This window comes from Cetorhinus maximus, chromosome 5, assembly GCF_964194155.1.
Source record: "Cetorhinus maximus chromosome 5, sCetMax3.hap1.1, whole genome shotgun sequence".
NCBI lineage: Eukaryota > Metazoa > Chordata > Chondrichthyes > Lamniformes > Cetorhinidae > Cetorhinus > Cetorhinus maximus.
In genome coordinates, this window is record NC_135883.1 from 126,992,843 (window position 1) to 127,247,758 (window position 254,916).

Genomic DNA, 254,916 nt, shown 5'->3' on the forward strand with positions numbered 1-254,916 from the left:
ATGTTGAACTGATAGCTGTTAATTGCAGAGAGAATACCAGTCAGGTGCTTAAAATGCCTTGAAAGGGAATAGGAGCAAGCTCATAACAGCCTACTGCAGCAGTGGACAATAAATATACATACTGCACACCATCCTGTACAATGGTTTTTAATAGATTCCAGAGCTATCTTTCACACCAATTAATTGATTAGCTAAGATCACAAATCATCTTGTTAATAAGAGTTTCTTCGACCTCAGCAACACACATCTCCTTTGTCCATGACCTTGCATTGTTTCCTTTCTACCTCTTCAAATATAACCAGTATATCTTCCCTCCCTTGCATGGTCACTACAGGATCCATGAAAGTTCCATCTTTGGCCTTTTCCTCTTCATTACCTATATGCTGCCCGCTATGAATGCAGGGCTAGCTTCCACATGTATACAGGTCATACCCAGCATCACATCTACTTCCATATCATCAGGCCATGGATGAACCATAACTTCCTCAACCTTATTGCATATGCAAAATGCCCTTACTTGTTTCAGGGCAGGTCTTGACACCTTTTTTTTTGCCAATAACTATTTGGTGGGTGCTACACTTACAGTTTGTAACAAGTATGCACTTGCTGCCTGCCATATTGGAGGCCAAGAACGTTTAGTGCCCAAAAGATAGACACTGCCTGATCAAATTTCTAAGCCTTTGTCTTTGTATTCCGTTTTTGTCCCACCAATAGCGCTAAGGCCTTCTGCATTAGCCCTACTCTAGAATTTCCTACCTACCCATTTCCCAATTTGTCTTTTAAAGCCCATTTTTTGCCTAAGCTTTTTGATCCTTTCTGCTCTTTCCTCTCTATGTCCTCAAAATTTCTATTTTGTGAGGTACCTCAGGACACTATATACTAAAAGGTGCTATATAAAAGTTATTGGGAGGTCAGGTGCTCAGTCTACTGTTCCCTTGCAGAAACCCACCCGAATAAAAGGAGGGGAGGAGGAAGAGGAGGAATGTTCATCACTGACAACTATGGGAGCATTGAGAAGCCAGCCAGAGATGCACTCAGCTCCACACCTCATTACAGCCTTGGTCCAAACATGGATAAAAGTGGTATGAAAGTGACTGCTCTTGACATCCATTGGGGTATGAAGGTGCCCTAACAAAATTGAAGGCAATGGGAATCAGGGGAAAACTCTCCACTATTTGGAGTCATACCTAGTACAAAGGAAGATGATTGTTGTTGTTGGAGGCCAATCATCTCATACCCAGGACATAACTGTAGGAGTTCCTCAGGGCAGTGTCCCAGGCCCAATCACCTTCAGTTTTCATTAAATTACCATCCCTCCATCTTAAGGCCAGAAGTAAGAAGTTCGCTGATGATTACATAGTGTTCAATACCATTCATAGCCCCTCAAGATAATGAAGCAGCAAGACCTGGATAACATTCAGGCTTGGGATGATAAGTGGTGACCTTCGTGCCACGCAAATGCTAGACATTGACCATCTCAAATAAGAGAACATAACTATCTCCTGTTGAAGTTGAACAGTATTACCCATTACCGAATCCCCCGCCATCAACATCCTGGAGGTTACCATTGACCAGAAACTGAACTGGACCATGTAAATACTGTGGCTACAAGAGCAGGTCAGAAGCTGAGATTTCTGCAGTGAGTTACTCACCTCCTGATTTTCCAAAATCTGTCTACCATCTACAATGTACAAATCAAGAGTGTGATGGAATACTCTCCACTTGTCCAGATGAGTGCAGCTCCAGCAACATTCAAGCAGCTCGGGCACCATCTAGGACAAAACAACCCACTTGGTTGGCACCCCATTCACTACTTTAAACATTCACTCCATCCACCACCACAGAGGCAGTGTGTACCATCTACAAGACATACTGCAGCAACCCACCAAGGCTCCGTCGACAGTACCTTCCAAACCTGCAACCCTCTACCACCTCGAAGGACAAGGGCAGCAGATGCATGGGAACACCACCAACTGCAAGTTCCCCTTCAAGAAACACACCATCTGGACTTAGAACTGTCTCCCCGTTCCTTTACTATAATTTGGTGAAAAATCTGGAACACTGTAGGTGTACCTACATGAGATGGACTGTAGTGGTTCAAGAAGACAGTTCATCACTAGCTTCTCAAGCATATTTAGGTTTGGGCAACAAATACTGGCCCTGTCAGCAACACTTGCATCCCAGGAATTCAAGAAAGAAATATCTAGTCATAGAGGTTGCATAAAGATTCAAGGACCAGAAAACAGCTGCTGATATCAGATTTAAACATTCCAAATCTTTGCTGGAATCTTTGAATCTTCATATAAATAAAATATTGAAAACTGTGTACACAAACAGGCCTAACTGGACAATGGGCTAATAATGTACTTGTAGGTACTGTGACCATTACATCAAGGTCTAAGAAAAAAAAAGATAATAGCTGATTTGGTACAAATATTGAATTGGAATAGGAACACCAAACCAATTTTTATTCACTGCTTAAACCACATTTTTCAAGTGAGCGACAATTGGTACATGAAACTGCAGAGAATCTCTCTTCAATAGTAACTATTATCTCATACTTTCTGAAGCAAATTTGTATTACGTTTAGAATGCATGAGCTTAACCACAAATACTTATACCTTTACTAATGTCACATTTCACATTATAACATTGTGATAACTAACGTCTCAAAATTTCACTTGAATTGCCAGTTAGCTTCAACTTTCCTTCAGTTAAAGTTGGCTAGATCTATAATTTAATGCTCTTTTTTCCTCTCCCAAAGGCATCAATTTAAACACTAATTATCCAACAAACTCAAATTCTCCAATATCTAAATTATGTATTTTCACAGTTCTTGCACAAGTATTTCCAAATCTCATGAGATTTGTAGGGAGAGAAGTTATGATATACCTATTAGAGGACAAACAAATATCACTATACAGAGCATTCATGGTGAATTAACCTTAGGCAACTACTTGAGTATAATGTACTTTCTTACATGTTCGTTTTATTTGCATTTACAAATCAATTAGGTCTAGCATATTAGTAACAATTGCAGTCAGATGATTATACTTATAGTTAGCATCAAAATCTGCCTTTTTTAAAATACAGGTGTTTTTGCGTGTTTAGCCAAGACCAGTTTTTTGGACACTTCTTCAGTTCAAAGTATTTACAGGTTATCATAATGTATGCAGGTAGCTGGGTAATGCAGCACACTGACTTATTAATCAGGTCGCATATAAAAAATTCACTGTAGAGGCAGGGAAACCCCCATCTCTTACTCATCTCAAATTCTAATTGATTGATGAATTAAATACAAATTCAAGGTTTTAAAGCCTGAAATGCAAGAGCGACAAAGTGGGTTAAACTCTACCTTTTCACCTTGGATACCCAGGTTGAATTTTAGCCCGAGAGGATGGGTGTAAAATCCCTGGTAGCTGAATATAAATGAGGTTTGGATAGTCTGCATTCAGTTCCTGGACCTAGGTAATGTACGGGAACACGGCATAAAACTTAATTTGACAATCTCAGAGACCCAGAGATCATTAAGAAATCGTGCAGAAAGATCAGACGAAACAGTGGCGACTGGTCTTCCAAGGTTAGTGAAGCATAGACGGAGCTATACTTTGCTTCTAACTTCTAAATCTGACATGGGAGTGCTGATGAAAAGAAAAAAACAGTTATCTCATTTGAGAAAAGCTTGATTCTCCTATTTTTAAAAACAGTGCTAAGTGCTTAGGGTAAACCACAGTCCTTCTCCTCAACTCAGCAGTCTTGTGTGCTACAACTATTACAGTTGGATGGTAAGACACCATGATGACACAACAAACTATATATTATAAACACATATAAGATCAGTGACAGCCACAAGACAGTTTTCAAAGGATTGAATCAATTTTCCATCACTCTACATGTCCCAAGAAACATATTCTCCAAACTCCCAGTCTTTGCATCTGCTATTCTCTGGCTTGATCCACATTTTTCAGAGGAATGCATCATCATACTTGCTACAAATTGTGACGGGATGGCTTCATAAAAGCAGATACATCAAGATCATGGCCATTGTTGCACTGCTCCCATAAAGTCTACAAAAAAATTTGGGAAAAAAAAGTTAGATTGATGTAGTTTTGCTGTTTCAACATTTAAAACTGTTAAAATCTTAGTTGTAATGATACAGCATTGAATGTGAATTCCATGATGCAGACCTTACTTTTCAGAAAATGGAATGTAGTTTGAGTGCACAGACAGGTTACTATTTGTAGCCCAAATTGCTTGCTCTACTTCAATAAACTAGGGTGTTAACTTTAAACAAAAAACCAGATAGTGCTTCAGGATAAAATACTCTGCGCAGAAGTATTCACAATTCAAATGTGAATAGCACATTTATAGATGTGGTCAGCCCACAGCTTAAGAGTACGCAGGGAGAGAGCGAATGGGTGACCACCAGGCAGTCAAAAAGTAAAAGGCAGATAAATCCAGGAGACCCTGAGTGCATCCCACTTCCCAACTAGTATTCCGTTCTGAATACTGCTGAAAGTGACGGTCCATCTGGGGAGTGCAGCCAGAACCAAGTACATGGCACCATGGGTGGCTCAGCTGCATGGGTCCGGGAGAGGGGGTGGGGGGATTTGGAGAGTATGGTACAAGAAAGCCTAGAAAAAAATAGTGATAGTTGATTCAATAGTTAGGGAACAGAATAGGTGTTTCTGCAGCCGCAGACATGAATCCATGATGGTTTGTTGCCTCCCTGGTGCCAGGGTCAAGGATGTCACTGAGAGCACCCTGACAGACTGGGGGTGGGTGGGTGAACAACCAGCAGTCATGGTCCACATTGGTTAAAAACAACAGGAGGTAGAAAGAGGGATGTGATCTTGCATTCCGAATTTAGGGAGCTAGGTAGAAAATTAGCAAGACCTCAAAAGTAGTAATCTCCGAAATACTCCTGGTGCCACATGCAAGTGAGTACAGAAATAGAAGGCTAAAACAGATGAATGTGTGGCTGGTGCAAGAGGGAGGGATTAAGATTCTTAGGAAATTGGTACTGGCTCTGGAGAAGGGACCTGGACAAGCCCGACATGTTGCACCTGAACAGAGCCAGGACTGAGTTCCTTGCAGGGAGTTTGCTGGTGCTGTTGGGGAGAGTTTAAACTAACTTGGCAGGCACGTGGGAACAAGGAGAAAATATCAGAAAGGAATATCAAGGTGCACAAAATACTGGGAAAGACAGATAGCACTAAAATAGAGAATAGCAAGTTAATAGGTGGGTTCAGAATAAAAGAGATGGTAATAGAATCTAAATCAGGGTTACTGTGCACGCATGTGAATGCACGGTGTGTGGTAAATAAGATTGATGAGTTACAGGCACAGATTGCCATGTGGAATTACGATGTTATGGCTATAAAGGAGACCTGGCTCAAAGGAGGACAGGACCAGGTGTTAAATATTCCTGGATATAAAGATGTTCAGGAAAGATAGGAAAGTAAGAAAATGGGCAGGGGTGGTGGTTTTGATTAAGGAGAGCATTTCCGTGCTGGAAGACTTTAATTATCTGAAAAAAAGGTCGGGATAGTGGTAGTGTAAAGGGCAGAGAGAGGCAAGAGTTCCTAGAGTGTGTTCAGGAAACATTATGTTTCTAGACCAATGAGGAAGAAGACTCTGCTAGACCTGGTTCTTGGGAATGAGGTGGGCCAAGTAGATAAAGTGTCAGTTAGAGGACAGTGATCATTGTATCATAAGGTTTACGATGACTATGGAAATTGCAGAGGCACTATCCATAATTTTTCAGTCTTCCTTAGACTCAGGGGTAGTGCCAGAGGACTAGAGAATTGCACACATTATACCCTTGTGCAAAAAAGCATGTAAGGATAAGCCCAGCAATTACAGACCAGTCAGTTTAACTTCAGTGATGGAGAAACTTCTAGAAACTATAATTCGGGACAGAATTAATCATATGCACAGATGCAGATTAACTAAGGAAAAGTTCTTAAAGGAAAATTGTGTTTAACTAAATTTCTAGAGTTTTTCGAAAAGGTAACAGATGGTTGATGAGGGTAATGCTGTTGATGTGGTGTACATTGACTTTTAAAAGGCATTTGATACAATGCCACACAACAGACTTGTGAGAAAAGTTATAGCTCATGGAATAAAAGGGACAGTGGCAACATTGATACAAAATTAGCTGAATGACAGGAAACAGAGTAACAGTTAATGGATGTTTTCAGACTGGAGGAAGGCTTGTAGTGGAGTTCCCCAGGGGTTGGTCTTGGGATCCTTGCCTTCGTATACAGGGAACCATTTCAAAATTTGCAGATGTTACAAAACTTGGAAGCATTGTAAACTGTGAGGAGGACAGTGCAGAACCTCAAAAGGACTTAGACAAGTTAGTGGAATGTGCGGATAGGTGGCAGATGAAGTGCAATGCGGAGAAATGTGAGGTGATACATTTTGGTTGGAAGAACATGAAAAGACAGTATAAAATAAAAGGGTACTATGCCAAAGTGGGTGCAGGAGCAGAGGGACCTGGGTGTATATGTGCATAAGTCGTTAAAGGTGGCAGGACAGGTTAAGAGAGCAGTTAATAAAGCATACAGTATTCTAGGCTTCAGGAGCATAGTGTACAAGAACAAGGAGGTTATGTTGAACTTGCATAACACACTAGTTACACCTTAGCTGGAGTATTGCATGCAGTTCTTGATGCCACATTTTGGGAAGGATGTGGAGGCATCTCAAGGGATAAGAGAGGATGGTTCCAGGGATGAGGAACTTCAGTCATGAATTAAGATTGGAAAAGTTAGGATTGTTTTCCTTAGAGAAAGGGCCAAAAGAAGGCTTGATAAAGGTATTCAAAATCATGGGGGGTCTGGACAGAGTAGATAGGGAGAAACCGCTCTCACTCTTGAAAGGATCGAGAACAAGAAGGCACAGATTTATAGAAATTGCCAAAAGCAGCAAAAGTGATAGGAGAGAAAAGGTTTTTCACACAGCAAGTAGTTAGGGTCTGGTATGCAGTGCCTGAAAATGTGGTGCAGGCAGGTTCAATCGAGGCATTCATGAGGGAATTAGATCATTATTTGAAAAGAAACAATCTGCAGGGTGACAGGGAGAAGGCAGGAGAATGCCATTAGGTGAAATGCTCATTTGGAGAAGCGGTACAAACATAATGGGCCAAATGGTCTCATTCTGCGCTGTAACAATTCTGTGATAATGTTAAAGTGCCTCCACCCATTTAATTTTTTTAATTTAAAAAAGCATTATCCTGGACACCACAAACATGCTCTGTATGTAATCAACTGTTTCCACTGAGGATATGTATATATCATTCCAGAAGGCAGCCCCAGTGCAGAGTTTTTAGTTTGGTAACAATTGAGCACCATGTTATTTTGTGAAGTACACTGTAAAGCCAAATTCTTGCCATTGGTAGGATACAGAGAAATGTAGCAACCAACCAGTAAGCAAATATACTGATTTGTGTACCACCTTATGGAACATAATCTGGAAAGGTTCCAATTCAGTATTATCAGAAATATGTATCAGTTAGACCAAATGTAGCCAGTAGAAATTTTCAATCAAACATACTATTCCAAAATACTCTAGGTAATACCATATTGTAATAATGTTTTTTGGGGAAAAAGCAAAAACCATATAATTTTGAGCTACATTACAACATAAAATATCTTTATAGACAGAAACCCATACATAGATTTCCTTAGCTCAGTTGATAGCCTCAGAGTGAGGTGGTTATGAGTTGAGGCCCCTCCCAGAGTTTAAGCATATAATCTGCAGACATTGTAATGCAGTGCCAAGGGAATGCCGCAATGTTGGAGGTACAATCCTTCAGATGAGGGGTGAGATAGAGTCCCAATCTTATGTCTAGCTGATAAATCACAACTGGCAAAGATCCCATGGTACTGTTTGCAGTACAGGGAATTTGTCTGGCCAACAATCTTTCCTCATCCACCACCACAAACAGATTAACCGGTCACTTGCATGTTCTGTGAACAAAACAGTTTTTGCATCTCTCAAATAGTTACTATGTTTATCTACAAGAGGAACTGCATTGCTACCTAATCAATCATGTGTGTCATGCTTCAGGAAGATTGTGGCAAAACCCTAGTTATTGCACTTCTTACTGGATTTGAGATTAGTTCTGGGTCTCAAACTGCAGTATAAATCAGGACATTGAAAAAAAAAATGAATGTGGAATAGGCAGTTTAAAAATGAAATAAACTTAAAGAAACAGAAGTGATAGCAAATAGGTTAATTATTTATAAAAACAAAAAACTACTGCGGATGCTGGAAATCCAAAACAAAAACAAAATTACCTGGAAAAACTCAGCAGGTCTGGCAGCATCGGTGGAGAAGAAAAGAGTTGACGTTTCGAGTCCACATGACCCTTCAACAGAACTGTTATTAGATTGAACGGGCAGTGAAAAATTCAGGACAATTGTTTACTTAATGGCCTTGATAGGCCTTTTAATTGTCGGCGGGTGCGCTTCCAGCTCCAGCGTGCCCCTGCCAACCTAGCTATTGAGAGTGCGTGTTGACATTAGCACGCTCAGCCAACGTGTCGGATGCACGCACACACACCAAGCGTAATTTTCTGCCCCATCTCTGGAATTCAGCTCTTTTGCCCATGTTTGGATCAAGGCTGTGAGGAGGTCTGGAGCTTGTTCTGGCAGAAGGCAAACTGAGCATTAGTGAGCAGGTTTTATTTTTAATTACTGCTTGATGGCACCTTCCATCATGACTGAAAATAGGCTGATGGGTTGGTAATTGGCTGGATTGGATTTGTGCTGCTTTTTGTGGACAGGACATAACTAACAAATCTTCCACTTTGTGAGGTAGATACCAAGCTGCAGCCGTATTGGAACTGCTTGGCTGGAGGCGTGGCTGGTTGTGGGCACATGTCTTCAACACTGCAGCCAGGAGGTTTTTGGGGCCCATAGAAAAGTCATATCATTGATGAAATATAATTCTGGCACTTGCACTCACATTTTCACATATTGAGTGCAATCTGTAAAGTCTTGGATTAGAAACAGCACTGTTGAATTTCAAATCTGAGTTTGTTACCGAGCAGAGGCAGGAATTTTGCTGTGGCAGTTAGTTGGGTCAGGGAGGGAGGGGGTTGGGGGCAAAAAGAGAAGGATCAGGAATAAGGGATGATAAAATACTAATATCACCACCGTCAAAACCCCTTTGTCCTTTTGTCTTTGGCAATCTCTTCTTTGCCTCCACCTATCACTGGCCCTCTATCCAGCTCTAACTGTACCACCCCCCTCAACCAGCTTATATTTCACCTCATTTCTATATTTCCTCAGTTCTGATGAAGAGTTGTACGGACTCGAAACGTTAACTGTGTTCCTCTCCGCAGATGCTGTCAGACGTGCTGTTTTTCCAGCTATTTTTGTTTTTGTTTCAGATTTCCAGCATCCGCAGTATTTTGCTTTTATGATAAAATACATCTTTGAGCTAACTATTAAGAAGCACAAGAATAGCCAAGTACCACCATTACAACCCTGAAAGCACACCACACCACACAGCCAGGTCAATGCATGACCCTGGGAGACAATGTTTTATAGACATCACCAGCACAAGGAGGCAACACCTACTGGAGATATCCCATTGAATATTGCACTGCAAACAGGGCAATTTGAGGAGAAAAAAAAAATCCAGGCTGAACTGATGTTTCTGTAAAATATCTGCTGCATTTCTAAGTAATTTATAACACTTTGAGACACAATAAAGTATTATAGGTATGATGTCCAAAATCTGACACCCTCAGGAGCAAGACAGTGCTGGATTTCGGATTTTGGGCGTCCAATCCGTAAAGTGCTTGACCAGCACGCCATTTCAAAAATGGCTGGTTATTCAAATTGCTTTATGTGGATAGTCATGTTTGAAGACACCCTTAAGATATCCTAACCGGTGACCTCTACCATCTAGAAGGGCAATTGCAGCAGGTGCATGGGCACCATTGCCTCCAAGTTCCTCCCCAAGCCACACACCATCATGACTTGGAAATATATCACCATTCTTTCACTGTCACTAGGTCAAAATCCTGGAACTCCCTCCCCAACAGCACTGTGGGTGTACCTACATGGACTGCAGTAGTTCAAGAAGGCAGCTCACCACCACCTTCTCAAGGGCAATTGGGGATAGGCAATAAATACTGACCTAGCCAGCAACACCCACACCCCATGAAAGAATAAAAAAAAAAGACAGCGTGTCAATTACCAGCCTTTTAGCAAGGCTGCTCCTGTTCAAGTCTGGAAAACCATTTTTCAAGCAGAAAGCCAGCAAGGAGTGACTAAATAGTAAAGTTCTCTATTATAAAAATGACCCAATTTTGGACAATTCCGGTTTCGGGCAGCTGGATTTTGGTTATTGTACCTGTATATAAATAAAGCAAACTACAATTTACAGAAAAACAATATGGTAGAAGTTCTGCAGCAGTTCCTAATTTTAAAAAGTGGATAGTTAACTACAAAACAATTATCTACAATTCCAAAATATGAACTAGAAGTCAAGATACAACTTACTCTAGCTGCCCTTGTGATGCTGTTTGGGGAATTCAAAGCTACCAACTGGCTCAAGATGTGCTGCATTTCTTTTCTGGATGTCTTGCTGGGTTCCACTATTACACAAAATAAAGCATTCCATTGTTATGTCTGACACAAACTCTCAAACAATTCAGCCAGTTACAGGAACATAGTCTTCAAAAAGTGGCACTTTTATTTAAAATTTAATCCCAAGTCAGCAACCCTGTCCCATATTTTCTTTCCAGTCATTATGCAAATTGCAAGTGCACATTTAAAAAATATCTTTTTAACATTTCACACACACACTTAATTTTGACACAGGGATAGTGATTCTCATTTTGTTTTGCACTCAAAGACCAACTAATGTTTTAATCACTTTTTCTAAGAATTTTCAGAACGATCATTAAATTCCTTGTTACTGTGCAAAGTTCAACTTCCCTTTTTACCCCATGTAGATATATTTCACCTTTTTTGTAAGAATGATGTTAGTGACTTTTGAAGTTTCCAAACTGGACAGCCTATTAAGAACAAAGGATTAAGAGTACACAGGAAAAACCTCTCCTCTATGGCGGTGATGCTTTATGCACAGCACAGTTCTGAAGAAGAGTCATATGGACTCAAAACGTTAACTGTCTTTCTCTCCACAGATGCTGTCAGACCTGAGCTTTTCCAGCAATTTTTGGTTTTGTTTCAGACATACATTCACCACCCAGAGTCATGTAGGAAATCTCCTAGGAAAGGCAGAAAATATATTTTTGATACTGATTGAGATAAATATTGACTGGGAGAGGTGGCTTGATAGAGGTTTACAAAATCAAGGGGTCTGATCAGAGTAGATATGGAAAAACTGCTCCCATTGGCGGAAGGAACAAGAACAAGAGGGCACAGATTTAAGGTAATTGGCCAGAGAAGCAATGGAGACATGAGGAAAAATGTTTCAAGCAGCAAGTGGTTGGGATCTGGAGTGCACGGCCTAAGTGTGGTGGAGGCAGGTTCAATTGAAATGTGGAAGAGGGAATTGGATTATGATCTGACAAGGAAGAAGGTGCAGGGCTACAGGAAGGCAGCCAGGAATTGTGAATGGCACTAGATAAATTGCTCCTTTGGAGAGTCAGCTCAGACACGACAGGTTCAATGACCTCCTTCTATGCTGTAACCATTCTGCCATTCCTTGTGACAATGTCAGTGCTCTTCTACAAAATAGTGCCATGGTATCTTTTACATCCACGAGAAGGCAGACAAAGCCTTGGTTTAATGTTTCATCTGAAAGACGGTACTCGCCAACTCCCTCAGTACTACATACGAATTAGAAGCCCCTCAAGCCTGCTCCATCTTTCAATAAGATCATTGCTGATTTGATTGTGGCCTCAACCCCACATTCCGCTTACCCACGATAACCTAGACTCCCTTGTTAGTCAAGAATCTATCTACCTCTGCCTTAAAGATATTCAATGGCTCTGTCTCCACCGGTCTCCAGGGAAGAACGTTCCAAAGTCTCACGACTCAGAAAAAATGTCTTCTTTTCTACATCTTAAATGAGACCCCCCTTATTTTTAAAACTGTGTCCCCTAGTACTAGTCTCCCTCACAAGGAGAAATATCCTTTCAGCATCCACTCTGTCAAGTCCCCTCAGGGTCTTAGATGTTTCAATAAGATCACCTCTCATTCCTCTAAACTCCAACAGATACAGACCCAGCCTGTCTAATCTTTCCTCCTGCAGATTTTCAGCAATTTTAGCTCCACCAGCCAATTGAAAACTTATAATAATGTGGTCACAATTACCCAGGTGTTCTCCCATAGGGAGCCCAATACCAATTGAGGCTGCTTTTAAAGACTAGATCTATTCTGAGTGCCTGGATTCCTCTTGGAGGCATAGACATACAGAAACTTTCAGCAAGATGGAAAATCTTGGACTGTAAAATTCTGTGATTCTAAATGGTGGTCATTTTGGCCTGTTATGCCTATTTTACACCCTTAATTTTTCCTATAGTCCTTGAAATTTATTCCTTTTCAAGAATACATCTAATTTTCTTTTGAAAGTTACGACTGAATCTGCTTCCTCCTTAGGCAGTGCATTTCAAACCATAATATATACTATGTAAAAAATAAAATCTTCCTTTTGGTTTCTTTGTCAATTATCTTAAATATGAGTCTTCTGATTACAGAGTTAAAAGTTCAATACGTCGGAAACAGCCAATGCAAGGTTAAACGACCTACCTGACTCTTGCTGAACTTGGAGATGTACGTAGGGATGATCAAGCAGAGCAGCAATAGATATCCTTTCCTTAGGATTCCTTATCAAGCATTTCTATTGATATACAACAAGTTTTAACTCTTAATAGAACAAGGGACCACACTACAGAATATTTAGTCATAAATCCTTCACCTTTCAGATTAAAAATGACATCAAATGTCAGTCTCTCAAACTTGTTGCAGTTTCAAATCTTATATAGTGAATTAAAGAATCACTTCATTATTTTTAAGTTTCTCAATTAAGTCGGACTGTTTAAACATGTACTTTTACTGCACCATTTAGAATACATGTATTAAGTATGGAGTCACATTTACTTTTTCTTTTCTCTCCAATGAACAGATATAAGACTCAAACCCAGGTAATTGCATCTTAGAACCATAGACCTTTGTAGGAGAGGAGGCAGCTATTTGATCCACTGCTTTGGTGTTGGCTCTTTGACTCACTGCCTAATGGAATTCCTATTTCTCTGCGTCTTTCTCTGCTTCAAATATTTATCTACTTTTCCCTTAAAGGATGCAATTACCTCTGCTTTAACTACTCCGTGGCAAATCTTTCCATGTTTCAAAAACACATTGCATGAAGATCTGCTTCCTAACCTCCCTCCTCACAGTCAGTAACAATTTAAAATGGAGGACTCTCCATTCTGTGAAAATAGTCTTTCCCTATTCACCAAGTAAATACCTTCAATTTTAAAAGCCTCTTACATTTCTTCAGTCTCTTCTACCTCAGTGGAAAGTCCCACTATCTCAAAAATCTCCTCATAACTATCAGCTATTCATCTCTAAATCCCATAGATTCATGGGAAATCTATGCTGTAAGCTCTCCATTACTATGAAAGTCCTTCCAATAAAAAGGAAGGAATAACTAAAAACACTCAATTGCCTTGTTAGGAAATAGGGAACAAGAGAACAGAGTAGGCACATTGGATTAGAACTAATGCTCATGTGGAGGATAATCTAAGGCCCCTTAGACAGCACCTTCCAAACCCACAACCACTACCACCTAGAAGGGCAAAGGCAGCAGGTAGATGGGAACAACACCATCTGGAAGTTCCCTTCCAAGTCACTCACCATCCTGACTTGGAAATATATCACTGTTCCTTCACTGTCACTGGTCAAAATCCTGGAACTCCCTGCCTAACAACACTGTGGGTGTACCTACACCACATGGACTGCAGCGGTTCAAGGAGGCAGCTCACCACCACCTTCTCAAGGGCAATTAAGGATAGGCAATAAACGCTGGCCCAGCCAGCAAAGCCCACATCCGGAGAATGAATAAAAAATAATTAATTAACATGGTTTGAATGGCTTATTTCCACCATGAATTTTCTAAGTAATTCATCGAAAAATGGAACACAAACATTTACAACAGGAGCACTCAGACAGCCACTTCAGTAGCTGGTCACAAAATAATTGTAACTTTCCACCACCTGGCAGTGGTGTGAGGCAGCCTCAAATCTCTTTACCCCTCAAACTCCAAGGCCAGAATTTTCAGCTTGGCACGCGGGCCCCACCCGCTGAGGTGTAAAATGACGCAGGGTGACGTTGGGTGTGCATCCTGACGTCGCCATGCGTCATTTAGATTTTCAGTTCAGCGCACGCGCAGCCAAGTTGGTTGCATGCCCGCCGAACTGTCAAAGGGGAAAATTCTCCCCCAACTCAAACTCAAAAGCCATGGTGCTTTTCATTTGATGGGAAGGCAAGCTTGATTTTATTTCCAAAATTAAAATTTATAGTTCAGTGAATTTTTATATTTCCTTTTTACAGCCATCAGCTGCCCCTTCCAGAGCCACAAATTAGTGTCCTCTAGCATCCCATTGAGCAGCCCAATTGCATCCCACTTCGCTGCTGTCCTGTTTGTTTTCAGCACCAGCAGCCTGTGCCTTCACTCCACTAGCCTCCAGATCAGAGATCCTCTCCCATTCCACCTGACCCAGTATCTTTCCAAATACCCCTCACATCAAATTCTTAGAACTAGTGGCTTAATTTCATGGCCTCTGACCCAGTAGACTCCAAAGCAGCCTGTTGGACATCAATAATCCCATGGTCGCTCTATGGACATAATCCAATTTCTTTAAACTCCACTTGAGAAAAAAACATTTCCAGATCTTTAATGGGAACCAGATTTTGCACACTCCAGTGGCTATCCTGCAAAACTGTGGAGCTGTGGAAGCTCTTTAGGAAACCCAACCCCACAGTGCATTTCAAAAAGGCAGTTCTCAGTGAAAACGAAACTTGAATTTTGACTTAGATTGAGAGGGGGGGTAGGGGGGAGGCAGCCAGTGGGCAGCCTTTCCTTCAGGTCTCACGCACTAGAGAAGTTATGAATAAAAAGTGGCTTAAAATAACAGCACTTTACAGCCTTCCGGACTTAACATTGAGTTCAACAACTTCAGACCATGAACTCTTTCTTCTATCATGACCCCTTTTATAATCCAATTTTTAAATCTTTATTTTCATTCATTTTTATTTATTTATTTTTTAAATACATTTTTTCTCATTTCTTTAATCCTTATTCCCCAAATCTATCCCCTCTCCCCGCCACAGGGCCATCTGTCACTTGTTTCTATGTTGTACATTCACAGAGCGCCGACCATTGTGCTATTAATACATTCTGGTACCTTACCTTTATGCCACTCTCAGCACCTTCTTTAGTCTTTAACACTGCCATGAACACGTCTTGTGTCCATGACACCTTTGTCAATCTCTCCTTAGTTGTCACCTATCCCTGACCTTCTACCTTGCTCCACCTGCTCTTAAACAGTATAAAATCCATGATATTTCTATTTCTCTTTAGCTCTGAAGATTCATACGGATTCGAAACGTTAATTGCTGAGTTTTTCCAGAATTTTCTGTTTTTATTTCAGATTTCCAGGATCCGTGGTATTTTGCTTTTATATTAAAATAACAGCCTTCCCAAAATCTGCAGCTGTGACAAATTTAATTTTTCTCTCTTTCCAACTTGGGGGAATGGGACAGGGAGGGGGCGCTAGTCGGACACACACACAAACACACGTGTTCCTGGGTTCCCACTGTTTTCTCCATTACTCAAGTTGATATTCAAGATGGACGGGGTCTTGTGGTGCAGTGGTAATGTCCCTACCTATGGACCAGAAGCTCTGGGTTCAAGTGCCTTTTCAGGGTTTGGTGACCATGGAAGGTTCATTCATAATGTGGCCAAAAAGGTTGATTATCAACCTGTAAATCCTTCCAATATGTTTAATGGCAGGCAGCAAGGCAGGAGAGTTTCCTGGTCAGCCAAACTGCAGAAGGCAATGGCAAACCACTGCAGTACATTGCCAAGCATAATCACGGACCAATCCAATGGAAATCCATGGTAGCTAACACCCTTTTAGAGCATGGTACCTGAAGGAGGAGGATTTCAAGATGAACATTTAAAATCAAATGCCGTTTTAAACAACTTGCTTGACAGAACATTGCATACCTTCAGTACATCAAGAAGATCTTTTTCTGGAATAGCAGGGAATTGTATTTCATAGTTTAGATCTGTAATAGCCTGTAGTTTACTGATATGATTTGTAAGGTGCTGAAACGGAGTCTTCCCATAAGTCATGTAGTACAAGATACAGCCAAGGGACCACACATCACTCTTTGGACTTATCTGTAAAGAAGTACACAGTGAAATTTGAATGGCACCAATCATGGTGGAATAGGTCTAAGTGATATAAGCCATTAAGTTCTCTGTTAAAGCTTGTGAAATAAAAGTGTTGAGCTAAAATGTTCAGCACTTTTTAAAAATCAACATTTTCTTTTTACTTCCAAGGAATAGCCAAGGATGATATATGTAGCAAAAAGCATATGATGCAACAATTGTGTATCTGTGCACTCTAGATCTGCTAACCTGAATCATAGATTTGCAATTCAGAGAATGGCATTGACATGGCCAGAATAGTGTATGCTATGAGCTATCTAACTAGAAAATAACCCAACAGACATTTCCATACTACCTTCTGATGAAAGATCAATCTGAAACGTTAACTTTGTTTCTCCCTCCATAGATGGTTGACTATTTCCAACATTTTCTGTTTTCAATCTTAATTACCTGTGCCCTTCAGAAAAGATGCTATGCTGCATGGCTTTAAGCCTCCATTCATATCTTGTCCAGGTATGAAATGCTGGCAGCCACTTTCTTTTCAAATTTTATCTTTACTAGTTTTAAAGTTGAGAGTATGTAGGAAGATGGTAACGAATTGCATCAGTTGGAGTTAGATACCGGCTGAGAATTTCCTCAGTGCTTCTCCCACTGAGGCAGTAATTCTGACAGAGCAGGAAGCCCCATAATACCCGATGCTGACACTTAATACTCAATAGAATAGATAGGCTTTAACTACACTGAGGGTTTTCCTCTGTTTTAGGAGCAATGGGAACGGCCTTGGACATTGACATCAATGTAATGGGGCTGCTGGGATTTAGCAGCATGGTGAAGGAGACAATTTCTTCAGTTTCACATCATTATGGAAGGAAAACCTAGGGTTTAGCAGAACTGGGTGAGTGGGACATAGAATATAAGGTGTGGCTCATTAGTGGATTTTTATCTTCCGTCAATAGTGAGGGGAGGGGTACGGCATTGGCCTAGTTACACAACATGGGTTAGGTGCATTGCGAGACAGGCGGGACCGGTTTGTAACTTTGCAAGAGGTCTCTGCGAGCCTGAAATTTGGGGGTAGATTTTCATCTTCACTGCCTGAGCAGTAATCTGGCAGACAGATCACCTTTATAATACCCAGGAATAAACAGGGGAGGGGTGCACATTAATCATCACAACTGTTGGTTTGTTTTCCAAAGGACAGGGGATCCACTCACCAGAATACTGCTTTGTCAGTGAAGATAAAAATCTACCTCAATGTTTTGCAGTTGGTTCCTGGAGGTACACTTTTGCTCATCTGTAAGTCATTCGCTATCTATCGTTGTCATATATCAGGGAAACGCAAGCATTGTAAACAGCATCAGCAAAACACAGGTGATAATTGTAATGATTAGAGGCTTTATTAATTCTCAAATTAGGAGAAAACGAGACAATATGCCTCTCAGCCTAAAAGTTTTTGAAATCTGAAGGTGCATAAGCTGCAAAAAGGGGTGATCAGTACAAATTTTGTTAGTTAATGTAGCTAAATGCTAAAGATACATCCTGGGAAAATGACATTGCACATTATCCTACAGCAGGACCACCCTTCATCCAACAGTCAGAATGATAGGAGCAAAAGATCCAAGGCTTTCGGGAGAGGCTGAAGCCCTCAACTAAACATTTGAGAGATACCAAAAGACATAAAATAACAATACAATTGAAAAACGTTATTGTTGCGAGCAATTTTTTATGTTTAACACTATTTTGAATTTTGGAAATTAAGTCAAGGAAATAGGGTAGACATTTTTCAGAAAAGCATTTGAGTCATTTGATTTGTTCAAAAAGAGTGAGTAAAAGATTTATATAGGATTTTTCCTTATAAATGTTTATTTAACAAGTTTCCATTATAAAGGCTGACGCAAAAATGACACGTTCCATAAGAACTGAAAACCATACAAAATAGTTTTAATATACTAGCTGCCATTGTACTACTTATGGTGAGTTGGAAGGTTAAACTGGAAAATGGTTGGTGAGTAAATGAAGTTGGGTTACATCACCAAGAGACAGAGGCCAGGATTTTCCCCTCAGTGATTTGGGGGCGGGGCCCGGTCGCCAAGGGGAAAATGACACGGGATGACATCGGGAGGAATCCCCGACGTTATCCCGGGCCATTTACATTTTTAGGAAGGTGGGTGGACAGCGAAATCAGCTGTCCGCCCGCCGACCTGTCAATGGCCAATTGAGGCCATTGACAGGCTAGTTAAAGTACTTAGAGGCCTGCCCAGCCAACCTTAAGGCTGGCAGGCAGGCCAGGAGCCCCAGTGGGCTTCTGATTATTCATGAAATTTCATCCACTGGCGGGATGAAGTTTCATGTCCATTTTGTACAAAAATAATAAAGTTTAGGTGTTCTTTATTAACATGTTCTATCTCGTGTGACTTGTCACATGAGGGGACATGTTAATAATTTTTTAATGTTTCTATTTTTAAAGTTTTTTCCACTGTCACTAATCTCTCAGACAGGACTTTGCCTCAGGGAGAAGTGCGCTCTGTCGTGCGCATGCGCGAAAGAGCGCACTTTGACAGTTGGGGAATCCCCCCACCGCTTCCCGTCGGGGGTGCCGCTGGGCGGGCCTTCATTGGCCCGCCCACTTAAAATAGCGGCGGGCCCCGTTTCAGTGGCAGGGGTCGGCTGCCCGCCCACCGCCAAGGCCCACACGCCATCCAAGGGCAAAATTCTGCCCAGAGTTTTAGCTGGAGTGAAAAAATGATTTGAAATAATAATTGGACTGTTTTCCAAACAGATTGAAATAGGTTTTTTCATGATTGTGTTTTATGTAGCATTGTTCACAGTAAGTCACAGAATATGACTGTGGATCTCTGATATTGTGCTGCTAGTCATTGATTACCCTCTGTTGGCTACATGTGTATGCTCTTTCGGTTTGCTTTTTTATCTTTAAAGTTGTTTATATCACATTCTTCTCCTCCTATCGCTATTTTGCTTTCTATGCCTCTCTTCTCGATGGGCAGAGTGGATATAGGTGGGGGGAGAGTTAAGCATGATGGCTGGTGGAGGAATCCAACTGGAGCTGTAGCAAGGTTTTGAGCGAAAGCAAGTTCCCGACCAGCTTGAGGCCTCTCCCATCTTCCCATAACACATTTGATCTAGACATCCATTTCTCACTTCTGCTTAGTGGGACTAGCTGATGCATTTGCACTCTGATGCTCTCCATCTGCACCTTCCACTTCCCATGGAACTAGATACCTTTCTTTGTAACCCATCCACTGTTACCAACCACCAAGTTCATCTTCCTTGCCCCATTTCCTCCATGTCCCGACCCCTTTTATTCCCCCCCTCTTCACACCACTACTTGCCCTGCATGTTCACACTCTACTTGTCGTGCCAAACCCCCTTCCACTTCACATACCCACAAATATTCCCATCATACTAAAATGTTATCTTTGTTTTGTGCTTAAACATGTAGCTACAGAAGTCCCAACCCTCATTGTTTTCTTTGCATTTCTCCTAACCCCATGTGACAGATTGGAAAGTGCTCTCTGCCAGCCTGGCCTTTTCCTGGTGCATCCTTATTTCACAAGCCTCATTAGTTTTTTTTCCCCTGGTAAACCAGCAGTTTAATTCACAAAGCATTTGGAGGACATCTGATTCTTCTAGTGGTTGAAGTTGTGACTCAAGCAATACAGCAAAATTTAATATATACACAGAACCTATTTTAATAAATACCATACTGGAAACACAGTTCTTACCTTGGACTTTGATCTGTTTTCACCATTGGAAAATGTATCTTTAATAGTCTCGGGTGCCATGAAATTTAATGTGCCAACCTGAGAGGCAAATAATGTTAGCATTCAGAAATTGGTTAAATTATTATCCGTATATTTCTATGAAAATCTAAAGGTTAATTCTTTGGCTTGGGAATTCCTTATAGGGCATTATATTGGTTTTAAAAGAGAACTATATCACGAACAGTTGCTAACCTTCTTTAATTCAGACTTGCCTTGTTCTGAGGTAGAATTTTTGTTTTTGGCTAAAAAAAGCTAGAGCACTAAAACATCCAATAAACAGATCAGGCTGAGAATTACATGGATAGCATGATTAGAGAGATTCATACACTGCAGCTAAGAGGTACACAGACAGTGAGGGAATGGGTGGCCACCAGAGTATCCAAGAGAAACAAGCAGGTAGTGCAGGAATCCCGAGGCTATCCTGATTTTGGATACTGGTGAGTAAGATGGTTCCTCAGAGGACTGTAGCAAGAGCCAAGCTCATGGCACCACATATGGCTCAGCTGCACAGGAGGGGAGGAGGAAGAGTGGAAGAGCTATAGTGGTAGGGGATTCCAAAGTTGGGGGAGCAGACAGGCATTTCTGCAGCCTTGGTTGTGACTCCAGGATGGTAGGTTGCCTCCCTGGTGCCAGGGCGAATCAAGGATGTCACAGAGAGGCTGCAGGACATTCTTTTGGGGGAGGGTGATTAGCCAGAGGTTGTGGTCCACATTGGGACCAATGACATAGGTAGAAAAAGGGACGAAGTCCTGAAAACAGATTTTAGGGAGTTAGGAAAGGAATTAAAAAAACGGGACCTCAGGAGCAATAACCTCAGGATTATTCCCAGTGTCACATGCAAGTGAGCATAAGAATAGGAAGATTGAGCAGTTCAACACATGGCTGGAGAAGTGGAGTAGGAGGGAGGGTTTTAGATTTCTGAGGCATTGGGAATGGTCCTGCGGCAGCTGGGGCCTGTACAAGGAGAATGGGTTACACCTCAACAGGACTGGGACTAGTGTCCTCGTGGGGAAGTTTTAAACCAGATTGGCAGGGGGATGGGAACCTGAAGGGAAATTCAGAATGGAGAAGAGAAAAACTAGCAGTGGGAAGTAGAGAAGTATTAACTGATAAGGAGGATATATCAGAGAGTAGTATCAAGGTAAATAGAATACTTGCAGAGTTAGATAAAATTAGAGTAGGCAATAGTAAATCATTAGATGGGGTCAGAGCTAGGGGGACAGTAAAGCCTAAATCAGTGTTAATGTGCATGTATGTGAATGCAGAGTGTGGTTAATAGGACTGGTGGCATACAGGCACAAGTTGACAAATGGAATTATGATATTATTGCTATAATTGATACCTGGCACAAAGAAGGGCAGGATTGGGCATTAGATATTCCATAGTACAAGGTGTTTGGGAGAGACAGAAAAGAAAGAAATGGGAAGTAGGTAGGGGGAGTGGCAGTGTTGATTAATGATGTAATTACAGTGCTGGAGAGAGAGGGTGTTCCAGAGGGGTCAAGGACAATCTCTCTGGCTAGAGGTAAGGAATGAAAAAGTTGCAATAACATCAATCAGTGCAGTATATAAATTCAGAGCGCCCTGGATGATGAAAGAGATAGGGGTGAAGATGAAAAGGAATAAGTGTGCGTGCAACAAATGTCAAGTAGAAAATAAAATTGAGAATCAGGCTGTATACAGATGAACAAAAGGGGAAGTGAAAAAAACTAATAAGAAAAGAAAGGGGAGAGCATGAAAAGAGACTGGCAGCTAACATAAGGGAATCCCAAGCATATAAATAATAAAAGGGTGGTAAAAGAAACAGTAGGGCCAATTAGAGATAAAAAAGGGGATTTGCATGTGCAGGCAGGAGAAATAGCAGAGTACTTTGCATCTGTCTTTACAAAAGGAGATGCTACCCAAGCCAAGGTGAGAGAGGAGGTAACTGGTGCACTAGAATTTACAATTGAGAGGGAGGTGGTGTTAGAAAGGCTATCCTTACTTAAAATTGATAAGGTACCAGGACCGGATGAGCTGCATCCAAGAGTACTGAGGGAAGGGAGAGTGGAAATGCAGAGGCACTACTGATAATCTTCCAGTCTTCCTTAGACACAGGGGTGGTGCCAGGGGACTGGAGAATTGCGAATGTTACACCCTTGTTCAAAAAGGGATGCAAGGATAAAACAGGCAACTACAGGCCAGTCAGTCTTGACTTCAGTGGTAGGGAAACTATAGTTCGGGACAAAATCAATAGTCACTTAGACAAGTGCAGGAATAATTGAGAAAGCCAGTATGAATTCATTAAGGGAAAATCATGTTTAACTAACTTTTTTGAGGGGGTAACAGAAAAGGTTGATAAGGGCAACGCTGTTAATGTGGTGTATATCGATTTTCAAAAGACATTTGATACAGTGCCACACAACAGACTTGTGAGCAAATTTCTAGCACATGAAATAAAAGGGAAAGTAGGCACTCGGATAAGAAATTGGCTGAGTGACAGGAAAGAGTAGTGATAAATGGTTGTTTTTCAGATTAGAGGAAGGTTTGTAGTGGAATTCCCCAGGAGTCAGTGTCAGGACCCTTGTTCTTTCTGGAAAAACTCAGCAGGTCTGGCAGCATCTGCAGAGAGGGACACAGTTAACGTTTCGAGTCCGAATGACCCTTCAACAGAACTAAGTAAAAATAGGAGAGAGGTGAAATATAAGCTGGTTTAAGGGGTGGGGGGGTGGGACAAGTCGAGCTGGATAGAGGGCCAGTGATAGGTGGAGATAACCAAAAGATGTCACAGACAAAAGGACAAAGAGGTGTTGAAGGTGGTAATATTATCTAAGGAATGTGCTAATTAAGGGTAGAAAGCAGGACAAGCGAGGTACAGATAGCCCTAGTGGGGGTGGGGTGAAGGAATCGAAAAAGACTAAAAGGTAGAGATAAAACAATGGATGGAAATACATTTAAAAATAATGGAAATAAGTGGGAAAAGAAAAATCTATATAAATTATTGGAAAAAAAAAGGGGGGGGGATCGGAAAAGGGATGGGGATGGAGGAGAGAGTTCATGATCTAAAATTGTTGAACTCAATATTCAATCCAGAAGGCTGCAATTCCGGACTGAATATTGAGTTCAACAATTTTAGATCATGAACCCTCTCCTCTATCCCCAACCCCTTTCCGATCCCACCCCCCTTTTTTCAAATAATTTATATAGATTTTTCTTTTCCCACCTATTTCCATTATTTTTAAATGTATTTCCATCCATTGTTTTATCTCTACCTTTTAGCCTTTTTCGATTCCTTCACCCCACCCCACCCCCACTAGGGCTATCTGTACCTTGCTTGTCCTGCTTTCTACCCTTAATTAGCACATTCCTTAGATAATATCAAAACCTTCAACACCTCTTTGTCCTTTTGTCTGTGACATCTTTTGGTTTTCTCCACCTATCACTGGCCCTCTATCCAGCTCTACTTGTTTCCCCCCCTCCACCCACCCCTTAAACCAGCTTATATTTCACCTCTCTTCTATTTTTACTTAGTTCTGTTGAAGGGTCATTCGGACTCGAAACGTTAACTGTGTCCCTCTCCACAGATGCTGCCACACCTGCTGAGTTTTTCCAGGTATTTTTGTTTTTGTTTTGGATTTCCAGCATCCGCAGTTTTTTGCTTTTACTCTTGTTCTTTCTGATATATATATATATATATATTAATGATGTGGTGTTCAGGGCATGATTTCAAAATTTGCAGATGATACGAAGATTGGGAATGTTGTCAACTGTGATGAGGATAGTCTTGAACTTCAAAAGGATATAGACATGTTGGTGGAATGGACAGACAAGTGGCAGATGAAGTTCAATGCAGAGAAGTGAGGTGATTTGTTTTGGCAGGAAAGATATGGCGAGACAGTATAAAATAAAGGGAGAGCTTCTAAAGGAGGTGCAGGAACAGAGGGACCTTGGTGTATATGTACATCTGTTATTGATGTTATCAAGGCATTTTGAGAGAGTAGTTAATGAAGTATATGGTATTTTAGCCTTTATTAGTAGGGGCATTGAGTACAAGAGTAAGATCATGTTAAACTTATATAAGGCCTCATCTGGAGTACTGCGTCCAGTTCTGGGTGCCATCCTTGAGGAAGGATGTGAAGGCATTGGAGGGAGTACAGGGGAGATTCACAGGAATGATTCCAGGAATAAAGAACTGTAGTATGAGGACAGATTGGAGTATTTGGACCATTTTCCTTAGAGAAAAGGCAGCTGAGAGGAGACTTTATAGAGGTATTCAAGATCCTGAAGGATATGGGCAGGATAAATTGTGAGAAACTGTTCCCACTTAAGAGGGCATCAAGAACTAGAGGGCACAGATTCAAAACATTTGGCAAAAGGGTTAAAAGTGAACGTGAGGAACAATTTTCTCCACCCAGAGGGTGGTTGAAGTCTGGAACAAACTTCATGAGAGGGTGGCGGAGGCAGGGTCGATCGAGGTATTCAAAAGGGAATTGGATTGCCATCTGAAAAGAACAAACATGCAAGGTTACGGGAATAAGGCAGGGGAGTGGGACTACGTAGAATGCTCTTTCGGAGAGCCAGTGCAGGCTTGAAGGGCTGAAGAGCTTCTTTCTGCACTGTAAAGATTCTGTGATATGAAAAAAGTGTATAATAAATGAAAACAGTACAATTGCTGCTTCATTCCACACCAGACCAGGTGGACTGGAAGAGAACTTTGTACCCGGATACAGGTACTGTACCTCAAAGATGGTTGTCCGAAAACTGGTGGTGTCTGAAAACCAGGCTTTTTTTTTTAAAGTGGGCCATGCATGAGTTTTAAATGAGTAAAGAAGCTTACTGGCTTGTAGAGGGAGTTGCTGCATTGGCGCAGTAGTTAGCTGCTTCATGCGTCTGTCGTTTTGAGTGGCTTAGAGACCATTGAACCCACCCAGCCCAACTGGGCAAAGTTTGGGGAGTTGCTGCATCGGCACAACCTCATGGAGCGCGGGAAATGACAGGCACAAGTGGTCAGTGTTGTGACAGAGACATTGAATGCACCCAGGAAAGACTTTTGCAGAACCCAATGACGTAGAATATTTAGCTATGTATTGTACTTGGGATCAGGACATATGCCTACTTTTGCCACAGTATTGAGTTTTGATGCCAGTAAGGCCACCAAAATAGCAGCGCACAGGCTTAAATTCAAACATTGCGCTTGATTCCCAAAAACCTTTAAGTTCCATGGGCACTGGTTGCCTTCTTGCAGTTGGCCCAAATCAGTTCAAAGAGTTAATTGAAGATTACTGTGCAATCTTGCATGAATAGAAAAATAGTTCAGTTACAACTTTATTTTTTAAACAATTTCAATTTGATTGATCTTTTCTCATTTTAAGTAGGGTGTGATGTTGGGAAGTTGAGGAGGCATGAAAGAGTTATTCAATCCAACGTGTGAGAAATGAATTAATATCAGCAGAGACATGGCTATAAAGCTAAAGTGCTTTGCAATCGTATCGGTTGGTTTTCCTGTATCCCCTTTCACTGAATTAAGGGGTTCCAATTGTTTTCCCCAAAATCGGCACGTTCTGAAATCTGGCACGGACTCAGTCCTAAGTTGCCGGTTTGGAGACACTACCTGAACTATACTTAAAAAAAAAGGAAGACCTCCTATAACAAGTTATTCTCATTCATTTAGTCTCCTCACAAATTTTGTGGTAGGCAAGGACTTGCATCTTTAGGTCAATTTCAGACACAGCAGACTAAAATGCTCAAGTCAACAAAGTTTGATGAAAAAGCACACAGCCAGTGGTAGAGGATTCACTGGTTGCCTCAAGGTAAACCCTGCTTATGTTGGCCCCATAACATTACTACTATCTAAGTGAACAGAGTTCTATATACCCTTCATGGGTTCTTCCATTAGAGAAAGGAGATACACTCCTTTACCAAATCAAATCAATTAGTCACTGAATACTAGAATTTGTTTTTTAACAAAGCTTTTCATCCCAAAGGAAAAAAAGCTAGATTGATAAATATATTTTGTTGCACCTATATAAGAGGCAAAAGCCTTAGAGATACTTGTAATGGGAGGACTGAAAGATGGCAGATGACACATTTCAGAAAAATGGATTAGCTAGATCTGCTAATATACTTGCAAAAATATAAGAATGGTTTGCTGTGAACATATGTGGCTTATTAACTCTCAGACTCAGTCTATCAAAGTAATCATCTTAAATGGAGTTTAAATTGGTACTTTCCCACCGCTCTGCAGCCCCGTCAGATAGTAAATTAGTTACTTTCAACCATTTTCCCAATTCCAGTGGGGTGTTCACTAATAGGGATTGAGTAAGTGATGATGGTAGCAGCAAGCTCTTTTCCAGAAGCTTTCTGAAAACCATGGCACAGACACAAGATCAGGGTCAATCTCTCTTGATTGCAAAAGGCCATGGTTTCTTATTGGGGGGCACAGAGGGTCAAGAGAGGGAAGCTGGATAGCTGCTTGGTCAGAATCTGTCCTCATTCCTATTGGGATGCAACAAGAATGGCTTCCAGAAATAATTTGGTTTTATTACAATACAATATATTGAACTGAAAAGCACTTGTTAAAATGAAAAGATATTATTCACTGGTAGCTGCTGCATCTTAGCCTTCTAGGTAAAGTAGCCTGTATCAGACTGCTGATTGTAGCATGAATTTGAAGTATCAGTCAAGTCAGTCCCTAGTAAAAGGTGATTCAATTGCCTGGATGATCTTGGGCTTTCTCCCTCCCTCCCCCAATTAGGGAACTTGGCATATTTAACATAAAAGTTCGGAACTTCAAGGCGGTCTCAGAAACTTATTAGGACAGGACACACAAGGCCTGGTCCTCACTAGAGACCAAAAGTGATATTGCTGTAGCCACTGGATAACTTCTGGCAAAAACAAATTACTTTTAGTGGCTCTCAGTCCCTCCACAGCCAGCAGCAACACCTCATTCCTTTGTTCCGTTGCCACAAAGGGTAGCCTGGCTGCAGTAGCAGCAAGGTAAATAGGGCACATATCAACACTGCCCAAACTCAATTTCCTTCCAGAAGAGAAAGCATACAGCTATTTGAAAGAGGTTTTTCACCCTATCAGTCACGATTGTATTCAATCCCAAACTGTAAGTAAAACAATGACATTTACTCACTCAATGGTTTCTCTCGCTAAATCAAAAGTCTAACTATACAAAGTAAAACTGCTGAAATCTTTATAGAAGTTAGCATAAGACAACACATCCATAACTCACCAGAGCATCTTTACTAATACTGGTCACATCTGGCTGGATCTCATTAGCAATACCAAAGTCTATCAATTTCAGCATTCCATCAACCACCAGAAAATTGGCTGGTTTCAGGTCACTGTGAATAATGCCTAAAAGAAAAAATAAACCCATTATGCTTTCTCATGGAGTGGGGATGAAATTACAAAATCCTAACATTCAATAATTTTACAACAGTATATGAACTAAGATAAATAAAATATATCTTCTTCTTCAGTTCTCTACCTGAATGTCACAGAGTGACTGCAGAACATTCTTGGGGGGGGGGGGGGGTTGAACAGCCAGAGGTTGTGGTCCACATTGGTACCAATAACTTAGTTAGGAAGGGGGATGTGGTCCTGCAATCAGAATTCAGGGAGCTAAGTAGAAAATTAGCAAGCAGGGCCTTAAATGTAGTAATCTCCGGATTACTCCCAGTGCCACTTGCCAGTAAATACAGAAGGAGGAGGATAAGGCAGATGAATGTGTAGTTGGAAAGTTGATGCAGGAGGGAAGGCTTTAGATTCCTGGGACACTGGGACTAGCTCTGGGGAAGATGGTACCTGTACAAGCCAGATGGGTTGCACCTGAACAGAGCTGGGACTGAGTTCCTTGCAGGGCGTTTTGCTAGTGATGTTGGGAGGGCTTTAAGCCAACTCTGCAGGGTTATGGGAACCAAGAGAAAATATTACAGTGGAATACCAGGGTGCACAAAATACTGGGACAGACAGCACTAGAATAGAGAATAGTAAGTTAATATGTGCAGTCAGGGTGAGGGAGAAAGTAACAAAATCTAAATCAGGGTTATTATGCATGTATATGAATGCACGGAGTATAGTAAACAAGATTGGGGAGTTAGAGACGCAGGTTGCCATGTGGAAATATGATGTGGCGATAACAGAGACCTAGCTCAAGGAAAGGCAGAACTGGATGTTAAGTTCCTTCCATCATAAGGCCAGAAGTGGGGATGTTTGCTGATGATTGCACAATGTTCAGCACCATTCGTGACTCCTCAGATGCTGAAGCAGTCCATTTCCAAATGCACCAAGACCTGGACAATATCCAGGCTTGGGCTGACATGTGGCAAATAACATTTGCGCCACACAAGTGTCAATGAACATCTCCAACAAGACAGAATCTAGCCATCACCCCATTATGTTCAATGACATTACCACCAATGAATCCCCCATTAACAACATCCTGGGGGTTACCATTGACCAGAAACTGAACTGGACTAGCCATCTAAATACTGTGGCCACAAGAACATGTCAGAGGCTAGGAATCATGCGACGAGTAACTCACCTCCTGACTCCCCAAAGCCTGTCCAACATATACAAGGCACAAGTCAGGAGTGTGATGGAATACTCCCCACTTGCCTGGATGAGTGCAGCTCCCAAAACACTGAAGAAGCTAGACACCATCCAGGACAACGCAGCCCACTTGATTGGCACCACATCCACAAACATTCACTCCCTCCACCACTGACGCATAGTGGCAGCAGTGTGTACCATCTACAAGGCTTCTGAGACAGCACCTTCCAAACCCAGGACCACCACCAGCTAGAAGGACAAGGGCAACAGATAGACAGGAACACTAACACTTGGAAGTTCCCCTCCAAGTCACTCACCATCCTGACTTGGAAATATATCGCCATTCCTTCAGTGTCGCTGGGTCAAAATCTGGAAACTCCCTCTCTAACAGCACTGTGGATGTACCTACACCACATGGACTGCAGCAGTTCAAGGCAGCAGCTCACCACCACCTTCTCAAGGGCAACCAGGGATGGGCAATAAATGCTGGCCCAGCCAGTGAAGTCCACATCCCGTGAATGAATAAAAAAATAATTCCAAGGGTACAAGGTGTTCAGAAAAGATAGGAAAGGAGATGGGGTGGTGGTATTGGTTAAGGAAAGCATTGCAGTGCTGGAGAAAGAGGATTTCTGTATTGTATTTATCTGGAGTTGTGTCTTATTTAGTTAATGCAGGGGTGTTTAGCTTGGTGGTTGTAGCCAGGAAAGCCTTGTTCATCTGTTACCCTTGGGTTTCCCACATCAGATTGCACTAGTAATATAATCAGGGGCACTCCCATGGCCATATGCCTGAAGAACACTCCATTCAGCTCACACATGAAGAGCAACCATTTAGGTGGCGGGTAGGTTGGGAGATGGAAAGCAACAGAGCACTAGTGGCACTCAAGCATTTTTGACACATATGCAACATTTTTAAGAAGAGAATTGATAAACTTTAATTAAAAATAGTGTCTTACAAGTACTTACCGTGCTGATGAATCGTGTGAACAGCTTCCAACATGTTTTCCCAGTATAATTTGCGCTCTAATGCCTTGATAACTTTTTTCCTTCGGAGCAAAGTGTTTAAGTCTACATTCCCCAATTCCATTACCATGTAGATATAATTTTCTGTAATCTCACTGCATTAAAAGGAAGTATATAACAATATTATCTGAAAGCATTATACACAAAATATTAAACTTTGTTAGCTTCTTAAGTCTGACCTGCTGTGTATTTTCAGCATTGTTTAAAAAAAAAGTCAGATTCTTGGCATAAGAAGCAGGTTTTAGCTTTGCCTTCCAAGGTAATCTTGCAGTACCAGGCTTTTTTTTAAGCAGATGAGAGAGAAAGAGAGGGAGAAAGACCAACCTATTAATACAATGTAGCCTAGCCAGGTGTGATAGATGGCTAAATCAGTTATGTGCCATATATACTCAAGTCTGCATCTTCAGTGCATGAGCAAACAAACATGGGAGCCATACCAGGGGAACAACCAGGAGGAGAATAAACCTTTATTGGGAGCAAGGGCAAAAAAAAAATTGTAGTTGAGAAAAACAGATGGCTGATTAAGTGACTTGGGGGAAGTGTGTTTTTTTTGGGGGTGGATGCAGAAAGAAGTGGGGTTGGAAAGGGATAGGGAGCAATGCAACGTACTGGTCAGAAAATACCTTGATGATCAATACCATAGGGGATGCAATGGAACATGACAAGATTATTAAAGGATTGGCCATGAATACAAATAGAAGAATTTATAATGACGCAAAGGCTTAGGGTGGGCAATGAACTCCTCGACCCTATAGTCTGTAATGCTGTTGAAACCTTTCCATCTACAATGTGGCGCTGTAAATGGCCAAATCTATCAAGATCTATGACCATAAGAGCCGGGGAGAGAATCTGGAAAGGAATGAAGAGTCCAGTTCCAGAGAGAAAATAACTATGGCAACCTCAGTGTTGTAATAAAGGTCAACATTTTTTAACTATAAAAAAGCGTAAAGGTAGTTGAAGTGGCAACTGAACTCACTGAGGATGTGAAATTGCTCAGTACAGAGGTTGAGGGAAGATACCTGACTGAAACAGGGTGGAGCTTCAGTTGTAAGAACTTTTGAGATAAAGCAAAGGGTGGAGCAAGGCCCGATGCTTGAAAGTAGCAGAGGAGATGGGAGACTTGAGCACCTTAAGACTGGTATGCCATTGTATTAGGTCTTGACTGATATGTGCCTCAACTCCATTACCTGCCTTTGCTCCATATCCTTTGATATCCTCACATTTTAAAAATAAATGGGCAAACACATGATGTTCTTCATCAAATAGCTCAGTAACATACAAGGCAACATATTGTATATTGATTTTTTCAATTTTGTTGCAACTTAAACATTACAAAAGATAGCTGTTGAACCGGTCAAATTGATTTTTTTTTTAAAACAACCCGTGAAAGACATAACTTGCATTTATATAACACCTTTAACTTAGTAAAATGGCCCATGGAGAGTATTAAGAAATTGCATGGTCTGTTTAAAATTGCTGAATTGTAATAAAAATGTAATAGACTAACAGTAATCTAGAGAAACACATTAAAATGGATCCAAGTAACTATCAGAAAGGCCGTCAATTCTCTTGGGATATTTCATCCAAAACTGTATCCTGTCACATTTGCCAACATCACTGTTATCCTACCTCCACCAACTTAGGAACATTTGAGCCTGCTCTACCATTCAATAAGATCATGGTTGATCTGGTTGCAGTCTCAGCTCCACTTTCCCGTCTGCCCCCATAATCCTTCACTCCCTCGCTTAACAAAAATCTGTCTAACTCTGCCTTGAATAAATTCAATGATCCAGCCTCCACTACTTTCTGGGGAATAGAACTCCACACACCAACAACCATTTGGGAGAAAAAAATTCTCATCTTAAAAGGGAGTCCTCTTATTGTTAAACTATCTCCCCTAGTTTTAGTCCCCCCTACAAAAGGAAACATCCTCCAGGTATTCACCCTATCAAGTCTCCTCAGGATCTTATGTTTCAAAAAGATCACCTCTCATTCTTCTAAACTCCAATGGATATAGGTCTAACCTGTTCAACCTTTCTTCATAAGACAACCCCTTCATCCCAGGAATGAGTCCAGTGGACTTCTCTGTACTGCCTCTAAAGCAATTATATATTTTTTTAAATAAGAAGGCCAAAACTGCACACATTAATCCAGATGTGGTCTCACCAAGGCCCTGTACATCTGCAGTAAAACTTCCCTACTTTTATATTCCATTCCTCTTGCAATAAATGCCAACATTCCATTTGCCTTCCTAATCACTTGCTGTACCTGTATACTATCTTTTTCTGATTCATGTACCAGGGCACCTAGATCCCTGTGAACCACCGAGTTCTACAATCTTTCTCCATTTAAGTAGTATACTGCTTTTCTATTCTTTCTGCCAAAGTGAACAAGTTTGCATTCACCCACGCTATTCTCCATCTGCCAAATGTTTGCCCACTTATAACCTGTCTATAACCCTTTGCAGACACTCTACCTCCTCTTGACACCTTACTTTTCTAACTAGCTTGGCCTCATCAGCAAATTTGGCTACCATACATTTGGTCCCTTCATCCATCATTAATATAGAATGTAAATAGTTCTGAAGTTCTGTTCTGATGAAGAGTCATACAGACTCGATAACGTTAACTCTGTCTTCCTCTCCAAAGATGCTGTCAGACCTGCTGAGTTTTTCCAGCTGTTTTTGTTTCATATTTCCAGCATCCGCAGTATTTTGCTTTTACGTAACTAGTTGAGGACCTGGCACTGATCCCCGTGGCACTCCAATAGTTAAAGCTTGCCAATCTGAAACGACCCATTTATCCCTACCCTTTGCTTTCTGTCAGTCAACCAATCTTTATCCATGCTAATAGGTTACCCTCTATATCATTTGCTTTTATCTTGTGTAATACCCTTTGAGGTGGTATCTTATGAAATCTCTTTGGAAATCCAAGTACACCACATTTACTGGCTCCCCTTTATTCACTTGAATGTTACTTTGTCAAAAAATACTCCAATAGATTAGTAAAACATGATTTCCCTTTCACAAAGCCATATTGGCTCTGAATCACAAAATTTTTACCGTGCAGGAGGCCATTCAGCCCATCAAGTCTGCACAGGCTCTCTGAAAGAGTATGCTATCTAGTCCCAATCCCCTACCTTATCCCCATAATCTTGCACATTCATTCTTTTCAGATAGCCATCCAATGCCTTTTTGAATACCTTGATCGAATCTGCCTCTCCAGAGGTTCATTCCAGGCTCCAACCAGCCTCTGGGTGAAAATTTTTTCCTCATATCACTTTTACTTCTTTTGCCAATTATTTTGAATCTGTGCCCTCTAGTTCTTGATGCTCCTCAAGTGGGAACAGTTTCTCACTATTTACCCTGTCCATACTCCTCAGGATCTTGAATACCTCTATTAAGTCTCCTCTCAGGCTTCTTTTCTCCAAGGAAGAAAGTCCCAATCTCTTCAATCTGTCCTCATAGCTACAGTTCTTCATCCCGGGAATCATTCTCGTGAATTTCCTCTGTACTCTCACCAATGCCTTCATACCTTCCTCAAGTATGGCGCCCAGGACTGGACGCAGTACTTCAGATGAGGCCTCACGAGTGTCTTATACAATTTCAATATGATTTCATTACTCTTGCCTCAATACCCCTATTAATAAAGCCTAAGATACTATATGCTCTATTAACTGCTCTCTCAAAAGTCATTGAAGATGGCAGGGCATTATGTACAGAGAGGTTCTTCTGTTCCTGCACCTCCTTTAGAGTTTCTCCCATTATTTTATACTGTCTCTCCATATTATTCCCGCCAAATTGAATCACCTCACACTTCTCTGCATTGAACTTCATCTGCCACTTGTCTGCCTTGACAACATTCCCAATCTTTGTATCATCTGCAAATTTTGAAATCATGCCCTGAACACCACAGTAGGTGCCATGAAAATGTAATAATTTTCATAATACTATTGAGATTTATTGTAAAGGTAGGTTAATAGTAGGGTTTGGATTAGTTTCTCTGTGTGGCTGTGTATGTGGGGATTTTAACTGAATTGTAGGCAGCTAGTCTGGGGCTTCTGAGTTATCAAAAGAGAAGCTAGGCTTGAAATGCTAAATACGTAAACATGGTTGATGTTTTAGGATGTGAGGTACATTTGCATTCTTAGTTAAACAGAGTAGTCTGAATTTCAAAGAGATGGTAAGAAGAAGCTAAGCCAAACAGTGTGTTTATTTTTCCAAAGGTTATTGATAATATATGAGTTCTATAAAAGATTTATATTGTGGGAAAAGTAAAGTTGCAAAGACATATTGGAACAATGGAATTTACATTAAAAAGGGAGAAACATGTATAAAGGAGATGAGGTTATGTGTAAGGAAGAAGGCATTCTAAGATCTAAGAGTGAAAAGCCTCCTGCCTCTATGTATCAAGCTGCTGTCTACAGGAACTGTAGCTAAGAAAATTAATTTTGAATATCACTGTCCAGGGTATTGAGTGCTTTGCCTGCATCTATTGAAATCTATTTTGTTTTACTGTTGCTTTAACAGAAGTCAGATTAATTAAGGGATATAGAAGTTATGGCAGTCGTAATTTGTCGACCTATGCATGTGCTTAAAATCTTTCTTCTATTAATAAATGTTTAATTTACTTTTGTAAAAAATCTCAGACTCGGATTTATTACTACTGAATTCAAGGCACACATCTTGAAATAAAAATACAAATTGCAAAGCAGTTGTGGCAACTGTTCAAGTTTCCGTCTAGGATTTGAGCAGCTCAGCAATTACCAATCGCTGTGCATTAACACTATGTCATTAATATACATCAGGAAGAACAACGGTCCCAACACTGACTCGGAGAACTCCACTACAAACCCTCCTCCAATCTGAAAAACATCCATTAACCACTACTGTTTCTTGTCACTCAGCCAATTTCTTATCCAAGTGCCTACTCCCTTTTATTCCATGAATTTTGTTCACAAGTCTGTTGTGTGGCACTGTATCAAGTGCCTTTTGAAAATACATATGCACCACATCAACAGCGTTGCCCTTATCAAGCTTCTGTGTTACCTCCTAAAAAAACTCCAGCAAATTAAACATGATTTTCCCCTAATGAATCCATGCTGGCTTTCCTTAATTATACTGCAGTTGTCTAAGTGACTATTGATTTTGTTTGCCTGGTCAAATCATGATTAACTAAGTATCCTACTATAACCTTCTTAATAGTGGATTCTAGTACTTTCCCTATGACAGATGTTAGGCTAACTGGCCTATAGTTTCCTGCTTTCTGCCTCCCTCCTTTCTTGAATAAAGGTGTTACTGCAGCAATTCATGAAGACAGCTCACCACCACCTTCTCAAGGGCAATAAATACTGGCCTAGCCAGCGATGCCCACATCCCATAAATTAATTTTTAAAAACTTCCAATCCGCTGGAACCTTTCCAGAATCTAAGGAATTTTGGAAGATTATAACCAATGTATCTGCTATATGTGCCGCCATTTCTTTTAAGGCCCTAGGATGCAGGCCATCCAGTCCTGGGACTTGTCAGCCTTTAAGTTTAATCGTTTTCCTAGCATCCTTTCTCTCATGATGGTGATTGTATTAAGTTTTCCCTCCCTATCATCTCGATTATCAAGAAACTTTGGGAAGTTTTCTTAAGTCTCCTATCATGAAGACAGACACAAAATACCTGTTCAATGCCTCTGTTTCCATTGTCAATTCCCCAGACACTCTCTCCAGAAGACCAAGACAAGCTTTAGTTACTCTTTTCCTTTTCAAATACTTGTACAAACTTTTACTATCTGTTTTTATATTACTAGCTAGCTTTCTCTCATACTCTGCTTTCAGCCTCTATTATCTTTTTAATCATTCTTTGTTGGTTCTTAAAATTTGTCTGATCCTCTGATTTACCACTAATCATATGGAACCACCTCCCTAAACGTCTTGAGCCTTCTTACTTGCCCCCCACCCTGCTTTAGACTGTGCATTTGGTCACCATGTTCTTTGATTATCACATGGCCCATTTCTCTCTGATATGAAGAACTTTTGGCCGCAGCTATATTAATGCAAGTGGTTAATAAAGTAATTGGTCAGTAATTAGAAATAAAGTAACCTGGTAAAAAAAGGACTCACTAATCAAAAAGCCTGATTATCTTGTCACTGTGTCGCTGTAGACGTTTCAAGTATTCAATTTCATCTTTGTAGCCAGCTACTGCGAGATCATCTGCATCCTGCAGATTAACTTGCTTAACAGCATATAGTTGTTTTTTCTGGTCAAGTACTTGGAATACCTGGTTGGAACAGAACAGATTATTTGTGGATGCAAATGCCTTGGGGGAAGAGAATGAAACATTAAACCCATTAATTTTTTTGAAGCAAAACCTGGTTAATCTGTTGCATCACTCCAAAGTGCTGGCATTGCTTCATAGAAAAATTGTATTTCTTTTTAAAAATACATAACCACACGACAGTCAGAATAGATTTTTAATTTGATTTTGAGTTAGCCTTGGCTATAACAGTTTACGTGTTAGGCCAGGGAGAAAAGCACTGCATATGCAGTCTAAAGATAGCCAGTTTCAAGGAGAGGCACACAGCTATTTCATTGGTCCCATTGCTGGATTAGAAAGCATTCAGGCATTCATGTTTGCTTGGCCAGTTAATCTGGCTTTTCAAACGTTTGCATTAAAATCAACCTGTCATTGTCATCAGATGTCTAATTAAATGTTTCAGACAACATTAATTCAAATTTAAATAGTATCTTTGATGTAAAAAAAATGCCCCAATTAACTCCAAAGAGGTGCAATCGGAAAAATTAGTTTAGAGACAAATTAGATATTTGGGACCTGGGTGGAGTGGGCGAGCCAGAGATAAAAGCTTAATCAGAAAGTCTGGTTTTAAGGGGGGTCTTAAAGGGGAGACAAATGAAGAGGTTTAGGTCGCATATTCTATAGTATGGGACACAAGAGGCATAGCTAAGAAAATGCCCAGGGTGTTGGCAGAATTGATGACCAAGCTAGGGAGTTTTTGAGGATCCAAAGACAATGGTTTCTCAAAGTTTAACAGATATCAGACAAATAATCTGACAGGGGCAGCAGAGGGGATTGTGACAACTGCCAGAGAAGTAGAACCGTAAGTATACGTGTGAAAGCTGTCATGACGAATGCGGATCATGTATTGAAGGATGGGGCGGTCAAAAGTACCAAACGCTGCAAAGGCTCTTCCTTGTATACCACACAGTTACAGTACTGTGCTCCTGCTGAATAGAATCTCTTGCCTCATTTCCTTTCCATTGCCACCTCCCTGCTTTCAAAAACTCCTCACCAACTGCACCATTGGTCCTGCATCCCAATGCGATCCATTTTTTAAACTTATACACTTCTGTGCTTAATTCAACAGGCAATATAGAAATGAAAAGTTGTGAAAATTCTTCGAACACGTCAAAAACTTTAGATTTTTTTAATGAAAAATGTTAATTCTGGAAAAAGTCAAATGTTGCAGCTTCAGCTCCAAGGGCATTAACTGAATCATAGATAGAGTGATCAGCACAGGAGGCCATTCAGCTCACCTTGCTTGTACTGGCTCTTTGGTAACTATTCAATTTGTCTCACTCCTCTGTTATATCCCCACAGAACTGTAAATATTTCCAAGCATTTATAAAAACATACAAGTTAGGAGCCGGAATAGGCAACTCGACCCTTCGAGTCTGCTCCGCCATTCAATAAGGTCATGGCTGATCTAATTGTAACCCCAACTCTACAAACCCACCTACCCCCGATAACCTTTCACCCCTTTGCTTATCAAGAATCTATCTACCTCAGCCTTAAAAACATTTGAAGACTCTGCTTCCACCAACTTTTGAGGAAGAGAGTTCCAAAGGCTCATGACCCTCAGAAAAAAATGTCTCCTCATCTCCGTTTCAAATAAGCGGCATCTTATTTTTAAAATAGTGACCCCTAGTTCTAGATTCTCCCACAAAAGGAAACAACCTTTCCACATCCACACTGTCAAGACCCCTCAGGATGTTATACGTTTCAATCAATTCACTTCATACTCTTCTAAACTCCAGCAGATACAAGCCTAGCCTGTCCAACCTTTCCTCATAAGACAACCTGCCCATTCCTGGTATTAGTCCAGTAAACCTTCTCTGAACTGCTTCCAAAAGTATTTACATCTTTCCTTAAATAAGGTGATCAATACTGTACGCAGTACTCCAGATGTGGTCTCACCAATGCCCTGTATAACTGAAGCATAACCTCCCTACTTTTGTATTCAATTCCCCTTACAATAAACGATAACATTCTATTAGCTTTCCTAATTACTTGCTGTACATGGATACTAATCTTTTACGATTCATGTACTAGGGTACCCAGATTCTTCTACATCTCCAAACTCTGCAATCTTTCACCATTTATACAACATGCTTTTTTATTCTTCCTGCCAAAATGGACAATTTCTTATTTTCCCACACTGTATTCCATTTACCAGAACTTTCCCCACTAACTTAACCCATTTATATACCTTTTGTAGCCTCATGTGCTCTTCACAATTTACTTTCCTGCCTAGCTTTGTGTCATTAGCATTATGCTAATCTCTTTTGAAAGCCAATACCAAAGCTGTTTCTGCCACCCTTTCAAGCAGTACATACCAGATCACAATAACCCAATATAAAAACAAAGTCACCCGATTCTTTTTATCTATCGCCTTGAAGCAGTATCCTTCTGCCACGGAAGAGTTTCTCCTTACATACCCATTCATGATTAACACTTACACCAATTTCTTCTTAACCTTCTCTGCCCTAAGAACAAACTCAGCTTCCCCAGTGTCTTCACAGAACAGAAGTCACTCATCCTTGTAACCATTCAAATAAAAACTCTAATTCACCCTCTTCAAGGTCTTTTACATACTTTGTAAATTCAGTGCCCATAATTGAACACAATATTCCAGCTGGGGCTTTACCAATGTTTTATAAACCTCTAGCATAACTTCCTCGTTTTGTACTCTATTTCTTCTATTAAAAAAAGTAATGGGTCCCATATGATTCATAACATCCTTTTCAACTTGTACTGCCACCTTCAAAGATTTGAATGTATACACCCCAGATTTCTCTGTTCTCTTACCATTTCATCAGTCTATGCCCTCTTGAAGTTGGTTATTATCTTCATAATTTACTACATTCCCAAGTTTCATGTCATCTGCAACTTTGAAACTATGCCTGTAAACCCAATTCCAGGTCATTATTATAGATCAAAAAAAGCTATGGTCCTAATACTGGCCCCTGGAGAAAACCAACTACTCCCCCGCCCCCCCGCAAGTCTGAAAAAAAAAATCAAGCACAACTATCAGCTTTGCCCTATTGCCAATTTTGTGTGCATGCTGCCCCATCTCTAAATTTTCTGAAAGTCTATTACTTGGCACTATCCTCTGCATTATAAATAACTCAATTAAGTTAATCAAACAAGAGTTGTGTTTGACAAATTCCTGCTGACTTTCAATTCTTAGTCTATACTTTTCCAGGTGCTAATAATTTTGTTCCAGATTTATTGTTTCAAAGTTTCCCTCAACAACGACATTAAAGTGACTGGCTTGGAGTTGTGGTGCTTACCACTCACTTCTTTTTCAAAAGAAGTGCAACATTTGCAGTCCTCTGGCACCACCTACACATCGAAGAAAGATTGTGGCCAGAGTCTCTGCAATTTCGACCCTTTCTATCCTCAATAACTTAGGATGCATCCCATCCTGACCAGGTGGCTTCGCTACTTTAAGAGTAGTCAATCATTTAAATACCTTCCTTTTATGTATTTTTATCCAATTCAGGAAATTTTTGTGCAAACCTAGTCACAAGATAGTTACGCAAGACCATTCAGGCCATTTTCATTCCATCAGAGAATGGTCCCAAAATTCCCAATTGCAGCATCAAATTGGCTCTTCAATTATTCCATAATTTTCATTGCCACTATGCGATGAGAGTGTCTATTCCATGCATTGATCACTCTGAAGATCAAGCTCCTGATGCTGGCCCTACTAGTTTCAATTTGTGATTCTGGGCTACTCTTGCAATTTAACAATTATTGTCCAAATTGATCTTTTCCATGCAGTTGTCTTTTTTTTTTCCAAATTGTACAATTTAATCATAAATATTACAAGTTAAGCTAGACCTTGTGACAAGTTCTTCAACCCAAGTCTATGATCTTGCGCTGCTCTAAAGTTTTCCTTACTTCATATTAGTCCCATTAATTGCTCTTAACTGAAAATGAATAGTAAAAGGAATTAAATACCGTATTACCTTACTTGATCCTCCAGTTCCTAGTACTTTTATTATGGAGTAGACTCTCTCCTTAACCACAATACTTTCATTGGCAGTGAAAGTAGGTACTGAAATCTGACAAAAAAAATCCAAAATTTCAACTAAAACTTCATATTCAAATTCAGAACACACAATTAATTCTCAAATTGATATGCAGTATTGAAAATTCAATTTGTAAATCAACATTACCCCTAACTGTGGCAGAAGCGAAGAACATCCATATTGTTGGAGCTGATCACAATGTTGTTGTGGCGTTGCTGGAGTAGGTGGGAAACTGGTGTAAAATTGGGAAACTGGCATAAAATTGTGTGGAGTCGAAACCTGCGCCAGTACAGGTTTGCTCACAACTGGAGTCTGTGAACTTGAAAATAAGAAATACCCACAGTGCTTAAATAGTTGAGATTACATTTAAGACAACGCTAACATATTTTAAGGAGGCATAATATGTAACTTTAATGAGTACTTAACAGAAATGATTATTACCTGCTTGTGAAACGATGAGACATTTTGATACAGGGTGTTTGACAAATTGATGCTGTTGGAACTGCACTTTTACCAACACCACTCGTGGATGGAAATTTCTTTGGAGCAAGCATCACACCAGCCTGATTAAATTTTGGTCCATTAGCCTGTATTTTAAAAAAAATACTCTCAGCCACTTCAAAATTAGTATAAAACTCAACTTTCATTGGTGAGTCCAGTCAAATTTACATGATCAACATTTTGGATTTGATTTTGACTGAGTGGGTAGCAAATTAGGTTCACGTGGGAATTCAGTGCATGGGGGTGGGGGAGGTTGTAAAAAGAGGTGTAGTATACATAGGAATTATTTTAAGTGAGTAATTAAATTAAGTTAACTAAATAACATAAGCAGACCAGATGGCAGGACAGGTGTTATGTTGCAACTGTGCAATGTGGGAGTTTTTCGATGCCAAGATGATCCAGGACAAACATTTGCAGAGAGGGTAAGCAGCTAGAGGAATTCCAGATCAGGATTATTGGATCTGGAAGCCAAACTGCAGACACTGCATGACATAAGGGAAAGGAGAAATACCTAGACACTATTCCAGAAAATGGTCACACCTCTTAGAAGGGACAGAGTGAGGGACAGGAGGAGGTGACCGTGATGTAGGTATTGGGACTGAGCAGACAGTAGTGGAGGAGGCTCAGACTTTGCAATTGTCAAACAGGCTTGCACCCGTTTTTGAACAAGGGCATAACATTCACAGTTCTCTAGTCCTCTGGCACCTCCCCTGTGTCTAAGGAAGACTGGAAGATTATTACTAGTGTCTGCAATTTCCACTCTCACTTCCCTCAATATCTTTGGATGCATCTCATCCGGTCCTGGTGCCCTATCTATTTTAAGGAAGGATAGCCTTTCAAACACCTCCTTCTTCTCGACTGTAAGTTCTACTGGTGTGCCAGTTAGCTCCCCTCTCACTTTGGCCTGGGTAGCAATTTCTTCCTTTGTAAAGATGTTAGTATCGATCATTAAGGAGGTTGTTGGAGGGCACTTAGAGAAACTCAAGGTAATCGGGATGAGTCATCATGGTTTTGTGAAAGTGAAACCATGTTTCACCAATTTATTGGAGTTCTTTGAAGGAGTAACATGCGCTGTGGAAAAAAGGGAACCTGTAGACGTGCTGTGCTTGGATTTCCAGAAGGCATTTGATAAGGTGCTACGTCAATAAAGGCTCATGGTGTAGGGTGTAACATATTAGCATGGATAGAAGATTGGCTGGCAGAAAACAGAGCGTGCATAAATGGGTCCTTTTCTGATTGGCAGAATGTGATAAGTAGAGTAAACCTGCAGGGGTTTGTGCAGGGGTCTCAAATTTTACAATTTATATCAATGACCTAGATGAGGGGAGTGAAGGTAGCTAAATTTGCAGGTGACACAAAGATAGGTAGGGAAGTACGTTGTGAAGAGGACATAAGGAGGTTGCAGACATATATAGATAGGTTGAGTGGGAAAAATAATCTGCATTGAGTATAATGAAGGGAAACGTGAAGTTACTTTGACAGGAAGGATAAAAAAAGTGGAGTATTACTTAAACAGAGACTGGGTGCCAAATTCTGAGGTGTGGAATGATCTAGGTGTTCTCGTACATGAGTCACAAAAAGTTTGTATGCAGGTACAGCAAGTAATTAAGGTTAATGGAATGATATCCTTTATTATGAGAGGAATTGAACATAAAAGAAAGAATGTTATGCTTCAGTAATACAGGGCATTGGCGAGACCACATCTTGAATATTGTGTGCCGTCTTCGTCTTCTTATTTAAGAAAGTATGTAAAAATGTTGGAGGTGATTCAGAGGAGGTTTACTAGATTTCGGCAGACCGATCGTGTCAGCCTGTTCCTGCCCCACGGAACTCATTTCTTGCTATCTTGACTCCATTCTCTCTCCCCTTGTCCAGTCCCTTCCCACCTACAGCCGTGATTCCTCTGACACCCTACATCATATCAACAATTTCCAGTTCCCTGGCCCCAACCGCTTCCTCTTCACCATGGACGTCCAATCCCACTACACCTCCATCCCCCACCGGGATGGTCTGATGGCCCTCCGCTTCTTCCTCGAACAGAGGACCGAACAATCCCCATCCACCACTACTCTCCTCCGCCTGGCTGAACTCGTTCTCACACTGAACAATTTCTCCTTAAACGCCTCTCACTTCCTCCAAATAAAAGGTGTGGCTATGGGTACCCACGTGGGCCCCAGCTATGCCTGTCTCTTTATGGGGTATGTGGAACATTCCTTGTTCCAGTCCTACTCCAGCCCCCTCCCACAACTCTTTCTCCGGTACATCGATGATTACTTCGGTGCTGCTTCATGCTCTCGTCTGGACCTGGAAAAATTTATTAATTTTGCTTCCAATTTCCACCCCTCCATCATTGTCACATGGTCCATCTCTGACACTTCCCTTCCCTTCCTTGACCTCTCTGTCTCAATTTCTGGTGATAGACTGTCCACCAATATTCATTACAAGCCTACCGACTCCCACAGCTACCTTGACTACAGCTCCTCACACCCCGCTTCCTGTAAGGACTCCATCCCATTCTCTCAGTTCCTTCGCCTCCGTCGCATCTGTTCTGATGATGCCACTTTCAAAAACAGTTCCTCTGACATGTCCTCATTCTTCCTTAACCGAGGTTTTCCGCCCACAGTGGTTGTTGACAGGGCCCTCAACCGTGTCCGGCCCATCTCCCACGCATTTGCCCTCACACCTTCTTCTCCCTCCCAGACACATGATAGGGTCCCCCTTGTCCTCACTTATCACCCCACCAGCCTCTGCATTCAAAGGATCATCCTCCGCCATTTCCGCCAACTCCAGCATGATGCCACCACCAAACACATATTCCCTTCACCCCCCCCCTAGCGGCATTCCGTAGGGATCGTTCCCTCCATAACACCCTGGTCTACTCCTCCATCACCCCCTACACCTCAACCCCCTCCCACGGCACCTTCCCATGCAACCGCAGAAATTGCAACACCTGACCCTTTAATTCTCCTCTCCTCACAGTCCAAGGGCCCAAAAACTCCTTTCAAGTGAAGCAGCATTTCACTTGCACTTCCCTCAACTTAGTCTACTGCATTCATTGCTCCCAATGCAGTTTCCTCTACATTGGAGAGACCAAACGTAGACTGGGTGACCGCTTTGCAGAACACCTTCGATCTGTCCGCAAGCATTACCCAGACCTCCCTGTCGCTTGCCATTTCAACACTCCACCCTGCTCTCATGCCCACATGTCCGTCCTTGGCTTGCTGCATTGTTCCAGTGAAGCTCAACGCAAACTGGAGGAACAGCACCTCATCTTCCGACTAGGCACTTTACAGCCTTCCGGACTGAATACTGAGCTCAACAATTTTAGATCATGAACTCTCTCCTCCATCCCCACCCCCTTTCCGATTTTCCCCCTCCTTTTTGTTTTTTCCAATAATTTATATAGGTTTTTCTTTTCCCACCTATTTCCATTATTTTTAAATGTATTTCCACCCATTGTTTTATCTCTACCTTTTAGCCTTTTTCGATTCCTTCACCCCACCCCACCAGGGCTATCTATACCTTGCTCGTCCTGCTTTCTACCCTTAATTAGCACATTCCATAGATAATATCACCACCTTCAACACCTCTTTGTCCTTTTGTCTGTATCATCTTTTGGTTATCTCCACCTATCACTGGCCTGTATCCAGCTCTTCTTGTACCACCCCCCCTCCCCCCCCTTAAACCAGCTTATATTTCACCCCTTTTCTATTTTTCCTTAGTTCTGTTGAAGAGTCATGTGGACTCAAAACGTTAACTGTGCTCCTCTCCACAGATGCTGCCAGACCTGCTGAGTTCTTCCAGGTGTTTTTGTTTTACTAGATTAATACCTGGTGTAACTGGGTTATCTTACGAGGAAAGGTTAGACAAATTGGGCTCTTTCCACTGGAGTTTAGAAGAGTGAGCTGTGACTTGATTGAAGTATACAAGATCCTGAACGGCCTTGACAAAGTGGACATGGAAAGGATGTTTCCTCTTGTGGGTGAGTCCAGAACTAGGGGGCACTGTTTTAAAATTAGGGATTCCCTTTTTAGGACAGAGATGAGGAGACATTTTTTCTCCCAGAGGGTTGTGCGACTTTGGGACTCTCTGCCTCCGAAGGCAGTGGAGGTGGGATCATTGAATATTTTTAAGGCAGAGGTAGATAGATTCTTGTTAGGCAAGGGAATCAAAAGTTATCGGAGATAGATGGAAATGTGGGATTCGAAACACAAACATATCAGCTATGATCTTATTGACCAGTGGAGCAGGCTCGAAGGGCCAAATGGCCTACTTCTGCTCCTATTCTGTGCATATGATAGGGGTGATCAAAGCCTCTCCAACCTGTGTGTTGGACATTTAAGTTCCAGTGTTCATAAACCAGTGTTTGACATTACAAAGGATACTGAAGTTATAAAAACCCAAATTAAACTGTAATTTTTACAAAAAAAACAACTAAATGCACTTGAGAACTCTGGCCAGAACAACCTGACAGGTTTAAATTTTGCTGAGGGAGTGGAGAAATCAAAGTTCCTTCTAAGAAGTGAATCTGAACGCAATGGATCAACATGTAGCCATGTTAAGCAAAGCTACCACACTTAGGAATTCCTACCTGGTTGAATTGAATTACCAAGCAATTACAAGAAGAAAAAAGGCATTTATTGTTATGAAGAAAAATGCCACAGAATTATAAATTCAATACCAGAATAGTACATGTACACAGGTTGCAAAAATTGCCTTGGTTTTTAATCAAAATGTCAGGTGACTAATTTGATTGAAAAAGAAAGTAAAGGATGTTGAAGAGGTAAGTTGTGACTATTCACATATAACCACCATGGTTGCCAGACAGCTGTCCAAACTTAAGATAAATAAACCTCAGAAGCATAAGATGCAGGGGATCCTTAAAGAAGAAAGACAGGAAATAGTAAAAATTCCAACACAAATTTCCCATAAATCACTGAAATATAGGTATTGTCTGGAGAAAGGCGGATGTTACAAACAGCTTTTTTTAACAAAAAACGGTAGCTCACATGACCCAGGAAACTAGACATGCTGTGTGTCTATAGTAATGGAAATGTTTAATAAAACTAAGGTGTAGAGAAAATACATCCGGATAGAAATAAAATCCTGAAAGAGAGTCGATATTACTTCCTGAAGGAGAGATCTCACCAATCCAATTTACTAATTTTCTTTGAGTTTGTGACAAAGGAACTGGATAGAGGTATGGTAGTGGAGGTAGCATAGCTAGATTTTAATAAGGGCCTTTGATATAGTTCATCACGAAGGCAGAAAATGACAACAAAGTTGGAACTTTACAATGAACCCATAACTGGTTGGCCAATAGAACCCAGAAAGTGATGGTATAGGAAGTGTCATCAATCTGGGAGACTGATACACATGGTTCCATAAAGGTGTGCTTTGGAAACTCTTCTGCTTGATAGGACCATAGAAAAGTTATGGTGCATAAAGAGACCATTCAGCCCATTGTGTCTGCGCTAGCCAAAAAATAAACTCATTTTAATCCCACTTTCCAGCACTTCGTCCATAGCCCTGCAGGTTATAGCATTTCAGATGCAGATCCAGGTACCTTTTAAATGAGTTGAATGTTTCAGCCTCAACCACTAGCTTAGGCAATGACTTCCAGATGCCCACCCCTGCAGGGTGAAAACGTTTTTCCTAATGTCCCCTCCAATCCTTCTACCAATCACCTTAAATCTATACCCCCAGGTAACTGACCTCCCCTCCCCCCCTTACATTACATCCCTACTTGTGTATGCAACACCTCACCCAATAAAGAAAAGCATTCCAATATGCTTTCTTGACCACCTTGTCCACCTATCCTGCCACCTTCAAGGACCTGTGGACATGCACACCAAGGTCTCTCATTTCCTCAACCCCTCTCAATAACTTCCTGGTTATCGAATATTCCCTCGCATTGTTTGCCCTCCTCAAATGCATTACCTCACACTTCTCTAGATTGAATGCCATTTGCCACTCAACCAAACCATTGATATCATCCTGGAGTCGACAGCTATCCTCTTCACGATCAACTACACAGCCAATTTCTCAATTGTGCCTCCCATGTTTCAGTCTAACTCATAAATATATACGACAAATAGCAAGGGCCCAAATCTGAGCCCTGTGGAACACCACTGGAAATCGTTTTCCCATTCGCAAAAAACATCCATCGACCACTACCCTTTGTTTCCTGTCACTGAGCCAATTTTGGATCTAAGCTGCCACCTTCCCTGTATCACCTTAATGTTTTCAAAAATATCTGGAGCGGAGAGTCACAAGCACAGTAGCTAAATTTCTAAGTGACACAAAGTTAATGATGGTGGTGGATTCAAAATATAAGCGGTAAAGCTACAGGAGGATTTGTATGTACTTGGATTTGGGCGGAGGGAATTAAAACGTAGAAAAATACGAAGTACTTCACATGGGACAAAACAAAGCAGAAAGGGGCTCAAATTACAAATTAGAAAATAATGTGCATGAAAAATGAAAGATATCTAGGGGTTCCTGATTGTTAATATATCAAACTATAGCAAAAATGCTTGGCGGGAATAAATAAAGCAAATCAGATGTTTTCAATAGTAGAAATTAACAATTTCCTAGTATTAGGTTGCACCTGACAGACCATTCGGATTTTAGAATTATACTGACAAATGCAGTAGTCTTAATGCCAGAAGCAGGCGTGAACAACATGTCCATCTTAAATCTTTCATCCTTCAGCTCCACAACTGTCACTTTAGAGAAAGTTGGCAACAAAGACAAATAGTTGTGATAAAATTATAATTCCAATTTGCACAAAAGAACATACATTAAAACATTTTTTTTGCTGTAAAAAAAAAATTGGACGTTACCTCAGGTGAAACTTGAGTAAAAGCACTGCCAGATATTTCTTTCCCCTTCACAGCTTCTACAGCGAAACTACCTTGTTTCTTTATCACATCAACAGTGTGTGTCTTGAATTCCTTTAACCCCTTTTCTTTCAGGTTGTCAGATTTTAGTTCATATTCTTCTTGCTTAATTTGATCAGGAATTGCTAGAAGACAAAAGCCAAACTTATCTCTTTTAACATTCAAATATTGCGAGCTCATTAGGGAAGGGTCCAATGAAAATGCTTGAGCAGAAAGAAGGGAAAGAAAAAAGCCGAGCGAATTAATCTCCAAATAATTTTTACTCAAGCTGATCTCAATATTGCCAGACTCTCAATAATTTTAATGTTTAACAAAATAGGTAACAATGATACTGTACCCAGAAATGCTACATGTAATGTACTGTTGATCATTCAATGGAAAGAATATAATTGTCCAAGAGAACACACAGCAAAGTGCAAAACACTATACCAAGTCCAAATTACGAGTAAAGATTGAGAGTTTGGCTTGCACTCTTTCAAGGCTACGTATAAATGTTCAAAATTGTCACAAGGGTTTGATAACATTGATCTAGACAAATTTGTCACACTGATAAGACCTCAAATGTATTAAGTGAATAGAGAATTTAGGGAAAACTACATCATAAAGGACAATAAAACCCAGCTTAATAAAATAAATAGTATCAATAATATGCATTTGGAAAAAACTGTGTTTAACATCATGATGCGCTACAATGTAGCCCACAATGGTACCATATGGGAAAATGGGATTTTCCCCAGTTTTATACACATTTTCAATGAGTTACTTCCCTATGATGTCATCCATGTCGTTACTGGTACAGAGAGGCCTGCCCCTTATTAGTAAGTCAAAGCCATTGATATACAAATGGACACCCTGAAGCTCCAACTTGTATCTGCAAATCCTGCCTAAGTGGAAATAAATTATGAAAGTGGGACATAGAAATAGAACAAAGAAATAAGCCCAAAATACAGTTGTTTAAATGAACAAATCTAGAAAAATACAACTGACTTGTATTGGACCAGTGCAGCTGATGCTGTAAGGGTATCATGAAAGAATGGAAGGATGCAGCCTCCATTACACAGAATCAAATGACAGCTAGTATAAAATCCACCCCAGTCCAGATAGTTATGGGGAAGAATTAGGAGGGACTTATAGCAGCCAGGAAAGCTGAAAATGCAGGGAATGTGGTGGTTCTGCCTAGTTTTTTTCTCCATTTTCCAGACATCAGCCAGCCAGACTGAAGACTGGCCTGACATTGAGCAGGAAGGCCTGTGCTAGAAGCAGGAGGCGCAAATCAGGTCATGGGCTGGCCTCAAGATCAGGCATCAGCTGATTGCAGCCCACCCTGGACCCAAACAGTGCCATAAAAAGCTGGGTCCAGCAGTTCACACCTCTGTTTAGGTAAAGGATTTCACATACCATTGAAAATCCAGTCCCCAGCTGTTAAATATAAAAGACTATTAAAATGAGGTATACATCCTTATTAACATATTCAAATCACTAACCCGCCTTACAAGAGCTAACTAGTTTACTGCTTCCCATCCTACCTCATATACACACAAAATAGGCATGTACATGGCAGGTTACAGATTTTTTTGTATTCCCCACTACTCCTGGCCGGCGAGGGGTGGGTGGGAAGGAGATGTCCCCCATCTATGTAGAAAGGCGTAGAGGCGCTTCATCAAATTAAAGCAATTTTTCAGTGAAAGGTAGATTTGGAAGCCACTTTGCTCAGTTCTCACTCATTGTTGCTGCAAATTCCCTTTAAAGAACTAACTGTTGTATTGCCATCGCAATACCTGACATTTTCATTGAGAACTTTCAAGGATGGTTAATGAAGATGATAGAGGCATTTTTCACATAAGTTAAACTATGATTGGGTCAAAAAAAAGACCGTCACCTTGAATTTGCATCATCAACAGAGTGAGTAAAATTGGGCTGCCTGTGTCCCAGACTTAAAACATACCAATCGACCCTCTCTTCTCCCCACTCCAGAAGATACACTCAAATCTTTAGCGTTGTTAGCTCTCAATTTGGAGTAAAAGGATTACAATGCCCCCTTCACTCTTCCTGAGCAAAAAAGGCAGTAAATGCAAATGTTAATACTTTTCAGCACTACTTGTGTGTTCACTAATGGACAATACCCAACAATCAAGATCAGTTCATTCAAACCCAGCAGTTTTTAAGATGGAGGTTAGATAATATTTTATTAAATTTACCTCCTTGCTTTTTTAAAGCAAATGGTCCAGTGCAAGTGAAGAAGGGGTAATCATTAACCTTTTCACTATCTTCATTTGAGCTTTGCAAATTTGGGGAACTGGTGACACTTGAGCCACACTGAAAGTATAAAATAAACAGAAATTAAGAACTTCCATACATGGCTGATATTTACAGAAGGCACTTCAGTACAGAATAGAGGCCACAAACAGATTACACTAAATGAAAGCAAACCTGGTGCATGCATTATTTGATGTTTACAAATGCATAATTTAATTTTTCAGATTCTCTTTACTGAAGACTAACAACTTCAGATCTAAATAATTCCCATTTAAATAACTTGATATACACAAAGTAATTCTGAGATAAAAATAGAAAATGCTGGTAAGATCTGAAGGATGCCTTTCAGCAACCACAAATAACAAATTTCAAAGCAACAGACAACACTGCAGCTTAGCATGTAAATTTAAACAAAAAGCTTCTTATGTGACAAGTTCTCAATATCAACTGCATTGTTGAGACTAGCTACCAGATACTTTCTTATGGGTGCAATTCATTATACAAGCAACTGGTTTGGAAGAAGTATTATCCTCTATTGATTGCCTACCTACAGTGTGGGCCAGAGGAGAGTTTGCAAAATGTTAAATTAATTACCTTCAAGTCATATGTACATGAATCTGGTTGAGATAATGCTGAAGTTAACACACGCATTGCTTTTGATGTGCAGGTTTGCCTGAAGGTTTAAAAAGAGAAATTGTCCACGAAATTAGGTATAACCAATTACATTTCAAAGCTTGTAGTACTCCTGCAATAATTTTATTGTTGCAAAAAGTAATTTAATTTTTATACAGTGTTTATCATCGCCAAGATGCACTGCAACAACTTGCCAAAGCTCCTATGACAGTACCTTTCAAACACATGGCCTCTACAATCTAAAAGGGAGAAAGTCAGCAGGTACATGGGAACACCACCATCTGCAAGTTCCCCTCCAAGTCACATCATCCTGACTTGGATATTGCCATTCCTTCACTGTCGTTGGATCAAGATCCTGGAACTCACTCCCTAGCAGCCCTGTGGATGTACCTACTCATGTACTGCAGCTGTTCAAGAAGGTAGCTCGCCACCATCTTATAAACAGCAATTAGAGATGGGCAATAAATGTTGGCCTAGCCCAAATCCTATTAACGAATAAAAAATGTTTTATGTGCCACAAAATACTAGACAAATTATTTTATAATTTACCAAATTGCAAAAATTGGGTCAACACAGAGTAACTGCCCATAACGGAATGTAGGAATCACTGATTGGATAAATAGTGTTCGCTCACTGATAATTCTTTACTTAAAAGATGAATATGTATTCACAAGTTACACAATTATGAATGTGTTTAAGGTTTACATCTTCACAGAGGCACCATCCATCTTCTTTAAGCCACTTGCTGCTTCATTCATTATCGGCTGAAGGGGAACACTGCCTACTTGCAAGACCTGCAAAAAAAATATAAAGATCTGTTGAGCTGCAACAATTGACAAGGATGATATTTTTGGGGGGGGTGTGGTGGAGTGTTGGGGGGAGGGGGGTGTGGATTGGAGGCGAGGGGAAAATTATAATTATCATGCTATGCCAGATTACCTTCAGTTAAAACACTAACCTGCCACCTTTGTTCAATAATGATCTTGTTTTAACTTAACAGAATAAATATTGACCCTTATGTTCTTATTGCATTTATAAAGTGTAGGTAATAAATTGACCTGGAATTTGCCTAGATAATGAATAATAGGCTAACGGTGTTCACCATTTAACAGAGTAAATTGGACAGGAACTTCCAGTGTCTGTGCATGTGCAATTAAATGAAATCAGGAAGTTGCTGTCAGAGTTACCTTGCTCCTGCATAGGCTGTGCTATAATAGTACATTGCCATTAGGCAAGGCACGAAAATCAATGAAATTAAGGACTTGCCCACTAGTTACCCACTGACACCAACAGAAAAGATTAGGGCTGATGCTTTCATACATGCATTTTTTTTTTGTAAAACCGACATTTGATGACTTGCATCCACCCATTGAATCAGGTTTCCTTTTTCTTCAGCATTTATTTCAAGCCAGCAAAAGGTTATTTCATAACCTTTTCTCTTTCATTTTTCGCAATGTATACATAATCCCACAACGAATGATTATCTACCTAACAGTCAATGGGTATACTATCATCAGTATGCCCATTGTACAGAACCTCAATTAATTTTTGACAAATCGAATCCCATATCCACTGCCTCTACAATACCGAGTGTTTCATCATTGGAAGTACATTTAACAACCCTTTTTATTTTCTTAGCTTCCAAGCTGAAGGGCATTTCCCATTTTAACCATCAGAAGTATCATGAAACCAGTTGCATATGAACACCAACTAGGAAGATTACCATGTGAAACGTTTCATGTTTTTTGGGTCACTTAAGGATGGGAAACTCCTCAAGCGCTCATTTCTTCAGATTTAACTTTTCAAATGTTTCTTTGCACTTAAAATACTGTGGACTTTAGGGTGTTTCATTGTAGTACTTAACCACATCAAAATTAGCATTTGATTTCATCTGCGTGCTCAACCAGTTCAAATGGCGAATCAAGCTTCACAAGTGCTCAGCGTCTTCTTTAGATATAAGATCTTTCTGTGATGACCTAGTACGAGATGGCAGTAAAACTCTAAATAGGGTTGTTGATTTAAGTTATTCCAGGCCTACCCTGCTTAAACCAATATAATTTAAAAGCTCCACATGCTTGACTCCCAATTTTAAATTCCACTCTAATCTTATTAATATCACATTTCTCAAAATCCTCAGTACCCATAAGAAATCAACCTGCATCATGGCGATACCTTCTACATTTTTTTAATCATAGCAATGATCCACTGCAGGAATTTGCCACGGCTCCTTAGACAGCACCTTCCAAACCCACGACCACTATCATCTAGAGGACAAGAGCAGCAGAAACATGGGAATACCACCACCTGGATGTTCCCTCCAAGTCACTCACCATCCTGACTTGGAGATATGTTGCCATTCTTTCACTGTCACTGGGTCAAAATCCTGGAACTCCGTCCCTAACAGCACTGTGAGCGTACCTACACCACATGGACAGCAGTGGTTCAAGGCAGCAGCTCACCTCCGCCTTCTCAAGGGCAATTGGGGATGGGCAATAAATGCTGGCCTAGCCAGCGGTGCCCATTTGCTATGATGAATAAGAAAAGAAACGAAACATTGAGAGATCTGCTTTTCATTAAGCACCATCCAGCTTCAGCAAAATATCTCGCGCTGATAAATGCCACACCCTGGAAACATCATTCAGGCCATAGATGCTTGTTTATTTTCCATATAATTTTCCTTCTGCACTGCTTCCTCTTTGGGCAGTTTCAAAAGTAATTCTCTGATAAGTGTTACCCTGCAGAAATGCAAATTTTATGTTGGTTGATAAACACTCATGAATATGTGGACAAAAGAGCTAAAATGATTTTCAAATTACTTGTCCAACTGTGGGAATCCACTCTAATATCTGTATCACCAAGTTGCTCTACAAAACCCATCGCAGCTAACCTTGCTTTATCCTCAGGTCCCACCTGCAAGAACTTTTTCAGTATAAATCCATCTGAGACAAGTCTGGTCACCCCTTATACAGTACCTCAGAAAAATCTCCAAACTCTTTCCAATTATTTAATTCCCTCTGTTTTGCTTTTCCTATTAGTTTATCCTCAAGTTTACTGGCAGCCACCAAAACTTCACAATCATGAGGACTTCTGCCTCCAGTTCTGTTCCAAGGCTGTTCTGTGGCCTTTATTTCATTGACTAATCTCTGCAAGTAATAGCCTCCACTTGCATCTTTTATGTCCTACTGCAAGATCTCTTGCACTACCGGAGGCTCTTCCTCCAATACATGATTGTTTTCTAATGCTAGACTCTATCAGTATTTGCACTGTGCTTCCTTACTTTCCATTCTTTCACCCCATTCTGTCAGTCATGGACCTCACTTCTTGGCCATCGTCTTGAACATTCAACCAATAGTTAAAACTTGCCAGTAACTTTTCTGCATATCCCACAATTGTCACATCCCTCCATTCATTAGACTCACTGGAATATATGTCAGCCCAGTGCCCACTCTGGGCAATTGGCTTTGGGATGCGATAACTGTCATGTCACAATCACCCAAATTACCACTATTCAGCCTTTGATGCACCGTTTTCGGTTCCTCAGGAGCTTCATTACAACATATGAGTGGTTAAGGTACAAGGCACCTTGTTTACTCCCATCAGCTGTTCGGAGGCCATGACTTTGCAATTAATTCCAATTAATAATTTTATGAGACATCTCAGCACTCTGAATTTCCTTCAAGACCTCCGCCTTGATGAAAGTCCATCTCTGATTATGCAAAGCATTCAAAAGTGCAGGAGAAAAGGAAGTTTGTGGCCACTTCTAGGGCAGAATGTCTATTGTGCAGCACAGGCGGGTCTGCGGCATTGTGGTAATGTCACTGGGCTAGTAATCCAGAGGCCCAGGCTAATGCTCTGGGGACATGAGATCAAATCCCACCATGGCAGCTGGTGGAATTTAAATTCAATTAATGAAGTTAGTCTCAGGAATGGTGACCATGCAGCTATCAACTGTCGTAAAAACTCATCGGGTCACCAATGTCCTTTAGCACCAATGCCCTTTAAGAAAGGAAATCTAGTCTAGCCTATGTGTGGCTCCAGATACACAACAATGTGTTTGACTTTTAACTGTCCTCTGATATGGCTTCAGAAGGGCAATTAGGGATGAGCAACAAATGCTGGCCTAGCCACATCATGCCCACATCACATGAAAGAATGAAGAAAAACAAAAGACGGCAATTTGCAATTTCATCCATAGACAGAATTGTAGGGGCTACATGTTTTAACCATCTGAGTGAATTCTTTGTATGAACTGCACATGCAGTGCGGTTTTCAGCTAAACTTTTATGCACCATTTCATCAATAACAACATGATTCCTTTCAGAGTCTATTTTTGAAAGGGCTTTCAGCTGCAGCAATCATAACCAGGTTTGTTTTCACGTAAGTCTCTGAGCTCTTCATTGGTAAACTCCCCTCCATGATTAGTTAGAAACATTGCGAGTGCCCCATGTCTGGTCCTAGCCATTTCTCCATAACTTTATCTATAATAATGCTTTTGTCTTTACTAAGTATTATTGTAAAACAATTAAATCTGCTTGCCAGGTCTACAAAATGAAGACTGAAAATATTTCTGTCCTTATCCCATACTTTTAGATCCATGGTAGCTACCTCATTAAAATCACTTGCCAATGAAAGGTTACTAAAGCTCATGACAGTATCCCCGATACTCTATACAGCTTAGTGGTATTGTCACTGGACTGGTAATCCAGAGATCCAGGGAAATTCTCTAGGACCCAAGTCAAATAATAAAAAAAAATGGAATTGAAAGTCTAATGATGGCCATGAATCCATTGCCAATTGTCGTAAAAACCCATCTGGTTCACTCATGTCCTTGAGGGAAGGAAATCTGCCGTCCTCTCTGGCCTGGCCTATATGTGATTCCAGGTCCGCAGTAATGTGGTTGACTCTTAAATGTCCTCTGAAGTGGCCTAGCAAGCCACTCAGTTGTATCAAACTTCTACAAAAAGTCAATAAAAAAGGAATGAAACCAGATGGACCACCTGGCATTGACCTAGGCACCGGAAACGACAATGGCAAACCCAGCCCTTTCGACACTGCAAAGTTCTCCTTACCAACATCTGGGGGTTTGTGCCAAAACTGGGAGCGCTGTCTCACAGGCTAGTCCAGCAACAGTCTGACATAGTCATACTCACGGAATCATACCTTACCTTACAGATCATGTCCCAGCCACTATCCCTGGGTACATCCTGTCCCACCATCAGGAGCCAGAAGTGGCAGCACAGTCGTATACATTTGGGAGGGAATTTCCCTGGGAGTCAACATCGACTCTGGACCCAAGAAGTTTCATGGCATCAGGTCAAACATGGGCAAGGAAACCTCCTGCTGATTACCACGTATCGCACCCTCACTTCCCTGTCATCTGATGAATCAATACTCCATGTTAAACACCACTTGGTGGAAGCACTGATGTTGGCAAGGGCACAGAATATACTCTGGATGGGGGACTTCAATGTCCATCACCAAGAGTGGCTCAGTAGCACTACCACAGGCCTAGCTGGCCAAGTCCTAAAGGACATAGCTGCTAGATTGGCTCTGCGGCAGGTGGTGAGGGAAAAACATACTTAACCTCATCCTCACCAATCTACCTGCTGCAGATCCATCTGTCCATGACAGTATTGGTAGGAGTGACCATCGCACAATCCTCGTGGAGACGAAGTCCCATTTTCACATTGAGGATACACTATCGTGTTGTGTGGCACTACCGCTGTGCTAAATGGAATAGATTTTGAACAGATATAGCAACTCAAGACTGGGCATCCATGAGGCACAGTGGGCCATGAGGAGCAGAATTGCACTCAACCACAATCTGTAACCTTGTGGCCCAGCATATCGCCCACTCTTCCACTACCATCAAGTCAGGGGATCAACCCTGGTTCAATGAAGAGTGAAGGAGGGCATGCCAGGAGCAGCACCAGGCATATCTAAAAATGAGGTGTCAACCTGGTGAAGCTATAACACTGGACTACTTGCATGCCAAACAGCATAAGCAGCTAGTGATAGACAGAGCTAAGCGATTCCACAACCAACGGAGTCCTGCCACATCCAGTCGTGAATGGCGGTGGACCATTAAACAACTCACTGGAGGAGGACGCTCCACAAATATCCCCATCTTCAATGATGGAGGAGCCCAGTACATCAATGCAAAAGATAAGGCTGAAGCATTCATGACAATATTCAGCCAGAAGTGCCGAGTAGGTGATCCATCTCAGCCTCCTCTGGAGGTCCCCAGCATCACAGATGCCAGCCTTCAGCTAATTCAATTCACTCCACATGATATCAAGAAATGGCTGAAGGCACTGGATACTGCAAAGGCTAAGGTCCCTGACAATATTCCGGCAATAGTACTGAAGACTTGTGCTCCAGAACATGCCGCACCCCTAGCCAAGCTGTTCCAGTACAGCTACAACACTGGCATCTACCCGGCTTTGTGGAAAACTGCTCAGGTACGTCCTGTACACAAAAAGCAGGACAAATCCAACCCAGCCAGTTACTGACCCATCAGTGTACTCGCCATCAACAGTAAGTGCTGGAAGGGGGTCATCAATAATGCTATCAAGCAGCACCTTCTTAGCAATAATCTGCTCACTGACACTCAGTTTTGGTTCCACCAGGGCCACTCAGCTTCTGACCTCATTACAACCTTGGTTCAAACACAGACGAAAGAGCCGAAGTCCAGTGGTGAGGCGAGATTGAGTGCCCTTGATATCAAGGCAGCAAGTGTGGCATCAGGGAGCCCTAGCAAAACTGGAGTCAGTGGAAATGAGGGGGAAAGCTCTTCACTGGTTGAAGTCATACATAGCACAAAGGAAGATATTTGTGGTTGTTGGAGGTCAATCAGCTAAATTATGGAAAAATCACTGCAGGATTCCTCAGGGTAGTGTCCTAGGCCCAACCACCTTCAGCTACTTCATGAATAGCCTTCCTCCCATAATAAGATCAGAAGTGGGGATGTTCGCTTATGATTGCACAATGTTCAGCACCATTCGCAACTCCTCAGATACTGAAGCAGTCCATGCTCAAATGCAGCAGGACCTGAACAATATCCAAACTTAGGATGACAAGTGGCAAGTAACATTCATGCCACACAAGTGCCAGGCAATGACCATCTCCAACAAGAGAGAATCCAACCATCGCCCCTTGACATTCAATGGCATTACCATCACTGAATCCTCCACTATCAACATCCTGGGGTTACCATTGACCAGAAACTGAACAGGACTAGCCATATAAATACTGTGGCTACAAGAGCAGGTCAGAAGCGAGGAATCTTGCGGCATGTAACTCACCTCCTGACTCCCCAAAGCCTGTCCACCATCTACAAGGCACAAATCAGGAGTGTGAATGAATGCTCTCCCCTTGCCTAGGTGAGTGCAGCTCCAACAACATTCAAGAAGCTTAATACCATTCAGGACAAAGCAGCCCACTTGACTGACACCCAACCACAAACATTCACTTCCTCCACCACCGACGAACAGTGGCAGCAATGTGTACCAGCTACAAGATGCACTGCTGAAACTCGCTGCCTTCCAAACCCATGACCGCTACCATTTAGAAGGACAAGGGCAGCAGATACATGGGAACAGCACCACCTGGAAGTTCCTCTCCAAACCACTCACCATCCTGACATGGAAATATATCGCCATTCCTTCGTTGTCGCTGGGTCAAAATCCTGGAACTCCCTCCCTAACAGCACTGTGGGTGTACCTACAGCAGTTCAAGAAGGCAGCTCACCACTACCTTCTCAAGGGCAATTCGGGATGGGCAGTAAATGCTTGCCTAGCCAGCAACACCCTTATCCTGTAATTGAATTTTTTAAAAAAATTCTCACTAACCTCCTTGTATCCTTGCCATCAATTACACCTAGACCTTTTAGCAGGATTTTTAACCGTTGACAAGTAGGGTGAGCAAATTGTCTATGTAACTTAGAGAATTTTTTTTTGACTCTCATCACTTGATGCCATTAATATTCATCTAACATTGATGAGTAACATAAGGTTTTGTTAAAGGGAAGCAATAATGTCCCAACTGGGTAGACTCCAGATCCACTGACTTTCCACGACTTCCACTTGATTATAATGCTTCATGTCAATTTCATTTGGGCCTCTCTCATGTTTACTTAACAGTACAGGTAACTCACTGGAGACTACATTCATAACTATAAAATGGCACTCTCCAGCTATTTTAATTGGAATGACAACTCTCTAGTGATCTTAATGTGTTGTCATCATCATACCTAAAACAAGTTATATTCCTTAACCTTGCATTGATCCTTTCTCCTTAGTGAATCAAGATAATATTTTAGCCAATCTATTCCATATTCTGTTGAAGCGCAAGCACTATCTTGTACTGTAAAGTTATAGGAGTCTATGACTAACACATTACAGGACTGAAGCTCATTGTGACTAGTATAATTTGTTCAGTTTCTTCATTACCTTCACCCTATTCCTCAGAATTCTCTTTGTCATGTGTCATTTAAAGGACCCTGCCACTTCACTTTGGTCAGGCCACCACATGATACTTTGAGTTACACCTGAAGCCCCTATTAACTGTACCTAGGGCATTCTTGGAATTCATTCACCTATTATTGCTGTTACAATTTTGTCTTCTGCTTTAACAGCCAGAGCTGCTCAAAGTGCTTTTATCCTAATTCTGCCTGCCTTTAATCCTTCCATTGCATTGATGCCAGCAATACCTGCATCCGCTATCTGGACCATTTCAAAATCTAGCAATCAATAATTCCTCTCTTCGTCATCACAGAATATCTCATTTCTTCCATCAGGCTGGAGGAAAGTCTTTCCACAGGAATTTTTTCAAAGCAGCAAACATCTGATACATTAGGGAGCTTCTATCCCTGAAAACTGAACACTGGTTAGAACCACTGGCCTGTCCACAAGACAGCTTAGCACAATACAGCAGTTTAAACACTAGTACTGACTTCGCAATTGTGTATAAAGGATTGACAAAATTCAATCTGTTAAAGTCCATGAGAGATTCTTCAAACGTAATGAACACCCGTTTCCAAAATCTATCAAAGTCCGACCATGCTTCATGGCATTTAGCAAATCAACTTTTTATAGATTTCATCCAAGAATTCTAATAGAAAGTCCAAATATTCATCACTATCCAATTGACGGGCATCCATCTCACAAAATACTTTACTTCTGATTTTATTCCTTGGAGTAAGTGTAAATGCCAAGGCCAACTTTGTTTCCTCTTTTTTAGGGACATAACCCAAGTCCACATATTAATTTAATTCTTCCACCGGTAGTACGGTTCAGACTCCAAAACATCAAAGATGATTGTATCCTGACAATTTACACTTGCCTTCTGTCCTTTTGCACAATGGCCACTAGCATTTTAGTTTTGTCTGATTTCCCCCCCTTTAGTTTCTAACCTTCATCTTTAGGCAACATATTCTGCTATTATGTTTTACTCCAGAAAACCAGTTGGTGAAGAATAGAACTGGAACCAATCTTTTTAGACCTTTATAAGCATGTACGACCAAACTCAAAAATCACAGTTTAAGTCTGTGTCCTTTTTATAGGGGCACAAGTGATCATCCATCACCTGCATACAATTGAACAATCAATATACAATTAACTGTTCACAAACATATTTGCAATATATTACAGTTAAAGCTTTAGCTATAAAATCCCCTACCTTGCTACCACCTGTGTTTTTCAGCTGCTTGACATTCATCTGCTCCAGTAGTGCTACATCACTCTCTTTGGCTAAGTTACTCATGTCAGCCCTAAGGAGATAAAAAAAGTAATAATTGGTGTCTTGAGCCTATGCACAAAGAATGAAAACCTGAATCAGTGCTGACAAATAGTAATCTTTTGTAAGGGACAGTAAATTACTTTTTATTTATATTTAATAACTGACTTCACAAGAGTTCAGCAAAAACCACACTTATAAGCTATTACCTTTTGTGAGCCACAGCTGGTCTTTACCTGCACAATATTTTATCCACTATTTAAGAAAGGCAAGAGGGAAAGCAGAGAATTATAGGCCAGTTTTCCCAGCACTGTTGTCAGGAAATTAGAGATATTGAGAAAGAAGGTGGGAAGTAGTGTTCCACGAGGATCAGTATTGGGAGCACTGCTGTTCAAAATTTGAAAACAATTTGAACTTTGAAGTCAAAAGCAATTTCTAAATTGGCAGATGACATCAAATTGGCAGGAAGTGCGGGAATAGTGAATACTGAGGGGAATAGCAAAGTATGGAGGACATTAATAAACTTGCGGAATAAGCAAATGAAGTTCAAAACAGATAAATGGAAGGAAGAACAGAGGTAATTTATTACTTGCAAGGTGCAAGTCCAGGTGAGGTAGAGGAACAAAGGGATCTCAGAGTGCAAATACGTCACTAAAAGTTGCGCCAGAGGTTAGCAAGATCATAAAGAAGCAAAACACTAGGCCTTATTGCTGGAGGGATAGAATTTAAAAATAGGTAAGTTATGCTAAATCTGTATTGAACCTTGGGAACTGCAATAATCCTTGTCGTCACATTTCATCAAATGCTATCTTGATGTCAAAGGCAGTCACTCTCACCTCATCTCTGGAATTCAGCTCTTTTGTCCCTGTTTGAGCCAAGGCTGTAATGAGGTCTGGAGCCGAGTGGTCCTAGCGGAACCCAAACTGAGCATCGGTGAACAGGTTATTGGTGGAAAAGTGTTGCCTGACATCACTGTTAACTACACCTTCCTGATTATTCCCAGTAGACTGATGGGGCGGTAACAGGCTAGATGGGTTTGTCTTGCTATTTGTGGACAGGACAAGGCTTGGGCAATTTTCCACATTGTCAGATGCCAGTGTTGTAGCTGCACTGAATAGCCTGGCTGGGGGCAGATCACAAGGCTTTGGCAACAGGGCCAGGATATTGAGGTCAGCGAGTGGGGGGCAGGGCCTGCTTGCTGACGCATAAAATGATACGGGATGACGTCAGGCGGAACTCCTGACGTCACCCCGTATCATTTCAATTTTCAGGTCGGCGGGGGCACAGCCGAATCAGCTTGCACCCGCTGACCTGTCAACGGCCTATTGAGGCCATTTAAAAACTAATCCAAGTAGTTAATGGACCTGCCCGTCCAACCATAAGGTCGGTGGGCAGGCTGGGAGCCCTGGCAGGCTTCAGAAAAAGCATGAAACCTCATCCACAGGCAGGATGAGGTTTCATGAAGGTTTTTAAAAATTTACTAAAAGTTAAAAAAACAGGATTAAGTAAATACTAGTATCAGAATATAATCTATCTCTATCTCTCCATCTTGGTGTCCTTGTACATCAATCACTGAAAGCAAGCATGCAAGTACAGCAAGCAGTTAAGGTGGCAAATGGTATGTTGGCCTTCATTGCAAGAGGATGTGAGTACAGGAACAAGGATGTCTTACTGCAGCTGCACAGGACCTTGGTGAGACCATACCTGGAGTATTGTATGCAGTTTTGGTCTCCTTACCCAAGAAAGGATACACTTGCCATAGAGGGAGTGCAGTGAAGGTTTTCCAGACTGATTCCTGGGATGGCAGGAGCATTGTATGAGGAGAGATTGGACCGACTAGGCTATATTCACTGAAGTTCAGAAGAATGAGAGGGGATCTCATTGAGATGTATAAAATTCTGACAGGGATGATGTTTCCTCTGGCTGTGAGGGGGGTCTAGAACAAGGTCACAGTCTCTGGATATGGTGCCAGCGATTTAGGATTGAGATGAGGAGAAACTTCTTCACTTAGAGGGTGGTGAACCTGTGGAATTCTCTACCACAGAGGGCAGTGGAGGCCAAGTCACTGAATATATTTAAGAAGGAAAGAGATATTTCTGGACTCTAAAGACATCAAAGGGTGTGGAGGGAGAGCAGGAGTACAGCATTGAGATAGAGGATCAGCCATGATCATATTGAATGGCAGAGCAGGCTCAAAGGGCCGAATGACCTACTCTTGCTCCTATTTTCTATGTTTGTGCATGAATGATGGTTAAAGAAGTTAAAACTTAATTTTTCATAATTAAAGATAAATATGGCATGGGTTTTGTGCTTTCCTTGGGCTGTGATTGCTCAATTTTATTTATGTTGATTTTACATTTCAGTGCAGTCTAATGAGATTGATAACATACTGTACTTGGGAGGAACTTGACATCAGCTAAATGGGCACCAACGGGGGTATTCTTGGATCTAACTTCTCAGTTATGTCTACGCAGGAAATTCCAGTCCACAATTTAACATGCTGAATTTGATTTACTTTGTAGCTCAGCTTAGACAGTTGAACATACTCCAGTTCCAGAGGCAGATATAAATCACCAGCTTAAATGAGGTTTTACATCAATTGTAAAATATTATAAACATGTCAGTTTCCACATATACACTGGCAACACCCAACTCTATATCATCAGCAGCTCTCTCAATCCTTCCACTGTCTCTAAACTCACAGACTGATTGTTTGACATCTAGTACTGGATGAATAGAAATTCCCTCCAATTAAATACTGGGAAGACTGAGGGCATTGTCTTTGGTCCCCAAGACAACATCTGTGCCCTAGCCACCAATTCATCCCTCCAAGGCTGAACCAGACAGTTTTGACCTTAAAATGAGCTTCCAATCACATATCTGTGCCATCGCTAAGATCACCTTTATCCACCTATCCACCTCCATAATATTGCTAATCTCCACTCCTGCCTCAGTTCATCTGCTGATGATATTCTCATCTGTGTCTTTGTTACTTCTAGGTTTTACTCTTCTGACACACGCCTGGCCGGCCTCCCATATTCTATCCTCTGTAAACTTGAAGTCATCCAAAATTCTGCTGTCCATATTCTTAAACACACCAAGTCCTGTTACCTACCACCCCTGTGCTCGCTGACCTATAATGGCTCCTGGTTAAGTAATGCCTCCGCTTTAAAATTCTCACCCTTGTTTTCAAACCCCTCCGTGGTCTCACCTTCCCTATTTCTATAATGTTCGCCAGCTCCACAACCCTCCAAGATATCTGCACTCCTTAAATTCCGGTCTCTTGGGCCCCTGCTTTTAAATCACTCCACTATTGGTGGCTGTACATTGAGTTGTCAAGGCCCTAAGCTATGGAATTCTCTCCCTAAACCTCTCTACCTTCTTTAAGACACTCTTTAAAACCTACCTCTTTGACCAAGCTTTTTGTTACCTGACCTACTATCGCGTGTGGCTGGGTGCCATGCTTTGTTTTATACTGTTCCTTGGCACATGTGAAGCACCTTGGCACATTTTATTACATTAAAGCTCCTTTAGGAATACAAATTGCTGTTATGTATGCAAGAATCACTGTAACTGATTATTCCAAACACATGGTGACAGCCACAATCACCAAACCAATTTAGCTATGTTTCCAAAATTAATATTTTTTGCCTAATTTTTGAAAGTCTTGCTAAAAGAAAATTACAAATTAAACATTATGTAATCTGTCAATGCAATCGTTTATGCTAAGTTTCAATGATGTAGTCATCTTCAACTTTCCTTGCTGGTCAATAAAGCTAAGCAGCTTTAGGAGTACAGGGATTAGGACACAAGTAGCAGAAAGACCTACTACCCAGGGCTTAAAACAAGTTTGACACACAAAAGTTCAGCAAAAAACTGTCCTTATCCCTAAACACTCTCATACTGCTCTAAGAGAGAGAAAGGCACCTGCAGACCAAGGTTGCACAACAGCCTGAAAGGCAGCTCACGCTATTTGTTGCCTACAGGGAGTCTGTGGTTACGGGGTGGGGTGGGGGGGGAAATTGGCAGGGATAAAAAGGGGAAATAAAAGCTGCGTAAAGTTGCACCTCTGCAACAAACCATGTTCTCAGGAAGTGAGTACCCAGCCACCTGATTTCCTCCCAGTCAGCAGCCATGCTCAGGGATGCCCCCTAACCAGCTGCCTCACGCTCTGGGCTACATGCAATTTTGGAACTGTCCTCCGAATCAGTGCTTTGTGATGTTCTCATGCTGCATTTGATCCCTCCTCACCCGTCAACTCGCACTCCATCACCACGTCCGACACAAGTCAATACGTTGCACAGGCAACCAGGGCAGGCACAATGCACAGACACTTCCCCCTCTGCCAGAATCAACATCTGTTCCCTTTCTGTTGTTGCGCTCCGATGCTTAGAGTCACTTCTTAAAATGCGTTGTATTTCAAATACACGTCTGCAGAGGCAGAGGTCGGAAAAAAATTAAGAGTGTGGAATTCCATGATCCCAAATTTGGAATTCTGCCAAATGATGGCACTTTCTCATCCCTGAAAAGAAGTAGCTGCAGAGATACTGGATGCATTGGTTTTGATTTTACAGAATTCCTTAGACTCTAGAACAATTCCCAAGGACTGGAAGTTGTAAATATAATGCGAGTATTTAAGAAAGGAGGAAGAGAAAAAACAGTTATCAGTAGTGGGCAGAATGCTAGAATTTATTATTAGGGACATGGTAACAGGGCATTTCAATCATATGATTTAAGTTAAATCAGCACAGATTTATGAAAGAGGCCGTATTTGACAAATCTGTTGAGAGTTTTTTTTGAGGGTGTAATAGTAAGATGGATAAGGGGATGTAGTGCATTTGAATTTTCAATAAGGCGCCATACAAGAGGTTATTATACAAAATTAGGACTCATGAGATTGAGGAATAATATATTAGCATGGATTGAGGATTGGCTAAAGCACAGAAAACAGAGTATGAATAAAAGGACAATTTGGGACCGGTAGGCTGTAACAAGTGAGATACCACAAGGATCAGCACTCAGGCTTCAGCTATTTATAATCTATATTATTAACTTAGATGAGGCGACCAAGTTTGCTGATGATGCAAAGTTAGGTGCGAATCTAAGTGGCAAAAAAGGACACAGAGGCTGCAGAGGGATATACAGGGTGGGTAAATGGACAAGAACATGGAGGATGGAATACAATATGGCAGTGTGAAGTTATTAACAAGAAATGCCTTAACAATAATCTTTTTCTCTTCTTTTCAGATGTTAAGGAATGCAAGCTCCAACAGCTTATTGATACCAACGCCCATCCAGGACTCTCCACCCCTTCTCGTCCCTCTGACCCCATCCCATCTTCTAAACCCAGCCCTTGCCATGTATTCACCATACCCTCTGACCATCCTCTTTCTGATGCTGAACGTTCTGTACTCAGCAAAGGGCTCATTTTCATACCCTTACATCCTCAATGAATTTCAGGTCCAGCACAATGCTGAACTCTTCTTCTGCCGCCTTCGCCTCCATGCTCACTTCTTTGGGCAGGAGTCGTCTTCTCCCCATTCAGCAGACCTTTCACCTGCCTCCAATATTCACCCTCCACCTGAACCCCTCCCTCTGGCCTCTTGCCTGTTCTTGATCTTTTCATTGAGAACTGTCAGCGTGACATTGGCTGTCTCAATTTCTCTGCTCCTCTCACCCACTCTAACCCATCTCCATCTGAACTTGCTGCACTCCATTATCTCAGATCAAACCTGCCGACAAGAGTGGTGCTGTTGTTGTCTGGCATACTGACATCCACCTCGCAGAGGCTGAGTGCCAACTCTCAGACACTTTTTCCTGCATCCCCCACCAGGACCCCATTACCGAACATCAAGCCATTGTTTCCAGGGCTGTCACTGACCTCATCCACTCTGGAGGAGATCTTCCCTCCACAGCTTCCAACCTCAGTCTCCCAACCCCAGACAGCCCGCTTCTAACTCCTTCCCAAAATCCACAAACAAGACTGTCCCGGTAGATCGATCGTGTCAGCCTTTTCCTGCCCCAAGGAACTAGTTTCTTCCCATCTTGACTCCATTCTCACTCCTCTTGTCCAGTCTCTTCCCACATACATCCACGATTCCTCTGATGACCTACGTCATATCAACAATTTCCAGTTCCCAGGCCCTAGCTACCTCTTCACCATGGGCATCCAATCCCTCTACACCTCCATCCCCCACCAGAATGGTCTCAGGGCTTTCCGCTTCTACCTTGAATAAAGCCCCGAATAATCCCCGTCCATCACCATTCTCCTCTGTCTGGCTGAACTTGTTAGACCATAAGACGTAGCAGCAGAAGTAGTGCATTTGGGCCATCAAGTCTGCTCCACCATTCAATGAGATCATGGCTGATCTGATAATCCTCAACTCCACTTTCCTGCCTTTTCCGCATAACCTTTGATTCCCTTACTGATTAAAAATCTGTCTACCTCAGCCTTGAATATACTTAATGACCTAGCCTCTAGGGCACTCTGTGGTAAAGAATTCCACAAATTAACAACCTTTAGAAAAGAAATTCCTCATGTCTTGTCTTAAATGGGTGACCCTTCACTCAGATTATGCCCTCTGGTTCTAGACTCTCCCACAAAGGGAAACAACCTCTCAGCATCTACCCTGTCAAGCCCTCGAAGAATCTTATGTTTCAATAAGGTCGCCTCTCATTCTTGTAAACTCCAATGAGTACAGGCCTAACCTACTCAACCTCTCCTCATAAGAAAATCCCTCCACACCTGGGATCAACCTAGTGAACCTTCTCTGGACTGCCTCCAATGCCAGTATATCTTTCCTTAGATAAGGGGACCAAAACTGTTCACAGTATTCTCAGTGTGGTTTAACTAGTGCCTTGTATGGCTTTAGCATGACTTCCCTATTTTTATACTCCATTCCCTTTGAAATCAAGGCCAACATTCCAATTGCCTGATCTACTACCTGCTAAATTTGTATGCTAGCTTTTTGGGATTCATGCATGAGGACCCCCAAATCCCTGTGCTGCAGCCTTTCTCCATTTAAGTAATATTCAGCTCCTTTATTCTTCCTCCCAAAGTGCACAACCTCATTTTCCCACATTATATTCCATCTGCCATGTTTTTGCCCATTCACTTAGCCTGTCTATCCCTCTGTAGACTCTCATCCTCACCACTTGCCTTCCCACCTATTTTTGTGTCATCCGCAAACTTGGCAATAGTGCATTCATTTCCCTCATCCAAGTCATTAATATATATTGTAAATAATTGTGGCCCTAGCACTGTGCCTTCTGGCACTCCTCTAGTTACAGGTTGCCATCCTGAAAATGCTGCCCCGTATCCCAACTCTCTGTCTTCCATTAGTTAGCCAGTCCTCAATCCATGCTAATATACTACCCCCAACACCATGGGCTCTTATTTAGTAGCTTTGTGGTACCTTACTGAACGCCTTTTGGAAATCCAAATATATTACATCTACTGGTTCCCCTTTATCTATCCTGCTTGTTACTTCCTCAAAGAATTCTAATAAATTTGTTAGACATGATTTCCCCTTCATGAAGCCATAATGATTCTGCTTGATTATATTATGCATTTCTAAATGCTCTGCTATTACATTCTTTATAATAGACTCTAATATTTTCCCAATGTTCTCTCACTGAACAATTTCTCCTTAAACTTGTCTCACTTCCTCCAAATAAAAAGGTGTGGCTATGGGTACCAGCATGGGCCCCAGTTATGCCTGCCTCTTTATAGGGTATGTGGAACATTCCTTGTTCCAGTCCCACTCAGGCCCCTTCCCACAAATCTTTCTTTGGTGCATCGATGACTGTTTCGGTACCGCTTCATGCTCTCGTTTGGACATGGAAAATTTTAAAAATCAATTTTGCTTCAATTTCCACCCTTCTCTCACCTTCACATGGACCATCTCCGATGATGCCATTCTCGAAAATGGGGCTTCTGACACCTCTTCCTTCACCAACATTTCCCACCCACTTTGGTTGACAGGGCCCTCAACCATGTCCGACTCATCTCCCATGCATCTGTTCTCACACCTTCCCCTCCTTCCCAGAACCATGAAAGGGTCCCCCTTGTCCTCAATTTTCACCCCACTAGCCTCTGCACTCAAAGGATTACCCTCCACCATTTCCACCAACTCCAGCACGCCGCCACTACCAAACACATCTTCCCCTCATTCCCCCGTCAGCATTCCGTAGGGACCGTTCCCTCCAGAACACCCTGGTCCACTCCTCATCACACTCCTAACACCTCATCCCCTTCGCACGGCACCTTGCCATGCAATTGCAGAAGGTGCAACACCAGCCCCTTTACCTCCTCCCTCCTCATCGTCCAAGGGCCCAAACACTCCTTTCAGGTGAAGCAGCGCTTTACTTGCACCTCCTTCAATCTGGTCTACGGCATTCACTGCTCCCAATGCGGTCTCCTCTACACTGGGGAAACCAAACGCAGGCTGGGTGACCGCTTTGCAGAACACCTTCGGTCTGTCCGCAAGCATGATCCAGGCCTTCCTGTCGCTTGCCATTTCAACACACCATCCTGCTCTCATGCCCACACGTCTGCCCTTGGTCTGCTGCAATGTTCCAGTGAAGCCCAATGCAAACTGGAGGAACAGCATCTCATCTTCCGATAAGGCACTGTACAACCTTCTGGACTTAACATTGAGTTCGACAACTTCAGACCATGAACTCTCTCCTCTATCTTCGCCCCTTTTTTAATCCCTTTAAAAAAAAATTATTTTTTTTAATCTACTTATTTTTATTCATAGTTTTATCCCCCTTTCCATCCTTTTCCCCTAATCACCATGCCCTCCCCCACCCCCAAAAGGGCCATCTGTTACTTGTTCCATGTTGTTCTTTCAGAGTGCAGATCCTTGTTCTGCTACTAACACATTCTGCTTTCTTACCTTTATGCCACTATCAGCACCTTCTTTAACCCTTACCACTACCATTAACAGCCCCTTTGTCTTTTTGTCCATGACATCTTTGTCAATCTCTCCTTAGGCCCCACCCATTGCTGGCCTTCTATCCAGCTTCACCTGCTCTACTCCCCTTAAACAATATAAATTTCATCACCGTTCTACTTCTCTTTTGCTCTGGAGAAGAATCATACAGACTCGAAACATTAATTCTGTTTCTCTCTCCATAGGTGCTGTCAAATCTGCTGAGTTTTTCCAGCATTTTCTGTTTATCTTTCAGGTTTCCAGCATCTGCAGTATTTTGCTTTTATCTATGTGAAGTTATTCACTTCGATCGGTAAAATAAAAGAGGCAGAATATTTTTTGAATGGCGAAAGACTGGAAAATGCTAGCACTCCAGATACGTGGATGTCCTTGCACATGACACAGGAAAGGTAGGCTAAAGGACTCCTGTGCTTAATTTTTTCCATTTTCCATGGTTCTATAAATCAATAAGTTAGCATGCAGGTACAGCAAGCAAATGGCATGTTAGCTTTTGTTACAAATGGATTAATGTGCTAAGAAGTCTTCTTACAATTATACAGGGCATTGGTGATGCCATACTTAGAGCAATGTGTTCAGTTTTGGTCTCCTTACCCAAGGAAAGACACATTTGCCCTAGAAGGAGTGCAATGAAGATTCAATAGACTGGTTCCTGGAATGAATGATTTGTCCTATGAGGAGAGATTGAGCAGACTAGACCCATCTTCCCTGGAGTTTAGAAGTATGGGATTTGAATTAATTGAGACATATAAAGTTCGTAAGGTACTGACAGGAATCAGGATCATGCCTTCACAGTCAAAGGCTTGCGAATCATGGGAATTCTTTATCCGAGAGCTGTGGATGCTCAGTCATTGAGTACATTCAAGGCAGAGGTCAATAGATGTTTGGATTCTAAGAGAATTAAGGGATGTAGGGATATTGCAGGAAATAGATGATGAGCCATAATCTTATTGATTGGCGGAGCAGGCTTTAAGGGCCCACTCCAGCTCCTATTTCTTATTTTCTAAGTTCTTAGATGATGCAATGGATAAGTGAACAGTAGCAAAGGCAAACAGAAAAGGTACAGTAATTCCAGGCTTTACTATTTATCTTTGGAACATAGTAATGCTTCCCGTGCTTTATCTATGTTCTATGTAACTGTTCCCAACGACAACATTGCACTTTTTAAAATGCAGCATGTAGTTATTATTTGGAATGCATTGCCTGATAGGATGTGGATACAAATTCAAGGGTAGTTGGAGGAAAAATAAAAGAGGCAGATGCGGAAAGAATTGGTTTTGTTGGATTGCTATGATACAGCCGGTGCAAACTCAATGGGCCTAATGGTCTCCTTTTGTGCTGTCCTATGATTCTATGGTATTTGATTCCTAACTTTCTAAGCCAGGAGGTCTTAAGCCTAACTCATGCTCTGATAATTTCAGAAAGCTTTCTCAGCCCTCTTCTGGAGATAAACCAATTGGTTCCAAACTTAAAAATGAAATTCAACTTCACCTCAATGATAAAAAAGGATCAATTTGCAATTCTTCAGAACTATCGCTGTTTTTTCGGTTCTTGTTCAATGAAACAATAGTGGTTGATAACGTGGTTGGTGTGGTTTTACACACAGTCACTATGAAAGAGGAAAAATATAAAGTTAAAGATCTACATGTATACTTACATATTTTGGCCAAGATGGCTAAAGAAGTCATATTCTATCCTAATTGGCAAATTAGGATTTTTATCTAGCTAAAACACATGCTAAGTTTTAAAAATAAATTGACCTTGTTGCCTGCAAGTGCATGATTAAGATATAAAATTATTAAAAGGTATAAAGCTTCTCTGTTTTATGAAAGGAAAGACACCATCATCACATGTACAAAAAACATCTTTCCTGAATTCCGCTCCAAAATATCATGCAAATATATTGTCTAAGTTCTAAAATTTTGCTCTCCTTTCCTATGCTGTCTGGTGTCTGGTTCCCCTAATATTAGCAACAGGTGGTGTTGTGAATTATAACCTTTAGTCTTCAGACTTGCAGAACCAAAGATTTTAAGTTTAAAAATTTGAATGAAACAGCAAATATTTTAATAGCAATCCATTTGATTTACAGCATACTTAGAACATGTTCATTGTGGATAATCAAACAGAAAAAAAAACCATGTTCAAAACAAATTCCATTTAACTCCCAAAAAATATTGTCCTAATTCAAGCTTTTCAGTGGCAAGTTACATTCACGCCATGCAAATGCTGAGCAATGACCATCTCCAACAAGAGAGAATCTAACCATCTTCCCTTGAGATTCTTTGGCATTAGCATCGCTGAATCCCCCACCATCAATATCCTGAGTGCTACCATTGACCAGAAACTAAACTGGACTAGCCATATAAATACTGTGGCTACAAGAGCAGGTCAGAGGCTGGGAATCCTGCAGAGAGTAACTCCCTCTTGACTTGCCAACACTGCCCACCATCTGCAAGGCACAAGTCAGGAGTGTGATGGAATACTCTCCACTTGCTTAGATGAGTGAAACTCCAACAACACTCGAGAAGCTCCACACCATCCAGGACAAAGCAGCCCGCTTGATTGGCACCCCATCCACTACCTTCAACATTCACTCTCTCCACCACCGACACACAATGGCAGCACTGCGTGCCATCTACAAGATGCACTGCAGTAACTCAGCAAGGCTCCTTAGAGAGCACCTCCAAACTTGCAACCTGTATCACCTAGAAGGACAAGGGCAGCAGATGCATGGGAACACCACCACCTACAAGTTCCCCTCCAAGCCACACACCATCCTGACTTGGAAATATATCGCCATTCCTTCACTGTCGCTGAGTCAAAATCCTGGAACTCCTGCCCTAACAGCACTGTGGGTGTACCTACACCACAAGGACTGCAACGGCTCAAGAAAGCCACTCCACCTTCTCAAGGGCAATTAGGGATGGGCAATAAAAATGCTGGCCTAGCCAGCAACACCCATATCCCACGAAAAGAATAAAAAAGCGACGATATATTCATAATAAAAAGTATCATTTCCTTTTGTCTTGCTCTCTGCTCAACCCCATCCCTTCCCCCAGTCCCTCCAAACAACATCCAATTTTACAGAACAACAGAATTGTTACTGTTTAGAAGGAGGCCATTCAGCCCATCCTGTCTACACCGGCTCTCTTAGTCTTTTCCCCCATAACCCTGCATGTTGTTTCTATTTAAATAATCATCCAATGCTCTCTTGAATGCCTCAATTGAACTTGCCTCCACCACACTTCTAGGCAGTGCATTCCAAACCCAAACTACTTGCTGTGTGAAGGCAGTGCATTCCAAACCCAAACTACTTGCTGTGTGAAAGTTTTTTCTTACCTCAAATTTGCTTCTTTTAAAAACTGTGCCCTCTGGTTCTCAATCCATTTACGAGTGGGAACAGTTTCACCCTATCTACTCTCTCCAGAGCTCTCATGATTTTGAAAACTTCTATCAAGTCTCCTCTTAGCCTTCTCCAAGGAAAACAGTCCCAACTTCTCCAATCTTTCCTCATAGCTGAAGTTTCTCAGCCCTGGAACCATTCTTGTAAACCTCTTATAGAGTCATAGAGGTCTACAGCACAGAAAAAGGTCCTTTGGCCCATAGAGCCTGCGCCGGTCAAACAAGTACTTAACTATCCTAATCCCATTTTCCAGCACTAGGCCCATAGCCTTGTTTGCCATGGCATCGCAAGTGCACGTCCAAATACTTCTTAAATGTTATGAGGGTTTCTGCCTCTACCACCCTTTCAGGCAATGAGTTCCAGATTCCCACCATCATCTGGGTGAAAAAATTCTTCCTCAAATCCCCTCTAAACCTCCAGCCCCTTACCTTAAATCTGTGCCCCCAGTTATTAATCCCTCCACCAAGGGGAAAAGTTCCTTCCTGTCTATCCTATCTATGCCCCTCATAATTTTATACACCTCAATCATGTCCCCTGTCAATCTCCTCTGCTCCAGGGAAAATAACCCCAGTCTATCCAATCTCTCCTCCTAACTAAAACTCTCCAGCCCAGGCAACATCCTGATAAATCTCCTCTGCATTCTCTCTAGTGCAATCACATCCTTCCTATAATGCAGATTCCAGAACTGCACGCAATAGTCTAGCTGTAGCCTAACCAGCGTTTTATACAGTTCCAGCATAACCTCCCTGCTCTTATATTCTATGCCTCAGCTAATAAAGGCAAGTATCCCATATGCCTTCTTAACCACCTTATCTACCTGTCCTGCTACCTTAAGGGACTGGAGGACGTGCACAAAGTCCCTCAGATCCTCGGTACTTTCCAGGGTCCTACCATTCATTGTGTAACCCCATGCCTTGTTTGTCCTGCCCAAGTGCATCGTCTCACACTTCGGATTAAATTCAATTTGCCACTGATCAGCCCATCTATATCCTCCTGTAATCTAAGGCTAACCTCCTCACTATTTACCACCCCAGCAATTTTCTTGTTATCTGCGAACTTACTGATCAACCCTCCTGCATTCAAGTCTAAATCGTTTACTCTTCTGCACTCTCTCTAATATATTCACATCCTCCCTATAGTGTGGTACGTAGAACTGTACACAATACGCCAGCTGAGGTCTAAACAGTGTCTTATGTAAGTTCATCACAACTTCCCTGCTCTTAGACTCTATGCCCCTATTAATGAAGCCTGGAATACTGTATGCTTTAGGAACAGCTCTCTCTACCTGTCCTGCCACCTTTAATGACTTATGTACATATACAACCAGGTTTCTCTGCTCCTGCACTCACACTTCTCCACATTGAACTTCATCTGCCACCTATCTGCCCACTCCAATGTGTCCTTTTGAAGTTCTACACTGTCCTCCTCAGTTTACAATTCTCCCAAGTTTTGTGCTGTCCGCAAACATTGAAATTATCCCCTGCATACCAAGATCTAGATCATTTATAAATATCAGGAAAAGGGTCCCAATGCCGACCCCTGGAAAACTCCACTACAAACCATTTTCCAGCCCGAAAAGTACCCATTAACAATTACTGCGTTTCCTATCCCTCATCCAATTTTGTATCTACGTTGCTACTGTCCCTTTTATTCCATAACCTATAACTTTCCTCAAGTCTGTTGCTGGTACTGTTTACCTTTTGGTAGTCCATATGCACCACATCAACAGCCTTGCCCTCGTCAACCTTCTGTTATCTCTTCAAAAAAAACTCCAACAAGTTAGTGAGGCACAATTTTCCTTTAACAAATCCATGCTGACTCTTCTGAATCAATCCACATTTTTCCATGTGACTATTAATTCTATCCCAAATAATCATTTCTAGAAGTTCTCCCATCACTGAAGTTAAATTGACTGGTCTGTAATTGCAGGGCAGATCCTTACAACCTTTTTTGAACAAAGGCGTAATGTTTGCAATTCTCCAGTCCTCCAGCCCACCCCCCGAATCCAGAGAAAATCGAAAGATTATTGCCATTGCCTCTGCAATTTCCACTCTCACTTCCTTCAATATTCTTGGATGCATCTCATCTGGTCCCAGTGCCTTATCAACTTTAAGCACAGACAGCTTTTAAACACTTACTCACCAGATAGATTTTCTTTATCTCCATCTTCAGGTAATAGAAGCTCCATTTTCCCCTGGTTTAAATTTTGAAAAGCAATTTCCAAGAGCTCTATGGGTTTTGCTTTCATATCCAGTGCTTTCTGGAGAATGGTTCTACATTTCCTTACAGAACCTGTCCAAAGGCAATAACTTATTTATTTTCCACAAATATATAATAGCACTGCATTAAAGGTTTTCAAAAATAAAATTGGAATGCAAGTCATACAAACCTCGATTAAGCTCAAATTGTGCATATGCTATATGCACAAAGGCAAATCTCTTACAGTTCACTCTAGCCAAGTTGAATTGCTCCTGTGCTTCGTCTACATCTACAAAACTGAGGGGACAATATGATTAGAATCTCTTAAGAACTTTCTTAAAGATGTAAACATAATTTAAGTTTGAATATTTCTGAATGTTGCTGCAGCTTTTCGTCTTGCATACATCAGGACAAAGGCAAAAATGCCAAATTTCAAACAATCACAGCAATTTATATCACAGGAGAAAAGGGTGCTAATTAGTTGGCAAGGCACTACAATTGCTTTCTCCATACAGTGCCTCAACCAATGGGGTACTATAGGCTCCCCAAGCTCCCAGGTAATTCCAGAAAAATGCAAGGCTTGAACATGGCTCTTTTGTTCGCCAGAACATGTCCCTGTGTAGGAGTGTATGTCGCTTCTAGCAAGCGTAAATGAGTCGCTATGAGCATGACTGGTTATCTTAAATTGGTTGTTAGTGTTGCACAATCTACTGTTAGGTGTGATTCCGTGATTGGACAAACACATACCAAACAATCCTGAGTGTGCTAATAGCTAGACTAACACTGGTGCAGGAACAGGCAAGTCAGCTTCCCACAATTCACAATATAATTCAGCAGTCCATGGTGACAAGATGATTAATTGTACATTTTTATATACAGCAGAAGGTTCAACCAATCGTGACTTGTTAAAGTATAGCCAATGACATTCCGAATAAGTCAAAGATAGAACTTGTAGATGTTGTCAAAAACTAAGATGTAAAGTGAGCATCATTTCCTGAAGAATCACTACAATATAATTTTGATGTTGTGTCCTCTGATAAAATCATGCATCCAGTTCAACAAAATGTCACTTTCCATCTTCTATTGATGCTTAATCAATCAAAAGTCTACAAACATTGAGGGTTACTGTTACTGACAGAATCTCTGCATTTCTGGATTGTAATAATGAGATCAGTGATCAACATATTTCAATCAGAAGCTAACTTTATCACTCAGCAATTTTTGGTTATATCACAGTTCCTCATTTGCAAAGGTGGCAACCTCATCCTGAACATAAGGTATGAAGCCAATTGGTATGCACCCAAAATTTAACTCCACAACTTCAGATATTAAAACAGTCAACAGGTCAGGAAAAATGCTCTCAATTCTCATCTGAATTAAAATAAAAAATAAACAATGATACTAATGTATGTATGGGTTGTTCTTTCTCTGCTAATCTGTTCCTTCAGAGATTAAACATGGACTTTGTACACATCAAAAATTACATTCTATAGCTTAGGAAGTTCAAACACCTATATCAAAATGCTTTTATTGTAGAACAAAGAGGACAAAAAAATACTTACACTTTAAGCTCTGCAAAACGTATTAAGATGCGAGCATAGCATTCATTTGCATAATGCTTCTCAACCGATAGGGCAGCAACTGTGTCATTATATAGCTCTATAAGCCTATTCAATAGTTTCTCATTGGTTTGAGGATCACCCATCTTTTCTACTTTCTGAAGATATGCAAACCAGTCTTCTGGAAAGTTTCCATCAGCCATAATTTGTTTGATGGTGCCAGTATGATCTATTGTAAGATAGAAAAGCTTAAATTCAATATAAGCAATCCTATTGGAAGTTAAAACATGCAGAAAGATGATAAAACCACATTAGTAAAAAGGCCCAGGTCAATTCAGTATTTTAAGTTACTTCTAATTTAGTATCATAACACTGGCATTCCCTTTATTATGAAGAAAGGGTTTTTGACTCACTTTCTAAACTGCCTCTTACTTTTCTAAATTCCTCAAACACAACCGGGGCCTAGTTTTAAGGAAATATCTCTCCCAAGCTGGTATAGATTCAGAGGACATTACCTACTTAGTGCACATTAATAAGCATGCAATGCTTGACATGATAAAACTTATGATGATGGGGTGGGGGTGGTGAAAAGAGGGTTGTGGAAGTGTTCAATTTCAATTGGCAGTTCAATGCTTCTCCAATTATGGATGGAAACATTATTTCAGAGAATCTACTTGGAATGTAATACCTGTAATATCTGAATTAGATTTCAACTCTTCAGTTTTGTTTGCTTCCTCTTGTTTCGTTCGAAGGTATGCTAATCGGCTCGTAAGGCGAGCCAGTCGCATCCTTGACTCATTCATTTCCTCCTCCATCTCTACAAGCAAGAAAAGGAAAAGCGTTAAAGTATCTAGGCTTATAGACATTCATCAATACTTTCAAAACATAATATCTCACTGATAACATGTTTTAGTTTAGAAAGACACTGAACATTCAAACAATAAGGAAATTGGCAACACTCAAGTTGAAAGGACAAGTATAGAAGCATGTGAAAGGTGAGCACAATGTCAGGGTAAAGTGGCCATTTAGGATTGGGGTCAGGAGATATTTCCTCACTCAGCAGGTTGTGAATCTTTGGAATTATCCACCCCAGAGTGCTGTGAATGGTCCAACATTGAATGTTTTGAAGGTTGAAACACAAATCTTTGGTCTTTCAGGGAGTCAAGGGATAGGGGAAGCAGAGGGGAAAGTGCAGTTGAAGCAGAAGAGCAGCCAAGATCGCACTGAATGGCAAAGCAAGCTTGAGAGGCCATATTGTCTACTTCTGCCCCTTTTTCTTATGCACCATAGATCAAGCTCAAACACAGTCGCATATGCATTATAATCTAATTTTAACTATAACCCCACTCTTGAGATTCATGTCAAATATACATTGTGAGACACACCAAACAACAAGTCACAAAAATATATCACATTCTACATTCATCCAATTGTGGCATAAGGTTATTTGCTGTCTGGAACACATTCTGGAGTAAACAAAATGGAAAGAACAAGTTTATTAAATGCCGGGGTTATAAAGGAATGCATACAATTTTCATTTTTATGCATGGCTTGCATGGTTACAAGGCCAAAAGAATTGAATGTCCCTAATCTTATAATAAGGTATATACTGTATTGTTGAATATAATGTAGACTGATAGTGAAAGCATCAAATTGAATATCTAGACAGAGATGAGGGGATGAGGAAATGGGGCAATCATGGGTCCCATTAAAAAGGGCCAAGGAAAACCTCAAATAAAGAAAAAGAATGCTGCTTCAGAAGCTCTATGGTAGAAAGTAGGAACAATTGCAACAGATGGAGAAAGCAGAAGAAACAGTAGCATAGAAAGAAAAATAGTCAAGATAAGTATGGGAAACTTCAGGTTTGATTTGAGAGAAAAGTCAGGAAAAGAAGATACACTTAAAAAGGAAGAATCAGTGAACATTTGAAGTGCAGTAAGTATAACAATGGAGATCAGAGACAGAATAAGAAATAGAACTTAAACAGCCATCAATGTAACAGAGCAAAAGGACAGGGCCCACATTCCCCCCCCCCACCCCCCCCCACATCAATGCAGATATAGTTGGGACACAGTGTTCTTAAAGGAATATATTTTATCTACAGAAATTAAGAGTCAAAAGAAGCTTTTCAAGATGAGTACAGGTTCAGCCAGATGGAGGAGAGGCGTGGTGATCAGGAATGGTTGGAACAACTAGGCATCTCCCTTCTTTATCAAAGAGTCCAGCCTTGAAGAACAAAACGACTGGAGCTAAAGCAAGGGGGAAAGTGTTTGGCCTAGAGAATCTGAAATTATGTTTGATAAGGCTGCATTACAGTAACTGTCACAGCTGATCACAGGCAAGCTAGGCAACATGATGAATTTTCCTTTCTTGACAAGCACAAGCCCCATGAATAGCCCCACATAAAGCCACAATCCAGTCAAGACAGCCTCATCTCATGCAGAGTCCAGACTTGCACCAGACTAAAGTGCAGAGCACACGTATCAGATGTTGCAAAGGAATTGTTTGTGCAAAAATGTTTTTTTTCTAGCACTTATGCTTTCTAGGTTTAAAGAATGTTGCCAACATCCACTCTTCGCCAAATTAAATCCACAAGTACAGTGCATAAAAACTCAACCCCACGCAATGGATCATAGACTTATCGAATGGCTCCCTGTGCTGTAACCAATCAGCCCATCATGTTTGTGCCAGCTTTCTGCAAGAGCAACCCAGATCAAAAGCAAAGCCGAGGCTCCAACCGGGGAAGCAGGAAAACACGAGGCCCAAGATGAAAGGGGAGGGGGGCAGAGGCAGCTGGAGAAATACGGATGCCAACTCTGCTTGGACGTACACCAGGATGTTCCATCGCATAACTTCCTGCTTTCAACCACCTCCCCCCGCCCCTCTTCCCGAGGCTGGCCCATCGCCTTCCCACGCCAGGAAAGCGAACAGATGCACCGTTACCGGACTGGATAATTCTCAACTGGGAACAAGTTGCATTTCGCGGTAATAACCTGAAGCTCGATCCCAAGGCAACCCAAACAAGGAGACCAGTGTCCAAAAACTTAGCCAAAGCGGTGGGTGCTCAGGAGCATCTTGGAGGTGGTAGTATAAATACACCGTCGTATTATTTATTGGCCCGATTATAATTCTTCCCCCGGCGGTCGACCGCCCGCAGCCTTTCACTCCCGGAGGCCGGAAGACTCCGTCCGCAGCAGAGCAAACCCCGGTAAGTTGGCGTCCCGAGGCTGAACGGCACTTACCGAGTTGAAATTCCCGCTTGACAAACGGCGCAGCCGCCACCAACCGCCCCGCATTCAAAATTCCCGCACTACTCAACAAAGCGCGACTGCATTGGCTAGGAGCACTTTAGAGATTCCGATTGGCCGCCGGCTGCACCTCTCCTCGCGCCCCCACCAGATGGAGAAAGGGGGCGGCGCCTCAGCGCTAATCAATCAACCAGCCGACGGTCCAATTGGACAGTCTGAAACTTAAGGGGGCGGAGCTCCTGGCGCGTTGCCAGGGACGCCCTGGTTCCGAATCTGATGGCGCTTGCGTTCAGCCCGAGCAAGTGCAGAACAACAGTGGTAGATCCTGCTAAGCATGCTGAGTATTTCCAGCATTTTCTGTTTTTACTTCAAATTCACCAAGTTAGCTGGAGACAGAAAGCAAAACAAAACACTGAGGAAAAACATAGGCAAATTTTGGCAATACTCATCAAGCAAGGCACTATCTGTAAAGAAAACAACATTATAACATTTCAGACATAGCTCTTCATCAGAATCTGAAGAAGTGTCTTTTGGGGGAAGAAATCTGCCATCCTTACCTCGCCTGGCTATATGTGACTCCAGTCCCACACAGAAAAAAGAATTACCCTTAACTGCTCTCTGTCCTGATTGTCCTGATATTTCCTGGATTTAAAGATTAACATGGAAATTACTGCAAGAAACCTCAGAGAAAAAATATGGGCAATAAAAATCTTAACACATTAAAGTGTTTCTCATTGTCTTTGAAAATTTATTTGAATGCTTTCATTTTTAAAATTCATTCACAGGATGTTGGCTTCGCTGGCTGGGCCAGCATTTATTACCTATTCCTAGTTGTCCTTGAGAAGGTGGTGGTGAGCTGCCTTCTTGAACCACTGCAGTCCATATTGTGTAGGTATGCCCATAGTGCTGTTAGGGAGGGAGTTCCAGGATTTTGACCCAGTGACAGTGAAGGAACGGCGATATATTTCCAAGTCAGAATGTTGAGTGCCTTGGAGGGGAGCTTCCAGGTGGTGGTGTTCCCATCTATCTGCTGCCCTTGTCATTCTAAATGGTATTAGTCATGGTTTTGGAAGGTGCTATCTAAGGAGGCTTGGTGATTTGCTGCAGTGCATCTTGTAGATGGTACACACTGCTGCTACTGTGCGTCAGTGGTGGAGAGAGTGAATGTTTGTGGATGTGGTGCCAATCAAGCAGGCTGCTTTGTCCTGAATGGTGTCAAGCTTCTTGAGTGTTTTAGGAGTTAGAAAAAAAATTAGAGATGGGGGAGCAAAGACTGTTTGACCAAGCATAAGATCAGATAATGTAACCTTTTGTAATATGATCAACCAGAGTTGGTGATCTCAGTTGCATCAAACTACTTAGATTCAAGTAGAAATCCCATCACCACCTTCACAGGGCAACTAGGGATGAGCATGAAGTGCCAGCCTTGTCAATGATGCCCACAGCATGATTTTTGAATGAAAACATCTTACTGGAAGGAAAAAATGAGGGTAAGATGCTCGGAAGTTCTGAAGTCGATATTAAGGCCTGGTGACTGCAAAGTTCCCAATAGGAAGATGTGGTGCTGTTCATTGATTTACATTGAATGGTAGTTGGAAGCAGGGGTGCCTCATTATACTTAACAGTATATGTGATTCAAATTTGGGAGCTTGCAATGTTGAAAAGAGAATAAAATGTGTGACAATTGGATGTGTTGCTTGAGCAGCTGTGGCTCAGGTCAATGTTTGGAAAACAAAGCCATAATAGATCTCACAGAAGTATATCCTAAAATGCCAAGAAGGAGGTACCTACAAATGTCAACTCTGATAACAAAGCTGTAAGTCAGAAAAAAAGGATCTTGAGATCTCATAATGTCTGAAAGGAAGGAAATAATTCTGCTTGCAGAATGATTCCAAAGCACTTCACAGAAGTGAAAAGGACAGCAAACATTGGGCTTTATAAATTGGGCCATAGAATACCAGAGCAAACGTACAAGGAAATGGATATGCCACAGTTGTGTGGAGTTTTGTGTCTCATTATAGAAAGAACATTAACACTATAGAGAATGTACAGATTATGATAACAGGATAACAGGCCACTGATGAGAATCCATAGTTATGTGGAATTGAGATTATTTCCACTGAAGCAATGGCTAATGATTCTTTTTTAATTGAGAAAGAGTTTTATTAGGATGCCTGCAGAAAGACTGCAGTATTTCCTCTGATTGGAGAATCAGTAACTAGAATTTAAAATAGTCACCGAAGACAGAGATTAGGAGAGAGATTGAGATAAAGTTATTTGCACAATAATTAGAGCAAGCAATGCTTTGCCAGAGAAATGAGTTGAAGCAGAGACAATTATATCTTCCAAAGGAAATGTGGCTAAGCATTTAAAAAAAATAAGATTAGTTTTGTATTGGTCTAGCAAAAAGCCAGTACAATGAGCTAAATAGTCTCCTTCAGTGATGTAACTTCTGTGTATGGGAAGAAGGCTGGAAACATGATATAAAAAAGACTATCCCGGGTGTTGGAGAGGTGGAGGAAAGTAGCAAAATGGACAGATTTTAGAATGTGTGTTCTGGAAACTAGGCTGAAATCTTTGTTTCAGATAGTGGAATGGCAAATGGGAGGGTGATATATGGAAGACCAGGTTTGCTCATGGGCTGAAAAGAGGATTTTGAATTCAGTACATCAGGGAGAGAGAACCAACTGAGGCTGAGCACTGGAGGAGCCACAACAGGTTTAACATAGCACAGGACATAGGCAGTAAAGTTTTGAACGTGCTCAAAATAGTATTGGGCAAAGATCATGAGGGGAGTTAGGACATAGGTGAAATTAAGGGTATGTTAAAGTGTTTGGAGATAATAAAAAAGATGAGTTTCAATGGCAATGGAGGTGATGTAATGTCTTGCCTTAAAGGTGTGCTAAAAATAGAGTTAGCATCAGACTGATTGTTAGGAAAGGAAAAAGTAACCTTAATTAAATAACAGACATATATACAAATAACACATTCCTTTCTAGGGAATTGAAAAGCTATCGAGGAAATAGGCTCTGAGTACTCATTAACGGGGTCTCAACTATTCACTGCATTTATTTACGACTTAGAAGATAGGATAGAAAACCACATATCTAAATTTGTTGCCAATACAAAGATAAGCAGCATTGTACGTTGTGCGGATGGAAACAAAATTACCGAGGGATGTTGATAGATTAAATGAAGGGGCAAAACTGTAGCAATTAGATTTCAATGTAGGCGACTGCCGTCTGATTTCTTTAGGAGTTTGCTGCTGAGTGCTGAAATAAACAGTACTAATTGTTGTTATTTTGGTATAATTAAGCCAGTACCATTTTGCCCACTTGTTCTGTACGCTGAGCACGGGATGTTACATGCGCAGATAGTACCATGATGGTTGAGTGACAGGTGCAGCCGCATGCGCAGGTTGTGCGAATGAAAGGGCTTCGGGGTGGACATGGTGATGGAGACTGAGCGAGTGACAGGCGCTGGCCGGACCTGACCAAGCCGGGAGATCAAACCACGGGTGTTGAAAGAAGGATCTCCCATCGAACGCCCCCTTCCAAAAATAATACATCGAAAGCTTATCAGATACCAGTTGGCTTCAGATTGTCGGCAATAACGTCGTTAGTCACGTTTGACCTGGCCAGCGGGGTGGGTTAGAACAGGGGACGGTTTGTGCGCGAGAGTCTCGTCTCCCGGGAGCGCGCGGGGGGGGTGGGGGGGTGGGGGTTGCGAGCACGCGTGGGAGCGAGCACGCGGCGGGAAGGTGGTGCGCGCGGGTGGGGAGACAGTGACCTTGGAGTGAATGTGCGACAGAGGATCTCTGGTCCCACTCAAGGTAAGAGGAACAAAAATAAATATCCAGCATCGCCCACACCGTCCACGGGACCGTAATGGCAAAGAGAGCCCGTGCATGTCGGATTTCTCATGGTTTGGTATCCATCGCAATGGCTGTGGAGTTGTGTTAAATGGGTGATGTGTTTGGAGCGAGTGCATTTTTTTTCATATCTCTATACCATGCGATTAATGTGATTGATCAGATTTGAAGTAAGCAGTGGGCTTGGTCTGCCTGACTGTGGATTTGCTGAACAGTTTGCAGGATTAATTTTTTTTTCAAAATTCTTAATTTTTTTACACACACACATACACATATGTGTATATTTCGAAATGGTTTTCCCTCTGCCATATGTCACGTTCATTTGTTCTTGAGTTCAGGTGATTCGTTCATCTAACTGTATCAATTAGGAATATTTCTAGAAATCGAAGACTGAGACAATGCAGTGGGATGACATGCAACTCACTTGACATTATTTTGGAAGAGGGAAAAAGTCAGCTGTTTTTTGGCTCTTATTTTACCCCTTTTCGTATGAAGAAAATGAATGGTGACTCCAGCCGTTTTTTGCCAAAAGATGAAATTTTATGATGATTTATGCAATGATTTTGATGCTTTCGATGTTTATTTCAAACGAGCTGAGAGTGTACCAGAAACCTTTAATCTGATTTTTATGCTGGGCCAATATTTCCGATTGCTGGTTTAGCATGTAGAGACCAGTCTTCAATTTAGTCCAGGTAAATTCGACATTTGAGGAAAGAAATCGATATTTTTCGATATCCGCCTAGTAATGACTAAGGGGATTTTATTGCTTTATGAGATATTCACGATTATTTTTAATGTGCTAGAGTTCACCAGTGAGAGAGAAACCGGGTATATCTGTAATATCCCTTAACATCACGCATTGACATACGTCAAAAATGCATGGTTTACTGTTCTTAAATTTTATTAAAAATGCAGAGATCAGTACAGTGTACGGGTGCAGCCCATATTGCAACTCAGAATATTTGACCTTCCGAGAAAAAAAAGGTTCATCACTCCAGAAATGTGTTTGTAGGTTCCCTAAGAAATATTTATGACAAAAACAGCATTCATTCAGTTGTTTTAGTGTGATATATTTTGAAATAATGGAAAATGCACAATTCAGAAGCAACCCTATTTGTTCTAAATATCTGTACAACAGCTAATGTGTTTGGTTTTTTCAGTTAAAATAGAAATGAACTACATTGACATCTTTTCAATATCATATACGGTAGTAGTAATACAAGCAAAAAGGTCAGTGCAGTGTTGACATGCCATGAACTTTCACAAATAAGCTACAAAAGTGGTACAAGTTATGTAGAGATGTTTCAGGAACAAAATATTTAGTATGCTAGTGAGCATTTTTGCCCCAATTTATTCCCTTATCTCTTCAATCCACAGTTTTCTGGATATAGTGACTCATGCTGCAGCATAGTTTCAAATTCACTGGCAGCCATCCTGGACTTTTACCATTCTTCATCTGTGAGTTTAGACAACATCAATAGGTTGCATTTGTATAGCATTTTTATGCTTTTGTAAATTATCTCTGATGCTTTTCTGTGTTAATCAGACAAAATGGGCACCGAGACAAAGAAGGAAATATTGGCTGGAGTGATGTAGCTTGGTTAAAGGACAGTGACGGTAGGCTGACCATTCACCAAGTAAGACATTGCAGCAAGCCTGGTTTTGTTCTGACTTGGTACAGTATCTACTTTCCTTCAGATGGGTGCTGGTTAATAATCAGAATTGAGAATCCTTGCAGTGAGTCCAGGACATCTGAGGTCAATTTTAGCATACCACTGCCATCTCAGTTGGGATCAACTAACTGAACACAGACAAGGAACTGTTAAATAATATTAAGTAGGACACTGTGTCATGTTATCTGTAGAGACATGTGGAAGGACTGAAATGTATTTATTTGGATTTTATAAATTAACATAAATTGCAATATTGGCAAAGTTTGAGGATTCATCTAGGGCAATGGGGTGATTTTTTGTTTGAAGGTAAAACTCAATTTTAAGGTATCTGCTTCATTCTTTCAGCACATATAAACATAGTCAGGAGTCAAGTATCACATGGCACAAGTAGTTACTGTGGAGTCATGTCCATTCGGAAGTATCCAGAATAATTTGAATAGCAACCTTTATATAACTGAGGGGGAATTAGAGACTGAAATCTAATCCATGTCTGAGAAGCAAAAGGACATGTTTTACTGCATCTTCTAATTTTCATTATTAAATTTGTATCTTAAAGCAAATGCCATTTGATTTTAGGTAGTATGTGGAGTTGAACATGTGGTTAAGGTTGTCACTCTGTGGGCAAGTTTTTTTTTAATCTTCCAGTTCAAATAATAAATGTCACCATCAGTTCTCCTTTTAAAATAATTGTGAAGAATTCTGTAAAACATTGTTTGATTAATCATTCCAAGAATAGTAGAAAATCAAGAGGCAAAAGGGAGGGAGGAACTTAAAACAATCATTATCACTAGAGAAAAAGTAATGGGAAAACTAATAGAACTTAAAGCTCGCAAGTCCCCTGGACTTGATGGTCTGCACCCTAGAACCTTAAAAGAAATGGCTGCAGAGATAGTAAATGCATTGGTTGTAATCTTCCAAAATTCCCTAGATTCTGGAAAGGTTCCAGCAGATTGGAAAACTGCAGATGTAACACCTCTGTTCAAGAAAGGAGTGAGACAGAAAGCAGGAAATTATAGGTCAGTTAGCCTAAAGTCTGTCGCTGGGAAAATGCGAGAATCCATTATTAAAGAGGTAGTAGCAAGACATTTGGAAAATCGTAATACAATCATGCAGAGTCAACATAGTTTTATGAAAGGGCATTTTGAAAAATTTATTAGAGTTCTTTGACAAAGTAACAAGCAGGGTGGATGTAGTGTATTTGGATTTCCAAAAGGCATTTGATAAGGTTACAACACAAGATAAGAGCTTATAATGTTGGAGGTGATATATTAGCGTGGATAGAGTTTTGACTAACTAACAGGAAACAGAAAGTCAGAATAAATGGTTCATTTTCAGGTTGGCAAACTGTAATTATTGGAGTGTCACAGGAGCCTCAGCTATTTCCGATCTATATTAATGACTTGGATGAAGGGACCAACTGTATTGTAGCCAAATTTGCTGATGATACAAAGGTAGGTAGGAAAGCAAATTGTGAGGAGAATACAAAGAGCCTGCAAAGGGATATAGATAGGTTAAGTGAGTGGGCAAAATATTGACAGATGGAGTATAATGTGGGAAATTGTGAGGTTGACCACTTTGGCAGGAAGAATAGAAAAGTAGAATATTATTTAAAAGCAAAATACTGCAGATGCTGGAAATCTGAAACAAAAACAAAAATAGCTGGAAAAACTCAGCAGGTCTGACAGCATCTGTGGAGAGGAACACAGTTGATGTTTCGAGTCCGTATGACTCTTCATCAGAACTAAGGAAATAGAGAAATGAGGTGAAATATAAGCTGGTGGGACAGGTAGAGCTGGATAGATGGCCAGTGATAGGTGGAGGCAAAGAAGAGATTGCCAAAGATGTCATAGACAAAAGGACAAAGGGATGTTGATGGCGGTGATATTATCTAAGGAATGTGCTAATGGGGATATTAAGGGTAGCAAACAGGACAAGCTAGTGGCAGATAGGCCTAGTGGGGGTGGGGTATGGGGAAGGAATCGAAATGGGCTAAAAGATGGAGATAAAACAATAGATTGAAATAAACTTAAAAATAGGTGGGAAAAGAAAAAAATTTTTTTTTTTTTTAAATTATAAATTATTGGAAAAAGAGGGATCGGAAAGGGTGTGGGGATGGAGGAGAGAGCTCATGATCTGAAATTGTTGAACTCAATATTAAGTCCGGAAGGCTGTAAAGTGCCTAGTTGGAAGGTGAGGTGCTGTTCCTCCAGATTGCGTTGAGCTTCACTGGAACATTGCAGCAGGCCAAGGACGGACATGTGGGCATGAGAGCAGGGTGGTGTGTTGAAATGGCAAGCGACAGGGAGGTCTGGGTCATGCTTGTGGACAGACCGAAGGTGTTCTGCAAAGCGGTCACCCAGTCTGCGTTTGGCCTCTCCAATGTAGAGGAGAGCACATTGGGAGCAGCGAATGCAGTAGACTAAATTGAGGGAAGTGCAAGTGAAGCGCTGCTTCACTTGAAAGGAGTGTTTAGGCCCTTGGACAGTGAGGAGGGGGGGGCATAAAGGGGCAGGTGTTGCACCTTCTGCGGTTGCATGGGAAGGTGCCGTGGGAGGGGGTTGAGGTGTAGGGGGTGATGGAGGAGTGGACCAGTTTGTCCCGGACGGAACGATCCCTGCGGAAAGCCGCCGGGGGGTGGTGAAGGGAAGATATGTTTGGTGGTGGTATGATGCTGGAGTTGGCGGAAATGACGGAGGATGATCCTTTGAACATGGAGGCTGGTGGGGTGATAAGTGAGGACAAGGGGGACCCTATCATGGTTCTGGGAGGGCGAGGAAGTTGTGAGGGTGGATGCGCGGGAGATGGGCCGGACACGGTTGAGGGCCCTGTCAACCACCGTGGGTGGAAAACCTTGGTTAAGGAAGAAGGAAGACATGTCAGAGGAACTGTTTTGGAAAGAGGCATCATCAGAGAAACAAAAACAAAAATAGCTGGAAAATATTTAAATGGAGAGACTGCAAAATGCTGCAGTATGGAGGGATTTGGGTAATAAAAACAAAATGCCAGAAAAACTCAGCAGATCTGACAGCATCTGTTGAGAGAAAAACAGAGTGAATGTTTCGAGTCTGTATGACCCTTCTTCAGAGCTATCTTTGTACATGAATCACAAGAAGTCAGCATGCAGGAAAACAAGCAATTAAGAAGACAGACTGTTGGCCTTTATTACAAGGGGAATGGAGTTCAAAAATAGGGATGTCTTGCTACAACTGTACAGGGTAATGGTGAGACCACACCTGGAGTACTCTACATAGTTTTGATCACCTTAGTTAATTAGGTACATGCTTGCATTGAAAGCAGTTCAGGGAAGGTTCACTAGGCTGATTCCTGAGATGAACGTTTTGTCTTACAAGGAAAGGTTGAGCAGGTTTGACCTATACTCATTGGAGTTTAGAAGAATGAGAAGTGATCTTATTAAAACATTTAAGATTCTAAGGGGACTTGACAGGGTAGATGCTGAGATGATCTGAACATTGAATGTATTCAAGGCTAAGTTAGATAGATTTTTGATCGACAAGAGTGTCATGAGTTATGGGGGCAGGCAGGAAAGTGGAGTTAAGCCACAATCAGATCAGCCATGATCTTGTTGAATGGCGGAGCAGGTTTGAGGGGCCAAATGACTCCTACTTCTTATGTACTCCTGGCATACACCTACAGTCCATGTTGAACCTCGTTGGCCCAGAGAAAGCAGAGGCCAGTGAATCCTGCACCTTCTCAACTCACTATCCTCCTCTGTAGCAAATGTGGCAGAGGCTGCCATGCCAGAGAGGGGTTCCTGAGTCACATCAAGTGATGTTTAACAGAATTGACCACTAAGGTGCAAATCCTCATCTCACGAAATGGAAGGCTGCCAAAGTCCCTCTGGTTTGATGGCCGTGGTAGAGTGAGGGATATGCCAGTCCATGAGGCGCTTGCAGTGGAGTACAATTTTGCTTTGTTGATGGCCTACAACACCTGATGGATACCCAATTTTGAGTTGCTAGATCTGTTCGGAATCTGTCCCATTTGACACTACACAACAACAAAGTAAGGTACTGATGTTGTCAGAGCTAATAACTAATCGAGACATTTATCGATGTCTATATCATTAGAAGCCATGGTTGTAACAAAATAATTGATTAAATTGACTAGTTTAGTTTCTATTCGCTTCGTTGTACGTAGATGTTACTCATTGTGGAGGAGACTAAACTAAGTGGAATGAGATGGTTTTATGGTGTTACCTCCGCCACTAAAGTTGGGCAGGGATAATACTTTCGCCCTTGTTAGTCTGTTAACAATATAATTTCAAAAACTAGTGAATAGATTTGAACAAAGTTTGGTAAACAGATAGAGTATGACCAAGGAAGAACTGATTTGTTTTTGGCGAAGATGTGGATCGGGATCATGGAATATTTTAAAGGATCCATTAACATTGGGAGAGAGGGTGAATTGACAGTTTTTTTAGAATGTTCTGAGTTGTCTCAGTTGCTGTGGTGGAATTTGTCACAGCTGTCAAAATGAGAGCAAATTTTCAGACCAGCGCCCTGAAACCTCCTTGAGATGGAAGTCTTAATAAAAAGATGTATTTTTTTTCAGCTTTGTAGTTATAGAATACCAACCAGGTAGGTTAAAGCCTCAAGGAAGGGCTGTGTAATTTTAATAACATTGAGTTAACACAATGTGGTGGAGGTATGCACTCCACTGAGTGCCGTCTTCACTTGTTTATTATTAGAATGCTCAATTAAAATGAAAACATGACCCCTCGAATCACATTTTAATTTGATGTTGTTAGTTTCCTTTAAGATTAGTTTTTCTTTTTGCAGTATCCTTTTAAGGGGCTGCTTCTTACTTTGTCCCTTGTTTTCTTTAATTTAGTTTAATTGGTTGCTCAAAAGAGTAAAATGAAACATCCAAATGACTCAAAAGTCGTGATTTATTTCATTAACGATAATGATCAATAAAATTGTGCAGCATATGATAAATTTTTCAGAGAACAGGAAAGTTCTCTTTCAACTTTATCCATTGAGCAGCTGAGTCTTACAGACCTGGAAATTTCCAGGTTCAACCCCTACTCCATGCTGAGTTATTTGATTTTTTTAGAATGGCAGCAGGGACACCAGAATTGACTGTTAAAACTCTTTGGTTAGGGAGAGGAAAGTCATTCTGCATTCCTGCTTCTGATTGCTAGCTAGAGACCTTGCTGGAAGTGCATGCATGGACAGACAACTAGAACTGATTTGGGCACAGCTATGACTGTCTCCTTGGTTGAATAATCTGTGAAGTTGAGATTCGCATCCAAGTAATAGTCACACATGAATAATGGTTACATGGGTTGGTACTAGAGGATATCCAGCCCCATGGAACCATATCCTCTGGGTGATTTGCAACCTGTGAAAGAGAAGAATTTGCAGTAAAATATGTTAAAAGGCACAAAATGTCATGAAAAATGAAGCTGCAATTAGAGATAATATAAACACAATACAAATGTTATTTTTTTATTTTAGTGGAACTGACTGCAGCTATTTTTCACAGAGGTAACAGTCACAGATTATCACATTTTAAAATAACTTGTTCACAATTGCATTGCATTTAATAATCAGACTTATTTCTCAATATCTAAACTAATTTTTCGATCTTATAGCTATGTTTAAGGCTTGATGGTTAAAAGTGTTCAAACGATTTTGTTTCATGCCCTTGATAAATGGGATGTGGGAGCAAATAGCCTTAAATTTTATATCATATGGCATTTGAAATTGGAGGATAGGACAGTGCATCACTTATTTCTTGACTATGTGCGGTTGATATTCCATCTCAAATTTTAATTGTATCACGTACATTTCCTGTTTCCATGCAAATCGCTAGCTCAAGTCACTATTGCAGCAGGTGCAACCTGTTTGTCGTTTATCTTAACCAAAAGAGAAATTTAAGCTACATCCTTGAATCCCTTCCATTTTAAATGTTATTCTGTTGTGGCAAGGATATACCATAATGGAAAAAAAAATCATTGGCTCACAAAAGAGGGAGTTATCTTTAGAGAAAATAGACTAGCATTTTATGTTCATTTATAATTCTATAGCAATACCTGTTGTTTTCTGTAGTGTTCAATCTTCACCATATCTGTAATTCTGTTGGAATGTGATAGGTGGCTCCTTTTGATTTCTTTGCATTCCTGAGAAGACAGATGTAACATGGAGTTTGCTTTCATTTTACCGTTAACAGTAAAGTTTTTGCTTTAATTTGAGGCTAGTGTTTATATTTTTAATATCACTTTATGTTCCCTAAAAATGAAGTACAGTAGTGTGGGCTTGGTGAGACATGGTGGGAGCATTTCACCTCTGCATTTACCATTAACTATATTGAATCAATAGCCATTCTTTGGCGACTACAGAGGATATATCTAACTGATGGGTGGTTTTATTGAGATATGCTAAATAATTAGATCTGCATAAACTTTGCACATGCACAGTATAACTAGATTTCTCATTTTAAAGGTGAATCAAAATAAATTGTAATTTAATTGTTCGCATTAATGTTGGAATTGCCCTACACAAGGATGTTGGGGCTGTCCCACACAGATAAAATTCCAATAAGTTTATCAAAGCAGTGTTTTGCCCCTTATTCCCAAGGTCACTTCCAGTCCTCTAATTCTTAGAATTGTGGAAATCTAGTAACTAGCATCACTCCCAATTTTTGGAAGACATTTGAAAAGATCTGATTTGATCATGAAACAGGAAGTTGTTTCAAACTGGAATAAGCAAAACCCTAGGGCAGGATCTTTAGGTTGGTGAGCAGGGGGCAGGGCCTGCTCGTCGACGCGGGATGATTCGGGCAGAACTCCTGACGTCACCCCGCGTCATTTCAGTTTTCAGGTTGGTGGGGGTGCAGCCGAATCAGCTGTGAGCCTGCCGACCTGTCAATAGCCTATTGAGGCCATTGACAAAGTCATTAACCTCATTAATGGACCTGACCGTCCAACCTTAGGGTTGGCGGGCAGGCCGGGAGCCAGAAAAAGCATGAAACCTCATCCACGGGCGGGATGAAGTTTCATGAGGGTCTTTAAAAATTTAATAAATGTATGATTTAAACTGATGGACATGAACCAACTCATGTGACAGTGTTACATGAGGGGACATGTCAGGGAAATTTTGTTTTTGCACCTTTGCCATTTTTAAATTTGGCGCCAATCTCCCTGAGGCAGCACTTAGCCTCAGGGAGATGAGTGTGCTCTTTCGCATCATGCTGGGCGTTGACGTCATGCTGGGCGGGCCTTAATTGGCCCGCCCACATAAAATGGCGACACGCCCCCAATTGGGGGCGCCGATTGGAGGCCTGCCTGCCTGCACCTGCTCCTGCACTCCCACCCCCACCAACGGGGAGAAAATTCTTCCCCTAGTGTGACTATTCTAATAAATAATTAATGAAGCACTAGTGAAAATTATAATTTGTATAGGAGGAAACTTGCAATAAGATATGTCAAATTCCGAGTACTTGGCTTGAAAATGTCAGAAGCTGAATGATTTGAAATAGTAATGTGATGACATTGCAGAAAGAAGAACAAAGTTGAATCACAGTTTTGCACATCAGATGTTCACAGATTTTCAGGCAAGTTTCCTCTCTGGAATAACTGTCACTCTCAGCTGCCTGCTGAAGAAGCTGAAACTGGCCAGGCTTTGCAAGTCTACCGTTTGCTTATTTGACCAGTGTACCGCCATGAAGCAACATTGTTGGAGATTCCATATATAAGGAGAAGAAAGACCATTTGACGAATTGAAGTTCATTCTACTAATATAACTTTTTGTTATGTAGAATCCAACTATATAATTCTGCCTGGTAGATTATTCCAAACAGTGTCACTGTTATGAGTAAAGGTGATCCTCCTCTTTAGCTGACTTAAATGAAAAATAGTGGAATATAAATTTATTTTCTCAGGTCTCGCATTCCTTGCTTAATTTGAACTATTTGAGTTCCCTGATTTGTACCATTTTATATTTTATATACTTAGAGTTGTAAGGCCCCTCTTGGCTTTACAGTCTGGAAAGGCAGTTAAGCTTCTATAATCTTTCTTCCTAGTTCATCTCCTTATACATGAGGTTAGTCTTGTCCTCTGCTGTACCCTTTCTAAGGTGTTTATCATTATTGTGGTAGGGTAAAACTAAAACTCAACACGTGGTCTGAGCAGTGCAGTATCAAACCTAAATAATGTGTATTCTATTAGATTTTTGAAATTACTTTCATGTTTTCTGGACTTTGTAAATGAAAACTCACTGTACTAATTCAATTTCATTTGTATAATTATAATTCATGATTTCTGATAAACTATACTTTCCATTTACCTGTGTGAAAATATCATCTGCTCAGTTGTAAACTCAATTGAGTAAACAATCTAAATCCATTTTTAAATCATTTGCTGCATTCTGTCTCTACTGCTGTCATTGTTTTAGCTGGCTTTAGTTTCAGATGATTAACTTGCATTGGAATTAACACAGATCAGAGTGTCGCTTAAACCACTCTTTCCTCCCCACCCCCTCAAGTTTAACATTAAACCTGTTGAGTCACCTCAAGCTATTTTTGGAATTAGCTTTGTATCCAATTTTGTGTTTTTCTGAATTTCTTTGGCTTTTAGCTTAATTAAAGATTCAGTGTGGCCAGCATCCTGTTTGTTGACACTGTATGTCTCTTGCCCTATTAGATTTATGGATTGATTCATAAAGATTAAGGGGGAGAGATTTCAAAGGGTGTTAGGCAGGGTCTTCCTTTTCTAAATCCGTGCTGACTATTATTAAGTATTTGCTATACATGTACTCTCAATTCCAATATGTTACCTATATTTGATAATCTGTAGTTTCTAGAATCAAATTTAGCTTTTTTTTAAAGTGCATTAGCCTGTTTCGAGCCTTGTGGAACACCACTCAGTACCCAATGATTCCTCATTGATAGCTAGTGTCTGACAAATTTACTTCCTAGTCTTCTTCAGTGTCAAAGGATACAAGCTCTTCTAAATTGACTTTAAAATCCTCTAGTGTATGAGATGTGTTACAGATATCAGATTGCAAATTATTAATACTGTACATGCTATTTCCAACCAACAGCAGTTTATATTTATAGCGTTCTTCACAGAAGAGAAAACACAGATACTGATCCTTTGTTAGAAAGTTGACTGGAGTTGAGTTTTGAATAAGTTCCTCAAGACTAAGAGGGATGTAGAAGTGCGGAGAGGTTTAACAGCAAATTTCTAGATAGTAATGCCGAGATAGGTGAAGAGTTTACCTACTGTAATGAAATGGATGGCCATGAGGGGTTGGGGGTTGGCGGTCGGGTCGATTGGATGATGTATGAGAGGATAAAGAGAGGTGACAGGAGGGCATGTGAGGGACTGTAAAGCTGGAGAAGGTTGTAGAGGAATCTGTAGATGAGAATTTTAAATTCAAGATGTTGGGGAAAAAGGGAGCTACTGTAGGTTGGTTGAGAGGATGGGCAAGCTGGACTTAGTGTGGGAGAGAATGTGGATGGCAGAGTTTTGATGAATTTGGAGATTAGATAGTTAACTAGTATGGTATAGAAATGGAGTTTGATGGAGAGCAGTAACTTAGAAATTGATAATATGTTTCAGTGCCAGGAATTTTGAAAATATTGAAAGTGCAAAGAGCATATTTGAATGAATTTTCCTTCTGTTTATGTATGCCCTTAATAAAAGATTGATTTTCATTTAATTATGTTAATTTAGGGTATCTTTGATTGTTATTGAAACAATTCTTATTTTGAGGAATAGTTGGGTTATATTGATTTTAGTCATTTGAAACTTATGGTATTCTAGTGCATTGTTAACGATTTTAGAATCTACAAAGCACATACAATGATGTGTCTATAAGCAGCCAGAATTGAAGGTTGGACAATAGAGCATTATTAATAGTACAGTAGTGTGCAGGTACTGTAATGCTGTTATCAGTATTGGCCAATTTTAGGAGGTGCTACTGTGTAATAAGTTAGTAAAGGAAATGGCAAGAAAGTTATGTTTCACAGGTAACACTGAATCAAATAATATTTTAAAATCTGTTAGTTGCTTATAGCAAGGACTGTTGAGTTTCAGGTACTAATTATAATTACTATCAGAGCTATTGATGGCTCTTATGTAATATTAACAGTTCAAGGCACCCTTATTGAAGCTGTGCTTTGAAGTAATTTAGTATCGTATAGTAGATCACTGACACTGATCACCCTTCTACCTGAAGGCAAGGTCAGGCCATTTTACAAACTCAATTTTAAAATAGTTCAGGTATTAATCTTTACTATCTGAACATAATGAATGTTTGAGTTAGTTAGTCTGTAATAATACTATGTGGGGACAGATCATTCCGATTGTGATGAAGTGCTGCTAGATAATGTTGTATAATTAGTATAATTGACACAGGTGATTCTGGTAGTTGAAGTGTTAAATCACTGGTGCAAAGATTAGCTTATTATTACAGTATTTCCTCCCTCCATATTGAATTTCCACTGTTGACATGGCTGTATAGCAGAGGTGACAATTTGAGTGAGGCGCTTCCTCCTGGGAAGGGAACAATTTACAAATTTACTCTTACATAGATCCAAAATTCCAGTTAGGTGGTGGCATTGACAGAGCGATTCAGAAGCAGGTTTTATTTTTTGTTGGTTTGCTTTAGAAGCAGGTTGTTTGTTGGTTTGCTTATGAAATTGTGCTGTCAGTGAGAAGAGCTGAATGGATCAGAAATAACAGACAAGATGAAGTACAGCTAGATGGGTTCAGGTGAGGTGTTGGATGGTGGTGGGAATGGGGACATTGGCTTATTTAAATTTCATTTTTTTCTAAACGATTCACAGGCTTGAGTTGTTCACCTTAAAGATAAGAAAGAGCTTGATTTTATATAGTGCCTTTCACATATCCCAAAGAGCTTTGTAGCTAATGAAACACGTTTAAAGTATAGTCACTTGTAATGTAGGAAGTGTGGCAACCAATTTGTGCAGCAGCAACAACAATTTTCATTTATGTATTACCTTTATGTAGGAAAATATCCCAAGGTGCTGCACGGGAGCTTAATGAGATAAAAATTGACACTGGGCCTAGGAAGGAGAGCTTGGTTAGAGAGGTAAGTTTTAAGGATGGCCTGAAAGGAGGAAATGGAGAGATTTAGGGAGGGTCCTACAAACCGTAATGAAATAAATGATCATATCATTCTGTTAAACGTGTTGTTTCAAACAGTGTCATGGGACCGTTTTCCTCCAGGAAGATGGCAGATATCTCATCCAATATAGAGCATCTCTGATGGTGCAGAACTCCCTCAGGCTGAAGTGTCACCCGAGAGTATGTGCTGAAATCTTCAGAGTGGGGCATCGATTCATGATCTTTTAACTCAGAACTGAGCCAAGACTTTCACCTGAACTCATAGTTCAAGTCTTGAAGTTGATGCCCAAATATACCTTATGTATTTTGCTGGGTCTTATTATATGTTGTGAGATCTTTATATTTAAGGTATGTTAAAGTATCAAAATATCAGAGGCATGACTGGAATAATTTATGAAACAAACCAACATTTTATTTTTACTTTTCATAGGTATTGTAGGGGTAATACTTTTTGGATGAAATCATGGACGCAGTAGTCCACCTCATTAATGATTCTCTGGAATTCTATCGATGGAGCCTCATCATTGCAGGTATTTATTATTTATTTATATTCTGTTCAGAATAATGCAGCATTAATACTGGACTTTCTGTATTCTGTACACCTCTTCATGGGCTGAACCTTCCGGTTGGTGTGCAGGGGCAGGCCCGACATGCCGACATGTAAAATGACACACGATGATGTTGGGCGTGCGTCCTGACGAAATCACACGTCATTTCGATATTTCGTTCGTCGGGTGCGCACCGGAGGTGGCTGCACGCCTGCTGAAATGTCAACAGCCTATTAAGGCCATTAAAAAAGTAACTAACCTAGTTAAGAACGCTACCCGTCCAACCTTAAGGTTGGCAGGCAGGCAAAGAGCCCAAGTGGCCTTCGCATTTTTCAGGAAACCTCATCCATGGGTTGGCCAAAAAGGATACCAAAGTTGTATGCATTCAGCTCCAGCTTGAAGGAGCAGCCAGAGAGAGGAATGGACTCTGGAGTTAAGGTAAGGAATTTTTTGATGCTATCGGAATAGGATGGCTTTGGCCTTGATTATTGTTAAGTTAAAGAAAGCTTTAAGCAGTCTGACAGCAGAGTGGAGGTCAAGGAGTCAGAAATGGTACCAGAATAAAGTTAATTGTCATTAGAATATATTTGAAAGCTGCCCCCAGTACTACAAATAAGGTGATTTAAGGATACTCTGTTTACATATAAGAGAAATGACTAAGAATGGAGCCTTGGGGCATATCAGAAGTTGTTGTTTGATTGCGGAAGGAGAAGCCATTATAGGAGTTGTTTTGGCATTAATGAGACAAGTTGGAGTAGAACCAAGCTAGGATAGGTAAACCACATGGAAGAGATGGTCGAGTTTAAAGTAATCAGTTATGTTGAATACTGCGGGGAATCAAGGAAGGTTGGTAGCTATAGTGCACTGATCACAATCATGTCAAATACCTTTAGAAATTTTGAGCAGAACTGCCTTAATGCTGTAAGTGGGATGGAAAATAAATTGTACAAATTTGGAAGTGATAGGCGTGATGCCCTCCAACTTCAATCTCTCAAGTCTTTGAAATTGTTGGGGTTATGCTATGTTCAAGGACTTAAGAAAATGGGGATAAGAGAGTGCTTACAGCGAATGGAGAGATCTAGAATTTTTTGAGGAAGGGGTGATGTCAGTAGTCTTAAAGGGATATAAAAATAGAGCCTGAAAAGAAGTAGTTGAATGATAAGGACTGGTAGAGGGCACAGATGATGGACCGCATGGAGATAGGAATTTGGTGATGGCTAGATGGAAAATTTTTATAACGATATGGGATCAGTGCAAAGTGATGGGTTAGGAGGTGTTTGAGACAGCTGATGGGGTGAATTTGATCTTGGGCACATGGAAATGATATTCTCACCCTGTTGAAAGTGAAGCTGGAACAGAGGGCTCAGTGAAAGGAAGTTCTGAGGTGAGGATCCCAGGATATTTCATGTACTATAGGAGAAGGAAATTCAGTATTGCTTTAGATGATCAGCTAGATCTGAGAGTGAACATCCAGAATAGTCAACTACCAGATGTGCTCTGGTCTATGGCCCTCAGCTTTTAAGGACAGGAAGATGAAAATTACACAGGGAGACCAATGGGAATGGAAAAAGGTGAGGTGTTTGGAGACAATAAGGACAAGGGCATCAAAGGCAGAAGTAGAAGATCTGTTGAGCTAATTGAATGAGCGTGTATGCTGAGATGAGTGGAAGCAAAGGAGAGAAAGTGAGAGATGTTGCAAGAGTAGCTGTAATGATTGTTTATTCTAGAGTGGAAGGGTGGTTTGAAGCAAGCAAGATGGTATAGATGGTGAGGATGATATTGGAGATGGCTTTGATGAATGTAGAAACCTCAGATGTGGAAGTCCCCTTGAGATGATACGGTAATACAAAAGATAAGGTCAAGGGGTTTGCAATCATTTTCAGATAGAAGTGCCGATTGGATAATACTCCTCAACCTCCACCTGAGTTTCCCAGCATCACAGATGCCAGTTATTTAATCAGTTCAATTCACTTCACGTAACGTCAAAAAACAGCTGAGTGCGCTCGACACAGCAAAGTTAGCGGACTCTGACAACATCCCATCTATGGTGCTGAAGAACTGTGCTTCAGAGCAAACAACGCTTCTAGCCAAGCTGTTCCACTACTGGAATCCAATACTAGATTTTACTGGACAGTGTAAAACAAAATTGCCTGTTTTGTTATGATCCCCTTGGGGGAACCATAAACCAAAATATTCAAATTTGCCAAATGGCCCCCAAAGTAGAAATTACCAACAAGATTTCACTTCTTGTAACTTCTACTTCAACACCATCATAACATATATTAACATAAATTAACAGGCAAATGATACTTCAAGTGAAAAGGTAAATTTCACTTTAAATAGTCAATAAGACAAAGATACACCTTGCAGGACCACAATCATCCACATCACTCCCCGCATAAATGTGACACTACATAGCTGCACTGTTCCACAATATGCTGTTCTTTATTCACACAAAATAGGTGAGTCCTATCATAAGAACTAGGAACAGGAGTAGGCAAGTCAGCTCCTCGAGCCTGCCCTGCCATTCATTACGATCATGGCTGATCTCATTTCGGCCTCAATTCCAATTTCCTGCCCTCTCCCCTTAACCTTTCAACCCATTACTAATTAAAAATCTGTCTATCTCCTCCTTAAATTTATTCAGCGTCCTGGCATCCACTGCACTGTGAGGTAGTGAATTCCACAGATTCACGACCCTTTGAGAAAAGTAATTCCTCCTCATCTCTGATTTAAATCTACCACCCTTTAGCTTAAAACTATGGCCTCTCATTCTAGAATGCCCCAGAAGAGGAAACATCCGCTCCACGTCTACTTTGTCTATCCCCTTTAGCATCTTATATACCTCAATTAGATCTCCTCTCATCCTTCTAAACTCTAGCGAGTATAGGCCTGAACTGCTCAATCTCACCTCATAAGATGAGCCCCGCATCTCTGGAATCAATCTAATGAACCTCCTGTGAACCGCCTCCAGTGCAACTACATCCTTCCTCAAGTAAGGGGACCAAAACTGTGCACAGTACTCCAGGTGCAGTCCTACCAATACCTTGTACAGTTGCAACAACACTTCCCTATTTTTATACTCTATTCCTTTAGCAATAAATGCCAAAATTCCATTTGCCTTCCTTACTACCTGCTGTACCTGCATACTAGCTTTCAGCGATTCATGCACGAGGACACCCAGATCCCTCTGCACTGAAGCATTCTGAAGTTTCTCTCCATTTAAATAATAAGTTGCCTTTTTATTCTTCCCACCAAAATGAATAACCTCACACTTATCCACGTTAAACTCCATCTGCCAAATTTTGGCCCATTCACCTAACTGTCCATATCCATTTGTAAATTTCTTATTTCCTCCTTGCAACTTACTTTCCCACCTATTTTGGTGTCATCTGCAAATTTAGCTTTAGTACCTTCTATCCTTGAATCCAAGTCATTAATATATTGTAAATAGTTGGGGCCCAAGGACCGAACCCTGTGGCACCCCACTAGTTACAGCTTGCCATCCAGAAAAAGACCCATTTATCCCAACTCTCTGCTTTCTGTTGGTTAGCCAATCCTCGGTCCAAGCTAATACATTACCCCTAACTCCGTGTGATCTTATCTTGTGTATTAATCTTTTGTGCAGTACCTTATCAACAGCTTTCACCTTTGATTTTCATGGGTATGATTATCATCAGCAAGGCACACTTCTACAAACCCTCTCTCTCTCGGGTCACGGCAGCCCTGATGGTGTAGCTTTCCGTAATTCCTTTTCAACCCACCAATTAATAACACTGCGGTTCACAATGGGAAGTGTCATCGACAGTGCTATCAAGTAGCACTTACTCAGCAATAAACTGCTTACTGACTTCTAGTTTGGGTTCCACAAGGGTCACTCAGCTCCTGACCTCGTTACAGCCTTGGTCCAAATGAAGTGTGAGTGACTGCCCTTGACAATAGGCCAGCATTTAACCAAGTATGGCATCAAAGAGCCCTAGCAAAACTGCAGTCAATGAGAAAAGGGTGGGGGGGAACTCTCCACTGGTTGGAGTCACACATAGCATAAAGGAAGTTGTGGTTGTTAGAGGTCAGTCATCTTAGTCCCAGGATATCACTGCAGGAGCTCCTCAGGGTAGTGTTCCAGCTCACCCATCTTCAACTGTTTCATAATGACCTTCCCTCCATCATAAGGTCAGAAGCATTCGCTGATGCTTGCACAATGCTCAGCATTATTCAGACACTGAAGCAGTCTGTGCCCATATGCAGCAAGACCTGGACAACATTCAGGTTTGGTCTGATGATTGGCAAGAGACATTTGCTCCACACAAGCGCCAGGCAATTACCATCTCCAATAAGAGAGAATACAACCATCTCCCCTTGACATTCAATGGCATTACTATCACTGAACCCCTCACCACCAACATCCTAGGAGTTACCATTCACCAGAAACTGAACGAGACCAGCCATATAAATACTGCGGCTACAAGAACAGTCAGAGGCTGGGAATTCTGTGGAGAGTAACTCACCTGACTCACCAAAGCCTCCACTATCTACAAGGCAAAAGTCATAAGTGTGATTAAATACTCTCCTCTAGCCTGGATGACTGCTGCTGCAACAACACTCAAGCTCAGCACCATCCAAGACAAAGCAGCCTGCTTGATTGGCACCCCATCCACCACCTTAATCATTCACTCCCTCCACCACCAATTCACAGTGGCAGCACTGTGTATATATGTACAAGATACTGCAGCAACTCACCAAGGTTCCTTTGACAGTACCTTCCAAAACAGGACCTCTACCGGCTATAAGGACAAGGGCAGCAGATACATGAGAACAACACCAACTGCAAGTTCTGTCAGCCACACATCATCCTGACTCAGAAATACATCACCGTTCCTTCACTGTCGCTGCATCAAAATCCTGGACTAGCTTGTTAAAAGCATTGTGGGTGTACCTACACCACATGGACTGCAGCAGTTCAAGAAGGTAGCTCATCACTACCTTCTCAAAAGCAATTAGGGATGGACAATAAATGTTGGCCTTGCTAGCGATGCCCATTTCCCGTGAAAGAATTTTAAAAAATGATTTGGCCACTAACATCCAGCTCTCTTGTGTCCCTGAGATCTTCATACAGCGTTCCAGGTTTTTGACCTTTTTAGCCAGCTCTCACATTGCCTCCAAGAGCTGCTGTCTCTTTTTCTGCCCAGAGTGATTTGCTTCTCCTCACTCTCCTTTTTTCTGTCTCTGTCTGCTTTCTCTTTATGTCTGGAACTGGCCTTCACCCTCCAGTTCCTCTGCTTGTAGCTCTCCTTTGTGTCTGTAGCTTTCCTTTGTGTCTGCCAGCTACTTGGCTCCTTTCTTAGCTTCTTTCCTGTCGGTACTACTTCCAGGTCAATGGTTGCCAGGTCACATGAACCAGTATTTCTTATTATCCACGAAAATTACAATTGATCCCTTTACAATTGATGCAAACTCTTAACAGTCCTTTTCAAATATGCTTTAAAACGATTATAGATTCCAAAGACCTTTTAAAGAAATTATAAATTTTCCTTGTTGTATTGCTTCAGTGTCAAAGGTTGTCACAATATCCATCCTGTCCACAAAACGCAAGACAAATCCAGCCCACAATTAGTGCCTTATTAGCCTAATCCCAATCATTAGCAAAGTGATGAAAGAATCAAGGGGAAAGCTCCCCAGTGGCTTGAGACGTACTCAGCAGGAAAGGACAATTGTTGTTATTGCTTGAGACCAATTATCCCAGCCCTAGGATATTGCTACAGGAGTTGATGGACTTAATGCTTTTTGTTGAGAATTATTATTCTTTGTTTCAAATGTCGTTTTTAAAGGAAGTGGCTGCAGAGATAGTGGAGGCATTGGTCAAAATATTCAAGAACTCATTGGATTCCAGGAGGGTCCCAGCAGGTTGGAAAACCGCTAACGTGACACCTGTGTTCAAGAAGGGAGGGAGACAAAAAGCAGGAAACTATAGGCCAGTCACCTTAAAAGCTGTTGTTGGGAAAATGCTAGAGTCCATTATTAAGGAAGAAATAGCAGGACATTTAGAAAAAATTAACACAATCAAACAGAGTCAACATGGTTTTGTGAAAGGGAAACCATGTTTGACAAATTTGCTAGAGTTCTTCGAGGAGATAACAAGCCGAGTTGATAAAGGTAGATGGTAGTATATTTGGATTTCCAGAAGGCATTCGATAAGGTGCCACATAAAAGATTATTACACAAGATAGGAGCTCACGATATTGGGGGTAATGTATCAGCGTGGATTGAGGATTGGTTAACACACTGAAGAGTCGGGATTAATGGGCCTTTTTCAGGTTGGAAAGACGTAACTAGTGGAGTACAACAAGGATCAGTCCTAGAGCCTCAATTATTTACTATCTATATTAATGACTTGGAGGAGGGGACAGAGTGTAATGTATCCAAATTTGCTGAGGATACAAAAATAGATGGGAGGGCATGTTTTGATGGGGACATAAGGAATCTGCAAGGGGATATAGATAGGCTGAGTCAGTGAGCAAAAACTTTGCAGATGGAGTTTCCTGTAGAAAAGTGTGAGGTCATGCACTTTGGTAGGAAAAATCAAAAGGAGAGAGACTCCAAACAAGTGCAGCACAGAGGAATCTGGGTGTTCTTGTGCATGAAACACAAAAAGTTAGCATGCAGGTGCAGCAAATAATTAAGAAGGCAAATGGAATTTTGTCCTGTATTGCTCGGGGGGTGGAGTTTAAAAATAGGGAAGTCTTGTTACAACTGTACAGGGTGTTGGTGAGGCCACATCTGGAGTACTGTGTACAGTTTTGCTCCCGGTATTTAAGAAAGGATATACTGGCATTGGAGGCAGTTCAAAAGAGTTTCACGAGACTGATTCCTGGGATGAAGGGGTTGACTTATCAAGAACGGCTAAACAGGTTAGGCCTTTATTCATTGGATGTTAGAAGAATGAGGGGTGATCTTATTAAAACATACAAGATTCTGAAGGGGCTTGACAGGGTAGATGTTGAGAAGATGTTTCCTCTAGTGGGGGAATCACGAACTAGGGGACATAGTTACAGAATAAGGGGACACTCATTTAAAACTGAGATGCGAAGGAATTTTTTCTCTCAGAGGGTAGTGAATGTCCGGAATTCTCTACCCCAGAGAGTTCTGGAGGCTAGATCATTGAAAGTATTTAAAGAGGAGGTAGACAGATTTTTGAAATATCGGGGAGTTGAGGGCAATGAGGAACTGGCACAAAAGAGGAGTTGAGGCCTGGGGCTGATCAGCCATGATCTTACTGAATGGTAGGGGTTGAGGGGCCAAATAGCCTACTCCTGCTCCTATTTCTTATGTTTTTCTTATGTCTTTTTTTATTTTCGTGAGTAGCTTGAAAATCAAATGGCTACTGAAAAGTTTAGATGTTACTTTGAATGATTTAGTTAGTCTTGTAGTTGGTCGATAGCTTGTAGCTTTTTATTGTTTACTGATGGTTCATTTGTAGTTTTCCTACTTGGTGTTGATCAGTTGACAGTGATTTTGGGCAGAATTTTGCCCTAGGTTGGCGGGCGGGCCCCACCGGCTCGGAGGCAGGCGGGCAGCCGAGCTCTGCAGCCAAAGCGGGCCCCACTGCCATTTTAAGCAAGCGGGCCAATTAAGGCCCACCCAGCGGCCTGCCCGACAGGAAGCGCTATGCGCTTCCCATGCGAGGGAAGGGATTCCCCATCTGTCAAAGTGCTGTCTCAGGGAGATTAGTGAAAGTTTTACAAACTTAAAAAATAGAAAAATAAAAAAATAATTAACATGTCCCCCTCATGTGACAATGTCACACGAGATGGGACATGTTAATAAATATCACATAAAATTTATTAAACATTTTTAAAGCGGACATGAAACCTCATCCCGCCAGTGGATGAGGTTTTATGTTTTTTCAATTTCCCGCTGGGGCTCCTGGCCTGCCCGCCAGCCTTAAGGTTGGACGAGCAGGGCCTTTAACTACCTTAATTATCTTGTCAATGGCCTTAGTTGGTTCCTCCCGATGTCATCCCGCGTCATTTTCCCATCGGCGAGCGGGCCCCACCCCCAAATTGCCAACTTCAAAATTCAGGCCTTTGGTGTGATTTTCTCTGTTTCTCTTGGCTACTTTGTGCATGTACTGGCTCATGGTCCCATTTTCTATACACACATTTTTCCATTCTTGCTCTGCCTGGTGTGCCACAGGGATCAGTGCTGGGGCCTCAACTGTTTGCAATTTATATAAATGACCTGCATAAAGGGACCGAAGGAATGGTTGCTAAATTTGCTGACAACACAAAGATAGGTAGGAAAGTAATTTGTGAAGTGCACTTAAGGAGGGACATAGATAGGTTAAGTGAGTGGGCGAAGATCTGGCAAATGGAGTATAACATGGGAATTTTGGCAGGGAGAATAAAAAAGAAGCTTATTATCTAAATGGTGAGAGATTGCAGAATCTGAGATTCAGAGGGATGTCCTAGTGCATGAATCACAAAAGGTTAGTATGCAGGTACAGCAGGTAATTAGGAAAGCCAATGGAATGTTATCATTTATTGTGAGGGGAATTGATTACAAAAGTAGGGAGGTTATGCTTCAGTTGTACAAGGCATTGGTGAGATCACATCTGAAGTATTGTGTACAGTACTGGTCTCCTTATTTAAGGAAAGCTGTAAATGCAATAGAAGCAGTTCAGAGATGGTTTACTAGACTAATACCAGGAATGGGTGGGTTGTCTTATGAGGAAAGGTTGGACAGGTTAGGCTTGTATCCACTGGAATTTAGAAAAGTAAGACGCAACTTGATTGAAACCTTTAAGATCCTCTAGGGTATTCACAGAGTGGATTTGGAGAGGATGTTTCCCCTTGTGGGAGAATCTAAAACTAGGGGTCACTGTTTAAAAATAAGGGGTCGCTCATTTAAAACAGAGATAAGGAGAAGTTTTTTTCTTTGAGGGTTGTGAGTCTTTGGAACTCTCTTCCTTAAAAGGCGGTGGAAGCAGAGTCTTTGAATATTTTTAAGGCAGAGCTAGGTAGATTCTTAATTAACAAAGGAGTGAAAGGTTATCAGGAAGGAATGTGGGGTTGAGGTTACAATCAGATCAGCCCTGATTGAATGGCGGAGAAGGCTTGAGGGGCCTAGTGGCCTACTCCTGCTCCTAATTCATATGAGTGTATGCTCTCTCTCCTCCCCCATTTTCAGTCCTGATTTTTTTATGCACACCCACTTCGTTTATCTCTACCTGAACATGGAATTTGGCACTGCTGTTGGTTCTCCCTACTTTCCTGGAGATCATGGTGATGTTCTACAGCCCATTAATACTAAAGTCTTGAGAAGCAGTGATACTATGTGGACCAAACTAAGCTAGCATCTGAAGACCTGAATATTACTAATGAGAGTTTAATTTCAAGTAAATTTCCATCATTTATTATCTTTTTATGTGACTTGGAGAAACAAAAATGTTGAGCTAGTTATTGATGGGAGCGCGTCATAGCCCTACCTGTCGTAAAGTGTTGTTAGCCTTCAAACCCAGTGCTACCAGATCCCAATCCTACCTAAATGCCATTAGGCTTCAGAATGCTGCACCCTCCAAAGTGTCACCAAGTGAGACACCCTATTCATTAAGTGTTTCTAGCCTTTCGCTCCTGCCAGGCCAAAGACTTGCAGTTCCTGCCACAATTGCCACTAGACTCCTTGTCTTTTTTTTCCCACCCACTCCTGAGTGCTGTCCACTCTCAAACTTTTTCATGAACCACAGACTTCCTATTTTCTGTTCCCTTTCTATCCTCTATGCCAAATCAGCTCCCCAATTCCTACCTGGCCTCAACCACAACACCCAAGTTCTCAGTCATTTGTTGTTTCACATCAAAAGAACACAAGAATTAGGAGCAGGAATAGACCAGTGCCTGGCAAACCCACTCATTCATGTTGGATGCTATTATCTGCTTACCTTGAATCTTAGGAAGTTCAGTGCTAGAAATTCCATACATCAGAAACATGTATGACTACTATATAAAAATAAATTGGAAATGAACAAAAAAAAAGCAAAAAGAAAAAGCTTATAGAAGAAATAAGAACAAGAGTTGGACTCAAATGGTATCATAGAATCTTACAGCACAGAAAGGGACCATTCAGCCCATCATGCCTATGCTGGCTCTGAAAAAGCTGTACAATTTAGTCTCACACTCCAACCATCTCCCCATAACTCTGCAAATGTGTTCTCTTCAAAGACGTACAAATTTCCTTTTGAAAGTTCTCATGGAATCTGGTTTCACCACTCTTGTGGTGCATTCCAGATCATAACACTATGTGAAAAATGTTTCTCTTCATTTCCCCTCCAGTTCTTCTGACAGCTGTTTTAAACCTATGAGCTCTGATTACTGATCTACTTGCCAGAGGAAATGGAACAAGTAGGAAGAAACTATCAAAACCTTTGATAATTTTGAATACCTCTGTTATGTCTCCCCTTAACTTTCTCTGCTCTAAGGAAAACAATTCCAATTTCTCCACGTAACTGAAGTAAACTTCCTCTGTATTGTGTCTGAGGCCTTGACATCCTTCTCAAAATGTGATGTCCAGAATTGTACTCCAACTGGTCCTATCACCAATGATTTGTTTAGGTTTAACATGACTTCCTTGTTTATGTAACAAATGACCTTTTGTCAAGCCAAATATCCCATATGCTTAACCATCTAATCAGCCTTCTCTGCCACCTTCAGGATCTGTGAATATGTACCCCCAGGTCCTCTGCTTTCACACCCTCCCCCTTCAAAACAGTAGGATTTAAATTATACTGCCTCCCAATGTTGTTTTTCCCAAAATGCATTGCTTCACATTATCCACACTAAACTGCATCTGACATGTGTTTGTCCATTGCACCAGTCTGTCTGTGTCCTCCTGAGATCTGATTCTCCCCTGCTTACGATTTACTGTGTTACCAAGTTTTGTATCATGTGTGAACTTCAAAATTATGCTCCCTAGACCCAAGTCCGAGCAATTGATATATTACAGGAAAAACCATGATCTTAGTACTGACTACTGGCGGTACCTCACTACTTACTTCTGTCAACCAGAAAACATCCATTCACCTCCATCCATTCTGCCTCTTATCCCTTATCCAAATAATTACTCAAGGCACCACTGTCCCTTTGAAACTAAAAGTGCTTCCGTTTTCCAAATAAGTCTGTTATGAGGTTCTTTATGAACTTGCAAAAGGTACTTGATAAAAAGAATGCAGGACTACCTTTATCAATGCTATCTGTTATTTCATCGAAGATCTCAGTCAGGTTAGGCATGATTTTCTTTAACAAATCTGTGCTGGCTGCCCCTTATCAACCCATGCTTTTCTGTAGTAGTTTTTCCCATCACTGGTGATAAGCCCGTTGTTTCCAGATTAATCCCACTCCCCTTTCTTTGAATAGGGGTGTAATGATTGTAATCCCCTGATATGTCATGGGAGATCTGCTAATTTCTTTAGAAATGTAAATCTGCATTCAGTCATTCACAAAAATTATGTAAGGAATAATATGTAATATTTCATTTTTTAAATGGGTGTTAGTGAACCTAAGTTCTCCTTTATTAAGCTTGGATGATTGAACCGTAATAGTAAAGATTAAACTTTTAATACACATCAATATATTGACCTTGTAGGTAGACATAAGAACATAAGAAATAGAAGCAGGAGTAGGCCATTCAGCCCTTCAAGCCTGTTCTGCCATTTGATGTTGAGTTCTTTTTTAAAACAAATCCGAGTATGGCTGGGGCTAAATTCTGACGTGGCCCACTACATCATATGTGGTCACAACATGATGCTATTTTGTCACATAACAAGGGCACTGATGTCTCTGTGAGCTCACTGAACCAGCTATCAATGGAGGCATTGTACAGTAGGAGATTATGACAACCATGAATAAGTGGATCTCCACAGCTGTCAGCTGATTAGAGACTAGTAAGCTTATTTGCTCAGGCCATTTTATAGCTGAGTCAACAAGGCTGCAATAGGTAAGAAGATCTTCGGCTGCTGCCTTTTATATTTCTCCCACCTATTTTGAAATTTTATTTGTGGAAGCAGCCCTGGTGATGATAAAAGAACAGATTGACCTTGGTGCCACTGGCTAGTGGTAGAAAGTGGTTCATATTGCATGTTCTGAATTTTCCCCAAATTTCCACCCTTTCCTCAACGCAGTGGCTCACATTGGACTAATATTCCAAGCTTGCCAAAAGCCCTCTGTTAACTCCTGAGTGACCACACTTTTTAAAACATCCTTCCACGGGATGTGGGCATCGCTGGCTAGGCCATCATTTTTATTGCCCAAAACAAAAATAAAAATACCTGGAAAAGCTCAGCAGGTCTGGCAGCATCTGCGGAGAGGAACACAGTTAACGTTTCGAGTCCGTATGACTCCTCAACAGAACTTTTATATTTTTATTTTTATTTTTGTTTTGGATTTCCAGCATCTGCAGTTTTTTGCTTTTATTTTAATTGCCCATCTCTAATTGCCCTTTGGAAGGTGGTGGTGAGCAGCTTCCTTGAACTGCTGCAGTCTGTGTGGTGTAGGTAGACCCATAGTGTTGTTTGGGAGGGAGTTCCAGGATTTTGACCCAGCGACAGTGAAGGAATAGCAATATATTTCCAAGCCAGGATGGCTTGTGGCTTGAGGGGGAACTTGCAGTTGGTGGTGTTCCCATGCATCTGCTCTTGTCCTTCTAGGTGGTAGAGGTCATGGACTCAGAAGGTACTGTTGAAGGAACCTTGGTGAGTTTCTGCACATTGTAGATGGCACATACTGCTGTCACTGTGCGTCAGTGGTGGTGGGAGTGGATGTTGAAGGTGGTGGATGGGGTGCCATTCAAGTGGGCTGCTTTGTCCTGGATGGTGTTGAGCTTGTGTGTTGATGGAGCTGCACTCATCCGGGCAAGTGGGGAATATTCCATCACAATCCTGACTTGTGCCTTGTAAATGGTAGACGGGCTGTGGCACAGACCAGGGTTCAAACCTTGGAAATACCTGGTCTGCTACAGTAGAGGAGTGAAAAAATAAGTTGAGTTCCCACTTCTGATTGCTATCCGGAGACCCTGCTGGAAAGATCAGAAAGGTGCAAGAAAAGCATTGGTTGTGATATTCCCCACTGTTGAGTCATCACCTGACATTCACTATGTTGAGGCTCAATTAAATAATAGCTGTTTGAGTGAGGTATTAGAGGGCTGTAGTTGCCCATGAATGGAGGCTGTTGTTGTCCATCATGAGCCACTACCTTTGGGGGAGGAGGGAGCAAATTAAGTTGGCTTCTGAAAAATATTTGAAATTCATTTTTTCTCCCTCTTCCATATTACCTATTTCAGCACTGTATCAATGTTTGAGAACTAGAACCTAAAATATATTTAGTTTATTTCAAGGATATGGCATTTCAGAAATATCTTATAGTAGCTTAGTGTATGACTGTGCTATTTCATGTATTGAAAGGATGCTGGTACTGCCTCTTAATATCTCCCAATTGAGTTAACTCTCAGGTGTTAACAGAGGACTACTGGCAATCTTGGAATATTAAGCCTGTGTGAGCCACTGCGTTGAGAGAAAGAGTGGAAATTTGGGGAAACTGCAGAACAAACAATACGAACCACTCTCGGGCACTAGCCATTTATGTCATTGGTTTTGTATAATTAATTCCTGACACGTTTATGTCATTGGATACATAAAGAACCTGATTTATAAGGCACAACACCCAGGATGTCCCAAAGTACTTTGTAACCAATTAATGTGAAGACACTGTTATTCTGTAAGTGAGTGTGGCAACCAGTTTGCATGCAGCAAAGTCCCACAAATGGGCAAACAAATGAAAAATATGGGAGGAAGATTTTAAAAGCCGGAGAGACTTCAGCAAATATGATTAAAAATTTACTGGTCCCATTTGAAACCATATCAGGTTCCATATGTATGCTGACAACACCCAACTCTACCTTTTTCAACCCCACCACAATGTTTTTAAATTGTCACACTGCTTGGCCAACATCCGGTACTGGAATAGCAGGAATCACCTCCAGCTAAATTTTAGCAAGACTGAAACTATTGTCTTCGGTGCATACCACAAACTCTGCTCCCTCGCTACCAACTCTATCTCTCTCTGCCTGAAGCTAAATGAGATGTTCTTGGTGTATTTGACTCGAAGATGAGCTTCTGACCACATATCGTCGCGAACACCAAGACCAACCACTTCCACCTCCATAACATCACCTGACTCTGCACCTACCAGTCTCCCATTCTCCACTCTCCATAAACTTGAACTCATTCAAAATTCTGCCTGTATCCCAACTCACACCAAGTACTATTCGCTCATCATCACTGCTCACTGACCCACATTAGTTCCAGTCCAGAACCAACTCAGTTTTAAAATTCCTATTTTTGTTTTCAAATCCCTCCATTGCTTTGCCCCTCCCTACCTCTGTAGTCTATTCCAACCCAAAACCCTTCTAGAGCTGTGTTTTTTCAAATTTGACCTCCTGAGCATCTACTGTTTTTATTGCCTCACCACTGATGATCATGCTTTCAGCTGTCTAGGCCAAAAACTCTGGAAATTCCTCCGTGAACCCCTCTGCCTATTTACCTCACATCCTTTAAAGATGCTCTTTAAAACTAGCTCTTTTACCAATGTTTGGTCATCTTTCCTGGTGTCTCCTTTTGTGGCTTGGTGTCAAATTTTATTTGATATTGCTGCTATAAATCACCTTCGACTATTTTACAACATTAAATACTGGTACTAAAAGCGACCTGGATGTCCTTGTACTCAAATCACAGAAAGTTAACTTGCAGGTACAGCAAACATTTTGGAAAGCAAATGATAATAGCCTTTATGACAAAAACATTGGAGTATAAAAGAATTACCACAATTATATAGAGTCTTGATGAGACCACACCTGGAGTACTGTGTACAGTTTTGGTCTCCTTGCATAAGGAACGATATACTTGCCTTAAAGGGAGTGTAAGAAAAGTTTATGGGGCTGATTCTGGGATGGGGGTTTGCCCTTTGAGGAGAGATTGAGTACACTAGACCCATATTCCTTGAAGTTTGGAAGACTGAGATGTGATCTTATTTAAATATATTAAATTCTTCAGGAGCTTGATTGGGTAGATGCTGGGAGGATGGTTCCTAGGGTGGGGATGAACATGTGGACATTGTCTCTGAGTAAGTGGCAAACTGGGATAAGGAGAAATTCCTTCACTCAAAGGGTTGTGACTATTTGGAATTCTCAATTCCAGAGGGCTGTGGATGTTCAGGCATTTAATATATTCGAGGCTGAGGTTGTTAGATTTTTGGATACTAAGGGAAATAAAGGCCAGGATTTTCCGTGCCCACTGAGTGTTGTTTGGTGGCGTGAGCGGATATTATGGCGCGTGAAACCAGTTCGTGATCATCCATTAAGCCCGCCAATGGTGGGCCGTGTTCTCTGCCATTGGATGGCGGGAACCTCATTCTAATACATCAGCATATCATTATTAGGCCTGCCCGCTGGGCTCATACCCATACTGCTGGATTGTCTGCCCAATTCGGTGGGAAAACACGCCGACGTGTTTCACAACAGCATAAAAGCAACGTGCACATGGCAGGCTGTACTTTGCTCGGGATTTTAAGGTTTGTTTGCCTACCTTGCTTCAGTCAGCACTCGCAGTCATCAGCGCCAGGCTTACAGACAGCACCACATCACTTTTAGGGGGGCTCACAGCAGATCCCTATCTACCACATCAGCCATATGTGAGTCACTTTAAACTGGTTGCAGAGCTAGGGCTTGCTTGGCGAGGGCGAAGTGGCCTCAGGCAAGGGAAGAGGCTGCAGTTCGAAGGCTGTATTGGGGAAGGAGGGTAACCCAGGGTGCGTGTGGGGGCCAATGTTGATCAAGATGGTAAGGGCTGAGGAGGCAGCCTCCAGAGGAGCTGAGACCAAATGGACATGCAAAGGTATGTGTGTGAGAATGGGTGGTGATGTCCCTTGATCTGACAGTGAGTGAGATGCCAGTGAATGTGTGATGGGCTTGAGTGTGTGAGTATGGAATTCTGAGATTGCCATACCCTGGCTGCACGGATGTGATCATTCATCCTCTATCTGCATTGGATGGGCAACCTTTTCTGTGCAGCATTGGCACTGATCACCTCTGCCATTGCCTACCCATCAGAAGTGGTAATGTTGCTACCCCTCCTGTGGCCAGAGCAGGGGTAGAGGACATCACAGTGGGCCTCCAGGTCGTCCAAAGGGCTGCAGTCATGTTGTCTTTCAGGGCCATGCCTTCTTTTCTGCAGTCCTAGGCTGGAACCACTGACCGTGGCTGTACTTTAAATGTGAAGCTTGGCGTGATGAAGCGGCGAGGTGAAGGTGTGGCAAGCCAATCGGAGCCCGCCTGCCATAGAAATGATGTGTTTCCCGGGAATGCATAAATAACTTTGTGGGTTTGGGATGATACGGCATGAAAACTCGCCATCATGGCCGGTGGATAAAACGTCGTTTTACCTGCCCGCTATAGCACTTAGTGCTAATTTGGGAGACGATTCCGCCCAAGAGATGGGGTGGGAAAGTGGACTTGAAATGGAAGATCAGTCATGATTTTACGGAATTGCGGAGCAGGCATGAAGAGTCAAACGACCTATTGTTTATTTAATTGTGAAAGGGAAATTTTGAAGGCTATACTTTGGGAATACATTTATAGCAAGTTTCGACACAAATAACTTGCTGACATATGTTGCAACGATGTTTAAATTGTCTATTATTGTCATTATTGGGGGATAAAATCAAGCTTGTACTCTAGTTCTTGGCTTGTATTAAAATTATGACGGCTATGGGATATTATACAAATTGAATTGGTTTTATAGTTTCACTCAGCACTATGTGTGGTGACTGAATTCCATTAATCATGTAGCCATTCGTTATAGAGTTGTCCAAAGTGTCACATAGCAAGATCTGAGTAGAGTAATTAAATACCACATCAATTTGTTGACTGTAAAACAACTTAATCTTGGCCTCTAACAAGTCTACTTCTGATTGTTGATTCACTATACTGACTAAGATCCATTGTAGAATTTTGTGAGCATTTTACCCAGTTTTAATGTTTTTATACATTTTCTGAAGTTACACAATATGAGAAGTGTCTCTGGTATTAAATATTTATAAAAACTAACCTTTGACTTGTGTTCTCTTGATGTCCGCATTTGTCTGAATATTTAACCCAAGGAACTTGCCAGTGGGAAGTGTTGGGGAATACTAACCAAACCATCCTGCCATCCCTTGGAAAACATCTCTGTCCCACTGAACACTTTGGCACTGTGGTAGTGGGAATGGGCGTTTAAATTAGTTGACTGCTTGCTGATAAAACAAGACTGTTTTTTCTTTGATGATGTTGTGCCTTTTGAGTGTGATGCTGGTGCACCCACTAATGTCACTGGAATGTGTTACAATCTCAGTAGAGACCAGTAACTTTTTTTGAAAGTAGTAGAAATCCAAAATTCCAGTTATTTAATAAAAGAATGAAGCCACAAGATTCTATGGTTTAAAACAGAAGAACTTTTACTATACAAGAATCAAACAAAGCAAACACTAAATATCATCTTAATTAATCACCTATGCTATAAAACCCAAAGTCAACATTAGTTAAACAAAGATTAAGAGGCAAATTGTGGTTGATTATAAACTACAAATTGCACATTAAATGGCGGATACAACTAGGACAGATTTTACAAATTGGCTCATTCGCCTACTCAGCATATAGGTCATCAAACTCAATCAGAAAGTACTTCAAAACTCTTCCTCACAAAGAATTTCAGCTTCTCTTCGGATGCAGCCTGATTCCCAGCTGACGGCAGCTCACAATCAACTTGAGTCCCATGGGTACAGTCTTCACCAGAAATGCCACATGTCTGCAGAACTTCCTCAAGTCTGTCTGGATTGTGTAGATGCACCCGTGTTATCTTCAAGTAATAGAAACAGCTGCAGCAACTGTACTGCACCATTGGACTTTGAGCTTGGAGGGATCTGTGTCCTGTTATATGGTTCACCCAGTTTAAGTCTCCCTAGAAGTTTTGGTTTCCAATCAGTTTCAGTTTTAGTTTCCTTGCAAACTAGGAGTGTCAGTTTCCTTTCTCATAGTTTTCCGTGTTGGTTTTCCTTTTCAGTTAGGGTCCGTCTCAAAAAATGCAAGATTTGCAAACACAGATTCCATCACAAATGTAAAATTCACAAGAGAAATAACATCAAATTGCAGTTATACGCCCAGAGGCAATTCACAGTTGGGACTCAAACATGCAGAAATAGTAGGCAGTTTGGAGGAAGGGGCTAAAAGTGCAATCGAAAAGGAAGGTTGAAAGTGAAGATCGTCGTTGCAAGATAAAACAAACAAATTAGGGGTGGAATTAGAGTATGGGAGCAAGATGGCTGAAGACTGCCACCAAAGGTACAGTGGAAGAAGAGTATCTACTTTCTAAGTATTGCATCAACCTTTATCGATCACTTAGGTGGAGTGCTGTGTACAATTCTGGGCATCACATTTCAGGAAGTATGTCAAGGCCTTGGAAGGGTTTTAGCTTTGTGGAGATAGAAAAAGTTGCAATTGATCTCCTTGGCGCAGTGGAATTCATGAGGAGGCCAAATAAAGATGTTCAAGATTATTAGGGGTTTTGTTGGAACAATTAGAGAGAAACTGTTTCCTCTGGCAAATTGGCCAGCAACCAGAAGTTAAGAGCTTTAAACTAGTTGGCAAAAGAACTGGTGGGGAAATGAGGAGACGTTTTTTTCACATAGAGGGCTGTTATGATTTGGAATGGATTACCTGTGTGTTAGAAGCAGATTCCATAGAAACTTTCAGAAGGGAATTGGACATGTTCTTAATTTTCAGGGTTATGGAGAAAGAGCTGAGTTGTAGGGCTAAGTTGGGCGACTCTTTCAAAGACCCGGCAAAAAGAAATTCTCCCAATTTCTCACTAGGTCTTTCACCAATTATATTGCATCTGAGTCCTCTTAACCTCCTTCCAATAGAAATGGTTTCTAACTGATGCCTAAAAAGTGATATGTTCATTTCTCATAACTTCCTTGCTTTTGCCTCTTTTTGCCATATGCCTTTAATTTATAAAGCTCTGTGCAAATATTGAATTAAGTGTTTTTGGAAATATGTGGTGCTTTCCTTCAAAAAAATATTGCAGGTACGTAATTATACTTTTTCTACTCTCTGGGGCTGGTCTAAATTTTGCTGTCCTTAGCTATCCATTTTTGAATGGTAACAGTGTGGGCAGAGGAAGGACACAGACTAGGGTGCTGAATTGTCAGTTGGCTGTTGCCATTCATGGGATTTTCTTCCAGAGATAAAAGTGGACACTGAATAAATCTGACCATAGTTTTTAGCAACACAGAGTGTAAGGATTACCTTCAGTCCTGCATCCAACTAAGAAGGTGGAATGGGTTTCATTTTAAAGACAAGATTAAAAGCTTTTTAGTAAATTAAGGGCAAAATTTTTCCCTTGTCGGGCGGGCGGTACCCGACCCAAATGGAAGTAAAATAGTGTGCGGTGAGGTCGGGCGAGCATCCCGCGCACGCCCATGATATTTCGCTCAGCGTGCACACGCGAGAGGCGGCAGCATGCCCATTGACAATTAAGAGGCCTATTAAGGCTCTTAATTAATCAAATCGAATTTTTCGCTGTCCGTCCAACCATTCGGTTGCCAGGTGAATAGGCCAGGCTACCTTTGCATTTTTAACAAAACCTCATCCACGGGCAGGATGAGGTTTCAGACAGTAAATAAGAAACCAAAAAAAATTTTTAGAACTCATTTTTAACATGTCCCTGCTCATGTGACAGTGTCACATGAGGGGACATGTTTTCCTTATTTTTGAAATCTTTCCTTTTAATGTTAAAATTCTTCGGCTCCCTGAGGCAGCTCTTTGCCTTCAGGGATCTTTCACTGAGTGCACCCCCGCGCATAAGCATACTTGAGCGCTCACACTCTTCCCGTCCCCACCCCAGCAGCGCTGAGGCTCTGAACGCGCCTTTCACTCTAGCTGGCCGTTAATTGGCCAGCCAGTGTGAAATCGCGGCCTGATCACGGGTGACGGTTGGTTTTGTGGCCATTCCTGGGCCTGCCCGACGTGGGGAAATCCTCCCTTAAAGGTTTCTTCAATTAAGACTTTCACTGGCTGCATGTCTTACATCAGAATGTAAGAGGGGCATTTTCTTTCGAAGGGAATGTAGAACAGCCGCTTGATGGTTCAGAACCTGAGTATTGCTGAGAAAAGAGACATGCTGTCAAAGTTTTTTGTCTTGCAGTCATCAGGACAGATGCAAGAATACAAATTTCAAAGGGAACAACAATTGATATTGCATGAGAAAAAGGATGCTGATTGGTTGGCAAGTCTGGTTGAATGGCCCTTTGTATCAATATCACAGAATCACCGAATTTTCTCACAGAAGGAGGCCATTCGGCCCATCGTGTCTACACCGGCTCTCTAAATGAGCATTATGACCTAGTGCCATTGCCCTGTCTTTCCCCTGTATCCCTGCACATTGTTTCTATTCAAATAATCATCTAATGCCCTTTTGAATGCTTCGATTGAACCTACCTCCACCACACTTCCAGGCAGTGCATTCTGGACCCGAACCACTCGTTGTGTGAAAAAGTTTTTTCTCACGTCACATATAGAATCTAAAGTAAATTCAATTCATGGGGCTCTGGAACCGGTACTGGGGAAAAGGGAGCTATACAGCTAGGATGGCCTTCACCTGAACAGCACTGAACCAGTGTCCTCATGAATGATATAGCTGGGGCTGTTGAGCGGGCTTTAAACTAAATAGTGGAGGGGAAGACTTATGTGAGAGGAAATTTGAAAGTTAAAGAGAAAGGACAAAGCAAAAGTGCAGAGTAATGATATGGGTAATGATAATTATCAGAGTGTGACAGGAAAGAACAGAGCATACAAACATAAGAGTGCACCAGCAAATAAAGTCAAAGTAGGCAAAAATAGCAAAAGGAATGCAATGCTCTTTGAATGAATGCTCATAGCATTCATAACAAGATGGCTGAATCTATAGCACAAATAGAAATAGATGAGTATGTTTTGATAGCCATTTCAGAGACATGGTTGGATGGTAACCAAGGCTGGGATCTGAATATTCTAGGGTATTTGACATCTTGGAAGGACTGGAGCAAAGGAAAAGGAGATGGGGTAGCTCTGTTAATTAGTACAAGAGTGAGAAATGATCTTGGTTCAGAGGATCAAAATGTAGAACCAGTTTGGGTGGGGATAAGAAATAGTAACAGAAAGAAGTTATTGGTAGGAGTAGTTTGTCTGGCTTTTAATGGTAGCTACACAGTAAGACAGAGTATACAACGTGCTTGCACACGAACAGGGAGAGACTTCATCGTGAGTGAGATACATCCAGAGTGAGTGTGGGTATTGGCAATTTGGTGCACAGTGGGAATTCGGTGTAGAGGGGAAGAGGTGCTCTCAGCATTTTTTCTTTGCTATCCAATTTCTTAAATCTTCAGAGAGTGGTCTTGCCCTGCTGCAGCAGTAGAGGCTACAAGGGAAAGGAATCACTGGTAAGTAGTGAGTCAGGACGGGTAAGTATTTACTACTTTAATTGCTTATAGTTTAAGGTCTTTTTGTGGTTTATAGTTTGTATATTCTATAGTAACGAAGATCAGGAAAAAAGGACCCTAGCGTAATTGATTTAAAAGGTTTAATTTAAAGGGATAAGCTGTGGCAGGAGAGCTGAAAGCCATGGTGTGCTCCTTGTGCTCCATGTGGGAAGCCGGGGACATTTCCAGTGCCCGGGACCAGCATGTGTGCAGGAAGTGTGTCCAGCTGCAGCTCCTGGAAGCGCGGGTTTCAGAGCTGGAACGGTGGCTGGGGACACTGGAGCATCCGCGAGTCTGAGAGCATCGTGGATAGCACGTTTAGAGAGGTGGTCACACTGCAGATGAAGGGACTTGAGGAAGGAAGGGAATGGGTGACCACCAGTCAGTCCAAGGGAAACAGGCAGGTAGTTCAGGAGTCCCCTGGGGTCCCACTAGCAAATCAGTATTCCATTTTGGAGGCCGATGAGGACATTGGTTCCTCCAGGGAGTGCAGACGGAGCCAAGCTTCTGGCACCACAAGCAGCCTGTCTGTACAGCAGGGCAGGTAGAGAGGAAGAGCAATAGTAATAGGGGATTCTATAGTCAGGGGAACAGATAGGCGCTACTGTGGCCGCCAACATGACTCCAGGATGGTATGTTGCCTCCCTGGTGCCAGGGTCCGGGATGTCGCTGAACGGCTGCAGGGCATCCTGAAGGGGGAGGATGATAAGGCAGAGGTCATTGTACATGTTGGTATCAATGACATAGGTAGAAAGAGGGATGAGGTCTTGCATGAAGAATTCAGGGAGTTAGGCAGTAGACTAAAAAGCAAGACCTCTCTGCTTGTAATCTCTGGATTACTCCTAGTGCCACGTGCTAGCGAGCTCAGAAATAGGAGAATAGCGCAGATGAATACATGGCTTAAGAGTTGGTGCAGGAGGGAGGGTTTTAGATTCCTGGATCACTGGGACCATTTCTGGGGAAGGTGGGAACTGTACAAGTGGGACAGTCCACATCTGAACCAGAGCGGGACTAACATCCTTGCGGGCGGGTTTGCTAGTGCTGTTGGGAGGGGGTTAAACTAATTCGGCAGGGGGAGGGGTCACAGAATGTTAGCAGAATAGGGACGCATCATAATACAGTAAAACAATCAAATCAGAGGGAGTACAGCTGCATTAAGTTTCAAGGGAGTAAGGCAAGGCTGGATGGCCTCGACTTTAATGCCAGGAGTATTACAGGTAAAACGGATGAGTTAAGGGTGAGGATTGACACGTGGAATTGTGATATAGTAGCCATCACTGAGACGTGGTTGAGGGAGGGGCAGGATTGGCAGCTCAACATTCCAGGATATAGAATCTTTAGGCGAGACAGGAGAGAGGGTAAAAGAGGAGGAGGCATTGCATTATTAGTTAAGGAGTCAGTTACTGCAGTAAGGAGAGATGATATCTTGGAGGGGACATGGAATGAAGATTTGTGGGTAGAGTTTAGGAATAAAAAAGGGGCAGCCACATCGTTAGGTGTTTATTATAGACCCCCAGATAATCAGCAGGAAATTGAGGAGCAAATATGTGCACAATTTGCGGAGTTGTGTAAAAACAATAACAATAGGGTAAGGATATTAGGTGATTTCAACTTTCCCAACATTAATTGGGATAGACATAGTGTTAAGGGCTTGGATGGAGTGGATTTCTTGAAATGTGTACAGGAGAACTTTTTAGGTCAATATGTAGAGGGCCCAACAAGGGACGGCGCAGTGCTGGACCTAATTCTGGGGTGTGAAACCGGACAGGTGGCTGAGGTGGTGGTGGGGGAGCATTTTAGTGATAGCGACCACAACATGGTACAGTTTAAGTTTGTTATGGACAAAGAAATAGACAAGTTGCAAAAAAATGTTTTGGATTGGGGGAGAGTGGATTTTAGTAAAATAAGGCAGGATCTGGCCAAGGTAGACTGGGAACAGCTACTTGTGGGGAAATCTACAGAGGAGCAGTGGGGGCCGTTCAAAAAGGAAATGGGGAGGGTACAGGCTCAATATGTTCCCTCTAGGGTGATAGGAAGGAGTAACAAGCCCAGAGAACCATGGATAACCAGAGATATTCAGGTTACGATGAAAAGGAAAAGAGAGGCTTTTAGCAGGTATAAGGGAAGCAAATCAGCGGAGGCATTAGTGGAGTACAGAAAGTGCAGGGTGGAGCTTAAGAAAGCAATTAGGAGAGCAAAGAGGGGATATGAGAAAGGTCTGGTTGGTAAAAGTAGGGAAAATCCCAAGATATTCTATAAGTATATCAATGGGAAGTGGATAACCAGGGAAAGAGTAGGGCCCATAAAGGACCAAGGGGGAAATCTATGGGTGGAGCCAGATGACATCGCTAGAGTGTTGAATGAATACTTCACATCCGTCTTCACCCAAGAGAATGAGGATGAAGGTATCAAACTCGGGGAGAGAGAATGCGAGGTTCTTGAACAAATTGATTTAGGGAGTGACAAGGTATTGGAGGTGTTGGCATGCTTATAAGTGGACAAATCTCCAGGTCCGGATGATGTAGAGATAAGCCTGGGAACTACAGTACAGTGAGTCTCACGTCAGTGATAGGGAAACTATCCCTATCCCTATTGGAGAAAATTCTGAAGGAGAGAATCTATCTCCACTTGGAGAGGCAAGGTTTGAACAGGGATAGTCAGCATGGCTTTGTCAGAGGGAGGACATGCCCAACAAATTTGATTGAATTTTTTGAGGAGGTGACCAGGTGTATAGATGAGGGTAGCGCAGTTGATGTAGTTTATATGGATTTCAGCAAAGCTATTGACAAGGTCCCACATGGAAGACTTATAAAGAAGGCAAATGCACATGGGATACAGGGTAATTTGATTAGGTGGATTCAAAATTGGCTTAGTTGTAGGAGACAGAGGGTGATGACAGAATGATGCTTTAGTGACTGGAAGCAAGTGTCCAGTGGTGTACCACAGGGATCTGTGCTCGGTCCTCTATCATTTGTCATTTATATAAATGGCATAGATGACTATGTGGGGGGTAGGATTAGTAAATTTGCGGATGACACAAAGATTGACCGGGTGGTTAACAGTGAGGTTGAATGTCTTGGGCTACAGGAAGATATAGACGGGATGGTCAAATGGGCAGAGAAGTGGCAGATGGAATTTAACCCTGAAAAGTGTGAGGTGATAGACTTTGGAAGGAGTAATTTGACAAGGAAGTATTCAATGAACAGCATGACACTAGGAAGTTCTGAGGAACAAAGGGACCTTAGCGTGTGTGTCCATGGATCTCTGAAGTCGGAGGGGAATGTTAGTGGGGTGGTGAAAAAGGCATATGGGACACTTGCCTTTATCAATCGAGGCATAGATTACAAAAGTAGGGAGATCGTGTTGGAGTTGTATCGAACCTTGGTGAGGCCGCAGCTGGAGTACTGTGTGCAGTTCTGGTCGCCACATTATAGGAAGGATGTGATTGCACTGGAGGGGGTGCAGAGGAGAATCACCAGGATGTTGCCTGGGATGAAACATTTAAGTTATGAAGAGGTTGGACAGACTAGGGTTGTTTTTGTTAGAGCAGAGAAGACTAAGGGGCAACCTGATCGAGGTGTACAAGATTATGAGGGGCATGGACAGGGTGGATAGGGAGCAGCTGTTCCCCTTAGTTGAAGGGTCAGCCACGAGGGGACATAAGTTCAAGGTGAGGGGCTGGAGGTTTAGGGGGGATGTGAGGAAAAGCTTTTTTACCCAGAGGGTGGCAACGGTCTGGAATGCGCTGCCTGGGAGGGTGGTGGAGGCGGGTTGCCTCACATCCTTTAAAAAATACCTGGATGAGCACTTGGCATGTCATAGCATTCAAGGCTATGGGCCAAGTGCTGGTAAATGGTATTAGGTAGGTAGGTCAGGTATTTCTCACGTGTCGGTGCAGACTCGATGGGCCGAAGGGCCTCTTCTGCACTGTGTGAGTCTGTGATTCTGTGAAAGAATGGAAGCTTGCAAGAAGGGTACTGCAATAATCATGGGTGATTTTAATTGCCAGATTGATTGGACAAATCAAATTGGCAAAAGTAGACTGGGATGAAGTAGAAAGGATGAGTTCATAGAATGTGTTCAGGAGAGTTTCTTAGAATAATATATTCTGGAACTTACCTGGGACTAGGCTTTTTTGGACCTAGTAATTAGTAATGAGACAGGATTAATTAAAGACCTCATAATAAAGCATTGTGTAGGCAGGAGTGATCATAACATGATGAAATTTCACATTCAGCTTGAGAGTGAAAAATGTGGGTCCATTACTAGTGTCTTAAACTTAAAGACAATTACTAGATATTTCATAACTCTCAACAAAGATATATTCCATTGAGGAAGAAAGACTCTACCAGAAGGATGCACATCTGTGGCTAACTAAGGAAATTAAGGTTGGTATCAAATTGGAAGCAAAGGTGAAAAATGCTGCAAAGATTGCTGGTAAACCAGAAGATTGGGAAAGCATTAGAAACCAGAAAAGGATGACTAAAAAATGAGAGAGAAATTGGAATATGAAAGAAAACTAGCAAGAAATCTAAAAATAGGCAGTAGAGCAAGGATATAAAATGGAAAACAGTAACTAAAGTGAGCATTGGTCCCTTAGAGGGTGAGGCTGGGGAATCGATAATGGAAAACAAGGAAATGGCAAAGGTTTTGAGCAAGTATTTCTTCTTCACAGTAGAAGACACAAAAAATATCCCATGAATAGTAGAAAATCAAGAGGCAAAAGGGAGGGAGGAACTTCGAACAATCATTATTGCTAGGAAAAAAAGTAATGGGAATAGTTATGAGACTGAAGGCTGACAAGTCTCTTGGACTTGCTGGCCTGCATCTGAGGTTCTTAAAGGAAGTGGCTGCAGGGAACAGTTTATGCATTGGTTGTATTCTTCTAAAGTTCCCTTAATCCTGGAAAAGTCCCAATGGATTGGAAAATGGCAAATGTAACACTTCTGTTCAAGAAAGGGGGGAGATACAAAGCAGGAAACTATAGGCCAGTTAGTTTAATGTCTGTCATTGGTGAAATGTTATAATCCATCGTTACTCTACCGGAACGCTTTGACAGAATTCAACGTATAACAGCGTTAACTTGCACTCTACTGCAAAATTCTGTGCTTGAAAGTGATTTTTAAATGATCATTTGAAATCTGAAAGTAATTAAGTGAAGGAACTGACCTGAAACCACATCACTTGCGAACATTTATTTGCTTGCAACTGTAGAAACCACATCAGTTACGAACAGCAATTGTTCATCTGACGTTATTGTTGTTCAACCCTCATGGATCAGTGATCGGCTTGCTCCAAAGTGTTCTCACAGCAAGTGCTGGCCTGTTTAAGCGCTCACAGATAGAATATTGTTGGAAATTAACGAAGTCCCTATAGCTAGCTGCAGCGCAGATAGAAACTGTTGTTTGAAATTAACTAAGTCCCTCATGCAGCCTGTACTTGAAAATTTGTCCCTGCTAAGTGCACGTACCAGCAATTAGTATTAACCAGCCTGGTAGACCGTTACCAATTAGTATCACGGAATATAAAGATATAGTTAGGCGGAATATAGATATTTGGTAGAATTCATATATAATTAGGACCTCATACTTTAGAATTGAATCAATGGTTACAATTTGTTAACAGGCAGAACATGGCTAAAAACTTTTTTTGCTATTTCCTTATGTACACACGCACACGCATGCGCGCACACACACAAACGCACACACAGCTCTGAATTTAAAGACAGCTGAAGTAATTCTGTTTAGAATTAGAGGCAGAATTTTAAAAAGCCTTTTTTCAGACAAAGGTACCAGATATGGACTAGTATCAAGACTAGAGGGGCAATTCACCCTCACCTACACCCAAACCCCCCAATTATCCGATCCCCAACCCCGCCAAACCCCCAATCCAATCCTACAACCCTAACCCCCATCCTAGTTGCCACCCCCTACACCCAACCCCCTCTACTCCCTCTATGTGGAACCTGCTCCTGGCTGCGGTCGCATTGCAAATGCGATTTCACACTGGATGGCCAATTAAGGTATGGCCAGCGTAAAATGGGCCTTATGAATGGTCAGGAAGGGCCGGCGGTAGCCTATCGGTCACCGGGTCCAATGGCGACCTGGTAGGCTGCCAGTGGAGAATCTTTAGAGTCAGTCCATATATGCCGGTGTGATGCCAGGTTTGTGGGCGGTATGCCCCAATGACTGGTGGATCGTATCAAACAGCGTGCTCCTTTGACTGATTGCAACAGGTAGAGTATTGACCATACTCAACCAGCCCATGCTTTCAAAACTCAAAACACGTGTCCAACATTAGAGGTGATTCTGCAATTGGATAGCACTTAATGAACAAGCCCAAATGTGCTAAGAATTACACTGACAGCCAGTTTAAGATTATCAGCTAGGCTTGCAATGTGGCTCACTCAGGCTTGCTAAAAAGCCACATATATTCATATGCAAGGTCCTGTCTTGTGCATTACACCTTTTTAAATTAAAGCTTGGGGGACAACTGTACCCAGGTGCATTCCCCATGGTAATGCCTCAACTAATCAGCGTCAATTTGCCTTTTTTTAAATTTAAACAAAAGCTTAGGGAGTAATTGTTCTTTGGTGCATTCTCCATAGCAACGCCGCAACCAGTCCACTTGCCACCCAATCAGCACTCTATTTTTCATATAACTTAAATTGTTGCGCCCTTTGAAATTTGGCATTCTTGCATCTGTCCTGAGGAGTGCAAGACAAAAAGCTTCATTGGCATATCTTTTTATTTCACCGATGCACAAGGAATGCAGAATGCTGATTGAATGTTCATGAAATAAAAAAACACACAGACTTTCCCATGCTATTATATGGCTCGTTGGTTCTCTACCTATTGGATACTGAGTGATGGGCAATGGAGGATGCATGGGGGCATGGGAGATAGGAGGGGAAGTGGAGGGGGCATGGGGATTGGCTGGGGGGTGGCTAGAGTGCCTAACAACCATGGACAAATGTCCCAATAAACAGAAGCAGGCCTTCTAACCTTCTTGACACCCACCCACTTCTACCCTTGACATCCACCCAGTTCCGTTGCGCCCTTGAGCCTGTCTCTGGAGGCAGCAGCCACAACTCCAGCCATACATATATATGTGTGTATATATATGATATATATATATATATATATGAATGTTTAAATGTATGTATGTAAACCCGCCCCCACCTAAGAGCTGCCAGCCAACCAGGTAAATCAGGGCCTGCACCCACCACCCTCCAGCCTGATTTCCCCCCCACCCCCCCACCTCCAAACTCACTTTGGGGGGGGCATTAAATTCTGCCATATATTTTGTCTTTTAGAAACCTTATTTTTTTATTATAGCCTCATGTACTGGCAAGTGGGAAAACATTGAAAAATTTCATTAGTTCCTGTTTTTTCTTCTTGGTATTCTTTCATTGATAACTATATATTTACTGTTCATGCAGAGACCCAGTAACATATGATGTACATAAAATACTAAAAATCTGCAGTTTCCTCTTTGGCATTCCTATTTACTTTGGACAAGATTCAGCAATGTTTTTGAAATGTCACTTCTCCACAGCATTAGATAGGAATGTGTAGCAAAAAAGTACTTGTGCGTTCTAGCCAATTCAGTGTTCTCCTTTGATAACCCAAACCCGTTTCAAGTCCTGGTGAGATCCTCACCCCATACGTAACCCAAAATGTACAGTCCTACCACAAACAGCTGGCTCTGGAGATGACATGTGACCAGCTAGGCTTGTTGAAAGGAACTGTTTATCAGTAAACAGCAAGTGTAGAGATGTAGGGGAATGGCAGATCGCCAGTTCAACAGACTGGGAGCATGCCTACAGGATATTCACTAATAAAAGAGTTGTGAGGTGGCATGAATGTCAGATGAAGTAAATGTTACACTAACAGACTATATGCAGTCCATAAGATGCTACATGCTTCCTCAGGAATTTTCTTTAGAGTCCCCTCCCCTCAGAAAAGACAGTTTCATCACCTCCACTTCACACTGTTGGCTGTTACAGAGGAGTAACATCTGGTGTATGTTGACCTGTGCACATTTGGATCAAGGATTGTTCTTCTTCTACAAGTGTATGGGCAGGATTTTTGGGTCGTCAGGTTGGCCCAGGAGTAAATAGCAAGTGTAGAGGAGCGTCCAGGAAATGGTCTGCTGCCCGCGATTGGCCCCCAACCGTGATTTCATGCTGGCTGGCCAATTAACGGCCTGCCAGCGTGAAAGGCGTGCTGAGAACCTTAGCGATGCCGGGGTGGGGGCGAGAGGAATGCGAGTGCATAAGTCTGCACAGGCGTGAGGGAGCACGCACTGAAAACTCCCTGAAGGCAGGGAGCTGAACAATTTTAAAATCAAAAATAAAGATTTTTAAAATCAGAAAAAATGTCCCGGCATGGAAGTCACTCACAATATCATCAACAGAATAAAAATTCTGCCCAATAATTTATATTTATTTTTTATTTAATTGTAAAAACCTCATCCCAACCGTGGATGAGGTTTGCTAAAAAATCAAAAGGCCACCTGGCCGATTCGGCCCCCCCCCAACCATAATGTTGGATGGGCTGCGAAAAATAAGCTTAAATTAATTGATTAAGGGCCTTAATAGGCCTCTTAATTGTCGGCGGGCGCGCGCTGTTGACTCTCGCCTGCGTCCGCCAACCAAAATATCACGCAAGTGCGTGATGATGTCGGGGCGCTCGCCTGACATCATCACACGCTATTTTACGTTTGATCGGGTTGGGCATATGCCTGCCTGCAGGATATAAAATCCTGTCCTATGTTACCACAGCAGGAAACTTTCATGAAACTGTCAGATTCTTCCAAGCCACCCCATGAGTCAACTGCCACATCAGACCACTTGCAATGCACACTTATGAAGCAAAGGTCAACATCATCATTTGTAACTGGTATACTAGCTGGACAGTATACACATCAAGTGATGAGATTCTCTCAAGTGCAGATGTGCCAAATGGCATTTGTAATTTTTCATTGCTTTCTGAATTGTTTTTATTCATGTGTATCTAAGAAAAATGGAAACAGCAGAGATTGTGGATCTGTTGGTGGTGCTGTCTGCGAGCACAATATGAAGGAAGTTGGAGAAATTAGCACCATAAAACTGTAAGGGTGGCTGCTGCATGCTGAGAGGACAGCTTAAATTGTATGAAGCTACAGAATGGTTTAAGAGAGAGAACAATCAAAATTGCTTCTATTTTGGTTTTGGTTCTTATTCCAATAGACCAGTGCCTGTGCTATTTCCTAACTCCAGGTTCCCTCTCCCAAAACTAGTTTTGTTGACCTGTGAGTCTTCGAGTATGCCGCTGGAACCAAGTTTAGCAACCTAAACTTAAGAATTTTATAGATGGTTTTCTGAGCTCTGATTAAATGGTACCAATATAATAGCAGCTTGAGTTGAAAGCTGTATTATTTGCTACATGCAGCTAGCTTTTTTTAACAAAAGCACATTTACAACTAGTTCATTATTTTAACAGACAAACGGGTGGAAAACTGGACTTTGATGCAGTCTCCCCTGCCTACATTGGCAGTGAGCAGTCTTTACCTCCTCTTTGTGTGGCTGGGTCCAAAATGGATGAAGAACAGGGAGCCTTTTCAGCTACGATCTCTGCTTATTTTCTACAACTTTGGAATGGTTATACTAAATTTCTACATCTTTAAAGAGGTTAGCCTATCTTAACTATATATTCTGTTAGGGTTGCTATTTCTGATGTGTCCAGCGGTTTATGTTATTTAAATTTGTCAATGTTTACATTTTAATTTAAAAGAAAACATTATGTAATAATTACAGAACAAAAACAGATCATTCAGACCAATGTCTATGTCAGTGTCCATACATCGCACTACCTCCTCCCAACTTACTTCACCCTGCTCTATCAACATATCATTCTTCTCCTTTCTGCCTCATGTATGTATCTGGATTCTCCTTAAATGCATTTTTGCTATTAGCCTCAATTGCTCCTTGTGATAGCAAGATATCATCTGCGTGCCCCGTCCATGACAGGATCGGTGGGAGTGACCACTACATGGTCGTCATGGAGATAAAGTCCCGCCTTCACATTGAGGATACCCTCCATCGTGTTTTGTGGCACTACCAAGCTAAATGGGATAGATTTTGAATAGATCTAGCAACTCAAGACTGGGCATTCATGAGTCGTGTGATGAGTCATCAGCAGCAGCAGAACTGTACTTGAACACAATCTGTAACCTCATAGCCTGGCATATTCCCCACTCTACCATTACCATCAAGCCAGCGGATCAACCCTGGTTCAATGAAGAGTACAGGAGGACAAGCCAGGAGCAGCACCAGGCATACCTAAATATGAGGTGTCAACCTGGTGAAGCTATAACACAGACTACTTGCATGCCAAACGGCATAAGCAGCAAGTGATAGACAGAGCTAAGCGATCCCACAACCAAAGGATCAGATCTAAGCTCTACAGTCCTGCTGCATCCAGTCATGAATGGTGGTGGACAATTAAACAACTCATTGGAGGAGGAGACTCCTCAAATACCTTCATCCTCAATGATGGGGGAGCCCAGCACATCAGTGCAAAAGATAAGGCTGAAGCATTTGCTGCAATCTTCAGCCAGAAGTGTCAAGTGGATGATCCATCTTGGCCTCCTCCAGAGGTCCCCAGCATCACAGATGCCAGTCTTCAGCCAATTCGATTCACTCCATGTGATATCAAGAAACGGCTGAAGGAACTGGATAGTGCAAAGGATTTGCGCCCTGACAATATTCCAGCAGTAGTACTAAAGACATGTACTCCAGAACATGCCAGCCCCTAGCTAAGCTGTTCCAGTACAGTTACAACGCTGGCATCTACCCGGCTATGTGGAAAATTGCCCAGGAACATCCTGTACACAAAAAGCAGGACAAATGCAACTCAGCCAATTACCACCCCATCAGTTTACTCTTAATCTTCAGTAAAGTAATGGAAGGGGTTATCAACAGTGCTATCAAACGGCACTTGCTTAGCAATAACCTGCTCACTAATGCCCAGTTTGGGTTCTGTCAGGGCCACTCAGCTCCTGACCTCGTTGCAGCCTTCAGCCTTGGTTCAAACATGGACAAAAAAGAGCTGAACTCCAGAGATGAGGTGAGAATAACTGCCCTTGACATCAAAGCCGCATTTGACTGAGTGTGGCATCAAGGAGCCCTAGCAAAATTGGAGTTAATGAGAATCAGGGGGAAAATTTTCCACTGGTTGGAGTCATACCTAGCACAAAGGAAGATGGTTATGGTTGTTGGAGGTCAGTGATCTCAGCTCCAGGACATCACTGCAGGAGTTCCTCAGGGTAGTGTCTTCGGCCCAACCATCTTCAGCTGATTCATCAATGACCTTCCTTCCATCATAAGGTCAGAAGTGGAGATGTTCGCTGATGGTTGCACAATGTTCAGCACCATTCGCGACTCCTCAGATACTGAAGCAGTCCATGTCCAAATGCAGTAAGACTTGTACAATATCCAGGCTTGGGCTGACAAGCGGCAAGTAACATTCATGCCACACAAGAGCCATGCAATGACCATCTCCAACAAGAGAGAATCTAATCATTGCCCCATGACTTTCAATGGCATTACCATTACTGAATCTCCCACAGTCAACATCCTGGGGGTTACCATTGACCCGAAACTGAACTGGACTAGCCATATAAATACTGTAGCTACAAGAGCAGATCAGAGACTAGGAATCCTGCGACGAGTGACTCATCTTCTGACTCCCCTAAGCCTGCCCACCATCTGAAAGGCACAAGTCAGGAATGTGATGGAATACTCTCCACTTGCCTGGATGAGTGCAGCTCTGACAACACTGAAGAGACTTGACACTGCCCAGGACAAAGCAGTCCACTTGATTGGCACCCCTTCCACAAAAATTCACTCCCTCCACCACCGACGCACAGTAGCAGCAGTGTGTATCATCTACAAGATGCACTGCAGGAATTCACCAAAGGTCCTTCGACAGCACCTTCCAAACCTTCGTCCACTACCATCTAGAAGGACAAGGGCAGCAGATAGATGGAAACCCAACCACCTGGAAGTTCCCCTCCAGGTCACTCACCACCCTGAGTTGGAAATATATCGCCATTCCTTCACTGTCACTGGGTCAAATCCTGGAACTCTCTGCCTAACAGCACCGTGAGTGTACCTACACCACGTGGACTGCAGCGGTTCAAGAAGGCAGCTCACCACCAACTTCTCGAGGGCAACTAGGGATGGGCAATAAATGCTGGCCTGGCCAGCGAAGCCCACATCCCGTGAATGAATTAAAAGAAAGCACATCTTAAAGCGCTTTAACAGCCAGTGAAGTACTTTTGAACTTCGGGAACTGTTGTAATATAGGAAATGTAAAATGGTTGCTGACAGTAAAATTTGGTGATCTAAAGATAGTTGTAGCTAATTACAAGATCTTGTACTTATTTCCTTTATTATATGTTGTTGAAATTTGCATGTGAGAAGCAGATATCCAACAAAAGCAACGTTTGTGAAGGAAACACAGCCACAGTACTAGAGATGCTTATTTAACCAAGACTTTTTGCTATTCCTTTAAATGGGAATTTGTACAGGTTTTCAGACACAGACTTAAATATGTTGCAGACTGTTCTTATTGTTCAACACTACCATTGCTTATGATGATTTGTTGTTCTTTACAGCTCTTCTTTGCAGCAAGAGCAGCAGGATACAGTTATATTTGCCAGACTGTCAACTACACAGAAGATGTCAATGAAGTGCGGGTAGGTACTTCCATTAATTGAGAACTAACACTTGAAAATTTGACATAGGTAATGGGCAGGAACATTCTCCTATCTTAACTTACATTTAAGATAAATGCATGTATTCTTCATTCCAGCATCCTCCATGTCCTGGACATGCATAAAGGGAAAAATCTTTTAAGATGCCTTTGATGTCATAGGGCAGAATTTTATGTCCTGTGTAGTGGGGGGCCTGACCTGATCGGGCGTAAAATAGCGTGTGATGACGTTGGGCGAGCATCCTGAAACCCGCCAACAATTAAGATGCCTATTAAGGCCATTTAAGTATTAATTGAGATTTTTCACTGCCTGCCCAACCTTACAGTTTGCGGGCGGATGAATCGGCCTTTGCATTTTTGAGGAAACCTCATCCACGGGTGGGATGGGGTTTCCGACATTAATTTTTATAAAAATTAATATGTCTTGACATAATTTTTATATGTATATTTTCACGTGAGTAAATCCTATGTGGGGACATTTTGTTCAGAATTTCCAAATCTTTATTTTTGATAAAATTCTTCAGCCCCCTGAGGCAGCTCCGTTAATTGGCCAGTCAGCGTGAAATTGCGGTCAGGGGTCGCTTGTGGGCGGCGAACCGTTTCCCGGCTGCTCCCAGGCCCACCCGCCGCGCCCACCTGATGATCCAAAAATCCTGCCCATAATGTCAGGGACTTCACCCACAAGATTTTGCTTGCCTACACTACTAAAAAGATCAATTCCCTCTGGTGAAGTTTCATTTCCTTCATTTCAATGCACAGTGTCAAATAGTATCCCTCTGTCATTCCCATGGTAAAGTGTGCTTTAGTTTTGAGAGAGATCATTGAACAAGTTACTGTAGATTCATTAATATACATTTTATATATATTTTATATATATATATATAAAATATATATATATCTACAGGAAGGAAAGGATTTAAAAGTGGGGGAGGGTGAGTTTTTAGTACTTACATAGAAATTTTTTTCCCAGAAAATGTGGTATGCCAAAGCTTGCAATAAGTTGCAAGATACACTCTGTCTGAAATCTGTCTTTCACCTTCGTGTTGTCTATCTATCCTTCTGTTCCTTCCTTTGTTTTTGGTAAAAACATGTTTATATGCAGGAATTATAGTATTGGAATAATGACTCATTTTTAAAAATTAATTCTTGACATGCAGGTGTCTTTGGGAAGGTCAGCATTTATTCCTCATCTGCGTTGCCCTTAGAGGGTGCTTATTGAACTGCAGGCTCACACTCCTCATTTGTGCCTTGTAGATGATGGAAAGGCTTTGAGAGTTTAGAGGGAGTTACTTGCTGCAGAATTCCTAGCCTCTGACTTGCTCTTGTAGCCACAGCATTTATATGGCTAGTCCAGTTCGGTTTCTAGTCAGTGGTAACCCCTAGGATGCTGATAGTGAGGGATTCAGTGATGGTAATGCCATTGAATGTCAAGGGCTAATGGCTCAGTTCTCTCTTGTTGAAGATGGTCATTGCCTGGCACTTGTGTGGCACAATGTTACTTGCCACTTGTCAGCCCAAGTCTGGATATTGTCCAGGGTAAAAATTTTCCCCCTATCGGGGGGGGAAGAGCGGGAACGGGCGCGAGCAGGCGGGCTCCCGATTCCGCCATTTTTCATGGGTGGGCCAATTCAGGCCCACCCAGTGTGACATCCGCCAGGTAGCGCCTTGCACTCCCTGTTCGGGCGGGGCGAGGGGGGCGGGTGATTCCCTCAGCTAGCAGCTAAGTGCTGCGTCAGGGAGATGGACTCCGATTTAAAACTTTTAATAAACGATTTTTAAAATTTTCCCTGCCATTTACCCTCATGTGACACCGTCACATGAGTTGGGACATGTCCATAACGTTTATTTAAACCTTTCATTAGAATTTAAATACCCTCATGAAACCTCATCCCGTCAGTGGATGAGGTTTCATGTTTTTTTACAAGCCCACCAACCTTAAGGTTGGACGGGCAGGTCCATTAATGAGCTGAATTGGTTTTCTAGTGGCCTTAATAGGCCGTTGACAGGTTGGCGAGCGCACATCCGACTCGGCTGCGCCCCCGCCGACCTGAAAATGGATATGATGCGGTGTCACGCCGGGAGTTCCACCCGACGTCGCCCCGCATCGGCGAGTGGGCCCTGCACCCTCTCCCCGACTGGAAGATCCTGCTGCATTTGGGCATGGACTGCTTCAGTACCTGAGGAGTCATAAATGGTGCAGAACATTGTGCAATCATCAGGGAACATCCCCACCTCTGAGCTTATGATGGAAGGAAGGTCATTGATGAATCAGCTGAAGATGGTTAGGCCGAGCAACTTTTATGGAGTCTTACTCTTTAAACTATTTGCCTCTTTCAAACATCAGCCAATTTGTCATGCATTTTGAGCACCACTTTTCGTTCAAATTTCCAGTGTTTGCCATTTTAGTTTACAATTTTTGTAAAAACATCAGTTATGAAATGTATATGTTGCAAAATTCATGTTATTCTGTAACTGTTTAAATAGTTTTATTCATTACAATTTTTTTCTTGTTGATCACAGATAGCTTCGGCCTTGTGGTGGTATTATGTTTCAAAAGGGGTTGAATACTTGGACACAGTATTTTTTATACTGAGGAAGAAATTTAACCAGGTCAGCTTTCTGCACGTATATCATCACTTCACAATGTTTACCCTCTGGTGGATCGGAATCAAATGGGTAGCAGGAGGGCAATGTGAGTACAAAAGGAGAATTGCCAGACATAATCATAGACATCTGATCATCAGGGGAACTAAATCTATATTAAAATTAAGTTATAAAATGAAAAGCTGTGCTGAGGAATTGAGGAAGAGGTGTAGTCTATGGTATCATCTTTCAAATTATGGGTCTATCTTGAAGTCTTGCCAAAATATAAATGGAAACATAGAAAATAGGAGCAGGAGTAGGCCATTCGGCCAATCATGGCTGATCATCCAACTCAATAGCCTGCTCCCGTTTTCTCCCCATATCCTTTGATCCCTTTTGCCCCAAGAGCGATATCTAACTCCTTCTTGAAGACATACAATATTTTGGCCTCAACTACTTTCTGTGGTAGTGAATTCCACAGGCTCACCACTCTCTGGGTGAAGAAATTTCTCCTTATCTGAGTCCTAAATGGTCTACCCCGTATCCTCAGACTGTGACCCCTGGTTCTGGACTCCCCCACCATCGGGAACATCCTTCCTGCATCTACCCTGTTTAGTCCTGTTAGAATTTTATAGGTTTCTATGAGATCCTCCCTCATTCTTCTGAACTCCAGTGAATATAATCCTAACCGACTCAATCTCTCCTCATATGTCAGTCCCACCATCCCAGGAATCAGTCTGGTAAACCTCCGCTGCACTCCCTCTATAGCAAGAACATCCTTCCTCGGGTAAGGAGACCAAAACTGCATACAATATTCCCGGTGTGGTCTCACCAAGGCCCTGTATAATTGCAGTAAGACATCACTGCCCCTGTACTCGAATCCTCTCGCTATGAAGGCCAACAAACCATTTGCCTTCTTTACCGCCTGCTGCACCTGCATGCTTACCTTCAGCGACTGGTGTACGAGGACACCCAGGTCTCGCGCATTCCCCTTTCTCAATTTATAGCCATTCAGATAATAATCTGCCTTCCTGTTTTTGCTACCAAAGTGGATAACCTCACATTTATCCACATTATACTGCATCTGCCATGCATTTGCCCACTCACTCAGCTTGTCCACATCACACTGAAGTATCTCTGCACCAATGTAACTAAGTTATGGACATAATTAAATAGTAATAAAAGAGGAAAACATAAAGTATTACATATATTTGCATAAACTACTGCAATACTACATTTTTGTATATACTTGTTTCATCTATAGTTAGCTGTGGAACATGGTCTCACAAATTACAAAAGTGTTAAGGTGTTTTCAGCTCTTATGATTGGGAAGTATTCTCAGCTGTTGTGATTAGGTGTCAGTTAGAACATGGGAAAATCTTTGGATATCCATTTGAATTTGTGATTACCTTGCCCAGAATTCAATTTCCAATTTGTTTAAGTTTAAAGCTTCAATATAGGAAGGGAAAAATCTTTCCAGTGCTTACTAATTATAAAGGCTCAGATTTTGCAGACAGCAGCAAAACAAAGGCGCTCGCTGATTACCTGAAAGAAAATATTTTTTTATTCATTTATGGGATGTGGGCGTTGCTGGCTCGGCCAGCATTTATCGCCCATCTCTAATTGCCCTTGAGAAGGTGGAGGCGAGCTGCCTTCCTGGACCACTGCAGTCCATGTGGTGTAGGTGAATCCATGGTGCTGTTAGGGAGCGAGTACCAGGATTTTGACCCAGTGACAGTGAAGGAATGGCGATATATTTCCAAGTCAGGTTGGTAAGTGGCTTGGATGGGTACTTCCAAATGGTGGTGTTTCCATATATCTGCTAGCCTTGTTCCCCTTCTAGATGGTAGTGGTCATGGGTTTGGAAGATGCTGCCTACGGAGCCTTGGTGAGTTTCTGCAGTGCATCTTGTAGATGGTGCACACTGCTGCCACTGTTCGTCAGTGGTGGAGGGAGTGAATGTTTGTGGAAGGGGTGCCAATCAAGTGGACTGCTTTGTCCTAGATGGTGTCAAACGTCTTGAGTGTTGTTGGAGTTGCACTCATCCAGGCAAGTGGAGAGTATTCCGTTATACTTCTGACTGTGCCTTGTAGATGGTGGACAGGCTTTGGGGAGTCCGGAGGTGAGTTACTCACCACAGGATTCCTAGCCTCTGGCCTGCTCTTGTAGCCACAGTATTTATATGGCCAGTCCAGTTCAGTTTCTGGTCAATGGTAACCCCTAGAATGTTGATAGTGGGGGATTCCATGATGGTGATGCCATTGAATGTCAAGGGGCGATGGTTAGATTCTGTCTTGATAGAGATGAACATTGCCTGGCACTTGTGTGGCACAAATGTTAGCAGTTGTTAGGGAATGGATTTCCCCTTTCTCAATTTTAGTTTGAATTAGGCACTAAGTCAAGCGGATCTCCCAACATCTATAAACAGTGATGTCATCAAAGAGGATAAGTAGCCAGTCACATTGAAGCATTCTCATAGCTAGCAAACCAGGAAGTAAAATTATCCTTCACTTTTTATAAATTTTACAGCGAGGGAAATAAAGATTCGCATATTGCTTCTAGAAAATGAAATATAATCTTTTTTAAAAACATTTATTAAACATTGTGGAAGGTTTATAATCACAATATTTGGCATTACACGGATATAAAATTAATTTTCCAGGCCAGAGAGGTTGTTCAGAATAGCTATGACTTAGTTTTCCATTATAAATTCAGTTACATCTCAGTAACAATATGTAACTTTTTTTGGGTATTTTTAGTAGTGATGCTGCAACATAAAATGGAAAGTTCTAGTCAGTTCTGTGATTTCCAAAGATTGCTGCCTGCGGGACTTCAATAGCACACCGTGTGAAAGAGTAGCAAATCACTGATTTAGAAGTAGCAACTTCCTTATTTCTGTGTATAATTACACATGTTTCAGTCATTATAATTGCAAAATTAGGGCCAGTAACTGCAATCTTATGAGAAAAATTTAACCTTATTCACTCAGAGCCTTTAAACAGATAAAGAAAACAATTCATGCTGTTGCGATATGTCATTCTTTATTCTTGCCAGTTAATCTTGTAGTTCTTGAGTGAAATCCCCAGAAAAGTAAAGGTAGGGAACTTCATGTTCTTCGATATCCCATCATAATGTTCTTCGATATCCCATCATGCTCGACATGAAAATCAATTAAATCAAAATATTACATTAATTGAGGTAGGTAGGATTGCAAGTTGCTGCATAAGAGTGGCAAACATTTTGTCATCTATCAAAACAAGGCTATAATGCATTAAAAGCACATGGTTGATTCATAGATAGTTGCAAAATTCTTTGCGCATTGGTTGATGAACTGCTTATAATAAACAGATAAGTCAAAGATTATGATTTTTATTTTATGGTGGGCTGTGGTTAACATCAGAAGTGGAATATAGATCCCATAGCTCATGACCTAAGATAGACTGAGATAATAACTTCTGTAGTCGAATTGGAGAAGTGTTCTTAGAATACATCCTTCCTTAATGTCACAACCTTTGACCTGGAAGCAGTACAGTAAGGTAAATATGTAATTTCCTTGGGTCTGTGGAATCTGTATCTTTTTTTGGAGTGAAACAGACTTTTAACACCTTGGATCAATTGTAATTTTCTTGGACAAGAAATACTAGTCTATGTGACTTGGTGACCCTTGACCTAGAAGCAATAACATCAGGAAGGGAGTTAAAAAAAGGAAGCCATATGGCTGGCAGACACAAAATAGATTTACAAGAAAGGAGCTGGAGGGTGAAGGTCCAGATGCAGACACAAAGAGAAAGCAGACAGAGACAGAAAGAGGAACACGCTGAACTCTTGGGGGAGGTGGTGGCTGAGTGGTATTGTAACTGGACCCAGGGTAATGGTCGAATCCTGCCATGGTAGATGGTGAAATTTGAATTCAATAAAAATCTGGAATTAAAAGCCATCTAATGATGACCATGAAGCCATTGTCATAAAAATCCATTACATTAATGTCCTTTAGGGAAGGAAATCTGCCTTCCTTGCCTGGTCTGGCCTACATGTGACTCCAGACCCACATGTGGTTGACTCTTAAATACCCTCTGAAGTGGCCTAGCAAGCCACTCAGTTGTATCAAACCACTAAAGAAAAGTCGAAAAGGAATGAAACCAGACCTAGGCACCTGAGACGACACCAAAAAAACTCAGCCCTGTCGACCCTGCAAAGTCCTCCTTACTAATATCTGGGGGATTGTGCCAAAATTGGAAGAGCTGTCACACAGACTAGTCAAGCAATAGAATCACAAAGTCATACTCACGGAATTATACCTTACGGATAATGTCCCCAACACCGCCATCATTATCCCTGGGTATGTCCTAACCCATGAGAAGGACATACCCAGCAGAGGTGGTGTACAGTTGGGAGGGAGTTGCCCTGGGAGTCCTCAACATCACCTCAGGACCCCATGAAGTCTCATGGCATCAGGTCAAACATGGGCAAACCTCTTGCTGATTACCACATACCGCCTGCGCCAATCCCCCCCTACATCCACCACCTGACTTAGCTGATGAACCAGTACTCCTCTATGCTCTATGTTGAACACCACTTTGAAGAAGCACTGAGGATGGCAAGGGTGCAAAACGTACTCTGTGTGGGGGATGTCCATGTCCATCACCAAGGGTGGCTCAGTGGCACTGCTACAGACCAAGCTGGCCGAGTCCTAAAGGACACAGCTGCTGGACTGGGCAGGTGGTGCGGGAACCAACAAGAGGTAAAAACGTACTTGACCTCATCCTCACCAACCTGCCTGCCGCAGATGCATCTGTCCATGGCAGTATCGGTAGGAGTGACCACCGCACAGTCCTTGTGGAGACAAAGTCCCGTCTCGACATTGAGGATACCCTCCATCGTGTTGTGTGGCACTACCACCGTGCTAAATGGGATAGATTTTGAATAGATCTAGCAACTCAAGACTGGACATCCATGAGGCGCTGTGGGCCATCAGCAGCAGCAGAATTGTACTCGAACACAATCTGTAACCTCATGGTCCAGCATATCCCCCACTCTACCATTACCACCAAGTCAGGGGATCAACCCTGGTTCAATGAAGGGCATGTCCGGAGGGCATGCCTAAAAATGAGGTGTCGACCCAGTAAAGCTACAAATCACGACTACTTGGGCACCAAACAGCACAAGCAGCAAATAATAGACAGAGCAAAGTGATCCCACAGCTAACTGATCAGATCTAAGCTCTGCAGTCCTGCCACATGCAGTTGTGAGTGGTGGTGGACAGTTAAACAACTCACTGGAGGAGGAGACTCCACAAATATCCCCATCATCAATGATGGAAGAGCCCAGCACTTCAGTGCAAAAGATAACTGAAGCATTCGCAACAATCTTCAGCCAGAAGTGCCGAGTGGATGATCCATCTTGACCTCCTTGGGAGGTCCCTAGCATCACAGATGCCAGTCTTCAGCCAATTCGATTCAGTCCATGTGACATAAAGAAACGGCTAAAGGCACTGGACACTGCAAAGGCTATGGGCTCTGACATTATCCCGGCAACAGCACTGAAGACGTGTGCGCCAGAACTTGCACACCCCTGAACAAGCTCTTCCAGTACAGCTACAACACAGGCATCTACCCAGCAATGTGGAAAATTGCCCAGGTGTGTTCTGTGCACAAAAAGCAAAACAAAACCAACCCAACCATCAGTCTACTCTCAATCATCAGTAAAGTGATAGCAGGGGTCAACAACAGTGCTATCAAGTGGCACTTGCTTAACAATAACCTGATCACTGAAGCTCAATTTGGGTTCCGCCAGTGCCAGTCAACTCCTGACCTTATTACAGCCTGGGTTCAAACATGGACAAAAGAGCTGAACTCCAGAGACTCCTTGACATCAAGGCTGCATTTGACCGAGTGTGACATCAAGGCACCCTAGCAAAACTGGAGTCAATGGGAATTAGGGGGAAAACTCTCTACTGATTGGAGTTATACCTAGCACAAAGGAAAGATGGTTGTGGTTGTTGGGGGTTAATCAGTTCAGTTCCATTACATCACTGCAGGATTTCCTCAGAGTAGCATCCTTGGCCTAACCGTCTTCAGCTGCTTCATCAATGACCTTCCTTCCATCATAAGGTCAGAATTGGGGATGTTTGCTGATGATTGCACAAAGTTCAGCACTATTCACGACTCTTCAGTTACTGAAGCAGTGCATGTCCAAATGCAGCAAGACCTGGACAATATCCAGGCTTGGGCTAAGTGGCAAGTAACATTCGCTCCACACAAGTGCCAGGCAATGACCACCTTCAAGAGAGAATCTAACCATCACCCCTTTACATTCAATGGCATTATCATCACTGAATCCTCCACTATCAACATCCTGGGGGTTACCATTGACCAGAAACTGAACTGGACTAGCCATATAAATACTGTGGCTACAAGAGCAGGTCAGAGACAAGGGGCAGAATTTTCCCCCCATTGAGGGGGGGACGTTGATGGGCAGGCGCGTGCAGGTGCGCCCCCGATCAGAGGCCATTTTACGTGGGCAGGCCAATTAAGGCCCGCACAGTGTGATGTCTGCAGGGAAGCGCTATGCGCTCCCTGTGCGGGCGGGAGGGAGATCCCTAAAATTGAGAGTGCGCTCTTTCGCGCAGGTACATGAAAGAGCGCACTCATCTCCCTGAGGCTAAGTGCAGCCTCAGGGAGATCGCCTCTAGTTTCAACAATATTAAAAATAGAAAAAAATTCCCTTACATGTCCCCTCATGTGACAATGTTACATGAGTTGGGACATGTTCATAATTTCCATAACAACTTTATTATAATTTTTAAAACCCTACATGAAACCCCATCCCGCTGGTGGATGAGGTTTCATGTTTTTTTCCAGTTGCCGCTGGGGCTCCTGGCCTGCCCGCCAACCTTAAGGTTGGACGGGCACATCCACTAATTACTTTAATTGATCTGTTAAAGGCCTCAATTGACCGTTGACAGGTCGGCGGGTGTGCAGCTGATTTTGCATCCGCCTTCCTGAAAATTTAAATGGGGTGCGGTGACGTCGGGAGTTCCGCCCGACGTCACCGTGCGTCATTTTACGCGTCAGCGAGCGGGCCCTGCCCTTGCCCCCGCTCGCTGACGGTAAAATCCTGCTCTAGGAGTCCTGCAGGCAGTAACTCTCCTGCTTACTCCCAAAGCCTGTCCACCATCTACAAGGCACAAGTGAGGCGTGTGATGGAATGCTCTCCACTTGCCTGGATGAGTGCAGCTCTAACACTCAGGCCATGGGAACAGCACCACCTGGAAGTTCCCCTCCAAGCCACGCACTATCCTGACTTTTTGTTTTGTTCATGGAATGTGGTTATCACTGGCTAGGCCAGCATTTATTGTCCACCCCCCAATTTCCTTTGAGAAGGTGGTGGTGAGCTGCTTTCTTGAAATGCTGTAGTCTATGTAGTGTAGGTACACCCACAGTGCTGTTAGGGAGGAAGTTCCAGGATTTTGTACCAGTGACTGTGAAGGAACAGCGGTATATTTCCAAGTCAGGATCGTGAGGAGTCAGGACTTGGAAACATATCGCCATTCCTTCACTGTTGCTGGGTCAAAATCTTGGAATTCCTTCTTTAACTGCACTGTGGGTGTACTGACACCACAGGGACTGCAGCGTTTCAAGAAGGCAGATCACCACCATTTTCTCAAGGGCAATTAGGGATGAGCAATAAATGCTGGCCCAGGCAGCGACGCCCAGATGCCATTAGCTAATTTTTTTAAAAAGAGGAAGCAAATCAATTAGGAAGGGGTCAGTTTTTCTGTTTAGCGGAAAAGAAGACAGGAGCTCTTCAAGGCACTGTGTGAGCTGGCTGTAAAAGGTCTAAACCTGGAAGAAAAGCAAAATACTATGGATGTTGGAAATCTGAAATAAAAACCAAAAATGCTGAAATAAAAACAGAAAATGCTGGGTCCTAAATCCTGGAAAGCTGCGTGGATAGCTTCGAGATGCTAAGGAACTGGGCATTTTCCCAGAAGTGGCCGCACCATGAACCACGGTCTTATTGGTCATTCAGTTGAAAAGGAATGCTGGAAAGCTACATGGATCAGGACTGTTGTGATGTGAGGGAGAGAAGGTTTGTAGAAGCGTGCCTTGCTGATTCATAATCATTTTCGTGAAACTCTGAGGTGAAAGCTGCAATTGGAAAGGACTCCTGACCTACCTTGCATGAATAAAAGAATAGCATATTGTTGAACTGTTTAACTACGTAGTGCCACATTGGTGTGGGGAATGATGCTGGTGCTTGTTGTGAAGACATATCTTTATTGCATTGACTAATTAAAGTGAAACTTACCCTTTTTTATTTCGAGTATTATTCATCTGTTAATTCATGTTTAATTTATATTGGTTCTGATTCGTGTTAAAGTTACAAAGTGTGAAATATTGTTGGTAATTTCTTCATTTGGGGTCATTCAATATATTTGGTTATTTTGGTTTACGGTTCTCCCAGGGGGCTTGTAACACTTTGTATGTTTCAAGGAAGTATATAATGCTAGATCTGTGTTTAGAGGATAAGTAAGTGAACTGAAATTAGAACAGTTGTAAAATAGTGACCAGAGCTCAATTAGATTCATATCAAGAAAGTGCAGGAGTGCTCTCCACCCTTCCAAATTCTGAGACTCTCTCGTTAACTTCTTACTGTGACTTACCTGAGTACCAACAACCATTTGTTTATTCTCACCAAATCGCCTCCGAGAGCCTGGTATTCCAATTTCATCAACCAGCCAATTGCTGGCGCAGAGGCTGGGGGATTTTGTTGCTCTGCTCAGCCTGTGCATGATTCCCATTCTGGGTTAAAATCAGGCCTCATGTTTGCAGCATAAGAACTTAAGAAATAGGAGCAGGAGTAGGCCATTCGGCCCTGCCATTCAATAAGATCATGGTTGATCTGCCCCAGGCCTCAACTCCTCTTTCATGCCAGTTCCTCATAGCCCTCAATTCTCCAATGTTTCAAGAATTTATCTACCTCTTTAAATGCTTTCAGTGATCTAGCCTCCACAACTCTCTGGAGTAGAGAATTCCAGACATTCGCTACCCTCTGAGAGAAGAAATTCCTTCGTATCCCAGTTTTAAATAACAGTCCCCTTATTCTGTAACTATGCCCCCTAGTTTGAGATTCCCCCACTCGTGGAAACATCTCCTCAACATCTACCATGTCAGGCCCCCTCAGAATCATTCTTGTAAACTCTAATAAATAAAGGCCTAACCTGTTTAGCTGTTCTTGATAAGTCAGTCCCTTCATCCCAGGAATCAGCCTCGTGAAACTCTTTTGAACTGCCTCCAGTGCCAGTATATCCTTTCTTAAATACAGGAACCAAAACTGTACACATACTCCAGGTGTGGCCTCACCAACACCCTGTACAGTTGTAACAAGACTTCTCTATTTTTGAACTTCAGCCCCCGAGCAACACAAGCCAAAATTCCATTTGCCTTCTTTATTATTTGCTGCACCTGCATGCTAATTGTTTGTGTTTCATGCACAAGAACACCCAGATCCCTCTGTGCTGCACTTGTTTGGAGTCTCTCTCTATTTAAATAATAGTCTGCCTTTTGATTCTTCCTACCAAAGCAGACCGAGAGTCACTCTTGAGAATCTAGAACATGAACTTGTTTGTAGGATAGTGTAACTGCTGTATAGGGATACTGGGTATAAAAACTGTGATCTCATTTTTAAATTGTGCAAGCAGATAGGCATCCTCCAAACAGAATCCCCAGGGATTGTTTCTCCCCCTTACTCAGAGTGCACCCCATTTATACATGAAGGCTAAACTAATTCAACAATGAAAAAGATAAGACAAAAGACAGGTGAAATTGAAATGTAATCAAATGTAACCTTAAAGTTGGGAGAAATTTGGTTTGGATAGTTCTGAAAATGTTTTTTTTAATTATGCCTTTCAGAACCTAATTTTGTAGAAATCCAAACTTTAATGTGTTTCCTTGAGGTTATTTAGCACTCTGTCCAATTTCTTAGATGTAGATGATGTATTAAAACAATTACAGACACAAGGAAGGATGCAGTGAAGAGTGTGTCATTATTACAAAAGTGTTAATCAAACAAGAAAATATCAGTAGCTGAAGCTGTGTGAGCCAGTAACTGGGGTGAGTCACAACTTTAGGCAAGTTGGTTGCTTTGTACTAATACTGAACATACTTAAAAAGTCAAATATATGATCTAAATTTTTCACAATTTGAAAAACTTTGTGATTATGAAACTATTAATTCCAGTTGTTAAACTTGAAGAATATATTTCTCTAATGTCAGTAACGCATTCTTTTGCAATTTCAGCTTTTTTTGGAGCTCATATGAATGCTGTCATCCACGTTGTTATGTATCTGTACTACGGATTAGCAGCTTGCGGTCCACAGTTTCAAAAATACCTCTGGTGGAAACGATATTTGACCATCTTACAACTGGTAAATTAAATCTTTGAAATAGTTTAAATCAGTTATATTTTAATATAAAAATTATTCAGATTGCATTAGTGGGATCTGGGTGTTGTAATTGAGGATTTTTGCACAATCTTCTCTGTAACTTGGGTCAAATACAGCCCAGTCAGATGGGATTAATCACTCTTTACTTGTGAAGATCCTATGTCAAAAGAGCCAGGGCAATCTCAACCCTCAGTAGTATGGGTCTATAGATGATCTCTCAACCTCTGAACTATTTGATCACACACACCATCTCCACTTGCCAATCATTCCTCAGTGGAAAAATGTCAATAACAACATTATGACAGAGCTGTAATTGGGGGAAAAAAACACTTTCATTTATAGAGTCCTTTTCACGACCACCAGATGTTTCAATTTGCTTTACAGCTAATGAAGTACTTTTCAAAGTGCAGTCGCTGTTGTAAAGGAAATGCAGCAGCTAATTTGCACTTAGCAAGCTCCCACAAACTGCAGTGTGATAATGAGCAGATAAATCTGTTTTTTATGATGTTGAACAGGGAAGAAGGGCCCTAGAGTAATTGATATTATTTGATATTAAGTATCTCCCAAAAGGTTTAATTTAAAGGGGTAAGTCATGGCAGGAGAGCTCAAATCCATGGTGTGCTCCTCCTGCTCTATGTGGGAAGCCGGGAACATTTCCAGTGCCCTGGGCCAGCATGTGTGCGGGAAGTGTCTCCAGCTGCAGCTCCTGGAAGCCTGGGTTTCGGAGCTGGAGCAGCGGCTGGGGACACTGTGGAGCATCCGTGAGGCAGAGAGTATCGTGGATAGCACTTATAAAGAGGTGGTCACACCACAGGCTAAGAGTCCACAGGCAAGAAGGGAATGGGTGACCACCAGGTAATGTACGAACCTCCCGTGGCTATTCCCCTGCAAAACAGATATACTTTGGATACTGTTGCAGGGAATGGCCTCTCAGGGGAAAGCAGCAACAGCCAAATTCGTTACACCACTCTGCTGCACAGGGGAGGAGTAAAAAATGTGGGAATGCAATAGTTATAGGGGATTCAATTATAAGGGCAATAGATTGGTGTTTCTGTGGCCGCAAACGAGACTCCAGGATGGTATGTTGCCTCCTTGGTGCTAGGGTCAAGGATGTCTCAGAGCAGCTACAGGACATTTTGAAGGGGGAGGGTGAACAGCCAGTGGTACACATTGGTACATATGACATAGGTAAACAAAAAAAGGATGAGGTCCTAAAAGCAGAATATAGGGAGTTAGGAAGTAAGTTGAAAAGTAGGACCTCAAAGGAAGTGATCTCAGGATTATAACCAGTGCCACGTGCTAGTCAGAGTAGAAATAGCAGGATATATTGGATGAATACGTGGCTGAAGAGATGGTGAGGGGAGGGTTTCAGATTCCTGGGACATTGGGACTGGTTCTGGGGGAGGTGGGACCAGTAAAAACTGGACGGGTTACACCTGGGCAGGACCGGGACTGATGTCCGGGGGGGAATATTTGCTAGAGTGGTTGGGAAGGGTTTAAACTAAAATGGCAGGGGGATGGGAACCTATGCAAGGAGTCAGAGGAGGGGGAATCAAGGACAAGGACAAATAGACAGAAAGGGGAATAAGAAAATGATAGGCAGAGAAATCAAAGGCAAGAATCAAACAGGGCCTCAGTGAAAAATAGTGGGAACGGGACAAGTAATGTTAAAAAGTCAAGCCTTAAGGCTTTGTGTCTTAACGTGAGGAGCATTCGCAATAAAGTGGATGAATTAACCGGGCAAATAGATATAAACAGGTATGATAAAGTCGGGATTACGGAGACATGGCTGCAGGGTGACCGGGGATGGGAACTGAACCTCCAGGGGTTTTCAGTATTTAGGAAGGACAGACAAAAAGGAAAAGGCGGTGGAGTTGCATTGCTGGTTAAAGAGGAAATTAACGCAATAGCGAGGAAAGATATTAGCTCCGACGACGTGGAATCATGTATGGGTAGAGCTGAGAAACACCAAGGGGAAAAAACCGTTAGTGGGCCTTGTATATAGACCCCCAAACTGTAGTAGTGACGTTGGGAATGGGATTAAACAGGAAATTAGAGACGCATGCAATAAAGGAACATCTGTAATTATGGGTGACTTTAATCTGCATATAGATTGGGCAAGTCAAATTATTAACAATACCGTAGAGGAGGAATTTCTGGAGTATATACGGGATGGTTTTCTGGACCAATACGTTGAGGAACCAACTAGAGAACAGGCCATCCTAGACTGGGTGTTGTGTAATGAGAAAGGAATAATTGGCAATCTAGTTGCGCGAGGCCCCTTGGGGATGAGCGACCATAATATGATAGAATTCTTCATCAAGATGGAGAGTGACGTAGTTGATTCTAAGACTAGGGTCCTGAATCTTAATAAAGGAAACTGCAATGGTATGAGGCGTGAGTTGGCTATGATGGATTGGGAAACGTTACTTAAAGGGATGACTGGATAGGCGATGGCAAACATTCAAAGAATACATGGGTGAACTGCAACAATTGTTTATTCCTGTCTGGGACAAAAGTAAAACAGGAAAGGTGGCCAAACCATGGCTTACAAGGGAAATTAGAAATAGTATTAGATCCAAGGAATAGTCATACAAATTGGCCAGAAAAAACAACAGACCTGAGGATTGGGAGCACTTTTAGAATTCAGCAAAGGAGGACCAAGGGATTGATTAAGAAGGGAAAAATATTGTATGAGAATAAGCTTGCGGAGAACATAAAAACTGATTGTAATAGTTTCTATCGGTATGTGAAGAGAAAAAGGTTGGTGAAGAAAAATGTAGGTCCCTTACAGTCAGAAACAGGGGAATTTATAATGGGGAACAAAGAAATAGCTGACCAACTAAATACATACTTTGGTTCTGTCTTCACAAAGGAGGACACAAATAACAAACCAGAAATGTTGGGGAACACCGGGTTTAGTGAGAGGGAGGAACTGAAAGAAATCAGTTTTAGTAGGGAAATGGTGTCGGGGAAATTGATGGGATTGAAGGCCAATAAATCCCCAGGGCCTGATAATCTACATCCCAGAGTACTAAAGGAAATGACCCTAGAAATAGTGGATGCATTGGTGGTCATCTTCCAAGATTCTATAGACCATGGAACAGTTCCTGCAGATTGGAGGGTAGCTAATGTAACCCCACTATTTAAAAAGCGAGGTAGAGAGAAAACGGAATTATAGACCAGTCAGCTTGACGTCAGTAGTGGGGAAAATTCTCGAGTCCATTATAAAAGATTTAATAGCTGAGCACTTGGAAAACAGTGGCAGAATCAGACAGAGTCAGCATGGATTTACGAAAGGGAAATCATGCTTGACAAATCTACTGGAATTTTTCAAGAATGTAACGAGTAGAGTTGATGAGGGGGAGCCAGTGGATGTGGTTTATTTGGACTTTCAGAAGGCAAAGTCCCACATAAAAGATTAGCGTATAAAATTAAAGTGCATGGGATTGGGCTAGTGTATTGAGATGGATGGAAAACTGGCTGGCAGACAGGAAACAAAGAGTAGGAATAAACGGGTCTTTTTCCGAATAGCAGGCAGTGACTAGTGGGGTACCGCAGGGATCGGTGCTGGGACCCCAGCTACTCACAATATATATTAATGATTTAGATGAGGGAGCTGAATGTAATATCTCCAAATTTGCAGATGACACAAAGCTGGGTGGGAGGGTGAGCTGTGCGGAGGACGCAGAGATGCTTCAGTGTGATTTGGTCAAGCTGAGTGAGTGGGCAAATGCATGGCAGATGCAGTATAATGTGGATAAATATGAGGTTATCCACTTTGGTAGAAAAAACAGGAAGGCAGATTATTATCTGAATGGCTATAAATTGAGAGAGGGGAATGTGCAATGAGACCTGGGTGTCCTTGTACACCAGTCGCTGAAGGTAAGCATGCAGGTGCAGCAGGCGGTAAAGAAGACAAATGGTATGTTGGCCTTCATCGCGGGAGGATTCGAGTACAGGAACAGGGATGTCTTGCTGCAATTATACAGGGCCTTGGTGAGACCACACCTGGAGTATTGTGTGCAGTTTTGGTCTCCTTATGTGAGGAAGGATGTTCTTGCTATAGAGGGAGTGCAGCGAAGGTTTACCAGACTGATTCCTGGGATGGCGGGACTGACATATGAGGAGAGATTGAGTCGGTTAGGATTCTATTTGCTGGTGTTCAGAAGAATGAGGGAGGATCTCAGAAACCTATAAAATTCTAACAGGACTAGACAGGGTAGATGCAGGAAGGATGATCCTGATGGTGGGGGAATCCAGAACCAGGGGTCACAGTTTGAGGATGTGGAGTAGACCATTTAGAGCTGAGATGAGGAGAAATTTCTTCACCCAGAGAGTGGTGAGCCTGTGGAATTTGCTACCACAGAAAGTAGTTGAGGCCAAAACATTGTGGGCTGAATTTTGCCGTCAGCGAGCAGGGGGCGGGGCCCGCTCGCCGACACACAGAAGGACACGGGATGACGTCAGGGGGAACCCCCGACATCATCCCGCCCCATTTAAATTTTCAAGAAGGCAGGGGCACAGTCAAATCAGCTGTGCGCCCGCTGACCTGTCAAAGGCCAATTGAGGCCATTGACAGGCTAATTAAAACAACTAAAGGACCTGCCCGTCCAACCTTAAGGTTGGCGGGCAGGCCAGGAGCCCCAGCGGGCTTCTGAAAAAACATGAAACCTCAACCACCAGCGGGAAGAGGTTTCATGTAGGGTTTAAAAAACTTCAATAAAATTTTAGTGAAATTTATTAACATGTCCCATCTCGTGTGACATTGTCACATGAGAGGAACATGTTAAGGATTTTTAAATTTTTCTATTTTTAACGTTTGAACAACCTTCAGCGATCTCCCTGAGGCAGCACTTAGCCTCAGGGAGATGTGCGCTCTTTCATGCGCATGTGCGAAAGAGCATACTCTCGCATTTGGGGAATTCCCCCCCCCCCTCCCCTGCCCACACAGGAAGCGCATAGCGCTTCCCGCCGGGCGTCACGCTGGGCGGGCCAACTTAACATGGCGGCGGGGCCCGCTTCTCCGGCGGGGATCAGCTCCCCGCCCGCCGGAGATTGGGTCGGTCCCGCCTGCCTGGTAGGCAGAAAATTCTGCCCCATATGTTTTCAAGAAGGAGTTAGATATAGCTCTTGGGTGAAAGGGATCAAAGGATATGGGGAGAAAGTGGGAGCAGGCTATTGAATTGGATGATCAGCCATGATCATGATGAATGGCAGAGCAGGCTCGAAGGGCCAAATGGCCTACTCCTGCTTCTATTTTCTATGTTTCTATGATTGAGGGATAAATATTGGCCAGGACAGCGGGGAAAACTCCCTTCTGTTCTTCAAAATAGTGCCATGGGGTCTTTTATGTGCATCCAAACAGGCAGCGGGATCTTGGTTTAATGTCTCTCCTGATACACAGCACCTCTGGCAGTGCAGTTCTTCCTCATTACTGTACTGGAGCATCGGTCTTGATGTTTTTGTTCCTTGTACTCAAGCCTTGGAAAGGTTCTTAAACCCGGAACATTCAGAAGCAAGAGGCGAACTGGATAAATATAAGCAGTGACACAGAAAGCAACCTCCCTTTAAATATAATGGAACTGTGGATATTTTTAAAAGTGACATACGCAAAAACCAATTGCATTTCCGGGCTAAGATGGATGATTGGCCCTCTTGATGTGTGGCACAGCTGAATATTAGTAAAAAGCATGCTTGCTTCCCAAGAGGGAACCGACAGAAGAAGTAGCCAGCAAGGTATTTAATTTGAGGCTCTCCCAATGGAATGCTCTTCATTTAAAAGAGGGCATTTACTTCACACCATACTGTAACTGCCACCTAATTTAACAGAGAACCTATTATAAAATGGAAACTATTGCTCAACAAAATTATGAAATATTTTCAAAATAATTGTACAATAAAATTATAAATAGTTGCTTCTGAATTTATAGTTGAATACTTTTTGTTTGTGGCATAAATTAATAGATATTTTAATTACTTAAGCTGTTACATCCTTCACATTAAGGATAAATAATGAGCTGCTCAGTACTGTGAACAACTTTTAACTCTCTTGTCAAGCTTAATTCCAATATTTGAATGTTGTTTCCATATACTGTATGGATAGGCTCTTTGAATATTGTTTCACATTCCTGGACAGGATACAAGATAAAGCTTGCCATTTGATAGATGTTTCTTTGCTTACCTTTAGCAGCCAAACCTCTGTTTTCCATTGCAATCTTATATTTAATAAGTATACTGCTTGGTCAGTACTACTTGGCTTCCATGTCCCTTAATGCTGGTTATCTTGCTCCATTGTAGATTTCTTCCTCCAAGTACCTAAAATTGTTACCTTTACCTGCCCTTTTCCTTCCTCCTGCACTTTTTAAAACTTGCTTTGAAAGCCTTGATGTCACTTAATTATTACATTTTAGTTCATCTGGCATTTTATTTTTTTAAATCTTGGTTTGAGGGAGAGAAGAAAATAACAATGTCGATATATAATTTAACATCTGGACAAAAGGTTTGAACAACGTTTTCTCTTGTTAAAAATATTATTCTCTTAACACAGGTACAGTTTCATGTTACGATAGGCCATACTGCTTACTCCCTGTACATTGATTGCCCTTTCCCAAGATGGATGCACTGGGCACTGATAGCTTATGCTATTTCCTTCATCATCCTCTTCGCCAACTTTTATTACCAGACCTACAGGGAGCCAAAGGAAGAATCCGTAAAGAATGGAAAAGTAGTTGTGAATGGCAATGGAATGGCTAACGGAATAATCAAATCAGAAAACAAGCTAGTGGTAGAAAATGGGAAAAAGAAGAAGAAAGGAAAAGCCAAGCGTGAATAAGATACATGGGCAAGGTGTAAAATAAAAGGTTGCGTTTTAGAGCCAAACACTCTGAGTCAGCAAAAGATGACTGCATGTGTTTCCAGCTGGCTTTGAACCAATCTATTGTATCCTTTGCCATCTTTGTAATTTATTGTATTTACTTTGTAAATGAAATTTGTGATCAATGCACTGGTATTGACATGAAGATAGAAAAGAAAACTCACCATTAAATAAATTGCACTGAACAAGTTTTATGAAAGAAGAATTTGGTCTTTACCCTTTTTTCAAATCCATATCTTAATATCAGTTTTTTTTATGTTTATTTATGTTCACTGTTTCTAGTGAACTCTTGCTAGATAGCTTTTTATTTTACCACTACCTCAGTTTTAATGCTGCTTTTTATGGCTCTATTTTCTACCCTATGCTAGCATATTGGTTTATCCTGTGTTGTCAATCCAATGCTAGTTTTGATTGCAGGTTATCAGCTTCTTTATAGGAAAGTGAAAGAAGTGGCTAGTGTTCATTAACGCTGATGTTTGTCTTTGCATTGAAGGTCCTAAGATATTAGAGGTAGAGTAGCAATGCCAATCACTTTCTGGACCCATGTAAACAGACGAGTACTGTTTTAGTTGCATTAAAACTTTTAACTCAATTTCGGAACAGATCTGAAGTTTGAGGTGTTTTTTTGCAGCTAGATCATAATTTTGTTCTATTGATGTTATACAGTACAAATTACCAGGAACAATGCAGTTTCTCAACATTACCCCCACCCACCCACCCTGTCAATTTTCTTTCCTGGTCTCAAGTCAGTGACTGATGCTAGTGTACAGTTTTCTGAGCACTAGCAGCTCTATCCTACTCTGCATAATATTCATTCGATTCTTTGCTTGAGCCTGGACAATAAGTATTAGTTCCCTATTTTGACCTTTGAGGGGGAGGTGGAATCACCATTAAAGCTACTCCTGCCTTGCCTTTGATCCACATACATACATTCTTCATCAGCACTCACTAGATAGCACTCAAGGACAGGAATCCTGACTGATTTCCTCTCTAAGGAGACAAAAGCCAAATGAAGTCTTCTGACTGGTGATGCTGCGGTTGAGCTTAGTCTATTCTGCACAGACCAGGGATGAAACCAGAACTTTCTGATATTATGGCTTAGTATCAACCTACATTACCAAACTACTGGGAGAACTTTTGAATGTAGCTTTAAAGATGGCGATCATAAAATTACACTGTACAATTTATATTGAGGGTAAGAAATTGAATTAGTCTTTGTTCACATCTTCAGACATTGGGGATCTACAGTGAATTGTACATTGTATTTTTTAACTATCTGTACACCCTGCAGTTTATACCAGAGAGTGCATGCTTTAAATAGAAAAACAGTCTTTCAAAAAATCTTTTCATCTAAAATAATTGAAATGCATGTATGGCTGGGGCTACAATACAGGGCCAGTTGCAATCAGTTTTTCAAAACCTGGATGTTTTTAACAGCAAAAGAAAGGCATTTTAAAATTAAATTATAAACATTTTAAGCATTAAAATCACACTTTTTCATATCGACAGCCATCTAGGTTTAGGTTCCAACAGTGGAGCAGTAGCTAAATGGGAGTTGCACTGGTTGTAAGCAATTCAAAGTAGCATATTATAACTGCTAATATTTGCTGCATGTAAAATTCTTCAGTTGTGACAAAAGAAAGCAACAGACTGTACATTTTTAAATAATGCATAAGATACAGCACTAAATATTTGGGACTGACTGTAATGATAGTGTTTCAAGTTGACTACAGATTTACTGCTCAGAGGATGAAAGTTGAGCCAAACCAATCCATTCTTAACCAGGGTAGGATGACCTGGTTTCAAGTAAAGTTTTCCTTTTTTTTTCAGGGATGATTTGATGTATTGTCTGTGTAGCTGCAAAGCTTCCTTTGTGTGCAGCAAAATGTTCTTTGCAGAGGGGCTTACAAATTCATTAATGCAGTACAAAGAAGAAATCATCCTTTGTGATTATCACAATAGACAAGGTGTTTCCATTTGTACATGTGATATTTAGTTTTAGTCTCTTTTCTGACCGGGTCCATTTTATTCTGTTTTCACAAAGATATTTCTTTGCTGTCCTTCACACATTCAAATCTGGCACTTTTATAAATGAAACCCATTAGGGTGGTTTTGCAGATTTATTTCCTAATAAGCTTAGAGGCAATGATATTCCAATCACCAAACCTGCAATGCAAATATAATGGTGCATCAGTGTTGTGGTGTGCACTAGCAATAAGTGTCAACAATGTCTTTTGTTGCCAGAACAGAATGGACCTGCAAATGGATAAAGCTCCCATATAAAATTGGAGCAGTATATTTACAAACATAAAAAATAGGAGCAGGAGTAGGCCATTCAGTCCCTCAAGCCTGCCCCGCCATTCAATAAGATCATGGCTGATCTGCCCCAGACCTCAACTCCTCTTTTGTGCCAGCTCCTCATAGCCCTCAACTCCCCAATATTTCAAAAATCTATCTACCTCCTCTTTAAGTACTTTCAGTGCTCTAGCCTCCACAACTCGCTGGGGTAGAGAATTCCAGGCATTCACTACCCTCTGAGAGAAGAAATTCCTTCACATCTCAGTTTTAAATTAGTGTTCCCTTATTCTATAACTATGTCCCCTCGTTCAAGAGTCCCCCACTAGTGGAAACATGTTCTCTACATCCAACACTCAAACGCATCCAAAAGAGTGATTTGAAGACTATAGTCTTGGATTTTTTTTACATCAAAATGACTCAATTACCTTTGCTGACTTGTAAACACCAAATATCCATTATACAATAAATACAGTAAAATTCTGTGATCCACTGTGGTTATGCATCATCTAAACATTTGGTGCCAGCAATGAAACAGTAGAAACTTTTTTCATTTTTCAGTTGAGAAGCTTTATTAATGTGTAATGAGTACAGAATATTCTTTATAATCATCAATCTACATGTTTATGAAAAAAAACCTTGTGATTTGTGAGATACTATTCTCATGGCTATTCAGATTTTTGGATGGATTTGATTTGAGTGGCTAAACAGGGCCAATGTATTTTATTTTGAAGGCCTGAGATGGTTACACTTTAGGTAGGCTGTCTAAACTGGATAATACTTCTTTAAGTTTCTTAATTCAGTGGCTGCTGATGTGGGTGAGAAGGCTTGGATAAGCTTCAGAAGCATCATGCCTCGGTTTAATTTTACTACTGATTAAGTTGATGACATCCTAATTGACATCAGTGTGTCATTCTACTGAATCGCAGAGCACTAGTCTTACTGTTAATAGCTTTAGACTTTCATACCTGGGTCACCTTATGAAAGTCTGAAGCCCCGATCAAAACTTCTAGTTCTGGAGTAAGAACTAGGTTAGTTCAGAAAGGATTTTGTTGAATACTAATAATTACAGGTGTAAGCTCTTTGAATGTGAACTAATCCTTAAAAGCACATCATTGACAGGAGTATTCTGCAATATATTTGTTTTGATAGAGATTGTAATGTGTTGTCGTTTTAATTCTCGATAATATTGTGTGCACTTGAAATAACTTCTTTGGCTATTGATTTCATTTGTGTTTAACTGTAACTGATGTGACCCCAATGCTTTTGCTGGCTGTTATTGTTGATGGCTATATATATATATATATTTTTGGGAGTTAGGTGGCTGTTGCATATTGCATTTAATAGTGTACAGATCCTGATAAAATTAAACTGTATATAATATAGGTTTTCCTTTAGAGTACTAGATCTGAAAGTAAAGTACTTTCTATATTGTTCACTTTTTTCAGCATTAAAATATTTGAAAGCTATGCAGGGCGTCTGGCTCCTAAAAACACCATTACATAATTAGTTTTTTTCCATGGATTAAATGCTAATATGAAGGCCTCTTTATGTGGTCAGTTGAAAGGATTTTTTGGGACTATTAAGTTGACAGTTTGTTTGGGGAACAGTTCGCATCATGTACTATAATTGGAGTTGCAGTGATAATTAGCCTAGAGGATTAACCTAGATCACCAAAGTTTTAAAATGCTGAATCAACATTTTTAACAGGTTTTCGATCCCTGAAAATGGTGGTAGAAGCCGGAACTAGTAATTATAGTTCAAATGTTTTTAAATGTACAGTGTGGGTTATCTATTTCTTACATCGTTTTCAGTGTATTTGAAATGCTTTTTTTAAAAAAAAGGCACAAAAAACAAACATGCACAAAATATGTAACCATGTATCCTCTGCATTTTACTGGAGTTTTTTTCTTGATGCTGCTTTCTTTGGATTTGCTGTTTAAACAAATTAGCACATTCAGTTGGTAGTACAGAACTTGAATATTGCTGAAAAGAGACATGTTGCTGAAGCTTTTTGTTTTGCACCCAACGGGACAAATGAAAGAATGCCAAATTTCAAATGATCACAACAATTTATACTATAGGAGAAAAAAATACTGAGTGGTTGGCAAGTCAACTCTGATTGGCCGAGGAGATTGGAGAAATCAGAAGGAACTTTAGGCTCCCTAAGCTCTTGAGTAATTCAAAAAAGGTGCAAGAATGGAACACATTCCTTTTGTTTGCAAATAACGGTGCCTGAGTATGAATGTATGTTGCTACTAGCAAAGATAAATGAAGCACATTATGAGCTCAACTGATTATCTTAAATTGGTTGTAAGTATAACTATTAGCACACTCAGGATTGTTCAGCAAGTGCTTCCCAATCGCAGAATCACTTCTAACAGTAGATATTTTGTTTTGGGTTTTGCAAGCGCGGGCAGGTTGAGAACGGTATATACTATGCCTATTCCAAACAATCAAAGGAACATGCTGTTTGATTTGATCAACCAGTCATTGGGACAGATGCCTGGCATTGCACCAGCACTTGAAATATATACATGACATTGCTCAATTGTGTGGTAGGGAGAAGGATTGTTCATAATAGGCAGAGCACAGACTATATTCGACCAGCATGTACTTGCAAAACCCAAAACAAAATCTCTACCAGATGTAATTATGTAATTGGGCAGCGCTTGCTGAATAATCCTGAGTGTGCAAGTAGTTACACTATAAACCAATTTAAATAATCAGTCAAGCTCACAACATTTATACTAGCCAGAAGCAACATATATGCATAAGCGGACCCATTCTGTGCAAAAAAAAAGGAATATGTTCAAGCCTTGCGCCTTCTTTGAATTTCCCAGGAGATTGGGGAGTTTATAGTTCCTCGTTGCTTTCTCCATGACAATGCCTTGGCCAATCAGAGTGGACTTGCCAACCAATCAACACCCTTTACTCCTGTATTCAATTGTTGTGATTCTTTTGAAATTTGGCATTCCTGCATTTGCCCTGATGAGTGTAAGACCAAAGCTTTGGCAACATGTCTCTTTTCGGCAATGTTCAAATTAGCACATTATACATTTTCCATGTGTTAAGAAATCTGTTTTTCAATTTATTGATATTAATACTTTATTTTCTGGATATCTGAAATGCATGTTACTGAAGAATTGGATAATTTGTACAGTATTCTATCTTCATGTTTCTGTTAATAATGAAATCTGTCAAATGGCATTGCAGTGTTCATTAATTAATTTAAATAGCTTTAATATAGGAAATGCTGATGTATTAATTGTCTCATTTAAAAATAATATAAGTTAAGTTTAAGATGCATGAACCGTCCTGTTTAAAATCTGCAATTGTTATCACATCGGTGATAGATCTACAGTAATATCAATTATTCATTCCCAGTTAACGCATTATCTATTCATGTATGTGCAAGTTATCTTTTGGTGGTTATCATTGAAATTACTAGACAAAAATAGAATAGGCTTAATGGCTGCAGTTTTTTTTAATATACTGGAATATTTTCTGGATTGTATTGTTGAGATTCAGATGACAGTTATAAACCAAGCATGGGTTTGGCTGCTGAATTTGATACTGTTCCCTGAAGTCACTGAAGGGCACATTCAGGTCAAATGTCAAGAACTATTTCCTTACACAGAAGATGACCAACAGCCAGAATAGGTTATCAAGAATAACGGTGGAGACGAGGTGAAAGGATGAAATCAAATGAGCTGCAGGGCTTCCTCATTTAGATCGACCTGTAACCATTGTTCAACATGCAGTGTTCTCTGTGAAATAACTGAAATGAATAACCAGAATATAGAAAACTTGTTGCATATATTACCCAGTACAAGTGGTTGACTGCTTAGTTCCCAACTTGGAAGTCACTGGGTTAACTTTGTTTGCCTCTGTTGGGTGAGCAGCAAAATTAAGGGCGAAATCCAAAATCCCTCAACCTGTATTGACTGCACCCAGTACTATATAATCATAGAACAGCACTGAAAGCAACCATTGAGCTATCTTCTTGCCTGCATGCTATCTGATGGAGTACATGCCTATTGTGCTCTAATATTATGTTGCAATGTTACATTTTTATATATTCGGATGAATATATATTCGGATGAATACATAGCCAAGATGATGTGTATTCAAGGAAATGATACCAGTTAATAAGATCAACTTGCTAGATATGGTATCACCTGTTATTTTTAATCATAATCTTGTATCTATTATGGCTTCCCTGCAGTAACTTTTGAATGTTTTGAGAGTACTGGAAACATTTTTATTTGAAAACGACTTAAGTGTTTAAAGTGCCCAGGAGTTCCATTGGATTGTTGAATGTAAAATGAATTGGCACTGCATTATAGTTGTGCCCCATACGTTGTCAAGTTTAAGCAGTGTGAAATGGGTTTTCCACAGGGTTTCTTACGACTTAACTCTGGATGTTGAGTAGAACTCAAGTCCAGAGGTATTCAAACATAGCAATAGAAAATGCTGGAAATATTCAGCAGATCGGGAGAGAAACTGGAAAAGTCATGGACCTGAAACATTATCTCTATTTCTCTTTCCACAGCTGCCTAACCTGCTGAGTATTTCCAGCAGTTTGTGTTTCTATTTCACATTTCCAGCATCCACAGTATTTTGCTTTTGTATCCAGAGTTATACTGTCACTTATCCACTGTTGTGAAACAGAAAAGCCTGTGGTAATACAGCACCTTTAAATATTTTATTTATTAGATAAAACATGCACCTAGAGATGACTAAATGTTTCTAATATTTTTACACCAATGTTTTACATATGTTTATTGTATCCAGTTCATTAGTTGACTTGCAAAAAATAATCTGCATAACTTTAACAAAGAAATCTGAATTAAGTTAAAACAACATCTAAGAGCAGACATATTGAGTAGATATTAGCTGCACGATGGCTGTTTTTAATAATATAGAAATGAAATTGTTGGTAGTTTTATGTTTATTGTTAGTTTACATTATTTATTTGTGTTTATTTCTAATTTACATTTTTTATGGTACTGTTTTAAATTTGCAACTTGGGAAGTATTGTTACTTACGGAGTATTATTACTTCATGGAACTTAATGTTTCAATATATCACGCATGTGTTATAAATAAACTGATTAAATGTCAGTATAATTAAGCCATTGATGTATAGCAATTTGTGCATGACTAACTTTTCTGCTAGTTACCCAAGGATCAAATATGGGTAACTCAATGTATGTTGACTTACCATGTTCAGAGATAAGGTATGAAGTTGCCTCATCTATGAAAAGTGGGTGCTCTACCACCTCAATATTTTTTTCTCCATTTTGATTGAAAATTTATAATGATGTAGACAACATGCACTTTTAAGTGCATAGTACCCACTTCATAAAGAATTTGGAGAGAATCCTGAAATGACGTATGGAGTTTCATGAAGATTTAAGTTTGACTTGGTGTGTATTGACTTGGTTCTGTTGTGTTGTACTGTCTCAATATACATCAATTGAGTAATTTCACTGTTAAAAATGAATAAGTTCACATAAATGTGTAAACTTGAAAGTGTGCAGTATTTTAAAGGCTAAGGCCAAGAACTGGCAAGTTTATGTAATAATGTACACCATCTTTCTGTACTTCTGTACATAAACACTTTGCTGCAATTGCCGTGGAAATAAAATAGAATACTGTTACTTGTGTTTGGCTTCTACATAATTCATTCCAGGTGCAAAACACCTACTTGTTATTTGAGATGACAGAAAAACTCTTGCCAAACACAGGATATGTTTCAGGCAGGACTTGCCACAGAAGATGTCAAATGCAAAGCATTTCTTCACCCCAATCCAGAAACATTTCATAGGGATATTGTGGGACATCAGATATATTTCAATAGCTGAAGTTAGAAATTATATTTCCAAGACCAATAGAACAATTAAAAAATGTATTTCATCTTTTATTAAATAATACTGTTAGTAATGATGCAGCATGCAAGGTTTTGCGATCTATACTCAAAATGGCAAAATATACTCTTAGGAAAACTAAGGCATTACAGCTAAACAAAAATATGGAATTAATGTAAAATAGGGCATAACGCATTATGTAAAAAAAGCATTATATTCCATATATTTGCTCTTTGTTAGCATTGAGTCCCTCAGCAAGCTTGTAAAGGCTATTGATCTAAATTCTAGTCCATTATAATTTTAAAGCTTTATAGAAATAAAAGGGATGAAAATTGGATGGATTCTACAATTGCAGGTGATCTGCTTTGGCAGATTACCACCCAGGCAACAGAACTGACCCATGAAGTTTCACCCACTATGTCCTAGATACTAACTAGAAATTAATTTTGTTTTGAATCCTTGTAGATCTCAGGGGAGGCAGTGGCGTAGTGGTATTGTCACTGGACTATGGGGTAATGCTCTGGGGACCCACATTTGAATCCCACCACAGCAGATGGTGGAATTTGAATTCAATAAAAATCTGGATTTAAAAGTCTAATGATGGCCATGAAACGATTGTCGATTGTTGTAAAAACCCATCTGATTCACTAATGCCCTTTAGGGAAAGAAATCTGCTGTCCTTACCTGGTCTGGCCTATGTGTGACTCACAGCAATGTGGTTGACTTTTAAATGCTCTCTGAGCAAGGACAATTAGGGATGGGCAATAAATGCTGGCCTAGCCAGCAATGCCCACATCCCACGAATGAATAAAGAAAAACATAACCTATGTCATTTAAAACAGCCTCTACATGTCTAATCACATACCAAAACTGTGAAATAACTGAAGTAAACTCAATATTGAACCTACTGGATTTCACAAGCATTTCTACAATTTTTCGAGTAGAGATTTACAAATGAATTTAACAATTTTGCACCAATACAGTTGACAAGGTATGACATGGAATAATAAGGATGAGCATACTTTGGACAGCCATTTCATACGTACAAGTCTAAAATGGAACAAGAACATTGTTTTACATCAACTTATGACTGCAATTAGTTACTTCAAGGTAACAAACTCTTGATTAAAAGGCATAGTCTAAACATTATAAATTACTTAATTTGCATATTCAGTTTCAGCAATTTTTTTCCCCCTATGTGGCATTTTGGATGAAAATGTCAGTATTGCATTGCTTCTCTAGAGAACTCTGTTTCTAATCTAAATGTGACCTGCAAGTAGCTACAAGCCCAAGAGTTAGTTCTCTCTAAAAGTTCATAAATGTCATGAGTTACATCAAGAGTATTTGCAAAACTGTGGTAATGGTTTTTGGCTTTATGTATGGGATTACTGAGTCTAATGTAAATATTGCACATTTTATGATAAATTTTTGAACATTAAAGTCAAATTGCTATGGTAAATTGTTCTACAGAACTTGAAAAAGATTGTAGGCCTTTTTTGATTGTTGTACACTCAAGTATTTCTGAAGTTTATTGGAGGTAGGACGCTGAAAGCCGGTGGGTGCAATATTATCAGTTTTGTATTAAATATTTCATCTTAGTATGGAATTGAAACACTACATAGGCAAGATGTAATGATTGATCAGTTTGAGGTGTCGATACTAAGTTATATGCCAAAGAGTGCAACTTGAATTTCAGAATGTCACTGCCTAAAGATAGCTTAATCCTAATCTTCACCTTTCCCTTAAAGACAGTAGTGATTAAACCAGGCAAACATTAGCTTATCCTTAAACTCTGGTCAAGAATATGGCTGATTGATCAAAAAGCTTTAAGCTTAAGTAAAAATGCAAACAGATATGGTCTTAAGCAAATTATTTAAATATTTCTAATGTGCAATTCCTGATATTAAAATGACTTTAACATATGTAACCAGATGAGTGTTGTTCCTAAAGTTCCTAAATAACTAGTAAACAAGTACCACAGACTGTGTGCACTATTTTCACATATAAAACCAACAGTTGTCCTGTTTAGCAGAGCACCAGAGGGTCTTGAACTCTGTTCTTGTGCAAAATGTGTTAAAAAAAAATTTTTTAATGCTGGAACGACTCAACAGGTCAGGCAGCAGTATCTTTGGAGAGAGAAAAACAGTTAACATTTCACAATGATGACCTTTCATCAGAGCTTCTCCTCTTACTGCATCTTGGGATGGAACCATCCCAAATTTGCACAAGGTGTGGTAGTAGGCGGGAGAAAGGATGTTTTACCCACCGGCCGCAATAGTTTTTTGCACCATATCATCCTATTCCGGGCGTGTCCCGTCTCATCAGTAATGCATTCACGGACTCGGATTTGCCTGCCACAGTGCTTCCTCACTCTGGATGCCATATTTAAAGCGCACCAGAGTGCATGCCAACTTCATGTATACAGGTCAATACTGCTCCAGCACCAGATGGCCCTGAAAACAAAGACAGCAGCCCCCAAATTTAGTGACACTTCTGTTGGGTGCCTGCTGGATGCAGTGGAAGGCTGCCGTGATGTCCTCTACCTCCATTTTGGCCGCAAGAGGTCCACAAGAGTCATCAATCCGGCCTGGGAGGTGGTGGCAGTGGTGGTCAGTGCCACCAAAGCACAGAGGAGGTTAGCCATGCAGTGCAGGAAGAGGATGAATGCTCTCATCTGTTCCACCAGGGTAAGTCAACCACCTCATCACTCTCAACACACACGCTCACAAACCCATCACACATCCTAGCGATCTCACACCTCAGGGGACAACACCATTAACTCTCACACGCACCCTCACATCTCCATCAGACTCATATCTCAGGAACTTGTGTCCTCATCCTGCCCATGGCTTCACTCACCACACAAACATTCCACGCAGTGCCATGTGTCCTGTTCACACTCCATCTGTTTTCATGCAGGAGAAGCTGGCTCACAACAGCAGGGAGAAGTCCCAGACCAGTAGTGGAGTGGCCCACATTATGCCCCTTGCTCACTTTGAGGAGCACTCAGCTGACTGAGCAGTCACTGACTGGTGAGACGTGGACCGTGCCATTGGCAACAGTGTGACTGGTGGCAAACACCCATGTGAGGATCCTGCACCACATCATCCTCCTCTCAGTGCAACTGTGAGTGCTCTCTCTCCTGCTTTTGACTCTGCTGCCATGCACTAATTATCTCTACTTTGGTTCACAGGGAGCTCTGCCAAGCGACCGATGCCCTCAGCCACCCAGTCCCTCAGCTCCATCCAGGTCCTCACCTCCAGCCAAGATGACACTACCTCCATGGAAGAGCTCGAAATAAGCAGCCTGGAAGACTCAACACAGCGTTTACCCACACCCTCCACCAGCGCAGAGAGACATATATCGGATGGACCTAGATCTAGAGCAGGCTCGGGTTCACAATCTGGTGATCACCATATGGACACATGTCCACAGCAGGAGGAAGCAGGATTAGCCAAGCTGTCCACTCGGAGGACTGCTGGGGAAGAGACATCTGTGAGGTCTGAGTCAGATGACGAGCCTCTGGATTTGGCCTTCCAACTCATCGTGGAGAGTCAGTGGAAGGCAGGGGAACATCATGCAGAGCTGTTGGAAGGCCTTGAGAGTCGCACACAAGTCAGAGGAGTGCATCTGCCTGCTCTCTAATGAAGTGGTGCCCACATGTGCACCTATGGACGTTTCCATGGGAAGGATAGCAGATGCCACGGAGACCTGATCCAGCAGAACATGGAGATGCGCGCAGACCTGCACTCCATCGTGATAGCCATGGGTGATTTCCTGCATTGGCAACAAGAGAGGGAAACGGGCACCTCGATGTCCCTCCAGGTGCTCCTTCCCTTCAAGTAGTCAGGCCAGGGCCTCGGGCACCCGAAGGGAGGAGGAGTGGCAGCTGGAGACCTCTGGGTCACCCACTTAGGAACCTCAGAGGTTGTCCGCTCCCTCCGAGTCCCCTTTGCCTGTGACCCCCCTCAACCTCATCACTGTCACTGCAGAGGAGCAGCTGGACAGTCAAAGCAAGCTGGGGCCCTCAAGGCCTCGGCACTCCAGAGAACACATGCCAAATTCATTAGACGCAATAAGGCCAACCACTGCACAAGCTGTCTCCACCCCTGCTGTGGATGTCAGGGCAGCACCTAGAAGAAGTGGCAGGCCTAGAAAAGTTAAGAAATTCTGACCACAGGTGGTTGCACGGGTGAACACTTTGTCATTTATGATCTGTATATATATTCACTTTCACTGAATAATGTGCAATGTTGTCTTTCAGCTTCATTTACAGGCTTCGCGAGTCCTCCCACTGCATCTCCACCCCCTCCCCCCATTAGCAGTTCAGCTGCATGCAGCCAGACCATGTTGGATTCTGGAAGGAGATTTAACAGCTGGGCCGCATTTCCATAAATTTCCTCAGATGCCCAGCCAAACCTAATCAAATCCAGTAATTGGCTGGCAAGTGTGCACGGGAATTTGGGCACTAAAATGCCACCACCAGGCACTTGCAGAAATGCTCGCCAGGAGGAAAGTAAGCAGTGAGGTTAATTGTGATCAGGCTGTGTTGTATTGTTTTCTATTCATAGAGCTCAACGCGGAGTCTTCATCACACTCATCACTGTCCTGAGCATTTTCAATGTTGGCTGCTGGGGTTCTGTTGCAGGTCAGCTCAGATGGACAACTGAATCTCCGCCCACCCATTGATTGCACTCCCGTGCAGCACCTGTACCTGTCCAACACAAGACTCCGCCCACTTTTGATTTTGACAGCCAAAGCACCGGGTTTTGACACCTGAGATTTTTTCAGGTGCATCCTGCCTTCTTCAGAGTGCGTGTGTCCCGCCTTTGACCCTCTGTTAAAATTGGGGCAATGGCCAACCTCTAATATCTGCCTTTGTAAGGGAGTGATAAGTGGGGAGAGGCACATGTGGAAGGGCGGTAAGAAGCAGAGGGGAAGAAAATGAAAAGCCAATGAAGGAAGTGAAGGACAAAAAAAAAAGGTCAAAGGCAAGTGCAAAATGCACAGAATAAGGCCCCCAATAAAGAACTAATGAGAAAAGAGGCCACAAAATGGGCTGAGATACAGAGAGAGGTCAGTAAATGATGCAGGAATTAGAGGGAATTGGGGAAAGGATTTTAAAATTGGTGGAGGAGATTTCACAGGGTGGATTTACTGACTGGCAGGATAGGCCCCACTAGCATACTGCATGTGCATGTGTGAATTCTGGGAAATTAAACAGGGCTCCATTTTGCCAGATGCCCATGTGGGTCACACACTGTGCAGTCATTTCTAGCGGGATCCCTAGATTCTACAGCTGAGGAAATCGGGGAGCTGGCCTTCTGGCCAAAAGTTCTTGCTCGATTGTCAATATAAGCTCCTTCTCACTCATGCTCTATGATACACTCAGTTCTCCTTCCTCAAACTGACTTTCTAAATCCCTCATGTGGCTATACTTTTGTTGATGCTTTTGTCCTAGTTAGCAGTGACAGTTCCATAAGCTGGACTAGACTGCACATCTAAGTTTTGTGATATTGGTGCTGGCCCAGGGTCGAAAGAATTAGCAAAAGTGTTACATTTTATATTATTTTTGTAACCACGGAAGATACATATTTTGCAATCAAGTTAAATTTTTGTGCTTTAATTTATTGCTACATTAGTAAACTGGGTTTGCTAGCGGAATGCTCTGACAGGTCATTCCTACATTGTCCAAGGCAAATGAATGCATGGAGACTTGTTCAAAAGGTCACCCTTCACCTCATAAGGAGCAAGCGCATGCTTACATCAGTGGTACTTGCAATGAGCATGAGCAGTGACAGCCTGAAAATCTGATGGCATTCAACAATGGTCACTTGAAGTAAACATACATTACATGTTCTGTAATGGTCTGACTAAGACTGGCAAACTAGATTTACTGTTTCCGTGGCCAAGTCACCCTTACAGTGCACAATATGTACTCTGATTTCCTTTGAATCTCACACTACTGGTGCGTACAACACATGACACAGTGGGTTGATTTTCCAGAGAGATGCACATCAGGTGGGCACTGGGCATACCAATTATGTTGCACATGCAATAGCATTGTTTTCAAGGTTGTGCCTCATTAAAATGGGGCATTAAAATTAAAAACAGCTGCCAGCGCCAAATGGGGGCAGGTGGACAGCTCAGTGATCAGGGGAGCATAGAAAATTTGACGTCTTCTCCATTAAGCCAAGTTGGAAATGTTACTTAAGAATGTGAAGGTATTATTACTGCTCCTGGACCCACAAAATCAATGCCACAATTTTTTCTTCAGCATTCCACCAGCAACCAGCAGTGATTCCTCAATATAACACCAAAATTGAATTAGGGTACTACAAACAGCTTTGGGCCATAATTTAATAAGAGTATTGCTGAAAAAAAGAGACATGCTGTCGAAGCTTTTCATCTTGCATGCATTAGGACAGGTTCACAAGAATACCAATTTTAAAGGGAACAACAATTTATACTGCACAAGAAGAGAGCACTAATTGGTTGGCAAGTGGACCCTAATTGGTAGAGGCAATGTCATGGAGAATGCAACAGGGAACAATTAACTACGATGCTTTCATTTAAGTTCAAACCAGGCAGGTTGACTGATTGGTTAAGGCATTGTCATGAGGAAAGAACCAAGAGAAATTGAATTTAAACAAAAGCTTGGCAGATAACTGTCCCTGGTGCATTCTCCATGGCAACATCTCTCCCAATCAGAGCCCACTTGCTAACCAATTAATTCACACCACAATAGCAGTAGCAGAAATAAGGTTTGATAAACACAATCTATTCCCCCTCCAACCCATACTGTAACTGAAGAAGATTTTGGTCCTGGCCCCTCTAAATGATATCATGAAACTATTAAAATCTAAACTTGTAAAAGTTCACTTCCAGTATTCAATAATATTAAAAATTTATAAGGTTGATCCAAGCAAAAGTATTCTTCCTCAATTATTCAGATCTTTGTTGCTCAGCGATCTAGATATTGTTAATCTGTCGTGACATACTAATATTTCACATGTTGCAATAAAGCTAACAGCATTTGAACCTATTCTCAATTGCAGTATGAATAATTAAATGAGACAGGATACAGGTTTAAAATAAAGAGGTGATGAGTAAGGAGGGAAATCTGGTGAAATGTTTCATTAAAAGTTTAATAGAGTTGTGGAATAGATTACCTAGAGAAGGCATTGAATTGGCAGTACAGATGTGATCAAGAGACAATTGGGCGCTTTCCCAGAGAGAAAATAGATCAAGGATATGGTGCTGAAGTGGCCACATAGTGTTGATCTATCAATAATGATTGGGTGTAATGGCTTTTTCTTCTTTCTAATGTTCTTATAAATTACAAACTTACTAGCCCAGTCTCTTTGTTATAAGCTGCCTGGAAGCATTTCTGTCCAAGTATAATATTAAACATTAGCTCAGTTGTGTTTATCAATGTTAAGTTGTATAATGGGGTTCTTCATCTTTTATGGCAGTTGGCTGTGCACCATTTATGATAAATTCTGTAGAGTTAACTTCTTCATAGAATAATCTATCACTAGTACTGAGACGTGATAAATGTAATTCATATCATGAATGTTTCCCTCAAGTTGGTTTTTAATGGTAGCAATAAGCAAATATGAGTGCTAGCAGGCGATGTTAATCTTTTACCCTTCTCACTGGTATCCATTTGTAGTAAATGGAAGCTTTCTATAGTTAATTGTTAGATTTAAGCATTACTGAATTAGAAAGCTTGTGTATTGTGGAAGGAAGAAAGAGGCTTTTTAGCAACAATAATTTTGGTACAAACTCCATGTGTAAAAACAAACTGGACATTACATTTTTTTATTAATGCCTTTGGATCCTATTGTTATTATTAACAAATAAAATGACAATTGCTCACCAATAGACTTTAACTCTGTAATAACAGGTTTAGCAGTCTCATGCTTATGACACTGGGCTAGTAAGCCAAAGGTTGCATGTTCAAACCCTGCCATGGCAATTAAATGTGAAATTAAATCAAATGAATCTTTTAGTTTGTGAGCTAGCACCAGAGGGAAAAAAAGGCCATCAGGGCTGTTGGATTGTTGTCAAAAACAGCCGACTGATTTATTAATGACCTATAAGTGGTTTCTGTGCCACACTACAGGCAGTAATTAATGGAGGCAACAGGGGTCTTGCCTGCCAACCAGAGAGCTGGCGAGAGCCTCACATCACTTCTTTTTGGGAAGGCCTGCTGAATAAAGTGCAAATCAAGCAATTAACTGGGCAATGGCAGGCCTTCCCCAGGATCAAAGACCTGGGGAAGAGGTCCCACCCATTAAGAGTTGCCAGCCAATCAGAGGCCGCCAGCTCTTCATTGATTGGCAGTGCCACCGAGAATACAGTGGCTGCTGCTGGTACTACACTCACCCGAGGCCTATGATCGCCGATGGATCCAGGCACAGGTGAGTGATGGTGGGAACACGGTTGCAGGGTGGGGGCTGCAGAGGAGGGGTGGGAACGGGGATTGGCAGCAAAGGCAGAGGAGTGGCCCTCAGCGGGCTCCCCGTTCCTGACGTCACGTTCCTTGATCAGGCGCTAGGTGCCTTTGAATGAGGGACCTCCGCAGGAGCCTGTGAGCAACCCCAACAGGCTTTGCTTCTTGGGCTTTGCATGTGGTGAGCCCCCGTCCACCCATTGGGTGAATACCAACGGCAGCGGCATTAATTGGCTACTTAAGGGCCTCAATTGGTGGTGGGGGGAGAGGGGAGAAGGCCGTCCACTGGCCTTCCTGCAACGTACATGATCAGAGCAGCAGTGGGAAAGGTGACGAGGTCCCCACTTGCAACCCTCCCATCTGATTAAATGCCCACACCACCACCAAACTCACCAGTCATGAATGGTGGTGGACAATTAAACAACTGACTGGAGGAGGAGGCTAGGAGGCTTCACAAATATCCCATCCTCATTGATGGGGGAGCCCAGAACATCAGTGCAAAAGGCAAGGCTGAAGCACTTACTACAATCTTCAGCCAGAAGTGCCGGGTGGATGATCCATCTCGGCCTCCTCCTGAGGTCCTCAATGTCACAGAGGCCAGTCTTCAGACAATTTGATTCACTCTATGTGATATTAAGAAATAGCTAAAGGCACTGGATACTGCAAAGGCTATGGGCCCTGACAACATTCCGGCAATCGTACTGAAGACATGTGCTCCAGGACTAGCCGCACCCAAGCTGTTCCAGTACAGCTACAACACAGGCATCTACCCGACAATGTGGAAATTTCCCTGGTATGTCCCACTCATAAAAAGCAAGACAAATCTAACCTGACCAATTACTGGCTCACCAGTCCACTCTTGATCATCAGCAAATTGATGGGCTAGGGTCATTGACAGTGCTATCAAGCTGCATCTACATAGCAAGAACCTGCTCACTGAAGCTCAGTTTGGGTTTTGTCAGGGCCACTCAACTCCTGTTCTAAACATGGACAAAAGTGCTGAACACAAGAGGTAAGGTGAGAGTGACTAGCAACGAGGAGCCCAAGCAAAATTGAAATCAATGGGAATCAGGGGGTAAACTCTCTGCTGGTTGGAGTCATACCTACTACAAAGGAAGTTGGTTACAGTTTCTGGAGGCCAATAATCTAAGTCTTAGGACACCACTTCAGGAGTTCCTCAGGGTAATGTCCTAGGCCCAACCATCTTCAGTTGCTTTATCAAAGACCTTCCTTCCATCATAAGATCAGAAGTGGGGGTTTAACTGATGATTGCACAATGCTCAGCACCAACGACTCCTCAGATATTGAAGCAGTCCATGTCCATATGCAGCAAGACCTGGATAACATGAGCGATTATTGTGGCTACAAGACCCAGCCAGAGGCTAAGACTCCTGCAGTGAGTAACTCACCTCTGGCCTCTCCAAAGCCTGTCCACCATCTACAAGGCACAAGTCAGGGATGTGATGGAATACTCTTCGGCTCCAACAACACTCAAGAAGCTCAGCACTATCCAGGACAAAGCAGCCTGCTTGATTAGCCCCCCATCCGCCACCTTAAACCTTCACGCCCTCCACCAACACTCCACTGTGGCAGCAGTGTGTACCATCTACAAGATGCACTGCAGCAGCTCACCCAAGTTCCTTTGACACCAGCTTGCAAACCCACAACCTCAACACCTAGAAGGACAAGAACGTACAGCAGATAGATGGGAACACCACTGCCTTCAAGTTCCCCTGCAAACCACTCACCATCCTGACTTGGAAATATATCGTCATTCCTTCACTGTTGCTGGGTCAAAATCCTGGAATTCCCTTCCTAACAGCACTGTGGGTGTACCTACTCCACATGGACTGCAGCGGTTCAAGAAGGCAGCTCACCACCACGTTCTCAAGGGCAATTAAGGATGGGCAATAAATGCTGGCCTAGCCAGCAAAGCCCACATCCCATGACTGAATAAATAAAAAAAGAACAAAGAGTAACACAGAAGATGATGATATTTTGACATCAGGGGCAGGATTTTATGCGTCGGCGAGCGGGGGTGGGGCCCGCTCGCCGACATGTAAAATGACGCACGGTGACGTCGGACGGAACTCCCGACATCACCGCACCCCATTTAAATTTTCAGGAAGGCGGAGGCAAAATCAGTTGCACGCCCGCCGACCTGTCAATGGCCAATTGAGGCCATCGACAGAGTCAATTAAGTAATTAAAGGACCTACCCGTCAAACCTTAAGGCCAGGAGCCCCGGCGGGAATTAGAGAAAGCATGAAACCTCATCCACGGGCGGGATGAGGTTTCATGTCGGTTTTAAAACATTTTAATAAAGTTTTTGTAAACATTATGGATATGTCCCAACTCATGTGACAGTGTCATATGAGGGGACAGTTAGGAAAATTTTATTTTTCTATTTTTAGCTTTTTTACATTTAGAGCCGATCTCCCTGAGGCTGCACTTAGCCTCAGGGAGATGAGTGCGCTCTTTTGTGCGCATACGCAAAAGAGCGCAATCTCGATTTTGGGGTCCCCACCCCCCACCTGCACAGGGAGCGCACAGCGCTTCTGTGTGGACATCACACTGGGCGAGCCTTAAATTGCCCGCCCACGTAAAATGGCGCCGCACCCCCGTTTGGGGGCGCCGATTGGAAGTGTGCCTGTGCGCGCCCGCCCTTCAACTTCTGCCCCCCAATGGGGAGAAAATCCTGCCCAGGAGTAATGGTCGTGCTAATTATCTTTATTTCAATAACATTTTATTTTGAAAAGGGAAAACATATTTAATAATTACCCAAGCCAATGGTGAAGTGACTCGCAATCTCAGTGAAAATTGAGGATTGAGATGACAAAAAAATTAAATTGTGGGTAGACCTGATGTGCCATGTCATGGTAGGAGGCGAAAGATTTTCAGTGAACATTAATTCTTCCAGCATGCTTCAGCATAACTTTTTCTCCACCACAGCAAAGCTAGGGCAGAAAATTGCTATGGTTATCTCAAAATGCAGGATATTCTGAGAGAGAATTATGAAGCAGTACAATATAGTCAGCATCTGACAAAACCTGTGACTTATCTTCGCAGAATTTACCATTCCTGAGATCCTCAGATTTCTACATCTGTTGAGCCAAAGATATTTCATTAAGCCAAATACCTCTAGGTCAACGTGCCCCACGCCAGTACAGCTTTTCAGCCATTCCTCCCAGGACATGCATACGAATGGCTTTTCATTTTGAATCCCACACAATACTGTGCAGCGCAGCAGAGCACAGATTGGGACCTTAGTAGTTTAAGTTAAAATGCTGCATCTCTGTACTCTGATGCTATGTGCAGACATCTGGTGTTTTGTGCAAGGGGTGAACATGCACATGATTTTTAATGCTGTTTAGTTAGTTTAATCAACTGCGCACTTTTCTTCCTTCATCTGATCTTGCAAATTTCATTCTCATACAGAGGTCTTATCCTCTGCTGTAACATTGGTTTCCTGAGAGTTATTTGGATATTGCCCAGAAAAGCATTCCTTTAGCAGTGCACCTGATATCAGCAGGAGCGTATGCTTGAGAATTGTACAGGTCAAAGATTAACCTGCATTGCTTGACAGTATTCAATCTATTGATTTTGACCAAGCCCATCCAATCTTGTTTTAGGGCTGACAATTTAAATTACATTGAAGTGAGTGAACAGTCTCAATACCACTTCGGGTAATCCATTCATGTACAGCAGAAGGAATGCATATCATGTGAGAACAAATTTATCTTTGTGCTCACATTTGGCACAAAACTGGGAGAAGGCATCGATTTCCACAGATAACTGTGTTTTTCCATCCGGGTGTAAAGTGAGATGAAACAAATATGGCAATGAAATGATGGTTTCTTAGTGATCATTTATAGTTTATGAACAACTATGGTTTATGAATAGTCGAAATTGATGCTTGTCAGATAAATCTCTATTTCTATTCTCCTTTTAGAATTTAATTTTGTTCATTCATACATAGGATGCGGACATTGATGGCAAGGCCAGCATTTATTGCCTATTCCCTAATTTTCCTTGAGAATGTGGTAATGAGCCACCATCTGCAGTCCATGTGGTATAGGTACACCCACGGTGCTGTTAGGGAGGGAGTTCCAGGATTTCGACCCAGTGACAATGAAGAAACGGCGATATATTTCCAAGTCAGGATGATGAGTGACTTGGAGGAGAATTTGTAGCTGGCATCATTCCCATGTGTCTGCTGACCTTGTGCTTCTAGGCAGGGGGTGTTGCCAGTTTGGAACAAATTGCACATTGTTAAGATTTATGTGAATCTCGACACAAATAAACGGACGACCTATTGCTTTCTACATTCAATTAAAGGCTCAGTGTCTGTAAAACTACCATCCCTGGGAACAGTAGCTAGAGGAAAAAGGCATGCAAGCATGGTTTTAGCAGTTAACAAACATACAATTCTAAAAAGACACTCAAAATAAAAAGGGTATCTGCATCAACAAATAACAATGATGTACATATGAAAAATGTGAGCAAGTTTCATTTGTGATGTTTCCATAGAAAAAAAAGTAGAATTGCTCAGAATCACCCTAAAACAAAGAAGCAACCAACACTTTAATGGGATATATTTTTCAAATCATGTGTCACTCTTTACTAATGACATCATTAATGTATAAGAAAAGCTGTTTATCATAGAATCAGAGAAGGGTTACAGCACAGAAGGAGGCAATTCAGCCCCTCGTGTCTGTGCTGGCCCTCTGAAGGAGCAATTCACCGAGTGCCACTCCCCTGCCTTTTCCCCATAGCCCTGCACATTCTTCCTCTTCAGATAATGAGCCAATTCCCTTTTGAAAGCCACAAATGGCCCTGTCTCCACCATACACCCAGGCAGTGCATTCCAGATCCTATCCACACGCTGCATGAAAATGTTTTTCCTCATGTCACAAGTGCTTCTTTTGCCAACACCTTTAATCAGTGCCCTCTGGTTTGTGATCCTTCCATCAATGAGGACAGTTTCTCCCTATCCACTCTGTCCAGACCCAGCATAATTCTGAATACCTCTATCAAATCTCCTCTCAACATTTTCTTCTCCAAGGAAAACAGCCCCAACTTATCCAATCTATCTACATAACTGAAGTTCTTGATGTTGGGGGAAGAACCTCACTCCCCGGCCGCCAATGAAAAATGGCAGCCTTAAGGAAAAATGGAGGCACAGGGTACCCTCCCCAAATCCAACCCCGAAGGGCATTTTAACCATTCTTTGCGCCTGACACCAACTGGAAATTTGGATCCACAAGCTGCAAAAATACATGGGACTTCAGGACCTACCCTGTCATAACTGCAGGGAAAATACAGCTAATGGTCCAAAAATATATAGGAATGGGGGAACTGACTGATTCAGCCATTTAAGCCAATTTCTCTGCATTTTTTTTTTACTTCATAAACCATTATTACTAATTGATCTCCCTGGTATCATGCATGAGAAAACAAGATCAAGACAGAATTGTCCCAGATTTGCACTAAGTGCGGTAGCGGGCAGGCAAAACGGCATTTTACCCACCAAACACAATGGCGGGTTTTCACGCCATATTGTCCCAAACCTGCCACATTAGTTATGCATTCCCAGGAAACACGCCATTCCATGGCAGGTGGACTCTCATTCACCCACCACGCCATCCTCTTGCCGCTTCATCACACCGGGCGCCATATTTAAAGTCCAGCCGCGTGCACACATCTCAGTGCTTCCAGCCCACGACTACTGCAGGGAAGATGTCCATGAAAGGCAAAAAGACTGCAGCCCCAGGTTTAGAGACGCGTCACTGGAATGCCTTTTGGACACCGTGGAGGCCCATCCTGATGTTGCAGGATGGGCAGCGATGTGACCAACCAGGCTTGGAGGCGGTGGCAGTGCTGATCATGCCAATGCTGCACAGGAGAGGTTGGCCATCCAATGCAGATAGAGGATGAATGATCTCATCCGTGCAGCCAGGGTATGGCAACCATCTCATCACTCTAAACTGACACAATCAGGCCCATCACACATTCACTAGCATCTCACTCGCTGCCAGCTCAAGGGACATCACCACCCATTCTCACGCACATACCCTCACATGTCCATCTGGCCTCATCTCCTCTGGAGACTGCCTCCTCAGCCCTCACCATCTTGAGGCCACTTGCACAGATCAACATGTGCCCCCACACACACCCTGGGTTTCCCTCCTTCCCAAGCACAGCTCTCATCCTGAAGCCTCTTCCCTTGCTGGAGGACACTTCTCCCCTTCACCAAGCAAGCCCTAGCTCTGCAACCATTGAAAAGCCACCCATATATGGCTGATCTGGTAGGTAGAGCCCCCTAAAAGTGATGTGGTGCTGTCTGTGAAGCCTGGCGCTGATGACTACGAGTGCTGACCGGAGCAGGGTAGGCAAACAAACCTGGAAGTCCTGAGCAAAGTGCAGCCCGCCAGATGAAAGGTTACGGGGAGAAGGCGGGAGAATGGGGTTGAGAAACTTATCAGCCATGATTGAATGGCGGAGCAGACTCGATGGGCTGAATGGCCTAATTTCTGCTCCTATGTCTTATGGTCTTATGTCTTATGCATGTCGCTTATGTGAAACGCGTCGGCGTATTTTCCCGTCGACACGGGTAGACGATCCAGCGGCGGGGATGATTCTAGCGGGCAGGCCTAATAATGATATGCTGATGTATTACAATGAGGTTTCCGAAGTCTGAGGGCAGGGAAGGCAGCCCGTCATCGGTGGGTTGGGTGGACGATCGCGAACTGGTTTCACGTCATTGTGAAACCGTTGGCGCCATATTGTCCGCTCACGCCGCCAAACACGTCCAATGCTGGCAGGCACAGAAAATCCTGGCGCAAGTGTAGAATTCAGGGTAAGGAGAGTTCAAGCGCAGCGGAGTTATAGAGACAGTTATAAGGAGGCAACCAGCTGGACAGATAGGAGAGAAGAGAGTGAAGAAATGGGGAGAATGAAAGAGGACTCAGAAGAAAGGGAAAAAAGAGCAGGGGAGTGGGTGAGGGAAGGAGAGCTGGGGACATGATGTGGCAAAGAGGGTGGAGATATGGAGGTTGATAGAAGAGGATGGGAGAGATGAGGAAGAGAGAGAAGAAGGGAAGGGGAAAGAGAAGGAGAAGGAAAAGAGAATAGGAACAATGGGAACAAGGGCAGGGGAACTCAGCAAAGATAACTAGGAATAATTATTATGCACATGGGGTGAGAGAACACATTGGTCCAGGCCTGATTTTCTTGTCAGTTTAAAATCTATGAGCTTTGTGCAATAACTACTTGTTGTAGCTGATCATTAATGGAAGAGGTTCTGTAAAGTGGGGCTCTCATATGATGTTAATTCAGCCTCAGTATATTTAATGGATCACATAACATAAGCCACACAGCAGCTGACATGTGACACTAATGGAATGCAATGGCCACTCACTGTATAATCAGTTGCACAAGGAGAACACTGATAATCAGCATATTTACTTTATGGTAATAAACTGTCTTATAAAAGATCATTACAGAAACGAGTCTTGCCACCAGGAAACCCCTTTAATGTCAAACCAGTACAAACATCTACAATTAACTATAACATCCTTTGTTTACATTGGGGGTCAAGGTTCCTGACCCACCTGGCCTGGTACTAGACAGGTGCAGTGCACCTGAAGTGTGCTGCATCTATTCAGTCTCAGGTACAATACAAGATCTTGTCACAGGAAATTAGCATGGCCATGGGCTGGAGAAGCTGTCGATACAGTTCGGTGCCATGACTGGGCCCAGCGCATGGAAACTGGACAGCTAAAGGGAGTGCACCTGCAGGCCTGCAAATGTGTTCCTGACTTCAGACCTCACAGCATTCTGGCTACTGCTGTCCGTAGCTTGTAGATCTGCTGGTTAAGTACCAACACCTTTGTTCTTACCTAGTGGTTTCTCTTCACCTTGTTGCTGGGTTCCCTCAGTGTCTAAGGTGATTCCTGGTGAAAGTCCAATGCCAGCCTTTTGGGGAACAGCTGCAGGTGGGTGCAGATGACCAAGCCAGAGGGAATTGAGGACACAGGGCTAGGAATGACTTTCCTGCCTCATTCACGTGAGTTATTTAGGTTTATTCCCCATCGACATGAAAGCCCTGGAAAGTCAAGGCCTTCCCATCCTGCTGCCAGTTGAGGCCCTTAAATGCTCACTTGCGGGCCTCATCCTGCTGCTGCTAGTATCAACCCAGTGGCAGGGAGGGATCTCGCTGAGTGGGGGGCATGACAAGCAAACCCTGGCGGATGGGGGAGCCCCTTGTTCAAAGGCACTCAATACCCAATCGAGGGACGTGGAATTGGGAAGTGGGGGCCCCTGAAACCACAGCCCTGACCTTGCTGCCGACCTAATGACCCCATCTCATGATCCCCTTCCTGCCATCACTCACCTGTACTTGAGTCCCTTCTTGATCTGAGGCTTCAGGTGGGCGAAGTACTGACAGCAGCCGCCACCTCCCTTGTGCTGCCGGCCTCTGATTAGGTGGCAGTTCTCTGCAGGCGGGACACCCGCCCCCGGAGTCCTTGAGCCCAGGGAAAGGCCCACCACAGGCCTAACTGCCTGAATGGTACAAGTTGCAATGGGCCTTCCCGAAAAGCGGCGACAAAGAGTCTCACCGGCTCTCCGGCGAGCAGCCAAGATCAAGATTCTGCCCTTGATCTAAAATCCCACCATGGCAGCTAGGGAATTTAAATACGGAAAATAAATAAATCCGGAATTAAAAGCCAGGATTAGTAATGGTGACCATCTATCAGGTTGTCGTGAAAACCCATACGGTTCACTAATGTCTTTTAGGGAAGGAAATCTGCGGTCCTTACCTTGTCTGGCCGACGTTTGACTTCAGATTGTCAGCAATGTGATTGATTCTTAACTGCTCTTTGAAATGGCCTAGCAAACTACTCAGTTGTTAAGAAGGCAGCTCACCACCACATTCTTGAGGGCAATTAAGGATTTGCGATAAATGCTGGGCCTTGCAGGTGATGCCCACATCCTGTGAATTAATTAAGAAAGAATAAGCATGCATGATATATCTCCAATAGTGACACTTCAAGTCAACTGTGCTCTTCTCCGCCGATGCTGCCAGACCTGCTGAGTTTTTCCAGGTATTTCCGTTTCTGTTTTTGTTTTGGATTTCCAGCATCCGCAGTTTTTTGTTTTTATCTCTGTGATACTTCAAGAGTCTTGCAGTCACACTCAATACCTCCTTTCTGGTAGCATCCTTTAGGATACTACTTGCATTGAATGTTTCAACTAAAAACATTTGAAGACACAAATGAACGAAAGCAGGCAAAACCAAGGGATGTTAATATTAATCATAATAGTTTTGTTCTTATTTGATTTTGCGTGATAGTGGTCTTTTGCAAATAGCGATGGGGTAAGTGTTCTGGTATGAGACAATACCCTATAACGAATCCCTTACCATTCTACGTTTACCACGTGTCACACAACTTGCTACCAAATTACAGCATTTATCTGTAAAGATGTCCTGGAAGCGATGCTGAATAAATTCATGCTCTGTAAGTCACTTGTCCTAATTACAGCCAATGAATCATGCAACTATTGAGATAAAAGTAACAAAATATAATGAACGTACTTTCTCCTTCTATAAAACTAGCTCCAATAACAGACAAAAAAACAAGCTTATGTGTTACCATTTCATGGTATCTTGTTTTGGCAGCAGCAGGATCACAATGTGAAAGAATCACAGAATCTTTACAGTGCAGCAGTCCATTCGGCCCATCGAGTCTGCACTGGCTCTCTGAAAGAGCATTCTACCTAGTCCCACTCCCCTGCCTTATCCCCGTAACCTTGTACATTCTCTCTTTTCAGGTAGTCATCCAATTCCTTTTTGAATACCTTGAACGAACCTCCCTCTATCACCATCTCAGGAATATTGTTCCAGACTCCAACCACCCTCTGGGTGACAAAATTTTTCCTCACATCACTTACTCCTTTTGCCAATTATTTTGAATCTATGCCCTCTAGTTCTTGATGCTCCCTTAAGTGGGAACAGTTTCTCACTATTTACCCTATCCATACCTCTCAAATCTTGAATACCTCTATCAAGTCTCCTCTTAGACTTCTTTTCTCAAGGAAAACAGTCCCAATCTCTCCAATCTATCCTCATAGCTACAGTTCTTCATCCCTGGAATCATTCTTGTGAATCTTCTCGGCACTCTCTGCAATGCCTTCACATCTTTCCTCAAATATGGTGCCCAGAACTGGACGCAATACTCCAGATGAGGCCTAACTAATGTCTTATACAAGTTCAACATGACCTCCTTGCTCTTATGCTCAATGCCCCTACTAATAAAGCCTAAGATACCATATGCTTTATCAGCTGCTCTCTCAACATGCCCTGCCATCTTCAGCGACTTATGTACATATACACAGAGGTCCCTCTGGTCCTGCACCTCCTTTAGAGTTTCTCCTTTTATTTTATACTGTTTCACCATATTCTTCCAGCCAAAATGAATCACCTCAGGCTTCTCTGCACTGAACTTTATCTGCCACTTGTCTGCCCAATCCACCAAAATGTCTATGTCCTTTTGAAGTTCAAGACTATCCTTATCACAGTTGACAACACTTCCAATCTTCGTATCATCTGAAAATTTTGAAATCATGCCCTGAACACAACAGTCTAGGCCATTAATATATATCAGGAAGAGCAAGTCTCCCAACACTGACCCCTGGAGAACTCCACTTCAAACCTTCCTCCAATCTGGTAAACATCCATTAACCACTACTCTTTGTTTCCTGTCACTCAGCCAATTTCTTATCCAAGTGCCCGCTTTCCCTTTTATTCCATGAGTTGGAATTTTGCTCACCAGTCTGTTGTGTGGCACTGTATCAAATGTCTTTTGAAAATCCACGTACACCATATCAACAGCGTTGCCCTTATCAACCTTCTCTGTTACCCCCTCAAAAAACTCCAGCAAGTTATTTAAACATAATTTTCTCTTAATGAATCCAGCATGGCTTTCCTTAATTATCCTGCGCCTGTCTAAGTGACTATTGATTTTGTCCTGAACAATAGTTCCCAGAAGTTTCCCTACCACTGAAGTCAGACTGACTGGCCTGTAGTTGCCTGCTTTATCCTTGCACCCCTTTTTGAACAAGGGTGTAACATTCACAATCCTCCAGTCCTCTGGCACCACCCCTGTGTCTAAGGAAGACTGGAAGATTATCACTAGTGCCTCTGCAATTTCTACTCTCCCTTCCCTCAGTATCTTTGGATGCATCTCATCCAGTTCTGGCACCTTACCTATTTTAAGCAAGGATAGCCTTTCCAACACCCCCTCCTTCTCAATTGTAAATTATTCTAGTGTGCCAGTTACCTCCTCTCTCACCTTGGCCTGGGTAGCATCTTCTCCTTTTGTAAACACAGATGCAAAGTACTCATTTAATACTTTTGCTATTTCTCGTGCCTCCACATGAAAGTCCCCTTTTTTATCCTTAACGGCCCTACTCTTTCTTTTACCACCCTTTTATTATTTATATGCTTATAGAAGACTTTGGGATTCCTTTCTATGTTAGCTGCCAGCCTCTTTTCATGCTCTCTCCTTGCTTTTCTTATTAGTTTTTTCACTTCCCCTCTGGTCCGTCTATATTCAGCCTGATTCTCCATTGTATTTTCTACCTGACATCTGTCGTACACCCACTTCTTTCTTTTCATCTTCACCTCTATCTCTCTCATCATCCAGGGTACGCTGGATTTATTTTTCCTACCTTCCCCCTTCAAGGGAATATACCTTGACATTGCCTGCAATACTTGTTCTTTGAAGGTAGCCCATTTTTCAGCCACTTTTTTTTAACCAACATTTGATTCCAACTCACTTGACTCAGATACCATCTCATCCCATTGAAGTTGGCTTTCCCTCAATTAATGATCCCTGCTCTGGATTGTTCTCTGTCCTTTTCCATGACCAACCTAAACCTTATGATACAATGATCACTGTCCCCTAGTGGCTCTTTCACTGATATTTGATCTACTTGGGCCAACTCATTCCACAGAACCAGGTCCAACAGTGCCTTCCCTCTTATTGGACCGGAAACATACTGCTGCAGAAAATTCTCTTGACCACATTCCGGGAACTCACCCCTCTTGTCCCTTTACACTATTCCTATCCCAGTCTATAGTTTGGATTATTGAAGTCCCCCGTTATAACTACACTATAATTCTTGTACCTCTCTGTAATTTCTTTGCAGATTTGTTTCTCTACATCCCTTCCACTAGTTGATTGTCTATATACTACACTAATCAATGCTATTGTTCCTTACCTCTAGGCAGAGAGATTGACCCCCTCTGGAACATCCTCTCTCTCCAGTACTGTAATGCCAACTTTAATCAATATTGCCATTCCCCTTCCCCCCGCAGCCCCCCCACCCCCCACCCCCCACCCCCCAGCCTCCACTTTTCTTTCTTTCCTGTCTCTCCTAAACACCTTGTACCCAGGAATATTTAACACCAAGTCCTGCTCTTATTTGAGTAAGTCTCTGTTATAGCAATAATATCCTAATTCCATTTGTCAACCTGTGCCTGTAGTTCACCAATCTTATTAACCACACTGTGCATTCATATACATGCACATTAGCCCTGATTTAGATTTTTTTACTTTCCTCCTTACTTTGACCCCATCTGATGACTTACTATTGCCTACACTAATTCTACCAAACTCTCCAGTTTTTCTCCTCTGCACTCTGAATTTCCCCTCAGGTTCCCATCCCCCTGCCGATCTAGTTTAAACCCTCCCCAACAGCATTAGCAAACCTCCCCGTGAGGACACTAGTCTCAGTCCTGTCAAGGTGTAACCCATCCTTCTTGTACAGGCCCCACCTGCCCCAGAACAGGTCCCAATGCCTCAGAAATCTAAAGCCCTCCCTCCAACTCCATTTCTCCAGCCACGTGTTGAACTGCTCAATCTTTCCATTCTTATGCTCACTAGCACGTGGCACTGGGAGTAATCCTGAGATTACTGCTCTTGAGGTCCTGCTTTTTAATTCCCTTTCTAACTCTCTAAAATCTGCTTTCAGGACCTCATCCTTTGTGCTACCTATGTCATTGGTCCCAATGTGGACCACGAGCTCTGGCTGTTCATCCTGCCCCAAAAGAATGTCCTGCAGCCGCTCTGTGACATCCTTGACCCTGGCATCAGGGAGGCAACATACCATACTGGAGTCACACCTACAGCCACAGAAACACTGTCTTCTCCCCTAACTATGGAATCCCCTATCACTGTAGCACTTCCACTCTTCTTCCTCCCCTCCTGTGCTGCTGAGCCACCTGTGGTGCCATGTCTTGCTACAGTCCTCTGAGGAACCATCTTGCTAACCAGTATTCAAAATGGATAAGTGGTTAGAAAGTGAGATAGTCTCAGGGGATTCCTGCACTACCTGCCCGATTCTCTTAAATACCTTGATGGTAACCCTTTCCCTGTGTGCTTGTGTATTTCTTAGCTGTGCAGTGTCCATCTCTCTAAATGTGCTATCCACATAATCCTCAGCCTGGCGGATGCACCACAGTCACTCCAGCCACCGCTCGAGTTCCACAACCCGGAGCTCAAGTTTCTGCAGCTGGTGATACTTATTGCAGTTGTAGACATTGAGTGTACTTTATATATACAGAATGGTATAATATAATGACTCACCTGTCACTCACCAATTGTCTCCTGTGTGCTGAGTCTGGAAAGGCCTATACTTACTAACCAATCAACTTACGGGGCACCTGTGCTGTCACTTATAGATTTTATTTGTAAATTCCTGGCTCTCTCTCCCCACTGTTTTATGGGTTCTCTCTCTCTTTCCGAACTCTTGCTGCTTTATGTGCTCTCTTATGTTGATTAATTAGCTTAATTTAATTACTTTCTTAATTAACTTAGAATAATGCCTATGTATACCACACTTCCTTCCCCCATGCACCAAATTCCCTCGTGAACCTAATTCGCTACTCACTCAGCCTCTATTGCATCGTTGCCCGTCACTTCATGCACCCCTTAGTGATCGTGCGGTTTGAAAAGCCTGCCTCTTTTATAGACCCTCTGATGAGTCAGTAGCTCGTTTAGCTTCCAGCTACAGTAATTAATGCCAATTGAACAAACTGCTTTCTGTTGATTGATAATTAACTGCCACTACCAGGCAGCTCCCTGTTGAACAAGCTAGTCTAACTTACTTGCAGGTCGTTAGTTCTATGTCAGTGCTTGACTCTCAAACCTGAAAGAATATGAAAACTCAGTGCTGGAGATGGTGACTGACTTTAAGAATGTTTTTGCACAAAATGTGGGTCATAAAATATGCAGCAAGTCCACCTGGGAATTCTCACTTGCTGAAAGTCTTTCCATGTCATGTGTGACAACACCGACCTGCATTAATTTATCACTTAAATGCAGTGAATGAAAATTGGTCAATAAAATACAAAATGTCCCCATTTGTTATGGAAATAGACTGCTCTATGGTGGTTGAATGGAAAACACATAATAAATCATGATGCTAATCTTACTGACGTACATAGAAAGTAATTAATAAATGGAAGTGATTACAAGGTAGCAATCTTATCAATGGGATTTAAATTGTGTTGGAAACAATGGGAAGGAAATTTATGTGGTGCACAAGTCAAAAAACATAACGACTAGACAACCATCATAGAATGATACAGCGTAGAAGGAGTCCATTCAGCCCATCATGCCCATGTCGTCTCTTTGGTACAGCTGTCAAATTAGTAGTTTTTTCTCTATAATTGCACAGCCAGGAGGGCGGTTACTTTAACAGCACTAATTTCTCCTCTCACCGCCCGTCCATAAATATAAAGGTGTTTTGATTTGTTTCTCTTTTTATAAGTGGTGGAGTATTTCCCAACCCTTCTGTTTTCATGTGATTCAATTTTCTTTCACAACCGCACAGCAAACCTGAGATAGGATGAACTCAAAGGGTTAGTTTACTTGCACACATTCAAAGCACAAAAAGAGGATTTGCAACATCCCCCTCAGTTTCAGATAGTACAGAGAGGGCAGAGAAAAAAAAGATTTACAGTACAGAGACTGCAGAGGAAGCAAATATTTTTTCATGAGGGTTCCAGAGTCCATAATCAAAGCCCAATGAGGTATTCCTTCACAGAGGTCAGCGAGCTCAAAATGGATGCTACATAATTTACTTTACCGGTGGTTTACACGATGAGATAGGCATGCAGAGATGAATCAGTCTTGTAGGCAATGGTACAGAATTTCCAGCAGAAGCAGTGTAGCTGGGGCCAGGTGTTCAACCTGGGCAGTGTTCAACTGTGAGGCTTCCAGTTCGATGGTAAACAGCAGACTGAGCTTTGCAGTTCAGCAGAGCAATACTACTGGCTACACAAGCCAGAGGGCTATGTCACATGACTCCCAGCTGTCCACACTGTCTTTGACAAAGGATGTGTATCCTTTGTCTGGGTCCCTGAGATTATTAAATGACTCAGCCATTAAAAATTGAAAGGAAGGCTGCAGGAATCTTTATCTCAGCAGACTCCTGTTGGCCAGCCTGGGTTATGAAATGCAGATGGCCTTTGTATAGCTCTTTCTGAATCTGGCTTCTGCAGCCCACAAGGGATCGTTAGTGGCTCCCCAGAAATAATGATGTGTGAGTTTCCCCAATACTGCCAGGCAGCTCCTTTAGTTTGGGGATCACAGACGTGGATTCAGCCATTTTAAGGATCCTTGTTCAGTTTTTTGAATTTTAGAAATAGCCATGAGGATTTCTATATATACTTTATAAAAATATGCAATGTGAGGTCTTAGTCTATTACGAATTATTTATCCAATTCTCTTTTGAAAGTTAATATTGAATCTGCTTCCAACAGTCTTTCAGCCTGTGTATTCCAGATCATTGCAACTGACTGTTAAAAAAATATTCTCACCCCCCGTCTGCTTCTTTTGACTTCACTTTAAATGAGTGTCCTCTGGTCACCGACCCTCCTGCCAAAAGAAACAGTTTCTCCTTATTTACTATATGAAAACTTTCATAAAATTACTATATTTCCTGTTTTTGCATCATCTGTGGCCGTCAGGGCTGATGCCTACTGTCTCTGCTCAGTGAGCATTGTTTTGTGGTGTGATGCAATTACACAAGATGATTAATTTAGTGACATATCAAGAAATAATTAACAGCTGATTAATGTGAAAGTCTATAATTGTTATGTTGCTGGATTTTAAATGGCAAGCTATATTCAAAGGGGGACACTACGAGCGTGACAAAAAACAAAAAACTGAGAATTTTGAAAATCTGAAATAAAAAAAAGAATCGTACAAGTACATCAGCACTCAAAAGAACAAAATTCAGCTTAGATCCTTTATTAGAAATGCTGTGAGAAATAATCAGAACCTGAAACGTTCACTTAATTTTCACCTTTTGGGATATTGATAGAACTGGTTTGTATATTTTTATTTATTCGTTCATGGGATGTGGGCATAGCTGGCAGGCCCAGCAGTTATTGCCCTTTCCTAATTGCCCTTGAGAAGGTGGTAGTGAACCATCTTCCTGAACTGCTGCAGTCCATGTGATGTAGGTGCACCCACCATGCTGTAAGGGACCAAGGTCCAGGATTTTGTACCTGCGATAAAGATGGAACGACGATATGGTTTCAAATTAGGAAGCTGTGTGACTTGGAGGGGAACCTGCTGCACTTGTTCCTCTCAGTGGTAGAGGTTTGGATGCTGCTGTTGAAGAAACCTTGGGGAGTTGCTGCACTGCATCTTGTACATGGTATACACTGCAGATGTGGTGTGCAAGTGGTGAAGGAGGTGCCAATTAAGCGGGCTGCTTTGTCCTGGATGGTGTCAAGCCTCTTGAGGGTTTTTGGAGCTGTACACATCCAGGCAAGTGGAGAATATTCCATCACTCTCCTGATTCATGCCTTGTAGATGATGGGCAGGCTTTGGAAAGTCAGGAGATGAGTTACTCACCACAGAATTCCCAGCCTCTGACCTGCTCTATCGTCACAGTATTTATATGGCTGATCCAGTTCAGTTTCCAGGCATTGGTGACCCCCAGAATATTGATGGTGCAGAATTTAGCAGTGGTAATTCCATTCAATGTTAAAGGGAGATGGTTAGATTTTGAAGATGGTCTTTGTCTGGTACTTGCGTGTCACGAATATTTCTTGCCACGTATCAGCCCAAGCCTAAATGTTGTCCAGATTGTACTGCACGCAGGCATGGACTGCTTCAGTATCTGAGGAATTGAGAATGCTACTGAACACTGTCCAATTATCAGCAAACATCCCTATTTCTGACATCATGTTGATCGGAAAGTCATTGTTGAAGCAGCTGAAGATGGTTGGGCCTGATGAACTCTTACAGTGATATTCTAGGGCTGAGATGTTTGTCCTCCAACAACCACAACCATCTTTCTTTGTGCTAGATATGACTCCAACTAATGAAGAGTGTTCCTCCTGATTCCCATTGACTTAACTTTGCCAGGGCTTCCTTGCCACGCTTGGCCAAATGCTGCCATGGTGTCAGGTGCAGTTGCTCTCTTCCCTCCCCTGGAATTCGGGCCTTTTGTCCATGTTTGAATCAAATCCAAATTGAGGCCTCGGGCTGAATATTCCTGATGGAACCCAAACTGAGTATCAACAATCAGGCTTTTGCTGAGTAATTGTAGCTGGACAGCACTGTAGATGATACATTCTATCACTTTGTTGATGAATGAGAGTAGAATGTGGGGCGATAACTGACTAATTGGCCAGATTAGATTTGTCCTTCTTTTGGTGGGCAGGACACACCTGGGTAATTTTCTATTAATGTAAAAGCAAAAGATATTGAAAAGCTAGTCACAGTAATGGTGACCGGGAAACTATCATCGATTGTTGTAAAAACCCATCTGGTTCACTGGTGTTCTTTAGGGAAGGAAATCTGCCATCCTTACCTGGTTTGGCCTACATGTGACCCAGACCCACAGTGATGTGGTTGACTCTTAAATGCCCTCTGATATTCCTTAGCAAGCCATTCAGTTCAATGACAGTTAGTGATGGGCAACAAATGTTGGCCTTCCCAGTGATGCCCACATCCCGTGAAAAAATAAACAAAAAAATGCAGATGCTGGAAGTTTGAAATAAAAATATAAATTACTGGAAATACTGAGCAGATCTGACAGCACCCATGGAGAGAGAAACAGAGTTAATGGGCCAGATGTGTGCAGTGATTTGGAGATGCCCTGGCCTTTAAAAATGGTGAACAGTACTCCGATCCAGAAGTTTTGCCCCAATTTCTAACAGATTCCATTCTCGCTGGTAGTGGAAAGGGGGCAGAGTATGACTTACACATGAGGAAAACCCATACTCTGCAGGGCCATTTGAACTCAGTGCTGAATTCAACCAGATCCCATTTTTGCTGCAGCAAGGGCTTTATTCGCAGTGTGGGATTTAATAATTTATGGAGGAGACATAAATGCTCGTAGAGTGTGGACAAGATATTCAGAACTGTCAAGTGTCAAGTTATTTAAATCCCCAACCTTTTAGAATAAAAAAAAACTAGCCTGCCTGTGTCAGTGAGAGTTGAAAAAAATCTGTTCTAGCAGTTACAATAGTTGTTTGCTTACATTAGCTCAAAGGCTATCATTATTAATGCTTAGCTGATTTCCACAACCTACAATTATCCCAGCAAGGGACATTGAAAGTTCACAGTTTTATTGACAGCTCAAAAATGGTATTAAATAATTAACTGTCTTTAATGTGGGGTTATGAATACAAGTCTGTTTGTTTTGATAAGGGATTACATATTTGAGCAACCTTTAAAGTTTTGAATGGGCTTTCATAAATGGGAGGGTTCTTTTTACTATAGTGAAGGCTATAATAGATATTTATACCTTTATTTTGTTTCCTCTCAATATTGTTCTTGACGTCAGCCCATGGAGGATACTGGGTGAGTTGGCATGGATGGTGTAAGAGCAAAGGATGGTGGGTGGGGGACATGGGTTGGCATTAAGTTGGCAAGCAGACTATAAAGGGCCATTGGGATGGGTATGGGACATGAGTTGGCACGGATGGGGCATGGGGAATGGATGGAGGGGGATGATGGGATGTGAGCAGTGAGGGCTAGAGGGCCCAGTATTTAACAAAACAACTCAGGCGAAGTCCTAGAGAACTGAGGTGAGTCTTTTAAAGACACCCACCACCCTCCTCACCCAGCACCACCCCCCACACCCCCCACCTCGGTACTTGGCTGGCCCTGTGGCCCCCTCCAATCTACATTCAGGGATGGTGGGCCCAACTCCATCCTGCGCTGCCCGCACCCCCGCACCTCTGAACCCGGAGTAAAAACTGTGCTATTCGGGGCACTTTTTCCCAAGGCAGGTACATAGGACTGGGAGTTAAAATCTGGTCCAATTTTTCAAGTTGGTGCTCTTTCATCAGAACCCTGCTGAAATACTAACTCTGTTTCACTCTCCATGGATCCAGCCTGACTTGCTGAATATTTCCAGCATTTTCTGTTTTTACTTTACATTTCTATATTATATGGGCAATTTTCTACTTTGTGGGGTAGACGCAAGAGTTGAAACCGTACTGGAACAGCTTGGCTAGAGCCACAGCCAGCTCTGGGGCACAAGCCTTCAGCAGTACAGCTGGGATGTTGTCAGGGCCCATAGGCATTCCCAGAATTTTCCAAATTTAACTGCATGTTTACAAGTGAGTACAGACATTAAAGGCACTTTTAACCAAGACCACATTGTCACATTGTATACACTTTTGCATATTACTATGGGCAGAGTTTTCCGGTTGGCGTGCGGGGGCGGGACCTGCACGCCGACGTTTAAAATGACGCGGGGTGATGTCAGGCGTGCGTCCCGATGCCACCCCGCGTCATTTAGATTTTCAGTTCGGCGGGCGCGCAGCAACCACCGAACATTCAAAGGCCTATTAAGGCCTTTTAATTACCTAATTGAGGTCATTGTCAGGGCTGCCTGTCCAACCTTACGGTTGGTGGGCAGGCCGGGAGCCCAGATGGGCTTCCAAAAAAACATGAAACCTCATCCACGGGCGGGATGAGGTTTCGTGAGGGTTTTAAAAATATTTATTAAGTTTTAACATTCAAGTAATTGACATGTCCCAGCTCGTGGGACAGTGTCACATGAGTGGGCACGTCAATAATTTTTTTTTTCTCCGTTCAGCACAGTTTTTAAAGTTGAAGTGATCTCCCTGAGGCAGCACTTTGCCTCAGGGAGATCTGTGGGCTCTTTTGTGCACATGCGCAAATGAGTGCACTGACCTGCTCAGGGAATCCCCATCCCCGCCTGTACAGGGAGCGTACAGCGCTTCAGGGCAGACTTAATTGGGTGGGACTTAATTGGCCCGCCAACGTAAAATTGGGGGCACTGATCGGGAACCCGCCTGCCCGCAAACGTGCCCGCACAACCCCCTCTGACAGGTAGAAAATTCTGCCCCATGTTTTTCCTTAATCTGCTCCAAGAAAAGTAACTTAAGTTCTCTGGTTTGCTACAGACAAAATGTGCTCTACTCATCTGAGTGTCCTGAGGCGAACAATCATCTGAAAAAGCTACAACACTACACAAGTAGGCTGCATACAGTTTCGCCTTGTTTTGGGCTAGAGCACAGGTAGCCCATTTCTAGACCTGCTCGAAAATCAAACTAGGCTTGATTCTGGTGGTAACCGAGTAGTAGTTTTTTTTCTTGAAAGCATAGGAACATAGGACTTAGGAGCAGGAGTAGGCCATTCAGCCCTTTAAGCCTGGTCTGCCATTCAATAAGGTCATGGCTGATCTATTTGTGGTCTCAACTTCACTTTCCTGTCTGGCCCCCATAACCCTTAACTCTATTGTCTATCAAAAATCTGTCTAACTATGCCTTGAATAAATTCAATGACCCAGCCTGCACTGCTCTCTGGGCTAGAGAATTCTACAGACTAATGACCCTCTGAGAAAAAATGAATTCTCCTTATCTCCTTCTTAAAAGGGAGACCTCTTATTCTTAAACTTTGTCCCCTAGTTCTGATCTCTTGCACAAGTGGAAACATCCTCCTGGTATCTACCCTATCAAACCCCCTCAGGATCTGATATGTTTTAATAAGATCATCTCTTATTCTTCTAAACTCCAATGAGTATAGGCCCAACCTGTTCAGCCTTTCGTCCTAAGGTAAGCCCCTCATCCAGGATTTGAGTCCATTGAACCTTCTGAAGCAGCCTGCCTACTGCCCTATTCATGCTGAAAAATTCATCCCTTTGTATAGTCAATTACATCTGATACACTCTGGTTCAGGTAGCAGTTGGTTCTATTTCAAGGTTGTCCAACACCATTTTTTGTTTATTTTTCCCGTCAATACTTCCCCTCATTATTCTTGGTTGCTGCTGGCACTAAAATTGCACCGCACAAAGTGGTCATGGATTCCCGAGCTACATGATTTCGATGCCAACATACACCTGAGGTATTTTGTTCACATCAGTCACTTCTCCTAGGACCTATATTTAGAGACCTGTTCAAACATTCCTGGACACGTGGGAGTCAACCTGATGTCGCTGACCTACTTTGTGAAACAGGCTGTCATATGGTGGTACATTTGAGGCAGAGTGATCTGCAGATAACATCTGGATGGATTTGCTCCTCCTGTTGAAATAATGGTAAACGTTGGTTCAGGATGGTTCACATGTACTGTTGGTGATCTACAGTGTGAATTCATGGCAGTCCTGTACATGTGTGACAGAGAAAACTTTGAAAACTTGAACTTCTGATTCCCTGGCAACATTCATTCCATAGAAATGACAATTCAGGCTACTGAACCAAATCGACTCCAGAGGACATCTGGCAGTGTGCAGTGCCCTTACACATATCGAGTAAGTGCAAGTTGTATTGCTTGATATTTCCCACCCTATCTCCCACCATAACCTTGGTCAAAGGTTAGGAAAACCCTGTGGAAATGTTTTCCTTCCATCGCTTTCTGGATGGGAAGGGGACATCAGCTTGACAGGACATACATACAGTGTTACCAAGTGGCAGGTTTCTCTCGCGTCCAAAAGGTTGTTAATGGTACCATGTGAGACATCAGGGCCCAGGATCTTCATCCTCAAGGCAGGAATCTCATGTTGGGCCATCTCCTGACATCACAACCCTGTCTCCTGCCCGGCAGTGCCCACCCACACTATTTTCATTGCAGGATGGTGGGGTTGGGCCGCAGGCCCGTGTGGAAATGGAGACAGCTGGATGCCAAGGTGGGCAGATTGGAAGTCCTGCCTCCATTCACCGCAACATCAGTCTAGTTCTGTGCATGCGCCCCAGCCCTCACCCTCAACCACCACCCCCATGCTCCCTCATAGTCCCCCAACCTTCCCATATCTCCCATGGCCCCTCCACACCCCTGATGCTTTCAGTGTCTCAATGTTCATCCTAGATCACTGGCTTCCTCCACTGGTTTTAATCACAATAGGTTCAGTTAAATAAGGTTCTTTGTTCCATCTTGACCTTATCCTTCCAGATTACCAATCCTTCCACCTTCCATTACATTACACAATGTAACTGTTTCTTAATAACTTAGTAACTGCCCTAATACTTAGCAGAACAAGCTCCTTGATTTATTTGAGGAAGTGACAATCCAAATTGGCTGTTGCAACCTTACAACGCTCCGTACTCAGGGTCCCAAAATTTGATAAAATTCCACATAAAAGGTTCTCAAAGAAATTCAATCTTGTGGGGATGTAAAAGTGGATTAATGGTGAAAAACAACAGTGGTTAGAAGGGTAATTTCAGAGTGTGGGTCGGGAGGGGGAGATAGTGTGTGGGGTGCCCCAGGTCTCAGCATTGGGATCACTGTTGACATGAGGCCAATTTTTTTGGCAGAGGCAGCAGTCTCCCTGCTGTGGCTGAAAGCGGCAACTGACCCTGGGGCAGCATTTTTCAAGTGGCAGCCAATTAACAGGCCGCCCACTGCTGGAGTTGCTGTCCAGTGGAGGATGGTAGCCCACCCTGAAGAGCTGCCGGCCCACTCAGAGTTCATGTGCCTCCATGCTGAGGCGCCCTTGAAAACTGGTGAATGCAGCATAGTGGCGTCTTATGCAGCCCCTTCTGCCTTGGACTACCTGCTGGCCCTGCTCCTCTTGTGCCTGCACCTCTCCTCCCACAGGCCGCTCTTTTGGAAGCTGCAGTGGGACACCTGGCCTCCTCTCCCTTCTGCTCCTCTCTTCCTCCTCAGAGGTGGTGCCTCCAGCGGAGACCACAATCCCCATTACCAGGGTAACAGAAGGCTGTCTGATACCTGGAAAGGTCCACTCGGTCTGAATCCTCAGGGGGCCTTGGAGACACCAATGAGACCTGAAATGAAGCCTGGAAATGCTAAGAATGAAGCTCAGAACAGAGATGAAGCTGTCAAATTCAAATAAGCAAGCAGCAGCAAACAATCTCTTAAATTCCTCATTACTCACACTGGCAATGCTCCTGACCCTTTTTATCCCACCCTCGGATATGAGGCTTTGCAAAATGTGGGCTGCCCGCCTTCCCATTTTGCCCATGCGATGAGCACGTAATCGCATGGGCAACGTAAAATCAGGATCAATTGCCTTTTTAATGGCCTTAAGCGGCCTTTTAATTGATGGCGTGTGCGGCTTCGATACCCGTGCACCCTGTCGATCTGAAGATTGCGCGCGTGTGGGGTGACGACAGGACGCTCACCCAACGTCCCCTCGCGCTATTTCACACCCGATCGGGCTGGGTGCGCCCGAGGTGTAAAATTCTGCCCATAAGCTGATAGCGTTAGGGCCCAATGCTGGATTCTCGCTGGTGGGATAGGTGGGATAGCTTTGTCTTCGCTGAACAAACCTGCCAGCAGCTTATGGTCAGACACAATTGCGAAATGCCGCCCGTGCAGGCATTGGTGAAACTTCTTGACACCAAACACAACCGACAGCCCTTCCTTCTCCAGCTGGGAGTAGCCCTTTTCAGGTTGGGAGCGTGTTCTTGAAACATAGCTGATGGGCCTTTCTGACTCATCCTCCATTTTATGTGACAATATGGCTCCTCGGCCATAGGGAGAAGCATCACACGTCAGCACTAGCTCTTTAGCTGGGTCATAATGTACCAACAAGCATAGCGACTGATGCAGTTTCTTTGCTGCTCCAAAGGCTTTTTCTTGCTATAAACCCCACGACCAGCGGTGGCTCTTCCTCAGTAACAGACGGAGTGGTGCAAGCACAGTGGACAGATTAGGTAAGAGACAGATGAAATAATTTATCATCTCCAGGAATGAATTAAGCTCTGTCGCATTAGAGGGTGATGGTGCATCTTAAATGACTTGGACCATGTCTTCAACAGGAAGCAGGCCCATAACGTCCACTCTGTGGCCCAGGTAGGTTACCTTAGATGCCAGAAATGTTCATCTTTCTTGTTTCAAGCGCACACCTGCTTCCAGGAATCTTTTCAGCACTTCCTCAAGGTTGGCTAAATATTCAGCTTCAGTCAGCCCAGTGACGAGGACGTCATCTAAATACACGACCACACAGGGAAGTCCCCGCAAGAGACTCTCCACGGTTCGCTGAAAAATGGCATAAGCGGGGGAAACTCCAAAAGGCAACCGGGCATACTGGTAATGGCCTCTGAGAGTATTGATTGTCACGTATTCCCTTCACTTGCTGTCCAATTCCAACTGCTGATCGGCATGACTCACGCCCAGCTTTGTAAATGACTTGCCTCCTGCTAACTTGGCATACAAGTCATCAATTTTGGGAATGGGCTAACTTTGCTGCTCTGTCGACTGTCAGCTTGTGGTCACCACATAGACGTATGGTCTGGTCTCGCTTGACAACTGGGACGATGGCTGCAGCCCACGCAGAAAACCGAACAGGCTGAATTATTCCCAGGTTTTCCAACCTACACAACCGTGCTTCCACTTTTTCTGTTAGTGAGTAAGGCAGGGGCCTGGCCTTGAAGAAACGTGGTGTTGCCTGGGGATCGATATGTACTTTAGCTTGCATGCCCTTCAGTTCTCCTAATTCATCTTGAAAAACAGTGTCATATTTCTTCAAGAGCTCTGGAGTTCCATCGGATATCAAATGGAATATTTCTGACCAGTCTAGTTTTATTTTCTGCAGCCCAATCTCGACCCAAAAGGCTGGATCCCTCCCCCTCTACGACTATCACAGGAAGATGGGCTGTCTGCTGTTTGTAATGGACTGGAACAGCAGCAATGCCTCTAACATGAATGGGCTTCCCAGTGTAAGTTCTCAGTTTGGCGGATATGCGCTCCAGTGTCAATGGTTTACTCACTTCACTGAGGAACTTGAACATGTGCTCCCCAACATCAGTAGTTGAAGCACTGGTGCCCGCCCCCATCTGCAGGTGTTTGCCATTCACCTGCACTGTCACTGCAATGGGCTCAGATTGATGGTAGTCACACGATACAGAGAGTATACATCAGCAGCATCAGCTTCTGCAGTGTCAGTTGACTCAATCAGATTCATTCTCTGCTTTGCTGTTTGTTTATTTTTTGTTCTGTACTGCCTAGCCAGGTGTCATTTCTTGTGGCAATAGTTGCCCTCTGCCTCTCTAAATCTGCATACGTCTGCTCCATGATTCCCGCCACATCTGTAGAAAATGCGAATCTTGTCAGCTGACGCATTGTAATTTGTCTTCCTGACTCGTTGTTCGTAGACAGAGAATGGTGCTGAAAATCTGCCGTGCCACTTTTTGCACTATGCTCAGCGGCAGGTTTCTGCCTAACATGGTGCACTGCTCCATTATTCACGTGCTGCAAATCCTGAGAATCTTTTCCGGCACTCTCCATAGCAAGAGAAAGTTCCAGGGCACATTTGAAATCAATATCCGATTCAGTGAGCAAATGGCCTTGTATGGCGTTATCATTCACCCCGCATATAAGCCTGTCCCGCGGCATATCATTCAAGGCATCCCCAAACTCGGTCAGTACTCAGTCAGCTGTTTCAGGTTCTCCACAAAGGTAGCAATAGATTCCCCAGGAGCGTGAACTCTCGTGTTGGACTTGAAGCGCTGCATAATTACAGACGGTTTTAGCTGAAAATGCGACTTCACAAGCTCCATTAACAACTCATTGTACGACTTAGTACTGGGCGCATCCGGGGCAGTGAAGTTTCTGATAAGGTTATGCACAAACTCAGCAGGATAGCGCTACATTTATCTTCATCAGTGATTTCATTCGCAACGAAAGAGAAACAGAGTCTCTCGACATACTGACTCCAATCCTCTGCGTCTGCATCGTACGGATCAATCCTCCCGAACAACTGCATGATTGGTACGTCTTTTTCTTTTTGCCTCTGCAGGTGCTGACTGTTTTCCTTTCTCTTGCGTTTACCGCTTTAAATGCGGTTACCGCTTTAAGAGTGGCCGTTTTCTCAAACCTCAGGCTGTCAGCAGCTTGTCAGTTCTGGCTCTGCGATCTTCCTGCGCTTTTCGGGACCTTGGTGGGTTCACTGGCAAACGGAGCCCTCTTTTAAAGAAAACGCTGCAGGAACTCTTCTTCTTCTTCTTGAATTCTGCCGGTCCCGTCTATTTTAATCTTCGGAGCTGTCTGCCGCTGTCAGCTCTCTGCGCTCTGAGTTTCCTGCACTTTCTGGGATCCCCGCAATCGTGGGCCGAGCAACCAGGGCAAAGTATGCAAAAGAGGTCAGATTTATCCTCATCGCCAAATGTAACAACTTGAAGGGGGGAACAGGTTTGGTGCAAAAAGGCTTAAATTTTATTCAGGACACATGTAGAGATACTCACATGCTTGCCGCCATCTCACTGTCGGAAAAAAGCCCCGCCCCAAAGCATAGTCCGAGCAAGAAGCTTATTGGTCGAAGCCTCTGCAGCCACGTCACACGGTGGTTGATTGACAGGTGGGAGGGACAACAAATCTAGTTACTGCAGGAGAGGTCATGGTGCAACGGTGGCCAGTTAGGGTAGCAACCAGATGATGCAATAGGAAAATGTAAGGTTGTTTTAACAGGATAAATTAATTCAACTGAATGGTCTCCTTCATCTATACGTGTCCAGTGAACTTCCACACATTCTGGATATTATTAACACTACGTGTAGCTGAAGTCAAGTCAGTGATTTGAGAAAATTCTAATTAATTTCCGCCTAACAACCCAAAAAGTTGCTGGATCCAGGCATTATTTTGTGTTAAACAATTTTTGGAGAGGAAACGATTCACAATTGTTCCGTTCAAGCTATCACACAAAATTACCACGCTTTAGCACACTTGGACAATGTCAGCATGAACCTTGTGGAAAGTTAGCCCCACAATGAGATCCTGCTGTCAGCTGCACTTTCAGATGAGGCATGTGGTCACACTAAACATCTTGCCACAAGACGGAATGGAACAGACCATTTAATTCCATGGGCTGAATTTTCCATGCATCAGACAGGTGGGCCTGACCCAATCGTGGGAAGGCGCAGAGCCAAGGGCTGCCAGCGATTAGGGCCATGCTGCCATTTTACGTGGGCGGGCCAATTAAGGCCCACCCAGCGTGACGTCCGCCGGGAAGCGCTATGCGCTCCCTGTGCGGGAGGGGGGGGAATCCCTAAAATCGAGAGTGTGCTCTTTCGCACATGCGCATGAAAGAGCGCACTCATCTCCCTGAGGCTAAGTGCAGCCTCAGGGAGATCACCTCAACTTTTAAAACTATTAAAAATAGAGAAAAGAAAAATCCCTTACATGTCCCCTCATGTGACAATGAGTTGGGACATGTTCATAATTTTCATAACAACTTTATTACAATTTTTAAAACCCTACATGAAACCTCATTTCGCCGCTGGATGAGGTTTCATGTTTTTTCTAGTTGCCGCTGGGGCTCCTGGCCTGCCCGCCAACCTTAAGGTTGGACGGGCAGGTCCTTTAATTGTATAATTGATTCTGTCAATGCCTCAAGTGGTCATTGACAGGTCGGCGGGTGCACAGCTGATTTTGCTGCGCCCCCACCTTCCTGAAAATTTAAATGGGGCGGGATGACGTCGGGGGTTCCGTCCGACGTCTTCTCGCGTCATTTAAGCGTCGGCGAGCGGGTCCCGCCCCCTGCCCGCCAACGGCAAAATTCTTCCCCGTAAGTGGATCTCACAGCAAAAGACGAATAGAACAACTGATAAATCCACTCCTCAAACCACTACTCAAAGCTAAGTCAAGCTGAATAAACATTTATGTTTACTTTTAAGTATTCAGCTCCATGGTTTATTTGTCCTTGGAACAAGTAATACTCTGTGTCTGAACTGTGGAGTGTTCTTATCAAATCATCAAATAAAAACTGGAAAGCAGTTAATATTTATAAACTGAATGCAATTTAGTAAACATAATTCATTAATAAGTAAAATGATGGATAAGTTATTGTTGGTTAGTTTTGCTTTTTGCATATGTTTTCATTGATGTAAAATCAAAATATGAACTTTTAATATTTTAAACCAGGAGGCACCATCAAGCAGCCTCTGATCAGGCATAACGTGCAATTGATGTAGTGAAGAATGTACACCCACATAGCTTCTTTACTCCAACATCTAAAGACAATACCAATTACAACAACATTTTCCTTAATTAAAATAGTGAGAATTTGAATGCCGACTCCTTGACGAGAGTGACATCAACTGGCCAATTTGAAGAATACCAATAAAACTGAGAGCAATCCTGCTTTGTGCTTTAGTTTATGGCCAGAATAAAGCACTCGTTGGGCGGGCAAGCGCCCGACCCAACTGAGCATAATATGACACACGATGCCGTCGAGCGAGTGACCCAATGCCATCGCACACTTGCGCGATATTTCGGTCGGCGGGCGCGCGTGGGCGTCGGCAGTGTGCCTGCCGACAATTAAAAGGTCTATTAAGGTCCTTAAAGTTATAAATGAAATAAATTTTTCTCTGCCTGTCCAACCTTACGGGCAGGCGAAAAGGCCAAGCGGCCTTTGCATTTTTTAGGGCTGATTGTGGTTTCCAACAGCTATTAAAAATTAAATAAAAATGTTAACATTTCATTAATAACATGGCCCTGCTCATGTGACATTTTAAAAACTTTTATTTTTTCCATGGGATGTGGGCATCACTGGCCCTCTCTAATTGCCCTTGTCAGAGAGCATTTAAGAGTCAACCACATTGTCATGGATCTGGTGTCACATGTAGGCCAGGCTAGGCAAGAACAGTAGATTTCCTTCCCTAAAGGGCATTAGTGAACCAGATGGGTTTTTACAACAATGTTTTGTGGACATCATTAGACTTTTAATTCCAGATTTTTATTGAATTCAAACTCCACCATCTGCTGTGGCAGGATTTGAACACAGGTCTCCAGAGCTTTACCCTGGATCTACTGGATAACTAGTCCAGCAACAATACCACTACCCCATCACCTTGCTCTGTCTCCCAGGGATTTACCAGGATGCACCTGCACACACGCGCGAACTTGCACTCTCGCCCTCCTCACCCCCCCCCCCCCCCCCCCCCCCCGCCCCACCCCCCACCCCCCCACACACACAGGCAGCGCTGAGCACTGCCACATTCGTTTCACACTGGGTAGGCCTTAATTAAGCTGACTGCCCCCGCCTGCCCCTGCCGAGCCAGCCCAACGAGGGAAAACTCCTCCCCTATGATTCTTAGCTTATGCAACGCTTTCCAGCAAATCCATCACAGTAACAGAGAGCGGAGGCTGATAAAGAAAAGGAAGTTAATAATGAGGAGGAGCAGCAGGAGCAAAAAAAATTCTTCCTGGTGATCTATGGACAATGCATACCAGAAAAAGGCTTTTGATAAGGTCCCTCATGGCAGACTGGTCAAGAAAGTAAGAGCCCATGGGATCCAAGGCAAAGTGGCACGTTGGATCCAAAATTGGCTGAGAAGCAGGAAGCAGAGGGTGATGGTAGAGGGATGTTTCTGTGACTGGAAGTCTGTTTCCAGTGGGGTTCTGCAGGAATCAGTGCTGGGGCCCTTGCTGTTTGTGGTGTACATAAGTGATCTGGACTTAAATGCAGAGGGTATGATCAAGAAGTTTGTGGATAACACGAAAATCGATAGGGTGATAAATAGTGAGGAGGATAACTGTAAACTGCAGGAGGATATCAATGGATTGGTCAGGTGGACAGAACGGTGGCAAATGGAATTCAACCCGGAAAAGTGTGAGGTAATGCACTTGGGGAGAGCTAACAAGGCAAGGGGTTACACCATGGGGAGAATTTTCTGTTCGGTGTGCGGGGGCGGGCCCTGCAATCCGATGCATAAAATGATGCGTGGTGACATCAGGCATGTGTCCTGATGTTGCCCACGTCATTCTGATCTTCCGTTCGGCAGGCGCACATCGGAGTCAGCTGCATGCCCACCGAACTGTCAAAGGCTTGTTACGGCCATTAATAAACCAATTAAAGATATTAACAGGGCTGCCCGTCCAACCTTAAGGTCGGTGGGCAGGCGAAGAGCCCAAGCAGCCTTTGCACTTTTCATGAAACCTCATCCACGGGTGCGCGTCACACTGAACGGGCCTTAATTGGCCTGCCCATGCAAAATGACAGCACGCAGCCAATCACGGGCAGCGATCGGCTTCGCGCCCACCCGTGCCCACTCCCAACTGGCCCACCCGGCGGAGAGATAATTCTCCCCTATGAATGGTAGGACCCTGGAAAGTACTGAAGATCAGAGGGACCTTGGTGTGCATATCCACAAATCCCTGAAGGTAGCAGGGCAGGTAGATAAGGTGGTTAAGAAGGCATATGGGATACTTGCCTTTATTAGCCAAGGCATAGAATACAAGAGCAGGGAGGTTATGCTGGAACTGTATAAAATGCTGTTTAGGCCACAACTGGAGTACTGCATATAGCACTGGTCACCACATTATAGGAAGGATGTGATTGCACTAGAGAGGGTACAGAGGAGATTTACCAGGATGCTGCTTGGGCTGGAGGGTCTGAGCTATGAGGAAAGATTGGATAGGCTGGGGTTGTTTTCCTTGGAGTAGCGAAGGTTTAGAGGGGACCTGATGGCACTGTATAAGATTATGTGAGGCATAGATAGGGTGGATAGGAAGGCACTTTTTCCATTAGCAGACGGGTCAATAACCAGGGGGCATAGATTTAAGGCATGAGGTGGAAGGCTAGGAGGGGAATTGAGGAGAAATTCTTTTCACCCAGAGGGTGGTGGGAGTCTGGAACTCACTGCCTGAAAGGGTGGTTGAGTCAGAAACTCTCGTAACATTTAAGAAGTATTTAGATATTCACTTGCATTGCCATATGTTGGACACCAAGGTCCCTCTGATCTTCAGTACCTTCCAGGGTCCTACCATTCATAGGGGAGAATTATGTTGCCAGGGTTAGAAAAGTGTAGTTATAAGGAGAGATTGGATAGGTTGGGGTTATTTTCCTTAGAACAAAGAAGGCTGAGAGGTGACTTGATTGAGGTGTACAAAATTATGATGTGAATAGATAGAGTGGACAGGATAAAATTGTTTCCCTTGATGGAGAATTCTAGAACCAGGGGACATAGGTTCAAGATAAGTGGCAGAAGGTGTAGGGGGGACATGAGGAAGAACTTTTTATGCGGAGGGTAGTGGGTGTCTGGAATTCGCTGCCCAAGTTGGTGGTAGAGGCAGAAACTTTAAACTCTTTTAAAAAGTACCTGGATCTGCACCTAAGGTGCTGTAAGCTGCAGGGCTATGGGCCGGGTGCAGGAAGGTGGGATTAGAAAGGGCATCTGGGTGTCCTCAGGCTGGCATGGACAAGATGGGCTGAATGGCCTCCTTCTGTGCTGTAACTTTTCTATGGTTTTATATGGGCCAAGCGCTGGAAAATGGGATTAGTGTATTCAGATCTTTGTTGACCAGCGCGGACAAGATGGGCCGAATGGCCTCCTTCTGAGCTGTAAACATCTATGAGTCTATAAATAGAGGGAATCTAGGGTCTAAAAAAAGTGAGGAAATTAATATCAGCAGAGAAAAAGTATTGGAGAAATTTAAGGGATTAAAATCTGGGAAGTCCTTGGGACCTGATGGCCTGCACCCTGGAGTTGTGGGTGATCGAGCATAGGCTGATGGGGTGATATTGGCTGGGTTGGATTTGTCCTGCTTTTGGTGTGCAGGACATACCTGGGCAATTTTCCACCTAGCTGGGTAGATGCCAATGTTGCTGCTGTACTGGAACAGCTTGGCTAGGGGCGTGGCAAGTTCTGGAGCACAAGTCTTCAGTACTATTGCCGGAATGTTGACAGGACATATAAGCTTTCCTGTATCCGGTTACTTCAGCCATCCTTTGATGTCATGTGGAGTGAATAGAATTGGCTGAAGACTCGCATCTGTGTTACTGGGGACCTCATGAAGGGCCTGAAATAGATCAACCACTTGGCACCTCTGGCTGAGCATGGTAGCAAATGCTTCAGCCTTGTCTTTTGCTCTGATGTGCTGGGCTCCCACATCATTGAGGATTGTGGTAGGGTTTTGGTTACAGTATGGTAGGCCTGAAGAAGTCTTTGAGGTTACATGTATCTGGGAGAGAGAGAGACAGAGTGGGCCTGTTAGGAACACACAGAGAGGGAAAGAGAGATAAATACTCAGAGCCTGCAGTTACCTGGGAGAGAGAGAGACAGAGCGGACCTAATAGGAACACACCGGAGAGAGGGAGGAAGATAAATACTCAGCCGGACTGGAGCTGTAAAAGCTGCTGAGAACACCGAGTTTGAAAACAAAATCAAATCATGAAATCATAGGAAAGCTGTAAGTTGGTTGGCTGGTGAGCAACTGCTCTACGGGAGAGTATGGAAATAGCTGGAAATTAGGAAAATAACGTAGATTTTTAAATATTTTATTTCAAGCGGGAAAGGTCTATTCTATTACTAAGGTTTAAATTAGTATAGCAATTAGTGGTAAATAAAATATATAAGGAAAAGGAAAATAGTTAGTTAAATAAAATAATTAAATAAATCCTTCATTAATTCATTACATACTTTAATTACTTAATTAAACATATTAAGGATGGCATGGCAGGTGATGTGTCGGGGCTTGGTGCAAATTGGTGCTCCTGGATGCCAGTGTAATCCAGGGCAAACATGTTCGCAGTAAATGTTTGTGCTCAAAGAGATTCAGCTGAGAGTCATCGAGCTGGAGGCCGAGCTGCAGACACCGCGATGCATCACGGAGGGGGAAAGTTACCGGGACACTTTGTACCAGGAGGGGCTCACAACCCCGAGGATAGGATCTTCTAATTTGGTCAGTGGTTAGGGGCAAGAGTACGTGACTGCAAGTGGGGCAGGTAAGGGGACCCAGAGGACAGGAGTGCAGGAGCCTCAGCTTTTTCAATTTTCCAACAAGTTTGAGAATCTTTCAGCTTGTTTGAATTTGAGTGGGAGCTACAGGGTGGATGAGCGAACTGATCATGGCACTGTGGTACAGGAAACCAGTCAACTGGGGGGAGCAAGCAGAAATGTGATGGTAGTAGGGGACAGTATAGTGAGGGGTATTGACACAGTTCTCTGCAGCAAAGGGTAAGACTCCAATAGGCTGTGGGGGGTGGTGGTGGGGGCTGCCTGGTGCCAGGGTTCAGATAATTTGTTCAGGGCTGGAGAGGAAATGGCAGTGGGGGCGGGAGCAGGGGGAGGATCCAGTTGTGGTCCATGTAGGTACCAACTACATAGACAGGACAAGCAAAAAGGTTCTGCAGAGTCAATATGAGGAGCTAGGCACCAAACTAAGAAGCAGAACCTCAAAGGTAATAATCTATGGATCAATGCCTGATCAATATCAATACCGTGCAAATTGGCAAAAGGCAAATAAGATTAGAGGAATGAGTGAGGGTTCAAAGACTGGCGTGGTAGAAGTGGATTCCAATTCTTGGGATACTGGCACCAGTACTGGGGAAAGTGAGGGCTGTACCACTGGGACTATCTATGCTGGGAGCGTAAAATGATGTGTGATGATGTCGGGCGAGCGCCCCATTGTGATCGCACACTTGCACGATATTTTGGTCCACGGGTGCGCACGGGAGTTGGCAGAGTGCCAGCCGACAATTTACAGGCCTATTAAGTTAACAAAGTAATATTTCAATGAAATTTTTCGCAGCCCATCCAACCTTACGATTGGCCGGCAGGCGAAAAGGCCAAGCAGCCTTTGGATTTTTTTAGGAAACCTCATCCACAGACAGGATGAGGTTTCCAGCAGCAAATAGAAATTAAATTAAAATTTTAAAATTTCATTCATAACGGGTCCCTGCTCATGTGACAGAGTCACATGAGGGGACATGTTTTTAACATTGCTTAAGTTTTCAATTTTTAATTTTATAAACTTTCAGTTCCCTGAGGCAGCTCTGTGCCCCAGGGAGCTTTTACTGTGCGCACCCTCGCGCATGCGTGAACTTCAGCGCTTGCACTCCTCCCGCTCCCACCGTGGCGGCGCTGAGCGCTGCAGTGCACGTTTCACCCTGGCGGCGCTGTTAATTGGCCAGCCAGTGTGAAATCGCGGTCGGAGCCCAATTGCGGGCAGCTTCCCGACCGCTCCCGGGCCCGCCTGCCAAGCCCACCTGACCACCCGAAAATCCTGGCCCTGAACTGTGCTTGGACCAGTGTTTTAGTGAGCCACATAACTAGGGAAGTAGAGGGGATTTTAAACTAAGTAGTGGGGTCAAGGGATCAAATTTGAGAAGATGTGATGAATTAAAGAGTGGAGGCAAGGCAAGAGGGAAAGGTACTAATATGGGAAACGATAGATAGACTATGACAGGAAGGAATAGAAAGCAAAAATCTACTAGTAAATCAGCAGTTAAGGCTAGAGGTTGCAAAATTCATAAAAGGACAAAACTAAGGTTTTATATCTGAATGCACGTAGCATTGGAAACAAAACAGATGAACTGATAGCTCAAATAGAAATAAATAACTACGTTCTGATAGCTATTACAGACATGGCTGCAGGATAACATTGATTGGGACCTGAATGTTGAAGGGTATATGATATTTAGGAACACAGGAAGCTAGAAAAAGGTGGAAGGATGGCTCTGTTAATTAATGTTGGTATTAGCACAATAGAGGGGGATGATCTAAGTTCAGGAAACCAGGGTGTAGAAGCGGTTTGGGTAGAGATAATAAATAATAAAGGCAAGGAGTCACTTGTGGAAGTACTGTACAGGCCTCCTAATAGTACCCACATGGTAGGATGGAGTATAAAGGAAGAAATAATGGGAGCTTGTCAGAAAGATACAGCGATAATTTGTCCATTTTGGCAGGAAGAATAAAAGAGAAGCATATTATCTAAATGGTGAAAGATTGCAGAGCTCTGAGGTCCAGAGGGATCTTGGTGTCCTAATGCATGAGTTACAAAAGGCTAGTATGCAATTACAGTAAGGAATTAGGAAAGCTAATAGAATGTGATCGTTTATTGCGAGGGGAATTGAATACAAAAGTAAGGAGGCTATACTTCAGTTATGCAGAGCATTGGTGAGACCACATTTGGAGTACTGTGTACAGTATTAGTCACTTTATTTAAGGAAGGGTGTAACTGCATTGGAAACAGTTCAGAGAAGGTTTACCAGACTAATACCTGGAATGGGTGGTTGTTTTATGAGAAAAGGTTGGACAGACTGGGCTTGTATCCGCTGGAGGTTAGAAGAGTAAGAGGCAACTTGATTGAAACGTATAAGATCCTGAGGGGGCTTGACAGGGTGGATGTGAAGAAGATGTTTCCTGTTGTGGGAGAATCTAGAACTAGGGGTCACTGTTTAAAAATAAGGGGCCGCCCATTTAAGACAGAGATGAGATGAAATCTTTTCACTCAGAGGGTTATGATTCTTTGGAACTCTCTTCCTGAAAAGGCAGTGGTAGCAGAGTCTTTGGCCAGGATTTTCCGGTCATCAGGTGGGCTTGGCAGGCAGGCCCGGGAGCAGCCAATTAGCCAGCGTGAATTGGTGAGGGGGAGGAGGGCGAGCGCGGAAGTTTGCGCATGCATGCAGGTGTGCGCAGTAAAAGTTCCCTGAGGCACAGAGCTGCCTCAGGGAGCTGAAGATTTTTAAAGTAAAAAATAAAGAATTTAAAAATGTTGAAAAGATGCCCCCTCATGTGACTCTGTGTCACATGAGCAGGGACATGTTAAATATGAGTGTTAAAAGGTTTTTTTTAAATCACTGGTCGAAACCTCATCCCGCCCATGGATGAGGTTTCGCCAAAAATGCAAAGGCTGCTTGGCCGAAAAATTTCTTTTAGTTATGACTTTAATGGCCTTAATAGGCTGCTTAATTGTCGGTGGGCACCGAAATATCATGCGGGTGCACGATGACGTCGAAACACTTGTCCAATGTCATCTCACATCATTTTATGTTCATTCAGGTCAGGTGCATACCTGCTTGATGAGCGAAATATTCTGCCCTTTGTATATTTTTAAGGCAGAGTTGGATAGATTCTTGGTAAAGTTTCAGGTTACTATCAGATCAGCCATGATCTTATTAAATGGTGGAGCAGGCTCGAGGGCCGAAATGGCCTACTCCGGCTCCTTGTTCGTATAATCATGGGGATGGATTTTAATCTACCTACAAACTGAAAAAATCAGATCGGCAAAGCAACCTCGATGAAGACTTCATAGAACATTTTAAGGATAATTTCTTAGAACAGCACATTCTGGAACCAAGCAGAGAGCAGGCTATACTAGACCTGGTATTGTGCAACGAGATAGGATTAATTAATGACCTCATAGTGAAGGTGCCCCCAGGTAACAGCGATCATAATATGATTGAACTTTACATTCAGGTTGAGAGAGAGAACAGCGGGTCCATGACTCATATTTTAAACTTAAATAAGGACAATTATGAGGGCGTGAAAGCAGAGCTAGCTAAAGTGAACTGGCAAATGAGGTTACAGGGCGGGTCAATAGAGGTGCAGCGGCAAACATTTAAAGGCATATTTCAGAATACACGAGATATATACATTCCAATAAGAAAGAAAAATTCCAAGGGAGGGCCCACCATCTGTGGTTAACTAAAAAAGTCAATGATAGTATCAGACTTAAAGAAAAAGTATATAATTGCGCAAATATGGGTGGCAGGTCAGGAGATTGGACAGAATATAAAAAAACAGCAAAGAATGACTAAAAGATTAAAAAGGTGGGAAAAATTAGAGGACGAGAGAGAAACTTAGCTATAAATGAGTTTCTATAGATATTTAAAAAAGAAAAGAGTTAACAAAGTGAGTGCTGGTCCTATAGAAAGTGAATCTGGGGAATTAATAATGGAAAGTATGAAGATGGCAGATGAGTTGAACAGGTATTTTTCATCGGTCTTCACCGTAGAGGATTCAAGTAACATACCAGAAAAAGCTGTAAATCGAGAAATGAAAGGGAGTGAGGAACTCAAGAAAACTACAATCACCGGAGAAACGGTACAGAGCAAAATGTTGGAGCTGCGGGCTGACAAGTCCCTGGGTCCTGATGGACTTCATCCTAGGGCCTTAAAAGAAGTGACTAATGAAATCGCTGATGCGTTGGTTTTAATTTTCCAAATTCCCTAGATTTGGAAAGGTTCCATTAGATTCACTTTTTTAAAAATGCATTCATGGGACGTGGGCGTCGCTGGCTATGCCAGCATTTATTGCCCATCCTTAATTGCCCTTGAGAAGATGGGGGTGAGTTGCCTTCTTGAACTGCTGCGGTCCTTAAGACAAAAGCAAAATACTGCGGACGCTGGAAATCTGAAACAATCTGGAAAATCTCAGCAGGTCTAGCAGCACCTGTGGAGAGAGAAACAGAGTTAATGTTTCGAGTCTGTATGACCTGAAGAAGTGTCATACGGACTCAAAATGTAAACTCTGTTTCTCTCTCCACAGATGCTGCTAGACCTGCTGAGTTTTTCCAGCATTTTCTATTTTTGCTGCAGTCCATGTGGTGTAGGTACACCTACATTGCTGTTAGGGACGAAGTTCCAGGATTTTGACCTAGTGACAGTGAAGGAACGACGATATATTCCCAAGTCAGGATGGTGTGTAGCTTGGTATGGGCGGGGTGGTGAAAGCTAATGGGAATAGGTGGGAATGTAGATCTGAGGTTACAATCAGACCAGCCATGATCTTATTGAATGGTGGTGCAAGCTTGAAGGGCCGAGTGGCCTACTCCTGCTCCTAATTCATTTGTTTGTATGTTAGTAGGTTAACAATAAATCTTTTTTGACCCTTAGCAGTATTTACAAGTTTACAGTGAAGGGTACAAACTAGGAGTTGTCTCCCTGCTTGCTGGTACATCTGGCTTTGTCCAACACTAGACTGACCCTGGGTGCGGGTCATGGGCATTTTTGCATCACTGTGTGGGTACTCAGTCCCACATAAACCCTATATGTGCCAGACCCTTATACTATAAGGATGGGGATACTGGTGAAGCCTCCTCCTCCAGTTAGCTGTTTAATTACCCGCTCTATTCACAACTGGATGTGACAGCACTGCAGATTTGATCTGTTGGTTATGGGATCGGTTAGCTCTGTCTATCGCTTGTTGCTTCCACTGTTTGGCATGCAAGGAGTCCTGTGTTGTAGCTTCATCTCATTTTAGCAGCCTGCTGCTGCTCCTGGCATTCTCTCTTGCACCCTTCATTGAAGCAGGGTTGATCCACCGGCTTGATGGTAGTGGTAGAGTTGGGGAATAGGCATGGAAGGTGGTAGCATAGTAGTGATGCTCTGGGGACCTGTGTTCAAATCCCACCATGTCAGATGGTGAAATTTGAGTTCAATAAAAAATCTGGAATTAAAAGTCTGATGATGACCATGAAACCATTGCCGATTGTTGTAAAAACCCATCTGGTTCATTAATGTCCTTTAGGGAAGGAAATCTGCTGTCCTTACCTGGTCTAGCCTGCATGTGACTCCCGACCAACAGCAATGTGGTTGACTCTTAACAAGGGCAGTTAGGGATGGGCAATAAATGTTAGCCTAGCCAGTGACGCCCATACCCCATGAACGAATAAAAAAAAAATGCCAGGCCATGAGGTTACTTTGTGGTTGAATTTCAATTCTGCTGCTGCTGATGGCCCACAGTGCCTCAGGGATGCCCAGTTTTGAGCTGCTGGATGTGTTCTGAATCTATGCCATTGAGCACAGTGGTAGTGCCACACAACACAGTGGAGGGTGTCCTCAGTGCGAAGATGGGACTTTATCTCCACAAGGACTCCTCCATCCAAGCAGTTCAGGCAGTGAAACCATTGCATGAGGATGCTGATGTGATCAAAGCTGAATAAACATTTGCTTTAAACCATTTCACAATTGCAGTAACCATTCTGATCTCTTTTTGATGAATTAGATTATACCCCTGCCCCTGGAATGTCCTGAATTACTTCCTTGATTTTCAATATCCGTTCAACCTCTTTGAAAACTACTACTGAAGTAAATTCTTTACAAGGGCTATTAATGCTCAGGGAAATTCATAATCGCTGAAGCAGAATAAAAATAATAGTCTGTTGCAGCTGTTACAGCTGGAGGTAAGAGAAAATTTACTAAGTGTCTAATAGCTGATTTAGGCATAGGACTGACAAAATATTGACTTTAAATAGCAGGTATGTACAAAGCATAATCATTCTTCTGATTATTGTGCTGTTTCATTAAAATTAGAAATGTGTGTAAACACTAATTGAATCTGGAGCTCTCCCTCAAGATTCTTCACATGCTGAATTCCTGTCTTGGGCAGGTCATGGCAAGTTGGCAATGAAGACAAGGCACTTTCGGAGAAGGATGCAGTCCCAAGCACCTCCCCATGTTCAGACATAGAACTTCCCACACCACCCTGGGGCAAAATGGCACAAGGCACAGCAACATGACTGTGAATTAGGTAGAGAAATAAAACTGGAAATTAAATACTTACTTGGAATGCAAGTAATTAGATTTTTCACATAGGCCCACCTATGATCCGGGAGTTTACTGTTGTGATCAAGCTTCCTTTAAAGAACTGGTGATAAGCAAATTGTTATTGACAGGTTTCACAGCTGGAGTTTTGCCAAGAATCCACAAGATGAAAGAGATAACAGCTTGCTTTTATACGGCATAAGAATTGATCTGAAATGTGCTGACTGAAATGATAGTGGAAGCAGGTTCAACAATATCTTAGAATATTGAATTGAATATATAGTTAAAAAGGAAAATTTTGCAAGGTTATGGGGAAAGAATAGGGGAATGGAACTAACTGGATAGCTCTTTGGAAGAGCCAGCACAAGCCACAATGTGCTGAGTGTCCTGTATTATTCTGTGATTTATGATCAAAACTTTTGCATCCAACCCGGGCCTATAGAGTGTTGGAAACTGTCCCATATGATAATATGCTATGATGGCTCAAATACGCTATTGATTAAGAATTGTCCAACCCCACATCTGAATGAAAGCTAATGAACACAAATATCTCATTGAAAAACCAGCTAATTAAAAATAATTAATAAATAATAAATAATTCACCGAAAAACTGGGAAAGGCTCTGAAAGACACACAGCAACCACCACCACAAAAACAATTGATTGCCACTGTCTGCAGACGCTGTAGTGTCAGTGGAAGTAATTATTAGCACAGGTTTGGGACAGCTTAGGGACGACTTTCCTCTGCTCACAGGATTTATGGACTGGAGGAAGGGGGCGAAGATCCAGAGTTGCCAGGTTCTTGTCCCTTTTGCACAGTCAGGTAACCAAGCTCCAAGTTGAAACCAGTGGTGACCTCATTAAAATATACAAATGGTGCAGGCCCTGCCCTTTCACATGCATCACTTGACTTGGATTTCAGGGTACGAGGCGAATAAAGCAGACACATTTAAAGTGTCAGAAAGATAAGAAGTTGATATGGATTTAGGCAATTTTTCTTCAAGTTTTTTTGATTCCCCCGCACACCCACCCCCAGCTCTTTGAGATCTTGTGCATCTTTATGGCAATTATTTTAACTTCTTTTTATCATGATTGACATCTATGGGTTTCCTGAGAATAACCCCATCCGAGGTGCTAGGAAGAAGTCAAGGAAGATCATGAAAGGGAACACAACAGTAAAATCCTGCGGACGCTGGAAATCTGAAATAAAAACATTAAATGTTAGAAATACTTGAGTCAGGCAGCATCTATACAGAGAGAGAAACAGAACTAATAAAAAAAATCTGGAATTGAAAGCTAGGGCAGAATTGTCCCAGATTTGCACTAAGTGCGGTAGCAGGCAGGCAAAAGGATATTTTATCCACCAGCCGCAATGGCGGCTTTTCACTCTGTATCATCCCATTCCCACCTCATTAACGTTTCATTCCTGGGAAACATGGCGGTTTGCTGGCAGGGCAGCCTCTGATTTGCCCTGCACAGAGCTAGTACCCATCAAGGGATAGGCAGCTGCTGGGAACTGATGGCTGCCAAAGGGACGAAACATTTTGCCCCAGATTTAGTGACACCTCCCTCGAGCACCTACTGGACGCAGTGGAGGTCCGTCACCAAGTCCTCTACACCCACCCTGGACAAAGACCAGCAAGCAAGGTCACCAATCAGCATGGGAGGTGGTGGGGGCGGTGGTCAATGCCAATGCCCTGCAAAAGAGGACAGCCACCCAGTGCACGAAGGGGATAAATGCTCTCATCCTTTCTGCCAGGGTCATTCACTTTTCTCATCCCTCTCAACTCACACACTCACAAACCCATCTCGCATCCACAGGGATCTCACAGCTCAAGGGACAACACCACTAACTCTCACACACACCCTCACATCTCCATCAGGCTCATACCCTCTCAAGCTCGCGTCCTCATCCTGTCCATGGCTCCACTCACCATACAAACATTCCACTCAGTGCCATCTGTCCTGCTCACACTCTCCATCTGTTTTCATGCAGAAGCTGGTTCACAACAGCAGGGAGAAGCCCCAGATAAATGGTGGAGTGGCCCACATTAGGCCCCTCACTCACTTTGAGGAGTGTGCCATTGCCTTGACTGGTGAGGACGTGGACTGTGCCTGTGGTGACGATGAGGTCAGTGGTGAACGTGAGGATCATGCACCACATCATCCCTCTCTCAACGCAACTGTGAGTGTTCTCTCTCCTGCTTTTGACTCCTCTGACATGCACTACTTATCACTACTTTGGTTCACAGGGAGTTCTGCCAAGTGACCGACACACTCAGCCAGCCAGTCCCTCAGCTCCATCCATGTCCTCACCTCCAGTGAAAAGGATACCTCCTCCCATCACCCTGCACCTGCATAGAGACACACACCTTGGTGGGACCTAGATCTAGAGCAGGCTCGGGTTCACAATCTGGTGGTCACCGCATGGACACGTGTCTGCAGCAGGAGGAGGCAGATTCAGCCAAGCTCCCTGGCACTCAGAGCACTGCTGGGGAAGAGGCATCTGTGAGGTCCAAGTCAGATGACAAGCCTTGGATTTGATCTTCCAACTCATCGTGGAGAGTCAGCAGAAGGTGGGGAAACATCACGCAGAGCTGTTGGAAGCCCTCAACAGGGTGGCACACGAGTTGGAGGAGTGCGTCTGCCTGCTCTCCGATGAAGTGGTGCCCACATGTGTACACATAGTGGTCTCCATGTGAAGGATGGTGGATGCCATGGGGACCCAGGTCCAGCAGAATGCAGAAATGCGTGCAGACCCGTACCCCATCGCGGTAGCCATGGGTGAGTTCCTGCAGTTGCAACGCAAGAGGGACACGGGGCACCTCAATGTCCCTCCAGGTGCTCCTTCCCCTCAAGGAGTCAGGCCAGGGCCCTCGGGCACCTGAAGGGAGGAGCAGCTGCAGCAGGACATCCCTGGTTCACCCACAGGAATTCAGAGGCTGTCCGCTCCCTCCGGATCCCTTTTGCCTGTGACCCCTGCCCCCCCCCCGTCAACCTTGTCCTCTGTCACCGCAGAGGGAGCAGCTGGACAGCCAAAGCAAGCCAGGGCCCTCAAGGCCTTGGCTCTCCAGAGGACCCACGCCACAGTCATCAGAGGCGACAGGGCCAACCATTGCCCAGGCTGACTCCACCCCTGCTGCGGATGTCAGGGCAGCACCTAGAAGAGGTGGTAGGCCTAGAAAAGTTAAGAATCTCTGATCACAAGTGGTTGCACAGGTGGACATATTTTGTCAGTTTATAATCTGAAAATATGTTCACTTTCATTGAGTAATAATGACTAGTGTCTTTCAGCATGATTTACAGGGCGTGAGTCCTCCCTCTGCATCCACTCCCCCCCCCTCCCCCCCCACTAGCAGTTCAGCTGCACACAGCTGGATGAACCACGAGTGATTCTGGGGGGAGAAGTGTGTGTGTGACAGAGTTTTCTGGAGATTCGTGCAAGCACTCTCTCACACACGTGCAGCCTTCCTCAACTACACTCATCTCAATATCCCGAGCATTTTCAATGTTGCCTGCTGGGGCTCTCTTTCAGTTGTCCATCTGAGCCGACCTCTAACTCCGCCCACCCACTGATCACACTCCCATGCAGCACCTGTGCCTGCCCAACGTGAGGCTACTTTCACTTTCGATTTCAAAAGCATGGCTGTTGTAAGGTTTGTTTTCAGCTTCCTCGTCCTTTCCCCTCCCCCAGTCAACCATGTCCTTTCCCCCATCACCGTCGACCCCGCAGCATCACCGTCACCTATCAATCAGAACCCTTTTCTTTCCAGGATGTCCAGGTGAACGTGCACGTTCCTTATCTTCCCGAGAATCCCAGCCCCATCCACATTGGTCTCCCCGACCTCCTCATTCCCACCCCCAGGGTGCATGTCTGCCTCTGAGTCCTCATCAACCACTCTCACCATCCCTTCTACTGCTACTGTCGCACCCTCACCCTCCCACCCTATCAGCTCACTCTGACCTCCCTCATACCCACCATTCCCTCCTACCACGCCCACTGCCATTTCACTCCCCAGGAGACAGTCACAGACTCCTCAGACCCGCCCTTGCATGTTCACTTGGACATTCCCCCCTTACTCCCTCTTCCACCCTTCTTAACACCCCCCTTCATCCTTACTCCTTCCTCCCCCTGGACTCCTTGCTCCACCTGGACTCCTCCCCCCCTCAAAACTCCATCTTCCCCATGGTCTTCTTGCCCCCTCCGATCTCTCTCCTCCTCCTGGATCCCTTCCTTCCCCGGGACTCCTTACCCCCTCTGAAATCCCTCATCCCCTGGACTCATTTTTACCCTTGGACTCCTTTCCCCCTCCAAATGCCTTCCACCCCCTGAAGTCCTGCCCCAGTCTGAACTCCTTCCCTCCTCCAAACTCCTTCCCTTACTCTTTCCTTCCTTCTTCCTTACACCTACCTCCCCAGTTGCTGCATTCTACCCCATTACACCCTCCTCCCCCATACTCCATCCCCCATCCTAACCTCACCTCCCAACACCTTTGTTCCCCTCCCTCCCAACATCACCCCTTTCCCAACACCTTCGTTCCTGCCTTCCCAATGTCACCACCATCCCCAAACCCCACACCCCCAAATCTCCGCCCCCCGCCATCTCCCCCCCCGGTACACCTTCTTCTCCCATCCACAGTTGGAACTTCCTCTCCACCCCCTCGACGATCATCTGTGGCAGCCCATGGCCAAGACCCTGACGTCCTGAAGCAGACTCCAGACATCAGCGGTGACCTCGCACCTTCTGTGAGCTGATTCAACACGGAGCCATGTCCATCAGAATCCATCTAGCATGCAATGCAAATGTTCCTCCAGGGTCCGGTAGCTCTAGGGCTATAGCATCTTCTGCTCCACGGTTGTCTGCTATGTGAGCAAGGCGCTGACGGTAAGTCCCGACTTCTGCATGTCACACTTGTCAAGACGTGTTCTGGGCCAGAGTGTTTTCCCACCGACGTGCCTGGATGATCCAGTGTGGGGGGGGGGGATGATTCCGGCGAGCAGGGCTTATAATTATATGCAGATGTATTAAAATGACATTCCCGAAGTGCGGCGGCGGGAAAGGCAGCATCCCCCCCGCGCACCCCCCACCCCGCCCCATTGATGGGTGGAGCAGACGATCGCAAACTGGTTTCACAACGTCGTGAATCCAATTTTTGGCCTTCTCGCCATAATGTCCGCTCATGCCCACCATGACACCTGATGCCAATGGAGACGGAAAATTCCGGTCCTAGTCTCAGCAATGGTGCCATGAAACTATCATTGATACTCATAAACACCCATCTGGTTCACGAATGCACTTTAGGGACAGAAATCTGCTGTCCCCACCTAACCCGGCCTACATGTAATTCCAGAACCATAGCAATGGCGGTTGACTCTTAACTGTCCTCTAAAATGGTCTAGCAAGCTACTCAGTGTTGCACAATAAAAAAGATAAAAAGGAATAAAATTTGACAGACTGCCAGACCTAGGAACCAGAATGCCAGCTGTCAACCCTGTAAAATGCTCCTTACTGAAACCTCGGAGGTTGTGGCAAAATTGGGAGAGCGGTTCCACAGACTAGTCAAGCAACAGCCTGACATAGACATACTCACAGAATTTATACATTACAGAAAATGGCCCAGACATCACCTTGGATATATCCTGTTCCACTGGCAGGACAGATGCAGTAGAGGTGGTGGCACAATGGTATACAGTCAGGAGGGAGTCTGACTGCCTCCTGGGTGTCCTCAACATTGACTCTGAGCCCCATGAAGTCTCATGCATCAGGTCAAACATGGGCAAGGAAACCTCCTACTGATTAACACCTAGCACCCCGCCTCCTCCTCAGCTGATGAATCAGTGCTCCTCCATGTTGAGCACCACTTGAAAGAAACACCGAGGGTGGCAAGGGCGCAGAATGTGCTCTGGTTGGGGGACTTCAATGTCCACCACCAAGAATTGCTCAATAGCCCCACTGCTGATCAAGCTGGCTGAGTCCTAAAGGACCTGCCTGCCAAATTGGGTCCGCGGCAGGTGGTGAGGGAACCAGCAGAAGGGAAAAACATACTGGACCTTATCCTCACGAATTTACCTGTTAGATGGGATGGATTCAGAATAGATCCAGCAGCTCCAAACTAGGCATCAATGGGGTACTGTGGGACATCAACAGCAGCAGAATTGTATTCAGCCACAATCTGTAACCTCATGGCCCAGCATAACCCCTGCTCTACCATTATCACCAAGCCATGACATGAACCCTGTTTAATAAAAAGTGCAGGAGGACATGCCAGGAGCAGCATCAGGCACCTAAATATGAGATGTCAACCTGATAAAGCTACAACAAAGGACTCTTTGCATGTCAAACTATGGAAGCAGCATGGGATAGACAGAACTAAGTGAGCCTCACAATCAATAGATCAGATCTAAGCTCTGCGGTGCTGCCACATCCAGTACTCACTGGTAGTGAACAATTAAATAACTAACAGCAGGAGGAGGCTTCACAAATATCCCTAGCCTCAGTGATGGGGGAGCCCAGCACATCAGTGCAAAAGACAAGGTTGATCATTTTCGACTATCTTCAGCCAGAAGTGCCGAGGAGATCATCCATCTAGACCTCCTTCTGAGGTCCCCAGCATCACAAATGCCAGTCTTCAGCCAATTTGATTCACTCCACATGATTTCAAGAAATGGCTAAAGGCACTAGATACTGCAGAGACTATGGGCCCTGACAACATTCCGGCAATAGTATTGAAGATTTGTGTTCCAGAACTAGCCACGCCCCAAGACTGGCTGTTCCAGTACAGGGTCAAAATGTGTAACTCCCTTTCTAACAGCACTGTAGTTGTACCTACACCACATGGACTGCAGCAGTTCAAGAAGATGGCTCACCACCACCTTCTCAAGGGCAATTATGGATGGGCAATAACTGCTGGCCCAGCCAGCGACACCCATATCCCGTGAACAAATAAATTTTTAAAAAGCTACAACACTGGCACCTGTTTGACAAGGAGGAAAATTGGCAACATACACTCTATCCTCAAATCCAATCTGCCCAATTACCACCCCGTCAGCCTCCTCTTGATCATCAGCAAAGTGATGGAATATGTTGTTGATAGTGCTACCAAGGAGCACTCACACAGTAGTACCCTTCTCACTGATGCCCGGTTTGGGTTCCACCAGGGCCACTTGGCTGCTGATATCATTCCAGCCTTGTTCCAAACCTGAACAAAAGGGCTGAACTCCCGAGGTGAGGTGAGAGTGACTGCCCTTGATATCAAGGCCGCATTTGACCGAGTGTGGCATCAAGGAGCTCTAGCAAAACTGGGGTCAATGGGAATTAGGGGGAAAACTCTCCACTGGTTGGAGTCATACCTAGCACAAAGGAAGATCCCAGAACGAAAAAACTGTAAAAACTGGGAAAGAAGAATACTGGTCCGTACTGGTCTTGTATACCTTAAAATAGTGCACCAGTAAAAACTGGGAAATAAGAGTACTGGTACGAACTGTTTTTTCCTTCTGGGGTGGTTGTGGTTGTTGGAGGTCAAACATCTCAGCTCCAGGACATCTCTGCAGGAGTTCCTCAGGGGAATGTCCTTGGCCCAACCATCTTCAGCTGCTTCATCACTGACCTTCCTTCCATCAGAAGGTCAGAAGGGGAGGTTGTTCACTGATGATTGCACAATGTTCAGCACCATTCATGACTCCTCAGATACTAAAGCCATCCATGTGCATATGCAGCAAGACCTGTACAATATCCAGGCTTGGGTTGATAAATAGGAAGTAACATTCATGCCAAATTAAACGGCAAAACTTCTAAACATTCCACTAGAGGTGATTCAATCTTTGCAATCCATTGGGCTCCAATTTCTTTTTTCTGCTGTTTAGTACTTTTTTTCTCAACATAGATTTCATATTTCGATTCTCCAGGAACAGCAACTGAGTTATCATTGGATGAAAAACTATTTTTAAAAAACAAAGGTCCCTTAAATATTCAGCAGGCCTGTCAGCATCTGCGGGGAGGAATACCGTTAACGTTTTGAGTCCGAATGACCCGAAACGTTAACTGTCTTCCTCTCCGCAGATGCTGTCAGACCTGCTGAGTTTTTCCAGCTATTTTTGTTTTTGTTTCAGATTTCCAGCATCCGCAGTATTTTGCTTTTATCCTTTAAATATTATTCCCCAAGATCAAAATTTGTGTTTAAAAGCAACTTTACTGTAGTTGCTATCAATGGATCTTATTCTCCATCATGTAGGTTCTGTATGATATACATCATCTTCCTTTGTAGTATTTATGTAACCCTAGGGTTAAATACAGTAAAGTGCACGTTTCGACTTGCATAATTCAATCCCACATTTTCAATTACTTTTACTGTTCATCTTACAGAGCTCATACAGTCTAAAATTCACTATAGTTTTTACATACAATATAAAGAGAGTATGGGGGCATAAAAACAGTAACAAGAGTTGGGGACATTATACAATACAATTACAATAATCATCAACTGCAGCTAAACTTTTGCAGAGTCCATCAAGGGTTAATTCAATTACTTCAGAGTTTTTGGTTCCTGCAGCTGTTAGGAAACAGACTTTTGTACCAGTTCCTATCTGAAGGATTTCACTTCCTCCTGTTGCCAAGCCATGGAGCACAGGGGTGAGATATCAATAGCAGGTGGGCGTCACAGGCTGAGCCAGCAATTATTACCCATCCCTAACTGCCCTTGTTCAGAGAACATTTAAGAGTTAACTACATTGCATGTAGGCCAGGACAGCACATTTCCTTCCCTAAAGGGCACCCTTGCCAGATGGGTTTTAATGACAATCACATTACACAGTGATCATCAGACTTTTAATTCCAGATTTTTATTGAATTCAAATTTCAACTATTTACCATGGTTGGATTTGAACCTGGACTTCTGGAATACTAGTCCAGTGACAATACCGCTATGCCACAGCCTTCCCTGTGCCAGTTAGGATACAGGGAGCAGAGTTTTGGATGTGCTCGAGTTTATGTCAGACGGAACACCGGCTAGGGGACAATTGGAATAGTTGGGCAAGGGGAAGCGGTGACATAGTGGTATTGTCACCAGACTAATAATTCAGAGACCCAGGGTAATTCTCTGAGGACCTGGGTTGGAATCTTATCACGGCAGATGGTGGAATTTGAATTCAATAAAAAATCTGGAATTACAAGTCTAATGATGACCGTAAAACCATTGTCAATTGTCGTAAAAACACATCTGGTTCACTACTGCCCTTTAGGGAAGGAAGTCTGCTGTCCATACCTGGTCTGGCCTAAAGGTGACTCCAGACCCACAGCAATGTGGTTGACTCTTAAATGCCCTCTGTGCAAGCTACTCAGTTATCAAGGGCAATTAGGGATGGGCAATAAATTGCTGGCTTAGCCAGTAACACCCACCTCCCATGAACAAACAATAAAAAAAGGCATGGTAGGGGTTTCAGCACCAGATGAACTGAAACAGTGGCAACCATGCATATCCAGTAACAACTGAAATTTTTCTTGTGTCATCTCTGAACATGGGGAACAACACTTCAGATTGGAAAGTGTCTGGAATCTACCACAAACTGAATGACTGAGTGTCCTTTTTTTTTAAGTGAGCGTCTGCAATGAAACAGTGATTCTCAGATTAGACCTGTTACTCATTAACTTACTCTATGCTGGGCCGGTGTTGATTTAGATGATGACTGACAGCAATTTGAATAGGCTGAATTGGAGAAGTTTTCAAACAGATCTTACAAGGAAGTATTTTACTTCTCTTTATGACTCTCAGGCCCTTGCCACTGTTCTTTAAAGTACTTCCTGTGCTCACAATAAACAAAACAAATTAACCAAAAATTAATTATATATATTTCAACCATTTATGGGTAGCATTTAGCAGTATAATGGCTTCTCAATACGCCTTGTTAGATAATGCATTTCTCATCAAGAAAATCAAGACACTTGTTGCTTTTATAACTAATTGCACAGTTAAGGGAAGTGACACAGCCATGCTTGATTGTGAAATGGTTCTTTTTAATTCGCATATTACATATTTAAAAATCTGATGGTGAAGGATTACCAGTAGACTAAAATAAATTGAGAAGGGTCATATTCTGCCTCGGCAACCTCCTTGACTTTTTGAAGAAATGGAACCCAAGTGGATTGTAGGAAACATAAGTTACATTGTGGGCAGAAATTGTCAAGTGTTATTGTACAAAATCTTAATGTGCTTGTAACAAATTTCTTTCTCCGCCAGCCTAACGAAGGCAGTCAAGAATTTACAAAAAGTGATGAAGAAAATCTGTAAATGTGCAGGACCATAGCTTGTGAAATTCATAAAGGGTAAATGATAGGTGCAGCGGCTTAGAATAAAAAAATAGATAATAAACATTCTGTATGAGTGGCGTTGAAATGGGTAAGGGTACAGACAAAAGAGACTGAAATATAACAGAGGGGCATGCTGGCAGGGTTAGATGAAATGGGGTGGGAGGTGAATCATGTGGAGCACAAGCAGCAAAATAGGCCTTTCGTGCCCAAAGGGCATTTCTGTGTAGGAAGAACTATATAATTCTAGGTTTCATTGTAGGAAGTGAAAGTACATTGGATGGATTTGGCACTATTCCCACAAGTTAGGAGACACTGGGGACATAAAATGAATATTCTAGTCACATTTCTGCTAGGAACCTGTCGCACATAAATATATCTATCAGAATGAATAGTTTGCCACCATTAAAATATTTTTTTTTCCTTGACTTATTTTGGGCAGCCAGTGATTCCATTGCACTTACCCCTTTAGTAGGTTCACTAATAACGGGCATGGATTGTAATCTCATTTGATTATGGTTCCCTGGTTTCCTATTCTTTGTCATTGGTCAGACATTCAGCAATATCTCCAGGAAAACATTCAGCCAGTTAATGTGGCGATGGGATTGCCAGCAAGAGGGCACAGCTGCGAGGCACATCATAAATTACAAACCTCCCAGTGAGGACCATGAGGTGAAATCTTCTTCATGCCCTCCCTGTGTGGTTTGGGTGGGTTAGCACATCTGGTAAAGTAATGGATTTCTGCTGTGCCTTCTAGGGAAGCTGATCAGGGTGTGATGGTCTGGCAATTCATAGAATTATAATATTTTACAGTGCAGGATGCCATTCAGCTGACTGGAATGGCATTAGCTAAATAAAAGAACTATCTGCTTAGTCTCATTCCTCCACTTTTAAATTTTTGTTTTTCAAATCTTTATCCATTTTCCTTTTAATAGCTGTCATGAATTCTGTTTCCACCTTGTTTCTATGTCCTAGTAACCCTTTGTGTAGAAAATACAAATTCTTGGCATTTTTCTATTTGGTCTTTTGGTGGTGATATTAAATTTCTCCATTTTGGGTATTGACTCACCAGCCAGTCGAGATTGTTTTTTCCCCTCTGTATCTTATCAAAACTCAGAATAACTGTAGGAACAGGAGTAGGTCATTCAGCTCCTCAAGTCTGCTCCACCATTCAGTTAGACCATGGCTGATTTTTTCCTCAACCATTGGCCTCTTCCTCAGACAAGAATTCCCCTCTGCTATAGGAAGCACCTTGGATGTTTTATTTGATTAAAGACACTATATAAAGACGAGTTATTGTTATTGTAGACGGGGCCCCCAACTAAATCTGTCCCATTTCTCACACTTGCACCCTTGCTCTTCCTCCTTCCTCCCAGAACCATAATAGGATCCCATTTGTCTTCATCTTTCATCCCATGAGCCACCACGTTTGACAGATCATCTTCCACCCTTTCAACCACCACCAAGATAATCCACCACCAAACACATCTGAAGGGATCCTTAACTCTTGACACTTTGGTCCACTTCTCCATTATCTCTAACACATGCTCTCCTTTCCCTGGTACCTTCCCATATAGGTGCAGGAAAAGCAACACATAGCTTTCAGCTCAAACTCGCTCCAGAAGACATTTTGCTGACACCCTCACCACCCTCCCCCGAACTCTACCCCCCAACATAACAATGTCCTTCAGCAGAAAGTCATTTGCTGGAATATCTGGATACTCCCTTCTGCATGCAAATTATACTTAGAGGCCTCGCTCCTCAATTTCCATTAGTTCTGGTTGTGACCCACCCATGAATGCAGGATAAAAGAGGTGCTCAGTGTAGTTAGGTGGCTGCCGAGAAGCGGACTGTGTTTGAAGAGAACCTTTTGAGGATCCAGATGGCAAGCTCTTGAATTCCCTTCCTGCACCTCTCTACCTCACTTTCCTCCTTTAAGGCATTTTGGTCACCTGACCTAATATCTCCTTATGTGGCTCGGTGTCATACTTTGTTTTTAAATGCTCCTGTGAAGCAGCTTGGGACATTTCATTACGTTCCTGTTGATATTTAGGTTGCTATAACTGTTCTTGTGAGTAATCACAGGATTCTTATCCAAACTTTGGTGCAAATTTCAACATGGCTTCTTGTGTTGTGGGGCATCCTTCTTCACACACTCATGCTGTGAAGGAGATAATGGTGCATCGATTAGAGATTTCTCTGTGTTTGTGCTATTGAGAGGAAGAAGGGGAAATGAGGAGGTGCAATGCCGGGAGGAGAGGCTGTTCGGGCACCACAGGAGGTATGTGGCATCTGCTCACAGGTATCTTGACAGCAGTAATAAGAAAAATTTCAAAAGGGTGCTTCCCTTAAGAGGTTGAGTGCAGCACATGCTTATCCAGGATACGGAATCCACATCCACCAGAGGCACTGCATGGCCAGCTTCTGTGAAAGTTACTATTACCTTTAACTTCTTCAGGCTGGGGTATTTTCAGGTGTGTTTCTGGTCAATTGCAATATCAGCCCATCAGTTGGACTCTGCTGTATTAACCAAATAAACAACACATTGTTTGCTTGATTTGGTCACCTCATAACCCTCCAACAAGTAAGGTATTTAGCCATGATCTGCGAGAGACCATGGACATCTTTCTATTAGAGAGAGACAAGTGTCCTAGGACACTGGGACCAGCTCAGTGGGGAGAATGGACCTGCACAGGCCAGACGGGTTGAACTTACACAGAGCTGGGGCCAACTTCTTTGTGGGCCAATTTGCTAGTGCTATTGGGGAGGGTTTGGCAGGGCTAAGGGAACCAGGAGGTAACATTAGAGAGGAATACCAAGATGCACAGAATACTGGGAGAGATAGTACTAGAGTAGGAATTAGTAAATAATTAGGTGGTTCAAAGTAAGGTAAAAGTAATAAAACCTAATTTATGGTTACTGTACATGTATGTGAATGCGTGGAGTATATAGGAACATAGGAGCAGGAGTAGGCCATTCAGCCCATCGAGCCTGCTCCACCATTCAATATGATCATGGCTGATCATCCACTTCCTTGACCTTTTCCCACATTATCCCCATATGCCGTTATATTATTGGTATTTAGAAATCTGTCAATCTCTGCTTTAAAAATGCTCAATAACTGAGCTTGCACAGCCCTCTATGTTGGGAATTCCAACGATTAACAACACTCTGAGTGAAAAAATTTCTCCTCATCTCGGTCCTAAGTGTTTTCTCCCTTATTTTGAAATTGTGTCCCCTGGTTCTAGTCTCCCCAGCCAGGGGAAACATCTTACCTGCATCTACCCTGTCTATCTCTTTGAGTATTTTGTAGGTTTCAATGAGATCACCTCCTCCTTGAAAACTCTAGAGAACACAGACCTAATTTCTCCAATCTCTCTTAAAAGGACAGTCCTGCCATCCCAGGAACAAATCTGGTGAACCTTTGTTGCACTCCCTCCATGGCAATAATATCCTTCCTAAGGTAGGGGACCCAAAACTGAACACAGTACACCAAGTGTGGTCTAACCAAGGCTCTACACAATTGAAGCAGGACTTCACTACTCCTGTACTCAAACCCTCTTGCGATAAAGACCAGCATATAATTAGCCTTTCTGATTGCTTGCTGTACCTGCATGTTAGCTTTCAGTGACCTATTGATGAGGACACCCAGGTCCTTCTGTACCTCTACACTTTCTAACCTCTTACCATTTAAGAAATATTCTGCGCATTTGTTCCTCCCACAGAAGCGGATAACCTCACATTTTTCAACATTATATTCCATCTGCCATGTTCTTACCCACTCACTAAGTCTGTCCAAATCCTCTTGAAGCTGCTTTGCATCTTCCTCACAACACACATTCCCACCTAGCTTTGTGTCATCCATGAACTTTGGTCCTCATATCAAAATCATTGATATATATTGTGAACAGCTGGGGCCCAAGTACTGATCACTGCGGTACCCCACTAGTCACAGCTTGCCAACACGAGAATAACCCGTTTATTCCTACTCTCTGTTTTCTGCCTGTTAACCAATCCTTAATCAATGCCAGTATATTACCTTCTATTCCATGTGCTTTAATTTTGCTAACCAACCTCCTGTGGGTGACTTTATCAAAAGCCTTCTGAAAATCCAAGTGTACTACGTCCACTGACTCTCCTTTATCAATTCTGTTAGTAATATCCCCAAAAAACTCCGACAGGTTCATCAAACATGATTTCCCATTCATAGATCCATGTTGACCATGCCCAGTCAGATCATTATTATCCACATGTCCATTCATTGCATCCTTTATAATGGATTATAGCATTTTCCCTACTTCCGAATGTGAAGCTAACAGGCTTGTCGTTCCTGTTTTCTCTCTCCCTCTCTTCCTAAATGGTGGGGTGACATTTGCTACCTTCCAATCTGTAAGAACCGCCTAGAATCTATAGAATTTTGGAAGATGATGACCAATGCATCCACTATCTCCATAGCTACCTCTTTCAACACACTGGGATGTAGAATATCAGGTCCCTGGGAAATATCAACTTTCAGTCCCATTAATTTTTCCAATACAACTTTCTTACTAATAATAATTTCCTTCAATTCCTCATTCTCCCTAGTCCCTTGCATCTCTAATTCTGGGAGATTTCTTGCATCTTCCTCAGTGAAGACAGATAAAAAGTAATCATTTAGCTTCTCTGCCATTTCTTTATTCCCCATTATAAATTCTCCTGACTCTGCCTGTAATGGACCCACATTTGTCATAACCAAACGTTTCCTTGTTACATACCAATAGAAGCTTTTACAGTCTGTTTGTATGTTTTTGCTGTTACATTCATATTCTATTCTCCCTTTCTTTATCAGTTTCTTGGTCTCCCTTTGCTGTATTCCAAAATCCTCCCAATCCCAAGGTTTGCTACTATTTCTGGCAACTTTATAGACCTTTTCCTTTAATCTTATACAATCCTCAACTTCCTTTGTTAGACACGGTTGACTGACTTTTCTTTTTGGGATTTTGTGCCTTAAAGGAATTTATGAAGGTGTGTGGTAAATAAGATTGTTGAGTTACAAGTACAGATAGCCAGATGGAAATATGATGTTATGGCTATAACGGAGACCTGACTCAAAGAACGGCATGGTTGAGTACAAAATATTCCTGGATACTAGGTGTTCAGGCAAGATAGGAGAAGAAGAAAAGTGGGGAGGGGTGTCAGCATTGATGCAGGAGAACATTGCAGTGCTGGAGAAAGAGGATATCCCAAAGGGGTCAAGGACAGAATCTATTTGACTAGAGCTAAGCAACAAAAAAGATACAATTGCATTGCTCAGTGTAGTCCATGAGCCACCAATTATTGGGAAAAATGTAGAGGAACGTATTTGCAAGGAAGTTACAGAGAGGGGAAAGAATTATAGACTAGTTATAATAGGGGACTATAATTATTCAAATATTGTTTGGAGTAGTAGTAGTGTAAAGAGCAGAGAGGGGAAAGATTTCCTATAATGCGTTCAGGAAAATTTTCTACAGCAGTATGTTTCATGTCCAACAAGAAAGGAGGCACTTCTAGACCTCATTCTTGGAAATGAGGTGGGCCAAGAGGATCAAGTGTCAGTAGGAGAATACTTAGCGGACAGTGATCATTGTAGCATAAGGTTTAGGCTGGCTATAGAAAAGGACAAAAACAATCTAGAGTAAGGATAATTAACTGGGAGAAAGCCAACTTAAATGGGATAAGAATGGATCTGATCCAGATAAGCTGGGATCAGAGGTTGACAGGAAATTACTGTAACTGAACAATGGGCTGCCTTTAAAGAAGAGATAATTCAAGATGTTCTCCTGTATCAATACTGACACCCCTCCCCACTTTTCTTCTTCTCCTATCTTGCCTGAACACCTTGTATCCTCGAAGGGAAAAGGTGAACAAATCCAGAGTTCCCTGGATGACAAAAGAGATAGAGACTAAGTTGAAGAATAAAAAGTGCGCTTATGACAGATGTCAGGTGAATAATACAGCCACGAGCCAGACTTTATATAGAAGGTTCAGAGGGTAATTGAGAAAGAAAATAAGAGAAGGAAAGAGAGAGTATGAAAAGAGACAGGCAGTTAACATAAAAGGGAATCCAAATGTTTTCTATCGGCTTATAAATAGTAAAAGGGTGATAAAAGGATAGGGCTGATTCAATGAAGTTCACACATGGAGGCATGGCGGTATGACTGGGGTACTAAATGAATAATAAAAACAAAAAAAGTGCTGGACATAGCAGGTAAGGCAGCATCTGTGAAGAGAAACAGAGTTCACATTTCAGGTCAAGATTCAGGTGGAGATGACCGTTCATCAGAACTGAAGAAAGATAGAAATGTAAAAGTTCCTAAGCCAGTGGAATGGGGAAGAGTGGGGGGGAGGGGCAGGGGGATAGTGGGGTGCTGGTGTGGGTACAGGTATAACAAAAGGGAAGCATTAGAGATGCGGTGGAGGGCAGGAGAGATTAAATAACAAAAGATTTCACGATGCAACAGCCAAAGAGAGTGATAATGGTTGTAGCACATAAACAGAAATTGTGCCCGGGTGAGATGTGAAAGACACATAGCAACCATCTGAATGTAACATGAAGGGAGAGAAAGAAACATAATGGGACCAACCCACCAAAACAAAAAAAAAGGAGAGAAAAACACATAGAACAAGCTGTTGTATTTTGGTTAGTCTAGCTGAAGAATGAATGCTAAGACATTGGTATGTTCAAACAATAACTGGTTTATTATATATAACTGAACTAATTATAGCTACTCATGACTAGTTGTTGCACTGCTGGAGCCATGAAAATTCTCCCTAAGCAAATGTGATGCATTGGTGTACTTGCTGACTTCTCAGAAACTAGGACACTCTACTGGATTTCTGATGAGTCCAGTAGAATTGCCAGTTCATCGGTAGCTTCCAGTAAAAAGCAGCTGAGACATGTTCCACACCAGTTCATGCCAATTCAGGCTTGAGTTGGTCTGAACTGTTTTTTTCCTTCTGGGGGATGCTGAATAGCCACATGGCCATGAAGCCGAACAGTGTCAACAAGATGAGGACTGTGAGCAGTTGGCAGGGCATTCATTCCATGAATCATTCAGTGAATTATTGTTTCCTGGCTGTCAATGTATAAAGGTAGAAGCAATGCTGCTGGTTTTAACGTTCACCATGAGACACTGTTTATCAGCTGTGGTGGTGCAATTCCTGGAACTTGTAAATATGTTATGTAGTGGGATTGGTATTTAAGTCCACAAAATCAATTTTCAAAAAACTCTTTTCCAGCAATGCAGTCAGCCTACAATTCCACTTCTATTGCCTGTATTGCTATAGTTATGTCAGCTCTTTCAGAGCTTTTGATGAAGAAGAGGTTCCATGTCCCAATTATGAGCAGCCATGTGTCATTAAAAATCTGACCAGCAGCAACATTTTTGTCACATCAGATCTCAAGGCACAAGTGCAGACATTCTTCCAGAGAGATGAAATAAGAGAGAATCTGAAGTACAGAGGAAACCATAGAAATTTGGTAGAGGGAAATATTGAGGATATATATGATGAACCGTATTACAAAAACATGTCTGAGGAAGGCCAATCGCTCCCCATATTCAACTCTTCCAAATGCTCATTATGGCCTCTATATTTAATAATTAATGAGCTCCCCTCCCAAAACTCAGAACTAGTCACCTTATTCTAGCTGGCTTGTGGTTTGGAAAATACGAACAGAAGATTGAATTTTTCCTGGGTAAAGTTGAAGCAAGGAGATTGTCGGAAGAAGGGATTGAATGGAGATTGTTTCCACTTAGCTGCTGCATGGATTGTCCTGCGCATGCTGCAATGCAGATTACAGTCAAATTTAATGAATATTGTGGATGTGGCTTGTGCCAACATCCTGGTAAGGCAGTTGAACAGGTTGCGAAATACCCAATAAACGGCTGTATGAGGACAGAAAAGATGATGGAATACTTTATGACATGTCAGGGGCACTGGAAGAGGGAAGGACAGTTAGAGTTGTTAAGGGACTTTTGTGAACTTGCCACATTTTGCATTATCTTGGGGATCTCCCCCAGACTTCAGGCACTGCTTTCTACTGGGAGTTGTCAGACAGTTAACTGTATTGTGGCTCCTCTCGTCAGTCTCCCTGAAGTATGGCTGAGCTGTATGAGCATCTGTATTCCATTAGGCTGCCTTAGGGGGGTGGGGGGGTATCGTCCAGTTTGGGCATGGGGGAATGGGGAAATTGCTGCATCTGATTGACAAGGCTGTGTGCAAAACCAGGGAAAATCAGCTGGTGGGCACAAGGGTAAACCCAGAGGTGAAGATTAATGGAATTAAAATGAATAAAGTCAGTGATTGAGATCCTGACATAATCTGAGAGAGGCATTCACTGGCGTTCGGTTTAATAAAATTGACAGCAGGTGCCAAATGGTTCTAGCTCAAGTCTTATGAGAAGCATTGGTACCTACAGGTGACTACTTAGAAACTGGGAGTCCCTACTGGATTTCCAATGAGTCCAGTTCATTGGTCACTTCCAGTAAAATCCAGCTGAGACCTGTTCCACACCAGTTTGTGTCAGTTCAAGCCAGTTCGGGCTTGAACTGGTCCGAACTGGTTTTTCCTTCCGGGATGTCACCAAAACTGATGCATGCTTTGCCCACCTTGATAGATTTAGGGCAATTCTTCAGTGCAGGTGGTATCTCTCATACCTCATAGTGTGATCAATGTGAAGAATTACACGTCATGCAAGAAGAAGTTGCTAGATTCAGACATGTAGACCCTCAGATTTCCAACTACCTATCCACTCACGACTGGTGTCTGGAAGAACAGAATGAATGACGACATCTACATCAAGCAGGGCTGTTGTATGTTTAAACGTTCTTTCTTGGGCAGTGTTATAGCAAGACCCTGTGCAGTCCACAATAGAGAGCCAGTTGCAGAAATCAACTGACCCGTTATGCTACGAAGCCCATACATTTATCGCCCCAAACATTTGCAGAATGGTGGTCCTGAAGAAAAAGCTGAGTTCGGCTTCTTAAAAGAAATGTTTTTAAAAATCCATGCATCTGTATTCTGAACTCTTCAGCAAGGATTTCCTTAACTAAAACTCATTTAATACTAAAGTAAACTTTACAAGTATTCACGCCCCCGTTCCCCACCCCCGCCTATTTTCAACAATGCAAATGACTTGCTTACGTTGTCTTTTACTGTCTGAAATCAGGAAGAAGGGCGAGGCTGCACTCTGTGTCAAAGTGACTAGGCATTAACTGAGGCAAACTCTTCAACTCGCTTGGGTCCGGTTACATTGAAGTAACCCTTAGTCGTTAATCATGGTCATCACTGTTTACTACACCACCATCACTTCAACATCTGCGGTATTTATTGAATTATTTGTTAAACTACTTTTTATTACTTTTTTTCTCTACTGGAATGTAAGCCTTTGTATCTACTTAATAGTTGTAATATTACGTGAGTTCGTTCGTGCAGTGTTTTTTTCTTAAATATTCTCATTACTGGTGAGGCCCAAAATACCCAAAACAAGGAAAAAAACAGGTTGGTGAAATGTGGAAAATGGAGGAATATATTTTGTTGCGGAATGCAGAAGTACAGTCCCGCGAAACCTCGCAAACAGTGAACATGCTTTACAACAGGAGTCAATTTAAATAGGTTCCAGCAATGCGAGGGCAGCGCTGGGTTTGTGCAGTTAGGTCCTGTTGACCACAACCGCTCTGCCTTTCAGCCCTCATTTTTACCATATTAACCATTTGTACCTGATGTTTTTGTGAAGTGTCTGGATGCCTGTGCAATCTACCTATGGGCTCAGCACAGAATGGGTATAATCACCTTTGCAACACCTCATTCTCACTTGGCAGAAATCCTTTGAGTCTGGAAAGATTTCTTTCTTTTTGTAAAAACAAAAATACCTGGAAAAACTCAGCAGGTCTGGCAGCATCTGTGGAGAGGGACACAGTTAACGTTTCGAGTCCGCATGACTCTTCAACAGAACTAAGGAAAAATAGAAAAGGGGTGAAATATAAGCTGGTTTGGGGAGGGGCGGGGGGAGGTTAGAGCTGGATAGACGGCCAGTGATAGGTGGAGATTGCCAAAAGATGTCATAGACAAAAGGACAAAGAGGTGTTGAAGGTGGTGATATTATCTAAGGAATGTGCTAATTAAGGGTAGTAAGCAGGACAAGCAAGGTACAGATAGCCCTAGTGGGGGTGGGGTGAAGGAATCGAAAAAGGCTAAAAGGTAGAGATAAAACAATGGATGGAAATACATTTAAAAATAATGGAAATAGGTGGGAAAAGAAAAATCTATATAAATTATTGGAAAAAAGGGGGGGCGGGGATCGGAAAGGGGGTGAGGATGGAGGAGAGAGTTCATGATCTAAAATTGTTGAACTCAATATTCAGTCCGGGAGGCTGTAAAGTGCCTAGTCGGAAGATGAGGTGCTGTTCCTCCAGACCCATTTCAAGTGTGACATGTTGATTGAAATTGAGCCCCATGGGTAAAGAATTTTAGAACAAGCTACGAGACTATGAGGGCAATTTTTATTTGCAGTGTAAATCAGGGTTTTTTTTCGGCATTTTCTAAAGTTGACTGCTATTTTTTTTGCCGTTTAAAACTGTGGTTAAGTGAACCATTGGACCTGCAATAGGTGATGTGGTGCACAAAGACTTTAGCGCAGATAAGCGAAGGCAGGGCTTTACTGTAACTTTTTTGGAAGCGAAAATAATTCTGACTCTAGACAGACTTATCTGTTAACGTCAATGGAAGTTGTTCGAATTCCGAAAAGCTAAGAGCATACAGCAAAATTAAAATTACATAATGAGATATTGTCAATAGGTATTACCTGGAAAGCGATATGCCAAAATATTAGGTTCAGATATTTAACTAACAAGCATAGAGCCCCAGCAACAGAATGATTTTCATTGTGCCAACCCTAATTGTGAGGAGAGATCTGTTGTGATGTATATCCCTTGCGTTTAACTTTTGTGGTTTGGTGAAAGGGACAAATATGGGTTCTGCAAGGACCACTCGGCTCCTGAACTCATTGCAGCCTTGGTCCAAAGGTGGACAGAAGAACTGAATTTAAAAGGTGAGGTGAGAGTGACTGCTTGGGACATCAAGACAACATTTGAATAATTTGGCATTGAGGAGCCCTTGTAAAACTGAAATCATGGGAATCAGGGGGAAACTCTCCATTAGCGGGAGCAACATCTAACACCAAGGAAGATGGTTATGTTTGTAGGAGGTCAATCATTGTAGTCCCAGGACATCACTGTAGGAGCACCTCAGGGTAGTGTCCTAGACCCAACCATCTTCAGCAGCTTCATCAATGACCTTCCCTCCATCATAAGGTCAGAAGTGGGGATGTTCGCTGATGATTGCACAATGATCAGCACCATTTGCAACTCCTCAGATATTGAAGCAGTCCATGTTCAATACAGCAAGACCTGGACAATATCCAGGCTTGGGCTGACAAGTGGCAAGTAACATTCGCACCACACAATGCTAGGCAATGACCATCTCCAACAAGACAGAATCTAACCATTTCCCCTTGACATTCAATGGCATTACCATCGCTGAATGCCCCACTATCAACATTCTGGGGGTTACCATTGACCAGAAACTGAACTGGACTAGCCATATAAATACTGTGGCTACAAGGGCAGGTCAGAGGCTAGGAATCCTGTAGTGAGTAACTAACCTCCTGACTCCCCAAAGCTAGTCCACAATCTACAAGGCACAACTCAGGAGTGTGATGGAATACTGTCCACTTGCCTAGATGAGTGCAGCTCCAGCAACACTCAAGAAGCTTGACACCATCCAGGACAAAGCAGCCCACTTGATTGGCACCCCATCCACAAACATTCGCTCCCTCCACCACATGCATAGTAGCAGCAGTATGTACCATACACAAGGTGCACTTCAGAAACTCACCAAGGTTCCTTAGACAGCACCTTCCAAACCCACGACCACTACCATATAGAAGGACAAGGGCACAGGTCACATGGGAACACCAGCACTTGGAAGTTCCCCTCCAAGCCATTCAACATCCTGACTTGGAAATATATCACTGTTCCTTCACTGTCACTGGGTCAAAATCCTGGAACTGGCTCCCTAACAGCACTCTGGGTGTATCTACACCACATGGACTGCAGCGGTTCAAGAAGACAGCTCACCACCGCCTTCTCAAGGGCAACTAGGGATGGGCAATAAATGTTGGCCTAGCCAGCGAAGCCCACATCCCTTGAATGAATAAAAACGCCCTTGCCAGCAGATATCATTCTATTTTCAGCTGCCTAGGCCCTAAATTCTGTAGTTGCTTCCCTAAATGTCTCTGCCTCTTGACCTCTCTCTTCCTTAAAATGTTTTCTGAAACCTTACCTCTTCAAACAAGCTTTTGGTTACCTGTACAAATGTTTTTGGCGTGATGTCAGATTCTGCTTCTGTCAAGTGCCTTGGAATATTTTACTGTTTTTGTTTTATTGTTCAAATAAAATGTATTCTTGCTCATTGGAAAAGCACACCAAAAATGTGTGCTGAATAGATACACCTGACAAGCCCATACTAGCAAAACAAGAGGGCAGCACGCTGACTCTTCATCTCTTTTTTTATGGTAACCATTTCAAAATAGTGTCATCATTAGCTTCTGCCAATTGTTTCGCAATATGCTCAAGCTCCTCTCATTTCTTTCTTTCTTCAGCCTCAACTCCCCTCTCAATACATTGAAATTACATCAGTACACTAGGAAAATAAAAGGGGCATTGGTAAAGTGGTTACATATAAATAACACTAAAGGGACCCTAGGAAATGTCATTGTTATATACTGAAAGTATACTGACTGCATACTTGCTCCCAAAAGTGATTTGTCAAGGAGATATTGAACCAATTTCTTATTGACTGATCAGCTTGGCAGTTGAATTTGACTGTAGGTCAGCCTTCAAATCAGGAACATGGGAACAGGCACAGGCCATTTAGCCCTTCAAGCCAGTTCTACCATTTAATCTGTGCCTCAATGCCTTTTGATTAACAAGAAGCTATCAATCTCAGATTTAAAATTAACACTTGACCCTGCATCATTTGTCATTTGCAGCAGAGAACTCCAAACTTTTACCCCATTATGCGTGGAAATGTTTCTGAACTTCACTCCTGAAAGATCTGGCTCAAATATTTGGACTATGCTCCCTAGTCCTAGATTCAACCCTATCTGTTCCTCTTAATATCTTGAAAACTTTGATTAAATCACCCTTTAACCTTCTAAATTCCAGGGAATAAATTATGTAATCTCTCCTTATAATTCAACCCTTGGAAAAGAGGTATTATGCTAGTAAATCTGTGCTGCACTTTCTCCTTCCTGAGGTGTGGTGCCTAGAACTGTACACAGTATCCCAGCTGTGACCTAACCAAAGTTTTTGCACATCTTTAGTACAACTTCTAGCCCTCCAGATATACAGGCCAACATTCAATTAGAATTTCTAATTATTTTCTTTATTTGTCCATGGTATTTTAATGATCTATGGGCAAAATTCTCCAGTTGGGGTGTGGGGGCGAACCCTGCACATCTGCACGTAAAATGAAATGTGATGTCAGACAAGCGTCCCGAAGTCACCACGCGCCATCACGATATTTCGTTGGGCGGGCACGCGATGATCTCCACTGCGCCCCCGCCATTAATTAATGCCACCAGCCCTCGCACGCTCTGCCGCAATATGAGCATTCTTCTTCTGAAAATTAGTATTAATTTGTGCAAATTTGCGCATGGCCCACCCCAACCAGAGTGGGATATATCAGGGCTCCAGTGTCTCCTCACCCTGCCGCTGCTGAACACTGCCGAACACTCACCACGTCGCGGGAGCTCACCACCTCCGCCACCTTCTCCCAGGCACGCTTCGTCATGTTGGGGGGGGGGGCCTCCTCCTCACGTCCTAGGGAACCAGCACCTCCCACCTTGCTGCCACCTCCTCGAGGAGGGCAGCAAGGCAGTCATCGGAAAAACGAGGGGCACACTGGCCCCCCCACCCTACCCTCCGGCCTAGCCTGGCCTGCCCCAATGTCCTACCCTCTGGCCTGGCCTGCTCTGGTGGCCTACCCTCCGGGCTGGCCTGCCCCGATGGCCTAGCCTTCGGACTTGAATAACCTCCATTGCCCCTCTGCAGAGCCCTTAGCCCAGCCATTGCGAGAGCAGCCTTTCCAAGCTGCCAGGCCTTCCTTTATACAGGCCACCGGGTCGCCATTGGACTTGGCAGGCTGAGCACACCCGTCGCAATCAAGTCCGCGCCCGGCCATGCCCACACCCACTCTCGCTCCACACCCCCGCCATCCAGAAAATTCTGTCCTATGTACATCTACCCTCAGTCATCTCAGAATCCATGAACTGGAAAGGAAGCAAGTCATCCTCGATCTTGAGGGACTGCCTAAGATGAAGAATGAACTATGTACGTGGACTCCAAGTCTCTTTGGGTCTCTGCTGGTTCTAGCTTTTCTCCATTTAGCAATTACTCTGTTCGATCCTCTTTAGGTCCAAAGTGGATGATCTCGCATTTGCCAACAATGAAATCTGTTTGCCACAGTTTTGCCCATTCATTTAATCTATTCATATCTCCTAGTAATTTTACACTTTGCTTTACACTGTTTGCAATGATACCTATTGTCGTGTTCCTATCATCTAAGTTGTTAACAAATACAGTGAATAATTGAGGCTCAATACAGATCCTTGTGGGGCACCACTGTCTGAAGCTTATTACTAAATATTATAATTCTGCATCTAAGGTGACCAACTATTGTTAATATAAATTTTTTTTAAAAATTCATCATAGCTGGAAAGGAATCAGAAAAAAATTATTGACATGTTGGACGCATTGCACATACCCTACAACTTGCTGGATCTAGCAGCAGATGGAAATTTGTTAGCGGTAATGAGAGACAAGGTAGGGGATTGCAAAGCGATGGTACCGCAAGTATTTAATGGAGACCAATACTGTGGGGTAAGTTGGAACTTCACTTTGTTCATCTTGTTGTAATCAGAGGAATTAAAGAAATCTCTTAACGCTCGGCTCTTTAGCAGAGATAATACAAGGCAACGAGAGACACTAGTGCTTTAGCTTATGAAGACTAGGCCTCAGACCTAGGTAAGTTGCAGCACAGTGTTCCAACATACACACATCTCGGCCTAAATTTTCTGGTCCCGCCCACTGCGGGAATTGTCACGAGCAGGACTGAAAAATTTAACGGACAAGAAAAAGGTGCGTTGACTTTGGGTGGGAAGATCCCGCCCTTTGTTGCTGAAAAATGGACCATAAGGGGCTTGATATAATGGAAGATTACTGGATAAAGCAAAAGAAAGATGGACAGCTTTCTGGGCAGATTCAAATCATGGTTTACACAAAGAGCACACAGAACGTAAATGGAGATTGTGTTTTTAAATGAAGCTTTGTACGGATGGCGTGGCCTGTCTATATAGTACAACCAGCCCCATCGCTGAAAAGGGTATAAAAGGGTGAACACACAGATCTTTATTGCCAGACCAAGCTTTCATAGTAGAGTATGCAATCAACAGAAATGGCTACTTGGGGTGACTGTACAAGTCACTCTTGTACAGTCACCCCAAGTTGGTATCATGTTTGAGCATCCTAATGCTAGATATTGTTGAAGTTTTTATGTGCTAGGAGTAGAGTAATATTGTTTAAGCATTAATTTTTGAGGAGTAAAGTAACAAGGTGGCTGTTTTTCTTTTCTCAACCTTTTAAACCCGTAATCATTTTCTGCAATGATTTTAATTTTCCTGTACTCATTTCAGATCTGTGCCTGTTTTAAAGCTGTAAATATGAGTACAAATAAATGAACCCCATTAAACATAACAGCCTTATGAATGAGATATCAGTTTGTTCTCTTGCAATTCATATGTTGAAACAAACAAGAAGTTGAGGTGACTGTTTTTAGTCCTTAAGCCCTTACTTGCGCGCACCACTAACCCCACACACCACCCCCACTTAACCAACTCTGGGAGAATGATCCGAGGTGGCTGGTTTACACCATTTTATAGTTCTTCCTAGTTAGTCATTGCTATGATCATTTTCGCCAGTATCTTCCAGCCTTAGGACCCCCTTGGTCTCATTGCCCTTACAAAGGTGGATCCTCTATCTGTCCCTTATGCAAGACCAATCGGAAAATGTCAGAAACAGCACCAGGTCCCTGCCCATTTCTGTTGGAATCCTGAAGAAACCCAGAGTCAGTGCATCCAATAAATCTTACTGGAATCAGTCATCAAATAATCTGCAACAAAGTAACCAACATTTTTGTTTTTAGAATTTTAAGTGGTCATTAAACATAGCATTATTTGTTGAAACCTGGGAACTGCCCATCTTTTTTTTTCTCTTGGCGCAAGAAATTCAGTGTGGCACAAGAGGAACTTCAAAGCTAAGAACTTTTTTCCAACTCAGTGGCTAATTGCCCAATATGATGGGTCCAAAGAGTTCGGGAAAGATTAGATCAGATGGATATAGGAATATAGGAAGAGGGCGGGTAAATGTGATTCGAACTATTTGCTCATGTGGAGGGTAGTTAGTACCTTTAGGACAGATATCAGGAGATTCTTTACACAATGTTCACACAATTCTTCACACAACGGAACTTCCAGGTAGAGTAAATGGATGCAAAAGCCTTGGAGTCATTTAAGAAACACCTGAATGCTACACTGGGGGTGGGGAGGGGTAAGTATTAGGGTCTGTGTGGTTGGATATACTATCCTGTGTCTGTGCAGAGTTAGCAGATGTCAGGATTATGGTAAGGGCAGTGTTTTCTATAGAAGGAAATTAGCCAATATTCACAATGCTGATCACCCTGCAGAAGGAGGTGGTGGTGGAGTGGTATTGTCACTGGACTAGTATTCTGGAGACCTGCGGTAATGCTCTGGAGACCTGGGTTCAAGTCCCAATCTGGAATTAAAAGTGTGATGATGACCACAAACCTATTTGGTTTGCTAATGTCCTTTAGGGAAGTAAATCAGCCACCCTTACCTGATATGGCCTACATGTGACTCCAGACCCACAACAATGTGGTTGACTCTTAAATGCCCTCTGAACAAGGGCAATAAATACTGGCCTAGCCAGCAATGCCCACGTCCCATGAATGAATTAAAAAAAAAAGTGACCCCTGCTGGAGTGCCACTGAGTAAATGTTGAATGAGAAGCAAAAAAAGACATGCATTTATATAGCATATTTCACGAGCACCAGATGTCTCAAAGCACTTTATAGCTAATGACGTAGTTCTTGAAGCGTAGTAATGCTGCTGTAATGTAGGACACGTAACTAAGTTGTACTTAGCAAACTCCCTCAAACAACAACATGATAATGAACAGATAATCTGTTTCTTTGTGGTGTTTATTGACGAATACATATTGGCCAGGACACCAAGAATCGCTGCCACCCACACAGGACTTTTTCTGTAACCCAAGCAGGCAGATGGAGACTTGGTTTAATGTCTCCTCTGAAAGACAGAACCTCCAACAGTACAATGCTCCCTCAGTACTGCACTGGAGTGGCAGGCTTGATTTTTGTGTTCAAATCCTGGGAACCTTCTGATTCAAAGGCAGGTGTAACTCCCACTGAGCCATGGGTGAAATGTTGAATGAGGACAGCACTGTAATTTTCCATGATGCAACTTCTCTCCAAGTAGCCTTCACGCCCTCTCCCACTCAGCATTCCTTGAGTGGGTAAGTAACATGTCAGGACTTGTGTCAAGGCTGATAATGTGGATATTGTAGACCTGTGAGAAGTAAGGAAGGATTCCAGATATCCATAGAAGCATAATCAAGAAGTTGCCAAAAGGAAGGGGGAAATGTATTCATGGGGAAGAAAATAGTGAGCAAAAATTAAAATGTTGACATTTTGAAATTATTTTCAGGATTATACTGCCTTTGAGCAGGCTATGGAAAATGAGAAGGTAAAGGAATTCTTCAAGGTGGATGGCCAGCAAAAACATTAATCTACAGAGCCCAAGATGCACATAAGTTTAATATTTCAACTCTTACACATGCAGGTGTTTTAAACCATTGTTGCTATTATTTCAATACTGGTTAATTTTCTTGAGGGACCACATGTGCTCTAATAGTACCAAAAGTAACCTGTTCTGGCTCAAATTATGAATACTCTTACTGTTAATTTTGTTGAAAGTCTCCTGAATGTATTCCTCATTGTACACAGCAGTGCATCTTTTGGAAATTTTACAAAATGTATAAAACTCAAATGAAAATAAGTTCTGCTTCTCTTTCTCTCAATTTTACTTATTATTTATCTTGATTGCTACAATAGAGGTATCACTAAGTTAACTGGTGAATGTAAAAGAAAAAGGATCACATTGGTGCAGCAGGAGACATTTTTCTGGGGGCTTGACATATTGGGTATTTTTTCCCTTGCTTAACCAAAAAACGAGAGAAAACTTTGTGAATCTTTATTTTTGACCTGCTAACCATGTGGCTTTGGAAAGTCCACTTCCCGAGGCAGTAATTTTCTTCAGGGAGAAATGGGAAAACTGGCATCACAGTATATTTGTTGGCCATCGCTGAGGCATTAAGAGCCAATCATATAGTTTCTGGCGTAGATTTTTTTTGTTTCTAGTGGAGCTCAGTTTAGCATAGCTTAGAAATGGGGCAAATCTAGCAATAAAGTGTGCTCATTGTGCATACATTTCCATTTGGCTGCATGGGATACCAGGGAGTCTTTGGAACAGCTTAGATGGCAAAACAAAAAGAGCATAAAAACCATTTCCAAAGCATGACCTTTCATTCTTTTGGCCCGTTACTTCTTCATTACTGAATTGAACAATTGCCTTTTAATCATGAATGTTTGCTGCACTGGGATGTACAGGTGAATCCAAATCGAGAGCAAATTGCTGTCAGGGACTTTGAGATCCCAACTCCTCCTGGCCAGGGTGGTTTCGTAAAGGAGAACTGCAAGCCTCAAGTGTCTCTAGAAAGTTCATTTGGCTCTAGTTTTGTTTACCTTGAGCAATTTTTGAGGCTGCAGTTTGTGAGTTTCAGCTATTTTCTTTGAGAGATTGTAGTTCCAGTAAGAAGTTTGAGGCACACACTTAATAGGCTTCAGAATGAGATTCCCAATAGGCATCCCATTGTGTTTATTCTCAATATGTTGGAGGCAGAGGAGAAAGTTGAACAAGAGGCAATCATTGTAGCCAGGGAATCGGGCACCAGTGGGAAAAAAAGCACACTCTCATGTCACTGGACTAGTAATCCAGAGGCCCAGGCTAATGCCCTGGCATGGCAACTGGTGCCTTTCAAATACAATTAATGAAGAAATTCAATTAATTAACAATTCTGGAGTTGAAAGCTAGGGCGGAATCATCCAATCCCATTTGCGGCGGGCAGGGGACAATTCGGTGGGAGGGCCAGAAATTGGTTTCATGCCGACGTGAGATCACAATGGGATCATCCAAAGGTGTCCACTATGGCAGGACGCGAATCCCCAAATAGGCCGGCGTGAACCCAGTTTGCATCCCGGTAATGGGATGCAAAGTAAAGCCTAACCGGAATCATCCCCCCACCATGCCAGATTTACCATTACGCCGGTGGAAAAACACGCCGGCCCAGAACATGTCTGGACAAGTGTGACATGCAGAAGTCGGGACTCACCTTTAGGGCTTTGGTCAGTGCACAAACATCCAAGGACCAGGAGGTGCTGGAGCCCTAAAGCTACCAGACCCTGGAGGAACGCATGCCTCGCATGATCCTCATGGACATGGCTCCACCGTGAAGCAGCTCTCGGAAGGTGGACGGTCTCTGTTGATGCTTCAGGTCTGCTTCAGAACATCACAGCCTTGGTCATGGGCTGCTACGGATGATTGGTAAGGAGGTGGGAGAGGAAGGTCTAGGTGTGGGCGGGAGAGGAAGGTGTATCGGAGGAGGTAAGGTTAGGAAGGGGACAAAGGTGAGTTTGGGGCTGTCGAAGGTGTTGGGGGGTGGAAAGGTTGGAGGGAGGGACAAAGGTGTCGGGGGGGGGCGAGGTTGGGAGGGGGTGAACAAAGGTGTCGGGTGAGTTTGGGAGGGCAAATGTGTTGGGGGGGTGAGGTTGGGGGAACAAGGGTGACAGGAGGAGGTGAGGTTGGGAGGGTGGAGGAGGGAGTATGGGATGAGGAGGGTATAATGGGGGAGAATGCTGCAACTGGGGAAGTAGATGTAAGGGGGGCTAGAAAGTGTAAGGGAGGGAGTGCGGGGAGGGGAAGGTACTTGGGGGAGGAGAGTGCAGAGAGTGGAAGGCATTCGTGGAGGAGGGAATAAGGGGGGATATCCAGATGAATGTACAAGGGACGGTCTGTAGTCAATAATTGCCTCTTGGGGAGCAAACCGAGGGTGGACGTTGTAGGAGGGAATGGTGAGTGTGAGAGGGAGGGCGCATCGGTAACAGTAGAAGGGACGGCGAGGGTGGTTGGTGGAGACTTGGAGGCAGACACAGATCCTGGGGTGGGGAGGAGGAGGTCAGGGAATGTGCACATTCACCTGGACATCCTGGAACGACAAGGTTTTGAGTTGGTAAGTGACAGTGGGGAGGTGGAAGGTGATGCCGGGGTGTCAACAGTGGTGGTGGAAAGGACATGGGTGACTGGGGAAGGGGAAAGGACAGGGGAGCTGATGATATACTTGACCACGATCATGGTTGTTGAAATCGAAAGTGAGAGGAGTCTCGCTTTGCACGGGCACAGGTGCTGCGTGGGGGTGTGATCAGTGGGTGGGCGGAGATGCAGGTCGGCTCAGATGGACAACTGAAAGGGAACCCCAGCAGGCAGCATTGAAAATGCTTGGGACAGTAAGATGAATGCGATGAATTAAGGCTCTCAGAGTGCATGCATGAGGCTCCAAAAGGACCTGCCGCACACAATTCTCCCTCCAAAGTTACCCGTGGTCCAGCTGCATGCAGTGGAAATGCTAGTGGCGGGGGTGTTGTGGTGGAGGGGTGCAGTGGCCGGACTCGTGAAGCTATCAAACTCACTGATGGCTACTGCAATGGAGTGAAGGTCTGCGCCCATCTCCGCATTCTGCTGGACCAGAGTCTCTATGGCATCCTCCATCCTTCCCCTGGAGACCTCCATACGTTTACATGTGGGCACCACTTCATCAGAGAGCAGGTAGACGCACTCCTCCAACTCATGTGCCACTCTGTTGAGGGCTTCCAACAGCTCTGCATTATTTTCTCCCACCTTCTGCTGACTCTCCGATGAGTTGGAAGGCTGGATCCAGAGGCTCGTCATCTGACTCGGGCCTCACAGATGCCTCTTCCCCAGCAGTCCTCTTAAGTGCTGGGGAACTCGGCTGAACCTGCCTCCTCCTGCTGCAGACACGTGTCCATGTGGTGACCACCAGATTGTGAGCCTGAGTTGTAGGATCAGAATTCGCTCCAACTGGGAAATTTATGGAATGTAATTTTTAACTCACGGACCTGTTTTGCCCTTATGATTAGGGCTATGAATTACAAAAGCCAAGCTGCAGTCAGCAATACAAGGCTGGGCAGCAAGGGGTTAATCTGGACACAGTCAAAAAAACAGTGACTCATCAAAAGGGTTTGGCCATTGACTGACTGCTATCAGAGAACAATGGTACTAGGGAAATTCCATTACCTGTCATCAACTAATGCAATCAAGAAGTCTGATTACCCAATACAATGGCACAAAGAACATATCACCAATACAGTACAATCAAGAAATTATGCAATTAAGGTCTGCACCACAGGCAACTGTACTGGAATAGGGTCATTCAAACCTTTATTAATTTTTGAGCCAGGTGCTGTTACTGTGCTGTTACTGTGCCACCTCAAACAGCAGGAGAATTGCTCATACAATGAGAACTGATAATATTCATCTGGATACACCTTCCATGTAAAATCCTCTATTGTTCCAACCAGCAGGAGCTGATGACACTTGTCTGGACTTTGCATGGAATCAACTAAATGGACATTGGAACAACAGGAAATATGTTTTGACATGTCTGGATTAAATTATTATAAAAAAAGATCAGATCTGAGTATCTGGGTTGCAGTTGGAAGGAGGGTCAGGGCTGGTCACCTTGACCAGGCCTACATTCTACACCAGACAGAACAGCCATGTTGGGGATTGTAAGTGTTTTCAGTCATATTGTGGTGATGTTGGCCTGAAGGTTTTGGTCTGCAGTCAGAAGAAGGGTTGAGTTTGGTCACCTTGACTCAGGCCTACAGTCAACACCAGACAGGCCAGCCGTGTTGGGGATTGTAAGTTTCAGCCAAATCATAGTGATATTGGTCTGAGGTTTTGTGAAGGTTTGGGGTGAAAACTTGGTGTTTTTTTTGCTGGTACCTTGTAACTTGTTTCAGCCATATCTTGGTGATATTAGCCTGAGAGGTTTTTTCTTAAGGTTTCAGGACAAGATGTGATGTTTTGCCTGTGTTTTTGTAAGTTTAAACTGAGTTGTGGGGACTTTGTGTGGAGTTAGCATTTTTGTAAGTTTGAGCCCGAGTTGTGGTGACTTCGGGTCGGGTACTGGGAACGGGTCGTTTTAAATTTTGGGGTTTTGTACTGTGGGGTTGTGGGCGATTCAATAAAGCAATTGCGAATTATCAGAAATAACTTGTCTCGCTGGTCATTCTGCTCAAGTCATACACTTGTGAATCTGGTGTCACTAACTTGAGTGTGGGGAGGGTCTCTGAGGGAAAAGGGAATCCCCTACAGAATTGGCGAATGCGACAGGACACCTGTAGGTGATATGGCTGAACAGATGGCACCATGGACAAAGTGGGGGAGGAAAAGTGATCGTGCCATGACAATGGAAATGAGGTTACAGAAGTCTATCTGTGAGAAGATAAAGCCAAGTGAGGCCTGGTTAAGGGAAATAGCTAATTCAGAGGATCCATTAGGAAGGGTCGAGGGGTGGACTGAGTCATCCCAGAGGCGAAAGAAGATAGAAGAGGTGGTGTGGTTGTATGGACACGACCATCAATATCGTAAAGATCAGTGTGAAAATATTAAACTCAATCAAGAAGTAGAGATTCTGAGGAAGCAAGCCTCAGACAGGGAAGCGGTAGTTAACCGCTTGATGAAGGAACTTGAGGAGCTAAAGACAGAAAGGGCCACAGAACAGTCAGGACAGAAACAGACAGTGAGTTTTATCAGGGCCAAGTCTGTAAGGTAGAGAAAGAGAGAAGCGAATATTGGAGGTTATATTATGAGGTCAAGGTACAGGCTCAGGGCTTGAAGACTGTGAGGGTATGAAGGCAGCTTACCATTTGGCGAAGGAACAGAAGAGGGACAAGGTCTCACTTGAAGTAGAGAAGTTGTCTAATAAACAGGTCCAGACACTGCTTACTGAGTGCCTGGAGGAGGGGAACAGAGAACCTTTTGCAGAAGCTGTGTTCATTCAAGGATGGATGGTGGAGAAAAAGCTAAGAGCTGAAAAGGTAACAGACCTTTTTGTTAGAGCAGTTTATTGTGCTGAGAAATGTGGCAAGGTTTTTTTAGGAGTCAGAGAATGTAAGATGCAGGGGAAGCAAGGGAATTCGGAACTTAAAAAGGAAAATGGCCATTCTTGAATGAACACAACTTCTGCAAAAGGGACTCTGTGCCCTGCCTCCAGGCACTCAGTGAGCAGTGTCTCAACCTGTTTATTAGACAACTTCTCTACTGGTCCCTGGTGAGATGAAGAGAGATGAACTCCTCTGTCAGCGAGGCCATGGTCCAGCTGTGTGCATAAGATTGAGATATAAGAGAAACTTTGGGGTCATGGAAAATGGTTAGGGGAAAGTAAGAAATTAAGTTGATATGCCTACAGTATAGTTAAAATGCCAAGTGAACGTTATAAAAAACCTTGTGTGTATATGCGTGGATTCAGTTTCTATCTGTGTGTTTTAATAGAGTGCCTTGTTTGAATTTGTGTGCCTGTGCTCCAGTGTTCAGTGTCTGTCACTGAGTGGATGTTGGAAGTGTTAAATCCAAATGTGTTGTATGCTTGTGCTGAGTGAGAGAGAAAGAGGTAGAGGAGGTCCTCTCCCATGTGGTGCAAGCCTGCTCTTAGGTTTAAATTTTGACTGAAGTTAGGATGTTACACTGTATTGTGAAAATGCACCTTTTCTTGAGTCCCTGCTGTTCCAAAAGGTACCTTGAAGAACGAAGACCATGAGAACCCAAGACTTTTAAGTTATTTTCTTTGTCCCTGTGTAAAACACGCGCTACATTAATTGGTTTGAGTTGATTAAGTTAAAGGAATATTGTGGAGATGGAGTTGGAAGCTTCCAAAATGGAGAGAATGTGTGCATGATAAAGATTTTGCGTGGGTGAGTATGTTTGAAAATTTCTCCTGAAACTGCAATGTCTATCTTAAAAGGTGTAAATAGTAAGTAAAATCTTCAAGGTTTGAACCTGGAGTCATGATTACTGGCCAGAATCATGATTCCAGGGTACTTTGATAAACATTTTGGAATTTTAATCCGGATACAAATTCACACATGTGAGAGCGAAGGTAGTTTTAATGTTTGGTAGGGTTGATTGGAATCCGGGATCTTTGAAGTGATCATGGCTAATCCTAATTGGATTGGTTTTGGGTTAGAAACTTATTACAAAATTTAAAGATTCAGGAATTTTGTCCCTTGAAAAGGGAAAACTTTGAGATTGGATACTGCTAATTGGAACTTGAGTTCAGACTGGCAAAAGTAGGGGAAATAAAAAAGAGACCTTGGAATATTTAAACAATTGAAAGGTAACTTAAAATACTGTCTGAGGAGAATGTTAGGAAATCTGAGGAAGTGTGTAAAAGATATCATGAGAATTCAAAACGTAGAAACAGTTTCTGACTTTTAAATTTATTTGAATTGGGCATTATAACATTTTTAAGTTCCTCAAGTGTCAGATGTGTTTGGACAAATTAACCCATCTTGCCCCGAGCAAAATGGATCTTTTGTGTTTTTCTTACAGGTAAACTGCAAGTAATAAGATCTACAGTAGCTTCAACAAAAGAGTCATGGACTAATGACTTTGTTTTTTAAAAAAAAAGGCTAAGAGGAATTTAGCCTTAACCCATTCAGGATATTGGTTATTTCCTAAACAAAGTGGTTGAGTATGGGAAATCTGATGTAAACACATTGACCAATGAGTATCAGACTTTTCAAAACCAGTAAGTCTGGGCACAAGAAATTGGAATTGATGAATTAATTTTAATTCATATGGGTTGGTACTCTAAACATTTTGAGGGAAAATTATCTGAAATTCAAAAGGATTCTAGGAAAACAAAAAGGCATACACAGCCTAGGTGGTTTCTTTTGAGGAAGAAGTGAATTAAATATTAAAAGAAACCTGTCTGCCCAACAACACTGTTATTTGGATTTAGAAATGTGAAAGGTGCTATGTAATTTAGCAAGTTACTTTTGAAAACTATGATGTCATCTAAGATAAAGATCAAACAAGTAAGCCATGTTGATGCCTGGAATCAAATGAAACTGTTTGATTTCTGTTCTAAAAATATTATGAGAATGTTTTTTAGACTGTATAATTTCTCCAGGGCTCAGAATGAGATAGGATGGTAACTAGTGGGATGTGTAAAATTGAATGAGAGGAGGTGAATCGATGGTAGGAGTTAGAGACAGACCAGCCGTGTTGGGGATTGTAAGTTTCAGCCAAACCGTAGTGATGTTGGTCTGAGGGTTTTGTGAAGGTTTGGGTGAAAACTTGATGTTTTTTTACTGGTACCTTGTAACTTGTTTCAATCATATCTTAGTGATAATGGTCTGATGGGTCTTTTAAGATTTCAGGACAAGACGCGGTGTTTTGCCGTGTTTTTTAAGTTTAAACCCGAGTCGTGGTGACTTTGCGTGGAGTTAGCATTTTTGTAAGTTTAAACCCAAGTCGTGGTGTCAAGAACTTGGGTGTGGGGACAGAGCCTCCTCTAGATCTAGGTGCCACCAAGGTGTGTGTCTCTGTGCTGGTGGAGGGTGTGGTTAAGCGCTGTTGTGGGTCTCCCAAGCTGCTTATTTCCAGCTCTTCAATGGTGGAGGTGCCCTCTTGGCTGAAGGTGAAGATGTGAATGGAGCTGAGGGACTGGTTGGCTGACGGTTTCAGTCGCTTGGCAGAGTTCCTTGTGAACCAAAATACCTCAGATTAAATATTTTGACCCCAGCACCGGGTCAAATGAATGAACAGGTTGTCAGTTTTTGTAGAATTACAACTTTCCCTGAGCAGTTGACTACACATATGCCCTGATATGCTCCCACTGTCAACCCTCAGCATTTCATTAAGGGATCTAATTCCTTGCACAAACATGTCAACTCTTGTGAATTGGTTGTGAGAGATGCAACTGCTCAGTCAAATTTAGCTTGTCACGTTATCTTGCAACAGGGCTGTGAAAAGTTTGGATTTTTAATTGTCTTCCTCTGGACACACACCCAATCAGTCATGGATGGGATGGTTGCCAAATTTATTGATGACTCAAAGATAAGTAGGAAAGTACATTGTGAAGAGAACATAAGGAGGCTACAAAAAGATATAGATAGGTTAAGTAAGTGGGCAAAGGTCTAGTAAATGGAGTATAATGTGGGAAAATATGAAGTTGTCCATTTTGGCACCATTATCTAAATGGTGAGAGATTGCAGAGCTCTGAGATGCAGAGGGATCTGGGTGTCTTAGTGCATGAATCGCAAAAGGTCAGTATGCAGTTACAGCAAGTAATTAGGAAAGCGAATAGAATGTTTTCATTTATTGCGAGAGGAACTGAATACAAAAGTAGGGAGGTTATGCTTCAGTTATACAGAGCACTAGTGAGACCACATCTGGAACACTGTGTACAGTATTGGTCACCTTATTTAAGGAAGAATGTAAATGCGTTGGAAGCATTTCAAAGAAGGTTTACCAGACTAATACCTGGAATGGGTGGGTTGTCTTATGAGGAAAGGTTGGACAGGCTAGGCTTGTATCCGTTGGAGTTTAAAAGAGTAAGGGGCAATTTGATTGAAACATATAAGATCCTGAGGGGTCTTGACAGGGTGGATGTGGAGAGGATGTTTCCTCTTATGGGAGAAGCTAGAACTAGGGGTCACTGTTTAAAAATAAGGGGTCACCCGTTTAAAACAGAGATGAGGTGAAATTTTTTTCTCTCAGATGACCATGAGTGTTTGTCTCTTCCTGAAAAGGCAGTGGAAGCAGAGTCTTTGAATATTTTTAAGGCAGAGGTAAATAGGTTCTTGGTAAGCGTGGGGGTGATAGGTTATCTGAGGTTACTATCAGATCAGCCATGATGCTCCGGAGCAGAATCAATGGGCCAGATGGCCAACTCCTGCTCCTTGTTCGTGTGTTCGTATATAGCCAAGGATGTGCCCAGACTCTGAAGTGCCAATGGGAGAGGAAACCAGAAGGGAAGCCTTACAAGAAATGTTGCCTTGTTGAACCTGGAGCCTGAACGATTACTCTCAATGAAGTATTTTGAGATATTGAAGAGGCATTGGGTATATCAGTGAGGTATTCTGCTGCATGAGTTACGGGGTGATGTAGCACCTGGTCCTGAAGTTTGTGCTGCGGCTGGAAAGAAAGGATCTGTCAGCTGATGGGACACTCGGCCTCACCAACATGGAAAAGGTAAGGGCAAAATACTGCAGATGCTGTAAATCTGAAACAAAAACAGAAAATGCTGGAAAAAACTCAGGTCTAACAGCATCTGTGGAGGGAAAAACAGAGTTAACGTTTCGAGTCCATACAGACTCTTCTTCAAGAGTCATATGGACTGGAAAAGTTAACTCTGTTTTTCCCTCCACAGGTGGAAACGTTAACTCTGTTTTTCCCTCCACAGATGCTGTTAGACCTGCTGAGTTTTTCCAGCATTTTCTGTTTTTGTGTGGAAAGGGTAAAAGTCCCCGAGGAGGAGGGACCTAGAGTTCCGGGCTCATTCACGAAAAGAGTCAGGTACCCTTGTACCGAGCGACCACATGCTGCTCCCTGAGACCTGGGATTGGGCAAGGGGAGGAAAGGTGAGGCCAAGGGTAAGAGAAGAAGACCCCCGCTTATAGACTTCTGCTTTTAGACCCCATACTTGGTGGGGGACGAAGGATTGAGCCTTCCAACAAACAGAGACCTATACTTTCAATGGAGGCAATTCGGAGAAGGTTCACTAGGTTGATTCCTGGGATGAAGGGGTTGTCTTATGAGGAAACGTTGAACAGGTTGGGCCTATATTCAAAGCTTAGAAGAATGAGAGATGATCTTATTGAAACTTTTAAGATTCTGAAAAGGCTTGTTAGGGCACATTTTAGAACTAGGTGGTAGAGTTTCAGAATAAGAGGTCTCTCATTTAAAAAGACACGGAACAATTTCCTCTCTGAGATGATCATTAATCTTTGGAATTTTCTACCCCAGAGAGCAACGGGTGTTGGGTAATCAAATATATTCATTGCTGAGTTAGATTTTTGATCTGCAAGGGAGTTGAGGGTTATGGGGTGCAGGCAGCAAAGTGGAGGTGAGGCCATGATCAAATCAGCCATGATCCTATTGAATGGTGGAGCCGCAGGCTCAAGGGGCTAAATGGCCTACTCCTGTTCCTCTTTCTTATGTACCCCATTGTTATGAGCAAGCCAGCAACTAAACTTCCCTGAGGGGTCCTGCTTCGGTTATTAGGCCCCTCAAGGGGTCAAAAGTCCATCTTAGGCAGCCACACTGGATACCTGACAAATAACCTGAATCAATCTCGGGACAAATATTCTTCAGGTAACCAAGGACAAAGGGTATTGGTCTCTGGCAGTACATCAAAAAGGGGAATACAGGAGTGCTGCTTTGGGCTGCATTAAAGTGCTTCAGTTGGAGTTTGGTGAGAGAGGGACTTTTAAGGGTTAATTTCTATCTAAAGTCTAATCTTTCTTTAATTTAGCAACTAACTAAAAGTTGCTCTTTGGGTTGGGAGAAGGTGAGTTTTAGTCCAGCATTAAAACAGGGCTTATACATGTTCTACCTGCAGCTTTAGCTAGTTACTTAGATATCTGGTTTCAACAGGTTTGCAGAAGCTAGGTTCAGACAGAACTAAAGCAGACCATCTACAGTGCTGCTTTTGTCTGAACTGGAGTGCTGCTTTAGAGTGTATCAGTTGGAGTTTGGTGAGAGGGGGAGTTTGGTAAAGCGAGAAGGAGGGACCCTTTCATTTTCTACCTTTCCTCAGTAAGAAGAGCGGTGGCCTTGGTAAGTAGGACCTCATGAATATTTCTGCCGTCCTTAATAGTCTCTAAACTAGAGGGCGTAAAAGTTAAGGGAGTAATTTAAAGGTAAGTCATGGCAGGGCAGCTCAGTCACGTGGAATGCCCCTCCTATGCAATGTGGGAAGTCAGGGACACTTCCAGTGTCTAGGGTGACCACATGTGCAGAAAGTATCTCCAGTTGCAGCTACTGAAATCTGTGTTTCGGAGCTGGAGCTGCGGCTGGAGTCACTTTGGAGTATCTGCAAGGATGAAATCTTTGTGGGATAGCATATACAGTGAGGTGGTCACACTGCAGATAGAGTGCACAGGTAGAAAGGTAATGGGTGACCCCCAGACAGTGCAAAAGCACTAGACAGGTAGTGCAGGAGTCCCCTAGTTCCATCTCCCTCTTTAACAGATTTTCCATTTTGGATACTGTTGGGGGAAATGGTTTCTCAGGGGAATGCAGCAAGAGCCAAGTCTGTGGCACCATGACTAGCTCAGCTGCATGGGACTGGTGGGGAGAAAAGAGTGGGAGAGCAATAATAACAGGGGATTCTATTGTAAGGGGAACAGATAGACATTTCTGCGGCTGCAGATGTGACACCAGGGTGGTATGTTGCCTTCCTGGTGCAAGGGTCAAGGATGTCACTGAGCGGCTGCAGGACATTCTGAAAGGGGAGGGTGAACAGCCAGAGGTTGTGGTCTATATTGGTACTAATGACACAGGTAAAAAGAGGGATGGGGTCCTGAAAGCAGAATATAGGGAGCTAGGAAATAAATTGAAAAGCAGGACCTCAAAGGTAGTAATCTCAGGATTATTCCTAGAGCCACGTGCTAGCAAGATCAGGAATAGGAGAATAGACCGGATGAATCCGTGGCTGGAAAGATGGTGTAGGAGGGAGGCATTTAGATTCCTGAGACATTGGGACTGATTCTGGGGAAAATGGGACCTGTAAAAACTGGACAGGTTGCACCCCTGCAGGAGCGGGACCAATATATTTGCAGGGGTATTTGCTAGTACTGTGGGTGAGGGTTTAAACTAGAATGGCAGGGGGATAGGAACCTGAGTGGGGAGACACAATAGGGAGAAACAGATAGGAATGAAAGACAGAAAGGTAGAAAGCAAAAGTGGAATGCAGAAGGAACAAGGGCTGGCAGCAAATAGGGCCATAATAGAAAAAGATGTGTTAAAATGTTAAAAAGACAAGTCTAAAGCAACTGTACCTGAATGCATGGAGCATTTGAATTAAGGTAGATGAATGAACAGCGCAAATAGATGTAAACGGTTATGATATTATTGCGATTAGGGAGACATGGCTACAGGGTGACCAAGGCTGGGAAATGAATATCCAAGGGTACTCAATATTTAGAATGGACAGGCAAAAAGGAAAAGGAGGTGGCTTGGTGGAAAAGGAGATGGTTAAGGATGAAATCAGTGTAATAGTTAGAGATGATATTGGCTCAGAAAATCTAGATGTAGAATCAGTCTGGGTGGAGCTCAAAAGCATCAAGAGGTGGAAAACATTAGTGAGAGTTGTCTATAGGCCTCCAAACAGTAGTGATAAGGTAGGGGACGGTATTAAACAGGGAATTAGAGATGCATGTAATAAGAGTGCTACAGTAATCATGGGTGACTTTAATCTACATATAGGCTGGGCAACCAAATTAGCAATAATATTGTGGTGGATGAATTCCTGGAGTGTGTCCGGGATCTTTTTTTACAGCAGTATGTCGAGGAACTGACTAGGGAAGAGGCTATCCTAGATTTGGTATTGTGCAATGAGAACAGCTTCATTAATAATCTTGTTGTGCGGGGTCCTTTTCGGGACAGTGACCATAACATGATAGAATTCTTCATTAGGATGGAAGGTGAAGTAGTCCAATCAGAAACTAGGATCTGAAATCTAAACAAAGGAAACTACGAAGGTATGAAGCTTGCTTTGGCTAAGATAGATTGGGGAACTTCATTAAAAGGCAAGACAGTGGATAGACAAAGGCTAATATTTAAGGAAAGAATGTATGCATTGCAACAGTTATACATTCCTTTCTGGCACAAAAACACAACAGGGAAAGTGGCCCAACCACGGCTAACAAAAGAAATTAAGGATAGTATTAGATCCAAAGAGGAGTCATATAAAGTTGATAGAAAAAGTAGCAAACCTGAGGACTGGGAGCAGTTTAGAATTCAGCAAAGGAGGACCAAAAGATTAATTAAGAGGGGAAAATACAAGTATGAGACTAAATTTGCAAGGAACATAAAAGCGGACTGTAAAAGCTTCTATAAATATATAAAAAGAAAAAGATTAGTGAAGACAAATGTAGGTCCCTTGCAGTCCGAAACAGGAGAATTTATAATCGAGAACATGGAAAGGGCAGAGCAATTAAACAACTACTTTAGTTCTGTCAAAGACTGAAGACACAAGTAACTTCGCAGAAATGCTAGGGAACCAGGGGTTGAGTGAGAAGGAGGAGTTGAAGGAAATTAGTATTACTAAAACAATAGTGCTGAGAAATTAATGGGACTGAAAGCTGATAAACCCCCAGGGCCTGATAATCTACATCCCAGGGCACTTTAGGAGGTCACCATGGAAATAGTGGATGCGGTGGTTGTCATCTTCCGAAATTCTGTAGATTCTGGAACAGTCCCAGCAGATTGGAGCGTGGCAAATGTAACCCCACTATTTAAAAAAGGAGGGAGGGAGAAACAAGCGAATTACAGACCGGTTAGCCTAAGATCAGTGGTAAGGAAAATGCTAGTGTCTATTATAAAGATATGATCACAGGACACTTAGAAAATATCAATGGGATTTGACAAAGTCCACATGGACTTATGAAAGGGAAATCATGTTTGACAAACCTACTGGAGGTTTTTGAGGACGTAACTAGCAGAATAGATAAGGGATTACGAGTGGATATGGTGTATTTGGATTTTCAGAAAGCTTTTGATGAAGTCCCACATGAGAGGTTAGTGTGTTAATTAAAGCACATGGGATTGGGGGTAATATATTGGCATGGATTGAGAATTAGTTATCAGACAGGAAACAGAGTAGGAATAAATGGGTTTTTTTTGGAGTGGCAAGTGGTGACTAGTGGTGTACCGGAGGGATCAGTGCTTGGGACCCATCTATTCACAATATATATCAATGGTTTGGATGAGGGAACCAAATGTAATATTTCCAAGTTCCCTGACGACATGAAACTTGGTGGGAATGTGAGCAATGAGGAGGGTGTTTGGAGGCTTGAAGGCGATTTAGACAGATTGAGTAAGTGGGCAAATACATGGCAGATGCAGAATGACATGGATAAGTGTGAAGTTATCCACTTTGGTAGGTAAAACAGAATGTCAGAGTATTATTTAAATAGTGATAGATTGAGAAATGTTGATGTACAAAGGGACCTGGGTGCACTTGTACACCAATCACTGAAAGCAAGCATGCTGGTGCAGCAAGCAGTTATGAAGGCAAATGGTATGTCGGCCTTCATTGTGAAAGGTCTTGCATACAGGAGCAAGGATGTCTTACTGCAGATGTAGAGGGCCTTGGTGAGTTCACACTTGGAGTATTGTATGTAGTTTTAGTTTGCTTACCTAAGAAAGAATATACTTGCCATAGAGGGAATGCAGCAGAAGTTCACCAGACTGATTCCTGGGATGGCAGGATTGTCATTGTCAGGAAGGTATAATAACTTTCATAATGTTATTACAATTTATTGTACAGTAATAGTGGGGTCTGTGTCTATGTCTGTGTGTGTGTGTATGTGTGAGAGACTCAATTGAATTAAGGGCAGCTAATCTGAAGGCTTTGATGCATCAGAAGATAAACTAGGTTTGAAATGTTAAATAGGTAAACATGGGGAAAATTTTAGAATGTAAGGTGTAAAGGTGTATTCACTGGAGTTTAAAAGAATGATAGGGGATCTCATTGAAACGTATAAAATTCTGACAAGGATGAACAGACTGATTAGAAGGATGATGTTTCCTCTGGCTGGGGGGTCTAGAACAAGGGGTCACAATCTCAGGATACGGGGTAGGCTATTTAGGACTAAGACGAGGAGAAACTTCTTCGCTCAGAGGCAGGCGAATCTGTGGAATTCTCTACCACTGAAGGTTGTGAAGCCCAGGTCACTGAACATATTTAAGAAGGAAATAGATAGGTTCCTGGACTCTAAAGGCATCAAGGGGTATGGAGATAAAGCAGGTGTATAGCATTGAGATAGATGATCAGCCATGATCATATTGAATGGCGGAGCAGGCTTGAAAAGCCGAATGACCTACTCCTGCTCCTATTTATCTATGTTTCTATTAATGTAGTTTTTGCAGAAGGCTTTGACCAGTTAGAGATTAAATAAGCTACTAATGAAGTTTATAAACCAACTGGCATTCTATCTTGGTTTATTTTTGAATGAAATAGCAACTCATGATTCTAATACCAAATCTCCTGATTTTTAAGAGATTGTGTACTGGTTCCTGAGACATTGGGGTTGACGTTACTGTGTCCAACTGCTACATGCACATAGGCACAGCTTCCATCACTTTAACAATATTTTTGCTGGCATCAGCCTTTATCATAAGGCATCTAGTGTCCCTGCTCACTTTCAGAAGAAAGTTTGGGCTGGGCCTTCTTCTTGAACTGGTGCAATCCTTTTGCTGGTGTTGGGTAGGGAATTCCAGGATTACAACACAGAATGGTGAAGGGTAGAGGTGCAGCCAATGAGTAGCATGACTAGTGTTGTTGTGCAATTGGGTGATTAAAATCAACAGGCAGCACAAATATTGTGTGTTACCTTCACTGGTTTTAACTGCTAGGGGACAGTGTGCACCTCACCCTGCTGCGTGCCTGTTTTTGGGTGTGATTGAATTTCTAGGCCGTTATTTTTTTCCAGCCTTTGCAATGTTTGTTCTTGTATCTTAAACACTCAAACTGGGGAGGCAGTGGCATTGTGGTATTGTCACTGGACTAGTAATCCAGAGACCCAGGGTAATGCTTTGGGGACCCATGGCAGATGGCGGAATTTGAGTTCAATAAAAACCTGGAATTAAAAGTCTGATGATGACCATGAAATCATTGCCAATTGTCATAAAAAAAACCAGCTGGTTCACTAATGTGAAATCTGCTTTCCTTACCTGGACTGGCCTACAAGTGACTCCAGGCCCACAGTAATGTGGTTGACTCTTAAATGCCCGCTGAACAAGGGCAGTTAGGGATGGGCAATAAATACTGGCCTAGCCAACAATCCCCACACCCCATGAACAAATAAAAGAAAAGCTTATAGGCGGAACTGTCTGAGTCTTCTCAGGGCAGGGAAAAATTAAGTGGGTGAGACTTGATGGTGTCTGAACATGTATGGTTTGAGCTATTGATTCACTCAGAGATCATGGAGAGGTGGATCCTGTTCTCACCTTCCCACAACATTAATTAGACAGTAGTAACAAACTAATTATACCCCGTGAGGAAATTGTCACAAGTCCAGACAATACTAAAATAAAACAAGAACGCGGAGCCTGTAGCATAAAGATTCCTGCAAACTGTGGAAAAAGTTGAAAAGTTCAGACAGCTGAACATCACTTTCAACAACAACTTGCATTCAAGTAGCACTTTTACTATAGGGCGGAATCATCTGTGCCCGCTGCTATCGGGCATGCTCGCCGGTGTGAGTGGATGATATGGCGAGAAGACCAGAAATCAGTTTCACAACATCGTGAAATCATTTCCCATCATCCACTCAGCCCGTTGATGGCGGACCACGTTCACCACCATTAGATGTCAGGAACCTCATTGTAATAAATCTGCATATCAGTATAAGGCCAGCCCACCTGAATCATCCCCTCCTGCTGGATCGTCCGCCCACATCAGCGTGATTGCATGCTGACGTGTTCAACACCAACATATGTAAGGTGTGCACTTGGTGGGCTGCACTTTGAGGGTAACTTGGAGGTGAGTGCATAGCAATGTTGCGCAGCGCTCGCCCGGTTCACCTGTTGGACTTCAAGGTTGAGGTGCATTGAAGGCATGGGGGCAAGGGCAGTTGAGGGGACTTGGGGGCGAAGGCTATGGTTGCACTGCGGTTGCAGGTAGCACACAAGCATGTGTGGAGTTGGGGGGAGGGAAGCAGCCACGCATTATACACCTTGTATAAAGTGACAATTCCTCTGCAGCTGAGACAGTTCAGATGTAGCCACATTGACATGCATGAAGTGGGGCCTGTAGCTTATCTGCCCACTCAAGCAACACAGAGGCATCAAAGTGCCACCAAGTGCTCCAGAGCTTTTCACCCCTTGGGCACAGACTGCAAACTAATGAGCATTTTAGTGGACTGCAGAATAGTTGCACAATTGGGCACATTGTACAATCTCCTTGCTAAAGCTGGCCATGGAGCAGTCACTGATGGAGGCACTCACAGCCCCTTGCAATGTTATCATTCCAGTTTGGACCAGTCTCCCCCATGGTTCAAGCTAACAGTGCAGCCTTGCAGTACAGGTTAGGAGAATACCTGCACCTGAGCTGAGAGCACAATGTGCAGTCCAATGGGCAAAGCTGCCGCCAACCGGTCGGGTGGAATGGGGCAGAGGTGGGTGGGGTTTCGGGCACCCATGCAGCGCACTAAACTCTGGCCATCCAAGTGGTGGCCAGCGCTCTCTGGGATGTGTTAAAGGGCCTTCAGACTTAACCAAGAGAGATTCTTAATCTACCCAAACTAACCCACGTGTCTCTCTCTCTTTCATCCTGCTGGAGGAGTACACCAGAAGCATGGGGCCTGGTGAACTAGCTGTATGCCTTATGGCTTACAGAGAGCAGAAATGACTGAGAAGAGAGCAACAGAGGCTCCTGGCTGGGCAGAGGGAGGAGCAGCACCCTCAGGGAGAAGGGGAGGGTGGGGCTCCTGCACACGCCACCGAAGAGCCACAGCGAGCCATTACTGATCAGCGCCTAGACCCAGGGTCTGTAGTCGTCGCATTTCATTCCTACAGATGACCGTGAACCAGTGTCGCCGAAGACTGCACATGTCTAGGGAACTGGTTGTGCCATCTACTGCAGGATTTGGCACCATGGAGCCATTTGGCACGGGGACATGGAGGGCATCCACTGTCAGTGGCTGTGAAAGTGATGCTCAATCTCTATGCCAGTGACTCCATTCAGGGCTCCACAGGTGATCTCTGTGGGATATCACAAGCCTCCAACCACAAATGTGTCCATGAGGTCACGGATGCCATCTTTGTGAGGGCACACAACTTTGTGCATTTCACCCGGGACCAGGACAGCCAGGATACAAGAGCGATTGGATTTGCCCAGATCTCAGGTTTCCCACAGGTGCAGGGCGCAATCAGCTGCACTCACGTGGCACTCAGATCTCTGTTGCAACAAGCGGTCAACTACATCAACCGCAAGAGCTTCCATTCACTGAATGTGTAGCTGGTGCACGACCACCACAAACGCATCCTGTAGGTCTGCGCATGGTTTCCAGGGCGTGTGCACGACTCCTATATTCTCAGTAGGTCAGAGATTTCTGACATCTTCCAGGGTCCACAGAGGTTGTAGGGTTGGCTCCTATGGGACAAGGGCTGGGACAGAGGACGTGGCTGATGACATCCACGCACCAGCCTTGGACTGCAGCAGAGCGAGGGTATTCTGAGGCTCATGTTATAGCTCGCAACTTGGTGGAGCAAACCATCGGAATGTTGAAAATAAGGTACAGGTTCCTGGACCGGTCTGGTGGAGCCCTGCAATGTAGTCCACAGAGTCACGCATCATTGTTGCATGCTGCGTCCTTTACAACCTGGCACTGCAATGGGGAGAGGAGCTGGCTGAAGAGGAGATGGAGGAACTGGAGGTCTCCTCTTATAAGGAGGACGGTGATGAGGGTGAGGAGGCCCTCAAAGGCAACGATGACGGGGATGAGGACCTCGCACTGGCCAGACAAGGTAGGTGTGCTCGGGAGACCCTCATCACTGCTAGATTTGTGGAGGATGATGACAACATGCATTGAGGAGACACCATAGATTCTCACATCACATCTCTGAACATTTGACTCTAGTCTGGCTTATGGCAGCACACATACCCTCTGGGATAAGGCTCCTGTTATGGAGACGCAGTGTAGGCCCTAATAGTTACTCGATCGCAGGAGGAGGATGATGACATACAGTGAGGACACTCCATTGATCTTCACATAGCCTCTGAGAATGTCTGACTCCTGTCTGGCTGAGGGCA

The 254,916-nt window shown here is 42.7% G+C and overlaps 3 protein-coding genes across 7 annotated transcripts; 2 read left to right on the forward strand and 1 right to left on the reverse strand.

Moving 5' to 3' along the window:
- Positions 1-2,423: 2,423 nt before the first annotated feature.
- Positions 2,424-79,497, reverse strand: ttk (ttk protein kinase). Of its 2 annotated transcripts, none has more exons than XM_078542457.1 (22): positions 79,435-79,497; positions 76,881-77,009; positions 76,196-76,421; positions 74,824-74,930; positions 74,577-74,726; positions 70,523-70,640; positions 60,021-60,111; positions 51,048-51,136; positions 50,304-50,382; positions 49,652-49,769; positions 47,397-47,578; positions 40,492-40,637; positions 40,198-40,369; positions 39,988-40,083; positions 35,838-35,995; positions 29,671-29,822; positions 27,384-27,508; positions 20,127-20,204; positions 16,219-16,395; positions 12,738-12,828; positions 10,521-10,615; positions 2,424-4,067 (listed from the first exon to the last, which is right to left on the reverse strand). In XM_078542457.1, the coding sequence occupies exons 2-22, from the start codon at positions 77,005-77,007 to the stop codon at positions 3,990-3,992; spliced, it is 2,655 nt and encodes an 884-aa protein (XP_078398583.1). In that variant the 5' UTR covers positions 77,008-77,009; positions 79,435-79,497; the 3' UTR covers positions 2,424-3,989. The 2 variants fall into 2 exon arrangements, with proteins under 2 accessions (XP_078398583.1, XP_078398584.1); XM_078542458.1 differs by lacking the exon at positions 79,435-79,497 and adding an exon at positions 79,186-79,410.
- A 3,387-nt stretch (positions 79,498-82,884) lies between these two features.
- On the forward strand, positions 82,885-151,102 carry elovl4a (ELOVL fatty acid elongase 4a). 4 transcript variants are annotated; one of them, XM_078542459.1, is made up of 8 exons: positions 83,217-83,272; positions 84,689-84,769; positions 96,531-96,630; positions 127,724-127,911; positions 130,902-130,982; positions 133,520-133,691; positions 143,884-144,011; positions 150,580-151,102. In XM_078542459.1, exons 3-8 carry the CDS (start codon positions 96,564-96,566, stop codon positions 150,862-150,864), a joined length of 921 nt encoding a protein of 306 aa, XP_078398585.1. In that variant the 5' UTR covers positions 83,217-83,272; positions 84,689-84,769; positions 96,531-96,563; the 3' UTR covers positions 150,865-151,102. The 4 variants fall into 4 exon arrangements, with proteins under 4 accessions (XP_078398587.1, XP_078398586.1, XP_078398585.1 ...); XM_078542461.1 differs by lacking the exons at positions 83,217-83,272; positions 84,689-84,769 and adding an exon at positions 82,885-83,085; XM_078542460.1 differs by lacking the exon at positions 84,689-84,769 and having other exon boundaries at positions 83,190-83,272.
- Positions 151,103-226,734: 75,632 nt separating this feature from the next.
- On the forward strand, positions 226,735-235,809 carry LOC144680916 (SH3 domain-binding glutamic acid-rich-like protein 3). The gene is made up of 3 exons (XM_078542463.1): positions 226,735-226,899; positions 232,351-232,518; positions 235,437-235,809. The coding sequence occupies exons 1-3, from the start codon at positions 226,855-226,857 to the stop codon at positions 235,515-235,517; spliced, it is 294 nt and encodes a 97-aa protein (XP_078398589.1). The 5' UTR covers positions 226,735-226,854; the 3' UTR covers positions 235,518-235,809.
- The last annotated feature ends 19,107 nt before the right edge of the window (positions 235,810-254,916 follow it).

Coding starts and splice junctions, on each gene's coding strand:
- ttk (XM_078542457.1), bottom strand. CDS start 77,007: ATGGAGGAGGAAATGAATGAGTCAAGGATGCGACTGGCTCGCCTTACG. Junction 40,084..40,197: donor CGCTTCTGCCACAGTTAGGG/GTAATGTTGATT, acceptor TTTTTTTGTCAG/ATTTCAGTACCTACTTTCAC. Junction 20,205..27,383: donor GTATTAGTAAAGATGCTCTG/GTGAGTTATGGA, acceptor TTTGCCTCTCAG/GTTGGCACATTAAATTTCAT.
- elovl4a (XM_078542461.1), top strand. CDS start 96,564: ATGGACGCAGTAGTCCACCTCATTAATGATTCTCTGGAATTCTATCGA. Junction 130,983..133,519: donor AAGATGTCAATGAAGTGCGG/GTAGGTACTTCC, acceptor TGTTGATCACAG/ATAGCTTCGGCCTTGTGGTG. Junction 144,012..150,579: donor ATTTGACCATCTTACAACTG/GTAAATTAAATC, acceptor CTCTTAACACAG/GTACAGTTTCATGTTACGAT.
- LOC144680916 (XM_078542463.1), top strand. CDS start 226,855: ATGGTCATCACTGTTTACTACACCACCATCACTTCAACATCTGCG. Junction 226,900..232,350: donor CCATCACTTCAACATCTGCG/GTATTTATTGAA, acceptor AATTCATCATAG/CTGGAAAGGAATCAGAAAAA. Junction 232,519..235,436: donor ATGGAGACCAATACTGTGGG/GTAAGTTGGAAC, acceptor AATTATTTTCAG/GATTATACTGCCTTTGAGCA.